This window comes from Salvelinus alpinus, chromosome 29 (assembly GCF_045679555.1).
Source record: "Salvelinus alpinus chromosome 29, SLU_Salpinus.1, whole genome shotgun sequence".
In the NCBI taxonomy this organism is placed as follows: domain Eukaryota; kingdom Metazoa; phylum Chordata; class Actinopteri; order Salmoniformes; family Salmonidae; genus Salvelinus; species Salvelinus alpinus.
The window spans coordinates 36713188-36986716 of NC_092114.1; the positions used below are offsets into that span (position 1 = coordinate 36713188).

The 273529-nt window shown below is 43.7% G+C and overlaps 5 protein-coding genes and 2 long non-coding RNA genes across 12 annotated transcripts; 6 read left to right on the forward strand and 1 right to left on the reverse strand.

The window, feature by feature from the left end:
* Positions 1-4629: 4629 nt before the first annotated feature.
* Positions 4630-11926, forward strand: LOC139558628 (interleukin enhancer-binding factor 2 homolog). 2 transcript variants are annotated; one of them, XM_071373877.1, is made up of 15 exons: positions 4630-4792; positions 5270-5329; positions 5513-5555; positions 5818-5922; positions 6124-6201; positions 6313-6415; positions 6649-6714; positions 6967-7083; positions 7353-7431; positions 7739-7826; positions 8253-8314; positions 10284-10398; positions 10590-10680; positions 10782-10950; positions 11609-11926. In XM_071373877.1, exons 1-14 carry the CDS (start codon positions 4788-4790, stop codon positions 10931-10933), a joined length of 1164 nt encoding a protein of 387 aa, XP_071229978.1. In that variant the 5' UTR covers positions 4630-4787; the 3' UTR covers positions 10934-10950; positions 11609-11926. The 2 variants fall into 2 exon arrangements, with proteins under 2 accessions (XP_071229978.1, XP_071229977.1); XM_071373876.1 differs by having other exon boundaries at positions 4652-4792; positions 10782-10962.
* Positions 11927-45828: 33902 nt separating this feature from the next.
* LOC139558629 (atrial natriuretic peptide receptor 1-like) lies at positions 45829-169388 on the forward strand. 2 transcript variants are annotated; one of them, XM_071373879.1, is made up of 22 exons: positions 45829-46649; positions 47600-48416; positions 73750-73937; positions 77182-77295; positions 85924-86059; positions 140892-140986; positions 141177-141312; positions 151952-152036; positions 154655-154775; positions 154914-154988; positions 158068-158148; positions 158663-158767; positions 159162-159233; positions 160079-160238; positions 160879-161034; positions 166681-166849; positions 167131-167277; positions 167605-167728; positions 168003-168071; positions 168625-168799; positions 168946-169044; positions 169153-169388. In XM_071373879.1, the coding sequence occupies exons 2-22, from the start codon at positions 47648-47650 to the stop codon at positions 169302-169304; spliced, it is 3228 nt and encodes a 1075-aa protein (XP_071229980.1). In that variant the 5' UTR covers positions 45829-46649; positions 47600-47647; the 3' UTR covers positions 169305-169388. The 2 variants fall into 2 exon arrangements, with proteins under 2 accessions (XP_071229980.1, XP_071229979.1); XM_071373878.1 differs by having other exon boundaries at positions 47634-48416.
* Positions 169389-177079: 7691 nt separating this feature from the next.
* Positions 177080-179634, reverse strand: LOC139558640 (uncharacterized). Its single transcript, XR_011671613.1, has 2 exons — positions 178184-179634; positions 177080-177726 (listed from the first exon to the last, which is right to left on the reverse strand). It is a non-coding gene; the product is annotated as an uncharacterized lncRNA (long non-coding RNA).
* An 881-nt stretch (positions 179635-180515) lies between these two features.
* On the forward strand, positions 180516-181548 carry LOC139558639 (uncharacterized). The gene is made up of 2 exons (XR_011671612.1): positions 180516-180626; positions 181261-181548. It is a non-coding gene; the product is annotated as an uncharacterized lncRNA (long non-coding RNA).
* A 7396-nt stretch (positions 181549-188944) lies between these two features.
* Positions 188945-208660, forward strand: LOC139558632 (integrator complex subunit 3-like). Of its 2 annotated transcripts, none has more exons than XM_071373886.1 (29): positions 188945-189298; positions 190013-190096; positions 191030-191113; positions 192582-192695; positions 192829-192913; positions 193089-193155; positions 193559-193700; positions 193988-194117; positions 194210-194307; positions 195364-195555; positions 195783-195870; positions 196128-196207; positions 198907-198998; positions 199253-199383; positions 200029-200157; positions 200665-200797; positions 201915-201969; positions 202122-202225; positions 202368-202532; positions 202868-203021; positions 204442-204510; positions 204605-204680; positions 204820-204933; positions 205769-205817; positions 205908-206075; positions 206711-206811; positions 206967-207039; positions 207210-207366; positions 207641-208660. In XM_071373886.1, the coding sequence occupies exons 1-29, from the start codon at positions 189215-189217 to the stop codon at positions 207716-207718; spliced, it is 3096 nt and encodes a 1031-aa protein (XP_071229987.1). In that variant the 5' UTR covers positions 188945-189214; the 3' UTR covers positions 207719-208660. The 2 variants fall into 2 exon arrangements, with proteins under 2 accessions (XP_071229987.1, XP_071229986.1); XM_071373885.1 differs by having other exon boundaries at positions 188979-189298; positions 193988-194123; positions 207641-207868.
* A 16648-nt stretch (positions 208661-225308) lies between these two features.
* On the forward strand, positions 225309-237413 carry LOC139558633 (tyrosinase-like). Its single transcript, XM_071373887.1, has 5 exons — positions 225309-226273; positions 230548-230764; positions 231138-231285; positions 233761-233942; positions 234040-237413. Exons 1-5 carry the CDS (start codon positions 225446-225448, stop codon positions 234288-234290), a joined length of 1626 nt encoding a protein of 541 aa, XP_071229988.1. The 5' UTR covers positions 225309-225445; the 3' UTR covers positions 234291-237413.
* A 5577-nt stretch (positions 237414-242990) lies between these two features.
* On the forward strand, positions 242991-261885 carry LOC139558634 (GON-4-like protein). 3 transcript variants are annotated; one of them, XM_071373888.1, is made up of 28 exons: positions 242991-243144; positions 243820-244103; positions 244246-244353; positions 244733-244938; positions 245128-245202; positions 245318-245368; positions 245471-245521; positions 245642-245737; positions 245982-246098; positions 246306-246503; positions 247789-247987; positions 248435-248539; positions 248642-248682; positions 248827-248945; positions 249330-249540; positions 250190-250276; positions 250426-250729; positions 250926-251076; positions 252481-252631; positions 252945-253061; positions 254858-256096; positions 256216-256300; positions 256701-256882; positions 257902-258099; positions 258255-258398; positions 258599-258912; positions 259266-259368; positions 261111-261885. In XM_071373888.1, the coding sequence occupies exons 2-28, from the start codon at positions 243830-243832 to the stop codon at positions 261228-261230; spliced, it is 5046 nt and encodes a 1681-aa protein (XP_071229989.1). In that variant the 5' UTR covers positions 242991-243144; positions 243820-243829; the 3' UTR covers positions 261231-261885. The 3 variants fall into 3 exon arrangements, with proteins under 3 accessions (XP_071229989.1, XP_071229991.1, XP_071229990.1); XM_071373890.1 differs by having other exon boundaries at positions 257920-258099; XM_071373889.1 differs by having other exon boundaries at positions 245471-245506.
* The last annotated feature ends 11644 nt before the right edge of the window (positions 261886-273529 follow it).

Sequence of the window (273529 nt, forward strand, 5' to 3'; positions counted from 1 at the left end):
CGACAAACAAACATCCAGTCAGCGGCAGTCCTGTCGGCGAAAACACCTTATTGATGAAAGAGGTCGAAGGAGAATGCAAGAATCATGCAAGCTGACATGCGGGCCACAAACACACACAATGATTTGTAGTGACCTGATCATATATCAATGTCTCTGATATGTTAAGACTTTACCATAAGTTTCTCCGTAGTAATTGTTATCACTCTATAGTACAACGTTGCATTGTAGTTGCGATTTAGCATTTTTTTGTTCTTGAGGAACACTCCCTATTTACTTGTGTAATTAAAATGGCTCAACTCATAGCTTAATCACGAAGCAATTACTATATACTGAACAAAAATATAAATGCAACATGCAACAATTTCAAAGATTTTACTGAGTTACAGTTCGTATAAGGAATCAGTCAATTGGAATAAATTCATTAGGCCCTAATCACATGACTGAGAATACAGATATGCATCTGTTGGTCACAATTCCTTAAAAGTGAAGCAGTGTGAAAACCAGTCAGTATCTGTTATGACCATTTGCCTCATGCAGCGTGACACATCTCCTTCACATAGATTTGGTTGTGGGACAATGGTTGTGGATTGGCTGTGTGAAGGTGCTGGATATTGGCAGGAACATGCAACAAGCAGCCCGAACATGTTCAATGGGAGACATGTCTGGTGCGTATGTATTTTCAGCTTCCAGGAATTGTGTACAGATCCTTACATGGGGCCGTGGATTATCATGCTGAAACATGGGGTGATGGCGGCAGATGAATGGCACGACAATGGGCCTCAGGATCTCGTCAAGGTATCTGTGTGCATTCAAATTGCTATAGATAAAAGGCATTTGTATTTGTTGTCCGTAGCTTATGCCTGCCCAGACCATAACCACACCGCCTCCATGGGGCGCTCTGTTCACAATGTTGACATCAGCAAACCGCTCGCCCATACAAAGCCATACACGTGGTCTCTGGTTGAGAGGTCGGTTGGACGTACTGCCAAATTCAAAAAAAAAAATGTTGGAGGCGGCTTATGGTAAAGAAAAGAACATTAAATTCCCTGGCAACAGCTCTGGTCGACATTCCTGCAGTCAGCATGCTAATTGCACGGTCCCTCAACACTTGAGACATCTGTGGCATTGTGTTGTGTGACAAAACTACACATTTTAGAGTGGCCTTTTATTGTTCCCATCATAAGCTGCACCTGTGTAAAGATCAGTCTGTTTAATCAGCTTCTTGATATGCCACACCTGTCAGGTGGATGGATTATCTTGGCAAAGGAGAAATACTCACTAACAGGGATGTAAACACATTTTTATGCACAACATTTGAGAGAAACTTCTTGTGCATATGGAACTTTTCTGGGATCTTTTATTTCAGTTCATGAAACATGGGACCAACACTTTACATCTATTTTTGAGAGAAGTAAACTTTTTGTGCACATGGAACATTTCTGGGATCTTTGTTTTCAGCTCATCAAACATGGCACCAATACTTTTCATGCTGTATTATTTTTGTTGTTGTTGTAACAGGTAATAAATACATAATTACAATAATTACAGGGTTACTACCCAAGCTACACTATAAATTATCTTTGTTAAAAGTCTAATGGCCTACTTACTGGTAGATCTGATGATTTTGAATATTCATATAACAAGAATATCCATGCATTTCAATATTTGTATAAGATATACACTCCCCTATGTATTTATTTGGACAGTGAAGCTAAAACCTTTAATTTGGCTCTATACATCAGCATTTTGGATTTGAGATCAAATGTTTTATATGAGGTGACAGTATAGAATTTTTTTTTTTTTCATTCGTACAAGCATTTGGACATATTCACGTATAGGCTATTCATTACAAGTTTAGTAGTTGGTCCCATATTCCTAGCACGCAACGACTACATCAGGCTTGTGACTACAGATTTGTTGGATGCATTTACAGATTGTTTTGGTTTTGTTTCACATTATGTTGTGCCCAATAGAAATTAATGGTAAATAATGTATTGTGCCATTTTGGGTCACTTTAATTGTAAATACAAATAGGTTGCTGAACACTTCTATAATTAATGTGGATCCTACCATGATCACGGATAATCACAAATTAATTGTGAATATGATGAGTGAGAAATTTAAAGAGGCATAAATATCATACCCCACCCCAAATGCTACTCTCCCCTGTTAATGTTGAGAGGTTAGCATGTTTTGGGGGCATCTGTAACTTTCTCACTCATTATTATTCAAAATTAATTTATGATTATCCATAATCATTGTAGCATCCACCTTAACGTAGAAGTGTTCAGAAACATTTTATATTCTTAATAAAATAGCTTCCAAAATGACACATCATTAACTATTCATTTCAATTGGGCACAACTTAATCCGAAACATAACCAAAACTAACTGCATGCAACCAGTTTGTAGTCGAAAGCTTGAGGTAGTCATTGTGTGCTAGGAATATAGGACAAAATACTCAACTTTTGACATAAATGTAATACAATATAAGTTGAATTTGTCCGAACGCTTTTGATACCTTCAAATGGGGGAACAAGATACATACAGTGCTTCCATTTCTAAACAGTAAAACAGATATGTAGGAAAATAGCCTCAAAAAAGGTGGCAGACAGCCTCATATAAAACATTTGATCTCAAATCCAGCTTTTCAGAATACGCAGAGGAGTCTGAGCTTGATATAAGGGGGCATTGAGGTAAGAAGAGTGGCTCCTACTTGCCCTCCAATATCACACTTCCAGCAGCATCTGTTCTCCCATCCATGGGTCGATGGTCATCAAAACGAGAATAATTTCATACACTTGCAATTAAGTTGGGTTATTGGGTAGTTGTACTTAGTAGGCAAAGTGCTTTATATTTGACTAACCTAGTTGACAAATATCACTTTAATGAGAAAGAATGCAAACGCTAAATTATTGTCAAATCCATTTGTCATACTATTTGTTGAAGTGGTTTTTGTATCTACAGTACCAGTCAAAAGTTTGGACACACCTACTCATTCTAGAGTTTTTCTTTATTTGTACTATTTTCTACATTGTAAAATAATAGTGAAGACATCAAAACTATGAAATAACACATATGGAATCATGTACCAACACAAAAACTGTTAAACAAATCAAAATATTTGTTATATTTGAGATTATTCAAAGTAGCCAACCACTATTCAAGTGCTGTCGCAAAAACCATCAAGCGCATTATGAAATTGGCTCTCATGAGGACCACCACAGGAAAAGAAGACCCAGAGTTACCTCTGCTGCAGAGGATATGTTCATTAGAGTTACCAGCCTCAGAAATGCAGCCCAAATAAATAACAGACACATCTCAACATGAACTGTTCAGGGAAGACTGCGTGAATCAGGCCTTCATGGTTGAATTTCTGCAAAGAAACAACTACTAAAGAACACGGATGAGATGGAGAGACTTGCTTGGGCCAAGAAACACAAGAAAAGGAAATTAGACCGGTGGAAATCTGTCATTTGTTCTGATGAGTCCAAATTTGAGATTTTTGGTTCCACCCCTGTGTCTTTGTGAGTTGCAGAGTAGGTGAATGGATGAACTCCGCATGTGTGGATCCCACCGTGAAGCATGGAGGAGGAGGTGTGATGGTGTGGGGGTGCTTTGCTGGTGACAATGTCTGTGATTTATTTATAATTCAAGGCACACTTAATCAGCATGGCTACCACAGCATTCTGCAGCGATACGCCATCCCATCTGGTTTGCGCTTAGTGGGACTATAATTTGTTTTTCAACAGGACAATGACCCAACACACTTCCAGGCTGTGTAAGGGCTATTTGACCAAGAAGGAGAGTGATGGAGTGCTGCATAAGATGACCTGGCATCCACAATCACCCGACCTCAACCTAATTGAGATGGTTTGGGATGAGTGCTCAGCATATGTTGGAAAAGCATTCCAAGTGAAGCTGGTTGAGAGAATGCCAAGAGTGTGCAAAGCTGTCATCAAGGCAATGGGTGGCTACTTTGAAGAATCTGAGAAAAAATAAGAAACCCGCACACTGCTCTTGATTGTATCACTGCTCTTTAATAAGCTTTACATGTCGGCCTCAGGGACTTCGTCGGAGATTTACGAAGCTCTGAGGAAGGCCGTGTGGCCTATTTGTAAAGCTTATTAAAGAGCAGATACCATCAAGAGCAGTGTGTGGGTCTCTTATTTTTTCTCATTTTATTCAACTGTTACCATTCACCTGCAAAAAAAGATAGCTCAGATGTGCGAGTGCCTTTTGAATTTTACTTTGAAGGATCTAAAATATATTTTGATTTGTTTAACATTTTTATGGTTACTACGTGATTCCATGTGTTATTTCATAGTGTTGATGTCTTCACTATTATTATACAATGTAAAAAATAGTACAAATAAAGAAAAACCCTTGAATGAGTAGGCGATTCCAAACTTCTGACTGGTACTGTATGTATTTGAACATTAATCGAAAGAAAGTTAAAATGCAACAAGTAAATATATTTGTTACATTTCAGGAAAATATTTAGCAGAGGATGGTTTCGATCCATCGACCTCTGGGTTATGGGCCCAGCACGCTTCCGCTGCGCCACTCTGCTACTATAGACATACCAAGAACCTAGCTATTTATTCACTTTTTCTGATGGCGGTCTGCACGCCGGCGTTGTGTTTTTGCAGTTAGCAACAGGTAGTTCCATTTTGGGCCCTGACTTCCGTCCATAGCTGTACTCCATCTAGTAGTCTAGCTGACCGGCGTTGGATGCTTGTGATTTCTCTGAATATCTACATTAAAACATCAAAACGTCGTACGCAATGAGGTAATTTCAAGCATTTGATAAGACCGTAATGTTGGACTATATCTATACACTATCCAATTATAAAAGAGTTATAGACATATGGAATTTAAAGGGGTGTTTTAGAGGTGGTTGCATTATTAGCTAGTTTACGTGTAGCGTGCTAACGTTAGCCCAGAAGACAACTTTGTTAGCCAGGTGGACTGTATCATAGCTTATCTGATTACTAACTAGCTAGCTATTGTAGCTACCTATCTACAGAGATATCCATCAACTATGATTTGCGAGCTAGCGCCCTTTATTAGCTACCTAGCTAAACGTGCTTTGTTTTGTCTAAGTAAAATCAATGGACGAATGAATGAACAAACAGTCAGTAGCTAGCCATGCTATGGTAGCAGCTAGCTAGTTATCTGGCTAGCTGCTGCTGCTTCTAAAACAATTTAGTTAATGTGGTATTTGCTATCACTCAACTAACTGTATTAATAATGTAATCAATTTCAGAGGCGATAGGGGCAGGGGCCGTGGTGGCCGCTTCGGCTCACGTGGAGGACTGGTGCAAGGGTGAGTAACCAGTTAGCCAGTTGCTAACATAATAATGCCCACAACTGTAAATTTAACCTGTCCAATGTATGATTTAAGCCTATCATATTTAAGATTCATGAGGTCACTTTGTCAACTGAAATTCATAGAAGAATGTCTGGCACAATATAAGATGCATTGGTGTTTCCTTGTCCCTTGTTTCAGGTATAGGCCATTTGTCCCCCACATTCCCTTTGACTTCTATGTGGTGAGTATTTGCCACTATGCCAAGCATCCTTCCCATACTCATGCACCAGTGGTTATGTTGAAGTGGTGCAGCATGTAGCTCACATGAATTGAAATAAACAAAGAGTCAGACAATAAAGACAGATTATAATCAATGGAGATCAGCTCACACAATGGTCTAGTAATGCTCTAGTCGAAACGACAGGGATCTTGTCAAAGTAATACGGTAGCGCAGATAGGGATGTCGAGTGGACAGTGCTAAGTTGTCTCTCTGGTTCCCCCAGTGTGAGATGGCCTTCCCCAGAGTAAAGCCAGCAGCGGATGAGACTGCCTTTAGCGAGTGTCTACTGAAGAGGAACCAGGACCTCAGTCCTACACCCGCAGAGCAGGTAGAGAACACATACATTCTCTCTCTCTTAAACATTCAACACACTTCCCTCGGTCAAACCACGCTCGCTGGATCATTTCAGTCAAACTGTTGTATGCAGCGACATATTCCTTTCGGCTATGTGTTAAAAAACACTCCTACACTATGCCACCATAGAAGTCTTTCAATTGACTCCATGCAAACTCTCTGCTCTGACTTTCAGTCCTCTATCTTGTCCCTGGTCACCAAGATCAACAACGTCATCGACAACCTCATCGTCGCCCCCGGCAATTTTGAAGTGGTGAGTTCCAGAGCTAGAGATTAGCGTGCCAAAATGGTTATGTATCTGTATTGGATAACGTATTTAGCCATGTACAATAACAATGGGAATTGCTTTCTCCTCTCATTCCAGCAAATTGAAGAGGTACGTCAGGTAGGCTCATACAAGAAAGGCACCATGACAACGGGACACAACGTCGCTGACTTGGTGGTCATCCTCAAGATCTTGCCCACATGTGAGTTGTGTGTGTGACCCAACAAAGCAAAGCCCAGTTGTACATTCATTAACTGGTCTTCAAATGTTAGCATAGTGTCTCAAATGTTGATTGCTGCACAGCATTTTGCGTCTTTGCTGGGTTATAATACGAATTAGTCCTCATTCTGGACTGTATTTCCCAGAGCAGCCATTTTTGAAATTGCGTCTATTGGTTGTGCTGAACCCTCATAATGGAAGTTCTCTCTCTTGCAGTGGAGGCCGTCGCAGCTCTCGGCAACAAAGTGGTGGAGACCCTTCGCACACAAGACCCTGCTGAGGGTGACCTATATTACACAGTCACATTTGCTCTCATGTAGCCACAGTGAAACGTCAGTCACAGAAGTTAGATTTTGCCTTCAATAGCATACATTTTACTCATATTTAGCTTTATTAATTTGTCATGCCATGGTGTTTAGTGATGAATTCATACAAAAGTACAAGGATAATGTAGGCACACTGGGTAATGGGATATTCATGATCTTCAGTGGTTATGATCTAATGTTGCCAAGTGACTCCCGCTCTGTGTCCTAGTTCTCTCCATGCTGACCAATGAGACAGGCTTTGAGATCAGCTCTGCCGATGCCACAGTGAAAATCCTCATCACCACCGTTCCCCCCAACCTGCGCAAGCTGGACCCCGAACTGCACTGTACGTGCAGACAGAAACCCACACACAAACACGCACTACAATGTGATAGAATGTAAACATGAGCTGCAACATAAGTACACTCATAGAGCTACAGAAATAAGTCAAAACACTCACATAGATTCACTGGGATTGGCAAACAGCTCCCTATACCATGCATGCCATTCATAAGCATTCATTGTAGACTGGAGGAAGTGTGTGTGTGTTTTAATGTAGATGGTCCCAGGACTGAGTTTGGGAAACCCTGCTGTAAGTGGTCTCTTTCTCCCCAGTGGACATCAAGGTGCTGCAGAGTGCTCTGGCCGCCATCCGCCATGCCCGCTGGTTTGAGGAGAATGCCTCCCAATCTACGTAAGTCACCGTTTACCCTTAACCTTTTAGTCTTACCACTCACCCAGTTTACCCTCCCAAACCGATATCTCCTCAGAATGTGTTCCAAGTTTTAGTAGTAGGTCCTTATACCTCGGGCTTCTTTTTTTTCTTGAACCTTTTCACGCCAAGGAGGAATAGAGGGAGGCTTTTTAATCCTAAATGTTTCAGTCATCATGGCCTTTGTCTTGAAAAATACTGTCTCCCTTCAAGGATCAAGTTGGCGCCGACTAACTTGATCCTTTAACTTAAAAGTCTTACTCATGTCGTGTTTGCTGCTGTTATTTAGGGTGAAAGTGCTGATTCGCCTGCTGAAGGATCTGAGGGTGCGTTTCCCCGGGTTCGAACCTCTCACCCCCTGGATCCTGGATCTACTGGTGAGTCCATTGCACTGACCATAGTTGCACTGGATGTACTGGTTTGGTCACTACATCCACCATTATCACGACTCGGCACTTAACATGTGATACTAGTAAGCCCACTGCATTCACCGTAGTTATGCTAATGTTCAGTTATACTGGATATACTGGTGAGGACACTACGCCTACCATTAACACAACTACTGGTGAACCAATAGCATGTGATACTGGTGAACGTTGGCACTTGGAAAGGCATGATAATGGATGATTTAGCTATTAATTTGTTTTGGATTACCACACACAGAGCAAGTCACCTGGCTAATATGTTTGGTCTGATTTTCTGTCTTTGCTATCGTATTGACCCTAACTGAAAGCTTGTATCGCATCACTTCATATCTAAAGGATGAATAAGAAATGAAAAGCGTTTCATGTGTGTCTTCTCAGGGTCATTCTGCGGTCATGAACAACCCTTCCAGACAGCCCTTGTCACTCAATGTGGCTTATAGGTGAGCCTCCCCATTCCCTCAGTCAGTGCTCGATGTATCTGAGGTTGTTTTCTTACGACTTACTATTAGATATAGTACGTTTTTCTGTTATACATGTATTTCATACCACATTCCACTATCATTTTGTATTAGACACCAATATATGGTGCATAAGTGTATGCACCAAGTTGTTTTTCAACTGTAGGTGTCTTTGTTGACAGTGTCTCAATTTATGATACGTTGCTGGCGGTGCCTATTTTTGCAATTGGAAAGTATTCAGACCCTTTCCCCTTTTCCACATTTTGTTACGTTACAGACTTATTCTAAAATGGGTTAAATAAATAAATGTCTCCAATCTACACACAATACCATATAATGACGAAGCAGAAACAGGTTGTTGAATTCTTTTTGCTAATTTGTAAAAAAATAAATAAACAGAAAACCCTTATTTACATTAGTATGCAGACCCTTTGCTATGACACTTGAAATTGAGCTCAGGTGCATCCGGTTTCCATTGACCATCCTTGAGATGTTTCTACAACTTGATTGGAATCCACCTGTGGTAAATTCAATTGATTGGACATGATTTGGAAAGGCACACACCTGTCTATATAAGGTCCCACAGTTGACAGTGCATGTCAGAGCTAAAACCAAACTATGAGGTCAAATGAATTGTCCATTGTGTTGAGGCATAGATCTGGGGAAGGGTACCAAAAAATGTCTGCAGCAATGAAGTCCCCAAGAACACATTGGCCTCCATCATTCTTAAATGGAAGAAGTTGGGAACCATCAAGATTCTTCCTAGAGCTGGCCAAACTGAGCAATCGGGGGAGAAGGGCCTTGGCCAGGGAGGTGACTAAGAACCCAATGGTCACTCTGACAGAGCTCCAGAGTTCCTCTGTGGAGATGGGTAAACCTTCCAGAAGGACAACCATCTCTGCAGCACTCCACCAATCAGGCTTTTATGGTTAAGTGGCCAGACGGAAGCCACTCCTCAGTAAAAGACACATGACAGCCCGCTTGGAGTTTGCCAAATGGCGCCTAAAGGACTCAGACCATGAGAAACAAGATTCTTTGGTCTGATGAAACCAAGATTGAACTCTTTGGCCTGAATGCTAAGTGTCATGTCTGGAGGAAACCTGGCAACATCCCTACGGTGAAGCACGATGGTGGCAGCATCATGCTGTATTGATGTTTTTCAGCGGCAGGGACTGGGAGACATGTCAGGATTGAGGGAAAGATGAACGGAGCAAAGTACAGAGGGATCCTTCATGAAACCCTGCTCCAGAGCGCTCAGGACCTCAGACTGGGGCTAAGGTTTACCTTCCAACGGGACAACGACCCTAAGCACACAGCCAAAACAATGCAGGAGTGGCCCAGCCAAAGCCTGCACTTGAACCCGATCGACCATCTCTGGAGAGACCTGAAAATAGCTGTGCAGGAACGCTCCCCATCCAACCTTAGAGCTTGAGAATATCTGCAGAGAATAATGGGAGAAATACAGGTGTGCCAAGCTTGTAGCGTCATAACCAAGAAGACTCAAAGCTGTAATCGTTGCCAAAGTTGCTTCAACAAAGTACTGAGTAAAGGGTCTGAATACTTATGTAAATGTAATGTTTCAGTTTTTATTTTTATACATTTACAAAAAAATATAACCTTTGTCATTATGGGGTATGGTGTGTAGATTGATGAGAGGGAAAACTATTTAATCATTTTTAGAATAAACCTGTAACAAAATGTGAAAAGGTCAAGGGGTCTGAATACTTTCCGAATGCACTGTGTATATTTTTCCTTAACCGTACCACGCCCTCCCCTTGCAGTAAACTAATGGACAACAACACTTAGGCTTCTACTTCCAGTTCATACATACTATATAGTTATCTTTTGTTTGTTTTTAGTCCCATCCTTCCGAAAGTGAGATGATGTAATCTGAATAAAGGGGAAAAGGCCATTCTTGATTCTTAATTTTTGTTTATGTTGCACTTTTCAGGCGCTGCCTACAGATGTTAGCCGCTGGACTTTTCCTGCCAGGCTCAGTAGGCATCACTGACCCCTGTGAGAGTGGAAACTTCCGGGTGCACACCGTCATGACCCTCGAGCAGCAGGTAATAATTTCGCTTTAGCTGCCTTCATGGTGCAGGGGTGGGGAACCTTGGTCCTGGTGACAGGGTTTGCGCCAGCACTAAAACACTAAATTCATTTCCATGATCATATGTGTTTGGTTAGGATTATTGTCAGATGATTCACATTTAGGTATGTGAATTGAAAGTGTGTGTGTGTCTGTTTTGTTTTGCAGGACATGGTGTGTTTCACTGCTCAGACGTTGGTGAGGGTGCTCTCTCATGGAGGGTACAGGAAAATCCTGGGCCTGGAGGGTGATGCCAGCTGTGAGTCTCTCATTCTCTCACGTGTGCTCACACACACACACACACACACACACACCATTTTCTCAAAGTAAACATTAAACAAATCTACCTCACTCTCCCAGACCTGGCATCGGAAATGTCCACCTGGGACGGCGTGATCGTCACACCCTCCGAGAAGGCCTACGAGAAGCCGCCAGAGAGGAAAGAAGAGGAGGATGAGGCGCTGGAGGAAGGAGGAGATGTAGAGGATGAAAGCATGGAGACACAGGAATGAGAAGGACCCGGAAGGTGGTGAGCTGCCAGGTACCAGTAGCCAGTCAAAAAAACAGGCTCATTACCAGGCTAGCTAGCTGCCTAGCTTGTTACAGCTCCTACAGTAGCTTTGTTAGCGCATTAGCTAACTTAAGCCATAGTTAGCTAGAAACGTAATGTTCTATAAATTAGCCTACTTTGCATAGATGCTAGTAGAAAATCTCATTGAGTTAACAAAATCAACATAACTTTTTTTGTTTATGGAAAGAAGTCATTGTAATACCAAGTCATAACAAAGTTAACTATTTAGCCAACTAGCAGTGCTGCCACACATCAACTCACAAGCAAGAGAGACTAGCCAGCGATAGTACTGCATGGTGCCATAGTGCATAGCGCCATCTACTATATCAGTGTTATTGGCAAGAATTCAGCAAAATCAACTCCGCTTTACACAGAGTATGAGAACCACCCAAAGTTCAACTTCAATTCTAACCCTGTGGGCAGAGTGATGGTTGGGCCAGATATCCTCTCTAGTAAGACAAAAAGGTCAAGGGTTAATGGGAGACAGTCAGTGCCATTAGCGTTGCGAGTGACAGAAGGCCAAATGGTGTTAGTGGTGGGATCCAATTCACTCTTTTACCCATACAGTGTGCTCTTAGGCTTAACGTTTTATTTTTCTCCTCTTGTCGCCATCCAGAGGATCCTGTGCCACGTCTTTTAAACAATCGTTTACCCCTGACCCTTTTGGAAACCCTTCACTCACCCATTTGTTCTTCATTGAAGTTCATGTCCACTAATCATGAATTGACTGCATTGACCAGGACCAAAGTGCGCCAACTGGACGGACAGACTTGCATATAGACTGTTACTGGTCCCTCAACGCCCTCAACAAAAATTTTATTCATGGTCTTCTCAAAAGGGGCGGGTGTCACTATCAATTTGTATTCCGTGTGTTTGTGTGGTTTTTACTTTGTAACAGCAACGATGACTAAATTAAACAACTTGTTTATTTTAATATGCCTCTTTATGTAAATGTATACATTTAGAAATGCATATCCTTATTTTCAAATGTGTGGGTGGCTGGATGGATGGATGGGTGGAATACATATGCCCCATGCTAGTGCAAAAACGCATACTTCATTTTTAGATCTGGCCATAGAATGTGTAATTACCTCCACAGATCCAGTCTGTACCCCAAATTTGACAAACTTTTTAATGTTTTATTTGATACTTTATTGAAGCACAGTTCAAATTAAATGCTGTTTTGCAGTTCAGATTTAAGATACTTCTGGAAAATACCTGGATCTTTCAAATGGTCTCATAGAGATTCTATGAAATTACTAGAGGGGATATGTCACTAAACCCTCAAAGTTCCATAATAGGGTGAAAATGGCATCCATCTTGGTCAGGAAGAAATCCAAAACCAGTCTAATTGGAATGAATGGCAGTAGGGGCAATGGTGTGGTGTTACCTGCTTCTACTTATGCAGGAAAATAAAAGTAAGGCATGTGATGTATCAGAAATTGTAATGGTATTATAGTCAACATAAAATGTCATATAGTAATAAATACAGTTTATACAGGTTTTATACACATTTTCTATATAAATAGTCCCTATCGTCAACTGATTTCAGCCAATGTATGGCTGTGGATTGACTGCATTGTTTGAATGAAATGTTGGCATATTGGCAGTTAATTTGACAAATGTATGGAATACTTCCTCTAAATCTAAATGCAGATAGTCATTGTTTTACACTATTCACAGCACTGGAAAGCCATGGTTGACCAACTCCCTGACCTGTATTCTAATTCTAGTTTCTCATGTTGAAGTTACCACAATTGAATTAGGACTTAAAGTAATATAGTAGGGTCTAATGATCTAACTGAAGAAGACTGCATAACATTAGAACAACTGAGGACCAGCCACAAGTAGCACCGCATGCCTGTAGATGGCATCAGAGTAAAGGATATTGCATATGGCAGCCAAGCTCAACCAACTTTTGCTGAAATCCCCCTTATGGTCTATCGATCAACTCTCCAATTCAAGCTAATCACACTGTACCATGATCTTATCATTTACCATATCTCCTAATTCTACTCAAGACTTTATTCAGAATCAGGATATTCATGATATTAGATTGCATTCTTATGTATAATGCTTTATTACTGGTTTCTATGTGCTTTGCATTGGGAGTGTTACCTCATCCAGCTCCAATATGTAGCTTCCACCTGGATGACACGCGGAAGCCATTTTGTGCCCGAAAACTATGCTCACATCTGCGATTATAGCGTAGAAGTGGGGGTTTGTTCCCTGACCAATCTGTTTCACTTCTGAAGGGTTACGCAGACAGACTAATTGAATAACAGAGTATCTGGAAAGCCATCATGCACTTTATGTGCCTGCTCTGTTTTCTGTTGCTTTTACCAGACCGTTCAAGTCCATAAAATGGTGTGTTTACTGAGTGAATTTAGCCAATTAGCTGCAGTGAATTAGTGTCTGTGTTCCAGATGGCCAAGTGATCTTGTTTTTGATCCAGTAGACCTTATTAACCCAACAGTGACCTCGTCAAGACATTCTGACCTCTTGGCTTTACAGCTAAAGTGTTGGGTTGACAGTAGAATGGGTTCAGGCCCTGGTTGGGACTAAACCCTGACTTGTCTATGTGAAATGTACAAAGGAAAAATACATTTCCAATGCTGATTATAAGAGAAACATTCATATTTTAGAATACAACAGCGACAGTGTGTGGTGGTAAAGCACTACAGTTTAGTCATCATATCTGATCAACTGGATAGGCCTTATTAAGTATCCAAGCCCAGGTCCTTCAGCCTTCAACCACCAGCTCCTTCAAATGTACAGTTTGTCACAGTTAGCTATATTGTAGTTTGTTGGATTACAAAGATCAGCTCCTTTTCAAACAAACATGACATCCTTCCAATTTTCCAACAACTAAGTCACACCTGTAAATGCCATATCTTGTGTTCACTTTCCATTTCCCTCCTTTCTGAAGCAATTGCCTGGAACGGCCTATTTTCCCCCTGCAGGAGGTAAACTGGGATGTGAGAAGCAGTTTACTCAGTCGAATAAAGCTGGCGCTCGGAATCTCGGATCCCATTGAGTCACACAGCTGTTCCTCTCTACGTGCAGGCCTTCTATCTGATGCTGTCTGGTCCAAACGAGTATGACATTGTTGCCGCCCATTGCATTGAAGGCAAGGGAATATAAAAAATTATTCAATCAGCGTTGAGCTAAACTGTGAATGGTTCTGGCACAACAACAAAAAAGTGCGGGAAGCCAGCTTGGATTTGGCGTAATTCCTATCAAATCCCATTGAGAGCATACCTCATGGACAGTAACATTTTAAGTGTTGCATCGTGTTGTGTTGTCCTCCAGAGGCTAGTTAGCCAGCTAGCTAAAATTGTCCCTTTCCTAAATTAGCTATGGATGGAGAAAGGGATTTGGACTTTAACTTAATTCTCCATTCTGGCCAATGATTATAATGGTGATTCTGATCCAACCATCAATTCATACATGTGCCCCAAGCCTGAGAGGATGGAAGTTCAATTCATGTAAAGAGACACAATTGTGAGCTGAGAGTAGCCTAGATGCAACACCCTCACTCAGACGCGTATTAAAATAGTGCAGAAAATAGGAAGAATTATTTGCAAACTACTCTTGTAGAGCATTTAGAGGCAGCATGAACAGTCTTGTCATTGGCTGAAATCCTGGACATTTATTCCATGTAGCCTTATATACATTTTCCAATAATTATTTCCCATAGAGTGAGCGGTATCTCACCTGTTTCTTCAGAGAACCTTGGTTACATACGCAGTGCAACCTTTTAATATCTCAGGTCCAGATCAGACACTAATTCAGAGGATGAAAAGTCTGAAAATCTACAGCAGTGAAATTTGACACCTCCATTCTATAATCACTGTCCTGGTGACCAGGGCCGGTCCTTTCCATTCTGCCGCCCTAGGCGTGACCAAAAGATGCCTCCCCGCAAAACTATTGTAGTCCCAGTATTTGGTATTTTATTAGAATCCCATTAGCTCTTGCAAAAGCAGCACCTACTCTTCCTGGGGTCCACACAAAACATGAAACATAATACAGAACATCAATAGACAAGGACAGAACTACATACATTATTTAAAAAGGCACACAGCCTACATATCAATGCATACACACAAACTATCTAGGTCAAATAGAGAGGCGAGGTGTTGCTTTATGTTTTTTGGAACCAGGTTTGCTGTTTATTTGAGCAGTATGAGATTGAAGGAAGTTCCATGCAATAAGGGCTCTATATAATACTGTGTGCTTTCTTGAATTTGTTCTGGATTTGGGGACTGAAAAGACCCCTGGTGGCATAAGTGTGTGTGTCAGAGCTGTGTGTAAGTTGACTATGCAAACTATTTGGGATTTTCAACACATTGTTTCTTATAAAAAATAAGTTATGCAGTCAGTCTCTCAACTCTTAGCCAAGAGAGACTGGCATGCATAGTATTTATATCAGCCCTCTGATTACAATTAAGAGCAAAATGTAGACAAAACTAGAGTCTGCAGAACTTGCTTTTTGGAGTGTGGTGTCAAAAAAGCAGAGCATCTCTTTATTACAGCTAGACCTCCCCATCTTTACAACCATTGAATCTGTGTTTTGACCGTTTACAATCTAAGGTAATGCCAAGTAATTTAGTCTCCTCAACTTGCTCAACAGCCACACCATTCATTACCAGATTCAGCTGAAGTCTAGAACTTAAGGAATGATTTGTACCAAATACAATGATCTTTGTTTTAAAGATGTTCAGGACCAGTTTATTACTGGCCACCCATTCCAAAACAGACTGCAACTCTAAGGGTTTCAGTGACTTCATTAGCTGTGGTTGCTGATGCGTATATGGTTGAATCATCAGCATACATGGACACAACTGCTTTGTTTAATGCCAGGTCATTGGTAAAAATTGAAAAGAGTAGCGGACCTAGAGAGTTGCCCTGCGGTACACCCCACTTTACATGTTTGATGTTACGTACGCCTCTTGGCGGAGGGAACACCCTACTACAACTCAACTCCCCGTGGAGTGAAAAAGTATGTGATCGTAGGTGCGGGGAAGGACGAGAGGCAGAGAAAATGAACATTTTACACAGAATTTATTTCCTTAACACTAATGTAAAGGAAAAGGGGCTGGACAGAACCAAAGAAAGTAAAAGTTAGAGTCCTCTCCTACCTTAACTGCCTACCCACAACTTACCTAATCTTAGCACCACCTGGCACGCTAACCAAAATACAGGGGGTGGTCCGCCCAGGTCTTACCTAGTGTGCATAAACAGATTAAATACTACGGGTAATGTATGCCCGCAGCCCTCTTGCCTAAACATTCCCAAGGTGCGCTCCCCTTCCCCCCTGGGATCAAATGAAACAGAATAATTCACCAATACCTAGTGAACAATTTCAATAAACCAAAAACACTAAGTCCTATGGCATACACATACCTCTGCAGGAGCGGCTACAAAATACTTTCAACAACTTATACAGACCAACAAACAACACAGGACATACAAAGAAGGAACACTGGCTTTTCAAGCTGCAGAAGGAGTCGGTAATTGATGAGCCAGCTGTTTCCCCTGACGAGAGGGCGAGGTCAAAGCTCCAATCAGTGATGGGGCCGACCAATCAGATGCTTGAGGAATCCAGGATTCCATTTCCTGAAATACACACATACACACACACACACACATACAAACCCAGAACAACACAGAAACTGGGGAACGTAACATTTGACATTAGAGAAGCTTCCATTAAAGAAAACCCTCTGAGTTCTATTAGATAGATTGCCATATCGTGGATTCAGAGCTGAGGTTGAAAAGCCATAGCGCATACGTTATTTTCAAAAACGGGTTATGGTCAACAATATCAAAGGCTGCACTGAAATCTAACAGTACAGCTCCCACAATCTTCTTATCAATGTCTTTCAACCAATCATCAGTCATTTGTGTCAGTGCAGTACATGTTGAGTGCCCTTCTCTATAAGCATGATGAAAGTCTGTTGTTAATTTTTTTACTGAGAAATAGCATTGTATTTGGTCAAACAATTTTTTCCAACAGTTTTCTAAGAGCTGGCAGCAAGCTTATAGGTCTGCTGTTAGAACCAGTAAAGGACGCTTTACCAATCTTGGGTAGCGGAATTACTTTGGCTTCCCTCCAGGCCTGAGGACAAAGGCTTTCCTCTAGGCTCAGCTACCATCCTCAGTAGCTTTCCGTCTAAGTTGTCAATGCCAGTTTGTCATTATTGATCGATTCCAATAATTTTTCCACCTCTCCCATACGAACTTTACAAAATTCAAACTTGCACGGCTTTTATTTCATTATTAGTTTTTTTTATGCATGAATACAATTGCTCACTGTTCGTTGTTGGCATTTCCTGCCTAAGTTTGCCCACGTTGCCAATGAAATAATCATTAAAATAATTGGCAACATTAACTTTTTGTGTTTTGTGATGAATAAGCCATCTGATTTGATGAAAGATGGTGTTGAATTTGTCTTTCTGCCCATAATTTCATTTAAAGTACTCCAAAAAATGTTTTCCCCCATTCTTTATATCATTGATCTTGGCCTCATAATAAAGTTTCTTCTTTTTGTTGAGTTTAGTCACATAATTTCTCAACTTGCAGTAAGTAAGCCAGTTAGATGTGCAGCCAGACTTATTAGCCACTGCTTTTGCTCCATCTCTTTCGTCCATACAGTTTTTCAATTCCTCATCAATCCATGGAGCCTTAACAGTTCTAACAGTCAGTTTCTTAACAGGTGCATGTTTATCAATAATTGGAAGAAGCAATTTCATAAATTCATCAAGTGCAGCGTCTGGATGCTCCTCATCAATCACATCAGACTAACAAATATTTTTAACATCAGTAAGCAAATTATGTTGTAAAGATGTCTAAAATATGTATTTTCCAGACGTTGACGTTAGGTTCAGTTTAGGTTCTGAATGAAAGGCGAAAAGGTCATTTCTGTATGTTTAAAATACATATGTTACAGGACATTGAAAAAGCATCTTGTATATGTATTTTTCACAGATTTGAAAGTATGTATTTTCCAGATGTTGAAATCAGGCACATTTTTGGTTCTGAATGAAAGTTGAAAATAAGTAATTTATAGACATCTATGTTTAGGCCAAATCTAAGCTGGACAAAATCTGAACCAAACATGGTTCAGATTTGTTGTGGACCAAAAACCAATGTCCGTGGATGTGGAAATCAAAGCCGGTCCGGAACTGCACCAAAAAAGACGCCAAAAAGGTGTCGGTGTCGGTCTGTGCTTACTGAGGTGTAGGCTACAGTTTTGGTTGAAATATAATGTTATGAATGCCCATCTATGTGGTAAGCCTATCATTTGTAAAACACCCCAAAAAAGAGGTCCAAAAGACATCATGCTTACTGGGGTTACCATGTTAGGGCAAATGGAATTTTATGAATGCCCATCCATGTGGTAGGCCAACCATTTGTAAAACAGGCCGTTGCGTTCACTTTATTTGTCCTGATTCATGTGACTAATCAATTTGTCTGTTTAATCTCTGAATATCAGCTACCCAACTTTATCAGGAGTTATCGTGAGCCTATTTGCAATGTGTTTACACAGCCGGAAATGCAGAAGTATTTTCTTTTTCGCTACGATCAGCAATTGAGGGATACAAACTTGAAATCACTGATCATGACAATGGGGTGAAACACCTGGACAACAGTTGTGATTGTCCATTTTACTTTGACCTGTCCTGTTTTTAGGATATGTTGTTTGTTAACATGACAACGCATTTTTTATTTGATTGAGCGCCATTTAGGTTAGGCTATTTGATCGGAGAAACCGGCATGATGTAAAAAGTGTCCGTCTCATTACATTGTCATACATTTTATCTCTAGCCTGTAGGCTATAGAAAAGGCCACATACTCTTTCTACCATATCCTATATCTGCTACTTGATTTATGTTAATTATCTTTTTGACTGAATGTTTAGGGAGTCCCGCAGCGATGCCCGGAGAGGCATGCTGGGAATGGACAAGCAAAATATTTTGCGCCCCTGCCTTTGACAAAGTGACCACTGTTTATCACAGGACGTCATCAGCGCTCACCTAAAAAGCCCATATGCCACTGGTTGAGAGAAATTGTAATTGTTTTTGGGCAGAATTATGTGAGGTTTTATGTGTTGTTGTTGGAGGTGTGTCTTGGTCAGTTTAGCTCAGAAGATGCCGCCCTCGTCAATCTGCCGTAATAGGTGTCCGCCTAATCCTGCCTAATGAGCGGGCCGGCCGTGCTGGTGACTCATCTTGTATCTCACTCTAGCGAGAACAGTTTCTCAATGGCGCTGTGTCAATAATAGTCCTAATTAAATGAAACTCTGAAAGGACATGCAGCTGCTGGCAGAATCACATAATGTCAAATCTACATCATTAGCTTGCAGTTATATCATATCAAATTACCATAAATTGGTGACTAGTAAGAGTGCCATTTAAACAGGGGCTAGTTGATCTTTACAATCTGCTTGGTTAATTACAGTACTTTTACCAAATCCTTCTATATACTTGTGCCAAGGTAGTAATGGTTAAATGTGCACCAACATTGTTTTGAACTACCATCACATTACAGAAAATAATGACTCTGTTGACGTATGCCCTCCATTTGATTTTGGCCACACAGTTGATGCTTATCTACGCATCTCACATCTATAATTGCCATGCTCCATACCATGTTGATGCTATCTTCTATTTTGTCCAGAACAAAATACCATGTAGACTGGCCATTAGCTTAGCTCTAAAAGAGAAACAATATCATTTTCATCTATTTGAGCAGAAATTACCTTCAGGGTCAGGAACTAGAGGTAGAAGTTGCCGCAAACCCTAATTAGGTCTGGGCTCTGTGCAGGCCAGTCAAGTTCTTCCACATCTCGACATGCAAAAACAGTTGCCACAAAGTTGGAAGCACACAATTGTCAAGAATGTCATTGTATGCTGTAGCGTTGATTTCCCTTCACTGGAACTAATGGGCCTCGACCGAAACATGAAATACAGCCCCAGATCATTATTCCTCCTCCACCAAACTTTACAGTTGGCACTATGCATTGGGGCAGGTAGCGTTCTCATGGCATCCGCCAAAGCCAGATTTGTCTGTCGGAATGCCAGATGGGAAAGCGTGATTCATCACTCCAGAGAACACGTTTCCACTGCTCCAGAGTTCGATGGCGGCGAGCATTACACCACTCCAGCCAACGCTTCACAGAAATTTGACAAAATGACTTGTTGGAAAGGGGGCATCCTATGACGATGCTACGTTGAAAATCACTGAGCTCTTCAGTAAGGCCATTTTACTGCCAATGTTTTTATGGAGATTGCATGGATGTGAGCTATTGCCAAATGTACTAATTTGAAGGCGTGTCCACATACTTTTGTATATATAGTGTATGTGTGACTCCTCTCCAGTATTACAGTTTTTCTCAATCGCGTACAAGTATTTTGGGGATCTGTGTTGAAATGTATCTATAGCGGAACAGCAATGATCAAATTCTCAAATACATTTACAGATTTTCTTGCCTTTGTACCTGAGTTAGATATCTTAGACCCCTTTTTGCAAAACTTTAAATACAAATATTTTCTGTGAATTTTGGTTAAGTGCTTTGTTCACAGAATATTAACAAATTGTTTAATCAGAAGAGAAATGTGTGCAATTGTGTTCACTGTTTCCAGCAGTGCTGGGGCGGGGGGGTGCATCATTCGTGGGGGACCACATGTTTACTGTTGCCTTGCCTTGTCTGTGGGCCAATGGAAAGTTGCAAAACTATTAGTAACCAGCCTATGTGTTGTATACATGGAATTGGATTGTGCTGATAACGATGAATGAATCATGCACACAATGTGCTTTTACATTTATTTTTTTAATCAAGAATCCTATTCGTTTTGATGTATATGGAATTGTTTGGTGACATGCATAAAAGGAGAGTAATTGCTCAGAATTCTGTACCTTTGGATAGTTGTACTTCCAGTTTTGATCATCATGATTTAGTGACTTTGACTCAGTAGATAAGTATGGTTGCATGAATCTTTTTGCAGGCATTCGTGTTATTTTTATGGTTTCACAGCTACTCTTATTCTCTGTGTGTTTTTTTTTTGTTGACATGTCAAATAACTCCAGCATAGGTTGGTAACTACAGGCCATTAGGGCGGCAGGTACCCTAGCTGTTAAGAGCATTGGGCAAGTAACCGAAAGGTCGGTGGTTTGAATCCCCGAGCTGACTAGTTGAAAAATCTGTCGATGTTCCCTTGAGCAAGGCACTTAACCCTAATTGCTTCTGTGAGTCGCACTGGATAAGAGTGTCTGCTAAGTGACTAAAATGTAATCAAGTAACTTGGTCAAATAGAATGGCAGTGATTGTCCTGTAGGTGATGCTGTTATAACCAGTCTCACTCAAATCTCTCGCCCCGCTTGACCATGAAACTTTGTATGTAGATTTCTTTCCTCATGCTGAACACATTTTCCTCAAGGACCCTTAAGGTCCGCCAGGATAGATTTTGGAAAACCAAATAACACCGGATTTTATGCCCATTGAAAAGAGCGCCACTTACTGGTGGTGGACTTCGATATATGTGCCGGTTTAGATATAGTTGCAACTGTCCCAGCGTCCTGGTAAGAGGACATAAATTACTAGTAAGAGACAGGTGTACAGAACACACATTTATTGCCACACGCAAGACAGGCACACACACACAGCAAACAAGAAGAGGACTGATGATAGTGATAGTGGTTTACTGTAGGACAGAAGGAACAGGGGATATATATTACAACAGTGTGCTGGCAGTATTGACTATACAGTAGTAATAACAGTCATGCAATATATACAAAGCAGCAATGGCATAGCAATGGGCTAATACATTGTAGCGTTAGCGGTGCTAGCATGGTAATACTATTGGCTGGTAATAAATATACAGTAATACACAGGGCCTAGTAGGCTAAACTGCTACAGAGCAGTAATGCGGTGGAACAGGCTAAATAGCACAAATGATAGAATAGCATAGGCTGTATAAGCCAGGATGCAATTAGTGACTAGCATAGTATACAATAGGTACAGTGGGAGCTAGCATGCTAGTGTAGCAGGCCAAGAGCTAGTAGACCTAAGGCTATAGGTAATAGCACACAGTAGTATGGACAGTAAGGGCAAGTTAGTGTGAGGGAAAATGTTGTTGTCTGAATAGAGAGCCTTGAATTGTACACAGCATCTCCTATCACTCTATCTTGGTTTGTGCAGGTGACTGTGACCTCCTCCTCAGACCAATTGGCGGTACACTCAGAACATTGTTCTCAGAACCAAAAGGAGTATCTCAGTTTCAAGGTCTCAGCTTTGAGAGAAGAAGCCTTGTGCGGTATCACATGCAGCAACCAAAATTAATAATAAATTATGTAAATCATGCTTATATGACTTGTTTGTGTAGCAGTATATAAGGACTGAAAAGGACCGCCCTTTCCAGATTTTTCTTGAAGCTTTGGATTGAGTTTGTGAACCTCTCCGGCCATGATAATAAAGAGTGATTAATTTAATATTGTGTCCCTGGTGTAGAATTTCCAGCACAATCTTGGTGTCACGGAACAAGATGTTTGATCTTCTCGACGTGATCCATCAGTGAAGGTCTGAAAGGGAACACCGGTGGCACATTCTTGGGAAGGCGTCAAGGGAAATTCCTGTTTCACTAAAAGAGGACGAGGACACACCCGTAACATATCTTCACTGTGAGACGCATCTAGGAGGAAACACAACATCTACGAAACCTAGATGGACAACTCAACTGATTTAAGTATGTCAATTTAAATTAATTAGTATAAAAATATATATATAAAACTAAACATACAAATGAATAAAGGTACCATAGTCTTAAGAAGACTATAGCTAGTCTTAGGAGAAGGCTAGAGTGAGGGCAGGAAAAGCCCCACTGACAATTGTCTGTAGGCATTTATGAGAAGTGTCTACGTGGTCTGAGAACCACTGATAATAGCATGAGGTGTTATTTTATATGTATTTTTTTTATTTATTTTTTATTTCACCTTTATTTAACCAGGTAGGCTAGTTGAGAACAAGTTCTCATTTGCAACTGCGACCTGGCCAAGATAAAGCATAGCAGTGTGAACAGACAACACAGAGTTACACATGGAGTAAACAATAAACAAGTCAATAACATGGTAGAAAAAAAAGAGAATCTATATACAATGTGTGCAAAAGGCATGAGGTAGGCAATAAATCGAATAATTACAATTTAGCAGATTAACACTGGAGTGATAAATCATCAGATGATCATGTGCAAGAAGAGATACTGGTGTGCAAAAGAGCAGAAAAGTAAATAAATAAAAGCAGTATGGGGGGTGAGGTAGGTAAATTGGGTGGGTAGTTTACAGATGGACTATGTACAGCTGCAGCGATCGGTTAGCTGCTCGGATAGCAGATTTTTAAAGTTGTTGAGGGAGATAAAAGTCTCCAACTTCAGAGATTTTTGCAATTCGTTCCAGTCGCAGGCAGCAGAGAACTGGAAGGAAAGGCGTCCAAATGAGGTTTTGGCTTTAGGGATGATCAGTGAGATACACCTGCTGGAGCGCGTGCTGCGGGTGGGTGTAGCCATCGTGACCAGTGAACTGAGATAAGGCGGCACTTTACCTAGCATAGCCTTGTAGATGACCTGGAGCCAGTGGGTCTGACGACGAACATGTAGCGAGGGCCAGCCGACTAGGGCATACAGGTCGCAGTGGTGGGTCGTATAAGGTGCTTTAGTAACAAAACGAATGGCACTGTGATAAACTGCATCCAGTTTGCTGAGTAGAGTATTGGAAGCTATTTTGTAGATGACATCGCCGAAGTCGAGGATCGGTAGGATAGTCAGTTTTACTAGGGTAAGTTTGGCGGCGTGAGTGAAGGAGGCTTTGTTGCGGAATAGAAAGCCGATTCTTGATTTGATTTTGGATTGGAGATGTTTGATATGAGTCTGGAAGGAGAGTTTGCAGTCTAGCCAGACACCTAGGTACTTATAGATGTCCACATATTCTAGGTCGGAACCGTCCAGGGTGGTGATGCTAGTCGGGCGTGCGGGTGCAGGCAGCGAACGGTTGAAAAGCATGCATTTGGTTTTACTAGCGTTTAAGAGCAGTTGGAGGCCACGGAAGGAGTGTTGTATGGCATTGAAGCTCGTTTGGAGGTTAGATAGCACAGTGTCCAAGGAAGGGCCGGAAGTATATAGAATGGTGTCGTCTGCGTAGAGGTGGATCAGGGAATCGCCCGCAGCAAGAGCAACATCATTGATGTATACAGAGAAAAGAGTCGGCCCGAGAATTGAACCCTGTGGTACCCCCATAGAGACTGCCAGAGGACCGGACAACATGCCCTCCGATTTGACACACTGAACTCTGTCTGCAAAGTAGTTGGTGAACCAGGCAAGGCAGTCATTAGAAAAACCGAGGCTACTGAGTCTGCCGATAAGAATATGGTGATTGACAGAGTCGAAAGCCTTGGCCAGGTCGATGAAGACGGCTGCACAGTAATGTCTTTTATCGATGGCGGTTATGATATCGTTTAGTACCTTGAGCGTGGCTGAGGTGCACCCGTGACCGGCTCGGAAACCGGATTGCACAGCGGAGAAGGTACGGTGGGATTCGAGATGGTCAGTGATCTGTTTGTTGACTTGGCTTTCGAAGACCTTAGATAGGCAGGGCAGGATGGATATAGGTCTGTAACAGTTTGGGTCCAGGGTGTCTCCCCCTTTGAAGAGGGGGATGACCGCGGCAGCTTTCCAATCCTTGGGGATCTCAGATGATACGAAGGAGAGGTTGAACAGGCTGGTAATAGTGGGTGCGACAATGGCGGCGGACAGTTTCAGAAATAGGGGGTCCAGATTGTCAAGCCCAGCTGATTTGTATGGGTCCAGGTTTTCCAGCTCTTTCAGAACATCTGCTATCTGGATATGGGTAAAGGAGAAGCTGGGGAGGCTTGGGCGAGTAGCAGCGGGGGGGGCGGGGCTGTTGGCCAAGGTTGGAGTCGCCAGGAGGAAGGCATGGCCAGCCATTGAGAAATGTTTGTTGAAGTTTTCGATTATCACGGACTTATCAGTGGTGACCGTGTTACCTAGCCTCAGTGCAGTGGGCAGCTGGGAGGAGGTGCTCTTGTTTTCCATGGACTTTACAGTATCCCAGAACTTTTTGGAGTTAGAGCTACAGGATGCAAATTTCTGCTTGAAAAAGCTGGCCTTTGCTTTCCTGACTGACTAGGAAGTAGTGGCAAGACTATAGAGACAATAGATAAAAAGACTATAGATATAGAGACTATAAAGAGAACCGTTGAAGATACATATGTATGCATAGGAGGTAACGACAAGAGAATCGTTGAAGATGCATGAGGAGTAATAAGGGAGATTACTGACTGTGTTTGGGAATAGTACTAAGTGAATGTAGATGTGAGTATTGTGTGATTTACTAATTGATTGAACAGGGGTTTAGCCCGTGTGAGAGTTGTGTGAGTGTGGGATGGCGTGTTAACCTGGACGAGTTCAACAGAGGGTTTAAGTATGGGAAAGGGAAATAATAAGAGTACGATTGAGGATCCGTGCTGGGAACCAAAAGGGCTGTGTCGGGTAATGACAAAAAAAATGGTAGGGGGCTACTGGACCTAACAGAAGACTGGACAAGATGGACAGATGGAGATTTCCCTGCTGATGGGACACTGAGCACAGAGTCTGTGAGAGGCCAACTTGAAAGAAAATACAAGAAACTTCAAGTGAAGTGGGACGATTTCAGTAAGTGGGAGAGAGAAGCAGAAAATGCTAAAGATAAATCTGTAAGAGGATTGATGGTAAAGCAAGTGGAACCGGAGATGAAAGAGGACAAAATAAAAACAAGAAGCCTAGCTGGCCTTTCTCCAAGGGCAACCCTTTCATCGGGCCCCCCTTGTATCTGCCACTGCCAAATCCTCCACCGGCAGACAGAGATGGTGGCCTCCCTCTCATATAGGAGCTGTTGGAGGAGCTGCAGAAGGTGCTGGAGCTGAAGACAGAAAGCAACTAGCCAAGGCAAGAACCAGAGCAAACAAGCAGAGAGAAAAAGAGGTAGAGGCCGAGGGGCCCCTGCTGGAGCTGACGGAGGGAGAGACTGGAGCTGCTGCAACAGTGGGAAGTTAGGGCATTTCTCAGACACCGTCCTGGAGCAGGAGAATGTCAAGGAGAGTGGCCGTCCCCACCTGTGCAGGTGGACAACCCATTTGGAAGAGGAGGTGGACGAGTGGGCTACAAAACATAGGATGAGGTGGAAACAGAAGAAGAAACTAATGAAGAAAACAATAATGAAAAACCAGAAGAGACCTGTCAAATGCTAAAATTGACCACCTTGTCAACCCAAAACTCCCTTATTGACATTTTAGTTAATAAACATAGAATTCCATTTTTGGTGGACACTGGTACCGCGGTCTCAGTGTTGAAAATGTCTGCCCTGTCTGTCCCCCCTTGAAAGAAAACAATGCACACAGTTGGAGCATCTGGAATTCCCTGGATGTGGAGTGGGGAGACGGAAAATGGAAACACCAATTCCTCTGCCTGACCAGTAAATTTATTAGGAGGAGATTTGATGTGTAAAATTAATTTATCTGTTGCCTATACTGACAAAGGATTGTCATTGGGATAGAGAGAAAACATAATCTTCCCGTGCCTGATGAACTGGTACTATGCTTAGCACCTGAATGTTCTACATGTTGAGGGGGAGCTGAGAAAGCAATCCCTCTCTTCCCCGTTGCATGCTAACTGGGAAGTGTCTGAACACCTACATTGTACTGCTGATGTTCCCTAATGCGAAGAATACAAACAGAGATGGTCAAAACAGAGACAGTTGAGATAACCATGAATGGGATATACAGAGGAGAAGACTTCGTAGCAGTCCCTGGCTCTGTTCCCAATTGTAGCTCATCAAAAGCTTCTGGAACACAATGGAATGATGTGGGTGTTTGAATGAAGAAAGTGATGGAAGCAACTAATTGGGTGGCCTGGGAAGGAGAGGGAAAGTGGCAGCTTCAACAGCAACTTTCTATTCCCCATACTGGGCTACTGCAATGACAATACCAAGGAAATAACCAATTCCCGTTGAAACCATGCCTGTGGTATTACAAGATAATTCACACATTGATTGGTTAAAAGATATACGTGAAGAACTGTGGGCTAAATCCAAGACTGACATTGGACGCATGAAAGGAGCTTTGCCAGTTATGGTCGTTCCAAAAAGCACCCACAAAATTCAGTACCCTCTTAACAAAGAAGTTGAACGAGGCGCTCTGGTTCTCTGCCCGAATTCGCCCTGTAACACACCAATTCTACCTGTTAGGAAACCATCTGGTGATTATCATTTTGTGCAAGACCTTAGAATAGTAAACGATGCTGTACATGCTAGAACACCCCTGGTGCCTAACACTGTTACCATTTTATCCCAGGTGCCTCCAGGTAGTTGTTGTTTTTCAGTAATTGATTTAACTAATGCTTTCTTTAGCATTCCTGTGGCTGAAGAATCACATGACTGGTTCTCGTTTACATTTCTTGGTAGAAAATGGTCATGGACAGTGATGCCTCAAGGCCACGTTGAATCACCTGCCATCTTTGCCCAAGAAATGTCTCGGAACCTAGAGGCTTTTGTTGTTTCTGGAAGGAGTATTTTGGTTCAGTATGTTGACGATTTGTTGGTTTGCTCACAATCAGAGGAGATTTGTCACGAGGACACTCGGGCATTGTTGATTTTTTGGGGGACAGAAAATGGTCATAAAGTTAACCCCTGTAAAATGAAATTATGCCACAGCTCTGTTAAATATTTGGGTCATGATGTTATTTCTGAGTGTCGCGCCCTCTCCATAGATAGATTAGAGGCAATTAAAGTGTTGTTAGGTGTGGCTGGTTCTTGGCCATCTGTGGTTGAAAGACTATGCAGAGATAGTTCAACTGCTGCAGGATTGTTTTTATGGGAGAAAGATGGAGGCAAGTGAAGTTGTGGTCTGGACTGATGAGGCTGAGGTGGCATTTGTAAAATTGAAACAAACATGAATGTATACCCCTTGCTTGGGTTTGCCAGACCATACTAAACCCTTCCATCTTCTTGTTTCAGAGACAGGTGGGTTTATGTCAGCAGTTTTGACACAGTATCATGGGGTAGGATATAGACTTGTTGGTTATTATTCTAAAAGACTGGATACTGTGATCAGGGGAATGGGTTCCTGCTTGTGATCGGTAGCGGCTGCTACTGAGGCTGTTTTGGCATGTTCTGACATTGTGGCAATGTCTCCTCTAACCGTACATGTGCCCCATACTGTTCACGCAATTATTACACCGTCAAGAACAGCTCATTTGACGCCTGCGAGATTGCTAGACAATCAGAACATTCTGTTGACATGTCCCATGTTACTCTGAAACGATGTACAATTCTGAACCCTTCAACACGTCTCCCTACAGCAGATGCCAGTAAAGACCATGACTGTGATTTTGTTTTTGAAGTTGACTGTAGCTGTAGGTTGGACTTGAGAGACACCCCGTTAGACAATCCGGACTTTTAGGTTTTTGTAGATGGGTCCAACCCCTGAGTGCTAGACTCCCCTCACACTTATCTGCACAGGCGGTAGGACTATTTGGCTTGAATAGAGCTTGTATTTTGGGAAAGGACAGCTCTGTTAACATTTACACTGATCGTAGATCTGCGTTTGGTGTCGTGCATTATTTTGGAACATTGTGGAAGAATAGAGGGTTTTTGACCTCGTCTGGAAAACAAATTGCACACAGTTATCTTGTTTCGTCTCTGTTACAGGCTGTCCAACTCCCCTCCTCTATTTGAAGATAACATTTCTCTGGGGAACACTAAGGCTGACTGCACAGCTAAATTAGCTGCTTCATCTTTTGTTTCCCCCTCCTACAGATGGCAGCAGTTCCTGCTTCCACTAACCCTTTCTCTGTTAATGACATTGTTGCTCTGCAGGCAACGGCTGATGCATCAGAGAAGGATGCCTCGGGTGAATGGCTGGAAGTGTGGAGCACACCAGCCATGCCCCATGGTACTTTCCAATTCCTTGACAAATTGTCACGGTCAAGGTCAAGGCCATGTGTCAAAAGGAGGGATGGTGGATCTTGTAAATAAATATTGGTGTACAGTAGGTTTTACTGTGTTTGCATAAAATTTCTCTGGTGGCGGGGTTGTACAATGTTAGATTTGCATGACTAACAATGTTGAACCAAACTCTGAAAACAAAATGTATTAAACTAATTGGTGAAACAAGCCTGACATGGGTAAAGGTGCTTCCATTGACACTGATGAGTATGAGAGGAAGATCCCACACAGTCACTGGTTTCTCTCCACACGAGGTGCTGACTGGTCTTCCCATGAGGATGACTAATACACCTTTTCCCCAGAACAGGTTGTCCCTGCAAGGAATTGAGGAAGACATGGTTGAGTATTGTGTCAACCTTAACAGTGTTCTTAAGAATTTTTTCCCCCGGGTAAAGGCATCTTTGCCGAACCTGGCAGGTGGAGCTGAGAACTATTTGAACCCAGGTGATTTCGTGGTGGTCAAAGACTTCAGGAGAAAGAGTTGGAAGGACACCCGTGTGCTAGATGCGTCACTAGAGACCCTGGTTTGATCCCAGGCTGTGTCGCAGCCGGACGCAACTGGGAGACCCATGAGGCAGCACACAATTGGCCCAGCATCGTCTGGTTTAGGCGAGGGTTTGGCCAGCCGGGATGTCCTTGTCCCATCGTGCTCTAGCGACTCGTGGCGCATGCACGCTGACTACGGGCACCTGCTGTATGGTGTTTCCTCCGACTCATTGGTGCGGCTGGCTTCCGGGTTAAGCGAGCAGTGTGTCAAGAAGCAGTGCGGCCTGGCGGGGTCATGTTTTGGAGGATGCATGGCTCTCGACCTTCGCCTCTCCCGAGTCCTTATGGGAGTTGCAGCGATGGGACAAGACTGTAACTACCAATTGGGGAGAAAAAGGGTAAAAAGTACACAAACAAAAAAACTGCTTCCAACGCAAAATAATTTTATGAAATTAACCAGCCACAATAGGGACGCCCCTCAGGGGAAACTGCATCTTTGATACAGCAATGCCCACAGGTAAAAGGAGACCAATCTGTCCCAAAAATTATGGTATACATACAGGAGAAGGAAATTCCTATGTTGGTAGATACAGGTGCTTAAACGTTTATGGGATTTCCTCCACCCGGTAATACATTTTGAAACAAAACCCATGCCCTATTCCATAGGACCAATGAATATTGAAAATTATTTTCTGTATTCACCAACCCAACCTTGTAACTTGTTAGGTAGAGACTTGTTAACTAAACTTAATGCTTACATTTATTGTAACCCAGATGGAGTTTTCGTTGATATCCCAAATGATGAGGTTTTAAACCAATGAGTAAGCAGACAAATTGAACCCCTCCCCCAGGAGGAGTGGGGGTCTAACACTGTTTCCCAGTCTATCCTGTCTCAGGTGCCAGACTTATTTTGGACAGAGCACTACAATGACAGTGGCAGTGCTAGCCCAGTTGCAATATATGTTGATCCCTGAAAGAAACTCTAGTCTCGAGAGCTACCTTAAAAACGAAGCTTTTTAAGAGTTTCTCTCTCCCCTTCTGAATTGGCCAATGTATTTTATAATTTCGGCTCATAACATATTAATCTCAAAATAACAGACATTTAATGAGTGCGAAACAGAAAGTGAATATACAAAAGTAATACATATTAAGGGTAGACTAAAATGCAAACAATTCCTTCCAATAAGGAGAAAGTTATCATGTTTGTTTTGTTTGTTTTTAAACCTTACAATAGGGGTAAAAGCAGAACATTGTTTGAAAGTGGTCAGTGTGTATTAGCAGTAGTGATTGAGAGGGTTTTTCCTACTGGAAAGACTAGAAGGGTCCTAGTTTAAGGAAACTTATATAGAGACTAATGAAAGTAACAAAGATAGTGATAAAGAAAGTAAAGTGGAAAGATTCATGGTACTCATGATCTATCAGTTGATTTCAAATTGAATGAATGTTGACTGTATGTGAATGGTAATATTGGTGGCTTTCAGATAGAACTTTAATAAAGCAATGTCATAGTCATTTTAAGAAGCTAAGGTTTTAATACAAGGTCACATGACAAACAGAGGGATTGAGCCTTGGGACTGATAATATATTAGAGGCTGCCATCTGGTGTTTGGGTTAAAGAAGCTTCCTGTGGACCAATAGATAAGCCGCCAGTGAAAGGGAGTGGTACTCACTGAACTCAGTCTGTAAGGGACACAGGCATGAATAATTTAATAAGATACATTTTTGACAATTTCCAATTATTATTTCTCAATTCGATAGTTTGAATATACCTTTGATTTAAATAAGAAGGTAATGTCATCTAAAACAATAATCTGTTTCCATTACGTGGAACACTGTCCAGAATTGGAGTAGATGTCACGCCCTGACCTTAGAGAGCCTTTTTATGTCTCTATTTGGTTTGGTCAGGGTGTGATTTGGGGTGGGCATTCTATGTTTTGTTTTCTATGATTTTGTGTTTCTATGTTTTGGCCGGGTATGGTTCTCAATCAGGGACAGCTGTCTATCGTTGTCTCTGATTGGGAACCATACTTAGGTAGCCCTTTTCCCCTCCTTTCATTGTGGGTAGTTAACTTTGTTTGTGGCACTAATGCCCTGTAAGCTTCATGGTTGTTTTTCATTTGTTGTTTTGTTGGTGACATTTTGAAATAAAAAGGAAAATGTACGCTCACCACGCTGCACCTTGGTCTTCTTCCAGCAACGGCCGTGACAGTAGATCCAAGTAAATGTTTTAGTACTGAATATTGAGCTGATAAGTCAGCACCAACTTTTTGAAGGCCCTAGCGGATATTAAACAGGTTTCATATTTTGACCAGTTGATGGCCCAGGGACACTGTGAGAGCAAAATTAAAAGATTATGTTATAATTCTGTTTTTACATCAAATGGTTGTTTTATGGAATAGAATAGGGTTCTTTGAACACTCTCATCTGTGTGTGTTCTTCTGAGTTGGCCCTTTGGGGCTTAATGCTGACAGTGGATTTACGATGCTTTGGTGATAAAACCTAAAGACCGCATTCCATAGCATGAGTTGGTTTGTGTACGGGGAGGTACCAGGGTGGAGATGGCTCTGGTATGGAACCTTGTTTTGGGGGCCAGACCCTGGTTTCCATACAATAAGAACAGTCTTTACAGCAGATATTGTCTGCTGTGAATTATTCATTTATTTCATACAAATCCTAACCTTGTGACCCATTCAACACATCTGTTGTTTGTCAGGTAGACTAAAGGGGTGTATCTTTGCCATATAAAATATATTATTTGACTCGGGGCTCTCAACAAAACAGTCGAGAATGTTGTGTCAACCAGCCATCGTTATTGCAGCTCCCTCACATCATTCACCTGTGTGTGTGGTGTGACATGCTTTCCTTATGAATACGTTAATAAAGATTTAGTTTAAGTATAACTCTGACTTGTGTGATAAGTTTGTCTCTCCTCGTTTGATAATAAAGAAATTAACCACCACAACAGTTAGTACAGAACATATGTCAAAGTAACCCAAATGTGGTAAGAGCCATGGAAACAATGGTAAACATTGAGATATTTTTTTTACCTCTGAGTATACAGATCCCTTGTGTATGTATGTGTGTGTATTTTAGATTGTACAACCCAGAGTGAAGGGTTTGAAAGGATAAAGTGTCTGGTTTTATGTGTTGATTTCACTTACTTCAATATACAGTTGAAGTCGAAAGTTTACATACACTTAGGTTGGAGTCATTAAAACTCGTTTTTCAACCACTCCACACATTTCTTGTTAACAAACTATAGTTTTGGCAAGTCGGTTAGGACATCTACTTTGTGCATGACACAAGTAATTTTTCCCAAAATTGTTTACAGACAAAAAACAAAAAACGTATAATACCTTGTATCACAATTCCAGATGGTCAGAAGTTTATATACACTAAGCTGACTGTGCCTTTAAACAGCGTTGAAAATTCCACAAAATGATGTCATGGATTTAGAAGCTTCTGATAGGCTAGTTGACATCATTTGAGTCAATTGGAGGTGTACCTGTGGATGTAGTTCAAGGCCTACCTCCAAACTCAAAAGAAATCAGAAGAAATCAAAAGAAATCAGCCAAGACCTCAGAAAAACAATTGTAGACCTCCAGAAGTCTGGTTCATCCTTGGGAGCAATTTCCAAACACCTGAAGGTACCACGTTCATCTGTACAAACAATAGTACGCAAGTATAAACACCATGGGACCATGCAGCTGTCATACCGCTCAGGAAGGATACGCGTTCTGTCTCCTAGAGATGAACGTACTTTGGTGAGAAAAGTGAAAATCAATCCCAGAACAACAAGAAAAGGACCGTGTGAAGATGAATGGAGGAAACAGGTACACAAATATCTATAGCCACAGTAAAACGAGTCCTATATCGACATAACCTTAAAGGTCGCTCAGCAAGGAAGAAGCCACTGCTCCAAAACCGCCATAAAAAAGCCAGGCTACGGTTTGCAACCTCACATGGAGACAACGATCGTACTTTTTGGTTTAATATCCTCTGGTCTGATGAAACAAAAATATAACTATTTGGCCATAATGACCATCGTTATGTTTGGAGGAAAAAGGGGGAGGCTTGCAAGCCGAAGAACACCATTCCAACCGTGAAGCATGGGGGTGGCAACATCATGTTGTGGGGGTGCTTTGCTGCAGGAGGGACTGGTGCACTTCACAAAATATATGGCATCATGAGGTAGGAAATTTATGTGGATATATGGAAGCAACATCTCAAGACATCAGTCAGGAAGTTAAAGCTTGGTCACAAATGGGTCTTCCAAATGGACAATGACCACAAACATTATTCTGACAAAGTTGTGGAAAAATGGCTTAAGGACAACAAAGTCAAGGTATTGGAGTGGCCATCACAAAGCCCTGACCTCAATCCTATTGAAAATTTGTGGTCAGAACTGAAAAAGCGTGTGCGAGCAAGGAGGCCTACTAAACTGACTCAGTTACACCAGCTCTGTCAGGAGGAATGGGCCAAAATTCACCCAACTTATTGTGGGAAGCTTGTGGAAGGCTACCTGAAACGTTTGACCCAAGTTAAACAATTTAAAGGCAATGCTACCAAATACTAATTGAGTGTATGTAAACTTCTGACCCACTGGGAATGTGATGAAAGAAATAATAGCTGAAATAAATCATTCTCTCTACTGTTATTCTGACATTTCACATTCTTAAAATAAAGTGGTGATCCTACCTGACCTAAAACAGGGAATTTTTACTTGGATTAAATGTCAGGAATTGTGAAAGAATATATTTTCAAATGTATTTGGCTAAGGTGTATGTAAACTTCTGACTTCAACTGTAAGTATTTTGATAGAACCTCCTTTTATAGTTAAGCCATAATCTAATGCTTACCTTAATAAAATGTAACAATAATTATCACAGAGTGGTGAAAGGAGGGAGTGTGAGGGAAAATGTTGTTGTCTGGAAAGATAGCCTTGAATTTTACACAGCATCTCCTATCACTCTATCTTGGTGTGTGCAGGTGACTGACCTCCTCCTCAGACCAATTGGCGGTACACTCAGAACATTGTTCTCAGAACATTGTTCTCAGAACCAAAAGGAGTATCTCAGTTTCAAGGTCCCAGCTTTGAGAGAAGAAGCCTAGTGAGGTATCAATCAGTCACATGCAGGAATCAAAGTTAATAATGAATCATGTAAATCATGCTTATATGACTTGTTTGTGTAGCAGTATATAAAGCCTGAAAGGTTTCGCCCTTTTCAGAGTTTTCATCAAGCTTGGATTGAGTTTGTGAACCTCTCTGTTTGTGATAATAAAGAGTGATTCATTTAATATTGACTTCCAGTGTCCTTGGTGTAGAATTTCCACGACATTAGCATCAGTGTTGGCAGCTATAAAGGCTAGGATGCTAACATGCAGCCATGATGGATGTGGCTATGACCATATCAGAACGTGACTGTGTGAAGTATGTAACATGGGATTACAGAAGGCAATCCTGACATAAACATCTTAAGGAAGCATATAAACTCAGCAAAAAAATTATGTATTTCCCTTTTTCCTGTCTTTCAAAGATAATTTGTAAAAATTCAAATAACTTCACATATCTTCATTGTAAAGGGTTTAAACACTGTTTCCCATGCTTGTTCAATGAACCATAAACAATTAATGAACATGCACCTGTGGAACGGTCGTTAAGAAACTAACAGCTTACAGACGGTGGGCAATTAAGGTCGCAGTTATGAAAACTTAGGACACTAAAGAGGCCTTTCTACTGACTCTGAAAAACACAAAAAGAAAGATGCCCAGGGTCCCTGCTCATCTGCGTGAATGTGCCTTAGGCATGCTGCAAGGAGGCATGAGGACTGCAGATGTGGCCAGGGCAATAAATTGCATTGTCCGTACAATGCAATTTATTGCCCTGGCCACATCTGCAGTCCTCATGCCTCCTTGCAGCATGCCTAAGGCACATTCACGCAGATGAGCAGGGACCCTGGGCATCTTTCTTTTTGTGTTTATCTAAGACAGCGCTACAGAGAGGTAGGATGGACAGCTGATCGTCCTCGCAGTGGCAGACCACGTGTAACAACACCTGCACAGGATCGGTGCATCTGAACATCACACCTGCGGGACAGGTACAGAATGGCAACAACAACTGCCCGAGTTACACCAGGAACGCACAATCCCTCCATCAGTGCTCAGACTGTCCGCAAGAGGCTGAGAGAGGCTGGACTGAGGGCTTGTAGGCCTGTTGTAAGGCAGGTCCTCACCAGACATCACCGGCAACAACGTCGCCTATGGGCACAAACCCACCATCGCTGGTCCAGACAGGACTGGCAAAAAGTGCTCTTCACTGACGAGTCGTAGTTTTGTCTCACCAGGGGTGATGATCGGATTCGCGTTTATTGTTGAAGGAATGAGCGTTCCCCCTGGGCCTGTACTCTGGAGCGGGATTGATTTGGAGGTGGAGGGTCCGTCATGGTGTGTCACGGCATCATCGGATTGAGCTTGTTGTCATTGCAGGCAATCTCAACGCTGTGCGTTACAGGGAAGACATCCTCCTCCCTCATGTGGTACCCTTCCTGCTGGCTCATCCTGACATGACCCTCCAGCATGACAATGCCACCAGCCCTGCTGCTTGTTCTGTGTGTGATTTCCTGCAAGACAGGAATGTCAGTGTTCTGCCATGGCCAGCGAAGAGCCCGGATCTCAATCCCATTGAGCACATCTGGGACCTGTTGGATCGGAGGGTGAGGGCTAGGGCCATTCCCCCCAGAAATGTCTGGGAACTTGCAGGTGCCTTGGTGGAAGAGTGGGGTAACATCTCACAGCAAGAACTGGCAAATCTGGTGCAGTCCATGAGGAGGAGATGCACTGCAGTACTTAATGCAGCTGGTGGCCACGCCAGATACTGACTGTTACTTTTGATTTTGACCCCCCCTTTATTCCACATTATTCCATTTCTGTTAGTCACATGTCTGTGGAACTTGCTCAGTTTATGTCTCAGGTGTTGAATCTTGTTATGTTCATACAAATATTTACACATGTTAAGTTTGCTGAAAATAAACGCAGTTGACAGTGAGAGGACGTTTCTTTTTTTGCTGAGTTTATAAGCATATACTAACAAAGCAGTAGCAGCTTATAACATGTATACAGATCAAATGCACACGAACCCTAACAAAGTCCACTTACATGTTCAGTGATGCACTAACACAGGGTTGGGGAAGTCTGTTACCTCCAGACGGTAGAGCCTGTGATTGGCTGGCCCTGGTCAGCTGACTGAGTTCCCTGGCAAACTGGTCCCTGGCACACAGGTGTGAAGTGCCCTATGCCTGAATAATAGAGTCAGACTGAGGCGGGGGATGGTAGCCTACCTCAGCAGTAAAAGGCTACACATTTTGTGTCTCTTCCAGGGTCAGAGAGAGGGTTAATGAGAGAGGGTTTTTAACACCCATGGTAGATCTATAAACTTAGTTTCAGAAAAGTTAAGGGATTGCTTAAGAGATGGCTGAGTTATTTATACATCAGGAAATCAGATTTTATGTTTCAATCAATCTATCAAATGTATTTAGCACTTTTTACATCAGCCGATGTCAAAGTGCTATATAGAAACCCAGCCTAAAATCCCAAACAGCAAGCAATGCAGATGTAGAAGCACGGTGTCCATTTAAAGCCTTCGTAAATCGACTCCACAGTGGCCTATCAACATGAAACTTTCTTGGGTCTTCAAAGCCAATACCATGATGAACCAGTTAAGTTTGGCATTGATATGGAAAAAGCAAACTATTAACAATTCATATGTTTGACTATGTAACACCAATGCTCAAAACCGTCTGCAATCATCTTCTTATGAACCAAACATCAGATTCACTCAGTCTTTAATGGTTTGTAAGTCGCTCTGGATAAGAGCGTCTGCTAAATGACTTAAATGTAAATGTTTTAAGAAAAAATTGTTGCTGCATTCAAATATGGCCGCACTGTACCTATAGATGCACGTTAGCACATATGCTACTGCTAAAAATACTTTTAAAAGCTTCTCCTCATGAACCACACATTAGATTGACTCCAGATTTGGAATACAGACTCAATGAATTAGCCTCTAATCAATTTAAGAATGATTCATTTTTGCATTCAACGTCGGCAATGCTACACCACTAGATGGTACCATGTCACACCAGGGCTATAAGAACTGAACAGATGGACATGGGGCCATGAAATTTGGTATGTAAACTTCATGTACATTTCCTTGGAAGCTGTGTGAATATTAAGTCACTGTAACCTTAGATGGCTGCACCAGACGAGTTGGTGGCACTATAGATGTCATTGGCACCATAGGATACTAGAGCACTAACTAATGATCAACTAGACTGTCTCATGCAAATGAATGTTAGATTCTAATTATGTAGACGAACAATGTAAAATATTGAGAAAAAAATTCACAAATCTTAACATAAACCATTAGCCAAATTGACCCCAGAATTGGTATACAAACTCGATACATTAAGTAATGACTTTATGAATGAATACCTGCTGCATTCAAAGATCACCAACCTACAGCACTGAGCACCTACTGTGCACAGTACGAAAGTTTTCATTTTGACCAATTAGGAATTTAATGATGCAAATTTTTCTTTTTGAAAGTAGGTTAAATCAAAACCATGTCTGGTGTCTGATGTTTTCCTAAACTGATTAAAGGGTAACCAATTAACTGTGTCTTTGATTGGTTGCATCCTTTAACTGGGCACGCATACTAATAAGTGTTTATGTAATGGTCTAACGAATAATGCTTTGATCATATTGTCACAGGTGTGATTTATTTGCATGTTTATGAAAGAAGCCTTTTTATTGGTTGATTAATGCATCTGTATTTAAACCCCCCTGTTTGTGTGTGCCAGGCGGATGCCCATAGGAAGTGAATGCAGTCCGGAGGCATGGTGGAGCCCAGGTTTGAGGTTTTGAGTGTGTTATGGCTTTGTTTGGTGAGAGCACATGGCTAATGGAGTTTGGTTAAGCTGAAATAGAGATATTGAGAAAATGGACGTGTGCTTCCTGGACTGCATCACTTCCTGTGCCCCTTTTTCTTTTCTGTTGGTTTGGTATGTATGTGTGATTTTTAAAAAGTATAATCATTTTAACTACCATGGCTTTTAAAAGTAAAGAAAATTGAAATTATACGTATGGTAACAAAGTATGCTGAACAGAATTGACAATGGAATAAGATTGTGCTGTAATGTTGGAAAACCTGGGAAACAACATTGATTCAACCAGTTTGTGCCTAGTGGAGGGGTTGTTTCAACTGTGACTCAGTTGTCTCACTCATGCAGTAGCAGCTCGACTGTGGCGGCCTCGCTATCTATCTATCACTCCTCGACTTGTTTTCTTGCCTCGCTGTTTCTTGTCCACACTTGTCTCCGTGCCCTCTGGAAAGTGATCAGAGCCTTGTGCAATTGGCTGCCCTCTCTCAACCTCAACAATTCCAGCTGCTACCAGGAGCTTGCACCGCTGTGATTACCCATGGTTGGCAGCTGCACATCCTCATAGCACCCCCCCCCCCCCCCCCCCCCCCGGGGGCATGGCGGTTTCCTGCGTTCCCTCTCATGGGCTAACTGTAATCAGAAATGAGTCATTCAGTTGAGCTTGTCAGCTGTGATGCCTTCTAACGAGCCTCCTGCGTGCTACGGCCTCCTCTGAGGGCAAAGGGTCTGAAAAAGTCTGTAAAAAAAAGTCTGTAGCTGCTATAACTGACTTTTTGCATCCTGAGCCAGTGTACGACATATACACTGCAGGTCTATGCAATATGTGTTTATCTATACGTGACTTGCATCTGTTTATTTGTAGTTTTTTTGGGGGGTTTACATCAGCCTCTGCCCAGTGACTATTTGCGACGATAACATTGTTTTGTACCTAATTTGTTGTAATTTTCTTGCACTGGCTCAATGGGGTGGGGGTGTTTAATGTATGGGCATGTGAAAGGGCCTCCTACATATGGTATTTACCAAAAAAGAGGTGAGTGTGGTTTATGTTAACTTCCATTTTCAGCTAACGCCAAGATGGTTTCCAAGGGAAACCTGTGTGTGGTACATTCCCTAGCATTAAGGCCGTAGGCTAGTCCCCACACTTCTCTGTATAGGTTCTGTGGGGACTCCTCTTTTTTTCCATTTATGTGATGCATCTATTACAGCTTCATGTACAAACATTTTTTTGGAACAATGTTGTCGATTTTCAAAACCGAGTTCACAAGACACAGAACTCTGCGGCCCTTTCCAAAACAGTAAATGTGTTTTTTTCAAAATGTAAATACATTAATCTAAACTATACCATCAAAATGGCAAATGTATGCATCAAAATAAAACTACTGCCTGCAAAAAAACACAACCATAGTTCTCTTAAGTCCAAGCAAACAGAACCAAGTTAGTCTCTTTCAAAAATCCCAGTAGATCAATACATTTCTTTGCCATCACTAAATCATGATGATCAAAATTGGAAGCACACAATCAAATGGGATTCAATACAAAGGCTGGTTTTATCAGTGTTTTGTAGACTTTCCATTGGCTCACAAACACTATCCACAATAGAAATAAGGTGAATACAATGTATGAACACAACTGATATGAATGTATAGGCCTAAATTCACATCAGTTAAATACATTTTTTTTAAATAAAAAATGAACTCACATCAAAGCAAAGCTCTATAATGGAAGGTCACAATGTCGAAGATGATGACTGAAGGCGCCCGCGCATACTAGGTACATTTTTCTCCTAGCAGGGCTAGGCGATGCGAGTGACTGTGCCTCGCATACTCCCTAAAAAGACCTTCGCTTGAAAAACAGCAATATAGTTGGAGACGCCGTAGCAACAACATATCCAGTATAGACAATAGTTTGCTTTAATCCAATATAAATCAAGAAAAATTTAATTGATTTAGAAAAATATGCAGAGGAAGTCTTAGTTGTGCAGTATTTCTCAAGTGAGAAACGTTGCATTAAAACTAGTCGTCTCTCATTGAATGACAACACATATTTAATAGAATCCCCTCCATAGTTCACAATCCTACTAGTAGTACTGTTGACCAACCACAGACAAGGGGGCGTAGACTTTGGAAAAAATAGTGTGTGCTTTAACAACCACCCCAAAAATGTACCTGCCGAACCCCAAACGAACAAAAAAGTCTAAACATTTCGTCACAATATATGCGGAAACCGTTTCGACTGCGACGCATGCAACAAGCTTTAAGAGTAACCCAAAGTTACTTAGAAGTAACCCAACTCCATTCTCTGCATCTCTTCATGTCTGCAATATGGTAAAACATCATAACAATTAGACAGTTCATATATTGTACATGGTATGACACTGATCGGGTGATTTTTAGAATTTTGTGCAGTAGTATTTATTGATTACCGGAAACAGCGAACACAATAGCTTACTCCATACAAATAAATAAATTCAATACACACACATCTCACTGAACAAAAATATCATGAGCTGAAACTCCCCAAATACAGGTGTGCCAAGCTTGTAACTTCATACCGAAGGAATACTTGAGGCTGTAATCGCTGCCAAATGTGTTTCAGCAAAGTACTGAGTAAGGGTCTGAATACTTATGTATATGTCATAATTGTAAAAAAAAAAATATATATATATATAATTTCTATAACCCTCTCTTTGCTTTGTCATTATGGGGTATTGTGTGTAGTTTGATGAGGCGGGAAAAGTCAAGGGGTCTGAATACTTACTGAATACTTGCCAAATGGACTGTATACACACACAAACCAAAGTATGTGGACAACCCTTCAAATTAGTGGATTCGGGCTATTTCAACCACACCCGTTGCTGACAGGTGTATAAAATTGAGCCATGCAATCTCCATAGACAAACATTGGCTGTAGAATGGCCTTACTGAAGAGCTCAGTGACTTTCATCGTGGCACCGTCATAGGATGCCACCTTTCAAACAAGCCAGTACGTCAAATTTCTGCCCTGCTAGAGCTGCCATGGTCAAATGTAAGAGCTGTTATTGTGAAGTGGAAACGTCCAGGAGCAACAGCGGCTCAGCCACGAAGTGGTAGGCCACACAAGCTCATAGAACGGGACCACCGAGTGCTAAAGTGCGTAGCGAGTATAAATTGTCTGTCCTTGGTTGCAACACTCACATCAACTGACTTGCTTTCTTGATGTCTATAGTAATATCTCTAGTATGCAATCTGGTTTCTGCTCAGGTTATGGATGTGTCACTGCAATCTCAAAGGTCATAAATGATGTCACAATTGCTCTTGATTCTAAGCAATGTTGTGATTTTTATTGCCTTGGCCAAAGCTTTTGATACGGTAGACCATTCCATTCTTGTGGACCGGCTAAAGAGTATTAGTGTCTCTGAGGGGTCTTTGGCCTGGTTTGCTAACTACCTCTCTCAAAAAGTGCAGTATATTTGTAAGTCGCTCTGGATAAGAGCGTCTGCTAAATGACTTAAATGTTATATAAAGTCAGAACATCTGCTGTTTTAGCCACTGCCTGTCACCAAGGGAGTACGCCAAGGCTCGATCCTAGGCCCCACGCTCTTCTCAATTTACATCAACAACATAGCTCAGGCAGTATAAAGCTCTCAGCCATTTATATGCAGATACAGTCTTATACTCAGTTAGCACCTCCCCGGATTTTGTGTTAAACGCTCTACAACAAAGCTTTCTTAGTGTCCAACAAGGTTTCTCTGCCCTTAACCTTGTTCTGAACACCTCCAAAACAAAGGTCATGTGGTTTGGTAAGAAGAATGCCCCTCTTCCCACAGGTGTTATTACTACCTCTGAGGGTTAAGAGCTTGAGGTAGTCACCTCATACAAGTACTTGGGATTATGGCTAGACGGTACACTGTCCTTCTCTCAGCACATATCAAAGCTGAAGGCTAAGGTTAAATCTAGACTTGGTTTCCTCTATTGTAATCGTTCCTCCGTTTACTCCTCTGTAAACTGGTCATCTCTGTACACCTGTTGCAAGACTCACTGGTTGATGCTTATTTATAAAACCCTGTTAGGCCTCACTCCCCGCTATCTGAGATATCTACTGCAGCCCTCATCCTCCACATACAACACCCGTTCTGCCAGTCACATTCTGTTAAAGGTCCCCAAAGCACACACATGCCTGGGTCACTCCTCTTCAGTTCGCTGGAGCTGGTGACTGGAATAAGCTGCAAAAAATACTCAAACTGGACAGTTTTATCTCAATCGCTTCATTCAAAGACTCAATCATGGACACACGTACGGACAGTTGTGGCTGCTTTGCATGATGTATTGTTGTCTCTACCTTCTTGCCTTTGTGCTGTTGTCTGTGCCCAATAATGTTTGTACCATGTTTTGTGCTGCTACCATGTTGTGCTGCTGCCATGTCGTGTTGCTACCATGCTGTGTTGTTGTGTGTTGCTGCCATGCTATGTTGTTGTCTTAGGTCTCTCTTTATGTAGTGTTGCGGTGTCTCTCATGTTATGTGTGTTTTGTGCTATATTTTTTATTTTTAATCCCAGCCCCGGCCTCCGCAGGAGGCCTTTTGGTAGGCCGTCATTGTAAATAAGAATTTGTTCTTAACTGACTTGCCTAGTTAAATAAATACTGAGTTCCAAATTGCCTCTGGAAGCAATGTCAGCACAAGAACTGTTCGTTGGGAGCTTCATGAAATGGGTTTCCATGGCTAAGCAGCTGCACACCTAAAATCACCATATGCAATGCCAAGCATGGGCTGGAGTGGCGTAAAGCTCGCCGCAGTGGAAATGCGTTCTCTGGATTGATGAATCACGCTTCACCATCAGTCTGACGGACAAATCTGGGTTTGGGGGATGCCAGAAGAACGCTACCTGCCCCAATGCACAGTTCCAACTGTAAAGTTTGGTGGAGGAGGAATATTGGACTGGGGTTTTCTTCATGGTTCGGGCTAGACCCCTTAGTTCCAGTGAAGGGAAATCTTGACAGCATACAATGACATTCTAGACGATTCTGTGCTTCCAACTTTGTGGCAACAGTTTGGGGAAGGCCAATTTCCGGACAATGCCGCGTACAAAAAGCGAGGTCCACAAAGAAATGGTTTGTCGCGATTGGTGTGGATGAACTTGACTGGCCTGCACAGGGCCCTGACCTCAACCCCATGGAACACCTTTGGGATGAATTGGGACACCGTCTGTGAGCCAGGCGTAATCGCCCAACATCAGTGCCCGACCTCACTAATGTTCTTGTGTCTGAATGGAAACAAGTCCCCGCAGCAATGTTCCAACATCTAGTGGAAAGCCTTCCCAAAAGAGTGGAGGCTGTTATAGCAGCAAAGGGGGAACCAACTCCATATTAATGACCATGATTTTGGATTGAGATGTTCGACGAGCTTTTGGTCATGTAGTTTATATTACTACCAATAATTTAAGTGACGTTGGTTAGGATTATCCAATTGTTGGAGGCATAGTGTCCAACTTTAAAAATGTTTTAATACAGATTACTCTCCGTTAGTCATCACCTCTACACATTGTTTTTTTGGGGGGGGTGATGCTTGTTACTGTAGCTGTAGCTTACTCACACACTCACAGGCAAACACACACGTTGATGCAAACCATCATTAGTGAAGCTGCATCATGTCAGAACCATGGAGGCAAGTGGTAACTAGTTTTCTTCTGTAGTAAGATCAAGGCACTCTCCCACACCCACACAGACCCGCAAATTTGTGTGCGCATCCACACACACACATCAATATCTGTCACTACAGCGGTGTTCGGCTCTCTATTTTACTCAGTGAGACCATTAGCAGCTTTGGAACAGTGCGATTCAGCAGGTTCAAAGGGACAGAGACCAGAGAGAAGGGGAAAAGGACACAGAGAGGTTAGGCATCATCACATGCAACGCGCTGGGCAGAAAATGCTAGTGGGAGTGCAGGGAAAGAGTCATCAAGAGCTGGAGGAAAGCAAAACACCACATGAAGGAATTGTGGAGGTTTTCTAGTCTTATGTCTGTACGTTCATGTGTAAGATAGCTACATAAGAGACTACTGATCTCATGCTATTTTATCCGGAGGTATTCTGTCTTCCACCAGTTAATAGTGTGGGTAGGGAAGAGGGAAGCATGTGTTTAATTGTCAGAGCAGTGTGATGACCAATAACCTGAGTGCACAGGCCTAGTGGAAGAGGGAGGGGGTGCTAGAGTGTGTGTGTGTGTGTGTGGGGGGGGGGGGGGGGGGTCTGTCCGGAGGTCGGTGATAATATCCAGGAAAAGGCACAGGGGAGAGAGGGAGTGCACAACTGTGCCACATCCTGTTTTGTAAACTGTATCCTGCAGCCTTTTGGAGTGTGGCTTGGGCAGAAGGATGAGGGGGCCAAAGGGGAGAAAATGGGTTAGGTGGGTGGACAGTAGTGGAGGAGGGTTGTACATTAGCCAAGAAAAAACACATGTCGGGGTAAGAGGAGCATGGTGAATGAACTCACTCCTCCTCTGTTGGAGGTAAAGGCAGCATGCGTCCCGCGGATGATTTACAAGTGGCCATGACTTGGGAAGCTTCACCTCCGCTTGGCACTTTGCATACACACGGTCTTCCGCCTCCCGGCGTCCGGGAAGCAAGCGAGCGCTTGTTTTCCCTCTATTGAGCTGGAAGTTAAGCGAGCAGAACACGCTTGCAAGTGATGCAAGACACGAGATAGGGCAAGGTGAAATTAAAGTGCAGTGAAGACTATTGAGGGGAGAAGGACTAAGTGGCAATAAAAGCTTAATGGACTTTTACAAAAAATAGTATGCTTTAGTTGAGAGGAAGAGGTGGGAAAAAACGTGGAACAATGAAAAGTAAGAGCGTGCGATGGGCAGAAATTCTTCAGAATCTAGTTTAGCGACAGTCAGTAGTAGGCAATTGTTAAATACATTGTGTTGCTCTCCTTTAGCAGAAGTAACGAACATTAACCTACATTGTTATCCAGTCATAATAGGAGTGACTGGATTACCGTATGCAATCACAGTTAACCTTAGTGTTTTTTGTTGTTGTTGCCAAATGTCTATCTCAGCTTGCTTACTCAGTGCACATCGAACAAGCTCACCCAATTAAGCATTTATCTGGAAATCATACCACCAGCCCTGATATTCTAACTATTACAGTACATGCATTTGGGAACACACACACTGACAATGCATACATTCCTTATGCACACACACACACACACACACACACACTCAAACAACATCATGTTTTGGCATAAATGTCCCTGCAATGACACAGCTCCCCATCCATCCCTTAGGCGCACATCTTTTGTTATTGATGACACATGGTAATGTAATGGTATATGCCTCACCCTTCCCAGCCCTGTGCACAAAAGCAAATATAGCCTATCACACTGCAGCGCATACAGACTGGTTACCCTTGTGCCCGGAGCTCCCCAGCGCTTATTCATCAGAGCGAGAGATCCTTGTATTTTGCTGTATGACTGAGTTGAGCTGAATGTTGGCGATGTGCGCAGAGAGGAAACCACCGCACGCAACGCTAAGAATGACACTTCGGTTTATCGGTCGGCTTCGAGAACTTTGGATGTTTAGCTGCTATTTCAACTTTTAGCATTAATGGAATCAACAAGAGACGAGTAAAATCGCTGCCTTCACAGCACCAGCAAAACATGTGTTGGAATTTAGGCTAAGAAGCAGCGGCTACAGATTGAAATAATTAGCCGTTTTTTTTTCATTCTTCAAAACAACAACAGTGATATACATTAGGCAATAATTCAGTTGCCTACTTCAGAAATTCACATAACTTTTGTGTTATTTATGATCCCAAATACCAGCCAGAGCTTAGAGAATTTTCCTATAGGCCTAGTGTTGCCAATTTAGCTTAGCCTATAGCCTAGTTGGTAGACACTCCTGGCATACCTAGAGAGCTCTTTTTTAAATAAACGGTTTTCTGCGTTTAAAAAAAGTAGGCAATTCAAGAAAACAACAGTTCAAATCTACTGTTCAAACTAAATTGAAGGAACGAGTCAGGAGATCAAGGATTTGCACTCTAGTAGGAGTGGTGCGCAACAAAATGTTCCTCGCGCGAAGCGCAATGTCTTTACAGCCTCGCATCTTCCATTGACAGGACAGCCGGGAGACAATAAACCAAGAACATCTGTGCCACTTGTGGAAGAGATACAAAAAATGGCGAGAAATAAACATCGACATTAAGGTAAAAATTTAATTTTAATTCAATTTAGGCCAATCATGGAAAGTTTCACGCAATAGTCCAGTGTTCCCCAACTGCCTGTGATTTTATTTGGCCCCCCAAATTTTTTTGGGGGAAGAGAAATACTGTAAAAACACCAGCAAATCAGTTCGAAGTGATTGTAATTTTGGAAATCTCTTCCGAAGTACGCACGCACAATAGAGAGAGATGTGATCTTATACAAATGTAAGCACGGTTTGAAATGCTTGTTTTAGTCAAATTGTATATCTGCTTGGGCTTCTTGCGGTCAATTTGCAGTCTACAAATTATTTGTAATTAAGTTCTAACCCCGTGACCATCTTCTCAAGAAAAAATTGGCTGAATCAAGTTGATGATCCCTACAATAGGCTATCTGATATTAACAGGTCGAGTAGCTAGTCTATTTGGCTGCAAAGATGAGCACGCACTGACAGCTGGGTTAGTTTTGGCTTCACACACGCAATGGCATGGTAGTGAATCTTTTTAACTAGTCACAGGTTGGCTACGGGGTTATACTACATTTTTTGGTGTCTCAAGTAAGAAACTGACTGTTATGCAATTGCTATATAAGCTATTTAAAGTTAAGTATACAGTGGCAGGTCTAGCCATCCTCACTAACAAAGCAGTCAAATGCTAGACTTTATCATATCTGTGTCTTATCCACACACACCAAATAAGTAGATTAGAACCTGTTAATACCATGATGCTTCCCTTATCCCCCACCACCTTTTTTAAACCCTTATTCTGTCAATCGCCATCCATCCAAATTCCATGATATTTCACATAGAATAAATTCAACACTACTTTGGTAGTGTTATCTAGTGGTTATTCAAAATCCTGCTACAGAATTGACCTGAATCAAAGAATCATTCAAAATAACAGCCACATGCCTCTGGGAGTTGGGTTGGTGTCATGTTATAAATCATTATTCACAGGCCACCTCATGCACTGTGTGTTTGTTCCTGCCAGCCCCCCTGTGGTTGATGGTGATGCCTGAGTCCAACCCAGCAATGCAGAAGACGAGAACCTGGTGGTGGCAGGGACAACTGGGGGTTTCTCTGCTGTTTCTGGTTTTCCCGCTCCTCAGGACCGACCCGCTCCAACTCGAGCTGTCTTTCAATGGACTTTCGGAACCCCAGAATGTGACACTGGCTGCTATTCTGCCTTTGAGCAACACTGAATACCCGTGGGCCTGGCCTCGCGTGGGGCCCGCTCTGATGAGGGCTCTGGAGCGAGTCAATGACGACCCCACCCTGCTACCGGGCCACCGCCTTCGAATAGTCTACGACAGTAGCGAAAACAAGGATGGCGTCTGCTCCGACTCAGTGGCGCCATTGGTGGCCGTGGACTTTAAGTTCTCCTACGACCCATGGGCCTTCATCGGCCCTGGCTGCGACTACGCTTCGTCTCCCGTGGGCCGCTTCACTACCCACTGGGACGTTCCCATGGTGACGGCCGGGGCAGCGGCCATCGGCTTCCACTTGTACACATCCATCACCAACACGGGCCCCACGCACAAGAAGTTGGGCGAGTTTGGGGTGCGCCTGCATCGGCATTTTGGCTGGCACAGACACGCCATGCTCATGTTCAGCGACAACAAGAACGACGACCGGCCGTACTACTTTACGGCCGAGGGGTTGTACACGCAGCTACAGCTGGACAACATCACCACAGCAGACAAGGTCTTCAATGAGCAGAATGGACCGGTCCAGTATGATGACCTCATCAGTGTCATCAGCCAGAGTGCCCGAGGTGAGCTCCATGTCTAATCTCTATCCATCTGACCTTTATCCTTTTTCTACCTAAAGTCTTCTGGACACCCTCTGCCATTATCTGGGTGACTGTTTCTCGTTATCATCTTGATAGTAATTTTTGTTTGTTTGTTTGTACAATTGCAAACCATGTTGACATGGTTTTCTCATGCCAAAGACATGAGAAAATAGCTCTCAATCGGTCACAAACCCAGGTAGCAGTAGATTTGGTCAAATTTTTATCACCGCGCATTAAAGCCATATGTTTCATGTGTGAAAATAAGTGGCCTGAATAATTGCTGTTGGCAGTAATGGTATTTTAATTCCATTATTTCATGAAGCTGTAGCGAGCAGTCATTCCCAGTTGGTCCTTATTTTAAGACCCCCCATGTGTATGCTGTTTTCATTTCCAACCACTCTTTTAATTATTTTGAATTGACCTGTAAACTTACTAATTATGTCGACACATGACGTCCCAATTACCAGAATTAGGCCTTCTTGCACATGCATAGTTTAAGTCCAATAGATTGAATGATATTATTTGAGCTTATGTTTTGTTGACCTAGTGAGTCAAACAGATGGACCTAGATGGAAAATTTAATCAAAAGCCTAATTAATGCATTGTCCTGGCAGATCGAGTATTCAAAATGCTGTCAACTTGCCACAACGACAATTAACACACAACACAGTGAGGGAGAGAAAACAGACATCTGTTAAAACACATTTAACAGACAGCATGACAATGTATACAACAAAGACAACAAACACAACGCATTTTTCACTCTCCACTTTTAAATTCCACCAAGGGATCAACTATTTTGGAGAAATTAAAATGAAAACAAGGCAACAGTAAACATCTCGTCCTCCACGAACGATCTCTGTGGCATGCCGTATCATTCACCCAAGTATCGTCAAAATTGGGCCAGTGCTGTGAGAGATGTCGCGTGTGACTAACGTACTAACGGACGGAGACAAATCCACAGTCCCCTCCCCGATTTCATTGTGGGGGACAATGAATCCTGGCAGGTAAAAAAACGGAGAGTGGAGAGGGAGTTAGAGTGAAAAAGAGAGCATGTGCACAAGCAAAGTGATGGGTCTGTCAAATATATAATGGACGAAACAGGATGGTGAGAGATAAATAAAGATATACAGATAGAGTGCAAATAGTTAGACGACGTAGTCCTGCTGTCAGAGAGACGGCAAGTGTTGAAGTACAATAGTGTTGAAAGGAAGTAGAATAGTACTCCCTGTTTTGCTGGGCTATGGATGGTATTTGGTATTTTTGGTATTTTATTAAGATCCCCGTTAGCTGTTGCAAAAGCAGCAGCTACTCTTCCTGGGGTCCACATGAAACATGACATAATACAGAACATTAATAGACAAGAACAGCTCATGGACAGAACTACATCATTAAAAAAAAAACGGCACACGTAGCCTACCAATCGATGCAAACACACAAACTATCTAGGTCAGATATGAATCATAACTAGTCCACTCCTCTGCTTTAGCTCCGTGTGTGGCAGTGGTCCTATCCATATGGCAGCAGGAGAACACCCTGTGTGCACATTCTGAAACTACATCTCACCACGTCTTCCCATTTAAGAGATGCTGCGTCTGGCCTGGTGTCTGCAGGTGTGAGGAGCCTCGCTGGCATCACCATGCTGCAGCCAGGCCACACAGGCACTAAAGTTTAGGAGAGAAGTAGAGGAAATGCGTCCAGGAAATGCTGACAGAACATGTTCCTGAAAACTCTCTCTCACACACACACAAACACTAAGTTGGGCACCTCCCCACCAAATAGCAATGGAAAGTTAAGGCCAACGTCAGCAGAGGCAACTCCACTTGGCATACAGATAACCTTATTATGTACTTGAGTGCTTCATTGTTATTTCAAATATGTAACTAATTAAAGGTGCACTATGCCAAAATTGCTCCGACATTTCCTGGTTGCTAAAATTCGAATAGTTTGCCTAATTTAAATTTTATGTGACAAAACAAGCAAGTATAGTGTAGAGAATCACTACCATCTAAACCGCTGTGAAATATATTGTCCATAACCAAAAATATTGTTATTTCAGCTGTTTGAAGCTGGTGTGCAAAACCGAAAGTAAAAGACACAAAAACTAAACTTAAGAATGGGAAGCATAGAAATAGCGCACATAGACCAAATCTACCACTTCTTAGACTTGCTTTCAATGAGAATGGCAGAACTATAACTCACAGTTCTATGTTAATTTGTTTAGATTGCCCAAAGAGTTACATATTGCAGCTATAAGTGCTCCCTGGCTAGCGCCCTTAACTGAACCACCACCAAGCAATCAATATATCCAATATGAAGTTTGCGAGTACTATGAACTTTAATTCGATGTAGCTTTAATTCGGCTTTAATTCGTTAATTGTCTAGTTCAGATGTTGAAATGTGTTGTCAGACTGGGTCGTCCCCCAAGAGAGAGGCCAAGACATACTGGAGGAGGCCACCTAGAGAGAGAGAGAATAGGAGGAAGAGAGAGAGAGAGGATGAAAATAAACATGTTTTGGAGCCCTTCAGTTGGTGTGCTGTTTGAGCGTGAAGTTGACCTGAGACAAAGCTGTCATGTCCAGGCAAAATAACTCTTGTACAAAGGGAAAATGTGAACGGAAGAGGGAGATGTACAAAGGGCAAATGGGAACGGAAGAGGGAGCTTGTTTTATCTTCTGAGACCTACAGTATTTCATTAGCGTTTTTTCACACTACTAAGTTTTTTTATTTTGGAATTAATCCACAAAAAACTGTATCTAGTTGGCTGTAAAATCCAACAATGTGTGAATGGGAACACTTGATTGGTTCTAGTTTGATTGTAATGGATAAAGTCTTTGTTTCCTTTAAGTAGACCTGCATTTCTGTTGCCAGTACTTTGTGTTCTTAGCCTCAGGACACACTGAAGAAGGTACATGAAATCACATTGAATGATCAGAACTCATCATTTTCTATAGATTTTACTTTTGACTTCTTCAATTTGATCATAAGCTATTTGATTATTATTAGCAGATGGTATTCATTTTAACATGGCTTCTTTCAATTTATTTGGCTTGCTGCATAGCTGTAAATGTGGAATTTTGATAGTGTGGCTGAAACAGAGGACATTACGTGAACTTGAATGGTAGAATGTAGGTGGTTTAACTGCCCTGTCAGGAACCTCCTCGCGCTGTGCCCGGCCTCAGCCCACTCCCCCAGTTCCCACATGGACAACATTTCTAATTAAAAGTCCCAAACTTAAGCAAGAGGTCAATCCAGTGGCCCCTCTTTGACTTTATAAGGCAAACGGCTTGGGACATTTCTGACACCAAGATATTTCCTGTGAAACATAATTCGTCTAGATTTTTTTGTTCTCTAATGTTTTGTAGGGCTATCTCTGGTACCGGCCCCGTATGATCGCCATCTGAGTTTATTGACTGTCACACAGTCGTTTGTCTCACCTAGCAACCGGGGAATCAATTTGCAGGCTAAGCTGACCCAGCAGGGGCGAAGTGGTGATGGGTGGGAGAGAGAAGGAGAGAGAGAAGTGGGATGGCTGGCTCTTCAGCTCTACCCCAGTCCATTGTGAGGGATGCTCCGTTCTCACATGGTCTTCACTGCACTCCCACTCCCTCACCAGGAACCTGAAGTTTTTGTGGTTGGTCAAAATAATACAGGACCATCAGTGCCCCCTCTGCCTCCCTTCAACAACCACCGCTTCACGAGATTAGGTAACCAATGGGAACCACTCTTAACTGGTCAGAACACACAGTTTTAAAATGAATTATTCTTTCAATTACCCAGGGCTCCGGACAATATCCGAGTGTTTTCCTCTTGTATTTTTTCAGTTATAGCCTGTCCAAGCCCCAGGGTCTCTGGAATGATTTAAGGCTGGTGGTAAAAGGGGTTTGGGGCTTGGGTTTTGGGGGAGAGGGGGTGGGGGGGAGCTCTGTAACAACGTGATTTGCAAGCAGAGATCTATATCGGAGCCAGCAGTCCCATTTTTAAAAGGCATAAAAATAAGCCTGGTTTCTCTGGCTCTTTGGGTTGGAGTGGAGGGAGAGAGCGCCCCTAATTCAAACAGCATGGAGACTTCCAGTGTGGGATTACTTAGTGGTGCTGTGGCTGTCTCATCCTTCATGTTTACCCAATCCCCCCCCCCCCCCCCCCCTCCCCCAGCGGTATTTAGCAAATCAAAGCTGGGGATAGTATCGGTTTGTTAGACTGGAAGGCAAGAGAAGGGGATAGAGAGAGAATGAGAGAAGGAAAACAGTTTTCAGAATGTTTTCTAATTGATTTGACATTGGGAATGTTTTCAAATAGTTCAGAGAACATTAAGAAACAATGTTCTTCTGAAGGAATTTCAGTACTTCAGCATAACGTTTCTTCAAATCAAATCAAATCAAATTTTATTAGTCACATACACATGGTTAGCAGATGTTAATGCGAGTGTAGCGAAATGCTTGTGCTTCTAGTTCCGACAATGCAGTAATAACCAACAAGTAATCTAACCTAACAATTCCACAACTACTACCTTATACACACACAAGTGTAAAGGGATAAAGAATATGTACATAAAGATATATGAATGAGTGGTGGTACAGAACGGCATAGGCAAGATGCAGTAGATGGTATAGAGTACGGTATATACATATGAGATGAGTACTGTAGGGTATGTAAACATAAAGTGGCATAGTTTAAAGTGGCTAGTGGTACATGTATTACATAAAGATGGCAAGATGCAGTAGATGATATAGAGTACTGTATATACATATGAGATGGGTAATGTAGGGTATGTAAACATTATATTAAGTGGCATTGTTTAAAGTGGCTAGTGGTACATTTTTACATAATTTCCATCAATTCCCATTTTTAAAGTGGCTGGAGTTGAGTCAGTATGTTGGCAGCGGCCGCTAAATGTTAGTGGTGGCTGTTTAACAGTCTGATGGCCTTGAGATAGAAGCTGTTTTTCAGTCTCTCGGTCCCTGCTTTGATGCACCTGTACTGACCTCGCCTTCTGGATGATAGCGGGGTGAACAGGCAGTGGCTTGGGTGGTTGTTGTCCTTGATGATCTTTATGGCCTTCCTGTGACATCGGGTGGTGTAGGTGTCCTGGAGGGCAGGTAGTTTGCCCCCGGTGATGCGTTCTGCAGACCTCACTACCCTCTGGAGAGCCTTACGGTTGTGGGCGGAGCAGTTGCCGTACCAGGCGGTGATACAGCCCGACAGGATGCTCTCGATTGTGCATCTGTAGAAGTTTGTGAGTGCTTTTGGTGACAAGCCGAATTTCTTCAGCCTCCTGAGGTTGAAGAGGCGCTGCTGCGCCTTCTTCACGACGCTGTCTGTGTGGGTGGACCAATTCAGTTTGTCCGTGATGTGTACACCGAGGAACTTAAAACTTTCCACCTTCTCCACTACTGACCCGTCGATGTGGATAGGGGGGTGCTCCCTCTGCTGTTTCCTGAAGTCCACAATCATCTCCTTTGTTTTGTTGACGTTGAGTGTGAGGTTATTTTCCTGACACCACACTCCGAGGGCCCTCACCTCCTCCCTGTAGGCCGTCTCGTCGTTGTTGGTAATCAAGCCTACCACTGTAGTGTCATCCGCAAACTTGATGATTGAGTTGGAGGCGTGCATGGCCACGCAGTCGTGGGTGAACAGGGAGTACAGGAGAGGGCTCAGAACGCACCCTTGTGGGGCCCCAGTGTTGAGGATCAGCGGGGTGGAGATGTTGTTACCTACCCTCACCACCTGGGGGCGGCCCGTCAGGAAGTCCAGGACCCAGTTGCACAGGGCGGGGTCGAGACCCAGGGTCTCGAGCTTGATGACGAGTTTGGAGGGTACTATGGTGTTAAATGCTGAGCTGTAATCGATGAACAGCATTCTCACATGGGTATTCCTCTTGTCCAGATGGGTTAGGGCAGTGTGCAGTGTGGTTGCGATTGCGTCGTCTGTGGACCTATTGGGTCGGTAAGCAAATTGGAGTGGGTCTAGGGTGTCCGGTAGGGTGGAGGTGATATGGTCCTTGACTAGTCTCTCAAAGCACTTCATGATGACGGAAGTGAGTGCTACGGGGCGGTAGTCGTTTAGCTCAGTTACCTTAGCTTTCTTGGGAACAGGAACAATGGTGGCCCTCTTGAAGCATGTGGGAACAGCAGACTGGGATAAGGATTGATTGAATATGTCCGTAAACACACCAGCCAGCTGGTCTGCGCATGCTCTGAGGACGCGGCTGGGAATGCCGTCTGGGCCTGCAGCCTTGCGAGGGTTAACACGTTTAAATGTTTTACTCACCTCGGCTGCAGTGAAGGAGAGCCCGCAGGTTTTGGTAGGGGGCCGTGTCAGTGGCACTGTATTGTCCTCAAAGCGGGCAAAAAAGTTGTTTAGCCTGTCTGGGAGCAAGACATCCTGGTCCGCGACGGGGCTGGTTTTCTTTTTGTAATCCGTGATTGACTGTAGACCCTGCCACATACCTCTTGTGTCTGAGCTGTTGAATTGCGACTCGATTTTGTCTCTGTACTGGGACTTAGCCTGTTTGATTGCCTTGCGGAGAGAATAGCTACACTGTTTGTATTCGGTCATGCTTCCGGTCACCTTGCCCTGGTTAAAAGCAGTGGTTCGCGCTTTCAGTTTCACGCGAATGCTGCCGTCAATCCACGGTTTCTGGTTTGGGAATGTTTTAATCGTTGCTGTGGGTACGACATCGTCAATGCACTTCCTAATGAACTCGCTCACCGAATCAGCATATTCGTCAATATTGTTGTTGGACGCAATGCGGAACATATTCCAATCCGCGTGATCGAAGCAGTCTTGAAGCGTGGAATCAGATTGGTCGGACCAGCGTTGAACAGACCTGAGCGCGGGAGCTTGTTGTTTTAGTTTCTGTTTGTAGGCTGGAATCAACAAAATGGAGTCGTGGTCAGCCTTTCCGAAAGGGGGGCTGGGGAGGGCCTTATATGCGTCGCGGAAATTAGTATAACAATGATCTAGGGTTTTTCCAGCCCTGGTAGCACAATCGATATGCTGATAGAATTTAGGGAGTTTTGTTTTTAGATTAGCCTTGTTAAAATCCCCAGCTACGATGAATGCAGCCTCAGGGTGTGTGGTTTCCAGTTTACAAAGAGTCAGATAAAGTTCGTTCAGGGCCATCGATGTGTCTGCTTGGGGGGGAATATATACGGCTGTGATTATGATCGAGGAGAATTCCCTTGGTAGATAATGCGGTCGACATTTGATTGTGAGGAGTTCTAGATCAGGTGAACAGAATGACTTGAGTTCCTGTGTGTTGTTATGATGATCACACCACGTCTCGTTAATCATAAGGCATACCCCCCCGCCCCTCTTCTTACCAGAAAGATGTTTGTTTCTGTCGGCGCGATGCATGAAGAAACCAGCTGGCTGCACCGACTCCGTTAGCGTCTCTTGAGTTAGCCATGTTTCCGTGAAGCAGAGCACGTTGCAATCCCTGATGTCTCTCTGGAATGCTACCCGTGCTCGGATTTCATCAACCTTATTGTCAAGAGACTGGACATTGGCGAGTAGTATGCTAGGGAGTGGAGCGCGATGTGCCCGTCTCCAAAGCCTGACCAGGAGACCGCCTCGTTTCCCCCTTTTACGGCGTCGCACAGGGTCGCCGGCTGGGATCAGATCCATTGTATTGGGTGGAAGGCAAAACACTGGATCCGTTTCGGGAAAGTCATATTCCTGGTAGGAACGATGATGAGTTGACGTTAATCGTATATTCAGTAGTTCCTTCATGGTTCTATTTAAAGATGCACTATGCAGAAATCGCTCCGCCATTTCCCGGTTGCAAAAATTTGAACAATTTCAGTTTTTCTGACAAAACAAGCAGTCATTGTGTAGAGAATCATTGTACCATCTAAACTGCTGTGAAATACAGTATATTTTCCATAATCACAAATATTGTATTTTCAGCTGTTTTGAAGCTGGTGTGCAAAACCGAAAGTAAAAATCATCAAATTGTATTTGTCACGTGCTGAATACAACAGGTACCGTGAAATGCTTACTAAAAGCCCTTAACCAACAATGCAGTTTTAAGAAAAATAAGTGTTAAAGTATTTATTTACTCAAATAAACTGAAGTTAAAAAAAAAAAGTAAAAAAAAGAAAATGTACATGTACATGGAGGTAGAGGAAAAGTGACTATGTATAGATAATTAACAGAGTAGCAGCAGCTGGGGGTGGGTGAGGGGGTTCAATGCAAATAGTCCAGGTAGCCATTTGATTAGCTGTTCAGGAGTCTAATGGCTTGGGGGTAGAAGCTGTTAAGAAGCTAAAAATAAACTTAAGAATGGGAAGTATAGAAATAGTGCACATAAAACAGATCTACCACTTATTAGACATACTTTCATAGAGAATGAAAGATCTATAACTTGCATTTCTATGATAATTGGGTCGGGTCATGTTCTGAAATTGTTCTGAGAACATTAAGAAAACTTTCCATAAAAACCACAACTTTAACATTCAGAGAACGTTCTAAGAATGTTATTTAAAAATATACATGCCATTCTCAGCATCAACAAAACTCTTATCCTCTATCTTGTTTTATGTGTTCAGGTGTGTTGGTGGCACCCACTGATTGGCCACACCTGATCTTAATCAGTGCTTTGTTCCTTTGAATGGGGTCTGTTTGAATAGACTAAAATGAGCAGCTTTGAATGCGTAAAAAACTTATGGCATGCTAGCTCCATTCTGGTGGCACAGTGGACTCATTCCATGGATAGAGAACAGAAGATTATAGGTTCAAATCTCACTGATGCCATGTCACAATAAAAAAAATGTGTTTGCATGTTTAGGCCTAATGCCTAAGGTAATTAATTTCCATGTGTCCTATCTGTGATTGGTTCAACAAAGTTAACTCAAAATGGGCTAGCAGTGTTATTAAAAGTCTTAATGAAATGTTCAATGAAAGTTTTTAGGAAGTTATTCAAAAACCTCCAAATAACCTATAATTTTCATTGTTAGTGTTAATAAAACCTCCCAGGAAAATCTCCAACGAACCAGAGTAAAACATTCTCAGAACCTCCCTGCAACCTAAAAATTAAAGTTCCCAGAACAGGCAACAATTTCACTTCTGTTCTCAGAATGTAAAAAAAAAATCAGTTTACCGGTCAGGAAATGCATGGCTTCGTTCCCACAACCAATGTGAAACCAAAAGCATACGTTCCCACAGCTTCCAAGAAACGAAATGTGCTAGCTGGGAGAGATTTTGTAATACTGTTCCATTATTACTTCTAATTTCCCTGGCAGCATTGCGTCTTTCACAGTCATGCTGATAAAGAGTACTTGGATCAGAACATTCATTTGCCAGAGTCATAGATCTCAACAGAAGGGGAGACTGAGTGTGTCAGAATGTGGCAGCTTGTCAAACAACCCGAGGGGCAATGAGAGAACTGTTTGGTGTAACTTGCTCCCAGAGAAATATGCAAAGTCATTTTTTTGATCGCATTCCAAATGATTTAGTTCTGTCTGTTTTATCTTCCCGTTCAAATTTCAACCAATTGTAGTACTTTACTTGCATAAATATTACTGGCCCTGTGTCGATGCAAAGAAAGTTACAAAACAAGTAGTTGGAAACATAGAAACGAGTGAGAGAAGTAAAGACAGAAAGAGATGGCGGAGTCTTGGCCAGTGAGGGGTGTCTCTGAGAAAGAAAGAAAAATACCAAGAGTGCCAAGACAGAAGGAATGCGAGAAATACACATTTAGTGTGAATGAAAGCACCGAGCTGCTTTGTAAAGCTCACTACGTCTAAACCGCATCTTAGCTGGATTTGAGAGTTTACCCTTCACTGAGGAGGGATTATGAGGCTCTGGCACTGTCAAGCTATTTGGATCGATGCTCCATTTTCTTTCCTACTCTCGATGTGCCATGATGAAAGTTTGACGGACAGGAGGATCCGCAATCATGTCTGAGCCGAGGAGATTGTTTCCATGGCGACAGGCAGCATCTGCGCAGGAACGTGTGGGCATGACAGGAGCTGTCACCTGCCCTCCCGTGTCGTATATTTTCATCGGGCGCACAGTGGAACTGTCAGTGTGACCACCACACTGTACTCCCTCTCTTTCACATGCTCTCAAACATACAGAAGCACACAGTCTCTCTCTCTCTCTCTCTCTCTCTCTCTCTCTCTCTCTCTCTCCTCTCTCTCTCTCTCCCTCTCTCTCTCTCTCTCTTTCTCTCTCTCTCCCCCCTCTCTCTCTTTCTCTCTCTCTCTCCCCCTCTCTTTCTCTCTCTCTCCCTCCCTCTCTCTCTCTCTCTCTCTCTCTCTCTCTCTCTCTCTCTCTCTCTCTCTCTCTCTCTCTCTCTCTCTCTCTCTCATTCAAATACACACAATAACCATATGTTCGAAAACATGTCACATTGTCTATGCATGTGCATCTGACCGGGTAAATTGAACGTGTTGATGTTCAATGCTCTCAGATACACGTAGATCAAATCAAAGATTAGCTTTTTACCTAAACATCTAACTGACATCACTGGACTCATATGAGAAAAAAAGCATGCAATTGCCATAAATAATTTACAAGCCAGGACTTCGAGAACTGACATATGGATGCTTCAGCAGAGTAACTTTGGACTAGCCTTTTATTACCAGACTGAATCCATGTAGGTAAACAGAATGTAAGCTCGCAAGACTTCCAGATGGTTGTACGAGGTTAACTTTGGACTCCCAATTAATCAAAATCCTATCTATTTTGACCCTCACCTCAATTGCTTTAAATTGCTTGTCTTTTTCTAAATACAAGGATGTAAAACAAAACTGACCAGTTTCTACAGGAGCAATATGGCAGAGCCTTACCTCATCACACTCTAGATGGAATATGTTGACAGGACTCTGCATTCTTAGAGTATCTACAATGAATTGTACCCCAGGGAGAATTCTTTTACATTTTAACTCTGGCGACATGGTTACAAAATGAACAGACAAACTAGTGATTGCTTTACTTGAAGTGACTTGTTACATTGTTAGGTTGCTGAATTGTAGAGATTATTTGCAAGCATTTATTCACTTTTTTCAACTTGCCTGGATTTGATTCACTTTAAACTAGAAATTGGTTGTGCAAGCAAGGGCATCGCTAGAAGTTTTGTCGGGCACATTAAATCATGTAAAATAAAGCAACTATTCCCATTCATTAAGCTATGTTCTGTTTTATCTATGCAACTGCTACTGTGAAATGTTTTATTTGCCACTATCTACAACAGTTTAAGTCACATCTTTTCGTATTGGCAAACTAGGTTGCCTTTTTTCTTCTCATTTTGGCAGAAAATGCAATCACACCTGTTAAAAAACAAAACAAGCAACCCCTTTCAAATGATCCAGGTTTGACAGATATCCACCTTAGATGGTCCATGGCGGTCAGTACGGGTATGAAGTACAGTTGACCGGACATTGCTGAATGCACCCTGAATCTAACACCCCCTCCAATTGAGCCAGATGTGAAAGACAACTGAAGAGGAATCCACCTGAGGGGGGTCAGTGTTTAGGCCTAACACTCAGACAGGACGATGCACCTGAGGGGGGTCAGTGTTTAGGCCTAACACTCAGACAGGACGATGCACCTGAGGGGGGTCAGTGTTTAGGCCTAACACTCAGACAGGACGATGCACCTGAGGGGGGTCAGTGTTTAGGCCTAACACTCAGACAGGACGATGCACCTGAGGGGGGTCAGTGTTTAGGCCTAACACTCAGACAGGACGATGCACCTGAGGGGGGTCAGTGTTTAGGCCTAACACTCAGACAGGACGATGCACCTGAGGGGGGTCAGTGTTTAGGCCTAACACTCAGACAGGACGATGCACCTGAGGGGGGTCAGTGTTTAGGCCTAACACTCAGACAGGACGATGCACCTGGACACCGGCGCGGCTACGCAACAGACGTGGCGTGTTCTTTGGCTGAAGAACCACTGAAGCGCGGCTCCGGGGTCGACGCCTCGCTAAATGGCACAACACACACACACACACACGGGAAGACACACAGAGGAGCGAAGGGTCTGACCCTATCTGATTTATAACGGCTGATACTGTTGAGCGTGACTCTGATAGATTGATTGCTGGGCTGGTTAGCATGGCAAACGCTCCCCTGGTTTCAGTGGGCTATAATAAAGGGGGCCATCTGTTGCCGCTGGAGATGCGAGGCCTACGTGCCGTGTGCCAAGACAGGAGAGGCTGTAATTGCGTCTGTTTGCCGTATGCAAGGCCCGCCGTTGCTCGTCATGGACGTGCTGGACGTAGTGTGTAAACAAGATGGGCCTGCTGCTGCTTTTCTTTCACCACGTAGAAGCCAACTCTGCCATATGTACTTCCTCGACACAAGAAAAATGGGTTAGACGGAATGGAAATATGTTACTCCGAGCTAAACATTTGAACATAATGTCAGAGAGCTTAGTCAACCTGCTAATATTCCCTGGCAAGAAGCAAATATAAAATTACTTACTAACACAAAGTCCTTATTCACCTTCACCCCTAGAATTTAGATTTTTTTAATGTACATCAAGCCAGGTATAGTTTTGTGGTTGTAAATTATTTAGGCAGGGCACTTTGCATGTACAGATCATGCTAATCGCTGTATCCAGGATTGATAGTACCTTTCACCCTACCTTCCCCTTTGTAGAGTGAATGTGAGATTATGGAGTCTGGCAACTCAAGTTTAGATCGGTAGTCATTAAGATTGTGAGGTTTAACATTGGAATAAAATCCAGGCTTTTATACCCTAGTCGATGAATTGATTGGTTGCAGAATACTTAGGGCACTTTGCATTCCACCGATGTAAAACAAATGCATGTTAACAAATCCATGTATGCAGGATAGTGACTAAGATTGCGGGGTTTAATACTGATATAAAATCCAGCCTTTTAGACCCTTGTCAATGTATTGATAATATTCTGTTTGACATGTTGCTTTCATTAACCAGAGGGTCTTTTTGCATGAAATCTGCCTGCCCTTCATGCAAATGACTACAGATCTGGCAACTCTCACCCGTCCCAACCCTCATCAATCCTCTGCACGGGACTAATCAACACTGTGGACAGATGACACTCAGAGGACATCCCCGCATCTACAGTGCCTTCAGAAAGTATTCATACCCCTTGACTTATTCCACATTTTGTTGTTACAGCCTGAAATCAAAATGTGTTAAATAGATATTTTTTTTATCTCACGCATCAACGCACGATACCTCATAATGACAAAGTGAAAATATGTTTTTAGAAATGTTTGCAAATGTATTGAAAAATTAAATACAGAAATATGTAATTTACATAATTATTCACATCCCTTAGTCAATACATGTTAGGATGACTTTTGGCAGTGATTACAGCTGTGAGTCTTTCTGGGTAAGTCTCTAAGAGCTTTGCACACCTGGATTGTACAATATTTGCACATGATTCCTTTTAAAATGATTCAACCTCTGTCAAGTTGTTTGTTGATCATTGCTAGACAGCCATTTTCAAGTCTTACCATTGATTTTCAAGCCGATTTTAAGTCAGAACTGTTACTCCAGTGTATATTGGTCTTGTGTTTTAGGTTATTGTCCTAACTGAAAGGTGAATTTGTCTCCCAGTCTGTTGAAAAGCAGACTGAACCAGGATTTCCTCTAGGATTTTGGCTTTGCTTAGCTCTATTCTGTTTCTTTTATCTTAAAAAATAACTCCCAGTCCTTGGTGATGACAAGCATACCCATAACATGATGCAGCCACCACTATGCTTGAAAATATGAAGAGTGTTACTCAGTAATGTGTTGTGTTGGATTTGCCCCAAACATAACGCTTTGTATTCAGGACACGAAGTTAATTTCATTGCCAATTTAGTGCCTTATTGCAAACAGGATGCATGTTTTGGAATATTTATTATTCTGTATGGTCTTCCTACTTTTCACTCTGTCATTTCGGTTAGTTTTGTGGAGTAATTACAATGTTGTTGATCCATCCTCAGTTTTCTCCTATCACAGCCATTAAACTCTGTTTTAAAGTCACCATTGGCCTCATGATGAAATACCTGAGTGGTTTCCTTTCTCTTAGGAAGGACGCCTGTATCTTTGTAGTGACTAGGTGCATTGATACAACATTCAAAGTGTAATTACTAACTTCACCATGCTTAAAGGGATAGTCAATGTCATTTTTTAAATGTATTTTACCCCATCTACCAATAAGTGCCTTTCTTTGTGAGGCATTGGAAAACCTCCTTGGCTTTGTGGTTGAATCTGTGTTTTAAATTCACTGCTCGACTGAGGGACCTTGCAGATAATTGTGTGTGGGTTACAGAGCTGAGGTAGTCATTCAAAAATCATGTTATACACTATTATTGCACATAGAGTAAGTCCATGCAACTTATGTGACTTGTTAAGCACATTTTTACTCCTGAACTTTTATAAGCTTGCCATAATAAAGAGGTTGAACACTATTTGACTCAAGAGATTTCAGCTTTTCATTTGTAATTAATTTGTAAACATTTCCAAAAACATAATTCCCCTTTGACATTATGGGGTATTGTGTGTAGTCCAGTGACACAAATTATCAATATAATACATTTTAAATTCTGGCTGTAACACAACAAAATGTGAAAAAGGTGTGAATACGTTCTGAAGGAACTGTACATCATTGACAAGATTGAAACCATATGAGCAAGGGAGAGAAAGGGCAAGAGTGGGGAAAGTGGAAAAAAAGAGAGCGAGAGAGAGGGAAATGAGAGAGCAATGGAAGAGAGCTATGCAAAAGAAAGGAGAGAGACGACCGCGTATAAATAATGAGTGATTAGAAGGAGAAAGAGGAGAAAGGAGAGATGGAGACAGAATGTGTGTGTGAGAAATGGATTAGCCCGTCCTCCAGTAATTAAGTCTCCCAGCTCCTCAGTCTTAAGTCTCTCACCACGTCTAATTTACTTTAGCCGCTTCACAGCCACATCCAGCAGAACCATTTAATTAGGCAGAATTTGTTTAGAATAATGAACCTTTCTTTGAAGCTTTACATTTGGTATTAGGTTAGGGAATAGCTTGTGGCAGTTGGTATTGTTTTTGTCCATATAAACCTGGTTGTTTTGTCAGGTATAGGATGGATTTTTTCAGGAAAGGTTGATTTATGCCACAATTTATACATTATATTGACCAGATACTATAGTGGCCACTTTTCAATTAAAATAAATGTCTTCAGAAATGGAAGGCAGTCTGGAGGAGGTCAGATGGGACCATTCTAGCCAATGAGAGTGCAGATATGCGTGTGAACAACAGGTACAAACAGTTTCCACTAGTTATCACAGCCACAAAGTCAAAATTGGCTATATCATAAATATTAATGAAAACAAAAATGTGTTTTGTGGTCATATTTTAAGGTTAGCAATGTGGTCAGGGTTAGAATCAACATTTTTTTTTTTATTAATTCTAGAAGTAGGCAGGGTTTATGACTTTGTGGCTGTGGTAACTAGTGGAGACCAGGCACAAATCCGATATAAATAGTTTTTTCTCAAAGTTGCTGGTATGTCACGTGTCCTACTTATATCAGTACACTCGTAACAACCTAATCATTGCAAAAACGTATATCCGATCAAATAAGCTACACGTATCATAAAACCAGAGGTAAAACGTACTTACAACTGAAGTCGTGAGTTTACATACACTTAGGTTTGAGTCATTAAAACTTTTTTCAACCACCACAAATTTCTTGTTAAGCTATAGTTTTGGCAAGTCGGTTAGGACATAACAGCAACATGGGCTGTTCACATCATACTGTCATCAGAACATCTCCTGTGAATCAGTTTGAGACCTTCACACAGAACCTGTCAACATATTCGCTCTGTCTATGTAGTCTACTGTATGTCTTCCCCTTAGAGTGGTTCTTGGTATGTTGCAGAATGCACTTCATGTTGTGTGTCTTTACTAGTTGACCTTGTGTATAGTATTCCTCTCACTTGTACCCTATAGTATAAGCAATAAAGAACACTATTTCTATGGAAAATCACCACAACGCGGGATGTAATGTAGTCAAGTACAGTCAAGATGTAGTCAAGTATTATATCTTCTCTCTGACACAATGTACACTACAGGACCAGTGGCGTGTACTCATGGATGCCAAGGGAAGCCAGGCTTCCCCCCGAAAATGTATTTTAATAATGTATCTTTCGTCTCTCTGTGTTTCACAATTTTACTTCAATTCGCAAGAGGCTTAATGTCTCACTGGAGAAAGCATCCGAGCGAGCGAAACAGCGCCCTTCTTTCTCAGGATGTGTTGCCCATGTATCTGAGGCTGTCTGGTAATTAAGAGTATGACATTGTTTTCACCCGTAGCATTGAATGCAAGGGAAGCCAGCGAGTATTTGGCCTCCTTTGATAAAAAAAAAAGTAATAATAATAGCCAATCAGCATTGAGCTACACTGAGTGAGCTCATCTGTGAATTTTCCTAAGCGGTCATGAACTTTCGTCAGCCGGTGATTGTCAAGCAAATAACTACCTGTCTCATGGTAATTGACCGTTAATTAACATAAACCCATTTAGCATCTCCTGGCTTCCACACAAGCCACTGATGCAGACCTTTGGAACGTATACATTTTAAAAGGTCTAATAAATCCATGTAATATAGCCTACACCTTCACAATAAATCCATTATTTATTTTAGACATGTCTAAAGAAACATGATATGAAGAAAATGTAGTCTATTTCAGAAGAACAGAATAGCATACTCTGAGTTGTCCTGATCTGGCTATGCCATATAGCTGTGGGCTACAGTAGGTCATTTAGCCGGCAAGATTTGCTTAGAATTCCGTGGAATTATTTTATATTATTTTATAGTATGAACAATACAACCGAACAAAGCTGAATAAAATAGAAAGGATATTTTCTCCAAACGACTTCAGGGAGTGCGCACATGTGGCTATTCTGTGTTGAGCGGTTTACAAAGAATAGGTACTCCTATATGCTTAATTTACATTTATTAATGTAACTGTAGTTGTTATACAAACGTTGGGCAATATGTTGATTTTTAATATATTGTAACGTTGCATGATGCGACTAATGATGATTTGAAAAAAGTTACTTGAAAGGCATGAGGTCTGCTTTGTTTTTTTGCACAGGCTGTACACACTTCGTCAGTCTCTCGTTCACAATTTGAGGAGCACTTGATAATGCCTCGAATTTCCCAGAGGCATCCCCTTTGTGTGGCCATAATGCACCCCAAAAAATCCATGCCTTTTACAGCCCTTCTCCCTGAGTGCTGCCTGCTCCGAAGCACCTCTCACTCACACAACTCTCCATCAGGTGATTGGGTCTTTCTCACAGGCTATAAGTGAAGACAGACACATAGGGGACTCAACTGCGCACATCCATATCCATATTGGAAGAACTGTCCACATTTACTTTTCGTCAGTCAACAAGATGAGTAGGCCTAATGAACAGTAGATGTCAATCTACTATCCCCCATAGTACAAAAGTTGACCCATTCTGTGCGAAAAATAATTATTCCAAACTTAGTCTGGGACAGTTGTGGGATGTGATAGATCCTAAATGAATACAACCACTAGTATCAAAAATATTTTTTACGCAATGAGGTTGGCGCAACAGATCAGAACGATTAGCTTAAAATGTTGATAAACTGTTAGGCTATTTCTTCACATTATAAGCACAGCGCGAATGTTCCATTTGCGGGAAAACAATTATTTTTCGCACATTATCATAAGTGACCACAAATGCGATTATGCATGTAATTCTTTTATTATTAAGGTGCATTTTTATGGTGAAAATTATCTTCTCCAAACTTGAAACTCACGTCCTGCTTATGTACAGTTGAAGTCGGAAGTTTACATAGCACACCTTAGCCAAATACATTTAAACTTAGTTTTTCACAATTTCTGACATTTAATCCTAGTAAAAATTCCCTGTCTTAGGTCAGTTAGGATCACCACTTTATTTTCAGAATGTGAAATGTCAGACTAATAGTTGAGAGAATTATTTATTTCAGCTTTTATTTATTTCATCACATTTCCAGTGGGTCAGAAGTTTACATACACTCAATTAGTATTTGGTAGCATTGCCTTTAAATTGTTTAACTTGGGTCAAACATTTCGGGTAGCTTTCCACAAGCTTCCCACAATAAGTTGGGTGAATTTTGGCCCATTCTGTCACGTTCCTGACCTGTTTTCCCTTGTTTTGTATTTATTTAGTATGGTCAGGGAGTGAGTTGGGTGGGTTGTCTATGTGTTGTTTTCTATGTTGGGGTTTTGTGTGTTCGGCCTGGTATGATTCTCAATCAGAGACAGCTGTCAATCGTTGTCCCTGATTGAGAATCATACTTAGGCAGCCGGGGTTTCACGTGTGTTTTGTGGGTGTTTGTTCCTTGTTAGTGTTTCGCCACACGGGACTGTCACGGTAGTTTCATTTTGTTATTTTGTATCGCATATTTGTTTTCGTGTTATTAAATTACCATGGAAACCAACCACTCTGCATATTGGTCCGATCCTTCTCGCCTCTCCTCGTCCGATGAGGAGGACGATATAGACTATCGTAACACATTCCTCCTGACAGAGCTGGTGTAACTGAGTCAGGTTTGTAGGCCTCCTTACTCGCACACGCTTTTTCAGTTCTGCCCACAAATTTTCTATAGGATTGAGGTCAGGGCTTTGTGATGGCCACTCCAATACCTTGACCTTGTTGTCCTTAAGCCATTTTGCCACAACTTTGGAAGTATGCTTGGGGTCATTGTCCATTTGGAAGACCCATTTGAGACCAAGCTTTAACTTCCTGACTGATGTCTTGAGATGTTGCTTCAATATATCCACATCATTTTCCTCCCTCATGATGCCATTTATTTTGTGAAGTGCACCAGTCCTTTCTGCAGGAAAGCACACCCACAACATGATGCTGCCACCCCCGTGCTTCACGGTTCGGATGGTGTTCTTCGGCTTGCAAGCTTCCCCCTTTTTCCTCAAAACATAACGATGGTCATTATGGCCAAACAGTTCTATTTTTGTTTCATCAGACCAGAGGACATTTCTCCAAAAAGTACGATCTTTGTCCCCATGTGCAGTTGCAAACCGTAGTCTGGCTTTTTATGACCGTTTTGGAGCAGTGGCTTCTTCCTTGCTGAGCGGCCTTTCAGGTTATGTCGATATAATACTGGTTTCATGGTGGATATAAATACTTTTGTACCTGTTTCCTCCAGCATCTTCACAAGGTCCTTTGCCGTTGTTCTGGGATTGATTCGCACCAAAGTACGTTCATCTCTAGGAGACAGAACGCGTCTCCTTCCAGAGCGGTATGACGGCTGCGTGGTCCCATGGTGTTTATACTTGCGTACTATTGTTTGTACAGGTAAACGTGGTATTTTCAGGTGTTTGGAAATTGCTCCCAAGGATGAACCAGACTTGTGGAGATCTACAGTTTTTTTTCTGAGGTCTTGGCTGATTTCTTTTGATTTTCCCATGATGTCAAGCAAAGAGGCACTAAGTTTGAAGGTAGGCCTTGAAATACATACACAGGTACACCTCTAATTGACTCAAATGATGTCAATTATCCCATCAGAAGCTTCTAAAGCCATGACATCATTTTCTGGATTTTTCCAAGCTTTCTAAAGGCACAGTCGACTTAGTGTATGTAAACTTCTGACCCACTGGAATTGTGATACAGTGAAATATAAGTGAAATAGTCTGTCTGTAAACAATTGTTGGAAAAATTACTTGTGTCATGCACAAAGTAGATGTCCTAACCGACTTGCCAAAACTATAGTTAGTTAACAAGAAATTTGTGGAGTGGTTGAAAAACGAGTTTTAATGACTCCAACCTAAGTGTTTGTAAACTTCCGACTTCAACTGTATTCAAGTTAGGCTCTATAGCCCTTGTAAAGCTAATTAATGTGCTTAATTTGAAGAAGTTATTTGTCCACTTTAGTTGTGATACAAACCTTATCAAAACATATAGGCCTATAGGCTAGGCTACATGAGGTGTGCGACTATGATTAGAAAAAGTCACAAAAAAAGGCATTGTTTCTTGTCTTACGCTGGGCATCATTCACACGTAATAATATATAATTCACAAGTGATAGGCTAATGTTGTCACCCATCAGACTATTCTAAATAATATATGTGTGAAATATTTTTTATTTAGAATGGAACATTACCATGCACCTGTCTCGAAACATACATGTCATCTCTGCACTTAAGTAGCGAATGGATGACGCTTTTCCCGTGGTTCATTTTCATGCCAGCCAGGTAGGCTATACTCCTGTTGTAAAGATAAGCAATGTGCTTAATATTTGCTTAATATTAGGAAAGTTTAGAAACAAATATACAGTGGGGCAAAAAAGTATTTAGTCAGCCACCAATTGTGCAAGTTCTCCCACTTAAAAAGATGAGAGAGGCCTGTAATTTTCATCATAGGTACACTTCAACTATGACAGACAAAATGAGAATTTCTTTTCCAGAAAATCAAATTGTAGGATTTTTAATGAATATATTTGCAAATTATGGTGGAAAATAAGTATTTGGTCACCTACAAACAAGCAAGATTTCTGGCTCTCACAGACCTGTAACTTCTTCTTTAAGAGGCTCCTCTGTCCTCCACTCGTTACCTGTATTAATGGCACCTGTTTGAACTTGTTATCAGTATAAAAGACACCTGTCCACAACCTCAAACAGTCACACTCCAAACTCCACTATGGCCAAGACCAAAGAGCTGTCAAAGGACACCAGAAACAAAATTGTAGACCTGCACCAGGCTGGGTAGACTGAATCTGCAATAGGTAAGCAGCTTTGTTTGAAGAAATCAACTGTGGGAGCAATTATTAGGAAATGGAAGACATACAAGATCACTGATAATCTCCCTCGATCTGGGGCTCCACGCAAGATCTCACCCCGTGGGGTCAAAATGATCACAAGAACGGTGAGCAAAAATCCCAGAACCACACGGGGGGACCTAGTGAATGACCTGCAGAGAGCTGGGACCAAAGTAACAAAGCCTACCATCAGTAACACACTACGCCGCCAGGGACTCAAATCCTGCAGTGCCAGACGTGTCCCCCTGCTTAAGCCAGTACATGTCCAGGCCCATCTGAAGTTTGCTAGAGAGCATTTGGATGATCCAGAAGAAGATTGGGAGAATGTTTGGTCAGATGAAACCAAAATAGAACTTTTTGGTTAAAACTCAACTCGTTGTGTTTGGAGGACAAAGAATGCTGAGTTGCATCCAAAGAACACCATACCTACTGTGAAGCATGGGGGTGGAAACATCATGCTTTGGGGCTGTTTTTCTGCAAAGGGACCAGGACGACTGATCCGTGTAAAGGAAAGAATGAATGGGGCCATGTATCGTGAGATTTTGAGTGAAAACCTCCTTCCATCAGCAAGGGCCATTGAAGATGAAACGTGGCTGGGTCTTTCAGCATGACAATGATCCCAACACACCGCCCGGGCAACGAAGGAGTGGCTTCGTAAGAAGCATTTCAAGGTCCTGGAGTGGCCTAGCCAGTCTCCAGATCTCAACCCCATAGAAAATCTTTGGAGGGAGTTGAAAGTCCGTGTTGCTCAGCAACAGCCCCAAAACATCACTGCTCTAGAGGAGATCTGCATGGAGGAATGGGCCAAAATACCAGCAACAGTGTGTGAAAACCTTGTGAAGTCTTACAGAAAACGTTTGACCTCTGTCATTGCCAACAAAGGGTATATAACAAAGTATTGAGATAAACTTTTGTTATTGACCAAATACTTATTTTCCACCATAATTTGCAAATAAATTCATAAAAAATCCTACAATGTGATTTTCAGGATTTTTTTTCTCATTTTGTCTGTCATAGTTGAAGTGTACCTATGATGAAAATTACAGGCACTTTTTAAGTGGGAGAACTTGCACAATTGGTGGTTGACTAAATACTTTTTTGCCCCACTGTATATGATAAACAGAGAGTAGCAGGAGCGTAAAAAGAGGGGTTGGGGGGGGGGGGCACACAATGCAAATAGTCCGGGTAGCCATTTGATTACCTGTTCAGGAGTCTTATGGCTTGGGAGTAAAAACTGTTGAGAAGCCTTTTTGTCCTAGACTTGGCACTCCGGTACTGCTTGCCATGCTTTAGTAGAGAGAACAGTCTATGACTGGCTGGGGTCTTTGACAATTTTTAGGGCCTTCCTCTGACACCGCCTGGTGTAGAGGTCCTGGATGGCAGGCAGCTTAGCCTCAGTGATGTTCTGGGCCGTACGCACTATCCTCTGTAGTGCCTTGCGGTCAGAGGCCGAGCAGTTGCCATACCAGGCAGTGATGCAACCAGTCAGGATGCTCTCGATGTTGCAGCTGTAGAACCTTTTGAGGATCTCAGGACCCATGCCAAATCTTTTTAGTTTCCTGAGGGGGAATAGGCTTTGTCGTGCCCTCTTCACGACTGTCTTGGTGTGTTTGGACCATTCTAGTTTGTTGGTAATGTGGACACCAAGGAACTTGAAGCTCTCAACCTGCTCCACTACAGCCCTGTCGATGAGAATGGGGGCGTGCTCGGTCCTCCTTTTCCTGTAGTCCACAATCATCTCCTTAGTTTTGGTTACGTTGAGGGATAGGTTGTTATTCTGGCACCACCCGGCCAGGTGTCTGACCTCCTCCCTATAGGCTGTCTCGTCGTTGTCGGTGATCAGGCCTACCACTGCTGTGTCGTCTGAAACTTAATGATGGTGTTGGAGTCGTGCCTGGCCATGCAGGTGTTGGTGAACAGGGAGTACAGGAGGGGACTGAGCATGCACCCCTGAGGGGCTCCAGTGTTGAGGATCAGCGTGGCAGATGTGTTACTACCTACCCTCACCACCTGGGGGCGGCCCGTCAGGAAGTCCAGGATCCAGTTGCAGAGGGAGGTGTTTAGTCCCAGGGTCCTTAGCTTAATGGTGAGCTTTGAGGGCACTATGGTGTTGAACGCTGAGCTGTAGTCAATGAATAGCATTCTCACGTAGGTGTTCCTTTTGTCCAGGTGGGAGAGGGCAGTGTGGAGTGCAATAGAGATTGCATCATCTGTGGATCTGTTTGGGCGGTATGCAAATTGGAGTGGGTCTAGGGTTTCTGGGATAATGGTGTTGATGTGAGCCATTACCAACCTTTCAAAGCACTTCCTGGCTACAGACGTGAGTGCTACGGGTCGATAGTCATTTAGGCAGGTTGCTTTTGTGTTCTTGGGCACAGGGACTATGGTGGTCTGCTTGAAATATGTTGGTATTACAGACTTAATCAGGGACATGTTGAAGATGTCAGTGAAGACACCTGCCAGTTGGTCAGCACATGCCCGGAGCACACGTCCTGGTAATCCGTCTGGCCCTGCTGCCTTGTGTATGTTGACCTGTTTAAAGGTCTTACTCACGTTGGCTACGGAGAGCGTGATCACACAGTCGCCTGGAACAGCTGATGCTCTCACGCATGCCTCAGTGTTGCTTGCCTCGAAGCGAGCATAGAAGTGATTTACCTCGTCTGTAGGCTCGTGTCATTGGGCAACTCGTGGCTGTGCTTCCCTTTGTAGTCTGTAATAGTTTGCAAGCCCTGCCTCATAAGAGGAGCGTCGGAGCCGGTGTAGTATGATTCAATCTTAGCCCCGTATTGACGCTTTGCCTGTTTGATGGTTCGTCGCAGGGCATAGCAGGATGTCTTGTAAGCTTCCGCGTTAGAGTCCCGCACCTTGAAAGCGGCAGCTCTACCCTTTAGCTCAGTGCGAATGTTGCCTGTAATCCATGGCTTCTGGTTGGGGTATGTACGTATTGTCACTGTGGGAACGACGTCCTCAATGCACTTATTGATAAAGCCAGTGACTGATGTGGTGTATTCCTCAATGTCATCGGAAGAATCCCGGAACATGTTCCAGTCTGTGATAGCAAAGCAGTCCTGTAGTTTAGCATCTGCTTCTCATGACCACTTTTTTTATAGACCGAGTCACTGGTGATTCCTGCTTTAATTTTTACTTGTAAGCTGGAATCAGGAGGATAGAGTTGTGGTCGGATTTACCAAATGGAGAGCTTTGTACGGGTGATCTAGAATTTTTTTCCCTCTGGTTGCACATGTTGATGGAAATTTGGTAGAACTGATTTAAGTTTCCCTGCATTAAAGTCTCCGGCCACTAGGAGTGTCGCCTCTGGGTGAGTGGTTTCCTGTTTGCTTATTTCCTTATACAGCTGACTAAGTGCGGTCTTAGTGCCAGCATCTGTCTGTGGTGGTAAATAAACAGCCACGAAAAGTATAGCTGAAAACTCTCTAGGCAAGTAGTGTGGCCTGCAATTTATCACAACATACTCTACTTCAGGCGTTCAAAATCTAGAGACTTCCTTAGATTTCGTGCACCAGCTGTTGTTTACAAATATGCACAGACCGCCCACCCTCGTCTTACCGGAGTGTGCTGTTCTATCCTGCCGGTGCAGCGTGTATCCCGCTAGCTGAATATCCATGTCGTCATTCAGCCATGATTCCGTGAAACATAGGATATTGCAGTTTTTGATGTCCCGTTGGTAGGATATTCATAATCGTACCTCTTCTAGTTTATTGTCCAATGATTGCACGTTGGCGAGTAGTATTGACGGTAACGGCAGCTTTCCCACTCGCCTTTTTCGGGTCCTGACCAGGCATCCGGCTCTGGTGTGTGTACAGCAGCAGAGGCTATGTTGTTCTCCAAAGGCTGCACAAGTGTTTTTGTCTGTCATTCTGCTTTAGTAGTGTACCTAAAGTCTACTATTCATAAACAGTATATGCTACAGTATGCTACAGTATACTCACTCTCTATCTCTCTCTCTCTCTCTCTCTCTCTCTCTCTCTCTCTCTCTCTCTGTTGTCTGTCTTTAGTAATGCACACAGCACAGTGGTTGCTACATTCTTTCATCTTTGTCCTTTTTCTTCATTGGTGCACCTGTATTGCTCATCAACAGTAGTAGCCAATTCTGTCATTCCGCTTTAGTAGTGTACCTAAAGTCTACTATTCATAAACAGTAGATGCTACAGTATGCTACAGTGTACTGTCTCTCTCTCTCTCTCTCTCGTCTGTTCTCGGTCTTTAGTAATGCACACAGCACAGTGGTTGCTACATTCTTTCATCTTTGTCCTTTTTCTTCAGTGGTGCACCTGTATTGCCCATTAACAGTAGTAGCCAATTCCCCTTATTGTTTTCTCTCCACCCTCTGTAGTTGCTCACAAACAGTACCACAGGGGTAGAAAACTATTTTCCTGGAGTGCTGCAGGTACTGCAGGATTTTGTTCCAACATAGGCACCACATCTGACCAACTGAGCTAATTGATCAGTTCAGTGATTGCCTAAATTCAACACACACAGAACATGGGTAAATTCCACTGATATACATGTCTTTGATACATTCTCTCTTCTATGTCTCTTCTTCTTCAGTGGTGTACATGTGCTGCTCACGGGACACTTTCCGGATGCTGATGGTACAGTTTTGGAGGGAGGGCTTGCCCCCGGAGGACTATGCTTTCTTCTTCATCGACCTGTTCGGCCACAGCCTGAGGAAGCGTCCCGCTAGGCCCTGGTACAGAGGAGACGCAGACGACCACGCCGCTGAGAAGGCCTTCAGGGTGAGAGGGAGATGACAGAGGGATGGATGAGGGAGGTCTGTAGGAACGAAGGGAGGGGTAGATTGAGTAGGGGGTATAGGAGATGAATTTAATGGGATTTAGTGGGGATGGCATCTTTGGGTCCGGGAAAAGCACTTTAATCGGATGTATTACTGTCATTACACTGCAGTTATGAGTGAGATTTGACTGGTATGAAGGAGGGATGAGAGAATTGTTTTATTTTATTTAACTCTACTTTTACCAGATAGCCTAATAAAGAGGAATGTAGGGGATATAGGAGAGGAATTTAGTTGGATACTGTACTGTAGTTATAAGTGATATTATAAAGGCAGGGAGGGTAAATGAGTGATGACTGAGCAGCAGATAAGAGAAAAAAGGCATCAGTCATGCAGCTGTATTGGTAGGTAATGAGAGGTACATGATACATTTTGAGAATATTATGAAATAGGACGTTTTATCGCAAGTTCAAGGAAATAGCACTAACCCAGTAAAAAATTGGAGAGTGGTTGCCTAAACATGCATCTTTTTTTCTGTGATATATATATACCTTTTTCAAGAGAGAAATGGATGAGAGACTAAGGAATGAGGAAAAGGAATGACTGAGGAACAAAGGACTATGGCAAAAATGTAACCAAACATACCAGCTGTAGCGTATCTTCCATTACACTGTCAGATAGAGTAACACTGAGTGAGGAATACAGGGTGTTAAGCATTCAGATGACTTGTCTTGATGACAGTACCCAGACAGCAAAACTATTACGGCCCAAATCCAGTCCACATCTACAATGTTACAGCCAGTTATAACTTGGTATTTCGGTCAATTAACCCAAGCTACTCCATTTTCCCGGCATACTAAACCATTTGACAAAACAAACTTGCAGAGTGAATTGAAGTTATGTTTGTCTCTCTGGCGGACAGATGCAAATAGATGCAAGCTGCACCACACTACTGGGGGAAAAACGTGCATCTCAAGGGGTAGGCCAGCTTTGTACAGCGCTGTCAGCATGTTTTCTCACCCTAAATAGCCATGTACTGTAGTCTGTACTGTAAATCAAATATTTTTCACTCCTTCACAAATAAAATCTAAAGCTTCGTTAGCATACTTACTGTGTAGTACACGCTTACAAAAAAAGGTGCTAACTGGAACCAAAAAGGGTTCTCCTATAAGGACAGCCAAATAACCTTTTGGAACCCTTTTTTCTAAGAGTGTACAGCATAAAGTTTGGTAGGATTGTTAGATTTTTGCAGAATGCATGCTCTGAACATTATCGCCACATTCCTAAATTACAGCCATGTTTTTACTCACAAGCTCGTGGGAGATCGGGCCCCTCGTTTTAGAAGTGTCATATGTAGCACAGAGCCTATTCGTCATACATTCCTAATTATTACATCGATAGAATATGTCTCACGTCCTGAGCATTATAGATTGCCTAAATGTATACAGCCATGTTAAATGACTAGTTACTTGGTCTATGGACAGTATGTACAGTTCAGCGGGTAATCTTTTGATTGCCGTCTACAATACAAGAAGAAGAGTGAGCAAGAAAAATGAATAAAAATAGATCGGAAAATTGAAAGAAGGCAGCAGCATGTTACAAAGATGTAGTGAATGTTTTGAACATGTAAAAATACAGGAAAAAGGAGAAAAGGATGATGAGTCGGAAGTAGGGTAGGGAAACAGTATCCACACTAGCATACCACTTAACCTCCTAGACTAGAGTCTAAGCCTCTAGATGGCGATATGTACTAACTTATGGAATTGTTTTACGATGGTAATTTGCCTACCCAGACTCCTTGCTCTGGCTAAACGCTACACCACACCCACGGACGTTAGTTTCTCTTCATCAATGACTTCCTTCCCAACGATTTCTAGATTGAAAACACATTCTAGTCCCAAAAACCGATGGGTTGGGCCAACTATATTAATTTGGGGACATGTTGAAACACACATGAAACATTTATGGACATTTAGCTAGTTTGCTGTTGCTAGCTAATTTGTCCTGGAAAATAAACATTGGGTTGTTATTTTACCTGAAATGCATATAGTCCTTTTTTTTTGCTGGATCTTTGTCGAATTTTGACCCATGTTGAGTCATACAAAATATTTTCTAGTTTGTTTTTCTCCTTGTTCATTCTTCTTTTTCTTAGGATTTTTACAATTTAAAATATATCTGTGAGCAGCAATGAACGAAGTTCATAAGATGTCAGAAAGGACACAAGATCAGTTGGATAACAAAGCAGGCACTCTATCGTGTAGGAACTACCTTCCTTTATGTGCCATCATGAGACAAATACAAAATCTGGAGTGAATCTGACTATGGTTCATGAAGAGAAAATTATTTTGAGAATTAGCATTACATATGCAAAGAATGAGTTGCTAGTAGTTTCCTTGTTTTTCAAGATGGCAATACCAAATTCATTGTGGTTTTTGAAGTATTTGTAGCATATCTTAGCATATGTACTAATATGCATCTACTAGAATAGTGTAGCCATCAACGTTATTTTCACAATCTCTTTAGGGACAATTGTGATGAGTTCAAAGACTAAATTTGGAGTGAATCTGACTTTTAGTCCATGAGAAGATTTTCACATAATCAAAAGTGAATTGTTAATAGTTTCCTTATTTTTAAAGATATCAATGCCAAACATGGTTCATCATGGTAATGTCTTTGACGATCCTAAAAAGTTCCAAGTTGTTAAGTTGATTTACAGAGGAGTGGATTTACAAAGGATTTAAATGGACATGTAAAATCCGATTTCCTGATTTATCAATAACTCAGCTATCTCTTAACCAATGCCATAGCTCAAACTAAGTTAAGAGATTTACCATGGTCATACATACTGAATTTGGTGTTATTTGGACTTGTGTTTTTCAAAGATTTTCCAAAAGTTCCAAGATGGAGGAAAGTCTGTCCTGATGGACCTTATGTGTTCTTGAGGCAAATTTGTTCAGCATGAGGAAAGACCGCTACATGCAAAGTTCCAAGTCTCTAGGTCATACAGGGCGGTGGATATGAGGGTTTAAGTGAGACTGCTTATAACAACGCCACCTATTGGCCAATTGGTGCAATTTTATTTGTATTTTTTTCACAGCTTTGCTGTGAACCCCTAATTACAATGAGACGGAGGAGTTGACGAGTGTTTGTACAATATCTAACATGAGACTATGGCAATGTGTATGTCATAATCTATATCTTATGTTATTGCCTTTTTCTGACTGGTTGTCATTCATTTTTCTTGACAGAGTGTGAAGATCCTGACCTACAAAGAGCCACAGAACCCAGAGTACCTGGAGTTTGTGTCCAACCTGAAGACGGACGCATTGAACATGTTCAACTTCACCGTAGAAGACTCACTGGTAAGTGGGGATGGCTGATTGGTTGCTTGACTGGTTTGTTGGTTGATTGACAGGCATTGGGAGGTCAGATTTTATATTTATTTTTTTTATTTCACCTTTATTTAACCAGGTAGGCTAGTTGAGAACAAGTTCTCATTTACAATTGCGACCTGGCCAAGGTAAAGCAAAGCAGTTCGACACATACAACAACACAGAGTTACACATGGAGTAAAACAAACATAGAAAAATAAGTCTATATACAATGTGAGCAAGTGAGGTGAGATAAGGGAGGTGAAGGCAAAAAAAAGTCCATGGTGGCGAAGTAAATACAATATAGCAAGTAAAACACTGGAATGGTTGATTTGCAGTGGAAGAATGTGCAAAGTAGAGATATAAATAATGGGGTGCAAAGGAGCTAAATAAATAAATACAGTATGGGGATGAGGTAGATTGGATGGGCTATTTACAGATGAGCTATGTGCAGTGATTTGTGAGCTGCTTTGACAGCTGGTGCTTAAAGCTAGTGAGGGAGGTAAGAGTCTCCAGCTTTAGTGATTTTTGCAGTTCGTTCCAGTCATTGGCAGCAGAGAACTGGAAGGAGAGGCGGCCAAAGGAAGAATTGGCTTTGGGGGTGACCAGTGAGATATACCTGCTGGGGCGTGTGCTACGGGTGGGTGCTGCTATGGTGACCAGTGAGCTGAGATAAGGTGGGGCTTTACCTAGCAGAGACTTGTAGATGACTTGGAGCCAGTGGGTTTGGCGACGAGTATGAAGCGAGGGCCAGCCAACGAGAGCGTACAGGTCGCAGTGGTGGGTAGTATATGGGGCTTTGGTGACAAAACGGATGGCACTGTGGTAGACTTCATCCAATTTGTTGAGTAGAGTGTTGGAGGCTATTTTGTAAATGACATCGCCGAAGTCGAGGATCGGTAGGATAGTCAGTTTTACGAGGGTATGTTTGGCAGCATGAGTGAAGGATGCTTTGTTGCAGAATAGGAAGCCGATTCTAGATTTAATTTTGGATTGAAGATGTTTAATGTGAGTCTGGAAGGAGAGTTTACAGTCTAACCAGACACCTAGGTATTTGTAGTTGTCCACATAATCTAAGTCAGAACCGTCCAGAGTGGTGATGCTGGACGGGCGGGCAGGTGCGGGCAGCGATCGGTTGAAGAGCATGCATTTAGTTTTATTTGCATTTAAGAGCAGTTGGAGGCCACGGAAGGAGTGTTGTATGGCATTGAAGCTCGTCTGGAGGTTTGTTAACACAGTGTCCAAAGAAGTGCCAGAGGTATACAGAATGGTGTCGTCTGCGTAGAGGTGGATCAAAGAATCACCAGCAGCAAGAGCGACATCATTGATGTATACAGAGAAAAGAGTCGGCCCGAGAATTGAACCCTGTGGCACCCCCATAGAGACTGCCAGGGTTGGGCAACTGGCGGCCCGCTGGCCCCCCTTCTGTAGGCCCGCTGACCAATAAAAAAAATCTAACCAAAGAATATTTTGGAACTCAGTCGTGGCCCAACTTACTGTTGAGAGTTATAACAATATAATACAATAAAAGGTTATAATAATAAAAGGTGCAATTTCAAAATTTGGTTGTGCATCAGCAGTCACTCAATTATCCCATGTCAGCAAATTATTTTTTAGATTGATACGTTAGCCTAGCGGCCAGCTATCTAAACGTGTAGTAAGCATGGTCGAATCCCCAACCGGGGTGGGGCCCATTGATCATCAGTTATCATATTAAAAACAGCGAAATCTTTCCCTCAGCCCCATGGCAAAATGTGTAGAATTACAGGAAATGAACTTGTTAGGGCTGCAAGCCCGACACCGGTACACTTATGACAACATCCAGCTCAAGTGCAAGGCGCGAAATTCAAAATCTATTTTTTTTAAATATTTAACTTTCACACATTAACAAGTCCAATACAGCATTTGAAAGATAAACATCTTGTGAATCCAGCCAACATGTCCGATTTTTTAAATGTATTACAGCAAAAACACCACGTATATTTATGTTAGCTCACCACCAAATACAAAAGAGGACAGACATTTTTCACAGCACCGGTAGCATGCAGGTAGCATGCACAAAGCCAACCTAACTAACCTAGAACTAACCTAAATAACCTAGAAAAAACTACCTCAGATGACAGTCCTATAACATGTTACACAATAAATCTATGTTTTGTTCGAAAAATGTGCATATTTGAGCTATAAATCAGTTTTACATTACTGCTACCATCATAGCTACAGTCAGAAATCGCACGGGAGTAGCCAGAGTAAATACAGACACCAACGTCAACTACCTAATTACTCATCATAAAACATTTCAGAAAAATATATGGTGGATAGCTAATGAAAGACAAAGATCTTGTGAATACAGCCAATATTTCCGATTTTTGAAGTGTTTTACAGCGAAAACACAATATATCATTATATTAGCTTACTACAATAGCTAACACACAGCAGCATCTATTCAAGACAAACGGTAGCGATAGCACAGTTCGACAGATATATGAAATCTCATCCCAAATTGGGTCCTTATCTTTGTTGATCTTCCATCAGAATGTTGTACAAGGTGTCCTTTCTTCAGAACCGTCTTTGTTTGGATCCAGAACTAACTATTTCCCTCTTGAATTAGCAAGCACACTGGCCGTGCGGCGCTAACCTCTCCTTCTTGAACAAATTCCTCCAAAGCATCACGTCTAAAGTCCCGAATAAATTTCAATAATATAATTAAACTATATTGAAAAAACATACTTTAGGATGATATTGTGACATGTATCAAATAAAATCGAAGCCGGAGATCATATTCACCTATAACGACGGTTTTCCAGGAGGCGACTCCAGGTCCAACTTCGCGCCTTCCAAAAAAAAATAATGGCGCATCCCTCACTCCAAGAGGTTGTATTCAATCCCAGAACGAGATAATCAAGTCATTTCTGCTCTCACTTCCGCATGACACCCAGGGGAAGGTGTATGACGTGTTTCTACAGTCCTAAGTGACATGCCCTTTTATAGACAAGCTCTTGAAGAGAGACATCGCTTTTGGAAATCTCACTTCCGGATAGGAAATGGGCTGTAAAAAGAGTTATGTTTCACTTAGAGAAATAATTCAAACGGTTTTAGAAACTAGAGAGTGTTTTCTATCCAATAGTAATAATAATATGCATATTGTACGAGCAAGAATTGAGTACGAGGCCGTTTGAAAATGGGCACCTCTTTCCAGTTATTCAATACGCCCCCTGCAGCCATAACAGGTTAACATTTTTGGTTTTCGCTGTCATGAAGGGGATTGCTAAAATGTTTTGCTCGCAGGGTGGGTAACTGGCTCACTGTTACCGATGTGGGCCCAAACTGTACCGCCTCTACCTGCCTTCACAATGCATGACCTTTCAAAGGCTGTTGGGACAAGAGAGGACATCCAAGAGGGTGTAGAATTTTCATGATTTTCCCTCAGTCCTAATGGATCTCATGGTAAAAAAACATAGGTAGGTCTATTCTTTGCCAATACGGATGTTCTGCAATGTGATGTGTGTAACACTAGTCCTTAAATGGTATTTGAATCGCAACCGTAGATATGGAATATTGTCATTTGATGCACCATTGTCAACGATTTAATTCGGTCCTATGAGGATTGGACGGAAAATTGTACGATAGACTGCTATAGTAATTCCTCATTGTCCCCACTACAGATCCTTGGGTTGTCCCATTCCATCTACAGGGTTTACTGGATAAATGTTGCTTGTATGAGTTATTCAGGGCAGAGCATGCCATTTAAGCTTCTGGTGACTTAAATGGGGTGGTTAAGACTCTGGCCCCTCATATATCAAAAAACACCTTCACAATTTCCTTTACCCTCTCTTTTCTCCTCTCCCACTCTTTCTCTTTATTTAGATAGTTTTGCTCTCTCTCTCTCTCTCTCTCTCTCTCTCTCTCGCTCTCTCGCTCTCTCTCTCTCTCTCTCTCTCTCTCTCTCTCTCTTCTTTCCTGTTCTAAAACCAGCTGTAATTATTTATATAAAGGTGAAGATTGGAGTCTATGCTTTGAATCTACACCCTTAGAAAAACCAAAACGTTTTTTGGAGTTGAACCCTTTGAAGAACCCTTTTTGGTTCCAGGTAGAACCCTTCTACCTGGAACCCAAAAGGGTTTTACCTGGAACCAAAAAGGGTTCTCCTATGTGGACAGCTGAAGAACCCTTTTGGAACCCTTTTTGTGTAGAGAATTAACATTCTGGCGTTTTGCCTTCTGGCTCTGGCTGGATTTGCTAGTATAGAATTACCTTAATTACTAGTATGCAAATATCAAACTGTAAGTATAGGTGTTGCATTTTTAAACTCCAGTATTTTAAAGTCAGTCAGCGATCGCTGTGGGACATCTAGAAATGGTAATTTCCTTGCACTTGGTTTGCACAATCCCTAAGTATGATTGTCAAGTAAAATTACAACTTAATTAGACTGTTGTCTTGCAACAGATTTAGATGTTCCACTTAAATGCTAAATTCTGCATGTTGGGACATGCAGTTCTGGTAACCATTGCTATAATAAATGGTTAGCTATGCATTCATTAAAAAAACAGTGTTATTTTTGGCTATGCTAATATAGTATAGGTTATAGAACCGATAACAAGCTCTCAATGTGATATACTGTACAGAAGCATCTTGCAGAAATTAAACTTGGCTGAATGCCAGTGGCTTACTGCTTTTTCTGTCTCTGAGAATCCTGGTGTTGAAACAGACAGTAGTAGCATTCATGAATCTCCTGCGTCACCCTGTTTTCTAAGTGGATTATTGGGCTTGCTAGAGTGTATATTTTCCACACAAACCTGGCTTTCGATGGATGAAGTTATGCCACAGGTCTTTTTACACTGCAAACAGGGATTTATCTGTCAAATAGAGCATATTGAGTTACATATCTCCCCTTGGGAAGATTTTGGGGATCTTTTTTGGTGTGTGGCATCATGTTGTTTATGGAAAATAACAAACTGTTGCTTTATAGCCACTGCTGGGTTCAATGTCAGTGAGCTAAGGTTGTTGGAAAGTCTCTCACAGACTCTCATAAGCATGGTGGGGCTGAGCTAATTCGAGTGATAGGGCTGTGTGTCACACTCCAGTGTCTCTAGTCTCAGCCCAATCAATGGCCCCTCAGTTAGGAAGCTAGCGAGCTGGTCACTAATTAGCGCAGCAACAGTCCAGGAAAGGTAGAAAGTTACGCTTCCCCTCTCATTTGGCACTTAGGAAAACTTGATGATATCCTAATTGCCATAGCAACACGGATCCGATGTAGAAATGTCAGCCATTATTGCACAGTGTACTTGAACAGCCCTGCTTATTACACTAGGAGACGGGGGTTAAAGTTCAGGCTAAACATCTATGTGGATTTGTCAGCTCGTGAAAGCAGTTCCATGCATCTTTAGATCACATTGCATTTGTGCGGTAGACATAGTAAGTTTCACCTAAATACACAAATTGAAATGTCTCTATGAACATTTTGTAAATTACACGGTTTGTGCAAGACATTCATTGTGTGAAACCATGTCAAGGTATATAAATGATGTTATTATGTTTGAGTTGTGGGTGGTAATAGAGTGATTGTGAGGTGTAGGGGGAGTGTGGGTGTAGAGACCTGCCTGGCTAAAATTCAGGGTTTTCCTCTGTAAGAGAGCTTAAATTGGTACTCAACGTCCCTAGGTGGTGCCTGCTAAAGTGCTGAACGAGAGATGTGGGGAGCAGGCGCTCCACCTTTATTTGAGCCAACGAGGGATGGAGTGTGGGGACGGTTGTTTGTTCAGGGGCCAGCTCATGTACCTGTGTCTGTCTGTGTCTCCCTACCTGCCTGTTAAAGGTCCAATGCAGCCATTTTCATCTCAATATCAAATCCTTTCTGGATACAATTAAGTACCTAACTGTGATTGTTTTCAATTAAAATGGTAAAAATAAACAAAAATAGCTTCTTAGCAAGAGCAATTTCTCAAGCAAGAATTGTACTAGGACTGTCTGGGAGTGGCCTGCAGACTAGCAGTTATTGGCAGAGAGGTTTGGAACTCTCTTTCTTATTGGTCTATTAACCAATTTACCGTGATGTCACCAGACAGGCCAAAACCCCATCCCACCAAAAAGTTCTAACACTAAAAGGGCATTATCGTCGTTTTCACAATTTCACAGTATTATTCTAACTTTATAGTGTGGAAGAATGTATAAAGCACAGAGAAATCACGTTTTTGACTGCACTGGGCCTTTAAGCCACATTTATGGTAGAAAGGTGGCGTCCTGGTGAGTCACAGACACAATTCTGTGCAACTCCACTGTGGCCAACACCTACTTCATTTTGTCTGCTTTGCCGTCACATCTGTCTGCAACTCACCAGGACGAAACTTGCCTTTTCTAACATAAATTTGGCTTTTGTCTGTCTGTCCGCCCGTTAGTCCGTCCGTCTGTCCTTCTGTCTGTCTTTTACCAGTGAACAGCTCTCTCCATATCCTAAGCTTTATTTTTCTCTCTTCCATGTGTCTGTACTGGGCTTGAATCAGTCCACCTGGCCACTGTTTTTGGCATATTAAGTCTTTCAGCCCCCCAACACTTTAAATGCCCATATTGGAAGTTATTTTTCTCACCCCTACAACTAATTCTGCATGCTTTGGAGATTCATTATAGATTCATAGTTTCATTATTAAACTCCTTCATATCTTCATCTCTTGTTACCTGTGGGCAACAACGGCAGCATCTGTCAAAATACCTACCACAGCACGAGTCACTAAAATCCAATCACTACTGTACTTATTGATAATACACACTGAATCCCACAACATGTACAGAGTAAAAGGTCAATTTAAATAGAAACAGACAGAGAAGAGAACTGGCTAAATACGCATAATGTTTGTTTATATTAAGCTTATGTTTGATTAATGTATGAAGGAATAGTTGGTTGGTTGGATGGGTGGGTGTAGAGTTTGTCGGCAATGTTTTAGCTAACATTGCTTGGATTTTATGGTTTGCTGGTGGATGGGTGGGAGGATGGATGGATGGATGGATAGATGGCTGGCTGGCTGGATGAACGACAGGTAGCCTTGTGGTTAGAGCGTTGGACTAGTAACCGAAAGGTTGCAAAATCAAATCCCCGAGCTGACAAGGTAAAAATCTGTCATTCTGCTCCTGTACAAGGTAGTTTACCCACTCTTCCTAGGCCGTCATTGTAAATAAGAATTTGTTCTTAACTGACTTGCCTAGTTAAATAAAGGTAGAATAAATGGACATACAGTCAAGTCCAGAATTATTGGCACCCTTGATAAAGATGAACAAAAAGACTGAATAAAATAAATAATACAAATTGTATCCTCCCAAAAGCATTTTTATTTTAAACTAATACAATTGCTCAGGGAAAGGTCCTGGGACTCTTCTTAAAGGTCAATGGCATCATGAACCTTACCCAGTACCTGGACATTTTAGCCAAAAACCTGTTTGCCTCGGCCAGAGGGCTGAACATTGTAGGCAAGTGGATCTTCCAGCAAGACAATAACACATACAAATCCACAAAGAAATTGTTAATTGACCAGAAAATCAACATTTTGCAATGGGCATCACAGTCTCCGGACTTGATCTGAAAAGATTGTGGAGGAATGGTCTAAGATCCCTCCCAAAGTGTTCTGTAGTCTCATAAAACATTTTAGAAAAAGTGTCAGTGGCGTTATCTTCGCAAGGTGAGGTATTGAAAGGTATTGAAAACAGGGGTGCCAATACATTTGACCCCTATCTTTTTAAGATAAAGAATTATTACTTGTTAAACAAAATCTCTTTCTCTGACATTTTTCTTTAGCACACGCTATAGCTCATTATTTCTATTATTTATTTCATACAGTCTTTTTTTCTCATCTTTTATCAAGGGTGCCAACAGTTCTGGACCTGACTGTAGATGGCTTGAATTATGATTCAGTGAAAGATACGAAGCTACTCAGAGGATATTCCAGTGGACTGTGCCATTTACAGCGTCGTCAAGGTTCATTTACAGGGCTTCTCCAGCTGTCCCAAGTCCGCAGTGGGAGGTTAGACATATTTCTAACCACAGGGGAATAGGATCTATTTCTCCATGTCTGAGTGGTGTGGGGATATGGCCAATTTTGGCCCAATGTAAATCAAAGCTCCTAGTCTGGGCTCTAACTCAAACAAATACAGGTTTTACTTATGAGCCTGTGTTAGGCATTCTGTAATAGTTCATATTTATAGTTACACAGTTACATTCGGGGCCAGTAAATAATCCCTATGTCAGCGTGAACTCTTTCAAGGTCCATTCAAGACACACAGTCGTGCTTACAAACACAGAGTAACATACAGGCTTGACTCTGGCTCACACACACACACACGCACACAAACATGTAGACAAACACACACACACACACACACACACACACACACACACACACACACACACACACACACACACACCCTTACACGCACAAACAAACACACTGTTATGGATACTCTCAGACACACTCAGACGTGTGTCTGAGAGAGGTAGAGGACTAAAAAGTGAATGGAAAGATAGACAGGTAGAAAACAAGTAACAATAAACAGATGAAGAGGAGAGAACAGCAGATGGTATGAGAGTGGATATAACAAGATTTGATGACGATCCTCCTCCCTCCATCTTTCTAGACGAACCTGATAGCAGGAGGCTTCTATGACGGGGTAATGCTTTACTCTCAGGCCCTGAACGAGACCATGGCCGAGGGAGGGGGCCGGCCGCGAGGGGACATCGTCACCAAGAGGATGTGGAACCGCACGTACCACGGTGAGTCAATGCAGATACACACACACAAACAATGCCCGTATCAATACAATATTCCAAACTTATTTTGCAGTAGTGCCATACCATCCATTTGACATTATATGGTTGATTTTGGTCAGATCACTATTTAGCTCACTTTAAGGCCTGTGCATTGGACAGAAAATGTCACCCATCATCTGTACACTTTTGGAAAAAAAGGTGCTATCTAGAACCTAAAGAGTTCTACCTGGAACCAAAAAGGGTTCTCCTATGGGGACAGCCGAAGAACCCTTTTGGAGCCCTTTTTTCTAAGAAGTATACATATAGCTTACACAATGAGATAGATGCCACAATATGCTGTACAAAATGTTACAATAACATGATATTATTATGTGATTAATCCCACATAAAAAATACTATGGTATACAATGGTATAAATACTATAGTATTCACTGTAGTGTTTTTGAGAAATTTACTGTAGTATTCACTGTAGTATTTACTGCAGTATACAGTAGCATTTATAGTTAACTATAGTATAAATAATGTAGTAAAATATAACTGTAGTATATACTATATTATATACTGGGTGGTTCGAGTCCTGAATGCTGATTGGCTGACAGCCGTGTTATATAATGGCAATAAGGCACTTCGGGTGTTTGTGGTATATGGCCAATATACAACGGCTAAGGGCTGTATCCAGGCACTCCGCAAGAACAGCCCTTAGCCGTGGTATATTGGCCATATACCACACCCACTCAGGCCTTATTGCTTAAGTAATTAATGTAGTGTTTTTGCAGATTGTAGTATACTGCAGACTGTAGTATATACTGTAGTTTTTTTCAGACTAGTATACTGTAGTGTTTGCAGACATTAATCTATTATTTACCATAGTGTTAATATCTTTGACTTAGAAATGGAGTCTTTCTCCTTTTATTTGATTTAACTAGGCAAGTCAGTTAAGAACAAATTCTTATTTACAATGACAGCCTAGGAACAGTCGGTTATCTGCCTTGTTCAGGGGCAGAACAACACATTTTTACCTTGGGGATTCGATCTAGTAACCTTTCGGTTACTGGCCCTACTCTCTAACCACTAGGCTACCTGCTTCCCCAAATTCCTCCTTGAGGAATTAGTTTTATTATTACTATTTTAATTGAACCTTTATTTAACTAGGCAAGTCAGTTAAGAACACATTCTTATTTACAATGATGGCCTACCAAAAGGCAAAAGGCCTCCTGTGGGGACGGGGTCTGGGATTAAACATTTAAAATAAAATAAAAATATAGGACAAAACACACATCACGACAAGAGAGTCACCACAACACTACATAAAGAGAGAACTAAGACAACAACATAGCATGGCAGCAACACATAACACAGCATGGTAGCAAACATAATGGAGAAATAATAAAATAGCACATTTTCCATAACCTGTAAATCAAATCAATCAAAATCCAATAAAATGGAATGTTATTGTGTCACATGCTTCGTAGAAAACAGGTGTAGACTAACAGTGAAATGCTTACTTACGGGCCCTTCCCAACAATGCAGAGAGAAAATGAGAAAAATAATATCACAAGGAATAAATAGACAAGGAGTAACGATAACTTGGCTATGTACACGGGGTACCAGTACCGAGTTGACGTGCAGGCTGCGAGGTAATTGAGGTAGATGCAGTATGTACAGTGCCTTCAGAAAGTATTCACACCCCTTGACTTTTTCCACATCTTGTTGCGTTACAGCCTACCTTTTTTTAATCACTGGCCTACTCACAATACCCCATAATGTCAAAGTGGAAGGATGTTATTAGAAATGTTTAAAGGATGTTATTAGAAATGTATAAAAAATGAAAAGCAGAAATGTCTTGAGTCAATAAGTATTCAACTCCTTTGTTATGGCAAGTCGAAATAAGTTCAGAAGTAAAACATTTGCTTAACAATTTGCATGCTCACTCTGTTTGCAATAATAGTGTTTAACATAATTATTTTATAACTACCTCATCTCTTGTACGCCACACATACAATTATCTCTAAGGTCCCTCAGTCGAGCAGTGAATTTCAAACACGGATTCAGCTACAAAGACCAGGGAGGTTTTCCAATGCCTTGCAAAGGATGGCACCTCTTGGTAGATGGGTAAAAAAAAAGAAGCAGACATTGCGTATTGAGCATGGTGAAGTTATTAAAAACCCTTGTGATGGTGTATCAATACACCCAGTCACTACAAAGAAGCAGGCGTCCTTCCTAAATATTCCAAAACATGCATTCTGTTTTCAACAATGCACTAAAGTAATACAGCAGATGTAATTAATTTTCTGTCCTGAATACAAAGTGTTATGTGTTGTATTGGATTTGCATCCCTAACATTACTGAGTACCACTCTCCATATTTTCAAGCATAGTGGTGGCTGCATCATGTTATGGGTATGCTTGTAATCGTTAATAACTGGGGAGTTTTTCAGAACAAAAAATAAATGTCACAGGCAAAATCCTCTGGTTCAGTCTGCTTTCCACCAGACACTGGGCGATAAATTCACCTTTCAGCAGGACAATAACCTAAAACACAAGGCCAACTCTACACTGGAGTTGCTTAACAAGAAGAGAGGAAATGTTCGTGAGTGGCCGAGTTACAGTTTTGACTTAAATCTACTTTAAAATCGGTGTCAGTGTCTAACAATGATCAACAACCAATTTGACGGAGCTTGAAGAATTTTGAAAGGAATAATGGGCAAATGTTGCACAATCCAGGTGTGGAAAGCTCTTAGAGACTTACCCAGAAAAACTCTCACGGCTTTAATGGCTGCCAAAGGTACTTCTACAAGTATTGACTCAGGGGTGTGAATACTTATGTAAATGAGTTATTTCTGTATTTTATTTTCAATACATTTGCAGCAATTTCTAGAAACATGTTTTCACTTTGTCATTATGTGGTATTGTTTGTAGATGGGTGAGAAACTATAATTTAATACATTTTGAATTCAGGCTGTAACACAACAAAATGTGGAATAAGTCAAGGGGTATGGATACTTTCTGAAGGCACTGTAGATATAGGTAGGGGTAAAGTGACTAGGCAACAGGATAGATCATAAACAGTAGCAGCAGTGTATGTGATGAGTCAAAAGAGAGTGTAAAAGGGTAAATGCAGATAGTGCGGGTAGCTATCTGGTTATCTTTTTAGGAGTCTTGTGGCTTTGAGGGTAGAATCTGTTCAGGGTTCTGTTAGTTCCAGACTTAGTGCATTGTTTTTAGGGCCTTCCTCTGACACGGCCTCGTATAGAGGTCTTGGATGGCAGGGAGCTCCCTTAGAAAAATGTGGCACTGGACAACGTTACCGGGAAGATTTAAATTAGGGCGTCCACCCACTGTGCTCAAAATGACAGAAATCACATTTAAATTATGGTAACAGAACATGCAACTAATGTAATGAAGCAGCCAATAAAATGTCATTTTCAAACATTTGCCAAAATGCAATTCACGGGAAAACACCCGTTCTAAACAGCGCACCTGATAGCGGTTCCATATGTGACAGATGAAAATCTCGTTTAGAAACTTAGAAAGAGGGGTAATCAAAAAATTCAACAACTAGGATGGATTGCTAAAATGACTAGGATTGTGCCTTTGGCTTCTGGAAAACTAAATAAAGTTGATATGAAAATCAATAGAACAGGAGAGAAAAAGCATAGCGGATCCAATAGGGAAGTAAACGGAAATCAATTTGCCAAAATTATATTATTACTCCTGTCTTTACAGAAATAAATAAAATAATACACAATACTTCACCAGAAAGCATGACTTTGCCACAGAGGAAATGAGAATCATAAGCTTCTTTCTAAAAATATCTGTGGATTGTTTCAAATCCCAAGCTCGTAGGCCTATGCCTATTTTGGAAGCCCGCAATTTGGTCAGCGTGCATGACGATAGAAGACCTAGCTGATTACTGAGTGGTGGCTGTCAGTGAAAAGCATCTAAAATATGTGTGAAGATAATGTGTCTTGAGTATAATTTTAAATGTTGAGACAAGAAGGGAGGGATGTGTGGCGAAGATACAGTGCATTCCAAAAGTATTCAGACCCCTCGACTTTTTTCATATTTTGTTACGTTACAGCCTTACTCTAAAATATATATCTTTTTTATCCCTCATAAATCTACACACAATACCCCATAATGACAAAGCAAAAACTAGGTTTCAGAAATTTTAGCAAATGTATTAAAAAACGGAAATATCACATTTACATAAGTATTCAGAACCTTTACTCAGTACTTTGTTGAAGTACCTTTGATAGCGATTACAGCCTCGAGTCTTCTTGGGTATGACACTATAATCTTGGCGCACCTGTATTTGGGGAGTTTCTCCCATTCTTCTCTGTAGATCCTCTCAAGCTCTGTCAGGTTGGATTTGGAGCGTCGCTGCACAGCTATTTTCAGTCTCTCCAGAGATGTTCGATCAGGTTCAAGTCCGGGCTCTGGCTGGGCCACTCAAAGACATTCAGAGACTTGTCCCGAAGCCACTCCTGCGTTGTCTTGGCTGTGTGCTTAGGGTCGTTTTCCTGTTGCAAGGTGAACCTTCGCCCCAGTCTGAGATCCTGTGCGCTCTGGCGCAGGTTTTCATCAAGGATCTCTCTATACTTTGCTCCGTTCGATCCTGACTAGCCTCCCAGTCCCTGCCGCTGAAAAACATCCCCACAGCATGATGCTGCCACCACCATGCTTCACCGTAGGGATGGTGCCAGGTTTCCTCCAGACATGACGCTTGGCATTCAGACCAAAGAGTTCAATCTTCTTTTCATCAGACCAGAGAATCTTGTTTTTCATGGTCTGACAGTCCTTTAGGTGCCCTTTGTAAAACTCCAAGCGGGCTGTCATGTGCCTTTTACTGAGGAGTGTCTTCTGTCTGGCAACTCCACCATAAATACCTGATTGGTGGAGTGCTGCAGAGATGGTTGTCCTTCTGGAAGGTTCTCCCACCTCCACAGAGGAACTCTGGAGCTCTGTCAGAGTGACCATCGGGTTCTTTGTCACCTTCCTGACCTAGGCCCTTCTCCCCTGATTGCTCAGTTTGGCCAGGTGGCCAGCTCTAGGAAGAGTCTAGGTGGGTCTAAACTTATTTAATTTATGAATGATGGAGGTCACTGTGTTCATGGGAACCTTCAATGCTGCAGATATTTTTTGGTACCCTTCCCCAGATCTGTGCCTTGACACCATCCTGGCTCGGAGCTCTACAGACAATTCCTGAGACCTCATGGCTTGGTTTTTGCTCTGACATGCACTGTCAACTGTGGGACCTTATATAGACAGGTGTGTGCCTTTCCAAATCATATCCAATCAATTTCGAGTATCATAGCAAAGGGTATAAATACTTATGTAAATAAGATATATCTGTTTTTTATTTGTAATACATTTGCTAAAAAATCAAAAAACCTGTTTTCGCTTTGTCAGTATGGGGTATTGTGTGTAGATTGATGAGGATTTTTTTATTTATTTAATACATTTTAGAATAAGACAAAATGTGTAAAAAGTAAAGGGGTTTTAATACTTTCCAAATGCACTGTATAGGCGAATCTTTCTCCAGAATGGCTCAGCTGTCCCCCGCCAATTCTTGCGCATTCATTGTTCCATTGTGTGAATTATTTTCCCTTTGTTTTTTTTCAATCAATTCCACATTACATATGTCACCAGTAGTCAATGTACCCTTAATCCCTGTCATTTGGTTACATTAATTTCTGTTAATGCATGTATTAATCACAGTCATTTACTGTTCTCATTCTCGGAGTGGAAACGTTGTTACAACCTGCTACCCTTGTGAGAAACAAGTTTTGATTTATTTCATAACCAACATATATGAGACTTGTACATTTTTTCATTGTCTTTTGTTTGGAGTGCACCATGTGAGCAATGAGCATTTGTCTGGTTTCTCCTTCCTGATAATGTTTAGTATGTGGAAATGTAGGAAAGTGTTGTTTTTTTTACATCCATTACGAATGATAATATATTAATTCTATAGTTCCTCACAGTAAGCTATTTGAAAAATCTTTCCAACAATCTCCACCTCGATAATCACCAATCCTCTGTGAAAGAGAAATGGAAGTTAAAGGCCTAGTGCTGCATTTGGCCTATAGGCTATGAGTTCCATACACTCATTTCTTTAGCTGCCAATGGATCACGGTGTATCAATGTGTCCATATGGCAGAAGCTGGTGATATCGCATTAGTTGACTTTTAACTTTTAGATTTGTATCATTTTTAGTCAGATTTGTATGATTAACCACATGATTGACATGAAACTGTTCCACAGAAATGCGTATGTGAAAATCATAACTGGCATGCAGAATGGTAGAAATGGTAGGAGTGGCATGCAGAATGGTAGAAATGGTAGGAGTGGCAGGCAGAATGGTAGAAATGGTAGGAGTGGCATGCAGAATGGTAGGAGTGGCATGCAGAATGGTAGAAATGGTAGGAGTGGCAGGCAGAATGGTAGAAATGGTAGGAGTGGCAGGCAGAATGGTAGAAATGGTAGGAGTGGCATGCAGAATGGTAGGAGTGGCAGGCAGAATGGTAGAAATGGTAGGAGTGGCAGGCAGAATGGTAGAAATGGTAGGAGTGGCATGCAGAATGGTAGAAATGGTAGGAGTGGAATGCAGAATGGTAGGAGTGGCAGGCAGAATGGTAGAAATGGTAGGAGTGGCATGCAGAATGGTAGAAATGGTAGGAGTGGCATGCAGAATGGTAGAAATGGTAGGAGTGGCAGGCAGGTATTCTAGCGGTTAAGAGCGTTGGGCCAGTAACCAAAAGTTTGCTGGCTTGAATCCATGAGCTGACTAGGTGAAAAATCTGTTGATGTGCCCTTGAGTAAGGCACTTAACCCTAATTGCTCTTGTAAGTTGATCTGGATAAGAGCATCTGCTAAATGATGTAAATGTAGGATGAACTGTAAGCTTCCCCAAACTTGAAAGTCTTTATAAAATAATTGCCTCCACGTCCATGGTCGGATTTTGCCTAAAAGCTACTTTGAAGTAAGATAATAATATTCAGGGTTCAAATAATTAAGTATGTTTTCAAAATGCATACTGCCTCCAGCTCACATTGTAAAGTGGTCGGTGACACATTGACCACCCTGCGCTTAATTGGTGAATGGGAGACGTGCTTCAATTACCAGTTGAGAAATATAAATAGCAGCTCAGCTTTGAAAAGCAAATTTTTTACTACAGTAGAAATCCAGTTCAAAATAGTCTCTGTATGCAGTACTGTCACGTTGGTATGAAGGGTCGGGAGACAGGCGCAGGAATGCGTAATATTTTTTTAAATTAAGCCCAAATTACGGCGTGCCGTGTAAAGGCACGGGGACGGGCCAGTTGCCGCTGCCGAAGTTGCGGCGGCGTCGGATGGACCATTTGCAGCTGCTGAAGTTGCGTCGTCGGACGGACCCGTTGTGGCGGCGTTGGACAGCCAGTTGCAGCTGCTGAAGTTGCGTCGTCGGACGGACCCGTTGTGGCGGCGTTGGACCGCCCTGTTGCAGCTGCTGAAGTTGCGTCGTCGGACGGATCTGTTGTGGCGGCGTTGGACAGCCAGTTGCAGCTGCTGAAGTTGTGTCGTCGGACGGATCTGTTGTGGCGACGTTGGACAGCCAGTTGCAGCTGCTGAAGTTGCGTCGTCGGACGGACCCGTTGTGGCGGCGTTGGACAGCCAGTTGCAGCTGCTGAAGTTGCGTCGTCGGACGGACCCGTTGTGGCGGCGTTGGACAGCCAGTTGCAGCTGCTGAAGTTGCGTCGTCGGACGGATCTGTTGTGGCGACGTTGGACCGCCCTGTTGCAGCTGCTGAAGTTGCGTCGTCGGACGGATCTGTTGTGGCGACGTTGGACCGCCCTGTTGCAGCTGCTGAAGTTGCGTCGTCGGACGGACCTGTTGTGGCGGCGTTGGACAGCCCTGTTGCAGCTGCCAAAGTTGCGGCGTGGCCGGACGGACCAGTCGCAGAGTCGTCGGACAGGCCATTCCCGCTGTCTCCCTTAATGATCGATTATTCTGTCACGTTGGTACAGTATGAAGAGATTCGGGAGACAGGTGCAGGAATGCTTAATAGGGTTTTTTATTAAGCCCAAATGACGTCGTGCCGTATTAAGGCATGGGGGCGAAGACCAAATCAACACTATACAAAACACAGGGTTGAAACCCAAACAAAAGCGCGAGGAGTACCTTGAATAAATAACACACGCGCACAATGATTAACACACTGTCAGGACCCGGTGCGAGAAACAGTCACTAAATCGGCAGAACCCAGAAGATGAGGCAGACACAGCAGTACTAGAGATGGTGGTTTAATAAAAAATAGATATCTTCCAAAATACAAAGAAAATCCACAAAGTGGTAAAAACAGCAAGGGGAAAAACAAACCTCAAAAGACTAATCCAAAATACAAAAGAACAAAACCAGAGAACCTCTGGAAAATCCAACAAGAGAAAAATATATGTTCACAACAAGGCTTGGGCTGGGGCTGGGTGCTAACATACAAACACTGAGCAAGGAACTGAGGAACACACAGGGATTAAATACTAACAAGGGAACGACATACAGGTGCAAACAATAATTAGAGCAAGGGAAAAACAAAAGGTACAAAAAAGGTGCAATGGGGACATCTAGTGACAAAAAAACAGAACAGTCCTGGCCAAAACCTGACAGAATCCCCCTCCTAGGAACGGCTCCTGACGTTCCTACCAGCCTTCTCAGGGTGGAGGGCCCTGAACTGACGAATGAGGTCAGGGTCCAGTATGTCCTTGGCAGGAACCCAGGAGCGCTCCTCGGGACCGTAGCCTTCCCAGTCCACCAGATACTGCCAGGACCGCTGCACCCGGCGGGAGTCCAGTATCCGGTGGACGGTATAAGCCGACTGGCCTCCGATGACACGGGGCGGAGGGGGAGGTCTGCCTGCCGGAATAAGGGGAGAAAAAACAACAGGTTTTAATAAAGAAATGTGAAATGTGGGATTGATTTTAAGGGATCTGGGTAAGTGCAGGCGAAAAGTAACGGGATTGACTCTCCTGGCAATCTTAAAGGGTCCGATGAATCTCTGGGACAGCTTGCGAGACTCCACCCGTAGCGGTAAGTTTTTTGTTGAGAGCCATACTCTCTGGCCGGGGTACAGGGTAGGACCGGGACGGCGACGTCTGTTGGCTTGTCGTTGGTACTGCTGTGAGGAACGCAGAAGATTAAGACGGGCCTTCTTCCACGTAAGCCGACAGCGTCTGATGAACCTCGAGGCTGAAGGCACTCTGACTTCTGCCTCCTGGTCCGGGAACAATAGAGGAGCATAGCCAAACTGACACTCGTGCGGGGATATACCAGTGGAGGAGGAGCACAAGGTGTTGTGCGCGTACTCAGCCCAAACAATGAAGGATGACCATGTGGATGGGTTGTTGGAAACCATACATCTGAGGGTGGTTTCCAGCTCCTGATTCATCCTCTCAGTTTGGCCGTTGGACTCCGGATGGTACCCTGAAGATAAACTGGCCGTGGCCCCTATGAGTTGGCAGAAGGCCTTCCAAAACCTTGAGGCGAACTGGGGACCTCTGTCGGAAACCATATCTTGCGGGATGCCAAAGACTCGGAACACATGGTTAATCACCAACTCAGCTGTTTCCTTGGCAGAAGGTAATTTGGTCAAGGGAACAAACCTGGCCGCCTTAGAAAACCTGTCGATGATGACTAGGATCGTAGTATTACCATGGGACGGAGGAAGGCCAGTAATAAAGTCCAGCGAGATATGGGACCAGGGTCGGTGGGGAATAGATAAAGGGTGAAGGAGTCCTTGAGGGCGGAGGTGAGAAGATTTGCCCTGGCAGCACACGGAACAGGCCTTGACGAAAGTGGCAACGTCTTCTTTTATGGTGGGCCACCAGAACTTACGCTGGATGAACTCCAAGGTGCGACCTACGCCCGGGTGACAGGTGAGGCGAGAGGAGTGCCCCCACAGAAGGACTTGGGACCTTGCTGCCTTGGGAACAAACAACCGATTAGCAGGACCTCCTCCAGGGCCCGGTTCGATGGCTTGAGCTTGTTTCACGGTATCCTCCACTTGCCACAAGATCGGAGCCACGATCTTAGCGGCAGGAAGAACAGTCATGTCAGTATCTTCTCGAATGGCAGGAGAGTAGACTCGTGACAAGGCATCCGGTTTGAGATTCTTCGACCCGGGTCTATAGGTGAGAATAAACTGGAATCGGCTGAAGAAAAGAGACCATCGAGCTTGTCTGGAGTTCAACCGCTTCGCCTGCTGGATATACTCCAGATTTTTGTGGTCCGTAAGCACTTGAAACGGTTGAGAAGCCCCCTCGAGCCAGTGTCTCCATTCCTTCAATGCCATCTTAACCGCTAGGAGTTCACGATCCCCCACATCGTAATTCCTCTCGGCCGGGGTAAGCCGGTGAGAGAAGAAGGCGCAAGGATGAAGCCTCTTGTCTTCACCCCTCTGAGACAGGACAGCTCCAACACCAACCTCTGATGCGTCTACCTCCACCACAAAAGGTTCATCCGCCGTCGGTAGTGTCAGGATGGGAGCAGAGAGGATGCGCTGCTTGAGTCCTTGGAAGGCCGTCTCAGCTTCTCTTCCCCACAGAAACCTTGTGTTGCCACCCTTGGTTAAAGCTGAGAGAGGGGCTGCCACCGAGCTGAAGTTCTTGATGAACTTGCGGTAGAAGTTAGTGAAGCCCAGGAAACGCTGAACTTCCTTAACGGACTTGGGGGTGGGCCAATCTGCTACCGCCCCTACCTTCTTGGGGTCCATCTGGACTCGACCGGGTTCCACTACAAATCCCAGGAACTGTACTCATTTACATTACATTTACATTTACATTTAAGTCATTTAGCAGACGCTCTTATCCAGAGCGACTTACAAATTGGTGCATTCACCTTATGATATCCAGTGGAACAACCACTTTACAATAGTGCATCTAACTCTTTTAAGGGGGGGGGGGGGGTTAGAAGGATTACTTTATCCTATCCTAGGTATTCCTTAAAGAGGTGGGGTTTCAGGTGTCTCCGGAAGGTGGTGATTGACTCCGCTGACCTGGCGTCGTGAGGGAGTTTGTTCCACCATTGGGGTGCCAGAGCAGCGAACAGTTTTGAGTGGGCTGAGCGGGAACTGTACTTCCTCAGAGGTAGGGAGGCGAGCAGGCCAGAGGTGGATGAACGCAGTGCCCTTGTTTGGGTGTAGGGCCTGATCAGAGCCTGAAGGTACGGAGGTGCCGTTCCCCTCACAGCTCCGTAGGCAAGCACCATGGTCTTGTAGCGGATGCGAGCTTCAACTGGAAGCCAGTGGAGAGAGCGGAGGAGCGGGGTGACGTGAGAGAACTTGGGAAAGTTGAACACCAGACGGGCTGCGGCGTACTGGATGAGTTGTAGGGGTTTAATGGCACAGGCAGGGAGCCCAGCCAACAGCGAGTTGCAGTAATCCAGACGGGAGATGACAAGTGCCTGGATTAGGACCTGCGCCGCTTCCTGCGTGAGGCAGGGTCGTACTCTGCGAATGTTGTAGAGCATGAACCTACAGGAACGGGTCACCGCCTTGATGTTAGTTGAGAACGACAGGGTGTTGTCCAGGATCACGCCAAGGTTCTTAGCACTCTGGGAGGAGGACACAATGGAGTTGTCAACCGTGATGGCGAGATCATGGAACGGGCAGTCCTTCCCCGGGAAGAAGAGCAGCTCCGTCTTGCCGAGGTTCAGCTTGAGGTGGTGATCCGTCATCCACACTGATATGTCTGCCAGACATGCAGAGATGCGATTCACCACCTGGTTATCAGAGGGGGGAAAGGAGAAGATTAATTGTGTGTTGTCTGCATAGCAATGATAGGAGAGACCATGTGAGGATATGACAGAGCCAAGTGACTTGGTGTATAGCGAGAATAGGAGAGGGCCTAGAACAGAGCCCTGGGGGACACCAGTGGTGAGAGCACGTGGTGCGGAGACAGATTCTCGCCACGCCACCTGGTAGGAGCGACCTGTCAGGTAGGACGCAATCCAAGCGTGGGCCGCGCCGGAGATGCCCAGCTCGGAGAGGGTGGAGAGGAGGATCTGATGGTTCACAGTATCAAAGGCAGCCGATAGGTCTAGAAGGATGAGAGCAGAGGAGAGAGAGTTAGCTTTAGCAGTGCGGAGCGCCTCCGTGACACAGAGAAGAGCAGTCTCAGTTGAATGACTAGTCTTGAAACCTGACTGATTTGGATCAAGAAGGTCATTCTGAGAGAGATAGCAGGAGAGCTGGCCAAGGACGGCACGTTCAAGAGTTTTGGAGAGAAAAGAAAGAAGGGATACTGGTCTGTAGTTGTTGACATCGGAGGGATCGAGTGTAGGTTTTTTCAGAAGGGGTGCAACTCTCGCTCTCTTGAAGACGGAAGGGACGTAGCCAGCGGTCAAGGATGAGTTGATGAGCGAGGTGAGGTAAGGGAGAAGGTCTCCGGAAATGGTCTGGAGAAGAGAGGAGGGGATAGGGTCAAGCGGGCAGGTTGTTGGGCGGCCGGCCGTCACAAGACGCGAGATTTCATCTGGAGAGAGAGGGGAGAAAGAGGTCAAAGCACAGGGTAGGGCAGTGTGAGCAGAACCAGCGGTGTCGTTTGACTTAGCAAACGAGGATCGGATGTCGTCGACCTTCTTTTCAAAATGGTTGACGAAGTCATCAGCAGAGAGGGAGGAGGGGGGAGGAGGGGGAGGAGGATTCAGGAGGGAGGAGAAGGTGGCAAAGAGCTTCCTAGGGTTAGAGGCAGATGCTTGGAATTTAGAGTGGTAGAAATTGGCTTTAGCAGCAGAGACAGAAGAGGAGAATGTAGAGAGGAGGGAGTGAAAGGATGCCAGGTCCGCAGGGAGGCGAGTTTTCCTCCATTTCCGCTCGGCTGCCCGGAGCCCTGTTCTCGAGAGGAATGGAATTCACACTTTTCCGGCTTAACGTACAAATGGCTGTCTAGGAGGCGTTTGAGCACTTGTCTGACATGCTTAGTGTGTTCTTGAAGGGAGCTCGAAAAGATGAGGATGTCATCCAAGTAAACAAACACGAAAATGTTAAGCATATCCCTAAGCACATCGTTTATGAGCGCTTGGAACACAGCCGGGCGTTGGTCAGGCCGAAGGGCATCACCAAGTATTCGTAGTGACCAGTAGGCGTGTTGAAAGCGGTCTTCCACTCGTCACCGGGTTTGATCCGCACAAGATGGTATGCGTTCCGCAGGTCAAGCTTAGTGAAGACCACTGCTTCCTGGAGCAGCTCAAAGGCTGTGGCCATAAGGGGTAGCGGGTAGCGGTTACGGACGGTTATGGCATTAAGTCCCCGGTAGTCGATGCAAGGACGTAATCCCCCGTCTTTTTTGGCCACAAAGAAAAACCCTGCTCCCGCCGGCGAGGTGGATGGACGCATGAGGCCTGCTGCCAGAGCGTCCTTGATGTAGGTATCCATAGCAGCTCGTTCGGGAGGAGATAGGGAAAAGATCCGACCCCTGGGGGGGCAGGTGCCCGGAAACAGGTCGATGGGGCAATCGTAAGGTCTATGAGGTGGTAGTTTGGTGGCCCTCTGTTTGCTAAATACCCGTTTGAGGTCATGGTAACACTCGGGAACTCGGGACAGGTCGATGGATTCTAGAGACTCGGGAGGGGAACTCGGGGAACTTGGGAAGATACAAGTGGCTTGGCACGTAGGACCCCACTGCTTGATAGTGCCCACAGACCAGTCGATGTGAGGGTTATGGCTGTGAAGCCAGGGGTATCCAAGGACGAGAGGGAACTCGGAACACGAGGTCAGATGAAAGTTCATCACTTCCTGGTGTTGGGAAACTGAAAGACGCAAGGGGTAGTGACACGAGTGACAAGTCCAGATCCCAAAGGGCTTCCATCCAACGTAGTAACCCTTATGGGGTCACTTAGAGGTTCAGAGGGAACGCCATTCTCCTTCGCCCAGACACCATCCATGAAGTTACCTGCGGCTCCAGAGTCTACCAAGGCTTGAAGGGGAAGCTCGTGGTTGTCCCAGGAAAGGGTAACTGGAATGAGCAGGCGGGAGTTGGATGGATGAGAGGAGGTTATGTTTCCCGTTACCGTCCTCCCAGGCCTGCACGGGAGAGTGCGTTTTCCCTGGAGCCCGGGACACGTGGAGAGGAAATGGCCCGGTTTGCCGCAATATAGACAGCATCGCTCCCTCATCCGGCGGTCTCTCTCAGCCTGGGAGATGCGTCCAACCTGCATGGGTTCCGGTGGAGTCAGCGGGGATAAAGGTGGAGACTCGGAGCTGGGACCGATAGGAGCTAGGGTGAGAGATCTACGGTTGAGCTCTCTCTCTCTCAGACGCTGGTCTATGCGTGAAGCCAACTTGATCAGGGACTCGAGGTTGTCCGGTGGTTCCCGAGTGACCAGTTCATCTTGGATGGTGTCGGAAAGACCCTTCAAAAAGCACACTGTGAGCGCCTCGTCATTCCAGCCACTCGCTGCTGCCACCGTGCGGAACTGGATGGCATAGTCCGTCACGCTGCGCCGACCTTGGCGGAGAGTCAGGAGCTGTTTGGCTGAGTCAGGACCGCTGGTAGGACCTTGAAACACTCGCTTGAATTCTTCAGCAAAGGTAGAGTAGCTGGCACAGCAGGGACTTTGGGCATCCCACACAGCAGTAGCCCAGGCTAGGGCTTTTTCCGACAGCAGGGTGATGATATATGCTATCTTGGACCGGTCGGTGGGAAATGACGAGGGTTGCAGCTCGAAGGAGAGAGAACATTGGGTGAAAAACCCCTTACAACCACTCGGATCACATGAGAACCGTTGGGGAGGCGGCAGACGAGGTTCAGCCAGGGGGTTAACTGCCACGGGCACTTGAATCTGATGAACTGGAGCAGAAGCGGTTGCAGGAGAAAGTTGATCAGAAATCTGCTTTATGGAAGTCATCATCTCCGACAGAAGTTGAGAATGTCCAGCCATTAAGGCCTCTTGCTGAACCAGAGCAGCTTCGTGACGTTGGACAGTCCCCTCGTGGTGGGACAGCATGGGGAAAAAGTCCTGGGTACTGGCTGCCTCTGGGTTCATTTTAAAGGCTCAGTGTTTCTGTCAGGACCCGGTGCGAGAAACAGTCACTAAATCGGCAGAACCCAGAAGATGAGGCAGACACAGCAGTACTAGAGATGGTGGTTTAATAAAAAATAGATATCTTCCAAAATACAAAGAAAATCCACAAAGTGGTAAAAACAGCAAGGGGAAAAACAAACCTCAAAAGACTAATCCAAAATACAAAAGAACAAAACCAGAGAACCTCTGGAAAATCCAACAAGAGAAAAATATATGTTCACAACAAGGCTTGGGCTGGGGCTGGGTGCTAACATACAAACACTGAGCAAGGAACTGAGGAACACACAGGGATTAAATACTAACAAGGGAACGACATACAGGTGCAAACAATAATTAGAGCAAGGGAAAAACAAAAGGTACAAAAAAGGTGCAATGGGGACATCTAGTGACAAAAAACCAGAACAGTCCTGGCCAAAACCTGACACACACGGGACGAGATCCGTAATCATCTGCGCAATCCACAATGGCACGAAAGCCCAAAACAAACAGCACGGGTACTCACACGACCAACGAACATAGTAACAATACTCAACACCACCATGGTGAACAAAGGGCACATATATACAAATACAATCAGTGGGAATAGGTGTGCGTAATGAAAGTTCTGAAGGGATCCGTGACAAGTACGCATGTAATAGTTATGTGGGATAAATTAGATAGGACTACATGATGACTAATGAAAATACACACAGGCCAATTTAATTCCACAGAATTATGCAAACTAACCTACAGACCAATAAGCAAATCTATTTACATCGACTGGTATTTCCATCAATGAATAAACAGCATTATTTTGCAATGGGATTTTCTTCTCCCTGTCACGTTAGTCAGCAACAATTTTAATTATCTGCTTTTTTTTCAAATACCAGTTAACGGAAACCCAGGTATGTATGGTCACTGTGGGGATGACGTTGTCGATGCACTGATGTGGTAAACTGCTCAATGTTATCTGATCAATCCTAGAACATATTCCAGTCTGTGCTAGCGAAACAGTCATGTAGCTTAGCATGCACTTCATCGGACCACTTCTGTATTGAGGGCGTGTTTCACTGGTACTTCCTGTTTTCAGTTTTAGCTTGTAAGCAGGAATCAGGAGGATATAGTTATGGTCAGATTTGCCAAAGGGAGGGTGAGGGAGAGCCTTGTATGTGCTTCTGTGGGTGGAGTAAAGCTGGCCTAGAGTTTTGTTGCCTCTAGTTGCACAGGTGACATGCTGGTAAAAAATAGGTCAAATGGATTTCAGTTTCCCTGCGTTAAAATCCCTGGCCACGAGAAGTGGCTGCTCTAGATGTGCATTTTCTTCTATGCTTATGGCCCTATACAGCTCGTTGAGTGCAGTCTTAGTGCCAGCATCAGTTTGTGGTGGTAAATAGATAGCTACAAAAAATGGTAAATACTGTAGTATAGTCTGCAGCTTATCTTGAGGTATTCTAACTCAGACGAGCAAAAACGTGAGACTTCTTTAACATTAGAGAGCACCAGCTGTTGTTAACAAAGAGACACACCCCTCCCTCGTTCATCTTACCCGAGGCTGCTGTCCGGACTTGATGATGCATGGAAAAACCAGCGAGATGTAAATTAGGAGCCCGTCAGATGGCTGCTATCCACTGCGGCACCATTTTCATAGGTAGGTAGGATTTAGGTCTAAACGGATAGTCCAGAGCTTCTGCACTTTTCTATAACCTGTAGGGAAGGTAATACAGTATATGATCTATATTTGGCATGTTCAGTAGGTTTCTCACTTATGGGTGTATGCAAATTGTATACTGTAGTATTTACTATCGTTAAAGTGTAATATTTTTGCGGAATGTAGTGTTTTTGCGGGCATTACTGTAGTATTTACTACAGTGTTTTTATCCGGATAGTACTGTAGTATTTTCTATAAACTGTAGTATTTTTTCATGTGGGTAGCAAACTGGGCTGTAATTGGGTACATTTTCTAAATAGACTAATCCAGTTACCTAGGCATTATCTGTGTGAAGAAAAAAATCTAATGACACACTTCAAAGTGCTTAAATGTGCATAAAATCTGATAAAATAATTTAAAGTGCAGTAATTGGAGGCCTGCAGTGACCACACACTGTCAGGGCTTTCAAACGTTGAAATGTTAGTCTACTTCTCACAGTCAGTCTTTGTATCAAAGCGCTACTTCACTCTGCACCCTGCACAGCATGGAAGACCACCCCTTTCCATTCCCTGTCTCCATAACAACAGTCTAACCCCCACACACCCCGACTACCCAACCCCCACCCCACCTCTAAAACTGATTACGCTGATGACTGTAGAGCACACATAAGCTCCTCTCGCTGTCCCCAATAAGCACTAACCAGCCAATCAAAGGGTCAAAAGGCAATTTAAGCATTTATAGAACGTTCAATATCAAAGATGTCAGTGCAGGCACACACACACAGAATGTATAATCACCTGTATTTGTGAAGAGTTGACATCGATGAAGGGAGGATATTGAACTAATGCATGCATGTGTGTGCTGGCGACTAACTAAATGTCAACTTGTAGAACAAATCATCAGGGCCGGCCCTAGCCTTTTGGAGGCCCTAGGTGACATTTTGTTGCCCCCACCCCCACGGGTGCAAAACAGACCCTCCAGGATACTGCAATTCTGTGATCGCACGTCAACAATTTCCTACATATTATGCAAGGGATTGCAAATTTGGGTAACACTTTACTTAACACCTAGCGTCATAACACGTTACGACACTGTCATAACACGTTATGACACTGTCATAACCATGTCATAATATGTCATAACAGCTGACATAACTTGTCATAACCTTACCATAATATGGTCATAACACTGTCATGACCAATATATTCAAACCTGTCGTGACATATATTGCTTTATTTTATGGCTGGTTATGACACCTTCATAATAGTGTCAAAACCCACATTTAGCAAAATGTGTTTTTTCCCTGCCAAGAAGTTTCCTTTCATTTGAACGTTTGTTTATTAAATCTTTTGTTTTTGTTGTAATAAATTATTTTTTTTCATCATATTTTAAATAACTTGTAGAAAATACACTTTATGACACTGTCAAGATGCATTATGAACGTCATAATCATATAAGCCAGATAGGCCTGCCCTTGTCAGCCCCTTTCAGAAAATGTTATAAAACTAAAAAATATACTGTTGACAGGTAGGCTATGGTGTAATGGAATGTTTTGTGGGTTTTGACACTCCTATGTAGGTTTCATAACCAGCCATAAAATACCTACCGTGGTATGTTATGTGGGGTTTTGACACTCTTATGTCGGTGTCATAACCAACCATAAAATAATGCAATACTGTATACAGTATGTCACAGCATGTCTAAATATATGTCATAACAGTGTTATGACCATATTATGACAGGTTATGACAAGTTATGTCAGCTTTTTTAAAGAATGACTACCTGCCTAAATGACTACTGCCCCGTAGCACTCACGTCGGTAGCCATGAAGTGCTTTGAAAGGCTGGTCATGGCTCACATCAACACCATTATCCCAGAAACCCTAGACCCACTCAAATTTGCATACCGCCCCACAGATGACACAATCTCAATCGCGCCACACACGGCCCTTTCCGACCTGGACAAAAGGAACACCTATGTGAGCATACTGTTCATTGACTACAGCTCAGCGTTCAACACCATAGTGCTCATAAATCCTGAGGACTAAACACCTTCCTCTGGAACTGGATCCTGGACTTCCTGACGGGCCGCCCCCAGGTGGTAAGGGTAGGTAACAACACGTCTGCCACGTTGATCCTCAACACGGGGGCCTCAGGGGTGCGTGCTTAGTCCCCTCCTGTACTCCCTGTTCACCCACAACTGTGTGGCCAAGCACGACTCTAACACCATCATTAAGTTTGCTGACTACACAATGATGGTAGGCCTCATCACTGACAAAGATGAGACAGCCTATAGTGAGGAAGTCAGAGACCTGGCAGTGTGGTGCCAGGACAACAACCTCACCCTGAATGTGAGTAAGACAAAGGAGCTGATTGTGGACTACAGGAAAAGGAGAGCTGAACACGCTGCCATTCACATCAACAGGTCTGCAGTGGAGAGGGTCGAGAGTTTCAAGTTCCTTGGTGTCCACATCACCAACAAACTATCATGGTCCAAACATACCCAACGCCTTTTCCTCCTCGGGAGATGGAAAATATTCGGCATGGGTCCCCAGATTCTCAAAAAGTTCTACAGCTGCACCATCGAAAGCATCCTGACCGGTTGTATCACCGCCAGGTATGGCAACTGCTCGGCATCCGACCGTAAGGTGCTACAGAGCGTAGTGTGTACGGCCCAGCACATCACTGGGGCCAAGCTTTCTGCCATCCAGGACCTACTCTACCGTTCAAACGTTTGGGGTCACTTAGAAATGTCTTTGTTTTTGAAAGAAAAGCACATTTTATGTCCATTAAAATAACCTCAAATTGATCAGATATACAGTGTAGACATTGTTAATGTTGTAAATGACTATTGTAGCTGGAAACGGCTGATTGTTTATGGAGTATCTACATAGGCGTATAGAGGCCCATTATCAGCAACCATCATTCCTGTGTTCCAATGGCACGTTGTGTTAGCGAATACAAGTTTATAATTTTAACTTCAATATATCCACATCATTTTCCTACCTCATGATGCCATCTATTTTGTGAAGTGCACTAGTCCCTCCTGCAGCAAAGCACCCCCACAACATGATGCTGCCACCCCCGTGCTTCACGGTTGGGATGGTATTCTTCGGCTTGCAAGCCTCCCCCTTTTTCCTCCAAACATAACGATGGTCATTATGGCCAAACAGTTCTATTTTTGTTTCATCAGACCAGAGGACATTTCTCCAAAAAGTATGATCTTTGTCCCCATGTGCAGTTGCAAACCGTAGTCTGGCTTTTTTATGCAGGTTTTTGAGCAGTGGTTTCTTCCTTGCTGAGCGACCTTTAAGGTTACGTCGATATAGGACTCGTTTTACTGTGGCTATAGATATTTGTGTACCTGTTTCCTCCATTCATCTTCACACGGTCCTTTTCTTGTTGTTCTGGGATTGATTTTCACTTTTCGCACCAAAGTACGTTCATCTCTAGGAGACAGAACGCGTCTCCTTCCAGAGCGGTATGACAGCTGTGTGGTCCCATGGTGTTTGTGTACTATTGTTTGTACAGATGAACGTGGTACCTTCAGGCATTTGGAAATTGCTCCCAAGGATAAACCAGACATGTGGAGGCCTTGAAATACATCCACAGGTACACCTCCAATTGACTCAAATTATGTCAATTAGCCAATCAGAAGCTTCTAAAGCCATTACATAATTTTCTGGAATTTTCCAAGCTGTTTAAAGGCACAGTCAACTTAGTGCATGTAAACTTTTGACCCACTGGAATTGTGATACAGTGAATTATAAGTGAAATAATCTGTCTGTTAACAATTGTTTGAAAAATTACTTGTGTCATGCACAAAGTAGATGTCCTAACCGACTTGCCAAAACTATAGTTTGTAAACAAAACATTATTTGTGGAGTGGTTGAAAAACAAGTTTTAATGATTCCAACCTAAGTGTATGTAAACTTCCGACTTCAACTGTGCATGTACAAATTACCTCGACTAACCTGTACCCCCACACTAACCTGTACCGGTCATTTAATTTGTTTTGTTTTTTAAACTTTCATTTATTTAGTAAATATTTTCTTAACTTTCTTAAAACTGCAAACTTGTTTGTTAAGGTAAGCATGTAGGTAAGCATTTCACGGTAAGGTCTACACCTGCTGTATTCGGCGCATGTGACAAATAGGTTTGATTTCATTTTGATTTCATTTGACTTTAGGTGTTGAGTAACATGTTACCCATTCGATCCATCACTGCACTATTTCCAGTAGTGTGTATTCATGGATAACAAGGGAAGCCAGGCTTCCCCAAAAAATGGACCAAGAAATAACATAAAAGAATGTATCTTTTGTCTCTCTGAGTTTTCATAATTTTCCTTCAATTCGCAAGATGCTGAACGTATCTCAACAGCGAAAGCTTCCGAGCGAAAAAGCGCCCCTCTGTCTCTGTGTGCCATCTATCTATAAACTGAGTGAGCTCAACTGTGAATGGTCCTGGTGCAGCAAAAAAAAGCGTCAAGGGAAGCCAGTTTGGATTTGGCTTCACCCCATCACCGAGAAATGCGTCATTGTTAGAAACAACTTGAATTGTTGCATCTCGTTGTGTTGTTGTCCTCCGGTGGCTAGCTAGCTAAAATTGTCCCTTTCCTAAATAAGCTATGGATAGGGATAAGCATTTGGACTGGTTGTTTTAATTCTCCGTTCTGGCCAATGATTAGAACGGCGAATCCAATCCAACCGTAAAATACATTGTGCCCCTGGACTGAGAAGATGGAAGTTTCATATGTAGCTAGATGTAGAAGGCTAATATTAACTAGAAAACATTGGCCATGAAAGAAAATTAGGCTAGCCAGCATTTATTTTAGCCAGGTAGCCTAGGACAACAAGAAATAAAAGAGTGTAGGTCATGTACCTGTTTGTTACATGCTATATGCTTTGTGGACTTCACCGGACAGAGGTTGCTCTCCGGTTTTGTGATGAAACAAAGGTGTGGTTGAATTTATTCTGCCACTGTGTTTTCTTATTGTGTTGGCCTTAGGCATATAACACAGTCACAGGGCATATGAACTAACAGGTTATAGAGTAAACTACGTAATTATCACAACACCTATGTTGTAATATGGCATTTTTTTCTGGCTTGACTTCCCCAATGATTTTACCCACACACCGCTACACCGCTACTGACTATTTCCTCATAAAACAATCAAAGCATTGCAATATTATCGCATAAAACTAACCCATCACCACAGTACAAAAAAAGTGCTCTCAATTTCAACCATTCACCGCACATTTACTGCATAACATAGTTCAATCGAGCCACACATCAACAAAATGTTTCCCTCGTCAGTGCATAATGCCATGTTAAATGTCAGAATCGCCAGAGCAAAATCAAGCATTTTTAGCCACAAATATCACAAAAAATCTCTGAGAGATCCTGGAGGGACTGAAACCACAAGTGGCCCCCGTATTGATGGCTGAGTTAGAGGTGTAGAGAAAATGATGCAGTTTTAAAGCGAGTTTGCAGCAATTCTACACATTTTGCCATAGGGTGGCGAGACATTCTTGCTGTTTTAAAGCTAATTTCCTGCAATTCTATACATTTTGTCATGACTTATGCCATGTTCATATGATACCTGAGTGAGAGTGACTAACTAAATCAATGGGGGGCCCTCTAGAGGTCAGATAGCTGGCTAGACTAACTTACAATCAAAATTGAGTGACTATCAGTGACTGACATAAGAGATACACTGCCAATGCACAGCCACATTTCGAAATGGCACCTTGTGTATTCTACTATTCTAACTCTCAACAGGAAGTTGAGACGCCAACAGAGTTCCTAAAAAATACCACTTATGTCGCTTATGCCCAGGGCCGGCCCTGCCTATCATCACCACCCAGCAAAACCTTAACTTGATTGCACTGATTTAAAAAATATATACAATATTAAGATTACAGATGATCCTCAGGGGTTTCTCATTCTGACAACAGAACGATTAGCTTGTCGTGCCGAAGTCCATACTTCTCGCTTGAGGCCTTTCCGAGCTCTTATCTCTGGTTTTGTTCCTGATGTCATCGTGCTAACCAGTTAGCTGACTGGGCACCGTTTGCGTCGCTACGCCAGCGGGCCTTCTTTTCATCATGAAGATAAGCTCACAGCGGCCGATGGTCACATTCAGCGACAGCCTGTTACAGCACCATCGATTCGTATCTGTGTTTGATAGGATTGCATTGTAAGATGTTGTATGGGTACATTGTCATATTGACGGTTTGCCTCGAAGGATTTATATTGGGTACATTGTGTTTGGTAGCTGACAGGGAATAGCATAATGTAAGGAGAGAAAGCATGTGAGAGAGAGAGAGGGGAAGAGATATGTAGAGGAAAGAAAGAGACAGATGGATAGAAAATTACGAGTGAGAGCGACAGAGAGAGAGATGGAGACGGACACTGATTAATACAAGAAATGTTGATGAAGGGTCTATCAGGTGTCTAACTGTCGGCGTTATTAGGGAGAGCACCAACTTCAGCTCTATTCTGTTCTGCTTCCAGATTATTGACCAGCAGCCCCTGACTGACTCAGTTAGGAGAGCTGCACAGTCCCTCAGGGATTTTGTGTCTGCTCCGACCAAGGCACACAAGAGCCAGTCACCTACCACAGTCATCCCACGAGAGAGAGAGAGAGAGAGAGAGAGAGAGAGTCTGTGTGTGTTTGTGTGTGTATGTATTTGGTATTTACTATTTTAATAGGATCTCCATTCACTACTAAAGCATCAGCTACTCTTCTTGGAGTGCCGTGTGTGTGTGTGTGTGTGTGTGTGTGTGTGTGTGTGTGTGTGTGTGTGTGTGTGTGTGTGTGTGTGTGTGTGTGTGTGTGTGTGTGTGTGTGTGTGTGTGTGTGTGTGTGTGCGTTTGTGTGTGTGTGTGTGTGTGTGTGTGTGTGTGTGTGTGTGTGTGTGTGTGTGTGTGCGTTAATCCAGACTACTTAGTGGGAGGAAAGCTCTCTGTTCTACAGTTGGTTATTTTAAGCCATCTCTGCTGGGTTGTCTTCATGTGTCGGCAGATAGGAGTAAACACACTGTGACATGAGATAGATAATACGTAGAGGGTAGAGGTGAACTCCTCCGAGACAGCACACCGACACTGGAATGTGTGTGTATATTATACAGTATAAACACCCAGGTCTGTGCACCTTCTTGACTGGATTCAAGTGTGATACTTGTGCGTGAATCTGTCAGCACAAGTTCATCGCTCTCCATGTTTATGTTTGTACCTACTGTACCTGGATCACTAACAGGAGTTGGGGCCTTGCGGTGGCACGAGCAGGACCATGAAAGGTACTGCTGGCAAGTACAGCATAAAGACTATGTTCTTAAGCTTTCTAAAGCTGCCGTGATCCTTTTACATTACATTAAGGAGCAAGGCACATTACCTCTACGTGATCCAGGGGCGCTGCTCTGCCGCACGCCTCTCCAAAGTGTGCACAGTTCCTAAGTCATTTCAATGCACTTTTATGACTCAAGGAAAGAGCCTTTAACTACTAGGTGCTCTTTTAAGCTCTCTAAGCTGTGCCGGTGAAGGACTGATGCAAGCACACTTGTAGTTTTTGGTTTGGAACACAGCCCTGCATCCCCACACGATGACTGTTGTTGTTTATTCGTTCCGTTACAAATCGCAAACTGGGTCACGAGGGCATCATTTGAAAGCTTATTCGATTACCAACATGACTAGCTAAGTTCCAAAGTAAGATCTTACAGTGTTAGGTTTTCACAAAGCACAGAGAAACAGATTGTAATTTTGGTGCGTAGAGGAGTCATGAGTGCATTTCGGTGTGCGTTCCGTGGCTACTTTTCTTCAGAATACAGCGAACATAGGCTTATTCTTTTCAGAACAACCGGGCGTATGACACCGTGTCATCTTCGTAACTGTACATACTGTGACACTTAGCAATTCTAAATGTCGATACTGTAAATGAAATGAGTTTTGTCGTACATGCATTTCAAGAGCACATTTGGACTCATGGTTGTGTGGTTTGCTTGTGTGACATCAAAGTCTTATTTATTATAATCCTCAAAGTTTCATCTTTCAGAACACTTCAACTCCTCTCGAATTTGCTGCATTCCCCTCACTTTACTCAGACAACACCAACATGTGCAAAAGTAACCCCATTGGCAGGAAGGATGGGGGCATCTTCCTGTTGCAGGTCATGCTCCCACTTAGAGCGTATTTCAGTTGAATCGCGTACAGCGCTGGAAAGCAGAGACCCTGAGCTCTGACATCATGTATAGCATGTTACTGTACAGCAACTGTTCCTATTTATACGCTTATCAGTGACAGAATCTGCTACAGCAAGCACTTGTAGAACTTGTTTCAAACAAACAAAACTTACCAGAAGTTAAATAGGGTTACACTTGATGCAGCACGGTTGTGTTGTCAGTACCAGAATAAAAGGAATCTTATTTAATAAGCGCAAAACACCTGCTTTCCTAATATTAAGCATCATTTATTGCACTTACCTTTCGACAAACACCGTTTTAAATGACGTTTTAGAGGGTTTCTTCTGAGATCGCTTAATGTGCCATCTCTTCATTCTGGCCTTCTATGGCTCTGATAATGTCATCCTCATATCAAGCTTCATCCTTCAATGAAAGACCCCTACTGTACTGATGCCAGCCCTTGATTAGCTGAAACCACCTTCAGCTGGGGCTGAAGATGCAAGGTTCCAAAAGGGTTCTTCGGCCTGTCCCCATAAGAGAACGCTTTTTGGTATCCAAGTAGAACTCTTTTTGGTTCTCTCTGGGTTCTACAATGGAACCCAATAGGGCTCTACCTGGAACCAAACAGGGTTCTTCAAAGGGTTATTCTATGGGGATAGCCAAAGAACCCTTTTAGGTTCTTGATATAACCTTTTTTTCTAAGAGTGTAGGTTGTGTGTGCTCATGGGACGTGTAGTCTTTGTGGGCAGGACAATGACTGACATCTTCACGAGATGTACCACAAAATGCCACTCAGTAGTAAAGCTCATTCTGGCTTAATCCCTTCTCCTCTACATTGACAGACCCAATCTGTTGACCATTTAAAAAACAGATGCTCAGCCCGCTGCCTCAATGACCTGTCTGCTCTACTCTCTCTCCTCCATGTCCATTATCACCATCCCTCCATCCTCTCCTCACCACCACCACCACCGCTTGACACTTATTATCTCACCTAAAGATCAGCCTCCCTTTGATAGGCGCCTTAATTCCATCTCAAGTATTTAGCCACCACATCTAGCTAGACTTGAATCTTGCTCTCTTTGTATTGCTGCTGTTCTGAAGATGGACCAGCCATCATAAATCAGTAATAAAGCCTTTAGGCCTGAGAGAAAGAAAGGGAGATAGAGGGGAAAGAGAGAGTGAGATATAGAGAGGGGAAAAAGAGAGTGAGATATGGAGAGGGGAAAGAGAGAGTGAGATACAGAGAGGGGAAAGAGAGAGAGAGAGAGAGAGATAGAGAGGGGAAAGAGAGAGTGAGATATAGAGAGGGGAAAGAGAGAGTGAGATACAGAGAGGGGAAAGAGAGAGAGAGAGAGATATAGAGAGGGGAAAGAGAGAGTGAGATATAGAGAGGGGAAAGAGAGAGTGAGATACAGAGAGGGGAAAGAGAGAGAGAGAGAGAGAGAGAGAGATATAGAGAGGGGAAAGAGAGAGTGAGATATAGAGACGGGAAAGAGAGAGTGAGATATAGAGAGGGGAAAGAGGGAGTGAGATACAGAGAGGGGAAAGAAGGAGTGAGATACAGAGAGGGGAAAGAGAGAGTGAGATACAGAGAAGGGAAAGAGAGAGTGAGATACAGAGAAGGGAAAGAGAGAGTGAGATATAGAGACGGGAAAGAGAGAGTGAGATATAGAGAGGGGAAAGAGAGAGTGAGATATAGAGAGGGGAAAGAGAGAGTGGGATACAGAGAGGGGAAAGAGAGAGTGGGATACAGAGAGGGGAAAGAGAGAGTGAGATATAGAGAGGGGAAAGAGAGAGTGAGATATAGAGACGGGAAAGAGAGAGTGAGCTATAGAGAGGGGAAAGAGGGAGTGAGATACAGAGAGGGGAAAGAGGGAGTGAGATACAGAGAGGGGAAAGAGAGAGTGAGATATAGAGAGGGGAAAGAGAGAGTGATATATAGGGAGGGGAAAGAGGGAGTGAGATACAGAGAGGGAAAAGAGGGAGTGAGATATAGATTTGTGAAAGAGGGAGTGAGATACAGAGAGGGAAAAGAGGGAGTGAGATACAGAGAGGGAAAGAGGGAGTGAGATACAGAGAGGGGAAAGAGAGAGTGAGATATAGAGAGTGGAAAGAGAGAGTGAGCTATAGAGAGGGGAAATAGAGAGTGAGATATAGAGAGGTGAAAGAGAGAGTGAGATATAGAGAGGGGAAAGAGAGAGTGAGCTATAGAGAGGGGAAAGAGAGAGTGAGATATAGAGAGGGGAAAGAGAGAGTGAGATATAGAGAGGGGAAAGAGAGAGTGAGATATAGAGAGGGGAAAGAGAGAGTGAGATATAGAGAGGGGAAAGAGAGAGTGAGATACAGAGAGGGGAACGAGAGAGTGAGATATAGAGAGGGGAAAGAGAGAGTGAGATATAGGGAGGGGAAAGACAGAGAAAGCAGAGGCCCAGAGGGTCCCTCCACATAAAGAGTAACTTTATATATATAATAATTATTTTTTTTGTCACATAGGTGCAGTGAAATGTTTTGTATTACAGGGTCAGCCATAGTAGTAAATCAGGGTTAAGTGCCTTGCTCAAGGACACATTGACAGGTTTTCCACCTTGACGGCTCAAGTATTCGAACCAGCGACCTGTCGGTTATTGGTCTAACGCTCTAACCGCTAGGCTACCTGTCGGTTATTGGTCTAACGCTCTAACCGCTAGGCTACCTGTCGGTTATTGGTCTAACGCTCTAACCGCTAGGCTACCTGTCGGTTATTGGTCTAACGCTCTAACCGCTAGGCTACCTGTCGGTTATTGGTCTAACGCTCTAACCGCTAGGCTACCAGTCGGTTATTGGTCTAACGCTCTAACCGCTAGGCTACCTGTCGGTTATTGGTCTAACGCTCTAACCGCTAGGCTACCTGTCGGTTACTGGTCTAACGCTCTAACCGCTAGGCTACCTGTCGGTTACTGGTCTAACGCTCTAACCGCTAGGCTACCTGTCGGTTATTGGTCTAACGCTCTAACCGCTAGGCTACCTGTCGGTTACTGGTCTAACGCTCTAACCGCTAGGCTACCTGTCGGTTACTGGTCTAACGCTCTAACCGCTAGGCTACCTGTCGGTTATTGGTCTAACGCTCTAACCGCTAGGCTACCTGTCGGTTACTGGTCTAACGCTCTAACCGCTAGGTTACCTGTCGGTTATTGGTCTAACGCTCTAACCGCTAGGCTACCTGTCGGTTACTGGTCTAACGCTCTAACCGCTAGGCTACCTGTCGGTTACTGGTCTAACGCTCTAACCGCTAGGCTACCTGCCGGTTACTGGTCTAACGCTCTAACCGCTAGGCTACCTGTCGGTTATTGGTCTAACGCTCTAACCGCTAGGCTACCTGTCGGTTATTGGTCTAAAGCTCTAACCGCTAGGCTACCTGTCAGTTACTGGTCTAACGCTCTAACCGCTAGGCTACCTGTCGGTTACTGGTCTAACGCTCTAACCGCTAGGCTACCTGTCGGTTATTGGTCTAAAGCTCTAACCGCTAGGCTACCTGTCGGTTACTGGTCTAACGCTCTAACCGCTAGGCTACCTGTCGGTTATTGGTCTAACGCTCTAACCGCTAGGCTACCTGTCGGTTACTGGTCTAACGCTCTAACCGCTAGGCTACCTGTCGGTTACTGGTCTAACGCTCTAACCGCTAGGCTACCTGTCGGTTACTGGTCTAACGCTCTAACCGCTAGGCTACCTGCCGCCCTATAAACTGCTCTCTCAGTCCTGAGCAAACTGTCCCTCAGTATATTTATAGTGTAAAGTGGGGATCTGGGGGAGTTTGCCCTGGATTTGCGTCATGAGTGGCCGTGGGGTCAGCTAATCGCTCCTCTGTGGCTAGCGGGTGTAAACGGCCGGGGGAGAGATGGAGAGATGGAGACGGAGAGATGGAGACGGATGTGGTGTAGAATTGGAGCGAGCTCCGCTTATCACATTAGTTGATGGGGCCTGATTGAATCCGAACGTGGTGATATAGCATGGTTTTTGTGTTGGGAATGGTTACAAAGTTTTCAACATAACAAAATACAATCCTATTCACCACCCCTGTAGATAAAGCACGCAATGACCATAATCATTTTCATTCCTTTGAATTAGACATTTCTGCAGTTATGCTGAAACCCCTCCACAAGATCATCCTGCTGGTCGCCTGAAGAGATCAAGTTACCCTCATGAGCAAGCAACGAGCACAAAGATGATGAACGTTTTTAAATCAGGAATGTTACCTTTTCCCAGGAGCAATGTATTGTAGTTTCAATGACTTGAAATGATGTGTCAGAGTAATGGCCTATGGGAGGGATCTGTCTTAGTTCTGCTGAACTAGGTTGTCCTGCTGGGTTGTCTTCATGTGTCGGCAGATGGAAGTAAACACACTGTGACATGAGATAGATAATACGTAGAGGGTAGAGGTGAACTCCGACCAGACAGCACACAGACACTGGAATGTGTGTTTATGCTCATGCTGATATGCATATGTGTGTGCGTGAGTAGAGAAATGCATGTAAGTGTGTGAGTGCGCGTGATAAGGATACAGTAAGTCCACACCTCAGTGAGTCAGTCAGTGGAGGGAGTATCCATGGGTTGCATATCCACCTTTCATGTCCTTGCATACCCCCCCCCCCCCGTCGTCGTCGCCCCCCTCGTCCAGTCCAGTCCTGCATGGCGTTAAAACACCCGTGTGGGTTCTGTCAGGACACACGGCGCTGCAGGACCTCAATAATAAAAGGGAGGGAATCTAATAAAGGGGAGACAGAGCGTCCTGTTTATCTCTCCCATCTGGGTCCCGTCTCGCTCTGCCTCCGTCATACAGAGAACAGCACAGCAGAGCAGCACCCTCCCCTCTTAAATCAGTTTTAGCCTCACACTTTGTCTCTATCTTGTTGCTAATCCTACCCAGTGTGCTGGTTGCGCTAAAGTTATTATGGAGTGTTTTGGGACGTCAGGTTCAGGTTGTTTACTAGTTATAGAAGGACGTTTTCTAGACATCTTTTTAGTGATCAGAAAAATAAATCTTTCACTGGTTGTAATCTGGTAATCTGACCAAAATAATGTATTTAAGTAACGTCTGGATGACGTCATGAAAAAAGACGTCTCTACATGGTTCGCACAATAATCTGACGTCTCTACAACCATGAAGCTTGTTTTCAACTAGATAATGACATCATTATGCAAAATGTTGCCTTTATTTCTCCCCTCCTCAAAACTGCTGTGTCCTTTTAAGTTTGTCTCCTTCTGTCCATGCTCTCGATCTTGTTGTTTATTTCACCCTCTTTTTATTACCCCTTTACCTGTCTAACTTCTTTATCCTGTTCATCTTGTACTCTTGTTACTATCTTGCTACTTTACTTTTACGGTCTGTCTGGCTACTTTGTCTTGTTTATCTTCTCTTTTCATTACCCCATCTGTTTATCCTTCCTTCTCTCCCTTGGTCTGTTCCTTTGAAGCCAGGATTCCACAATTGGCGGCCCGCCGGCCAAAATTTGGCCCACAATAGTTTTTATTTAGCCCCCCAAGTGATATGAAGAAAACAAATGAAGGCTGTTCTGAGGGCAAAACTGGGTGTGCAACTCAATATTAGGAAGGTGTTCTCAATGTTTGGTACAGTATGCTCAGTGTATGTGACCGTATACAAATGTAAGCAAGGTTTGAAATTATTATGTTTTGGTCAAATATGATATCTTCTTGCGCTGAATTTGCAGTCTACAAATGATTTGTATTTATGTTCCGGCCCCCAGACAATCCTTTCAAGAAAAAAATCAGCCTTTGGCTGAATCTATTGATGATTGCTGCTCTAAGCTCTCTTTCCCTTTCTCGATGCTCCCCGACTTCTGAGGTCTCTTCTGAGTTTTTTTTGCTATCCATCCCTCTCCACACTCTATTTCTCCTTCTTTCTTCTCCTTTTCCTTTATAATTTTACACAGTGTTGCTCACTCTCTGACCCGCCATCCCCGACCGAAGACTGCCAGGAACTCGGCCTCAATGTATCCTCAACTTTCTCTAACTTTGCTATTACATCCTGAACATGTATTTTAGACTTTCATTGCTTCAAACACCCCAGTCTCCCCCCTCCTTTCTCCCCCTCTTCTTTCTTTCCTCATTATCAGAAAGTATTCAGACCCGTTTACTTTTTCCACATGTTGTTAGGTTACAGCCTTATTGTAAAATTGATTAAATTGTTTTTCTCCCTCATCATAATCCACACACAATACCACATAATGACAAAGCAAAAACCTTTTTGTGAAATTTGTGCTAATAAAATAAAATAAAAAACTGAAATATCACTTTTACATAACTATTCAGACCCTTTACTCAGTACTTTGTTGACACACTTTTGGTAGTGATTACAGCCTAGAGTCCTCTTGGGTATGACGCTACAACCTTGGCACACCTGTATTTGGGGAGTTTCTCCCATTCTTCTCTGCAGATCCTCTCAAGCTGTAACGGCTTTCTTCCAAGGGTGAATGAGAGGACCAAAATGCAGCGCGGCTAGTGTTCAACATGTTTAATAACGAACAAGTGAACACTACAAACAACAAACAAAATAACAAACCGTGAAAAGCGATACAGACCTATCTGGTGCAGAACACAAACACAGAGACAGGAAACAAACACCCACAAACTCCCAACACAAAACAAGCCTCCTATATATGAGTCTCAATCAGAGACAACGACTACCATCTGCCTCTGATTGAGAACCCACACTAGGCTGACATAGAAACAGACAAACTAGACACACAACATAGAATTCCCACCCAGCTCACGTCCTGACCAACTAAACACATACAAAACAAGAGAAAACAGGTCAGGAACGTGACAGAACCCCCCCCTCAAGGTGCGAACTCCGGGCGCACCCCTAAAAACTCAAGGGGAGGGTCTGGGTGGGCATCTGTCCGCGGTGGCGGCTCCGGCGGTGGACGAGGACACCACTCCACCATTGTCTTTGTCCTCCTCCTTAGCGTCCTTTGAGTGGCGACCCTCGCCCCCGACCATGGTCCAGGAACCTTCACTAAGGCCCCTCCTACATAGAGGAGACAGCTCAGGACAGAGAGGTAGCTCAGGACAGAGAGGTAGCTCAGGACAGAGAGGTAGCTCAGGACAGAGAGGTAGCTCAGGACAGAGAGGTAGCTCAGGACAGAGGGATAGCTTAGGACAGAGGGACAACTCTGTACTAATGGCAGCTCCGGACTGGGTGGCAGCTCCGGACTGGGTGGCAGCTCCGGACTGGGTGGCAGCTCCGGACTGGGTGGCAGCTCCGGACTGGGTGGCAGCTCCGGACTGTAGGGCAGCTCATGACTGTAGGGCAGCTCATGACTGTAGGGCAGCTCATGACTGTAGGGCAGCTCATGACTGTAGGGCAGCTCATGACTGTAGGGCAGCTCATGACTGTAGGGCAGCTCCTGACTGGCTGGCGGCTCTGGCAGCTCCTGACTGGCTGGCGGCTCTGGCAGCTCTTGACTGGCTGGCGGCTCTGGCAGCTCCTGACTGGCTGGCGGCTCTGGCAGCTCCTGACTGGCTGGCGGCTCTGGCAGCTCCTGACTGGCTGGTGGCTCTGGCAGCTCCTGACTGGCTGGCGGCTCTGGCAGCTCCTGACTGGCTGGCGGCTCTGGCAGCTCCTGACTGGCTGGCGGCTCTGGCAGCTCCTGACTGGCTGGCGGCTCTGGCAGCTCCTGACTGACGGACGGCTCTAGCGGCTCCTGACTGACGGACGGCTCTAATGGCTCGGGACAGACGGGCGGCTCTAATGGCTCGTGGCAGACAGATGGCTCAGAAGGCGCTGGGCAGACGGATGGCTCAGAAGGCGCTGGGCAGACGGATGGCTCAGAAGGCGCTGGGCAGACGGATGGCTCAGAAGGCGCTGGGCAGACGGATGGCTCAGAAGGCGCTGGGCAGACGGATGGCTCAGAAGGCGCTGGGCAGACGGATGGCTCAGAAGGCGCTGGGCAGACGGATGGCTCAGAAGGCGCTGGGCAGACGGATGGCTCAGAAGGCGCTGGGCAGACGGATGGCTCAGAAGGCGCTGGGCAGACGGATGGCTCAGACGGCGCTGGGCAGACGGATGGCTCAGACGGCGCTGGGCAGACGGATGGCTCAGACGGCGCTGGGCAGACAGATGGCTCAGACGGCGCTGGGCAGACAGATGGCTCAGACGGCGCTGGGCAGACAGATGGCTCAGACGGCGCTGGGCAGACAGATGGCTCAGACGCCGCTGGGCAGACGGGCAGTTCAGGCGCCGCTGGGCAGACGGCAGACTCTGGCCGGCTGAGACGCACTATAGGCCTGATGCGTGGTGCCGGAACAGGAGGTACCGGGCTGAGGGCACGCACCTCAGGGCGAGTGCGGGGAGAAGGAACAGTGTGTACAGGGCTCTGGAGACGCACAGGAGGCTTGGTGCGTGGTGCCGGAACTGGAGGCACTGGGCTGGGGCGGGAAGGTGGCGCCGGATATACCGGACCGTGAAGGAGGACACGTGCTCTTGAGCACCGAGCCTCCCCAACCTTACCAGGTTGAATGGTCCCCGTAGCCCTGCCAGTGCGGCGAGGTGGAATAGCCCGCACTGGGCTATGCAGGCGAACCGGGAACACCACCTGTAAGGCTGGTGCCATGTACGCCGGCCCGAGGAGACGTACTGGAGGCCAGATATGTTGGGCCGGCTTCATGACACCCGGCTCGATGCCCAACCTAGCCCTACCAGTGCGGCAAGGTGGAATAGCCCGCACTGGGCTAAGCACGCGTACTGGGGACACCGTGCGCTCCACCGCATAACACGGTGTCTGACCAGTACGACGCCCTCTCACTCCACGGTAAGCCCGGGGAGTTGGCTCAGGTATCCAACCCGGCTTTGCCACACTCCCCTTTAGCCCCCCCCCCAAGAAATTTTTGGGTGAGCCTCTCGGGCTTCCAGCCTCTCTTACGTGCTGCCTCCTCAATCCACCGCTCCTGGGCTGTGGCTGCCTCCTTCTTCTCCCGAGAGCGGCGATTCTCTCCAACCCTTCCCCAGGGTCCTTTTCCGTCCATGATCTCCCAAGACCATTCCTCCTGTGTCCAGTAGTCCTGTGTACTGAGCCGCTGCTGCTCCCCGTTGCTACGCTGCTTGGTCCGGGTTTGGTGGGTGTTTCTGTAACGGCTTTCTTCCAAGGGTGAATGAGAGGACCAAAATGCAGCGCGGCTAGTGTTCAACATGTTTAATAACGAACAAGTGAACACTACAAACAACAAACAAAATAACAAACCGTGAAAACCGATACAGACCTATCTGGTGCAGAACACAAACACAGAGACAGGAAACAAACACCCACAAACTCCCAACACAAAACAAGCCTCCTATATATGAGTCTCAATCAGAGACAACGACTACCATCTGCCTCTGATTGAGAACCCACACTAGGCTGACATAGAAACAGACAAACTAGACACACAACATAGAATTCCCACCCAGCTCACGTCCTGACCAACTAAACACATACAAAACAAGAGAAAACAGGTCAGGAACGTGACACAAGCTAAGTCAGGTTGGATGCGAATCGTTGCTGCACAGCTATTTTTGGGTCTCTCCAGAGATGTTTGATCGGGTTCAAGTCCGGGCTCTGGCTGGGCCAGTCGAGGACATTCAGAGACTTGTCCCGAAGCCACTCCAGCATTGTCTTGGCTGTGTGTTTAGGGTTGTTGTCCTGTTGGAAGGTGAACCTTCACCCCAGTCTGTGGTCCTGAGCTCTCTGGAGCAGGTTTTCATCAAGGATCTCTCTGTACTTTGCTCCGTTCATCTTTCCCTCGATCCTGACTAGTCTCCCAGTCCCTGCCGCTGAAAAACATCTCCACACAGCATGATGCTTCCACCACCATGCTTCACCGTATGGATGGTGCCAGGTTTCTTCCAGAAGTGACGCTTGCCATTCAGGCCGAAGAGTTCAATCTTGCTTTCATCAGACCAGAGAATCTTGTTTCTCATGGTCTGAGATTCTTTAGGTGCGTTTTGGCAATCTCCAAGTGTGCTGTCATGTGACTTTTACTGAGGAGTGGCTTCCGTCTGGCCACTCTACCATAAAGGCCTGATTGGTGGAGTGTTGAAGAGATGGTTATCTTTCTGGAAGGTTCTCCCACTTCCACAGAGGAACTCTAGAGCTCTGTCAGAGTGACCATTGGGTTTTTTGTCACCTCCCTGACCAAGGCCCTTCTCCCCCGATTGCTCAGTTTGGCCGGGCGGTCATCTCTAGGAAGAGTCTAGGTGGGTGCAAACTTCTTCCATTTAAGAATGATGGAGACCACTGTGTTTTTGGGGACGTTCAATGCTGCAGAAATGTTTTGGTACCCTTCCCCAGATCTGTGCCTCGACACAATCCTGTCTCAGAGCTCTACGGATAATTCCTTCGGCCTCACTGCTTGATTTTTGTTTTTGACATGCACTGTCAACTGTGGGACCTAATATAGACAGGTGTGTGCCTTTCCAAATCATGTCCAATCAATTACATTTACCACAGGTGGACTCAAATCAAGTTGTAGAAACATATAAAGGATGATCAATGGAAACAAGATGCTCCTGAACTCAATTTCTATTTAACCTTTATTTAACTAGGCAAGTCAGTTAAGAACAAATTCTTATTTACAATGACGGTCTACCAAAAGGCAAAAGGCCTCCTGCGGGACGGAGGCCTGGGAATAAATAAATACAATATAAATATAGGACAAAACACACATCACAACAAGAGAGACACAACACTACATAAAGAGAGACCTAAGACAACAACATAACAGCAAAACATGACAACACAGCATGCTAGCAACACAACATGACAACAACATGGTAGCAACACAACATGACAACAACATGGTAGCAACACAACATGACAACAACATGGTAGCAACACAACATGACAACAACATGGTAGCAACACAACATGACAACAACATGGTAGCAACACAACATGACAACAACATGGTAGCAACACAACATGGTAGCGGCACAAAAACATGGTACAAACATTATTTGGCAAAGTCAACGACACAAAGGTCAAGTAGGTAGAAACAACAATAACGTGGTTACATGTGGTCTGCGGTTGTGAGGCCAGTTGGATGTCCTGCCAAATTCTCTAAAACAACATTGGAGGTGGCTTATGTTGAAATGAACATTCAATTCTCTGGCAACAGCTCTGGTAGACTTTCCTGCAGTCAGCATGCCAATTGCACGTTCCCTCAAAAATGATCATGCTGTTTAATTTGTTTCTTGATACCTCACACCCGTCAGGTGGATGGATTATCCTGGCAAAGGAGAAAGGCTCACTAATAGGGATGTAAACAAATTTGTGCACAGAATTTGAGAGAAAAAAGCTTTTTGTCCTACTTAATTTTTGGGGGATCTTTTATTTCAGTTCATGAAACACTGGTCCAACACTTTACATGTTGCGTTTATATTTTTGTTCAGTATAGAAGTGCTTTGTCAATTAGGCACCCGGCGCTAAATGGACTATATTTACTGCTGATTACTACTGATTAGAGCCCTAATGAAATTCTGCACTGGTTGATGTCACACGTCAGGAAAAGGAGGGAAGGCAGACTGGCAATGATTAGTAGCAAGAGAGATTATCACACTGTTGGCGTGTCAGTGTTACTCCAGTCCCAATCATTCCAATGCTTCTTCGGCGGTTGTAACAAGAACAGGCAATCTGATAATCAAAACATTTATGTTTGTGTCCTGTACAAATATAAAGACCACAGGTTTATGACACTAAAATATTAGTCCAACTCAAAATCTACAGTGCGATAGAAACATTGATCCAGATGCGATGGAAAAGTACAGTGCCACCAGCAACAAGGGACTTTCTCATACCAGCTGTCCTATACCGTAATAAAACGATTAAGTATATTACCATATATGAACATTTGTTCAATCAACATTGTGCGAAATCCAAAGAGAAGTACCACCAGTGCCTGGCAACCAACCACAGAAAAGAGGGACTCCACTTTCTCTTATTCAAAACATATGGGTGCTTCCCAAATGGCCCATAGGGCTCTGGTCAAAAGTAGTGCACTGTATAGGGAATAGGTGCCATTTGGACGCACACATGGACACAGGAAGTGTGTCCATCAAGGGAATTGACAGGCTGGGCCCAGCTGCAGCTGGCAGCTAATCTAATCAGTGAGAGGAGAGATGGGGAGGTGGAGATAAACAGGGGGGAGGGTATTCAGAGCGGTCCGAGGGACTAAAATGAATGGATTTGGGATGACGACCTTCTTTGGAAAGGGCAAAGTCAATAATGTGTGTGTGTGTGTGTGTAAGGTTTGGGGGGGGGGGGGGGTGTATATGAGTGCAATTGAGACCTCCAAGGATAAAAAGATACTTGGTGGGATATGGGGAGGAAGTGCACGGCACACTTTAGGGCCATAATTCAAAGAGGTACTTACATTTAACAATTGGGAGCTGGAAAGATCTTCTAATTCCCAAACCAGATTTTTTGGTCAATCAAAACAACTTTTATTAAAGAAAAAGATGGAAAGAGACAAAGAGAAAGATGGCGAGAGAGAAAGAGACACTGAAAAATAAAGAGAGAGGGAGAAGGGGGACTGAAAGAGAGAGAAACCAACAGTCATCAAAGAGCTACCTGCAATTTTGAGGGCTCCCGAGTGGCGCAGTGGTCTAAGACTGCATCTCAGTGCTAGTGGCGTCACTACAGACACCCTGGTTTGATTCCAGGCTGTATCACAACCGGCAGTGATTGGGAGTCCCATAGGGTGGTGCACAATTGGCCCAGTGTCGTCCGGGTTTGGCCGGTGTAGGCCGTCATTGTAAATAAGAATTTGTTCTTAATTGGCTTGCCTAGTTATATAAAGGTTACATTTTATATATATATATATATATTTTTTAAATGAACCCCTATGCAAAGAAGACTTCACTTAGGCCTTCATGACCAACTCCCTCCTCCAGGTAGTCAATGACAAACTCCCTCCTCCAGGTAGTCCATGACAAACTCCCTCCTCCAGGTAGTCCATGACAAACTCCCTCCTCCAGGTAGTCCAGATGGGTGAAAAGGCTCAGTAGCACACAGGTCAGTACAGTGGGGATGGACACACACACACACACACACACACACACACACACACACACACACACACACACACACACACACACACACACACACACACACACACACACACACACACACACACACACACACACACACACACACACACACACACACACACACACACACACACACACACACACACACACACACAGCACAGTGAGGATGGAGACACACACACACACACACACACAGACACACAGGTCAGCACAGTGGGGATGGAGACACACACACACACACACACACACACACACAGACATACAGGTCAGCACAGTGGGGATGGAGACACACAGACACACACAGACACACAGGTCAGCACAATGGGGATGGAGACACACAGACACACACAGACACACAGGTCAGCACAGTGGGGATGGAGACACACACACACACACACACAGAAACACAGGTCAGCACAATGGGGATGGAGACACACACACACAGACACACAGGTCTGCACAATGGGGAAGGAGACACACACACACACACACACACAGGTCAGCACAGTGGGGATGGAGACACACAGACACACACAGACACACAGGTCAGCACAATGGGGATGGAGGCACACACAGACACACAGGTCAGCACAGTGGGGATGGAGACACACACACACACAGACACACAGGTCAGCACAGTGGGGATGGAGACACACAGAAACACACAGACACACAGGTCAGCACAGTGGGGATGGAGACACACACACACACACACAGAAACACAGGTCAGCACAATGGGGATGGAGACACACACACACACAGACACACAGGTCAGCACAGTGGGGATGGAGACACAGACACACAGGTCAGCACAATGGGGATGGAGACACACACACACACACACACAGGTCAGCACAGTGGGGATGGAGACACACACACACACACAGACACACAGGTCAGTACAGTGGGGATAGAGGCACACAGGGAAGCAGGCTGACCTCAGTGTAACAGGAGGCCATGATGATTCAGTAGTCAGCAGCACACCACAGAGCTCACATTACCCACAGGCAGCCTCTGGCAACATAATGGCTGTTTAGCTCTACATCCCCCAGGGCTGAATAGATTGAATAACCACTTGTAACCAGTTTTGAAGACTTAATAAAAAATAATGCACAAGCGCCAAGGGCGATTTATCGAATCAATCCAGGGGTTGAACTGTTGTCAGGTTTTTAAGTCATGTGGACCTTGTGCAGTTTGTTTCACTTTGTTTAGTTAGCAAAACTTTTGACACTTGTTCTCAATAGAAACGAACGGACGAAGTCAGCTGAATGATCACATTCTAAGCTGTGCTGCAATGAACTGCAACAGAATGTTTCCTTTTCTGAAACACAACTCCACCAATGTGCGCCTGTAAACTATTTTACGTGCACACAGGAGCTCTCATTCCACAATACAGTTTAGAGCCATTTAGAACTTAGGGGGGGAAATGGTTTTGGAGGTACAGTAAAACACACATTAGTCTGAGTAAATTGGTTAAGTAGTATAAGGTGCAGAAACAGTCACATTGGACTGTCACTCCATTCCGAACAGAAGCTCACAGCCATGATCCACTGACCTCGGACCTGTTTGGTCATTGCTGAAGAGGATAGATGTCAGGCTCAGACCACTTAGAGTAATGTGACCTCTGACCGGCACTATCAAGATAATAATATCAGTTGGGGGGGTGCTTATATTTGTCCTGTTACACACAAGTGTATAATATATTGTTGTTGTTGTTGCATATCCCAACCCTCCCCAAGACACCCGCAGGGAGTGGGGTCACAGTGACCCTGGAACAATTAGGATTAAATGCCTTGCTCAATGGTACAGCGATAGGATTTTTTTATTTTTTTTAGCTTGTTGGCTCCGGTATTCCATCCAGCAACCTTTCGTTTACTGGCCGACGCACTAACCTCGAGGCTACTTGATGCCCATAAGTTCAACCAATCAATTACTGAATGATCTACCCATGCAGTGTATGAGTTAGGAAGCGTATGAGTTCACTGAGTGACCTGCTGCATGTAAATAGAGTATAGTCTGTCATTTTATTTACACAATTGACTAGCATATAAAACATCCATGACAGCTAAAGCAAACCAATAAGCATACGTTTGACGCAAATTAGCTAAGGAATATGTTATGTTAAGAACACCAAATAATTATACATATAGTGAGTCATATAGGCCAAACTGGGATAAGAAGGGCACTATACCAACACGGCATGTGGCTATGACAGTCCAACACTGTACATTGTCCGTCAGAACTACAGTACAAGAATAATGACCAAGCGAAAGGTATAGACTGACATCAGGCGACCGGCTGCCTTTGTTTCCCTTCCCACTGATAAGGGTGACTGGGCGACCAGCGTCCATTTTGTGCCAGTCAGGGTCAGCTGACACGGCTCTGGTGGTGTGATGATGTGTTTGCTCTTTGTCCAGGCTGCCTTTTACAGTGCCTTCGGAAAGTATTCAGACCCCTTGACATTTTTCACATTTTGTTATGTTACAGTCTTATTCTGAAATGGCTTAAAAAAAAACATTTCCTCAGCAATCTATTCACAATACCCCACAATGACAAAGCGAAAACAGGTGCTTAGACATTTTTGCTCATTTAAAAATATAAACAGAAATAGCTTATTTATATAAGTATTGGGGTGGCAGGTAGCCTAGTGGTTAGAGCGTTGGGCCAGTAACCGAAAGGTTGGTGGCTCAAATCCCCGAGCTGACAAGGTAAAAATCTGTGTTTCTGCCCCTGAAAAGGCAGTTAACCCACTGTTCCTAGGCCGTCATTGTAAATAAGAATTTGTTCTTAACTGACTTGCCTGGTTAAATAAAGGTTAAATAAAGGTGAAATAAATAAAACCACGCCAGCCAGAACCTCCACATCCGGCTTCTTCACCTGCGGAATCGTCTGAGACCATCCACCCGGATAGCTGATGGAACTGTGGGTTTCCACAACCAAAGAATTTCTCAACAGTCAGAAACCGTCTTAGGGAAGCTCATTTGCGTGCTTGTCATCCTCACCAGGGGCTTGACTTGACTGCTGTTTGGCGTCTTAACCGAATTCAGTGGGCAAATGCTCACCTTCGATGGCCACTGGCACGTTGGAGAAGTGTGCTCTTCACAGATGAATCCCAGTTTCAACTGTACTCGGCAGATAGCAGACACTGTGTATGGCGTTGAGTGCCCATGGTGTCGGTGGGGTTATGGTATGAGTAGGCATAAGCTACAGACAACAAACACAATTGCATTTTATCAATAGCAATTTGATGCACAGAGATACTGTGATGAGATCCTGAGGTCCATTGTCGTGCCATTCTTCCGCTGCCATCACCTCATGTTTCAGCATGATAATGCATGGCCCCATGTTGCAAGGATCTGTACACAATTCCTTGAAGCTGAAAATGTCCCAGTTCTTCCATGGCCTGCATACTCACCAGACATGTCATCCATTAAAAATGTTTGGGATGCTCTGGATCGACGTGCACGACAGTGTGTTCCAGTTCCCACCAATATCCAGCAGCTTCGCATAGCCATTGACGAGGAGTGGGACAACAATCAACAGCCTGATCAAGCTATGTGAAGGAGATGTGTCGCACTACATGACGCAAATGGTGGTCACACCAGATACTGACTGGTTTTCTGATCCACGCCCCTACGTTAAAAAAAGAAGGTATTTGTGACCAACATATGCATATCTGTATTCCCAGTGATGTGAAATCCATAGATTAGAGGGCCTCCCAAGTGGCACAGCCTCGCTGTGCTTGAGGCGTCACTACAGACCCGGGTTCGATCCCAGGCTGTGTCACAACTGGCCATGACCGGGAGTCCCACACAACTGGCCCAGCGTCGTCCGGGTAAGGGTTTGGGTTTGGCCGGGGGGGCTTTACTTAGCTCACTGTGCTTTAGCGACTCCTTGTGGCAGGCTGGGCGCCTGCAAGCTGACTTCGGTCGTCAGTTAAACAGTGTTTCCTACGACACATTGGTGCGGCTGGGTTAAGCAGGCAGTGTTAAGAAGCACGGTTTGGCAGGTCATCTTTCGTAGGATGCATGACTCAACCTTCACCTCTCCCGAGCCCTTTGGGGAGTTGCAGGGATGAGACAAGATCATAATTGGATATCACGAAAAAGGGTGTAATATACAAAAATTAAATAATCCATAGATTAGGGCCTAATGAATATATTTCAATTGACTGATTTCCTTATATGAACTGTAACGTTTAGATTTTTGTTCAGTGTAATATAGATAGAAATAGAAGGCCTGAAACACACACACACACAAACACACACACACAGGCTAGCTTGGATGATTAATGAATAAACAAATCTTACATTTGAATCACCTACGTGGAGAAATCTCAATGACTGAACCAAAATGACAATAATAGATAGGCGAGACTGGAAATGAAAGGCACAATCCCAGTTATCTGATGGTAATTATTTGGATGATTACCTTAAATTAGTTTAATAGTATCATGTAATATATTCCAACCAAATAACCACCTACCACATCAAAGCTCACAATACACCTTTACCTGATGCACGTAGTGGCTCCATGGCCTCTGTACTTCAATGAGCAGTTAAATAATGACACACTCTGAAAGCACAGGGCCCTTGAGAAAAACAAGAACATTATCTTCTTTCAAGATATGATATAACCCAGCTAAATGGGTGCCAAGAAACATCCAGAACTACAAAATGTCAATAAATCTGTTGAAAATCAACCACTCTGCCTTACATTACGCCGATTCTCAGCATAGCATTCACTAGCGACATTGTGCCAAATTTAGCGTCACTGTACAATACCACATCCTTGAATCATTTTGAGAGTACATTTTTAGAGGAGTTGTATCGATTGAGCACATACAGATGTAGGATCGTAATTTGAGCCAGTTTTCTACAGCAGGAAAATGATCCTGCAGGAACAGGAAATGTGAATTATTATGTGGATTATAATTATTGGCTATTTTTTGTAAGGGTTGATAAAAATAAATTAAGTGGAAACTACAAACTGGAAGCCTTTTTAAACCTCACATTCACTACGCTTGCATGTCCTGCAGTGCAGGGAAATTCTCAGCAACAAAAGAGTGATCAAATTAAGGTCCTACATCTGTACGTAATCTGTTCAACTCTATCGACAGAAATCAGGACCCACTAGCCTAACTATATCAACAGACTCCTGTAGCAAAGGACGCTCAACCAAAAAATCCCACTCTTTACTCCATAAATTAAGCCTCATCAACCAATCACCTCAGAGATAGGAAGGCATCTACCCAGTGGGGGTCCATGGGAACATGGAGGCTGGAGGTTGATGTTGTTCTCTTGTGATTTCCATCTTTCGCCTTTTCCTAATCCCAACCTGCGAGTGCGATCACTCGCTCTCTCCTATTCCCACAGCCCACACTCTGAACTCCACAAGCCTCTTCTCATAGCTCTTCAGTTACCCACAACCCCCTCGGTGACAATACGGGGCGGCACTGTTGCATATCGTAAGGGAAAGCCTGTATTATTGCATGATGAATCCATATGTGGTCATATGTGTGTGGTTGCTCATTGAGCAGTGGTTGGTTCCTCTGTGACTTCTTGGCTGGTTTCTTCTGTGTTGACCGTTATAAGAGGCCCCCGTTAGATTGAGACATGCATGTTTTGGGTTGTCTAACAGCCGTGGGTTCCTATGTGTTTCCTTGCTGATTGTTTCAATGTGACATGGAAGATGCCACTACATTGGAATGTATTGCTTTTAAACATACGGGGAAAAGAAAGGCAATTTAATTAAAATGGCCTATTTATAATATGTGAGAGATGGCCTTCATAATTGACATTTCTAAAGCAAACACGCATCTTCACAGTGAAAATTACAAAGGAAATGTCAACTTAGCTCGTTATCGAGTGACCTTCCTTTGCCATTTATTAATCAATTATAATATATTAATAAGGCATGAATAAAACATGAGTAAGGCATGAATAAGCTATATTAACAAGAGGGACCGACGCTGAAAGGGACTCCATTAATGGAGGTTTCAAAGAACAGGGGTAAGACAGGTACTTCTTCATTAGACCTGAGCAGCAAGTGACAGATGGGTAGAGTGCTCTGCTCTCATCACAAAGGGACAGATTGGTGGAGGAGAGGGAGCTGTTAGTGGATTGGGCTATGTAATCACCACAATGGGCTAGCCAGGTCTCTTATAGAGACCTATACTGAAACCCACTGAGCCTGGCGACTCAGGCAGATTGGCAACAGATAGATGGAGAGATTGGAGGAGGTTACGAAAGTGTGGAGCGAGAGTGGAAGAGATGTGAAGAGGAGAGATGGATAGAGGAGATGGTAGGGTGATGGACTGAGGTGGTTACAGAGAGGGAAAGGAGAGATGTGGAAAGAAGGAGAGAGGGAAAGAGAGGAGAAGAGATAAAAGGTTGAGAGAGTGCTTTTAGAAAGAGTGGGTAAATAAGCTGGGGAGTGGGGCAGAGAGGGGAAGGAGAGGTGAGAGAGATGAAAACAACATTGAAGGACACAGAAATAGGAAAATAGTGAAGGGAATTTAAAGAGACAGTAAAGAGAGAAATACATTAACACTGGACTATAAATACAGTCAGGTCAACAATTATTGGCACCCTTGATAAAAAAAACACTGTTAAATAAATAATCCAAATGCTGTGCTGCTGTATGCTCAGATTTGTTTACAAATGATATTATTTTATACTCATACAATTGACCTGACTGTACATAGCAAAACAAATAGAAAGGAAGAAGAAATAGAATGAGGCAGAGTGGTCCTGTGAAGTGAATGACCGTGTTCAGTTAGGACTTATACTGCCAATGGAGCAGCACAGACACCAGGAGCCAGAGCATTGAGTTTCAGCTTCTACACAGAGGGGCTCCTATTACAATGACTAATGGACCAGGGGTTTGTGTGTGTGTGTGTGTGTGTGTGTGTGTGTGTGTGTGTGTGTGTGTGTGTGTGTGTGTGTGTGTGTGTGTGTGTGTGTGTGTGTGTGTGTGTGTGTGTGTGTGTGTGTGTGTGTGTGTGTGTGTGTGTGTGTGTGTGTGTGTGTGTGTGTTTTCAACATATGAGACTGAAAGCCAGAAAGCTTTTTTCATTTTGTTTTTGTCAAATCACCCTGTGTGAAATTAAAAGCAGCATCACTGTTATCATTCAGTTAAATGCAAATTCTCTTCTTTTTTTGTGGTGGTGCACGGGACACTCCTCGGGTTCTGCCTGTCTAAAAGCTGGGAAAACATGTCAGACGAGATCTACTTCTCTTCCTCTCTCTCTTTCTACACACACACACACTTTACTTGCTTTAATTACAGTTCTGTTTTCAATGCACCCCTTGACCACTCCCCTGTTCACCCGCCTAGTTGAAAGCACATGCCACTGCTACCACGATTAGTCTTGTCAGAGACGAGCGCTGCTGCCACTGTGCTTTTTACTCCTACGCTAATTAGCCGGGTATTTTACAACACAAAGGATGGAGATTTTAGAGCAAGGACAGTTTAACCACCTGGCGAAGAGACGAAAGATGATTCCCTTTTTTGTGGAGAAAGAAATAGCGATGATTTTTTACATTTAGACATAGGGCCCTGCTAGAATACTTTTCAAATGCATCCTACCTCCCTTCCTTCAGTCCTTCCCTTCTTCCTTCCTTTCTTCCTTCTTTGAAGTAATCCTAGATCTGACATTTTTGGACTAGGTTAAATTATGTAGTGGAACCCTTGCTTTGACCTTTCCAGTCGTGTACGATTAGTGATAATTACTTCAAGGCAGGGAGCGGAGGGATACATTTCACAACTATTCAAAACGGTTTTAGTCAGATTTACAAGTGATGGATATCTGTCCTATAGATTCGAAGTTGAGTAGCTGCTCAAATCAAATCAAATGTTATTTGTCACATACACATGGTTAGCAGATGTTAATGCGAGTGTAGCGAAAGCTTGTGCTTCTAGTTCTGACAGTGCAGTAATATCTAACAAGCAATCTAACAATTCCCCAACAACTACCTAATACACACAAATCTAAAGGGGGAATGAGATAATGTACCTGTAAGTATATGGATGAGCGATGGCCGAGCGGCATAGGCAAGGTGCAATAGATGGTATAAAATACAGTATATACATGTGATATGAGTAATGTAAGATATGTAAGCATTATTAAAGTGGCATTATTTAGAGTGGCATTGTTTAAAGTGACTAGTGATTCATTTATTAAAGTGCCCAGTGATTGGGTCTCAATGTTGGCAGCAGTCTCTCTGAGTTAGTGATTGCTGTTTAGCAGTCTGATGGCCTTGAGATAGAAGCTGTTTTTCAGTCTCTCAGTCCCAGCTTTGAGGCACCTGTACTGACCTTGCCTATATAGTTTGACATTGAGAAGCCATAAAATGCCACTATCATCATGATTCCTTATAGACGGACATCATGTATTGTAGCAACAAATTAGATCCTTTTTAGGGAACGCGTTTACTGTACATTATGTCCTTGGGGGTCCGTCATATGTATGTCAGAATAGACTGTGTCTGTTGAAATGATGATGGCTTTGAAAGAACCATAGCCATCTGTGCCGAATACCTTTGGAAATAGGAACGTAGATGAATTATACGATGACTAACCCCCATACAATGTAAAGTACTTATATAAATGCATTCCATCCGTGATTCACCCTGTTAACCTTAGAGATCTTGTAATATATAAGCAGTAATTTGGTACAGTGAGCTGTACTACCTCAGTCAACTATGAGCCCTATAGACTCAGGTCAGGGACAGTCACTGTATGATACCTTGCATATCTGATCTGAGGTCAGAGCAGTAGAACATGTAGGAGGCAGCATGTTGGACACAGAGATAAATAAATGTATTAAATTAATTATGATGCAATGATTCATTTCTGATGGCGGTGAGCAAGGTAGAGACTCAATCATAGAAGTAGTAAACATAACATAATAAAGTGATTGTCACGACTTCCGCCAAAGTCGGTTCCTCTCCTTGTTCGGGCGGCGTTCGGTGGTCGACGTTACCGGTCTTCTAGCCATCGCCGATCCACCTATCATTTTCCATTTGTTTTCTCTTGTTTTCTCTCACACCTGGTTTACATTCCCTCATTACTTGTCGTGTATTTAACCCTCTGTTCCCCCCATGTCTTTGTGTGAGATTGTTTGTTGTAAGTGCATGTGCACTTCTGACTGGTTTTGCGACGGGTTATTTTACCCGTATTTTGTTGTTCTGGGTACAGCTTGTTTTTGCATTATTAAAGTGCTCCAGTTGTTACCCATTTCTACTCTCCTGCGCCTGACTTCCCTGCAGCCAGTTACGCACCGCTTACAGAATCTCACACCTGTATATGGAGTCAGCAGGAGCAGGTGTCCCTGGTATAGCCCCTGGTATAGGGGTCGAGGAGCACGTCTCGTGCCTCTCTGGGAAAGCCCTGGAGTGGGCCAACGCTGTGTGGGGAGAAGGAGACGCGGCGCTGGATCACTTCGAGGATTTCACCCGCCGCTTCCAGGCAGTCTTCGACCACCCGCCCGAGGGTATAGCGGCGGGTGAACGTCTCTTCCATCTGAGGCAGGGGACGAGGAGCGCCCAGGAGTTCGCGATGGACTTTCGGACCCTGGCCGCCGGCGTGGGATGGAACGACAGGGCCCTGATCGGCCACTATCGCTGCAGTTTGCGCGAGGACGTCCGTTGGGAGTTGGCCTGCAGGGACACCACCCTCACCTTCGACCAGCTGGTGGACCTGTCCATTCGGCTGGATAACCTGTTGGCTACCCGCAGACGTCCAGAGCGGGGTCTGTCGGTTCCATCCCCACCACCACCGCTCCGAAGCCCATGGAGCGGTGAGGTACAGGTACTGTGAGGTACAGTTACCCGCTACCGCTTATAGCCACAGCAATAGAGTCAATGTACGGGGCGCGCTTCTTCACCAAACTAGATCTCAGGAGCGCTTACAACCTGGTGCGTATCTGGGAGGGAGACAAGTGGAAGACGGCATTCAGTACTACCTCAGGGCACTATGAGTACCTCGTCATGCCGTACGGGTTGATGAATGCTCCATCAGTCTTCCAAGTCTCTGTAGACAAGATTTTCAGGGACCTGCACGGGCAGGGTGTAGTGGTGTATATTGATGACATTCTGATATACTCCGCTGCACGTGCATGTGTCCCTGGTGCGCAGGGTGCTTGGTCGACTGTTGGCGCATGACCTGTACGTCAAGGCTGAGAAATTCCTGTTCTTCCAGCAGTCCGTCTCCTTCCTAGGGTACCGCATTTCCACTTCAGGGGTGGAGATGTAGAGTGACCGCATTTCAGCTGTGCGTAATTGGCAGACTCCCACCACGGTAAAGGAAGTGCAGCGGTTTCTAGGGTTTGCCAATTACTACCGGAGTTTTATCCGGGGTTTTGGTCAGGTAGCGGCTCCCATTACCTCACTGATGAAGGGGGGCCCAGTACGTTTGCAGTGGTCGGCTGAGGCGGACAGGGATTTTGGTCACCTGAGGGCTCTGTTACCTCGGCTCCCGTGCTGGCCCATCCGGATCCCTCTTTGGCGTTCATAGTGGAGGTGGACGCGTCCGAGGCTAGAAGGCTCTCTCAGCACTCGGGTACGCCACCGAAACTCCGCCTCTGTGCCTTCTTCTCGAAGAAGCTCAGCTCGGCAGAGCGAAACTATGACATGGGGGACCGGGAGCTGTTGGCTGTCGTCAAGGCTTTGAAGGTGTGGAGACATGGGCTTGATGGGGCTAAACACCCTTTTCAAATCAAATCAAATCAAATCAAATTTTATTAGTCACATACACATGGTTAGCAGATGTTAATGCGAGTGTAGCGAAATGCTTGTGCTTCTAGTTCCGACAATGCAGTAATAACCAACAAGTAATCTAACCTAACAATTCCACAACTACTACCTTACACACACACACAAGTGTAAAGGGATAAAGAATATGTACATAAAGATATATGAATGAGTGGTGGTACAGAACGGCATGGCAGATGCAGTAGATGGTATAGAGTACGGTATATACATATGAGATGAGTACTGTAGGGTATGTAAACATAAAGTGGCATAGTTTAAAGTGGCTAGTGGTACATGTATTACATAAAGATGGCAAGATGCAGTAGATGATATAGAGTACAGTATATACATATGAGATGGGTAATGTAGGGTATGTAAACATTATATTAAGTGGCATTGTTTAAAGTGGCTAGTGGTACATTTTTACATAATTTCCATCAATTCCCATTTTTAAAGTGGCTGGAGTTGAGTCAGTATGTTGGCAGCGGCCGCTAAATGTTAGTGGTGGCTGTTTAACAGTCTGATGGCCTTGAGATAGAAGCTGTTTTTCAGTCTCTCGGTCCCTGCTTTGATGCACCTGTACTGACCTCGCCTTCTGGATGATAGCGGGGTGAACAGGCAGTGGCTTGGGTGGTTGTTGTCCTTGATGATCTTTATGGCCTTCCTGTGACATCGGGTGGTGTAGGTGTCCTGGAGGGCAGGTAGTTTGCCCCTGGTGATGCGTTCTGCAGACCTCACTACCCTCTGGAGAGCCTTACGGTTGTGGGCGGAGCAGTTGCCGTACCAGGCGGTGATACAGCCCGACAGGATGCTCTCGATTGTGCATCTGTATAAGTTTGTGAGTGCTTTATGTGACAAGCCGAATTTCTTCAGCCTCCTGAGGTTGAAGAGGCGCTGCTGCGCCTTCTTCACAACGCTGTCTGTGTGGGTGGACCAATTCAGTTTGTCCGTGATGTGTACACCGAGGAACTTAAAACTTTCCACCTTCTCCACTACTGACCCGTCGATGTGGATAGGGGGGTGCTCCCTCTGCTGTTTCCTGAAGTCCACAATCATCTCCTTTGTTTTGTTGACGTTGAGTGTGAGGTTATTTTCCTGACACCACACTCCGAGGGCCCTCACCTCCTCCCTGTAGGCCGTCTCGTCGTTGTTGGTAATCAAGCCTACCACTGTAGTGTCATCCGCAAACTTGATGATTGAGTTGGAGGCGTGCATGGCCACGCAGTCGTGGGTGAACAGGGAGTACAGGAGAGGGCTCAGAACGCACCCTTGTGGGGCCCCAGTGTTGAGGATCAGCGGGGTGGAGATGTTGTTACCTACCCTCACCACCTGGGGGCGGCCCGTCAGGAAGTCCAGGACCCAGTTGCACAGGGCGGGGTCGAGACCCAGGGTCTCGAGCTTGATGACGAGTTTGGAGGGTACTATGGTGTTAAATGCTGAGCTGTAATCGATGAACAGCATTCTCACATGGGTATTCCTCTTGTCCAGATGGGTTAGGGCAGTGTGCAGTGTGGTTGCGATTGCGTCGTCTGTGGACCTATTGGGTCGGTAAGCAAATTGGAGTGGGTCTAGGGTGTCCGGTAGGGTGGAGGTGATATGGTCCTTGACTAGTCTCTCAAAGCACTTCATGATGACGGAAGTGAGTGCTACGGGGCGGTAGTCGTTTAGCTCAGTTACCTTAGCTTTCTTGGGAACAGGAACAATGGTGGCCCTCTTGAAGCATGTGGGAACAGCAGACTGGGATAAGGATTGATTGAATATGTCCGTAAACACACCAGCCAGCTGGTCTGCGCATGCTCTGAGGACGCGGCTGGGAATGCCGTCTGGGCCTGCAGCCTTGCGAGGGTTAACACGTTTAAATGTTTTACTCACCTCGGCTGCAGTGAAGGAGAGCCCGCAGGTTTTGGTAGGGGGCTTTGTCAGTGGCACTGTATTGTCCTCAAAGCGGGCAAAAAAGTTGTTTAGCCTGTCTGGGAGCAAGACATCCTGGTCCGCGACGGGGCTGGTTTTCTTTTTGTAATCCGTGATTGACTGTAGACCCTGCCACATACCTCTTGTGTCTGAGCTGTTGAATTGCGACTCGATTTTGTCTCTGTACTGGGACTTAGCCTGTTTGATTGCCTTGCGGAGAGAATAGCTACACTGTTTGTATTCGGTCATGCTTCCGGTCACCTTGCCCTGGTTAAAAGCAGTGGTTCGCGCTTTCAGTTTCACGCGAATGCTGCCGTCAATCCACGGTTTCTGGTTTGGGAATGTTTTAATCGTTGCTGTGGGTACGACATCGTCAATGCACTTCCTAATGAACTCGCTCACCGAATCAGCATATTCGTCAATATTGTTGTTGGACGCGATGCGGAACATATTCCAATCCGCGTGATCGAAGCAGTCTTGAAGCGTGGATTCAGATTGGTCGGACCAGCGTTGAACAGACCTGAGCGCGGGAGCTTGTTGTTTGAGTTTCTGTTTGTAGGCTGGAATCAACAAAATGGAGTCGTGGTCAGCTTTTCCGAAAGGGGGGCGGGGGAGGGCCTTATATGCGTCGCGGAAATTAGTATAACAATGATCTAGGGTTTTCCCAGCCCTGGTAGCACAATCGATATGCTGATAGAATTTAGGGAGTTTTGTTTTTAGATTAGCCTTGTTAAAATCCCCAGCTACGATGAATGCAGCCTCAGGGTGTGTGGTTTCCAGTTTACAAAGAGTCAGATAAAGTTCGTTCAGGGCCATCGATGTGTCTGCTTGGGGGGGAATATATACGGCTGTGATTATGATTGAAGAGAATTCCCTTGGTAGATAATGCGGTCGACATTTGATTGTGAGGAGTTCTAGATCAGGTGAACAGAATGACTTGAGTTCCTGTGTGTTGTTATGATGATCACACCACTTCTCGTTAATCATAAGGCATACCCCCCCGCCCCTCTTCTTACCGGAAAGATGTTTGTTTCTGTCGGCGCGATGCATGAAGAAACCAGCTGGCTGCACCGACTCCGTTAGCGTCCCTTGAGTTAGCCATGTTTCCGTGAAGCAGAGCACGTTGCAATCCCTGATGTCTCTCTGGAATGCTACCCGTGCTCGGATTTCATCAACCTTATTGTCAAGAGACTGGACATTGGCGAGTAGTATGCTAGGGAGTGGAGCGCGATGTGCCCGTCTCCGAAGCCTGACCACGAGACCGCCTCGTTTGCCCCTTTTTCGGCGTCGCACAGGGTCGCCGGCTGGGATCAGATCCATTGTATTGGGTGGAAGGCAAAACACTGGATCCGTTTCGGGAAAGTCATATTCCTGGTAGGAACGATGATGAGTTGACGTTAATCGTATATTCAGTAGTTCCTCCCAACTGTATGTAATGAAACCTAAGATTACCTGGGGTACCGATGTAAGAAATAACACATAAAAAAACAAAATACTGCATATTTTCCAAGGAACGCGAAGCGAGGCGGCCATCTCTTTTCGGCGCCGGAACTTTTTCCTCTTTCTCATCTGGACTGACCACCACAATCTGGAGTACATCCGGGCAGCGAGGAGACTGAATCCTCGCCAGGCAAGGTGGGCCATGTTTTTCACCCGTTTTGTTTTCACCCTTTCTTACAAACCAGGCTCCTAGAACGTGAAGGCAGACGCACTGTCCCGGCTGTATGACACAGGGGAGCGGCCCATGGATCCCACCCCCATACTCCCGGCCTCCTGCCTGGTGGCGCCGGTAGTGTGGGAGATGGACGCGGACATTGAGCAGGCGTTACGTGCAGAGCCCGCTCCCCTCCAGTGTCCCGCTGGGCGTTTGTACGTACCGTCTGCTGTCCGTGACCGGCTGATCTATTGGGCCCACACGTCACCCTCCTCCGGTCATCCAGAGGAATGAGTGGGAAGTACTGGTGGCCCACTTTGGCTAAGGAGGTGAGGGTTTATTTTTCCTCCTGCTCGGTGTGTAAGGCTCCTAGGCACCTGCCCAGAGGTAAGCTACACCCCTTACCCGTTCCACAATGGCCTTGGTCGCACCTGTCAGTTGATTTCCTTACCGATCTTCCTCCCTCACAGGGTAACACCATTGTCATTGTGGACCGTTTTTCCAAGTCCTGTCGTCTCCTCCCTCTGCCCGGTCTCCCTCCGGGCCTACAGACTGCGGAGGCCTTGTTTACACACGTCTTCCGGCACTACGGGGTGCCTGAGGATATAGTGTCTGACCCAGTTCACTTCGAAGGTCTGGAGGGCGTTCATGGAAGGTCTGGTGGTCTCGATCAGCCTTACCTCGGGTTTTCACCCCGAGAGTAACGGGCAAGTGGAGAGAGTTAACCAGGATGTGGGTAGGTTTCTGAGGTCTTATTGCCAGGACCGGCCCGGGGAGTGGGCGGCGTTCGTGCCCTGGGCAGAGATGGCACAGAACTCGCTCCGCCACTCCTCCACTAACCTCTCCCCCTTCCAGTGCGTACTGGGGTACCAGCTAGTTCTGGCGCCTTGGCATCAGATCCACCTTTCAATTTCCATTTGTTTTATTTTGTCTTGTTTTCCCACACACCTGGTTTACATTGCCTCATTACTTGTTGTGTATTTAACCCTCTGTTCCACCCATGTCTGTGTGTGAGATTGTTTGTTGTAAGTGCATGTGCACTTCTGACTGGTTTTGCAACGGGTTATTTTACCCGTATTTTGTTGTTCTGGGCACCGCTTGTTTTTGCATTATTAAAGTGCTCCAGTTGTTACCCATTTCTGCTTCCCTGCAGCCAGTTACGCACCGCTTACAGTGATCTTATTTCTATGAGCTCAATCAAAATCTGTTCAACTCTGACTCAAGAAGATAGAGGAATTTGAGAGTGCCGAAAGAGAGAGCGATTTTTCCCAAACTTTATTACTACACTCTTCCAGCACAGTGGTCTGAAAGAAGTGAAGAAGTGGGAGGTTTGGGTTAGGAGGCTAGGCTTTTGACTGTGAGGTTGCAGGTTCAGTTCCCAGACACTGTGTGTCTCTGTCATTGATCAAATAAGCCTAAGAGGTGAAGTATGGGAAATGCCTAGGTGCCTGTGAAGTTCTAAAAACTTCAAAACTAAAAGTCAGCTCCCGCCATTTTATTGGCAGAACTATTGCTGCAGTGCATGTGCAACACAGTGCTATAACATCTTCTAGTACAGGTTTTTGTTTTAGTTTTTTTGTATCAAGCTAACTTTTTAGGTCTCACAACTGCAGGGTCAAGAGCCAAACTAAGAGATGGCATCAGTTTGAATCAACTCATATATTTTCCCTGGTTTCCCCCAAACCCTATTGATATTCAAAACCATGTCCGTCTCCAGTGTGCACGCTGTAGTTTAAGTTTTTTTTTAAGCGAGCTTGATAAATGTGCCGTATGGATTACTTAACCAAAGACTTGATTCAAGAGAGTTGCTTTACATCACATTATGCTCCTATTTCCCATTACCCCCTCCACAACATTAAAGACGGTGTACAGAAGTTAAGTTGCTAATTTACCTCAAATTTTGACTTGAGGTGTAAGATCTTAAATTTTAAATCTGAAACTTGTTGTGTATTTCAGGTTTAGAAAAGGCTTCTGAAGTTTGATATTCCTTTACGAAAAATGTATCAACCCCTACAAAAATGTCAATTAATAATTAATTAATAATAATTCACATTTCCTGTTTCTGCAGGATCATTTTCCTACTGTAGCAAACTGGCTCAAATGAAGATCCTACATCTGTACTTGTGACTTGGCAAGGCTAACTTTCTGCATCCTGTTGGTTTGTTTTACTGCGGGGGACAGGATATAGCAACACACAGGGACTGGCAACAGGTGGTGCTACACAATATGGTCCCAGCTGGCTAGTTTGTTCATTTATTTTGTAAAGGGCAACAAAATCAATCAACGGGATTGAACAAAGGGCCCATCTCTCAATCTTGAAAGCAATGAGGAAATAGCACAGCTTGCGCCCAGATTGTGCACCTGAATCCTTTGTGTTAATCTCTTTGTTCTTTCTTTCTTTCTTTCTTTCTTTCTTTCTTTCTTTCTTTCTTTCTTTCTTTCTTTCTTTCTTTCTTTCTTTCTTTATCTCTCTCTCTCTCTCTCTCTCTCTCTCTCTCTCTCTCTCTCTCTCTCTCTCTCTCTCTCTCTCTCTCTCTCTCTCTCTCTCTCTCTCTCCACCCCCCTCTTCTGTGGCAGGTGTTACTGGCTTGGTTCAAATTGATGGAGAAGGCGATCGGGAGATTGACTTTGCCTTGTGGGACATGACCGATCTTGACTCTGGGGTCTTTCAGGTAGGCACTGACTGCTCCTCTAGCAAAATGGTGGTTAGGCACAAACACACACTGGCACATAAATACAGATTCACACTCTGTAGCTGTGTTCTTTGTCCTCTTCCAGTGCAGCAGCTATAAAACCTGCAATGACATGCACTTTCGTTCAACACCCAAAGTTAGGCTAACCATCTATCCTGTGTATCTCCAGATCGTATCCGTCTACAACAGCACCCTGAAGGAGTTGGTTCCAGTGCCGGGCATGAAGGTCCAGTGGCCGGGGGGCGCCCCGCCCCAAGACATCCCCGACTGTGGCTTCAAGAATGACAAGCCCGCTTGCTTAGCACGTATGCACTGAGGAACAAATATGTATATTTGCATACAAATAAACAAAACCCCCTGGAGATTTTATAAACACTGAGAGAAACATTCAAATGTTGTGCTGCTCACAATTAGGGCTGTTGCGGTGGCCATATTTACACCACACCGGCAGTCATGATGATAGGAGACAAATATCCTGTGACCGTTGATCACGGTAATCTCAATCCAAAACTTTTCAAATTAATGGCGCTGATGGGTAGCCTACCAAACTTGCTAATGGCCCTTGCTAATGACCTGGTACTCAACACTCAGCATGCTTTTTGCAGTTTGGAAGAGTTTGTGCAAATATTATGATGACATTTTGTGACGTTTTTGTTCATTTTGGACTTCGGTAAGGATTTTTACGTCAAAATTAATGACAGATTTCTTCAGTTATCTTAGACTAATTCTGACTATTTTGAGGAAGTGTATGCTGGCTATGGCATCTTAAAATGGTCAAACAGTACTATTTTGTTTCTCATTCGGTTCGACTAGCCGACTTTGGCTAGCCACCAGCCGAACTGAAGCATTCTGACTCATTCAGAGTGCTGTTACGAAATGGACACGGTAAAGCCCGGACCCGTTATGCATAGATTTTTTAAACCTGTTCCGAAAGGACCAAAAGGACAAACTGTCGAATACGAGTGAAGGAAGCAGCAGAAACTGTTTTGCCAATTGCCAAATGTTTTTCTACTTTATTCAACCGGAGCCATGGAGAAAAGGGGGAGAGAGAGAGAGGCAAAGAGCGAGCAGCTGTAGGCTATTAGGAGGAGTGGAGGCCGTTTGGTGTGTGTATGTGTGTGTGAGTAACACACGGGAAGCTCAGAGCACCATGAGGCACAGAGGGAGAGACCACAACCACTTATCTCATGCTAGACTAACTTCTTGCTAGTTATTTATCATCCCATCTGGGTACATAGTAGCTGTCTTCAATCAAAATCAAGTCAAATGTATTTATATAGCCCTTCTTACATCAGCTGATATATCAAAGTGCTGTACAGAAACCCAGCCTAAAACCCCAAACAGCAAGCAATGCAGGTATAGAAGCACGGTGGCTAGGAAAAACTCTCTAGAAAGTCCAAAACCTAGGAAGAAACCTAGAGAGGAACCAGGCTATGAGGGGTGGCCAGTCCTCTTATGGCTGTGCCGGGTGGAGATTATAACAGAACATGGCCAAGATGTTCAAATGTTCATAAATGTTCATCAAATAATAATAATCACAGTAGTTGTCGAGGGTGCAACAAGTCAGCACCTCAGGAGTAAATGTCAGTTGGCATAGCCGATCATTGAGAGTATCTCTACCTCTCCTGCTGTCTCTAGAGAGTTGAAAACAGCAGGTCTGGGACAGGTAGCACGTCCGGTGAACAGGTCAGGGTTCCATAGCCGCAGGCAGAACAGTTGAAACTGGAGCAGCAGCACGGCCAGGTGGACTGGGGACAGCAAGGAGTCATCATGCCAGGTAGTCCTGAGGCATGGTCCTAGGGTTCAGGTCCTCCGAGAGAGAGAAAGAAAGAAAGAGAGAATTAGAGAGAGCATACTTAATTTCACACAGGACACCGGATAAGACAGGAGAAATACTATAGATATATCAGACTGACCCTAACCCCCCGACACATAAACTACTGCAGCATAAATACTGGAGGCTGAGACAGGAGGGGTCAGGAGACTGTGGCCCCATCCGATGATACCCCCGGACAGGGCCAAACAGGAGGGTATAACCCCACCCACTTTGCCAAAGCACAGCCCCCACACCACTAGAGGGAAAACTTCAACCACCAACTTATCATCCTGAGACAAGGCTGAGTATAGCCCAACAAAGATCTCCGCCAGGGCACAACCCAAGGGGGGGCGCCAACCCAGACAGGAAGACCACGTCAGTGACTCAACCCACTCAAGTGACGCACCCCTCCTAGGGATGACATGGAAGAGCACCAGTAAGCCAGTGACTCAGCCCCTGTAATAGGGTTAGAGGCAGAGAATCCCAGTGGAGAGAGGGGAACCGGCCAGGCAGAGACAGCAAGGGCCGTTCGTTGCTCCAGAGCCTTTTCGTTCACCTTCACACTCCTGGGCCAGACTACACTCAATCATATGACCCACTGAAGAGATGAGTCTTCAGTAAAAACTTAAAGGTTGAGACCGAGTCTGCGTCTCTCACATGGGTAGGCAGACCATTCCATAAAAATGGAGATCTAAAGCCCTGCCTCCAGCTGTTTGCTTAGAAATTCTAGGGACAATTAGGAGGCCTGCGTCTTGTGACCGTAGCGTACGTGTAGGTATGTACGGCAGGACCAAATCGGAAAGATAGGTAGGAGCAAGCCCATGTAACGCTTTGTAGGTTAACAGTAAAACCTTGAAATCAGCCCTTGCCTTAACAGGAAGCCAGTGTAGGGAGGCTAGCACTGGAGTAATATGATATTTTTTTTTGGTTCTAGTCAGGATTCTAGCAGCCGTATTTAGCACTAACTGAAGTTTATTTAGTGCTTTATCCGGGTAGCCGGAAAGTAGAGCATTGCAGTAGTCTAACCTAGAAGTAACAAAAGCATGGATTTTTGGACAGAAAGTTTCTGATTTTTGCAATGTTACGTAGATGGAAAAAAAAAGCTGTCCTTGAAACAGTCTTGATATGTTCATCAAAAGAGAGATCAGGGTCCAGAGTAACGCCGAGGTCCTTCACAGTTTTATTTGAGACGACTGTACAACTATCAAGATTAATTGTCAGATTCAACAGAAAATGTCTTTGTTTCTTGGGACCTAGAACAAGCATCTCTGTTTTGTCCGAGTTTAAAAGTAGAAAGTTTGCAGCCATCCACTTCCTTATGTCTGAAACACAGGCTTCTAGCGAGGGCAATTTTGGGGCTTCACCATGTTTCATTGAAATGTACAGCTGTGTGTCATCCGCATACCAGTGAAAGTTAGCATTATGTTTTCGACTGCATCAAACCGAAAGCAGCTAGCTAGCTAGGCTAATTGAGTCTAGCCATAACATTACTGAGCTTTTCACCGTCCTACAGTTAGCCTACACATTTTTCTATTTTTTATTTCACCTTTATTTAACCAGGTAGGCCAGTTGAGAACAAGTTCTCATTTACATTTACATTTAAGTCATTTAGCAGACGCTCTTATCCAGAGCGACTTACAAGTTGGTGCATTCACCTTATGATGTCCAGTGGAACAACCACTTTACAATAGTGCATCTAACTCTAAGGGGGGGGGGGGGGTTTAGAAGGATTACTTTATCCTATCCTAGGTATTCCTTAAAGAGGTGGGGTTTCAGGTGTCTCCGGAAGGTGGTGATTGATTCCGCTGACCTGGCGTCGTGGGGGAGTTTGTTCCACCATTGGGGTGCCAGAGCAGCGAACAGTTTTGACTGGGCTGAGCGGGAGCTGTACTTCCTCAGAGGTAGGGAGGCGAGCAGGCCAGAGGTGGATGAACGCAGTGCCCTTGTTTGGGTGTAGGGCCTGATCAGAGCCTGAAGGTACGGAGGTGCCGTTCCCCTCACAGCTCCGTAGGCAAGCACCATGGTCTTGTAGCGGATGCGAGCTTCAACTGGAAGCCAGTGGAGAGAGCGGAGGAGCGGGGTGACGTGAGAGAAATTGGGAAGGTTGAACACCAGACGGGCTGCGGCGTTCTGGATGAGTTGTAGGGGTTTAATCGCACAGGCAGGGAGCCCAGCCAACAGCGAGTTGCAGTAATCCAGACGGGAGATGACAAGTGCCTGGATTAGGACCTGTGAACTGGCCAAGATAAAGCAAAGCAGTGCGACAAAAAAAAAACACAGAGTTACACATGAGATAAACAAATGTACAGTCAATAACACAATAGAACAATCTGTATACAGTGTGTGCAAATGAAGTAAGGAGGTAAGGCAATAAATAGGCCAATAGTGGCGATGTATTTACAATTTAGCAATTTACACTGGAGTGATAGATGTGCAGATGAGGATGTGCAAGTAGAAATACTGGTGTGCAAAAGAGCAGAAAAACAAAAACAAATATGGGAATGAGGTAGGTAGTTGGTTGGATGGGCTATTTACAGATGGGCTGTGTACAGCTGCAGCGATCGGTAAGTTGCTCTGACAGCTGACGCTTAAAGTTGGAAGGAAAGGCGGCCAAAGGTGGTGTTGGCTTTGGGGATGACCAGTGAAATATACCTGCTGGAGCGTGTGCTACTGGTGGGTGTTGCTATGGTGACCAGTGAGCTGAGATAAGGCGGAGCTTTACCAAGCAAAGACTTATAGATGACCTGGAGCCAGTGGGTTTGGTGACGAATATGTAGTGAGGTCCAGCCAACGAGAGCATACAGGTCGCAGTGGTGGGTAGTATATGGGGCTTTGGTGACAAAACGGATGGCACTGTGATAGACTGCATCCAATTTGTTGAGTAGTGTTGGAGGCTATTTTGTAAATGACATCGCCGAAGTCAAGGATCGGTAGGATAGTCGGTTTTACGAGGGTATGTTTGGCAGCATAAGTGAAGGAGGCTTTGTTGCGAAACACGGAGCAGATTCTAGATTTAACTTTGGATTGGAGATGCTTAATGTGAGTCTGGAAGGAGAGTTTACAGTCTAGCCAGACACCTAGGTATTTATAGTTGTCCACATATTCTAAGTCAGAACCGTCCAGAGTAGCGATGCTAGTCGGGCGGGCGGGTGCGGGCAGCAATCGGTTGAAGAGCATACATTTAGTTTTACTAGCATTTAAGAGCAGTTGGAGGCCACAGAAGGAGTGTTGTATGGCGTTAAAGCTTGTTTGGAGGTTTGTTAACACAGTGTCCAAAGAAGGGCCAGATGTACAGTTGAAGTCGGAAGTTTACATACACTTAGGTTGGAGTCATTAAAACTCATTTTTAAACCACTCGACAATTCCTTGTTAACAAACTATGGTTTTGACAAGTCGGGTTAGGACATCTACTAGTAATTTTCCAAAAATTGTTTAAAGACAGATTATTTCACTTATAATTCACTGTATCACATTTCCAGTGGGTCAGAAGTTTACATACAGTAAGTTGACTGTGCCTTTAAACAGCTTGGAAAATTCCAGAAAATGATGCCATGGCTTTAGAAGCTTCTGATAGGCTAATTGACATAATTTGAGTCAATTGGAGGTGTACCCGTGGATGTATTTCAAGGCCTACCTTCAAACTCAGTACCTCTTTGCTTGACATCATGGGAAAATCAAAAGAAATCAGCCAAGACCTCAGAAAAAAATTGTAGACCTCCACAAGTCAGGTTCATCCTTAGGAGCAATTTCCAAACGCCTGAAGGTACCGCGTTCATCTGTACAAACAATAGTACGCAAGTATGAACACCATGGGACCACGCAGCCGTCATACCGCTCAGGAAGGAGACGTGATCTGTCTCCTGGAGATGAACGTACTTTGGTGTGAAAAGTGAAAATCAATCCCAGAACAACAGCAAAGGACCTTGTGAAAATGCTGGAGGAAACAGGTACAAAAGTATCTATATCCACAGTAAAACGAGTCCTATATCGACAAATCCTGAAAGGCCGCTCGGCAAGGAAGAAGCCAGACTACTGTTTGCAATTGCACATGGGGACAAAGATCGTACTTTTTGGAGAAATATCCTCTGGTCTGATGAAACAAAAATAGAACTGTTTGGCCATAATGACCATTATGTTTGGAGGAAGAAGGGGGAGGCTTGCAAGCCGAAGAACACCATCCCAACCGTGAAGCACGGGGGTGGCAACATCATGTTGTGGGGGTGCTTTGCTGCAGGAGGGACTGGTGCACTTCACAAAATATATGTCATCATGAGGCGTGAAAATTATGTGGATATATTGAAGCAACATCTCAAGACATCAGTCAGGGACTTAAAGCTTGGTCGCAAATGGGTCTTCCAAATGGACAATGACCCCAAGCATACTTCCAAAGTTGTGGCAAAATGGCTTAAGGACAACAAAGTCAAGATATTGGAGTGGCCATCACAAAGCCCTGACCTCAATCCAATAGAAAATTCGTGGGCAGAACTGAAAACGTGTGTGGGAGCAAGGAGGCCTACAAACCTGACTCAGTTACACCAGCTCTGTCAGGAGGAATGGGCCAAAATTCACCCAACTTATTGTGGGAAGCTTGTGGAAGGCTACTCGAAACGTTTGACCCAAGTTAAACAATTGAAAGGCAATGCTACCAAACACTAATTGAGTGTATGTAAACTTCTGACCCACTGGGAATGTGATGAAAGAAATAAAAGTTGAAATAAATCATTCTCTCGACTATTAGTCTGACATTTCACATTCTTAAAATGAAGTGGTGATCCTAACTGACCTAAGACAGGCAATTTTTTACCAGGATTATATGTCAGGAATTGTGAAAAACTGAGTTTAAATGTATTTGGCTAAGGTGTATGTAAACTTTCGACTTCAACTGTAAATAGAATGGTGTCGTCTGCGTAGAGGTGGATCAAAGAATCACACGCAGCAAGAGCGACATCATTGATATATACAGAGAAAAGAGTGGGCCCGAGAATTGAGCCCTGTGGCACCCCCATAGAGACTGCTCGAGGTCCGGACAACAGGCCCTCCGATTTGACACACTGAACTCTATCTGAGAAGTAGTTAGTGAACCAGGCGAGGCAGTCATTAGAGAAACCAAGGCTGTTGATTCTGCCGATAAGAATACGGTGATAGACAGAGTCAAAAGCCTTGGCCAGGTCGATAAAGACAGCTGCACAGTACTGTCTTTTATCGATGGCGGTTATCATATCATTCAGGACCTTGCGCGTGGCTGAGGTGCAGCCGTGACCAGCTCAGAAACCAGATTGCATAGAGGAGAAGGTACGGTGGGATTCGATAATGGTCGGTGATCTGGCTTTCGAAGACTTTAGAAAGGCAGGGCAGAATGGATATAGGTCTATAACAGTTTGGGTCTAAAGGATCTCCCCCTTTGAAGAGGGGAATGACTGCGGCCGCTTTCCAATCTTTAGGAATCGCAGACGATACGAAAGAGAGGTTGAACAGACTAGTAATAGGGTTTGGCGGCAGATGATGGCGACAGATCATTTTAGGAAGAGAGGGTCCAGATTGTCTATCCCAGCTGATTTGTAGGGATCCAGATTTTGGAGCTCTTTCAGAACATCAGCTGTCTGGATTTGGGTGAAGGAGAAGCGGGGGGGGGCTTGGGCCAATTGCTGCGGGGGGGTGCGGAGCTGTTGGTTGGGGTAGACAGGTGGAAAGCATGCTTAGTCAAATTCTCGATTATCGTGGATAACCTAACAACTCCACTCTGATTATAGCGTAAATAGCAGCCTACCTGTTGGCTTTTGGTCATTGTAACTATTCTTTCTCATTTCTGTAATTTAATTCCATCTTTCATTGATTAGATATCCCCTAACTTTATTGCTACAAAGCATAGCAGCAATGCAGTTGTCTCTCTCTCCCTGCTGGAAGGGAAAGGATCAGAGCTCATGCCTTTTTTTTGCAACTTTTTCCAATTCATGAATATAGAGTTGCATCAAATCAAATACATTTGCATTTGTCACGTGTGCCGAATACAACAAGTATAGACCTTACAGTGAAATGCTTACTTACAAGCCCTTAATGCAGTTCAAGAAATAGAGTTAAGAAAATATGTAATAAATATCTTTATTTAGTGAAGTTCTAAATAACTTTATGAAGTAAAGTAAAAAAAGAAATGTAAAAATATAAGTAACACAATAAAATAACAATAACGAGACTATATACAGGGGGTACCGATACTGAGTCAATGTGCGGGGGTACAGGTTAGTCGAGGTAATTTGTACATGTAGGTACGGGTAAAGTGACTGTAAATAGATAAGAAACAACGAGTAGCAGCAGTGTAAAAATAAACGGGGGTTGGGTCAATGTAAATAGTCTGGGTGGCCATTTGATGAATTGTTCAGCAGTCTTATGGCTTGGGGGTAGAAGCTGTTAAGGAGACTTTTGGCGCTCCGGTACTGCTTGCCGTGCGGTAGCAGAGAGAACAGTCTATGACTTGGGTGACTGGAGTCTTTGACAATTTTTTGAGCCTTCCTCTGACACCGCCTAGTATATAGGTCCTGGATGTCAGGAAGCTTGTCCCCGGTGATGTACTGAGACGTACGCACTCCCCTCTGTAGCGCCTCACGGTCAGATGCAGAGCAGTTGCCATACCAGGCGGTGATGCAACCGATCAGGATGCTCTCGATGGTGCAGCTGTATAACTCTTTGAGGATCTGGGGACCCATGCCGAATCTTTTCAGTCTCCTGAGGGGGAAAAGGTTTTGTCGTGTCCTCTTCACGACTCTCTTGGTGTGTTTGGACCATGATAGTTTGTTGGTGATGTGGACACCAAGGAACTTGAAACTCTCGAACCGTTGCACTACAGCCCAGTCGATGTTAATGGGGGCCTGTTTTGCCCGCCTTCTCCTATAGTCCACGATCAGCTCCTTTTTTGTCTTGCTCACATTGAGGAAGAGGTTGTTGTCCTGGCACCACAGGTCTCTGACCTCCTCCCTATAGGCTGTCTTGTCAGTGATCAGGCCTACCACTGTTGTGTCGTCAGCAAACTTAATGATGGTGTTTGGCCATGCAGTCGTGGTTGAACAGGGAGTACGGGACTAAGCACGCACCCCTGAGGGGCCCCAGTGTTGAGGTTTAGCATGGCAGATATGTTGTTGCCTACCCTTACCACCTGGGGGCGGCCCATCAGGAAGTCCAGGATCCAGTTGCAGAGAGAGGTGTTTAGTCACAGGGTCCTGAGCTTAGTGATGAGCTTTGTGGGCACTATTGTGTTGAACCCTCAGCTGTAGTCAATGAACAGCATTCTCACATAGGTGTTCCTTTTGTCCAGGTGGGAAAGGTCAGTGTGGAGCGCGATTGAGATTGAGTCATCTGTGGATCTGTTGGGGCGTTATGCGAATTGGGGTGGGACTAGGGTTTCCGGAATGATGGTGTTGATGTGAGCCATGACCAGCCTTTCAAAGCACTTCATGGCTACCAACATGAGTGCTACAGTGCGGTAATCATTTAGGCATGTTACCTTCGCTTCCTTGGGCACAGGGACTATGGTGGTCTGCTTGAAACATCAAATCAAATTGTATTGGTCACATAAACATATTTCGCAGATGTAGTGAAATGCTTGTTTTCCTAGTTCCAACAGTGCAGTAGTATTTAAAAACGATTCACAATACACGCAATCTAAAAGTAAAAGAGTGGATTTAAGAAATATATAAATATTAGATCAAGCAATGTCGGAGTGGTATTGACTAAAATACAGTAGAATAGAATACAGTAAACACATATGAGTTGAGTAAAGCAGTATTTAAACATTATTAATGTGACCAGTGTTCCATTATTAAAGGGGCCAGTGATTCCATGTATATAGGGCAGCAGCCTCAAAGGTGCAGGGTTGCGTAACTGGGTGGAAGCCGGCTAGTGATGGCTATTTAACAATCTGATGGCCTTAAGATAGAAGCTGTTTTTCAGTCTCTCGGTCTCATCTTTGATGCACCTGTACTGACCTCGCCTTCTGGATGATAGCGGGGTGAACAGGCCATGGCTCGGGTGGTTGATGTCCTTGATTGTCTGTTTACCCTTCCTGTGACATCTGGTGCTGTAGGTGTACTGGTGCTGTAGGGCAGGTAGTTTGCCCCCGGTGATGCGTTGGGCAGACCGCACCACCCTCTGGAGATGCCTGCGGTTGTGGGTGGTGCAGTTGCCGTACCAGGCGGTGATACAGCCCGACAGGATGCTCTCAATTGCGCATCTGTGAAAGTTTGTGAGGGATTTAGGTGCCAAGCCAAAAACATGTACGTATTACAGACTCAGTCAGGGTGCGGTTGACAATGTCAGTGAAGTCCTGTAGCATAGCATCCGCGTCATCCGACCACTTCCGTATTGAGGGAGTCACTGGTACTTCCTGCTTTAGTTTTTGCTTGTAAGCAGGAATCAGGATGATAGAATTATGGTCAGATTTGCCAAATGGAGGGCGAGGGAGAGCTTTGTATGCGTCTCTGTGTGTGGAATAAAGGTGGTCTAGAGTTTTTTTTTACTCTGGCTGCACATGTGACATGCTGGTAGAAATTAGGTAAAACGGATTTAGGTTTGCCTGCATTAAAGTCCCTGGCCGCTAGGAGGGCCGCTTCTGGATGAGCATTTTCTTGTTTGCTTATGGCCGGATACTTCTCATAGATATGGCTTTATACAGCTGCGTTATGTTTTGATTTCAAAGACATTCTCAGGTTTAGAAGCCTATCATAACTAATTAAATAATGGATTTTATTTTGATGGCTATATTAAATGGATTTATTTACTTGTTTTAGCAACTTATATTATTTGGTTATTTTTACCTACCTTAGCTGAATGCACATGCTATAAGTGGCTATGGATAAGAGTGTCTGCTATATGAATCAAATGTAAATGTATTTATTTTATTTATTTAACCTTTATTTAACTTGGCAAGTCAGTTAAGAACAAATTCTTATTTGCAATAACGGCCTACTCCGGCCAATCACGGACCAAGCTGGGTCAACTGTGCTCCTCCCTATGCGACTGTAGTAGCTATATGAACAAAACCTTGCCATATGCTACACATACTATGACAGATGTTATTGAATTTGGCCCTGGGTATAACTTCATAGAATTCAATAACATAGTTTGTTCTTTCCTCCCAGGGACTGTCACTATGCACCAGATGGTGGCCATCGTTGTGTGCTTCATCTTCATCATCATCGTCACCGTCACCGTCTTCATCTACAGGTCAGTGGTGCCCCTTTTTTTACCGTACAGTGTACCCCTTCCCTGAGCAAGACACTGGTCGATGGTTATGGGTTCTGATGCCACCCCTCCACTCCCGACCCCTCCTCCACCCATCCTCTATCGCTATCGCCATTCTGTTCACTCTCTTCCCATACTCTGCACATCTTTCATTTTCTCTATTTTATCCCCACCTATCTCTTCCTCTTCTGTTTGTTTTTCTACCTTTAATCTCTACAATCATGGTATGTTTTTGCCTCCCTGTTTAACTTTCTTACCCACATTGTTCCTCTGTCTATCTCTCTCTTGTCCTCTTCACCCTATGACTCTCCTCTTTTCACTATCTTTCTTCCTCTGCCCTCTTTTTCCTTACTCTTTCTTTACACATTACAGGGAGATCACTGCCAGGCCAAGTGTTTCTGTCTCCTCTTCAGTGATGACTCATCACCAGGGTCATGTTTATTAGGCACCACACAGAAATAAACAGACAGAAACAGTGAGGGACTACCTGGACCTGTTTAATAAAAAACATTCATTTTCGTTTTCCATTGAAAAGTGTTTTTATATATTTACCTCCAGCCCTGTGTTTGCCCTTTGACCCTTCTCTCTGGCCTGTTTCCAGCTCCATCAGTCTTGCAGCTGAAAAGGTCACTTGCTTTATAGCTTGTCGTGTCTTGTGATGAAATTGTTTAACATTGAGTGCAAGTCCAGGTGAAAGTATACCTTACTTTCTAAATAATTGTTTTCTCTGGAGGAATATCAGGCCTAAGGTCGAAGTATATTATGTCTCGTATCAAATATAAAAAAGCATTATGTTTTTACATTTTCTAGAGATTTATGTTCACTTTGATCGGTGAAAAGTGAAGCAGTTCAAGTTCAGTTACATATTCTAGCCAATAATTATGCTGAAGTCACTTTGTGTTTGATATAAGCTATCCTCAATCTTTACTTTTGTCTGATATTTCCGATATTTCACATTTTATTAAAGGAATACTTCGGAATTTTGGCAATCAGGCCCTTATCTACTTCCCCAGAGTCAGGTGAACTTGTGGATACCATTTTTATGTTTCTAGCGCTAGCACAATTGCTAACTAGCGCTAGCACAATTGCTAACTAGCGCTAGCACAATTGCTAACTAGCGCTAGCACAATTGCTAACTAGCGTTAGCGCAATGACTGGAACTCTATGGGTATCTGCTAGTGTGCTATGGGTATCTACTAGCACTCTAGCAGATAACCATAGACTTCCAGTCATTGTGCTAATGCTAGTAAGCATTGGCTCATGAAAGTAACTTCCTTTTTACTGGACACAGAGACATACACATTTTATCCACAAGTTAATCTGACTCTGGGGAAGTAGATAAAGGGCCTCATTGCCAAAATCCCAAAGAATCCCTTTAAATGTGCTGTAAAATTACACAGACCCTTTTTGCACTTTTTTTTTCACGTTATAAAATACAGCAATGTGTAGTACATTTGAATAGCACATAGCCGTAGGCGAATACATTTATGAATTTTTATTTTCATATTTTTGTAAAATAAGTGCTTACTATATGAATGACTTAATCTATGGATTACTAAATCTATGTGAAGTGTATCTGTAAATGTATTGCTTAAAGTAAATGGAAGCTACTCTATGATGTGTTTGTATGTTCATAGATTTAAAAAAACAACAACAACATAAATGTGTTATTACTACACATGAATAGTGACTTTTTGACCTCTTCTTACATAATGTTCCATTACAGCAAAGAATGTTAGATCAAGCACAGGAGGCTGCTGAGGGGAGGACGGCTCATAATAATGGCTGGAATGGAGTGAAAGGAATAGTATCAAACACATGGAAACCATGTGTGTGACGTGCTTGATACCATTCCATTGATTCCGTTCCAGCCATTACTATGAGCCCGTCCTCCTCAATTAAGGTGCAACCAGCCGCCTGTGATATCAATGTACATGTCTGAACAACTTCACACAGACAGCACTGTTGGTGAATGAGGACTCGATTAAGTTGTATTCACAAATTGAGGGGCGACACTCCAATCAGGTCACCCACTATAATAGAGCTCAAATCACAGATATTAATCTCTATCCAAACTCAATGAATTAATCCCATCCCCAATGCTATAGTTAGTTTGCATTTGTTTCTGAGAAATGTGTGTGTGAATACAGTTTGTAGTGGGTGGTAGGTGATAGAGGTTCTGATTTTGGAGTGTTGATGGCCTGTGTGGGTAGAGGTTCAGTCCTACACCGTGTACACTCACGCTGAAACACAGCCATGCCTCTCCTTAATCTCTGTCCTTTATTCTGGATTCTCATTCTCTCTCCCTCTTTCTCTTTATTGATTTCTCTTTCTCCGTCGCCCTCACACAATTTTGTCTTCCACCATCCTCACCTCCTTTCTCTACTCTATCCTTCTACCTATTTCTCCTTCTCTCTCTCTCTCTCTCTCTCTCTCTCTCTCTCTCTCTCTCTCTCTCTCTCTCTCTCTCTCTCTCTCTCTCTCTCTCTCTCTCTCTCTCAAGCCTCCTCTCTCCATCACCCTTTGTCTCCCTTTCTCTCACCTTCCACCTTCTCTTTCTGTTTGTTCCTCTCTCACCCCCCCTACACCCTCTCCATCAGGAAACTGAAGTTGGAGAATGAGTTGGCTGCTCAGCTCTGGCGGGTGCAGTGGGAGGACGTGCAGATGAGTGACCTGGAGAAAGTGATGCGCAGGGCCTGCAGCAGACTCACCCTGTCTCTGGTACTGCACGGAGAAACACACACGTACAGTATATAGAGGCTTGAAATACAGTACACCTACACACTTACACAGGGAAGCACACTGTGTTGAAAAGGACACTGTTCTCATTCCCTCTCTATGTCTCTATATGGTCCACAGAGAGGCTCCAACTATGGCTCCCTCCTGACCATGGACGGAAACTTCCAGATCTACGCCAAGACTGGCTACTACAAGGTCTGTCCTTTTACACAGGGATTGTTGTAATAGACTGACAATGCTTATGATGTTTGCTTTGTTAAGGATGTGTGTAGTGATACCTACACTAGTTGGATACATAAAGGCTTCATAAGCACTACATAAATCATCTATAAACATATGACATACTCTATATATCAGGGGTTCTCAAACTTTTGGGGGGGCTGGGGACCCCTTTTACGATAGCAAATTCATCGGGGACGCCTCATAATCAGAACACAACTGGAGTGAGATACAAATATCATAAAAGGAGTATGATTATGACTCTGGCAGTGCAGGGCCGGACCAACCAAGTCTCGGGCCCTGGGGATGACATTTAAATCCCGCCTCTAAGAATCTGAGAGAAAATGTTGCCGTTTTCAAGCTAATTTCCTGCAGTTTGACACATTTTGTCATGGGGCAGAGAGATTTTTTTGTTGATTCAGCTTTGAAGGATATTTAAAGCTCATATCCTGCAATTCCATGTATTTTGTCATGAGGCAGAGAGAAAACGTTATAGTTTTGAAGCTTAAATTACAGTGCATTTATGTTTTAAAAAACATTTTTGGGGAATACAAGAAGTATTCAGTTAAAACCTTGATAATTGGTTGAGAACCGTGGATACCAATAACTTCTACTTGCTACCAAACCCGGATCCGGGAGCACCCCCCACAGTAAAAAAGCTGACTAGCATAGCCTAGCATAGCGTCACAAGTAAATACAAGCATCTAAATATCATTAAATCACAAGTCCAAGACACCAGATGAAAGATACAGATCTTGTGAATCCAGCCATCATTTCTGATTTTTTAAATGTTTTACAGGGAAGACACAATATGTAAATCTATTAGCTAACCACGTTAGCAAAAGACACCACTTTTTTTACTCCACCAGTTTTTTACTCCATCAGTAGCTATCACTAATTTGACTAAATAAAGATATATATAGCCACTAACCAAGAAACAACTTCATAAGATGACAGTCTGATAACATATTTATGGTACAGGATATGTTTTTTTAGAAAAATGTGCATTTTTCAGGTATAAATCACAGTTGTACATTGCAGCTGCAATCTGAAATAGCGTTGGAAGCAGCCGGAATAATTACAGAGACCGACGTCAATTACCAAAATACTCATCCTAAAACATTTCTGAAAAATACACAGCCTACAGCAATCGAAAGACACAGATCTTGTGAATCCAGACAATATTTCAGATTTTCTAAGTGTTGTACAGCGAAAACACAATATATCGTTATATTAGCATACCACATGAGCTAACATCACACCAGCATTAAATCAAGGCAAAGGGGGCGATAACGTTATCGCCACCAAAATATATTAATTTTTTCACTAACCTTCTCAGAATTCTTCAGATGACAGTCCTGTAACATCATATTACACAATGCATATAGAGTTTGTTCGAAAATGTGCATATTTAGCATCACAAATCGTGGTTATGCAATGTAATCTGTCAAAACATGGCATGCATTCGGGCCGGCGCCATCTTGGAAAGGCACCTATGTTTACGATTATTTATCGATTAGATTGACAAAAAAAATACAGGTTGGACAGCTAATGAAAGATGCATTGGTTATTAATGCAACCGCTGATTTAGATTTTTTAAATTTACGTTACTAGACATACATTGTGAGTTACAGCCAGACTAGTGCCGCAAAAAATGGCTGACAACTGCGTTTACATTTTTCCACATAAATACGGAATAAAATCATAAATAACTCTTACTTTTGGACGAGCTTCCATCAGTATCTTGGGCAATGTGTCCTTTGTCCAAAAGTATCGTTGCTTTGTTGTAAAACGACCTCCTCAACTTCAGAACTAGCAGCTAACGATAGCTACACGGCACACACATGCCCAAATCCTCAAACGCAATACTAAGGAAATTCAGAAAGATAGCAATATACTCGCATAAACTGATATAAATCGGTTTCAAATAACTTCGTTATGATGTTTCTAACACCTATATCGAATTAAATCACAGACGGATATATCTTTGATCAATAACGAGAGCTTTTGAGCATGCGATTCTGATGTCCTCCCTTGCGTCCAGGCGAGCGTCAAAAAGAAGGGTCATCTCACTCCATTCCCTTTTATAAACTCTGAGAAACACCTAGAGACACCATTCCACTTCTCATTGGTTACTGACATCCAGGGGAAGGCGGGTGCAGTTCATTTCGATCCATAGGGCATACACAGAGCTTAAAACTGATCCGAGATCAGAGACTATTTTTCAGAGCTTCGCATGTCCTGTCATGATTTTCGCTGTAGAAAGAGTTCTGGTTCACCCACAGACATAATTCAAACGGTTTTAGAAACTAGAGATTGTTTTCTATCCAATAGTAATAATAATATGCATATTGTACGAGCAAGAATTGAGTATGAGGCAGTTTAATTTGGAGACGATATTTTCCAAAGTGGAAACAGCACCCCCTGTATTGACAAAAGGATAACCCTGTGACCCTCCCAGGCCCATGTTGCCTTGGGTTAATAACATACATTGTAGATGAATAATATTACATTGTATTGCAGTACGCCCTCTAAACGTATTCCACAGATCCCTTTGCCAAAATTAGTTAAATCTGTTGTTGTTAGTAATATTCACAAAAAAAATATCTGTCCGCAGACCCCCCTGCAGTACCTGGAACACACTTTGAAAACCTCTGCTATAAACGGTGTATAAACATAGTGTGTTATGTCACATTTGGCAATTCGCTCTACAGTAGGAATAATTATGTCACCCTTTATTAACCATTTAAAGTGTATGACATACGCTTACAGATTATTTGTGATGCATTTATGTAGTGCTTATGAAGCCTTTATGAATGCTATATAAAGCCTTTATGAGTTTCACTTTGTTTAAAATGGGACCCAATATTTGCCAGTGATAAGTGTTCGTCCCGGGATTCTGATAGGCTTCACCTGGGCATTTGCATCGTTTACATCCTTGGAGTCGGAATTACAAGTTAATTACAATCATTTTACTTCACCCCATATTACTGACGGACACAGATAGTAAAGTCATGGTGAAATATTGTGTTAATTAATGTGTCCTCCTTTCCAGGGAAACATTGCGGCCATTAAGTACGTCACTAACAAGAAGCGCATCGAGCTCACCAGGATGGTGCTCTTTGAGCTTAAACATGTGAGGGTTTTATTCAGTAGGCTTGTAAACATGTTGCCAGAGCAACAATGTCCTTTCTAGTATTTTGTCTACTCATTATGTTGTAAGGTGTATACTTTTCTCGGGTGTAAATGCTTTTGTATGTTGGTGATTATGTATGCAGTTGCTAGTATGTTGGTGATTATGTATGCAGTTGCTAGTATGTTGGTGATTATGTATGCAGTTGCTAGTATGTTGGTGATTATGTATGCAGTTGCTAGTATGTTGGTGATTATGTATGCAGTTGCTAGTATGTTGGTGATTATGTATGCAGTTGCTAGTATGTTGGTGATTATGTATGCAGTTGCTAGTATGTTGGTGATTATGTATGCAGTTGCTAGTATGTTGGTGATTATGTATGCAGTTGCTAGTATGTTGGTGATTATGTATGCAGTTGCTAGTATGTTGGTGATTATGTATGCAGTTGCTGGTATGTTGGTGATTATGTATGCAGTTGCTAGCATGTTGGTATTGATGTTAATCTTCTTTCCTCCAGATGCGGGATGTTCAAAACGAGCACCTGACTCGCTTTATCGGAGCCTGTATTGATCCTCCCAACATCTGTATCATCACAGAGTACTGTCCCCGGGGCAGCCTGCAGGTACTTCACACAGCCTATAGGATCTAATTGTTCTATTCTATATTATTCCTTTCTATTCTTTAACCTTAAATAACCTTAGCGTTGTGAACCAAAACCCCTATTGGTCTCTTATCTCCCACATCACACATTCTCACAATGAATAAGTCATGAACCATCTAGCCTACAATTACAACCCTTGGGTCTTGAGATGGTTGGTTTATCCTCTAGGCTTCATGTGTTGAATACCGACAGCCTGTGTGAAAGGAATATGACATGTCATGCATATTCTGATGTTAGCATTGTGGACTGGGATTATTAACCTCTGGGTGACTTTCATGTCTGGTTGATTTGAAACATGTTCTGAATATTTGTGTGTCTGTGTAAATTGTCATGTTTGTGTTCATGTGTTGTGCAGGATCTTATGGAGAGCGAGACCATCACCTTGGACTGGATGTTCAGATACTCTCTCATCAACGACATTGTTAAGGTGTTTCTCCATCCTTCGTCCTCCATTCAGAGATTTTAAACAAAGACACAAGCCAGTGTAGGAGGAAAGAGAGGAGGAGGTTTGTGATTAAGTAGCGATTGGTCCAGGATTCTCAACCAATGGGGTCACGGGCATATATGTACTGATTGTACTGATACTTAATGTTACATTCACAGTATGAGGGCTAACTTTGTGCTAGGGGAGAGGTAGAAAATATTCAAATAATATTTATTCTGTCATACTTCTTCAGTTTTTTTTTATTGTCAATACAAAAAGTTATGCCAAGCATGTTACCTCTCACTTTATTTCATGCTCTTACGCTGATTTGTATCATATATTTTCAAGAAGATGTTTGGGATTACACCAGATCCAACCAACCCGTCATGTGTATTGCCTGCAGCAGGAGTTGTGGATTGTCCAGGCTTTGTAGATGCATGCGGCCAGGCATGTGCGATGCTTATAATGAAGGGTAGGCGGATGGTGTCTGACACCTCCTGGTGTCCTGGTTAGAATGATGAATGAAGAGCTCACGCATTTTACTTGAGTTAGCCTCGATTTAATGCCCCTCAATGTACATTCTAGCAGAGATAGCTGTCGTGAGAAGGCTACCTCCGTACTTTGCAAAGGAAGCTATGCATATCTTCAATGGAAGTTAATGGGAGGGTACAGAATTGTTGGTTATTGACTTGCAATGCATACTGTAGATTGTTCAGCAAATGCAATTTCGTTGGCTAAAAGCATGTGTGACAGTTCCCGCCCCTCTGCATGGAACTGTGCGGGAAACATTTTACACAGGGTCATCCACTGGTTGCATACCTTGTGAATCACACCGTCTTTGATTCTAGGGGATGGCCTTCCTTCACAACAGCGTCATCGTCTCCCATGGTAACCTGAAGTCCTCTAACTGTGTGGTGGACAGTCGCTTTGTTCTGAAGATTACTGACTACGGGCTGGCCAGCTTCCGCGAAAAGTCCAATATGGAGGACACACACGCCTACTATGCCCGTGAGTTACCTGAGCTGCAGAAACACACTCACACGTAGACAAAGACACACAGATTCGAACCCATGAGCAAACACACACACACACTCTAAATAACTCAAACCAAGTGATTTCCCTGCCATTGTTGTTATTCAAAAACCAAACATGCCCATTTTCTGATACAATTGGCTGTTTGTTTTACACAATAGATTTCTGTCTAAATGTTCTGTAACAATGTCCCCTCCTGAGAGAAAGCCCTTGCTGGCTCCATTGAAATACATGTCATTGATGTGGCGTAACAGTCAAATCACCTGGCTGAAAAAGTCTTGATTAGTTGCTGATTGAAAAGGTGGGTATTTAAACTCCCAGTTAATCTGGCTCTTTCTCTCTCTCTCTCTAAGTACATCTTTGGCTAAAGAAAACTCATAATACATCTTGAAATGGCCTTTTATTCTTACGTCGCGTTAAATGTGTAAATGTATATTTTGTGTATTTAAGTTGTGTTATACAAGGCGGATTTGTAAAAGAGATCTAGGTCTCGATATGTCTTCCCTGTCAAAATAAAGGTTCAATTAAAACAATTAAGGAAACTGTATCCACCTCTTCTCTCTCCCTCTTTCCCCCTCTACCTCCCTCTTTCTTTCTCTCCAACCTCCCTTTACAGGAAAATTGTGGGCAGCTCCAGAGCTGCTGAGGGCAGAGTGTCCCCCACCATGTGGCACTCAGAAAGGGGACATCTACAGCTTCGGCATCATCCTGCAGGAGCTGGCCCTGCTCCGAGGGGTCTTCCACATCGAGGGGGACACCTTCAGCCCCAAAGGTGTGTGTGTAAATCAAATTAAGTGTTGTTTGTCACATGCGCCGAATACAACAGGTAATACAACCTTGCCGTGAAATGCTTACTTACAAGCTCTTAACCAACAATGCAGTTTAAGAAATAGAGTTAAGAAAATATTTACCAAATAAACTAAAGTTTAAAAAATTACATCAAAAAGTAACACAATAAAATTACATAACAATAAAGAGGCTATATACAGGTATAGGTTAGTTGAGTTAATTTGTAAAGTGACTATGCATAAATAATAAACAGCGAGTAGGAGCAGTGTAAAAACGAAGGGGGGGGGGGGGGGGTCAATGTAAAGTCTGGGTGGTCATTTGATGAATTCTTCAGCAGTCTTATGGCTTGGGGGTAGAAGCTGTTAAGGAGCCTTTAGGTCCTAGACTTGGTGCTCCGGTACTGTTTTCCGTGCGGTAGCAGAAAGAACAGTCTATGACTTTGGTGACTGGAGTCTTTGACAACCTAGTATACAGGTCCTGGATGTCAGGGAGTTCGACCCCAGTGATGCACTGGGCCATACGCACTACCCTCTGTAGCGCCTTACAGTCAGATCCCGAGCAGTTGCCATACCAGGCGGTGATGCAACCGGTCAGGATGCTCTCGATGGTGCAGCTGTATAACTTTTTGAGGTCTCCTGAAAATATTTGTGTGTCTGTGCGTGTTCTTCAGGCAAGGACAGGCATGTACAGTGCCTTCAGTAAGTATTTACACCCCTTGACTTTTTCCACATTTTCTTGTATTGCAGCCTGAATTTAAAATTTATTCAATTGAGATTTTTTTTGTCACTGGCCTACAATTATGTTTTTAAAAATGTTTACCAATTATTTAAAAATGAAAAGATGAAATATCTTGAGTCAATAAGTAAGCCTAAATAAGTTCAGGAGGAAACATTTTCTTAACAAGTCACATAATAAGTTGCATGGACTCACTCTGTGTGCAATAGTAGTGTTTAACATGATTTTTGAATGACTACCTCATCTCTGTACCCCACACCATTATCTGTAAGGTCCCTCAGTCGAACAGATTCAACCACAAAGACCAGGGAGGTTTTCCAATGCCTCACAAAGAAGGGCGCCTATTGGTAGATGGGTAAAGTAAAAAAATGCACACGGGAATTGTGCATTGTGAGTTACCAATTACACTTTAGATGGTGTATCAATACACCGTCACTAAAAGATACAAGCGTCCTTCCTAACTCAGTTGCCGGAGAGGAAGGAAACCGCTCAGGGATTTTACCATGAGGCCAGTGGTGACTTTAAAATAGTTACAGAGTGTAATGGCTGTGATAGGAGAACACTGAAGATGGATCAACAACATACAACAGTGTAGTTACTCCACAATACTAACCTAATTGACGAGGTGAAAAGAAGGAAGCTTGTTTGAAACAAGGCACTAAAGTATAACTGCAAAAAATGTGTCTCAGCAATTACATTTTTGTCCTAAATACAATGTGTTATGTTTCGGGCAAATCCAATACAACACATTACTGAGTACCACTCTCCATATTTTCAAGCATAGTGGTGGCTGCATCATGTTATGGGTATGCTTGTAATTGTTAATGACAGGGGAATTTTTCGGGATAAAACAATAAACAAAATGGAGCTAAGCACAGGCAAAATCCTGTAGGAAAACCTGCTTCAGTATGCTTTCTACCAGATACTGGGAGATTAATTCACCTTTCAGCAGGACAATAACCTAAAACAGAAGGCCAAATCTACACTGGAGTTGCTTACCAAGAAGACTGTGAATATTCCATGAGTGGCCGAGTTGCAGTTTTGACTTAAATCTGCTTGAAAATCTATGGAAAGACCTGAAAATGGTCTAGCAATGATCAACAACCAATTTGAATAATTTTTAATAATTTTTAAAACAATAATGGGCAAATGTTGCACAGTCCAGGTGTGGAAAGCTCTTAGAGACTTACCCAGAAATACTCACAGCTGTAATCACTGCCAACGGTGCTTCTACAAAGTATTGACATTTACTTATGTAAATTAGTTATTTCTGTATTTCCTTTTCAATAAATGTGCAAACATTTCTAGAAACATTATGGGGTATTTTTGTAGATGGGGAGAGAGAAAAAATCTATTTAATCCATTTTGAATTCAGGCTGTAACACAACTAAATGTGGAATAAGTCAAGGGGTATGAATACTTTCTGAAGGCACTGCAATTATATGCGAATATATATCTAGGTAAATACGTTTAGGGTTAAAGATGAATGTACAGACCAATATGGATGGGCACTTGAAACAATGAAAATAAAAATCCAATCTGGGCCCTCTCCCAATCTGGGCCCTCTCTTTCTAAAATGATCTGCCGGAATTGTTGCAACCCCTATTACTAGCCTGTTCAACCTCTCTTTCGTATCATCTGAGATTCCCAAAGATTGGAAAGCTGCCGCGGTCATCCCCCTCTTCAAAGGGGGAGACACTCTAGACCCAAACTGCTACAGACCTATATCTACCCTAACCTGCCTTTCTAAGGTCTTCGAAAGCCAAGTCAACAAACAGATTACCGACCATTTTGAATCCCACCGTACCTTCTCCGTTATGCAATCTGGTTTCCGAGCTTGTCATGGGTGCTCCTCAGCCACGCTCAAGGTCCTAAACGATATCATAACCACCATCGATAAGAGACATTACTGTGCAGCCGTATTCATCAACCTGGCCAAGGCTTTTGACTCTGTCAATCACCACATTCTTATCGGCAGACTCAACAGCCTTGGTTTCTCAAATGACTGCCTCGCCTGGTTCACGAACTACTTCTCTGATAGAGTTCAGTGTGTCAAATCGGGGGGCCTGTTGTCCGGACCTCTGGCAGTCTCTATGGGGGTGCCACAGGGTTCAATTCTCGGGCCGACTCTCTTCTCTGTATACATCAATGATGTCGCTCTTGCTGCTGGTGATTCTCTGATCCACCTCTACGCAGACGACACCATTCTGTATACTTCTGTCCCTTCACTGTGTTAACTAACCTCCAGACGCGCTTCAATCCCATAAAACTCTCCTTCCGTGGCCTCCAACTGCTCTTAAATGCAAGTCAAACTAAATGCATGCTCTTCAACCGATCGCTGCCCGCACCTGCCCGCCCGTCCAGCATCACTACTCTGGACGGTTCTGACTTAGAATATGTGGACAACTGCAAATACCTAGGTGTCTGGTTAGACTGTAAACTCTCCTTCCAGACTCACATTAAGCATCTCCAATCCAAAATTAAATCTAAAATCAGCTTCCTATTTCACAACAAAGCATCCTTCACTCATGCTGTCAAACATACCCTCGTAAAACTGACTATCCTACCGATCCTCGACTTCGGCGATGTCATTTACAAAATGACCACCACAAGGTGCAAGATCTCACCACAAGGTGAGATCTTGCATGGAGCCCCAGACCGAGGGTGATTGACCGTCATCTTGAACTTCTTCCATTTTCTAATAATTGCGCCAACATTTGTTGCCTTCTCACCAAGCTGCTTTCCTATTGTCCTGTAGCCCATCCCAGCCTTGTGCAGGTCTACAATTGTATCCCTGATGTCCTTACACAGCTCTCTGGTCTTGGCCATTATGGAGAGGTTGGAGTCTGTTTGATTGAGTGTGTGGACAGGTGTTTTTTATACAGGTAACGAGTTCAAACAGGTGCAGTTAATACAGGTAATGAGTGGAGAACAGGAGGGCTTCTTAAAGAAAAACTAACAGGTCTGTGAGAGCCGGAATTCTTACTGGTTGGTAGGTGTTCAAATACTTATGTCATGCAATAAAATGCAAATTAATTACTTAAAAATCATACAATGTGATTTTCTCGATTTTTGTTTTAGATTCCGTCTCTCACAGTTGAAGTGTACCTATGATAAAAATTACAGACCTCTACATGCTTTGTAAGTAGGAAAACCTGCAAAATGGGCAGTGTATCAAATACTTGTTCTCCCCACTGTATGTGTCGAACTGCTTTGCTTTACCTTGTCCAGGTCGCAGTTGTAAATGAGAACTTGCTCTCAACTAGCCTACCTGGTTAAATAAAGGTGAAAAAAAAATAAAAAATACCTAGGCAGGCTCTTATGAAAGCACATTGAAATACTGTACCTTTTTCTATAGCTCAATCGGTTGGTACGTTGTCGAGCGGACGGTCACATGTGTTGGTGAGGTAGAGCAGGGGTTCCCAACCTTTTCCCCCGGGGCCCCTGTTTCACATTTTCATTGTCATCAACATTTTCATTATCGAGATTGCCTATTTTAAATACACCGCCAGCTTGGTTTTGTTTAATTAGATGGACCTAGGAAATGTTTTGTTTGAAGCTAATTTCCTGCAATTCCTTCATAGTTTAACAAGACTCCTCTTTTAGGTAGGCTATTTAATGATAATAATAATAATTATTATTATTATAATTATGTTAATAATGTTTAAGGAAATAAAGTCTAGACCCAATTTCCTCAAATGTAATTCCGCGACCAAATATGTTTTATTATGATCATTTATATGAACCCTTAATTTAATTATACATATTCTCTTTTACAGAAAGTGATTATATCAATTGATAGCGACAGTGACACATTGTATAAGATAACGTCCTAAGCAAATTCCAATTTCTTTGACTACTCGACTTTAGAAGGTCGTAGCTCAGCTTCATATGAATGTCTTAAAGACAAACCAAAGATATTCCCATGTGCATCAGAGCCACGTCTTCCTCTGGCATTTTACCACTTGTTTCTAGCCTTGCAGGTGTATGCGTCATTTTAGATCGGTATAAACAATCGTTAATTGTGTATTTTAAAATGTATTTTAAAATGGAAGGTCCCGTGCACCCCCACAAAATGTTGGCGCCCCCTAGATTGGGAACCACTGAGGAAGGGGACCCTGGTTCATGGAGGCAGTGCTATATGCTAAACTAGCACACTTACGGCAGTTATATACACATTGAATTGAAGAGGTGGGTGGGTCATATCATTTATGTGTGAGAGACGAGACAGAAGTTGGGAACGAAAAATAAGAGGAAAATAACTTAAATGAGAAGAGAGAGGGGGGATGGACAATGAGTTCAGGCCATTAGCACTGGCAGAGCCCGGTCCCCGGATGGAAATATTGTTGGTTTATGGAATGAAGAAGAGCTGATATGGAGAGTAAACATGGGAGGTGACCTAGATACAGTATTGAGTATTGACACATTTAACAGAACACATCATTTCCTTCAACCTCATTCTGCATTGCCTTTCATCTTCCATATTCAAGTCTATTGGGATGGCGCTGCGTTTCAAGTGCCGCCTTGTTCAGAACAGAAAAGAAAGGAAGCAGAGAGAGAGGGAAGAAAGGAAGGATATGGAGAGATTAGATGACAGAGTTATATCTCTGAAACTATTGACCATGAGAAAGAGGCTGGTTTTACTGTCACCTTGGGAATATTTTAACGTGTCGTGTTCTTGTTATGTGAAAGGAAAAGAGGCTTGCCTGTCCAAGGGCTGTGTAACTTTTCTAAATGAAGCTCCGTTGAACTCCACCTCTCTCTCTCTCTGCTTCTCTATCTCTCTATCTCTCTCTGAAATTGATGTGTGCCTTAGTACAATAGTACAAAATGGTTATATGAATTCGCACATCCCCCCTTTCTTTCTTCCTTCCTCCCTCTTTCTCTCTACCAGAGATCGTAGAGCGCGTGGCCCTGGGCCAGTGGCCCTACCTGCGACCCTCCCTCTGCCCCCAGAGCCACAGTGAAGAGGTGGGCCAGCTCATGCAGCGCTGCTGGAGCGAGGACGTGAACGAGAGGCCCGAGTTCCACCACATCAAGCTGCTGCTGCGCAAACACAACAGGTACTCTATTTCTGTACGCACTGCTTAAACCTCTGCACTTTATATGGTTCCTGATCTACAGACACGCGCTTATACCCATCCACTCACTTTAGAGATCTTCCTTCCTCTGCATTCAAAATAACACTCCACACACAAGCATGTATTTATTATCCCCAGTGCCTTTTTATACTCACAACAACAGGTTTGCACTGCTCTGACCACTATCTTCCAAACCTCCCTCCAATGTTTTACCTGTTCTTTACTCCGCTCCTCCATCCCTCTCTCCTTCATTCCTTCTGCAGGGGTTATGGGTCTAATATCCTGGACAACCTGTTGTCTCGTATGGAGCAGTACGCCAATAACCTGGAAGAACTGGTGGAGGAAAGAACACAGGCTTACCATGAAGAGAAACGCAAGGCCGAGGCACTGCTCTACCAGATACTTCCACAGTGAGTGTATTAAGAGGATCACAATGTAAATATGTAGTTAAACTTTTTTGTGTTGTCCTCAATGATTTTGAATGCAGTGTATCCACTGAGTTGTGACAAAAAAAGGACACAAACACACCCTCACACAGAAATACTCATCAGAGTGGAGCCACTCTGCAGAGGACGAATAAATCCAAACATCATTTGGTGATTGGACTGAATCATACACACACACACACGCACACACACACACACACGCACACACGCACACTCGTACACAAACAGACTCTCTTGCACACACACACACACACAGCCTACTCACTCTGATTAACACTGTGTCTTACATAGCTCTGTAGCGGAGCAGTTGAAGAGAGGGGAGACGGTGCAGGCTGAGGCCTTTGACTCAGTCACCATCTACTTCAGTGACATTGTGGGCTTTACCGCCATCTCAGCAGAGAGCACGCCCATGCAGGTCAGTCCAGAATGAACTCCTGAAATACAATGGCTTTAGGCTGTCATGAATGAGAAGTGGAGTATGCCGATTTTCAGAGCAAATTAAAATTATATATTTGAGTTGGGACCGATGAACTGCACTCCATTGAAGCATACTTGTGTTCAATGTGCACTTTTCAGAAGTTGACTGTATTGAAAATGCCTTATAATGCTCGGCAAATTAATTAACTGTTATTCTACTGAAAGGAAACATATTTTATGCAGGAGCTAATAATCTTCATGTTTTCCCATAGGTGGTGACCCTATTGAATGACCTCTACACGTGTTTCGATGCCATCATCGACAACTTCGATGTTTACAAGGTGAAGTCAGAGTCTAAACCTAATTCACACATGGTCACAGGGTGTGCAAGCTTTTGTTCCAGTCCAGCATTAATACAACTGATTCAGCTAATCAAGTGCTTGAGGATTAGTTGAATCAGCTGTGTTGGAGCTAGAATGTCACAAAGACCACAAAGACACACTGCGGTCCTCCTGTACTACACTTACCCACCACTGGGTTAGGGACATATTTAAAGGGAAATTTCTAATAATTTCAACTTCACATTCATCATCTCCAGCACCACCCCAACATCAACATATGTGAAAATGGCACTTTTCTATGTTTTGTAGTAAAAAAGGTAAATTAAGATGTTTTCAATGACATCATAAACACGATGCACACCGGTGATGTCATTGGAAACACTTATCTCCCTCTATCTTTTTTACTACAAAACATAGAAATGTGCCATTTTCACATATGATGATGTTGGGGTGGTGCTGGAGATGATGAACATGAAGTTGAAAAATGGTGAAGTTTCCCTTTAAGAACCCTAGTGACAGTGTGACCGTCTCGCTCTCTCTGTGGCGCCCTCAGGTGGAAACGATAGGTGATGCGTACATGGTGGTGTCTGGGCTGCCGGTGAGGAACGGCAAGCTGCACGGCCGAGAGATCGCCCGTATGTCCCTGGCCCTGCTGGAGGCCGTGCACTCCTTCAGGATCCGCCACCGACCTGCCCAGCAGCTCCGTCTGCGCAGTGGCATCCACAGTGGTGAGCAGCGGTGGGGGCAGGATTGTAGAATTCAAGCAGTACTGTATTTGTTTTCGGACAAATGCACTTCATTGAGCTTTTCTGACACTGTGGAATCATTGGAGTCTGTGGAATATTGAAATAGGTTGTCTGTGTGTTCCCTCCAGGCCCTGTATGTGCTGGCGTTGTAGGACTGAAGATGCCTCGGTTCTGTTTGTTTGGAGATACAGTCAACACAGCCTCTCGCATGGAGTCCAATGGGGAGGGTGAGAGTGACCAACCTCTTTTATCTACTGTCTCATGACCTATCAGGACAAACACTATCCCTTCTCTGGTTTAAATGACCACATTTCTGTCATGTTATCATCCCTCAGCCCTGAAGATCCACGTGTCGGAGGCCACACGCGTGGTGCTGGACGACTTCAACTGTTTCCAGCTGGAGCTGAGAGGAGACGTGGAGATGAAGGGCAAAGGGAGGATGAAGACCTACTGGCTACTGGGGGAAAGCATCAACAACATGGCTTAGTAGAGAGAGAGAGAATTAGACATAGACAGTATTGGAAAGATGCCGTAGAAAAGATTGTTTAGGCAAGGGAGGACTGAGGTAAAAGGAACAGACATGCATACAGATACACATAGGAATGGGGTGAAATAGAAATAAGCAACAAACAAATACTCCTGACAACCACCTCCAGAATGATAGTCTCATCGACTCAGTCTCACTGCTCTTCAAGGGCATTCCTTGGTTCCTTTAGGTGGAAACGCTCTCTCTAGATTGACTTACTATGGTGCATAAGCTATCAACGTTGACCTTCCATGGACAGCTTTAGACTTGTACCTCTCCAACCAAAGGAAAGCTATCACTGTTACACCACCGTGTGCCGAATGGTGAGGCCCCACCTCCTCCGATTGGCAAGGACGATGGGCATTTGCGAACAGCTCCACCCAGTGTTCAAGAGTTGCAACTGTCGCTTTCAAGAACAAACATTTTGGACAATCTTGTTGGACCTGTTGTTTATCGTGACGAGAGTAGTCCAATGTGTTATTTTGTGGTTATTTCACTTTGTGACTGATTGGTGTTCTCTAACATGTAGAGGCCTTAGTGTTATGTGAAGCCTTCACAGGCATTATTCTATTTGTTTCACGGTGGTGTTTGTTCTGTATCACAATATCAGTTTGTTCTATATCTATATAATTGAACATTAATCAAGTGAAGACCAGAGGGTTATACTACGAATGTAGCTAGATGTACTCAGGCTTTTCTGAAATGACCTAACTTCATGAACTGCGCGTTCATGTCGCACATGGCTAGTCGAACGCCGAACTCTTCATTGAGACAATGCTGAAACATCAATCCGTGGACGAGTCAGTGCCATATTTACATTTTTGCCGAAATCAATTTACCTGCAAATTCAGCAGGCTATGGTGTGAAATGGGCAACTAGACGGTTTTTTTTTTACACATACGGTTTTTGTTTGTTGTGCTTATCAATGCACAAGTCCCATGATTCCCCACTCCTAACGATACAAAAATAGTATTAAGTCATACGAAAGTTTTACTGCACGTGAAGTTTCAAATGTGTCATTACTAAATGTGTTATTACTATTACTGTTTTTAACACAAGAATTTGATTGGTCCTCGGCTCAAACACTTCATTCAATATAAGTGGGACAAGCCCTGAGTTAGCCTGTCCGGGAGCAGGTTACTTCTGAAGGATTCGTTGCCATAGAAATGTTACTGGCTAGAGCCATATTCGTGTCACCACTTATCCCGAGTTGATCTCAGAGTTGACCAAAGTTACCTCAACTCCTCAAACCTGATTCATAGTGTACTGCTCAGTTATCCATAATAATACCAGTTCACAAAGTGTGCTCTACAGCCTGCTTGGCTATGTGCTTTAGGATGAAGTAGGGGAGGTAATCACCTCCATGCCAATGTGGGCTATCTAATTGACATTGGTGAAATGTCTCAAATGGACACTTATGGTGTTAAGTTGTGAATTAGCATTCAACAGGACTGTTCAAAATCTTTTTGGTCATAAAAAAACAATTCATTGCTTTAGTCTGCTCAAGATAAACTGCGATGACAATGAAGAATGGGGAGTTAGATTTGGCCATAAATGACAACTTCTGGGTGAATTAATATTGTCGCAACCTGTTCTCAGAGCATTTTGTTTTATTCTATACGTAAATCCAAGACACTCCATTTAGTATGATATGTTACATAAAACAGATGGTCACTTATAGACAGATGGTTACTTGTAACTGTAAGGGCTGTCGCTCTCCTCATCCTCGGACGAGGAGAGGAGAGAAGGATCAGACCAATATGCAGCATTCGGGAAATAAGCCATCTCTTTATTTGAAACGCGATGGCAACACGAAACAAAACACTTACAAATTTACAAAACAAGAAAACGACGTTGACGAAACCCGAACATAAACTTACATAACTAAACGTAAACTCACGGACAGGAAACAGACGACATCAAAATAAACGAACAGCCAAACAGTCCCGTATGGTACATACATTCGACGACACAGGAGACAATCACCCACAAACAAACAGTGAGAACACCCTACCTAAATATGACTCTTAATTAGAGGAGAACGCAAAACACCTGCCTCTAATTAAGAGCCATACCAGGCAACCACAACCAACATAGAAACAGATAACATAGACTGCCCACCCAAAACACATGCCCTGACCTAAACACATACAAAAACAACATAAAACAGGTCAGGACCGTTACAGAACCCCCCCCTCAAGGTGCGAACGCCGGGCGCACCAGCACAAAGTCCAGGGGAGGGTCTGGGTGGGCAGTTGACCACGGTGGTGGCTCCGGCTCTGGACGCTGTCCCCACACCACCATAGTCACTCCCCGCTTCTGTCTTCCCCTCCCAATGACCACCCTAAAACTAACATCCCCTAAATGAACGGCCAGCACCGGGAGAAGGGGCAGCACCGGGACAAGGGGCAGCACCGGGACAAGGGGCAGCACCGGGACAAGGGGCAGCACCGGGACAAGGGGCAGCACCGGGACAAGGGGCAGCACCGGGACAAGGGGCAGCACCGGGACAAGGGGCAGCACCGGGACAAGGGGCAGCACCGGGACAAGGGGCAGCACCGGGACAAGGGGCAGCACCGGGACAAGGGGCAGCACCGGGATAAGGGGCAGCACCGGGACAAGGGGCAGCACCGGGACAAGGGGCAGCACCGGGACAAGGGGCAGGTCCCGGCTGAGGGACTCTGGCAGATCCCGGCTGAGGGACTCTGGCAGATCCCGGCTGAGGGACTCTGGCAGATCCCGGCTGAGGGACTCTGGCAGATCCCGGCTGAGGGACTCTGGCAGATCCCGGCTGAGGGACTCTGGCAGATCCCGGCTGAGGGACTCTGGCAGATCCCGGCTGAGGGACTCTGGCAGATCCCGGCTGAGGGACTCTGGCAGATCCCGGCTGAGGGACTCTGGCAGATCCCGGCTGAGGGACTCTGGCAGATCCCGGCTGAGGGACTCTGGCAGATCCCGGCTGAGGGACTCTGGCAGATCCCGGCTGAGGGACTCTGGCAGATCCCGGCTGAGGGACTCTGGCAGATCCCGGCTGAGGGACTCTGGCAGATCCCGGCTGAGGGACTCTGGCAGGTCCCGGCTGAGGGACTCTGGCAGGTCCCGGCTGAGGGACTCTGGCAGGTCCCGGCTGAGGGACTCTGGCAGGTCCCGGCTGAGGGACTCTGGCAGGTCCCGGCTGAGGGACTCTGGCAGGTCCCGGCTGAGGGACTCTGGCAGGTCCCGGCTGGACGGCTCTGGCAGGTCCCGGCTGGACGGCTCTGGCAGGTCCCGGCTGGACGGCTCTGGCAGGTCATGGCAGGACGGCTCTGGCTGGTCATGGCAGGACGGCTCTGGCTGATCATGGCAGGACGGCTCTGGCTGGTCATGGCAGGACGGCTCTGTAGGGAGGAGAAGGAGAGACAGCCTGGTGCGTGGTCTAGGCACTGGCTGCGCTGGAGAGGAGGAAACAGCTGGAGAGAGAACCCGGAGAGACAGCCTGGTACGGGGGGCTGCCACCGGAGGACTGGTACATGGAGGTGGCACCGGGTATACCGGACCGTGAAGGAGGACACGTGCTCTTGAGCACCGAGCCTCCCCAACCTTACCAGGTTGAATGGTCCCCGTAGCCCTGCCAGTGCGGCGAGGTGGAATAGCCCGCACTGGGCTATGCAGGCGAACCGGGGACACCACCTGTAAGGCTGGTGCCATGTACGCCGGCCCGAGGAGACGTACTGGAGACCAGATACGTTGGGCCGGCTTCATGGCACTCGGCTCGATGCCCAACCTAGCCCTCCCAGTGCGGCGAGGTGGAATAGCCCGCACTGGGCTAAGCACGCGTACTGGGGACACCGTGCGCTTTACCGCATAACACGGTGTCTTACCAGTACGACGCCTTCTACCTCCACGGTAAGCACGGGGAGTTGGCTCGGGTATCCTACCCGGCTTTGCCACACTCCTCGTGTGCCCCCCCCAAGAAATTTTTGGGTCTGACTCACGGGCTCCCAACCGCGTCGACGCGCTGCCTCCTCATACCAGCGCCTCTCAGCCTTCGCTGCTTCCAACTCCTCCTTGGGACGGCGATATTCCCCTGGCTGAGCCCAAGGTCCTCTACCATCCAGGATCTCCTCCCAAGTCCAGGAGTCCTTGTTGCTCTGTTGAGCATTCCCTTGCCGCTTGGTCTTAGCGTGGTGGGTGATTCTGTAACGGCTGTCTCTCTCCTCATCCTCGGACGAGGAGAGGAAAGAAGGATCATCAGACCAATATGCAGCATTCGGGAAATAAGCCATCTCTTTATTTGAAACGCGATGGCAACACGAAACAAAACACTTACAAATTTACAAAACAAGAAAACGACGTTGACGAAACCCGAACATAAACTTACATAACTAAACGTAAACTCACGGACAGGAAACAGACGACATCAAAATAAACGAACAGCCAAACAGTCCCGTATGGTACATACATTCGACGACACAGGAGACAATCACCCACAAACAAACAGTGAGAACACCCTACCTAAATATGACTCTTAATTAGAGGAGAACGCAAAACACCTGCCTCTAATTAAGAGCCATACCAGGCAACCACAACCAACATAGAAACAGATAACATAGACTGCCCACCCAAAACACATGCCCTGACCTAAACACATACAAAAACAACATAAAACAGGTCAGGACCGTTACAGTAACCAGCTAGCCCTCTCACATTAAGTTCTTATATTACAGACTCATTTTGAGGTTCATATTTTCTAATTGTCCTTTTTCCTTTACTTACAAGATGATGTCATAATAACTTATATTTCACACTCAAGGGTACAAAATAATGAGGGAGTCTAGCTCTTCGCTTCTCTTACTGTTACTGATGAGAAAAGTGAATATTTTCAGATTGAGAGTCCTACTAAATGGCATACACAGTACAATGAAAAATATATACACTGAACAAAAAAATAAACGCAACATGTTTAGTGTTGGTACCATGTTTCATGAGCTAAAATAAAAGATCCCCGACATCAATACACACAAAATTATTATTTCTCTCAAATTTTGTGCACACATTTCTTTACATCCCTGTTAGTGAGCATTTCTCCTTTGCCAAGATAATCTACCCACCTGACAGGTGTGGCATGTCATGAAGCTGATAAAACAACATGATCATTACAGAGTTGCACCTTGTGCTGGGGACAATAAAAGGCCACTCTAAAATGTGCAGTTTTGTCACACAACACAATGCCACAGATGTTTAAAGTTTTGAGGGAGCAAGCAATTGGCATGCTGACTGCAGGAATTTCCACCAGAGCTGTTGCCAGAGAATTTAATGTTCATTTTTCTACCTTAAGCCACCTCCAAAATCTTTTTAGAGAATTTGGCAGTATGTCCAACCGGCCTCACAACAGCAGACCATGTGTATGGCATCATGTGGGCGAGCGGTTTGCTGTTGTCAACATGTGAACAGATTGCCCCATGGTGGCAGTGGGGTTATGGTATGGGCAGGCATAAGCTATGGACAACGAACACAATTGCATTTTATCGATGTCAATTTGAATGCACAAAGATACCGTGCCGAGATCCTGAGATCCTCATTGTCGTGCCATTCATCCGCCTCTATCACCTCATTTTTAAGCATGATAATGCACGGCCCCATGTCGCAAAGATCTGTACACAATTCCTGTAAGCTGAAAATGTCCCAGTTCTTCCCTGGCCTTCATACTCACCAAACATGTCACCCATTGAGCATGTTTGGGATGTTCTGCATCGACGTTTACGACAGCATGTTCCAGTACTCGCCAATATCTAGCAACTTCGCACAGCCATTGAAGAGGAGTGTTCCACAGGCGACAATCAACAACCTGATTAACTCTATGCGAAGGAGATGTGTCGCGCTGCATGAGGCAAATGGTGGTCACACCAGATACTGACTAGTTTTCTGATCCATGCCCCTGTAACGGATGTGAAATGGCTAGCTAGTTAGCGGGTACGCGCTAGTAGCATTTCAATCAGTTACGTCACTTGCTCTGAAACCAATATGTAGTGTTGCCCCTTGCTCTGCAAGAGCCGCGGCTTTTGTGGAGCGATGGGTAACGACGCTTCGTGGGTGTCAGTTGTCGATGTGTGCAGAGGGTCCCTGGTTCGCGCCCGTGTCGGGGCGAGGGGACGTACTAAAGTTATACTGTTACATTGATGCTGTTGACCCGGATCACTGGTTGCTGCGGAAAAGGAGGAGGTTGAAAGGGGGGTGAGTGTAACGGATGTGAAATGGCTAGCTAGTTAGCGGGTACGCGCTAGTAGCATTTCAATCAGTTACGTCACTTGCTCTGAAACCAATATGTAGTGTTGCCCCTTGCTCTGCAAGAGCCGCGGCTTTTGTGGAGCGATGGGTAACGACGCTTCGTGGGTGTCAGTTGTCGATGTGTGCAGAGGGTCCCTGGTTCGCGCCCGTGTCGGGGCGAGGGGACGTACTAAAGTTATACTGTTACGCCCCTACCTTTTTTTTAAGATATCTGTGACCAACAGATGCATATCTGTATTCCCAGTCATGTGAAATCCATAGATTAGGACCTAACGAATTTATTTAAATTTACTGATTTCCTTATATGAACTTAACTCAGTAAAATCTTTGATATTCTTGAATGTTGCGTTGATATTTTTGTTCGGTATATTTAAACATCTCAAAGTTGACTCTCTGAGGATACTTCTTTGGCTTGTGATTTGCAAACATGTTACAACAAACTGTACTCTTTGCCTTTTGTTCTCTGGTATTTTTGGGTGGTTGAAAGGGAACAACTGCACCACCTAGCTACTCAGTTTAGAAGTGGAGCATCACTGATAGGGAGTAGGCACCCATTTCCCAACCAGCACTATGGACCATGTGAATGTGTTCTCAGTTGAACGCCCCTAAACCTTAAACTTATCATCAGTGAGATTTTCCCCTTTCCAACTTAAGTCTAAAAGTTTGATCATTTCATTTTCCATGATTGAATTTATCACCTAAGGACTAAGCCAAAGCCAATACTCCTGAAAGGATCAGGATTAGTAATGAGACGTGGTAAATGCTAACAGCTCTGTGTAATGTCAGGGAGACAAGTTATTGATCAGTAGTAACTCACCCAATGTCAGGCTTGATCTGACAGGTAACCCAGCGTGCAAAACTGGTTTCAATGATGTCAGTATAATCTATTTTATGAGGTCATGGTCAGGTTGCATACTGGTTGTGTGAAAGTTTATGCAGAAGTTAACGTATTTTTAGCAACCAGAAAAATATGTCTTTGTCTAGTTTTAATCTGACCAGATAACATCCAAAATATGATGTCTTTCCCATTGTTTTCTTGTCGTGAAAAATGTCTTTACCAGGTTGTAACAGAGACCAGTTGGTTGTAATGTTATTTTTCAGATCAGAAATGTACATCATTAAGACGATTCCAAGTCAGGTCCGTCTGCATACGGTATATGTCCACTATGAATGTGCTCCCATGGGTTCTGTAAATGGATCTCTGATGCAGTAAAATGTATTGTGTTGTTTTGGTTGCTTTGTATTTTAGAGGAGTGGGTTGGTCTTTGAATTACTGTGTGTTACCATGTATTGTTTGGTGTGCTTTAAAATATGACATTGGCATTGTTTTTGGGGCGAGAAAGAAATGTTCAGTTACATTGCCTGTCTTGTTTCTAGTCAGTTGAATGTCTTTATAAAATCAGTTGAGAACCAAAATCTTCTGAGTTAATAGCAATGTGTTATTGTGCTTTATGTAATTTTGGCCGATGAACTTTCCATGTTTAGTTATTTATTAGACCTTACAAGTGGGGCAGTCCATGCATACAATTGCATTTTGTATCACAGTAGGGGCACAACAACCCACATACTTGTAGTCTAATCTACAGGTTACAAATGTCCATCTTTACAGTATATAAACTTGAAATAATGGGGATATAGAGTAACTACAAGTAAGTACAAACAACACTTACAAACAACACAGTAAAACAACAGCTCAAAGACATCACTTTGACTGCTTTTATTTGTACTGTGTAGCAATTAGAAAAAAGTGGTCTGTCACACAGCACTTAAATAATATGCTGACAAGGCAGATACATCCCACAGATTTAACGATGAAACATGAAAGGAAAAGGAACCAAATGAGGAGTCTATTTTTCTCTGGCAAGTGAGCTGAATGTTCAGATTTTGTCCAGGTCAAGAGACCAGTCCCTGCATCTGTTTAGGAATCCGATGGAAGCAGGCCTGATGTGGTCTTAAGTGTCCAATCCAATGAAGGTCCCATCCAATTGGGAACTCTGACAGAGGCTGGAACAGTTGGCAGTCACGGCCAGACCGAGGGCTGTGGTTGACACAGCAGCCAGGGCATAACGGGAAGAAGCTTCAGTCTAGCGATGGCAGGGGGTTAAAGTCATATCAACTGTAACAGAGACAACATTGTAGCATAGACAGAGGCTCAGAGAAAAAACACAAACATGCAATCAGAACAAATGAGTTAGTGCCTCATTGAGGAATAAAGAAGAAGCTCAATACAGACTATCCGGTCCGGACATATTCTTCCTAGGTGCAGGCCGTCATTTTTAACAAGAATTTGTTCTTAGCTGACTTGCCTAGTTAAATAGGCGTCCCGGGACAGTTGTAAATCATGCAGTGCCGTGTGTCACGATCGCAGATTTTAGAGAAACAAATGTCGGTACATATAGGTGTCTTATATTGGCTGAAAGCTTAAATTCTTGTTAATATAACTCCACTGTCAATTTACAGTAGCTATTACTGCGAGAAAATGCCATGCTATTGTTTGAGGAGAGCTAACAAAACACTTTTTTCACCACGATAGGTTTGATGAATTCACCTCTGAAGGTGAAATGTGTACTTACATTCTGAAATCTTGCTCTGATTTGTCATCCAAAGGGTCCCAGAGATAACATGAAGTGTCATTTTGTTCGATAAAATCCTTTTTCATGTCCTAAAAAAGGTCCATATACCACTCGTTCAATTTGCAAAGAAAGGAATGTGAAAATCTAAGCCTAAACGTTGTTTCAACCACTCAAATCACGTTTGTATTTATTCCTCAGAGATCCCAGAACGTAACCAGACTTCACTATATCATTAGGAGTGTAGTATATCCTATAGGACCCCAAATGTGAGAGAGCGACACCAAACAAGAGAGCGACACCTTCATGGCGCGCCGATGACGCAGGCGGTCTCCACTTGACTGATTGAAACTTTGTCAAATAAGCACCAATCGGGGTCAAACAAAGCTAGCTAGATAGCCAATGAACTGGGCTTTACGGGAGTATGCATATCTGTCGCAAAATGTTGCTGCTAACCTTGTGCGACAGCAAGCCTTTTCCTTTTGGACAAAAATTACAAGAATATGGAGAGTTATGAAGTTATGAAAACTGGGTGTGTTGCAAATGTTCAACTTACAATATGGCTACTAGTACTGGAAAAGCTAAATCAAAGTCCAAGTTTACAGATTTGATGATATTCTTGCAGAAATGTAAATGTCTCCTTCACGATTTGCCCAAATGTACCTGGGTGACTTCACACTAAATGTCATGTAGCTTGCTCATAGTTTAAATTTTCCGTCTGAAACATTGCAAATACACTGCTGCCCGCTTGTGGACACCATCGGAATTACAACCAGAGTGATGGCTAGATTTGGGACCTTTCTGTTGCATTTCAAAGATGGTGGTAGGAAAAAAAAGTTGGTTGTTTTCTTTGTATTTTCTTCTACCAGATATATTGTGTTATATTCTCCTACATTCAATGAAACGACTTTTCATGTGTCTAGATCTAAACCCATGTCTCACAGCCCTTTGTCTCCTGTTCCTTCAACACAGTCTGCACTTGGGTCTTACCTGAAACTTGATAGCCGGAAGTCTACAGCCACTCACCATCTTCCAGCCGTCATCATTGGTAGCTTCATGGTGAGGCACATCTCGGTTCCTGGAGCAGAAACACAGCCAAGGGCTGCTGATGTCCTAGTGCATGTGGGATTAAATTATATAAAAAATATTAAATCAGAGCTAATGAAACAGGATTTTATTGAGCTGATCAACACCCTGAAAGGCTCTGCATTCAATTATCTCTAGCCCTGTGCTGTCGCTGGGTCGTGGATGCGAAAGGTGCAGCAGGTTCTTAGCACTTCATAACTTTTATTGACAATTTCGTTACTTTTTGGAAATAAAAGATGCTCTACGGAGATATTGGACTCCACCCAAACAATCTAGGAGCCTGGGCTCCCTCTTCACATTTCAAGGCTGCATTAAGATATTGACCTAGGGGGGCGCTAGAGAGCGTGCTATGGAGTAGACGTGCTTTGCTAGAGCTCCGCTCTATTTTGAAACAAATTAGTATTTATCTTAACCTCTAACAATCTATAACTTCAAACAAATATGACAAATGGAAAAGGCACCAAAAAAGAGGGCGCTAAACAAGATAATTTGAATGAGATAGACAACGAACCAATTTCAACGTCGTCGACCCACGAGGAGTTAGCTGAAGAGGCTAGCTTCCAAGAGTTCCCCACAGATCCTACTCAAAGTGACATACTGGCTGCCATGAACTCACTAAGCAAGAAGGTGGACACAAGGTTGGCTGATATCTCAAAGAGTATTGGGACTTTGGCCGAAACTGTGAATGCAACTAAGGGAAGGGTGCATGAGGTTGAGCAGACGACAGTCGATCACGAGGCCAGGCTACAGGACATAGAGAAACAGTGCGCAACATTTAAAAATGACAACAAAACCCTGAAGGCCCGACTGGAAATGCTCAAGTCGCTTTCAAGACTCCAGAACATCCGAATATGTGGGATCCAGGAGGACACTGAGAAAGGGAAACCCACTGAATTTGTCTCGGAGCTGATACCGGCATTGCTGGGGAGTGAACACTTCAAAACGGCCATCCTGATCGACCGCGCACACAGATCTCAGGCAACGAAGCCGGCCAAGGGCAGGCCACCAAGGCCATTCATTGTACGGCTGCACTATCCCCAGACCAGGGATCTCATCCTCAAGCTGGCTAGTCAAAAGTTCCCCCTTAACTACAACGGAGCCAGGGTGTCTTTCTACCCAGATCTTACCTGGAGGTGAGGAACCAACGGAAAGAGTATGATGAGGTACGCAACAAATGCAGGGCGGCCAACATCCGATATGGATTCCTCTTCCCAGCCCGGTTTAAGGTGACAGTCGAGGGATCAACACGTACGTTTGACAACCCAAAAGAGGCCGATCTGTTCTTGACAAGCAAGCTCCCCGGCTGAGGATACAGAACGGCTGTGTCAGCCGGCCAAATGGCCAAATACAAAAAAAACAGGTCAGGAATGTGTTTGAATTTCCGGCCTATGTCTTTTCGATCAGAAGATCAGAAATTGGGACTTATATGATAGCTGAGATGTTGTGGCTAATATAGCATTGTTTAGCATATCATGTTTTAGCGCCACTCACTCCCTAACGTGAGAGTTAAGTGTTATTTAATATTAGTTTATATGCGGAGCATCTATAGACGACGAGTTAGTTCAAGCTGTATGTCTAGACACCCTAAGGTTTGTGTGTTAGCCAAGGAGTGCTTCGTTTGGGGAAGTCACCCAGTAATGGGACGGGAGGGGGGACGGGCGGGGGGGTGGGGTCTGTGTTTTATGTTCACGTTTATTAATACAGGTGGCATGACAAGCTCCCGCAGGGCGGGACGTTTTTCTTCTGGGTTTTGTATGACAGCGACAATTTGCTCTAAAATAAGAAATGCCACATAGTGACAGAGCACAGAGTAGACCAGGTGGAATAAAGATAGTCAGCTGGAACTGTAATGGCTTAGGGCATGTCGTGAAACGAGCTAAGGTTTTTTTCTCATCTTAAATCACTGGGTGCTGACATAGTGCTTCTTCAAGAAACTGTGACGACCCTCCCACTCTGTCTGCCGTATTCTCTCTTTGTTCTTGTTTCCTTATTAGGATGCCGGTGGGCGGAGTTGGGAGGGTCGTCAGCTACATGGGAAACACCTGGGCCCAGTGTCTCCCAGGATAAATACACCACTTCCCCATTCATGGAGGGACTCTCTCCAGTCAGACACAGACAGATTTTGGTTGTGGTTATTTGGTTTGTTTGTATTGGCACCCTTCAACACCCCTACTTATCACATGTATACACGCAACCACTCACCTACACTACTGACTACACACACACCATTGTTAATTGTATTTACTTTACCTTAGTTAATAAATATAGTTTGTTATTCCTTATCTCCATGTGGTCTCCCTTTTGTTACGGGCTTTGAGCCAGTTCGTGACAAAACTCATATTAAACGCTCCGCTCAGGCCAAGCTACGAGTCGGCTGGATCGGTCAAATATACCAGTCTAACTTTGATGCAAAAGCGAGAGGGGTAGCAATCCTGATAAGGAAAAACATTCCTTTTGTTTACTCAACCTCGATTTCAGATCCTAATGGTCGGTATATTATTGTGGCTGGTACACTGAATTCGAAACCAATAACCTTGGTCAATTTATATGGACCCAACTTCGATGATCCATTATTTTTTCAAAGGGTATTTAAGGCCATACCAAATATCTCGGATACAAGTGTTATTGTTGGAGGTGACTAACTGTACGTTAGATCCTCTTTTAGATAAACAGCTATCCAGGTCACTTCAACAATCAAATGCCAGTGTCTGTCTAAATACATTGATGACAAACCTTAACATTGTCGATATTTGGAGACTGACGCACCCAACAGACAGGGATTATTCTTTCTTTTCATCAATTCATAAATCATATTCCAGAATTGACTATTTTTTTGGGACTCCAAACTAATTTCAGCAGCTGAGTCGGTTACCTATCACACTATTCTAATTACGGACCACTCTCCTCTGTCCATGGTGCTGAAACTCGACAATATGTCGACAGGTCGGCGACCGTGGCACTTAGACGCATACCTGTTGAAAGATGAGGCTTTTTGTCAGTATTTGAAGGAGCAGATTGCCTTTTTCCTCGGAACTAACGACACGGGGGATGTTGACGACTCCACCCTTTGGGAATCTCTAAAGGCTGTGATTAGAGGTTACATTATTTCTTATACATCAGAGAGGAAGAAACGTGCCAATACTAGGCTGAGAGAAATTGAAAGAGAGTTAGGGGAACAGGAGAACGTTTTTAGGATGAATTCCTCGTATACAGTCCTTGAGAAGATCAAAGTTAAAATATGAATACAATACCATCCTTTCGAAACGGGTGGGCTCTTTACTTGCTAGAACGCAACAAAGTTATTTTGAACTGGGTGACAAACACATAAATTATTAGCAAGACAGCTAAGGCATGTACAGGCATCTAGAGCTATTTACAAAGAAAAGACAAGAAGGGTAAAATAGTAACAGATCCGCAGGATATTAATAAATGCTTTGCGCAGTTTTACTCAGAGCTATACCAATCAAAATGCGATGCTACTGGTCCACAAACTATGGAACGCTTTCTCGCTGAATGTGAACTTCCTAAACTAGACAGGGGAGCAGCTGTTGCACTCGATGCAGGGATAACTTTAGAGGAAATTAACACAGCGATAGCACAATTTCCAAACAGCAAGGCCACTGGGCCCGATGGATATGTAATAGAATTCTATAAGAAGTACTGCGCCAGTCTATCTCCACTTATGTTGCGAATGTTTAAACACTCCCAAGAAAATGCCAAACTCCCGCAAACACTGTATGAGGCTACAATAGCACTGATCTTGAAAAAAGATAGAGATTTCATGGAGATGTCGTCGTATCGCCCTGTGTCGTTACTCCCCATAGAAAACAAGGTGTTGACAAAGATATTGGCAAACCGATTGAAAACATATATTTCCGACATCATACACCCTGACCAGACAGGTTTAATCCCGGGCCGACATATATACTACAATTTGAGACGCCTTTTCAACGTAATGTATCATGATCATAAGGTTGAGGCAGTGGTAATAGCTCTTGATGCAGAGAAGGCGTTTGATCAGATTGAGTGGAAGTATATGATGTCGGTTCTAGAGCATTTTGGGTTTGGAAAGGAATTTATTAATTTCATAAGAATTATTTATGCACACCCAATGGCGTCCGTGGTAACCAATCAGGAAATGTCGCAGTCATTCCGCCTGTTCAAGGGGTGCCGACAGGGGTGTCCTATTTCGCCTGCTCTCTTCGCTATAGCCATGGAACCCCTTGCTACTCGCATTTGCTACTCGCATTCGGGCATGTGCCGATATAGCTTCTGTTAAAATAAAAGACACACAGCACAAAATGTCCCTATATGCAGATGATGTTCTTTTGTTTTTGTCCAAGCCTAAAACTTCTATTCCACCATTACTTAACTTGATAAAAACATTCGGCTCCTTCTCTGGCTACAAGATAAACTGGCAAAAAAGTGAGTTGATGCCAATATCACGGCCTGTGGATATGCAATTTCTGCAATCTACCCCGTTTAGAACAGTGAGGGACAAGTTCACAAGCCTTGGCATTGTAGTGACAAGAGACCTTGATCAGCTATTGAAAGCGAATTGGGACATGAAAATATATCAGCTTAAACAAAATATAGATTTTTGGAAAACTCTGCCTATTTCCTTGGTTGGTCGTATAAACGCTATTAAAAATGGTTGTCCTACCCAGGTTTCTTTACCTCTTCCAATGTCTACCCAATTCATACCACAAAGCTATTTTAAGAAACTGGATTCAATAGTAACTCAATTTTTATGGGATAACAAGGCAGCCAGAATTTCAAAGAAGCATTTATGCAAGTACAAGATAGAGGGGGGCTTTGGCCTTCCTCACTTCAAACTGTATTATTGGGCTGCTAATCTGAACGTTGTGTCTTTCTGGAGGGAAAGTTTACCTGCGATGAGACAGAAGGATATGCCTTCATGGCTTTTGATTGAGCAGGCCTCTTGTCATCGTTCCTCACACCCTGCACTTGTTAATAGTCCATCATATGTGAAAAAAGTCACTTATGACTCTAATCCAGTCATTTGTCATACGCTTAGGATCTGGAAACAGATTAGGTATTTTCTAAACATACCCACTGTTTACATAGACAGCCCAATTTGCCTGAATCATGCTTTCCACCCTGCATTGGATGATGTGGTGTTTTCACAGAGGAGGGAGAAGGGGCTCACAACAATTGGTAATCTATACATAGATGGTCAGTTAGCTTCATTTCTACAATTACAGGGAAAGTTCAACATGCCAACAACACATTTTTTCAGATACCTCCAAATCAGGAATTTCTTAAGGACACATATCCCACAGTATGGCATGAAGCCAAATAGTCCTACATTAGATAGCTTGATCCTGTCAAACCCCATTCAAAAGGGTCGGTCTCTAGACTGTATGATGTGCTACACACCCACATAGAGGTATCCACAGACACCATTAAAAGGGCTTGGGAACAAGAACTTGGTTCAGAAATCTCAGATGAGGACTGGGTAGAAGCTCTCAGGAATATAAACCACAGTTCAGTGAATGCCAGACACAACCTTGTACAGTTTAAGGTGATACACAGGTTACATTACTCAAAAGTAAAACTGCATAAAATATTCCCGGACACCTCACCACTGTGTGAGAGGTGCAAGCAGGATGAGGGGACATTGACCCACTTATTCTGAACATGCCCTAAGTTACATGCTTACTGGGCTACTTATCTAAAGCCTTTGATAGAGTTCTAGCCCCAGACCCATTGATCTCTATGTTTGGTACAGTTGATGGGAATAACCAGGAAGGGAAAGCTGTCTCTCTTTGTACTCTATTAGCCAAAAGGCTCATATTGCAATTTTGGAAATTGGAGACTGTACCTACCTTTGAAATGTGGTTACGGGATTTAGGGAATGTAATACATATGGAAAAGATTCGATACAATACCTCCAATAGAAGTCCAGTGTTTTACAAAATATGGCAGCCAATACTGGATAAACGGTCTAGTGCCGCTTCATAACCTGGTTGATGATCTGCTGCTACTCTGTGCTGTACTCCACTCAATATTTATTTTTGGCTTAACTACACTGCTTGTAATGACTATATGCTGTCTTCTTATACATGTACCACCTAATAGGATTTTGTTTTATTTTGTGTATGTGTGAGTTAAGTTTTGTTTTGTCCTCTAAATTGGCCATCCCATTCAACAGTACAATGAATGTCATTTTTATTTAATTTTTATTGGGAAATAATAAACATATTATAAAAAAGAAGAAGATATTGACCAAGAGACAGATCAAGTCCTGCTCAGGTTTTACCAACAAAACCAAGGTTCTTCAGTGTGAAAATGTTGCCATTTTCAATGAGTCCCCTCAGGTAATCCCAACCATAAACGATCAGCATTGTCATCATACTGAAGGCCCGCAACAAGTAACCCTCAATGACTGACTCATTGACTGTTTTAACCCGCGTCCACACACGAGGCATAGGCCTATTGGTTAAGTTCTAGACAATCTTGTACCTATACAATTCAAACCAACCAATCTTATAGTATTTTCTAATAAGGGGTTACCTGTCACGCCTGCGCTCTAGGGCGCCAGGATCCCCAACAGTTGGTGGTGATGTCGGTCCTTGGTCGCCGCCGATGGAACCGGGGGTGCCTAGCCAGCTCGTCTAGCTTCCACGCCCTAGCTGGCTTGAGAGGTTTCCTTGCCCCGGTTGGCTCGGAAGGCGCCCATCCCACGTCGGGCTTCAGCCGGATCGTCAAGTCTTGTTCACCCAGCCGGCTTATCAGACTGTTATGTCTCCGCCGGATCATCAGGCTTCCACGCCGCAGCGGGATCGTTAGGCTCCTATGCCTCAGCCGGCTCGCCAGGCTTCCACGCCCCTGCCGGTTCATTGGGAGTTTGCCGCATGCCGCCCCTAGAGGGGGGGGTACTGTCATGCCTGCGCGCGCTCTTCCTCCTCCTGGCACTCGAGGGCGCCAGGATCCCCAGCATTACGCACTCAAGCCACCATCAGTACGCACACCTGCCTTCCCCCCGTCACGCGCATCAGCGATCATTGGACTCACGTGGACTCAATTACTTGTGTCATTACCTTCCCTATATCTGTCTGTTCCCAAGCTCTGTTCCCTGCTTCGGGATTGATTGTCATATGTCCGTGTTACCAGTGTTCTGACGGTGTTCCTGTCTTGTTCTATGTCTGTTCCCTATTAAATGTTTGACTCCCCGTACCTGCTTCTCCTCTCCAGCGTCACTCCTTACATTACCTACTGATCATAGCATGCTTGTATTAGAGACTCCATCTGACCTGAAATCCCGCAGCTGGGGTCTTGGATTTGTACATATACATTTGATTACAAAGATTTTGGTGGTCACACCAGATACTGACAGGTTTTCTGATCCACACCCCTACCTATTTTGTAAGGTATCTGTGACCAACAGAGGCATATCTGTATTCCCAGTCATGTGAAATCCATAGATTAGGGGCTGATGAATTCATTTCAATTGACTGATTTCCTTATATGAACTGTAACTCAGTAAAATCTTTGAAATTGTTGCATGTTGCATTCATTCAACAGGGATTATTGAGACAGTGATATGTTCTCTTCCTGCCTACCTCTTCAGGATCTGCCCCTTTTTTCAATTTTCGCCTAAATTGACATACCCACATCTAACTGCCTGTAGCTAAGGCATTGAAGCAAGGATATGCATATTCTTGATACCATTTGAAAGGAAACACTTTGAAGTTTGTAGAAATGTGAAACGAATGTAGGAGAACATAACACACAGATCTGGTAAAAGCTAATACAAAGAAGAAAAAAAACTGTTTTTTTCTATTATTTTGTACCAGCATCTTTGAAATGCAAGAGAAAGGCCTTAATGTATTATTCCAGCCCAGGTGCAATTTATATTTTGGCCACTAGATGGCAGCAGTGTATGTACACAGGTTTAGACTGATCCAATTAACCATTGCATTTCTGTTCAAAATATTGTATCAAGACTGTCCAAATGTGCCTAATTGGTTTATTAATAACTTTTCAAGTTCATAAATGTGCACTCTCCTCAAACAATTGCATGGTATTCTTTCACTGTAATAGCTACTGTAAATTGGACAGTGCAGTTAGATTAACAAGAATTTAAGCTTTCTGCCAATATCAGATATGTCTATGTCCTGGGAAATGTTCTTGTTACGTACAACGCCATGCTAATCACATTAGTGCATATTAGCTCAACCGTCCCGAGGGTGGGACACCGATCTGTAGAGATCCTTAAGTTAAGCTGCGTGGGTCATTTATCTACCATTTCCGCGGCTGGTTTGGTTTCCCTGTAGCTCTCAAAAACTCTAGGCGGCATTCTGCCTTCTCCCCACAGTTTTCAGCAATTAGCTTTGCCCAAGACTGACTTGTGAACTACAATCCCAACGCTGTTTTTAACTTTTAGAAACTTCAATAATCATTGCTTGCGATGCGGCTTTCGAAACATATTGCCCTTAAATTTCATCAGCAAGAAATAATCCTTCAAATGAAAAAGATACACTTACTGTAGCAGTTTTGCATAGATCCATACAGCTACAGATGTGTCCATCTGACGAAACTACACTTCCACTACACTTCCCGAGTTACACTTACACACAGGTGTTTGGAGCATGCTAGATAGCTAATTAGCATAGGTGGTTGTCTCTGTCTTCCATCTGTTTTCTGTAAACAGTAATATGGAGACATGGCCAAGTGGGAACACTAACCTATAAAGGTGTGTAGCAGTGGAGGCTGCTGAGAGTCACAAAAATGGCCAGAACGGAGCAAATGGAATGGCATCAAACTCCTGGAAACCATGTGTTTGATGTATTTGATACCATTCCATTTACTCCGCTCCAGTCATTACCGCAAGCCCGTTCTCCCCAATTAAGGTACCACCAACCTACTGTGTTGTGTAGTAATTTAACCTTTTGTTTTATAAAAATGATTTCTCGCTGATATCAAAGATACGTTCCTTATGTTTTCAAAACAGTACCGCAAGCAATGCGTGTTAATGTTACATCAAGCGTCGGGGCTCTTAACAAAACTCCCCGGTCAGAAGATACTATTGACACTAAAGCATTTAGAGCCTATGAATGGGGTAGTTAGTTTCCCTGTAGATCAGGGATGGGCAACTTTGATGGGTGTGGGTGCCACAAAAATCTGAACCCATCCTTCAGTCTCCCGCTTGTTCGTTGACATGGGTTGTTGCGCCATCAAGTGGTATAAATATATAGCTAGTAGTTGGCCACAAACTTTTCTTGTCACTCACAAAAGCACATTTACCTTGGAGTAGGCTATATACTATAGGCAACTATACCTAATATCAACCACGTTGCTAACGTTTTGCTTAATGAACTGTAAAATGTATTAATTAGAAGGTAATTGGTCTGAATGCTATTTTTTTTATTTAGCATGATAAGGAAGAACAATTATCCAGATTATTTTTCAATGCACACATTTTAATAACAAAAAATCCGATGCGACTTTTCTGTTCTATCCTTACAAAGGATAGAAAAAAGTGACACAAATGTGTTGATATCAATGCTCGAATCTATTTCTGTTCAAGCTACATCGCTACTCATTTGCCGGTTAACCTCTGCGTTCATTGGTAAACCATTATGTCATTCAAAATAACTAGATCAATGATTGGCTAAAAAAGTGACTACTGCTCCTCCCTTCTGCTAGCTCTGTGAAGGAATACTTCCGCTAGGCCACCATGCCCTCCGGAAGTTAGTTTGTTTTATTCGGACACAGTCGAAAGCACTGGAGTGAGAGTGAAAGGTGGCCAAACCAAGTAAAAAAACACACGGTGTCCGACGAAGAGCGCGTAAAGAGAGTCTAAACAACTGTCTAGTGTTAGAGGCGCTCCATTGATACAAGAAAATCATTTAGAATTTTCCCCGAACCTTAGTGTCTAACCCCTCAAGTCCTCTGGGGCCAGACGAAGCGAGGCGGGCGGTGATGGAGCCTTCACCGGCAAAGGGGAAACCGCAGGGTCGCCTATTGGTGTCCACGACTCTGGACGCAAAAGATGAGCTGGAGGAGGTAGGTTTACTATATAACATATTATATATAAGCGTTGCTATATCATACTAACAGCTGTTAAACCATACAGCACGTAAAAAAAAAACATTCACGAATACAAAGACACGGAACCATTTTACAGAATAGCCTCGCCTGCATGTTGCTAGCTATCATTCAGCAAGGCTAGTTCCTAATTCTGAAATGCATTTACTAGTCTAGCATGTGTAGGTTTGCAGCACGTATTTGTGCTTTGTTGACGTGGGTTTAAACGATGGGGAATCCAGCAGAATATAACGTAGCATTTAGTATACTATTTATGTAAACATATGGATGAGACACGAACTCATGCACATGCGCAAAGGTCATCATACACATGTGAATACAGTACCTTTTCTGACACTACCCTTGTAGTGATTCTTCCCTTAAAAAAATCAATGGCCTAACCTCCACACCAGATGGCTTAGACATTTTCATACAGTATGTAGCTAGCTCAATTGACAGAGGCGTCAACACATTCTGTTGTTTGTCTGCTGTTTTTGTGTGTGTGTGATTTCTCAGACTTTTTTTAATCCCATGGGTGTGAGCCTGCTGTGTTGCTCTGTGGCTTTTTGTGTTTTTTGTTGTTGTCCGTCTGTATGCCCACATTATGTGAATTGTGAATGATTAGGCCTATCTACGTTTGTGTGTGTCTATCTGTTTTTGTGGTTAACATTATTTTTTGCTTTTGTTCATCAGCGCTTGGAGAGGTGTGTGGGGATCGTCACTTCATTGACAAATGGCCTGTCAGAGCGTGAGGCCAACGATGCCATCACAGCCAATGTGAGTCCCTTTCCCTCTCACTAATAGTCCATCACCATGGGATTGGACACTGCATGCTAGAATGTGCAGTTGAGATGTGGCTACTTGCATGTTTGTATTGAGCCTCAGGATCTACATTACATTAGATGTATAGCATAGGATTGCATTGAATCTAATAGAATGTGACTATGGTCAGACTAATCAGAGTAGGCCTAGTAATTGATCCTTTCTCGTAAAAAAAATTTCAGTGCCATTTGTAATTGTGAGTAGTTAAAGGACGTAGTACATATGCCTCATAAGCATATTGAGAAGTGTAGGATTATGTACCGTATGCTACCTGTAGGCTAGGCCTTTATGTTGAATTGAATAGGTTCAAGTGACGTGAATCCCTGATATGGCTAAAGCTTCCAATGTCAACACACTGATAAGCAGGTTGATGTTTATTGTCAGGAATCTTGACCTGGAGGCAGAACTGAGCAATTTCTGCTAGATGGTACCTACACACTGAAGAAGGCTGCGATGCCGAAACCTCTGTGTACGCTATCCCTGATGCAGTGATTTTTTTATTTTTTTATGAAGTAAGCTTTATGCGACTTCTTTTTGAGTGAGGACAGGTGACACGTTTTGTTTGTCTGAAATCACAGGTTTTACGCACTAGCCAAGCTTCTGGGAGAGCACATGGTCCCCTTTCGACCAGCTGCAAAGTGAAAATGTCTATATTGTCTTATTTAAGGTTAGGGTTAGGCATTAAGGTTAGCAGTGTGATTTAAGGTTAGTTTTAAAATCAGATTTTAGGACTTTGTAGCTGTGTCAGATAGTGGCCACTGCAAAACTGCCACCAGGGCCAGATTCATGACAATATATGCCAACCTGACCCATTATAATGGAGGCTACAGCCATATCATGGGTAGGTTAAATGGCACAGTACATTGTCATATTCTCCTAATCCTCCAGGTGTGTAAGGGCCCCCAGCAGCACGAGGAGGTGTGTCTGGGACTCTTCGCTCTGCTGCTCATCGAGCCTCCACAGGCACAGAGGGTAAGGCATTGTTACTACGTTATCCTTATCAGCATTATCATACTTCACATCATTATTATACACATTATCATTTCATATGATCATTGGGGTTGCCAATTCAGTCTAAGATCTGTACCTTCGTTATTGCATTTTCAAAATACCCTGGAATAGCTTTATTGTTTGCCGGCAGTCAAAAGCCAATTCTGGGAGACTCCGGGTCAAACCAAGAGGGTCGGAAAGCCCTCATGATCATGGCACCATTGATTGCATTCATTATACACACACCAAATGTTTGAATTAGCTTACATAGTGATTCTTGTGAGTGCACTAAAAATAGTGTGCTGTTATCCACACTTATGCCCAGCATGTAATTCCAACCCTAATACCTACATTCCCTGATATGAATGGAATTATACACTCTACATACTCCACAACCCAATCTGTACATCACATACGCTGCAAACACTTCACAAACGTTCATGCTATACTCTGAAGCTTCACGGTTCTTATCAATATTGACACATTTTGCATTTATGGCTCTCACGCGAACAGAACACACACACACACAGTACAGACAGTCATATTTATTACACACACAACACTATAACGACACACACTGCAGCCTCCAAAACCACTGTGTGTGACCACCAGTATCACACACACTTGATACACATCTCATTTCCTCAACCCCCTAACACCGGTATTATAAACACACACCTTCAGACTGTATATGATCAGTATACCTTGTGATGACACATCAACATTTCCACCATAAGGTAATATGGAATGGGACAGTTAGGGCCTTTATGAATTACGACTTGGGGAAATCAATAAGAATAATCTCACCATTCTTGAAATAATGTGCCCGAGTCTGGTGTAGTGTTTAGCCCTACAGACTCCGGAGCACATATACCCCTGGCGCTTTGGGTACGAATCCTCTCACCCCTTCTTGTCTCTCTTCCTCTGTATCTGTCTCCCCTCTGCATTCTGACTTTCACTGTCCGTAAAACAATAAAATAAAAATAAAAGAATGGTCAACTTCTATAATATTCCTGTGGCCTCTCTAAATCCTTGTCACCTGAACATGCTTGTCTGGGTGCTCAATTTAATTGAATCCACATTGCACTATTTATGCAGTAGGCCCTATTGGGGCACAAACCTGTTAATTATCACACTATGTTGTATGGACACTGTACAGTATGTCCATATGCTGCAAAGCAAATTAGCCTTTGGTCATAATAAAGACTTACATATTATCTACTTTACTATATTCTACTTAAGCAATAGGGTCCCGAGGAGGTGTAGTATATGGCCATAGGTGCCTTATTGCTATTATAACCTGGTTACCAACATAATTAGAGCTGTAAAAATAAATGTTTTGTCATACCCGTGGTATACGGTCTGATGTACCACGGCTGTCAGCCAATCAGCATTCAGGGCTCGACCCACCCAGTTTCTAATCTACTATATTTGACTCTACTCTCCACAGTGCTACAGAGACCTCACCCTGGTAAATAGGGACGGCATGAACGTGATCCTGATCAAGATCAACCAGATCCTCATGGAAAAGTTCCTCAAGCTGCAGGACGTGTGCCGCACACAGGTCAACAGTTTGTCTCTGTGTAGAAAAGGCAGAAACCGTTTCCGTGCTCTCAATACAGTTAGCTTTATTGACACAATACACATGTGGATGTTTTCTCATGAGTAAGTGATTGACTAACGATCTCTCCCTTCAGTTGGTGTGGTTGGTGAGGGAGCTGGTGAAGAGTGGCGTGATCGGCGCGGACGGCGTCCTCATGACCCTTATGAAGCAGATCGCAGGTCAGTCCATTCACCATGTTTACCGTTGGTTTCACTGTTTTGAGTAGCGTCTTGTTTCACCGTTCCTTTCGCGTCTAAATTGTGTCAAGACAAAATGGCTTCCTCACTTTTTGTCTATAGTCTCTGTGTAGGTTTGCTTGATTGAGCATCTCTGGCTTTTTTTTCCTGTGTCCAGGAGGAGACATCACCAGTAAGAACCTGTGGCTGGCTGAGAATGTTCTGGACATACTGCTGGATCAAAGGTGTGTTGGAGAGCGATCAACAGGAAACACTCTTTCACTCCATTATTGTCATGCAATAAAAGTCAAACTGGTTCAAAAGGCAAAAAACGTATCACACACAATTATTATTATTTTTAAATATGTCATGCTTTGAAGTAGGCTCACAATACATGAGAAGGGCGTACCAATAAAAACTGCCAAAATAAGTGATTTCTGTTGAGTGCTCCAACTCCTTTCTGGCTCATATTAGCACTTTGGAAGTTTTACTTAGTATGCTCTTCTTGTGATTTTTGTCATTGTTGTTAAGCACCCCTCCTTTCCTTGGTTCGCTCAAGCGTGAAGGCCCGCCTGAACTCTAGGTTCAGTTTTGGCGCACAACAGTACAAGAACTACAATCGTCTCTTGTTTCTTCTTCGTCTCTCAGGGAGTGGGTGCTGAAGAGTGGCATGCTGATAGCCATGTCCGTGTACACCTACCTGCGCCTCATCGTGGACCACGGCACCCCGGCACTGCTGGTCCTCAGACAGAAGGAGGTGGACTTGTGTATCGGCCTGCTCCGAGAGAAGGTGAGGGAGGAGAGGAATGAAGGAGGGAATGATGTAATGGCATAAGCGAGGTAAGGAGAAGAGCGATATAGTGAGGGAGGAGTAGATTTGGAGCGAAGATGCGTATGGAGTCTTGAGGACAGATGAGAAAGAAGATTTGTGTCGTATCGTATATGCCCAAGAACACAGACAAACGTATTATACTGTATCTAGGTTTGACAATGGGGAATTTCCACACAGCAATTCAATAATTGAATAAGTAATGACATATTCCCCTCTTTCTCTCTCCCCCCCTCATCCCTGTCTAGTTTATGGAGTGTTTTATCATTGGGAGAGACCTGGTGCGTCTGCTGCAGATTGTGGCCCGGATCCCAGAGATGGAGCTACTGTGGAAAGACCTGCTCCACAACCCCCAGGCCCTCAGCCCTCAGTTCACTGGTAAGGGTAAGAGAGTGTCGTTAAGCAGGGGTGGGTTTGTGTGTGTGTGTGTGAGACCCGTGGCTCAGTTCTAACTCTCTCTGGTTCTATAGGTTTGCTGCAGCTCCTGACCGCTCGCACATCCCGCAAGTTCCTGGCTTGTCGCCTCACACCAGACATGGAGACCAAACTGCTCTTCATGACCTCCAGGGTAAACACACACACACACTACAACACATCTCAGGACAGTACACACTACAACACATCTCAGGACAGTACACACAAACACTACAACACATCTCAGGACAGTACACACACACAAACACACACACACACACACACACTACAACACATCTCAGGACGGTACACACACACACACACTACGACACATCTCAGGACGGTACACACACACACACACACACACACACACACACACTACAACACATCTCAGGACGGTACACACACACACTACAACACATCTCAGGACGGTACACACACACACACACACACACACACACACGACAACACATCTCAGGACGGTACACACACACACACACACACACACACACACTACAACACATCTCAGGGCGGTACACACACACACACACTACAACACATCTCAGGACGGTACACACACACACACACACACACACACACACACACACACACACACTACAACACATCTCAGGACGGTACACACACACACACACACTACAACACATCTCAGGACGGTACACACACACACACACACTACAACACATCTCAGGACGGTACACACACACACACTACAACACATCTCAGGACGGTACACACACACACACACACACTACAACACATCTCAGGACGGTACACACACACACACACACACTACAACACATCTCAGGACGGTACACACACACACACACACACACTACAACACATCTCAGGACGGTACACACACACACACACTACAACACATCTCAGGACGGTACACACACACACACACTACAACACATCTCAGGACGGTACACACACACACACACTACAACACATCTCAGGACGGTACACACACACACACACTACAACACATCTCAGGACGGTACATACACACACTACAACACATCTCATGACGGTACACACACACACACACACACACACACACACACACACACACACACACTACAACACGTCTCAGGACGGTACACACACACACACTACAACACATCTCATGACGGTACACAAAGTACATGCACATACACATTCCTTTATGCCTATCCTCTCTCTGTAGGTGCGTTTTGGCCAGCAGAAGCGCTACCAGGACTGGTTCCAGAGACAGTACCTGTCCACGGCAGAGAGCCAGTCACTGCGCTGCGACCTGATTCGCTACATCTGCGGCGTGGTGCACCCATCCAATGATGTGCTGAGCTCTGACATCCTGCCCCGCTGGGCTATCATTGGCTGGCTGCTCACCACCTGCACGGTAAGGGGCAGGGCAAAGATTGGTTATAACTTTAAGGCACTTTAATGCAAAGATGGGTAATGATTTATTTTATAGTATGCCCAAGATTATTTTCTGTCTAATGTTAATCTAGTAAACAATAAAGGTTTTTGAATTGACCTCGTATTTACAACTATTTACCCATACAGATAATTGTAAAATAGTAATTACATTGAAATATTTAAATGTTTTATTACTTGCGTCTTTAGTCTAACGTGGCGGCCTCGAACGCCAAGCTTGCCCTGTTCTACGACTGGCTCTTCTTCAGCCCAGAGAAGGACAGCATCATGAACATAGGTAAGACGGGGGAACAGAAAACACTACCTGTATCTCTTCATGTGTAGAGTAAGGGACCAATGTGCTCAACTAAATGTTTAGAAGTAGGGAAAACATGTGGGTGTTGGGTTAGTGGTATATTAGAATAACGAGTAAACTGGAACAGAGGTTACAGGATGGACGCATATCACCTTCTCTATCCGCCACAGTATGCACTTTTGTCTCTTTCTCTTTTCATGGTTTACCCATCCGTTCTCTCTTCCCCCTCCCTCTTTCAGAGCCGGCCATCTTAGTGATGCACCACTCCATGAAGCCTCATCCAGCCATCACTGCCACTCTCCTGGACTTCATGTGTCGGGTGAGTGGATGCACACATTACACAACGGAGCTGATTCAGATCACTTAACTGTGGTGAATGTACCATTTTCTTTAGCTATTCAAAGTGGAATAGACTTTATTGACATGTGCGTCATGCTCAGTGTGTTAGCGAAGCATTAGAGTGCGAAGAGATGTTTTGACGTATTCACTAGAGGTCGGCCGATTAATCGGAATGGCTGAATAGTTAGGGCCGATTTCAAGTTTTCATAACAATCGGTAATCTGCATTTTTGGACACCGATCATAGCCGATTACATTGCACTCCATGAGGAGACTGCGTGGCAGACTGACTACCTGTTATGCGAATGCAGCAAGGAGCCACGGTAAGGTGCTAGCTAGCATTAAACGTATCTTATAAAAAACAATCAATCTTAATAACATAATCACTAGTTAACTACACATGGTTGATGATATTACTAGTTTATCTAGCTTGTCCTGCGTTGCATATAATCGATGCGGTGTCTGTTAATTTATCATTGAATCACAGCCTACTTCGCCAAATGGGTGATTTAACAAGCGCATTCGCAAAAAAAGCACTGTCATTGCACCAATGTGTACCTAACCATAAACATCAACGCCTTTCTTAAAATCAATACACAAGTATATATTTTTAAACCTGCATATTTAGTTAATATTGCCTGCTAGCATGAATTTCCTTTAACTAGGGAAATTGTGTCACTTCTCTTGCGTTCTGTGCAACTGAGTCGGGGTATATGCAGCAGTTTGGGCCGCCTGGCTCGTTGCGAACTGTGTGAAGACCATTTTTTCCTAACAAAGACAGCCTACTTCGCCAAACGGGTGATTTAACAAGCGCATTTGTGAAAAAAGCACTGTCGTTGCACCAATGTGTACCTAACCATAAACATCAATGCCTTTCTTAAAATCAATACACAGAAGTATATATTTTTAAACCTGCATATTTTGTTTTTTTAAATTCATGTTAGCAGGCAATATTAAACTAGGGAAATTGTCACTTCTCTTGCGTTCATTGCACGCAGAGTCAGGGTATATGCAACAGTTTGGGCCGCCTGGCTCGTTGCGAACTAATTTGCCAGAATTTTACGTAATTATAACATAACATTGAAGGTTGTGCAATGTAACAGCAATATTTAGACTTATGGATGCAACCCGTTAGATAAAATACGGAACGGTTCCGTATTTCACTGAAAGAATAAATGTTTTGTTTTCGAAATGATAGTTTCCGGATTTGACCATATTAATGACCTACGGCTTGTATTTCTGTGTGTTATTATATTATAATTAAGTCTATGATTTGATAGTGAAAAAATGGTCTTCACACAGTTCGCAACGAGCCAGGCGGCCCAAACTGCTGCATATACCCCGACTCAGTTGCACAGAACGCAAGAGAAGTGACACAATTTCCCTAGTTAAAGGAAATTCATGCTAGCAGGCAATATTAACTAAATATGCAGGTTTAAAAATATATACTTGTGTATTGATTTTAAGAAAGGCGTTGATGTTTATGGTTAGGTACACATTGGTGCAATGACAGTGCTTTTTTTGCGAATGCGCTTGTTAAATCACCCATTTGGCGAAGTAGGCTGTGATTCAATGATAAATTAACAGACACCGCATCGATTATATGCAACGCAGGACAAGCTAGATAAACTAGTAATATCATCAACCATGTGTAGTTAACTAGTGATTATGTTATTAAGATTGATTGTTTTTTATAAGATACGTTTAATGCTAGCTAGCACCTTACCGTGGCTCCTTGCTGCATTCGCATAACAGGTAGTCAGTCTGCCACGCAGTCTCCTCATGGAGTGCAATGTAATCGGCTATGATCGGTGTCCAAAAATGTCTGACTGAGCGGTGGTAGGCAGCAGCATGCTCGTAAGCATTCATTCAAACAGCACTTTCCTGCGTTTGCCAGCAGCTCTTCGCAATACTTGAATCACAGCGCTGTTTATGACGTCAAGCCTATCAACTCCCGAGATTAGGCTGGCAATACTAAAGTACCTATTAGAACATTCAATAGTCAAAGGTATATGAAATACAAATAGTATAGAGAGAAATAGTCCTATAATAACTACAACCTAAAACTTCTTACCTGGGAATATTGAAGACTCATGTTAAAAGGAACCACCAGCTTTCATATGTTCTCATGTTCTGAGCAAGGAACTTAAACGTTAGCTTTTTTACATGACACATATTGCACTTTTACTTTCTTCTCCAACACTTTGTTTTTGCATTATTTAAACCAAATTGAACATGTTTCATTATTTATTTGAGACTAAATTGATTTTGATCTATTATATTAAGTTAAAATAAAAGTGTTCATTGTTCATTCAGTATTGTTGTAATTGCCATTATTACAAATGTATATATAAAAATCGTCCGATTTAATCGGTATTGGCTTTTTTTGATCCTCCAATAATCGGTATCGGCGTTGAAAAATCATAATCGGTCGACCTCTAGTATTCACCCGTTTTGTCTGACTTGGGAAGCGAGTGGTACATTTACAGCAGTGAGGAAGTTTAATGATAACTTTCATTTGTGTTAGTTGTGCCATGCTTTAAAGAAGTTGTGGTATTTTGGCGTTCTCGCAGATGTTTGACTCATCTCGTTTTTTGACTCTATCTTGCCTTTTGACTCTCTTGCCTTCAACTGATCCTACTCTGTTTTGCTCTCTTCCCCCCCTCTTTCTCCCTCACAGATCATCCCTCACTTTTTCCCCCCTCTGGAGGGGCAGGTGCGGCAGGGTGTCTTCAACTCTCTCACCTTCATCATGGAGAAAAGAGTGCTGGCGTGAGTCTTTCTCTCTCACACGCACACATTCATGCACCCACCATCGCCATCCATCATGGGATATATTTGACCTTGGACATAGTTGTACATAAAAATAAAATAACATATTTAAATTGAACCTCTGCAGATTTTACATTTTTGATCAAGTGATTTTGGTATCGTCAGTGATTTTGGTATTTTATTATATTTTATGTCAGTGAATCTTCATCGCCCTTATTTGAAGCCCCTAATCTGTCTGTATTTTCCTCCCGCAGTCATCTAGCTCCTCTGTTTGACAACCCCAAACTGGACCGGGAGCTGCGCTCCATGCTGAGGGAGCGCTTCGCAGAGTTCTGCAGTTCCCCGTCACCCCCTACTGAGGGAAGGGATGAAGGTGCAAATGAAAGTAATTCAACTTTTATTTGTTAACATGAATGAATGAATGAACACTGTTGGTGGTCCTTGAAGAGGACTTTCTTTACACGACTCACTACAGTTACTCACATGTAAAAGAAACATCCCTTCTCTTCAACCATCCTCCCCCAGACGTGCACAATAACACCCAAAGAAATTTGATGGAGGGAATTGGAAAGAAGCAACCTTTTTGAATCATGCTTCATGGTATAATTTGAAACTAGCCTATTTCGAGTAACCGTAGGGAAACTAGGGAAGCCCTAGTCCAAGAGCAAAGGCTGTTATGTGTCAACTGGAAGTGGCTTTGGATAAACGTGTCTGCTGAATGTTTCATCTAGAAAAGGAACCCTAAAGTAGAGCAGGAAAGTAAAGCGTTTTCAATTCAATACGGCTTTATTGAATTGCATTGAGGTGCAACTAACAGTTAACTTAAGTTGTCCCGCTAAATATTGGATGATTAAATCATTTTGTTTTTGAAGTACTTTGAAATAGGTTAACCAGGACAAAAATATGCAGGTGTTTTAAATGTGTATGCATTTTTGGAAGGGTATTATTCAAGTGTTGCCTTTATTTGAGAACCTTCTGTGTTTGCTTGCCTCTACTTTACAATGTCGTCTGATCACTTTTTGCTCCTCAGTGAAAATGGAGGAGTCTGTTTCCTTGGAGATGGACAATCATGTTCTGCTTGACAAGGAGGATGGTTGCTACGACAACACGGAGGCTGCTTTCAGCGACGATGAGGAGGAGGTTAACAACAAGGGCGAGGGTAAGGAAGGACACATTTTATTACTCAACACAGATACTAGATAATATGTTAGAACCATGTTAACATTGAACTACACCAGACTCAACACTTAAATGGGTACAATATATTCTGCTGCATTTTATACCAAACGAGCATTACCTAGCTTGCTCCCAAATCTGTCTGTCCTTGCCAACTCCTATGGGTGACAATGACCATAGGAGTTGGATAGACAACACAAACCAATCTAGGACCAGGCCTATCACAAGCATCATCTCAACTCAGATTATCACCATGTTAGATTGGTTTTGCCTTCAATAGATGAAGCCCTTTTTTAACATAGATGAACCTTAATGCCTTAACACTGATTTTAGCTTAGATGAAGCCAAATCAGAAACTTGCATGTGAAAACAATTTAGAAACTCATAGTCCAATTCAAAAGACTGGAAACATATTAGGGCCTCACTCTCACTCTGCTTCGTAGTCATCCACATCAAGTCATTGGCTGACCTCTCATTTTGGTTATTACAGGCAATAAAAAGCGTGAGTTCAGATTCCACCCAATCAAAGAGGCCATTATTGAGGAGCCCGCTGACATCACTCCCTACGTGGATCAGTTGGACGACACGATGAAGGAGAAGGTGTTGCAGTTACAGAAAGGAAGGTTAGTAGAGTGGATGTGACTGGACATTTATTTGTCTAACAAACACACACACTCACTCAATTAAATTCAATTAGCCTTATTGGCATAAGACATTGCCAAAGCCAACATCAGTGAACGTGACGAGTTGGAGAAGGCCCTAAAAATTGTCAAAGACCCCAGCCACCCCAGTCATAGACTGTTCTCTCTACTACCGCATGGCAAGCGGTACCGGAGTGCCAAGTCTAGGACAAAAAGGCTTCTCAACAGTTTTTACCCCCAAGCCATAAGACTCCTGAACAGGTAATCAAATGGCTAACCGGACTATTTGCATTGTGTGCCCCCCCAACCCCTCTTTTTACGCTGCTGCTACTCTCTGTTTATCATATATGCATAGTCACTTTAACTATACATTCATGTACATAATACCTCAATTGGGCCGACCAACCAGTGCTCCCGCACATTGGCTAACCGGGCTATCTGCATTGTGTCCCCTCCCACCACCTGCCAACCCCTCTTTTACGCTACTGCTACTCTCTGTTCATCATATATGCATAGTCACTTTAACCATATCTACATGTACATACTACCTCAATCAGCCTGACTAACCGGTGTCTGTATGTAGCCTCGCTACTTTTATAGCCTCGCTACTCTATATAGCCTGTCTTTTTACTGTTGTTTTATTTCTTTACTTACCTATTGTTCACCTAACACCTTTTTTGCACTATTGGTTAGAGCCTGTAAGTAAGCATTTCACTGTAAGGTCTACACCTGTTGTATTCGACGCACGTGACAAAAAAACTTTGATTTGATCCCTGCTTTACCCATTCACAGTGGTAACGTGTAGATCTGTATGGATTGGAGGGATGTTGACAATAATGCCATTAGCTCCGCTCCTCTGCCTAGCTCACGAGTAGGTTGGCTGCTTTCGGCCATTTTGCTTCCTTTGATTTGGAGAGCCACTTTCGTACTTCATCTCTCAGCCCCCCCCCCCCCCCCAAATCACTCACCCATTGACTCCCATTGCTGTCAATTGTTCTCATTGCTGATTGCAACAACATTGCTGATTGCAGAAGTGGAAATCTTATTCGAAATGAGCTCTTCAATAATTATTTCCTTTCCCCATCTCTCCCTCCAACAGTGACACAGAGGCACATTGTGAAGTCATGCAGGAGATAGTGGACCTGATCCTGGAGGTGAGTCAGCAAAACAATATATAACATTGGTTAAATACATATATTTATTTGGGTAATCGTATATCTTGTGGGGGAAATGGGAATTCTCTGTGGTTTATTGATGTCCCCTTTCTGTCTCTCCTCCCTTGTTTCGCTTGTTCTCTCTCTCTCAGGAGGACTTTGACTCAGAGCAGATGTCCACTCTGGCCTCCTGTCTGGCTGAGCTCTTCAAGGGCCACTTCAGAGGAGACGTACTGCCTGACGACATCACAGAAGAGTAAGTTAATGTGCGCCTTCTGATGGCGTCAACATGGCCTGGTTAGGGGGTAAGACGGGACGTCTGTCTGTGCCGTGCATTTGTGTATACATGCGAAAAAAGACGAAGTCTATAGAATATTAACTTTGTTGTGTGTTCCCAGGTCGCTGGAGGAGTCTGTGTGTAAGCCTGTGTGCCTGGTGTTCAGGAACCTGTGTCAGATGCAGGAGGACAACAGTGGCTTCTCAGTGCTGCTGGAGATGCTGGCGGAGCTCTACCAGAAACAGCCCAAGATCGGCTATCACCTGCTTTACTACCTCAAGGCCAGGTGAAGGGACTGGGTCCACCACACTGCTTAGCATGAGCAAGGAATGGGAGCCCTTAGTTTCAGGGAGGCTGAGGGAGTAGTGGGTTTGACATTTTGCTGTCCGCTAGAAATGATTGTCTCCTTTCTTACAACCGTCCACTGTTTTAGTTTCTCTAATGCTGCTGGTAACGTTCTTTCTACATTGATAAAGCAGTCATTGGAGACATGAGCCTGGACACATTTTTGCCCTCGCACTGCTCTGTTGGTTTAACATCACTTGATCTAACGTTGTTGTACCATTGTTGCAGCATAGCTGTAACCTAGTTCTAACGTTGTAACATCGTCTCCCACCACAGTAAAGCAGCGATGGGGAAGATGAGTCTGTACGAGTCGTTTGCCCAGGCCACAGCGCTGGGAGACCTGCACACCTGTCTCATGATGGACATGAAGGCCTGCCAGGAGGACGACATCAGGCTGCTCTGCTATCTCACACCATCCATCTACACCGAGGTACACACAAACTCCATCTACGCCGAGGTACACACAAACTTCTTCTACGCCGAGGTACACACAAACTTCTTCTACGTCGAGGTACACACAAACTCCATCTACGTCGAGGTACACACAAACTTCATCTGCGCCGAGGTACACACAAAGTTCATCTACGCCGAGGTACACACAAACTTCATCTACGCCGAGGTACACACAAACTTCTTCTACGCCGAGGTACACAAACTTCATCTACGCCGAGGTACACACAAACTTCTTCTACGTCGAGGTACACACAAACTCCATCTATGCCGAGGTACACACAAACTCCATCTACGCCGAGGTACACACAAACTCCATCTACACAGAGGTACACACAAACTCCATCTACGCCGAGGTACACACAAACTCCATCTACGCCGAGGTACACACAAACTCCATCTACGCCGAGGTACACACAAACTCCATCTACGCCGAGGTACACACAAACTCCATCTATGCCGAGGTACACACAAACTCCATCTACGCCGAGGTACACACAAACTCCATCTACGCCGAGGTACACACAAACTCCATCTACGCCGAGGTACACACAAACTCCATCTACGCCGAGGTACACACAAACTCCATCTACGCCGAGGTACACACAACCTTCTTCTACGCCGAGGTACACAAACTTCTTCTACGTCGAGGTACACACAAACTTCTTCTACGTCGAGGTACACACAAACTTCATCTGCGTCGAGGTACACACAAACTTCTTCTACGCCGAGGTACACACAAACTTCTTCTACGTCGAGGTACACACACTTCTTCTACGTCGAGGTACACACAAACTTCTTCTACGTCGAGGTACACACAAACTTCTTCTACGCCGAGGTACACACACACAGACACCATCTACAGTGCCTTGAGAAAGTATTCACACCCCTTGACTTTTTCCACATTTTGTTGTTAGATTGAATTTAAAATGGATTAAATTGAGATGTTGTGTCACTGATCTACACACAATACCCCATAATGTCAAAGTGGAATCATGGTTTTAGAAATGTTTAGAAATGAATTACAAATGAAAAGTTGAAATGTCTTGAGTCAATAAGTATGCAACCCTTTTGTTATGGCAAGCCTCAATAAGTTCAGGTGTAAAAATATTGTACAATCCAGGTGTGCAAAGCTCTTAGAGACTTGTAATCGCTGCCAAAGTTGATTTTAACATGTATTGACTCGGGTTTGAATACTTATCTAATCAAGATATATTAGTGTTTTATTTTCCATAAAAAAATGTACAATGTTAGGATTTTTCTTCCGCTTTGTGTAGATTGTTGACAAAAAATGACATCCGTTTTAATCCTACTTTGTAACACAACAACATGTGGAAAAGGTCAAGGGGTGTGAGTACTGAAGCTGTTACACTGTTTATATCTCCCTCCTCTCTCTGTAGTTCCCAGATGAGACATTGCGCAGTGGAGAGCTACTCAACATGATTGTAGCAGTCATCGATTCAACACAGGTAATTTATCCACTCACACAAAAATATACAATACTGCATAGTATTTTTCTGCTTCAACCCTCCCATCCCCCCAACTCTTTTTTTTCCCTTTCAGCTTCAGGAGCTGATGTGTCACGTGATGATTGGCAATCTGGTGATGTTCCGCAAGGACTCTGTCCTCAATATCCTCAGTGAGTCACATATAACGTCAGACACACACACACCCCAAACACACACAGACACACACAAACTGAGAAAACCAGATTCATAGTGCGTGTGTATGAACTGTGTGCTTGTCTCACTGTATGACATATTGTCTCTGCTCTACAGTCCAGTCTCTGGAATGGGAGACGTTTGAGCAGTACAGTGCCTGGCAGCTCTTCCTGGCCCACAGCATTCCGCTGGAGACCATTATCCCCATCCTGCAGCACCTCAAGTACAAAGGTGAGGTACACACAATGGCCTAGATAGACACTGCTCTCCGCTATTAGCTAAATCGCTAAGACTGTTGACCCCTTCAACAGTGCCATTGTCGTTTTTTGTTTGGTACACATTCCTGCGTCCCCACCATCACACAATTACTGTTTATGCAATCCAAAAATGTTCCATTATTAGTTGCAATCTGGGTCAGGTGGGTATAATTTGAAAGCCTATTCTATTGCCAACGTGGCTATCTAAGTTATAAAATGTGGTCATACAGTGTTAGGCTTTCAAAAGGCAGAGTGTAATTAAGACAGAGTGTAATTCTGGTGCGCATAGAATTAAGTCGTGACTGCATTCAAGTGTATGTTCCGTGGCTAATTATCTTCACAAATACAACAAAGGCTCATTCTGTTCAGGACAACCCAGGGTATAACACATGTCATCCGGTGAGTCAAACATTGTGAACGTTGATACTGTAAATTACATTAGTTTTCTAATATGGAAATGTGAAGTGCCCATTTGGACTCACAGGTGCATTTCCCTCACTCAGACAACACATGTGCAAAAGTAGCCCATTTAGGGCGGGAGCATGCATCTTTTGTACTCAAGTTTATAACGGTTGTCAGTAAAAACACACAGCGCTGGGAAGTGGAGAACCTGTGTTCTGACATCCATGTATAGCATGTTGACTGTACAGCTTCTGCGTTCTAAATTAGGCACTTATCAATGACAAAATGTGAATATTTGGGCTGGGTATGCTATTGACCTTCACTAAAATGAGTTAATGGTTCTACACTGTTCTTTCCTGGTATTACCATTGGCATAATATTCTTACGTTGTACCTCTTCCTGTCCAGAACACCCAGAAGCACTCTCCTGTTTGCTGTTGCAACTACGCAGGGAAAAGTAAGCTATATTTACAGGTACATACTGTATCTCTGCAAATTAATACAGTGGCATCGGTACTGATCCCTGTGGTGCTCCTTCCCCCTTTAGACCCAGTGGTGAGATGGTGAAGATGGTGCTGAGTCGGCCCTGCCACCCGGAGGACCAGTTCACCACCAGTATCCTGCGCCACTGGGCGGCCAAGCACGACGACGTCCTGGGAGAACACATCAAGGCCCTGCTCATCAAGAACAACAACATGCCACGCAAACGCCAGAGGTGACTACGAGTCCACCACTTTCACTTTTTAAGGAGATGGAGTTTTTACCTTCATCTTAATAGTTTTCTTTACCTCCAGAGAAGGTCTTTGATGACTTGTTACATCAATCCACTGTTTGGATATTGCTAATGTCGGCATCCAATTGGTTCACTTTTCATAAACGCATCGCTCACACACACACTTCAATTCAACTTCTAGCACAACAATATCAGTCCAGAAGATCTGTGTTCGACTTAGTTCTGTCTAAAGACTTTTCATTCTGTTGCCAACGATTTTAAGTCCCAAGTTTTCATACTCGCATTCCATGCATTGTTTACTTCACAGTGCTTTCCGTATCTCTCTTGGTAAGAAAAACCATTGATTGGTGTGAAAGTCTGTAACTGAAGAGACACACGTGGGTTTAAAGGCTTCAGCATTGTGTTCTAATGGTCCTGGTCATTGATTTTGAGCTTTTGTTGGTTTTGACTGCACTACAGATGGCCTGCCTGATCACCCATGGTCTTGATTATTAGTTGAATCGGTCGTTTAAATGCTGGGCTTGAACAAAAGCCTGCACACTGTGTTGGTGACCGATAGGTTAAAGCCTGGTAACGAGTATAAGGAAAGACTGTTATTGTCTGTGTGTGTCTCCCAGTCTGCGTAGCTCCAGCAGTAAACTGGCCCAGCTGACCCTGGAACAGATCCTGGAGCACATGGACAACCTGAGGCTCAACCTCAGCAACACCAAGAACAGCTGTGAGTCTCTCACACACTGTTTTACTATTCTAAAACACACACATCTGTTCTGCAATAGCAGCAAACTAACACCACATCATACACCTACCTCAGTGTCCCCCAAACATGCCTCTAACCCAGTGAACTCTGACCCTACTCTGTCTGTGGGTCCCCAGTCTTCACACAGACGCCCATCCTGCAGGCACTGCAGCATGTCCAGGCCAGCTGTGACGAGGCCCACAAGATGAGGTGAGACCCCAGACTCTCTCACTGTCCTCAGGGGATCATTTCAAGCTACTATGACTGCACTGAGATACTCTGTATTCTTATTACACACAGTTCCCTAGGCGTGTCTTATAGTGGTTTAACAGTATGACAGGATTGTAAATGTGCCCCTCCTTTCTGTCTCTGCCTCTCAGATTCAGCGACCTCTTTTCATTGGCCGAGGAGTACGAAGAGCCCTCCTCCAAGCCTCCCAAGTCACGGCGCAAGGCCCCCGCCTCCTCCCCGCGGTCGCGTAAGGGAGCGGCCATCCCTGTGAGCAACGAGGAAGAGAGCGCGTCTAGCAGTGCCTCGGTAGGTCTTCCTACGGCAACTTCCTTTTTAATAGAAGCTGCGTTAAGATGAGCCTTACATAGCCCCATACCCTTGTTCACTCCAGAACCAGGATTAGATTTAGGTTTTGATAATTGCTAATTAACAGAAGCTACGCTGTTAATCAGGAACTATTTTGTGCCTCCCTCAGCTGTGTCACTATAATTTGTTTTATTTTAAGCTTTCCTGGTTTCAGAAGCTATTTCTGTCTCCACTTGTTCCTCCAACGTCCTTTTTATTTCCACCCCTACTCCAGGAGGAAGAGGACTCCAAACCCAAAGCCCCCAAGAGGAAGAGGAAAGGCTCATCTGCGGTGGCCTCGGACAGCGACTGACAGCCCCACAACCAACCCGCTCCCACCTGTCATAGTGACATCCCTGTAGACAGGACCGTCAGCCAACCAGCTTCTCCAAACCACTGAGGAAACCCCGCCCCCAGAGACACTCAACAAGAGGGGTCGGGGCTCCTCCGCGTGGACTCTAGTGCTACTGGCCGGAGCCATGGAGACACTCGACCTCACCTCTCACTGGTCATTGGCTGCTTTGTGTCAGTTGGTCTGGCTGGATTGGTCAGGGGGAGCATTCCGAGGGGAAATGCCAGTCGCTGTGGCACAGACTGACAGAAGTACTGTTACGAGAGGGATATCTATATCCTTGAGGAAATTATTACGTGACTAGACTGGATGTCTGGCGGGTAAATGTGTTGCTCTATTGTCACTTAGTTGTCCGCCTATCACACTGCACTTAGAGACATCAGACAAAACATTTTATAAGCCGTGACCATGATGACCGACCAACCAGCAAGACCATCCAGTCCAGGCAATTTTAACAGAGGCACATGTGAAAGGTTTAGGTGATTCCTACCGTTTTGAGGGGGGGGGGGGGGGTGCGAGAGTTGTTGAAGTGAGGAGAAATAGTCACCTTTGTCCCAATCCCAACCCCATAGAGAAAAATGTTCCGCCCCACATCTGAAAAACTCAACGATTGGTTGATTAACATGCCTGTCCCTGTTCACCCTTCATTTCTGATTGGCAAGAAGCGAGACCATGGACACACGCTCCCATTGGATCATTTTAACCACAGATGGTTGGACTGTATGCGAGGTCAGAAATAAAGACTGTATGAATGGAGGAGCCAGATGTAGTTGCTGAACTTTTTAATGGAAATGTCTTTCTACTGAACTATTTTCATAAAAAAGATCATAACTATGTTAAATGATTATGATATTAATAAAAAAAAAGGGCTACAAAAAAAAAGAACCAAGTGGTGGAAACATAGTCTTATGTGTTTGACTATTATCTTGACATTAGAGTTTGAATGTTGCGTGTCGATTCGGGCTTATGGTTGTGATTTGACACGCTGAAGCACAGCTCACACAAGTCAATTGTTGTTGTAACACTACCCAGAACAGAGAGGGACTGTCAAAGAGTACAGCAAAGAGCTTCTGCTGCTGCAATAAATGAGTAGCCAAGTGTATCGATAGCTATGGGGTTTTATTCTTCTTAGCAGCTCCTTGTGTCTATTTTAATTTAGAGTAATATTTTGTTTTCTCTGGTCATAGTAACAACATGAATTTGTGCATGTGGCAGATGCGGTGGGGACCCGACTTTCACCATCAGCTGGAAGACTGTGTCCCATCTCTCTGTTCACTAACCGGAGGAAGGTAAGGAGAGAGCAAGGACCGTGAGAGGCAGACCCTCTGCTGCTTTCCCTCCTCTGAGACTAATGCCATGTTCAAAACAACTGGGGAAATCTCAGACTTCCGACTTCACAACTGGGAACTCGGGGGGTACGAGATGCGACTGGGAAAAATCGCTTTAAACGGTCATCCAACTCTGAATTCCAAATCTGAAACTCGGGCATCTTTCTGGAGCTCCGGCTTTCCGACCTGAATATGACGTCATGATTAGACCTCGTTTTCTTTCGAATCCAGAGTTGTTTTGAAAGCATGCAGGTACCATCAGTCCAGTCAATTTATGCTCAGCTGTGCCTCGCAAGTGCTGCACCAACGGATCTATTTCGTTATCAAAGGTAGAGTTTTGAAATATGATATTGTCTGAGAATAACAACATTGGCAGACCTGGCATTTAGCCAATATGTTTGTTGACTCAGAAAAGGTTGGTGACCACTGCTTCAACAGATTCAAATCCAAGGATAACTAGGTAAAAAATACTACATATGTATCCACTGATAACTGAAATTTAGACTTCATTTATATTTTTCAGGCAAGTAATTAATAACAGGCAAGAACATATTCTTATTTTCAAGTTGTTATTCCTTATGTACATCAAAGCACACGTTGAGATGAATGTGAATGTACAAGATTGAAACATGTACTTTGGTGATAATGCCCGAGAAGCCGGTGTTTGGAGGAAATATTGGCACGGGTGTTAGGCCCGAGACGAAGTGGAGACTGAGAAATGCTGCCTGCCCCTCTCGTCCCAACTCCCAACACTTCATTACTATGGGACAGTTGGAGATCCAATTTGAATATTGAAACAATGTGGCAATGTTCATACAGATCTCTGCTGTTGAAAACGAAATGTTAGTCTAAAAGAAATGTGAGATGCTTTTTAGAGCGGAGATCAAGATTATATCTTCCCTGCCTGGGCTGATGAGACAGTGGATTGCGCAGTCAGATGGAACAGAGTAAATAGGCATTTTAACATCATACATTTAGCTGGTGGATACTTGTGGAATATACTGTACATCGGCTGGAATGCGCGTATAACAATTTGCATTCAGGATTGGACCCACCCGTTATATGATATACTAAAGATCACATCTTAAATCACAAAATGAAATAATTGCACAGGGTTAAAGAACATAATGAAGCATATCTCTAGTAAGGCAACATCAATCACAATTTACACAGAGTAGAGCAATCTTTATATTTCCAAAACCCAGGATAGAGGGTCTTAGTGAATGTTGTCTGGGCTCTGGCGGAGGCATTGCGTCAGAGATTCTGTAGGAGAACAGAACCTGCCATGTGATCAGGTCCTACTCTGGAGGACTGAGGGCCTGATACGTTCATCTCAACAGTAGTGTGTCTGAAACAACCACCTTGATGACAGTGGAAACTCCAGGACGTGTCATTGCATCCCATTACTGAGTCATTACCACCTGTTTTTCTGATGCCTTCATATGAGACTGCTATATACATCCGCCCCACTCTTCTCTACCTCCCAGTAACAGCGTTCACCTTTGTCACCAGAGAGCGGTTTTCATATGCTGTGGAATATGATGACCTGGGAGAAGAGCAGAGCGCAACGAGGGGAGTTAATACAATCAGTCAGTTACTGTACCCTGTCTTTAATTATAGCAGAGATCAAATGGGAGAAATAGCAGGAGGCAAATAGCAACCCAGTATTTGACTATACCTGCTATTGCTGTCCAATGCAATATTAGGGTTTGTAAGATACTGAGATACAGTGAAAGATACAGTTAGCTACAGAAGAATGAAGAGACATTTTAATAACTGCTCTGGTGTTGGGCTCTGTAGGCAGAAGAACAGCCACTATATTAACTACAGACACACAAATACAACAGAGAGAGGAGGAATTTTATCAACCTATTATAATACAGTACACATGTATAAAGTGATGTCTGTAACTGGGACCTGTGGTCTAAAGTTTATGTTCTTACATGTATTAATTAACCCGCCTGTGCTGGAGATCTTGGTCCATTCTCCTTTAAGGAAATCCTCTAGTTTCTCTCAAAGTACTGATGAGGACAGACAACGATAGCAGGTTAGTGTCACGCTTGTTGAAATGAGTGGACCAAGGCGCTCTCTATGGTCAGGGCGTGACAGTTAGTCTGAAGAGAGAGAGAGAAAGCGAGAGAGAGAGTTTCTAATTGTTTTTTGTTGATATTGTTTTCTGTCTTCTCACTTTTGTTTGTTTATTTAACTTGCTTTGGGAATGTAAACACGTTTCTCATGCCAATAAAGCCTCTTTAAATTGAGAGAGAATTATATTTACTATTATTATTACGACCGAATTTCATTATCCTACTCCGTTGGCAATATCTACAAATTGTATTTCATGTCCCTAAAGCAATCTGAGACAATCAGAGAGACTTGTCTATGCATGTAGCTGCATTTATGACAAATAGGCAAGCCCAGAAGGCCTGTCAGATTTCTCCTGGGCTTGGATCAGCTTCGCTCTGGATGGGAGAGGGCCTTTTCTCAATGGAGCAGATCAGCTCAGTAAAGATCCTCTCACTGTCCTCTACTGCTGCCCGTGAGGAGCGCTGTTAGGACACACAGACAGAGAAGAGAAGGCTCTGTGTTAAGCAGTCTATTCCCAACTGGGGACCAAGACAGCATGTTTCCTACGTTGGGGCTCAGTGGGATTGGAGTGGGGCCTTTCTCTCTCTGGCTGACAGATAATCCTGAAGGAATAGTGAATAATGATGAGTGAGAAAGTCACAGAGGGTCAAAGATCATACCCCCGAGACATGCTAACCTCTCCTCTGACTGGTAATGGTGCGAGGTTAGCATGTCTTGGGGGTGTGATCTTTGCAGCTGTTAATCATTTTGACTACTACCTTTTTGAGAAAAAAGTTTTACTTGTTAAACAAAATCTTTTGCTCTGAGCAATTATATTAGTATAAAATAACATAATTCCCCCCCAAAATTGCATACAATATAGCTCAGAATGATATTTTATATAGTCATTATTGCTCATCTTTATCCAGGGTGTCAATCATTTTGGAGTCATATATATCATTAGGCTGTAAGTAGTTTTAGATATAGGCCTAAATGTAAATGTGTATTATTTTAGCGTCAGCATCTGCAAAAATAAATACAAATACAAACATAACATTAGACTACATATTCATTTGACAGAGGTAATGAACTCTCCATTGATCAGCACAGCAATTGATAAAACAGGACCATGTTTGCAAAACAAGTGGTTCTGAGCAGAAATCAGGAATGCAGACAGGCTCTATAGACCTCTATATCTATATGAGGGACTGTGTCCAACACACCCCCACCTGTTGTTATGTTGACCAAAAAATATGACATGTATTGCTAAAATAAAGGTTTAAGGAAATACAGGCAGGCATCACATTACCACAAGACAAAACTGCTCACTCAATCAAGCCTGATGGTCTTGTAAGTATAAAAGCAAAGCTTTATTTAATGCAATAAACGTTCAAAAAGGTAGTGGAATGGGATAATGTCTAAGTGTGGTGTGTGAAAAATCCAATACTTTAATTTATATGCAGAACAAATCACAGTATTGTGGGGGCACCTCTAAGAGTATGAAGTAGGCTGTTTGAGAAGGTTTGAATCCTAAGCAACACATACACATTGTTTGAAGTACAATAGACCAACATAAGTACTGCTGTAGGTTAAAGCTGTGTGCTGTAAAACCTTGGTAGAGCATGGGTGAAATAGGAATTTTGGTGCCCTGTGAATTTCCTTTCTTTTTTCGGCTTCAGACCAATGCCTACTTCTCCCTTAAAACGTTTTTTTGTTTGTTTTTAATTAGTAGAACGTCTAGTCTGTCTGTATGTAGGGATGTCAAGTATGCAGGCTGCTGCACAGACACTAGTCTAGAGCGCCTGGTTAAATTGTGTTTGAGAGCATTTTTAAACTCTCAAAATGTTTAAATGAGTGAGAAATAGATGTTATTGTTGCAATAGTTTGTGAGTGGGGAACAGATAGGGGAGAGTGGGGTAAGTTGAGCCACCCTTGTTTCTAGGAATCCAAACACAAAATGAATCTTTGATCAAAAAATTTGGAAGAGCTCATCATTTCATGGAGTCTGTGAAGGATGAAACTACATGGGAAAAGTAGTAAGCAAGTTTGGTCGAAACACCTGATTTTCACCAAGTCAAATACATGTATTCCATCAGAGGTTTCATGATGTTTGTAACTAAACCAAAGTGGATTTGTACAATTGTACTAAAAATCAGTTGGGGTCTCTATAAGCTTCAATATGAGGTCCTAAACCTAGCATGAAAGTGCATCCTTGTAGCTGTGTGGACTAACGAAGTCAAAATGTTTGCCTTGGGATAAAATCTGAAATGAGTTACCTTTGGTCTGTTCAGCCATTCCTATGGGGAACATTAATGGGGAAAGAATAGGGTTTTGGGATAAACGCCAAAAATATGGTCTGAGGTTAAGGCTTAGGGGATCTTATAGTTTTATTCCATGAGATAATTTCAGTCCGTTAACATGACCTTCATGAATTATGAAGCATAAATGTGCTTTATGTGCTTTTCTTTTACTACATAAATGCTTTAAAAAATCACAAAAAGTTACATTAGCTGATGAAGATTATCTAATAGAACAGAACGTATCTAAATGGCAGAATTAGTGCCTACAAAAAGACGGCATTACTATTTCTCTCTATTTATCAAAATGTCTTGTTCACCTTAAGTTTTAGGAATATAAATTGAACATTCAAAGTTAATTTACAATGATATTGTACTTAATCAGGTAAAAACGTGTGATAGATAGATTTTTTATTATATACCAGTAATCACCAAAATATGTTTGCCCTGCCTACTTGTATGCCTCTGTTTCACACTTGGCTTCAGCGCCATCTTCTGGTAAACGCCACACTTCATCACGAACATTTTTATATGTGGGTGGCTAGGTATGGAGCATTTAGTATTTAGTATTTATTAGGATCCCTAATTAGCTGCTGCCAACGCAGCGGCTACCCTTTCTGGAGTCCATACAGGAATCAACACAGCAAATAAAATACATAATATACATATGCATAGCAACACATTTACATTACAATTTAGCCATTCGGCAGACACTCCCATCCAGAGCGACCCACAGCTAGTGCATTCATCTTAAGATAGCCAGGCGAGACAACCACATAACACAGTCGTATCCCAACCACGTGTCACGTACATAATACAATACATAATACAATGCAAAATGTAAAGTGTTCTTTTATCCGTTTTTGGGGTAATCTGTTAGCTTGAGTTACCTGGGGTGGCGTTGCAACCTGGCCTCATAGACTAGACGTTACATATTAAATGTAAATCTGGGACATCCACATTAGTATGATATGTTACGTTTGGTATGGTTACATAAGACAGGTGGTTACTTAAGGAAAAAATAAAAGTAGGGTGATTGGTCTGGGTAGATGGGTGCACATAATGTGAACATCTAGCAACCAGGTTGCGAGTTTGAATCTCATCATGGACAACTTTAGCATTTTTAGCTAACTTTAGCTAAATAACAACTACTTAGCATGTTAGCTAACCCTAACCCTAACTCTAACTTTAATCCTTCCCCTAGCCCTAACCTTAACCCTTTATCCTAACTCCTAAACTTAACCCTAACCCCTAGCCTAGCTAACGTTGGCCAACTAGCTATGTTGGCCAACTAGCTATGTTAGCCATCTAGCTAGAATTCATAACATATCATACGTTTTGCAAAGCTCATGTATAGAAACACATCATTGGGTCTAACAGTTGTCTTGTGTCGAACTGCGCATGTGCAGGCTGTCATATCAAAGGCACCCCTTCGATATGAAGCAGTTTTTTATGAAAATTAACAACTATGGAAGAATCTTTCACTTTTTCACATTGACTTCTCAAACTCCAATCCCCAGCCTGGTCTGTTTGGTTTGATTCGCAAGCTTCCTGGAAGTCTCGTGATGTTGTGCCTCTGAGTTTAGTAACTCTGTGCCGGCACTTTGACAGCCAGGCAAAGTAGAGGCGAAGAGATAGAATTTTACGCTCACTGTGGAAAACAGAAGCTTCGGGTGGTTTCTGAAGCCAACATGGCATGTTTAATTTATTTTCTTCCTATGAATTTAGCTCCAGCATTTGAAACATTTTGGCTATAAACTACTATGAGTTTCCTAAAAGCTAAGACTCTCTACAATATGTATGTGCCTTCTGTTCCCCTCTATGATGATCACAGGCCTTGTATGAAGGGAGTGTCCGTTGTCTACATCTCATTGTGTTATTTACCCCGACCAATTTCAAAAGAAAGTTAACAAAAATAGACAAGATTCTGCAACCATGGAGAGGTAAATACCTGTCTATTTATGGAAAACTCTTTGGTCCTATCATAGTTTACTTACTTACTTACTTACTTACTTATGGTGCTGCCTACTCCAAACAATATTTCACTCTATTTGGAACGCTAAGCCAGACAAAATTAAATGTGCCTTGACTTTTTCCACATTTTGTTACGTTACGGCCTTATTCTAAAATTGATTACATAGTTTATTCCCCTCAATCTACACACATTACCCCATAATGACAAAGCAAAGATTTTTAGAAATTTTAACAAATGTATTAAAAAATAAAAAACGGAAATATGACAATTACATACAGTGAGGGAAAAAAGTATTTGATCCCCTGCTGATTTTGTACGTTTGCCCACTGACAAAGAAATGATCAGTCTATAATTTTAATGGTAGGTTTATTTGAACAGTGTGAGACAGAATAACAACAAAAAAATCCAGAAAAACGCATGTCAAAAATGTTATGAATTGATTTGCATTTTAATGAGGGAAATAAGTATGATAAGTCTTCCTGACTGATGTCTTGAGATGTTGCTTCAATATCTCCACATAATTTTCCCGCCTCATGATGCCATCTATTTTGTGAAGTGCACCAGTCCCTCCTGCAGCAAAGCACTCCCACAACATGATGCTGCCCCGTGCTTCACAGTTGGGATGGTGTTCATTGGCTTGCAAGCCTCCCCCTTTTTCCTCCAAACATAACGATGGTCATTATGGCCAAACAGTTCTGTTTTTGTTTCATCAGACCAGAGGACATTTCTCCAAAAAGTACAATCTTTGTCCCCATGTGCAGTTGCAAACTGTAGTCTGGCTTTTTTATGGCGGTTTTGGAGCAGTGGCTTCTTCCTTGCTGAGCGGCCTTTCAGGTTATGTCAATATAGGACTCGTTTTACTGTGGATATAGATCATTTTGTACCTGTTTCCTCCAGCATCTTCACCAGGTCCTTTGCTGTTTTTCTGGGATTGATTTGCACTTTTCGCACCAAAGTACGTTCATCTCTAGGAGACAGAACGCGTCTCCTTCCAGAGCGGTATGACGGCTGCGTGGTCCCATGGTGTTTATACTTGCGTACTATTGTTTGTACAGGTAAATGTGGTACCTTCAGGCGTTTGGAAATTGCTCCCAAGGATGAACCAGACTTGTGGAGGTCTACAGTTTTTTTTCTGAGGTCTTGGCTGATTTCTTTTGATTTTCCCATGATGTCAAGCAAAGAGGCACTGAGTTTGAAGGTAGGCCTTGAAATACATCCACAGATACACCTCCAATTAACTCAAATTATGTCAATTAACCTATCAGAATATATAATCTATCTGTAAACAATTGTTGGTAAATTACTTGTGTCATGCACAAAGTAGATGTCCTACCCGACTTGCAAAAACGATAGTTTGTTAACAAGAAATTTGTGGAGTGGTTGAAAAACAAGTTTTAATGACTCCAACCGAAGTGGAGTCGGTTGATCAAAAGTATAAACGCAACATGCAACAATTTCAGTGTTTTTACTCAGTTACAGTTCATATGAGGAAATCAGTCAATTGAAATAAATTCATTAGGCCCTAATCTATGGATTTCACATGACTGGGAATACAGATATGCATCTGTTGGTCACAGATACCTTAAAAAAGGGCCTCACAATGGGCCTCAGGATCTGTCACTGTATTTTTGTGGGATTCAAATTACCATCTATCAAATTCAATTGTGTTCGTTGTCTGTAGCTTATGCCTTCCCATACCACAACCCCACCGCCACCATGCTGTTCACAACGTTGACATCAGCAAACCACTTGCCCACACGACGCCATACACTTGGCCTGCGGTTGTGAGGCCGGTTGGAAGTACTGCCAAATTCTCTAAAAACAACATTGGAGGCGGCTTATGGTAGAGAAATTAACATTCAATTCTCTGGCAACTGCTCTGGTGGACATTCCTACAGTCAGCATGCCAATTGCACGCTCCCTCAAAACTTGAGACATCTGTGGCATTGTGTTGTGTGACTACACAAATGTCCCCAATACATGGTGCACCTGTGTAATGATCATGCTGTTTATTCAGCAAAGGAGAAATGCTCACTATCAGAAATGTAAAACAAATTTGTGCACAAAATTTGAAAGAAATAAGCTTTTTGTGTGCATGGAACATTTCTGGGATCTTTTATTTCAGCTCATGAAACATCGGACCTGCACTTTAAATGTTGAGTTTATATTTTTGTTCAGTGTATAATACAGTATCTTCATCAGGTGAATGCTGTATATGAAAGTACAACTTATGTAGCATGTAAAATGTATGTATGTGTAACAAAGAAAGCTGTTAAAAGGTGGTGGATGGGTTAATAGTTAATAGTTAAAAATAGAAAATCAAGAAGGGGGTGTCACAAAAACCACAATTTGGCCCACATAAGAATATAGTTGAATAGCCCTGCCATAGCCCTTCTAAGGATAGCCTTTCCACTCCCTATTTAATCTTGCTCTTGTGACTGACTGGTTTCGAAACAGGTCTCCTTCATGTCACAAGACTGTGTTAGCCCACATAGCGAAAGCCCATAGGGATGAGTGAACAAGCTAACACAAGTCTTTAAGTGTCCAGCAATGTTACTCATCAAAGGAGCATGGTTCAATGAACCATCTCAGTTACATTTCACCCCCATTTGATTTCATATACTCAGAGATCTCAGCACCAATATAACTGACTGGGTGCGTAATCAGGCCTACTACACAACAACAACACTTTCTGTGGAAAACAAAAGCAGAAGGATCTGTGAACCCCATTTAATGAGAATGCAACACAGGTGGTTTGGTGATCCATGCACATGATGAGCAACCTTGCCTGAGACCTGAAGACGTGTTAGTTTGACTGATGGGGTTCTAACCCAGGGCTCCCGTGCGCCAGACATTGCGACTTTTCAGGTCTCAGATAAGTTACTTATCACACAAGCGTGGTCACCGAACCCCCTGTGTTACACTTCACCTCCCTTTGCCCCCTCCTTGAAGAGACCCATCCAAGTCCCAGGACCAATGCCTAGGTTTTAGCTCTACAGGCTAACACAGTCTTAACCCAGTCAGACACATGTTAACCTTATAATGACTACCTTTGCTGTCTAACACAAACGAACACGTCAAAAACCAGCAAGTCTTCAGGTCTCAAACTAGGTTATCATCACATAAGCATGGATCACCAAAACACGCTCTTTTGATGAGTAACCTTGCTAGATCTTGAAGACTTGTATTAGTGCAGCATATAGGGATCTGTGAACCTCACTCCTTAGCCTGAAGTGTCGCCCGTTGCGCAATTAAAGAAGGGCTTTTTTAATAGGACAGGTTGGAATGCTTCAGGAGGGCAGTCACGTGTGTTTGCAAGGCAGAAGCCCTGAGTTCGAGTCTCGGTATGAGCTGAATCAGGGGGAAGCGATACTTGTTAAGCAAACATTGTTCTATAAAGTGTTTGTTTTTAATGATTATTTCATTGTTTTTATTGTTAGACAATATTTGACATATTAATCTTGTTAGGCCTACTAAGTATTGTTTTATCTCATTCATTTGGACACTTGAAAATGAGGGTGCATCTCAAGAGATTTCATTGTGAAAAATGTCCAATAGGCCTAAATAAATTTAAAAAACGTTTTCTTTATTGTTATAAAGGCTATTAATTTCTCTGGGAGTCAAATAGAAGGTGTGCATCCCAGAAGGTGTCTATTTCATCCATTGCCATCTATAAAAAGGCTTTCATCTCAGGATGAGACCATGAGAGTTGCTGAGTTTTAGATGTCCCTTCTGTCAACTCAACCAGAGGCATCATACACATAGGAAGCACAGGGGCACGTCTCCCCTCAGATTTGTCCTGTTAAAAAATATATTTTACTATTTTAAATAAAATAATAATAATTGTAAAAGGCCTACTACTAGCCACCTAGCAATTTTGAAGTTGGCTTTAGCTAGCCTGGACAGGTTCCCAATCTCCCAACCCCATAACTAGCTACCAAGAAGGAATTTCACGTTATCAATCAAGTTAGAGTAGCTAGCTTGTCTAACTATCTTTTAACTGGCATGTCTGCTGGCAAGGTTGGTAGACTTTAGAAAAGCAAGCAATAACTAAACGTATTGAATAAGACTGGCATTCCTTTAAATATTTTACCCAGATTTTAGCAGAGATGCAGAGAATACATTTTTATTTAATTTAAAAAATAAACACCGGTCAGGAGGATACAGACATCTCAAGAGGTATGCTTAGATATGCAGAAAAATAGACATATTTTTTTAATAGAATTAATAATAATGAGTGTAACTCTAGATTGCAGGAATAAGCTGTTTCTGGTGTTTGAAAAATGCTAAATTCTCCAACTTCTGGACTGAGGACCACCCTCCAGCAGCACATACAGCTTTTTGGGGTGCATGATGTCCAGGGGTGTAAAGTACTTAAGTAAAAATACTTGAAAGTAATACTTAAGTATTTTTGGGGGTATCTGTCCTTTACTTTACTATTTATCTTTTTGACAACTTTTACTTTTACTTCACTACATTCCTAAACAAAATAATGTAGCAGAACAGGAAAATGGTCCAATTCACGCACTTATCAAGAGAACACGTAGTCATCCGTACTGCTTCTGATCTGGCGGACTCACTAAATACAAATCCATCGTTTGTAAATTATGTCTGAGTGTTGGTGTACCCCTGGCTATCCATACATTTTTAAAACAAGAAAATGGTGCTGTCTGCTTTGCTTAATATAAGGAATTTGAAATGATTTATACTTTTACTTTTGATAATTAAATATATTTCAGCAATTACATTTACTTTGATACGTAACTATATTTAGAAACAAATACTTTTAGACTTCTACTCAAGTAGTATTTTACTGGGTGACTTTACTTGAGTAACTTTCTATTAATTAGGTATCTTTACTTTGACTCAAGTACGACAATTGGGTTCTTTTTCCACCACTGATGACGCCCCTGATCTCAACCGTTATCAATGTTCATCTTCACATTTTACTGAGTGCAGGATTTGATGTATATATATATAGCCTATACCATTGTTCATAGACAGGGTTTGGACAATAAAGGCATTTAGTGTTGTCTAGAGCGAATGACTCTCTCTTTCTCTCTGCCCAGCAGCATGATGGTCCTGTGATGCACTTCCCAGGCGTATAGAGGTAGGGTCGTAGGGGTAACTAGCCCCCTGGGGTAACTGCCCCCCCCTGTAATTCACATTAAGACTACAAGATGTAACCAAATTATTTCCCCAACACTTTCCCTGGCTGCCACTACTATTGCTCAACAAAAAATTTCCTCTTTATCATCACAACATTTGGAGATATTTCAACAAAACAATTTTGTGATAAATTTATCAAATGTTTTGACATTTTGAAAAAGTTGTAGATACATTTCAATTAAGTTAGATCTATAATTGTTTTTTAAATATACAAGTAGGGAAGCCCTAAGATAAATAATCCACTTGTTCAGAGAGAATATTTTTGTAAAATGTTTGAGTAAAGTAATAATATGCTTTATTTGTGACCTATGTACATATTACAATTGTGCAATAGCAGAGCATAATGGAGTAGCCACATCAATGTTACACTGAATTAATTAGTTAAGTTATTGTTTTAAAATTTTATATTCGAATGTTATTTAATGTTATTAGTTATATTCCATTACAATATTCAATTCCAATTCATTTTTTTTTTAATGAATTAAAAACATATTTTGCTCCTGAATGTCATTTTGAAGACTGCTGGGATTTAAAGACTGGTATATGTGTGTATGGTTTGGAGGTGGTTCTGTGCCTGAGATCTGAATTGTGTTCGCTCCCCAAGTTAAAGAAACTTTCCAGTGTTTCCAGATTTCTATGAAATACAGTACCGGTCAAAAGTTTGGACACACCTACTCATTCAAGGGGTTTTTCTTTATTTTACTATTTTCTACATTGTAAAATAATAGTGAAGACATCACAACTATGAAATAACACATATGGAATCATGTAGTAACCAAAACAGTGTTAAACAAATCAAAATATATTTTATATATTATATAGTCCCCTTTTGCCTAGATGACAGCTTTGCACACGCTTGACATTCTCTCAACCAGCTTCACCTGGAATGCTTTTCCAACAGTCTTGAAGGAGTTCCCACATATGCTGAGCTCTTGTTGGCTGCTTTTCCTTCACTCTGCGGTCCAACTCATCCCAAACCATCTCAATTGGGTCGAGGTTGGGTGATTGTGGAGGCCAGGTCATCTGATGCAGCACTCCATCACTCTCCCTTTCTTGGTCAAATAGCCCTTACATAGCCTGGAGGTGTATTGGGTCATTGTCCTGTGGAAAAATAAATTATAGTCTCACTAAGTGCAAACCAGATGGGATTGGTGGTAGCCATGCTGGTTAAGTGTGCCTTGAATTCTAAATAAATCACAGACTGTGTCACCAGCAAAGCACCCCCACACCTCCTCCTCCATGGTTCACGGTGGGAACCACACATGCTGAGATCATCAATTCACCTACTCTGCGTCTCACAAAGACACTGCGGTTGGAACCAAAAATCTCCAATTTGGACTCATCAGACCAAAGGACAGATTTCAACCGTTCATTGCTCGTGTTTCTTGGACCAATCAAGTCTCTTATTCAAAGCTATTGCAAGAGATGGTTTTTTTCACACAAAGTGTCTGAATGAAACTAATAATAAGGAACTCAATTGTGATGTTGTGTGGAGACATTTGATTTCTGATTTATTCACCACCATGAATCATAATTGAATATGCTTGTCCAGATAATTTTCCTCCTATTACTCTCTGGGATAATGTAACGTTTGCGCTGAGATTCGGGAAGCAAGTTCAGGGAGTGCGCGTTTTAATAAATAAACGTAACATGAGCCAAAACATGAACAACGCACAGACAAGACACAGGAATAAAAAGAATGACGCCTGGGGACGGAACCAAAGGGAGTGACATACAGTGGGGAGAACAAGTATTTGATACACTGCCGATTTTGCAGGTTTTCCTACTTACAAAGCATGTAGAGGTCTGTAATTTTTATCATAGGTACACTTCAACTATGAGAGACGGAATCTAAAACAAAAATCCAGAAAATCACATTGTATGATTTTTAAGTAATTAATTTGCATTTTATTGCATGACATAAGTATTTGATACATCAGAAAAGCAGAACTTAATATTTGGTACAGAAACCTTTGTTTGCAATTACAGAGATCATACGTTTCCTGTAGTTCTTGACTAGGTTTGCACACACTGCAGCAGGGATTTTGGCCCACTCCTCCCTACAGATCTTCTCCAGATCCTTCAGGTTTCGGGGCTGTCGCTGGGCAATACGGACTTTCAGCTCCCTCCAAAGATTTTCTATTGGGTTCAGGTCTGGAGACTGGCTAGGCCACTCCAGGACCTTTTTTTTTTTTTATTTTTTTTTTAAAATTTTTTATCCCCTTTTCTCCCCAATTTTCGTGGTATCCAATCGCTAGTAATTACTATCTTGTCTCATCGCTACAACTCCCGTACGGGCTCGGGAGAGACGAAGGTCGAAAGTCATGCGTCCTCCGAAGCACAACCCAACCTAGCCGCACTGCTTCTTAACACAGCGCGCCTCCAACCCGGAAGCCAGCCGCACCAATGTGTCGGAGGAAACACCGTGCACCCGCCCCCTCGGTTAGCGCGCACTGCGCCCGGCCCGCCACAGGAGTCGCTGGAGCGCGATGAGACAAGGATATCCCTACCGGCCAAACCCTCCCTAACCCGGACGACGCTAAGCCAATTGTGCGTCGCCCCACGGACCTCCCGGTCGCGGCCGGCTGCGACAGAGCCTGGGCGCGAACCCAGACTCTGGTGGCGCAGCATAGCACTGCGATGCAGTGCTCTAGACCACTGCGCCACCCGGGAGGCCCACTCCAGGACCTTGAGATGCTTCTTACGGAGCCACTCCTTAGTTGCCATGGCTGTGTGCTTCGTGTCGTTGTCATGCTGGAAGACCCAGCCACGACCCATCTTCAATGCTCTTACTGAGGGAAGGAGGTTGTTGGCCAAGATCTCGCGATACATGGCCCCATCCATCCTCCCCTCAATACGGTGCAGTCGTCCTGTCCCCTTTGCAGAAAAGCATCCCCAAAGAATGATGTTTCCACCTCCATGCTTCACGGTTGGGATGGTGTTCTTGGGGTTGTACTCATACTTCTTCTTCCTCCAAACACGGCGAGTGGAGTTAGACCAAAAAGCTCTATTTTTGTCTCATCAGACCACATGACCTTCTCCCATTCCTCCTCTGGATCATCCAGATGGTCATTGGCAAACTTCAGACAGGCCTGGACATGCACTGGCTTAAGCAGGGGGACCTTGCGTGCGCTGCAGGATTTTAATCCATGACGGCGTAGTGTGTTACTAATGGTTTTCTTTGAGACTGTGGTCCCAGCTCTCTTCAGGTCATTGACCAGGTCCTGCCGTGTAGTTCTGGGCTGATCCCTCACCTTCCTCATGATCATTGATGCCCCACGAGGTGAAATCTTGCATGGAGCCCCAGACCGAGGGTGATTGACCGTCATCTTGAACTTCTTCCATTTTCTAATAATTGCGCCAACAGTTGTTTCCTTCTCACCAAGCTGCTTGCCTATTGTCCTGTAGCCCATCCCAGCCTTGTGCAGGTCTACAATTTTATGACTGATGTCCTTACACAGCTCTCTGGTCTTGGCCATTGTGGAGAGGTTGGAATCTGTTTGATTGTGTGTGGACAGGTGTCTTTTATACAGGTAACGAGTTCAAACAGGTGCAGTTAATACAGGTAATGAGTGGAGAACAGGAGGGCTTCTTAAAGAAAAACTAACAGGTCTGTGAGAGCCGGAATTCTTACTGGTTGGTAGGTGATCAAATACTTATGTCATGCAATAAAATGCAAATTAATTATTTAAAAATCATACAATGTGATTTTCTGGATTTTTGTTTTAGATTCCGTCTCTCACAGTTGAAGTGTACCTATGATAAAAATTACAGACCTCTACATGCTTTGTAAGTAGGAAAACCTGCAAAATCGGCAGTGTATCAAATACTTGTTCTCCCCACTGTATATAGAGCAGGTAATCAAGGAGGTGATGGATTCCAGGTGAGTGTCATAATGCGCTGATGCGCGTAATGATGGTGACAGGTGTGCGCCATAATGAGCAGCCTGGTGACCTAGAGGCCGGAGAGGGAGCACACGTGACAGTACCCCCTCCCCGACGTGCGGCCCCAGCCGCAGGACGCCGACCAAGATGACGATCCCGGGGATCAGGAGCGGACCGGTCACCTCTGCTAAAAAGGCGCGGTAACCTGTCGATCCAGCTGAGGCGTGTGAGTATGGCGACTTAGAGCGCCGGAGAAAGAGCATACGTGACAGATAACAGTTTGCTTTCTGAACTGAGACTATTTTGTCTGATGGCAAAGTGGGAAAATCTGGGTCATAGTCGATTTTTTAAAATAAACTAAACATTTGAAACAAAAAATAACGACAACATAACTCTGTGGTTAAGAAACTTGAAGGGAAGTATCAGAAAGAAACTTGAACCAAAATGTCATCCTTTCTATAGTCACATTTCAATTGCCTTCACTGAATCCCGTAGGCTAGTGCTTTAGTGATACAAAGAAATACATGGATATGCTTTTTTTCTACATGTATTTAACCCTTAAAGACCTTCCCTGAAACCTGCAGTGTAATTAAAGAAATTATATCCGTTGGTTAGTCCGTCAGAATGTGTGAGAAAGACCCTTGGTGTGTGTGTGTGTGTGTGTGTGTGTGTGTGTGTGTGTTCAGGGAACCACCCGCCCATGAAACAAGCTCACCCCCGGGGTCATGAGGTATGTGACCACCGGTCCAGAGAGGGGGGAGTGCGGGGGAGGGAGGAGAAGTCGAGTCGTATCTGAGTGACTCTGATCTGACTGGAGTAGCTACATGGGTTTCGTCTTATCTCACTTCTACTTACCAACTCCTCTCTCAATGACTCTAGGCACGTCACCGGGCTGGTGTGTGTGTGTGACAGGACAAGACAGGCCTGGACAGCTGTGTTTGTGTTGGTGTGTGTGGTGAAGTGTTGCGATGCGGTTCTTGCTCCTCCACGGTGTGTTTTTCCTCCAGTGTGTGCGGTTATCCCAGCAGCAGTTTCCCCGTCTCTGCGCCACCACGGAGGCCCTGCTCTCTAAGGAGTGCTGCCCGGTCTGGGATGGGGATGGCTCGGCTTGCGGGGCCAGCTCTGGCAGGGGGTTCTGCCGGGACGTGGAGGTATCGGATCTACCCAACGGGCTGAATTACCCGTTCTCCGGCTTGGACGACAGAGAGAGGTGGCCTCTGGTGTTTTATAACCGGACCTGCCAGTGCGCCTCCAACTACATGGGGTTCAACTGCGGAGAGTGCCAGTTCGGGCTGTTTGGTACTAAGTGCGGGGAGAGGAGAGAGTCCGTGAGGCGGAACGTGTTTCACCTTTCGGCGGCGGAAAGGCGGAAACTTATCTCATACCTCAACCTGGCCAAGCACACAGTGAGCCAGGATTACGTCATAGCTACCGGGACCTACCGGGAGATGAATAACGGGAGCACCCCACTGTTCTCTGACGTCTCGACCTATGACGTGTTTGTGTGGATGCACTACTATGTCTCGAGGAATGCTCTTCTCGGTGGACCGGGGAATGTCTGGACAGATGTGGACTTCGCCCACTGGGCTCCCGCCTTTCTGCCGTGGCACCGTGCGTACCTGCTGCACTGGGAGCGTGATATTCGGAAGCTGACCAGGGACTTTGAATTCTCCATCCCGTACTGGGACTGGCGGGACGCGCAGGGCTGTGACGTCTGCACCGACGACCTGATGGGCGCCCGGAGCCCCCGAGACCCCAACCTCATCAGCCCTGCTTCAGTGTTCTCTTCTTGGAGGGTGAGACACCTTTCATCCTCTTCTTGTCTCTTCCATCCTCTTACTCTCTCTTTTCTCTTCACCTTTCCTGCCTACCTATTTTCTCCTCCCTTCCTCTCACTCTCACTGTCACCTTGGCATTATTCTTAGAAGTTCACAATAGTCTCCACAGTGTTGTATTTTCATTGATGGTACGGGGAGGCCTGGAGAGGAGAGGAGGAGAAGAGTCCCCCTTACACTATAGAGATGTAATCAACAAGACGGTACATGCTTCTCAACTCACAGAATGTGAATAGACATTTTAATAATTCAACTCTTCTTTATTACTTTTCCTGTGATGACTTGAATACTGTGATGATATACTATCCTTGTTGAGCTCCCCTGTAGCCTAAATAGGAGGGAGGAGATGTGGAGGACAGGAGAGGACTGGGGAGAGGAGATGAGGACAGGACAGGAGAGGACTGGGGAGAGGAGAGGAGGACTGGAGGAGAAAAGAGGAAAGGAACTGGGAGAGGAGAGGAGAGGATCGCAGAGGAGAGGAGGAGAAGAAAGGAGACGAGAGGAGATGAGGAAAAGAGAGGAGAAAACTGGGGAGAGGAGATGGAAGGAGAGGAGAAGAGGGTGGGGAGAGGAGAGGTGGGGGAGAGGAGGGTGGTTATCAGGAGACTGTCTGAGTACCTCATGTCTCTGCCAGAGGCCATGTTCTGTGATTAACACACACACACACACACACACACACACACACACACACACACACACACACACACACACACACACACACACACACACACACACACACACACACACACACACACACACACACACACACACACACACACACACACACACACACACACACACACAGTATAAAAACTATATAAGGCTCACTTCAACATGAGTTAGAGACAGCAGTAGTGATGGAGATACTGTATGTAGAAGGTAATCCATCGGATAATGATGCTCTATGACCCTGCATGGTTTATTTGTACTGAAACAGCAGAATTATTCCTGGTTGAACTTTAGAAAGCATCTTCTCTTCCTCTCAGTCTAAAGCACAACTTTCTTTCCCCTATATAATATTGTGTAATATAATCAAACCCCATATATAATGGGGTTCCTCTCCTCTCCCAGTCACCTACAGCCTCCCACCACAGTCTGTGGAGAGAGTGTGTGTGTGTGTGTGTGTGTGTGTGTGTGTGTGTGTGTGTGTGTGTGTGTGTGTGTGTGTGTGTGTGTGTGTGTGTGTGTGTGTGTGTGTGTGTGTGTGTGTGTGTGTGTGTGTGTGTGTGTGTGTGTGTGTGTGTGTGGGGGGGGTTTGGAGGTGGTTCTGTGCCTGAGCTCTGAATTGTGCTCGCTCCCCAAGTTAAGGAAACTAAGGGGGTGCGTGCTGGTGGCAGGGAAGTCAGGCGCAGGAGATCGAACTTGGTAGAAAGCAGTTTAATAAGTGCTCAAAAACTCAGAAAACCAAAATATACAAAATAATACACGTGGGTACAAAACCCGTCGCACACCAGAACATAACTAGCACATAGCTTACAAACAAACAATCACCGACAAGGACATGAGGGGAAACAGAGGGTTAAATACACAACATGTAATTGATGGGATTGGAACCAGGTGTGATACAAGACAAGACAAAACCAAAGGAAAATTAAAAGAGGATCAGCGATGGCTAGAAAGTCGGTGACTTCGACCGCCGAACGCCGCCCGAAGAGAGGAGAGGGACCAACTTCGGCGGAAGTCGTGACAGAAACTGTCCAGTGTTTCCAGATTTTTATGAAATACAGTACCGGTCAAAAGTTTGGGCACACCTACTCATTCAAGGGTTTTTCTTTATTTTTACTATTTTCTACATTGTAAAATAATAGTGAAGACATCACAACAATGAAATAACACATATGGAATCATGTAGTAACCAAAACAAATCAAAATATATTTTATATTTTATATTCTTCAAAGTAGACATCTTTTGCCTAAATGACAGCTTTGCACACGCTTGACATTCTCTCAACCAGCTTCACCTGGAATGCTTTTCCAACAGTCTTGAAGGAGTTCCCACATATGCTGAGCACTTGTTGGCTGCTTTTCCTTCACTCTGCGGTCCAACTCATCCCAAACCATCTCAATTGGGTTGAGGTCGGGTGATTGTGGAGGCCAGGTCATCTGATGCAGCACTCCATCACTCTCCCTTTCTTGGTCAAATAGCCCTTACATAGCCTGGAGGTGTATTGGGTCATTGTCCTGTGTAAAAATAAATTATAGTCTCACTAAGTGCAAACCAGATGGGATTGGTGGTAGCCATGCTGGTTAAGTGTGCCTTGAATTCTAAATAAATCACAGACTGTGTCACCAGCAAAGCACCCCCACACCTCCTCCTCCATGGTTCACGGTGGGAACCACACATGCTGAGATCATCAGTTCACCTACTCTGCGTCTCACAAAGACACTGCGGTTGGAACCAAAAATCTCCAATTTGGACTCATCAGACTAAAGGACAGATTTCAACCAAATAGCCCTTACACGGCCTGGAGGTGTGTTGGGTCATTGTTCTGTTGAAAAATAAATTATAGTCCCACTAAGTGCAAACCAGATGGGATTGCGTATCGCTGCAGAATGCTGTGGTAACCATGCTGGTTAATTGTGCCTTGAATTCTAAATAAATCACAGACTGTGTCACCAGCAAAGCACCCCCACACCATCACACCTCCTCCTCCATGCTTCATGGTGGGAACCACACATGCGGAGATCATCCGTTCACCTACTCTGCGTCTCACAAAGACACGAAGGTTTGAACCAAAAATCTCAAATTTGGACTCATCAGACCAAAGGACATATTTCCACCGGTCTTATTTCCAGTGCTCATGTTTCTTGGATCAATCAAGTCTCTTCTTATTATCGGTGTTCTTTAGTAGTGGTTTCTTTGCAGAAATTCAACAATGAAGGCCTGATTCACACAGTCTCCTCTGAACAGTTGATGTTGAGATGTGTCTGTTACTTGAACTCTGTGAAGCATTTATTTGGGCTGCAATTCCTGATGTGCAGTTAACGCTAATGAACTTATTCTCGGAAGCAGAGCTAACTCTGGGTCTTCCTTTCCTGTACGGTCCTCATGAGAGCCAGTTTCATCATAGCGCTTGATGGATTTTGTGACTGCACTTGAAGAAACTTTCCAAGTTCTTCATGTCATACAGTAATGATGGACTGTTGTTTCTCTTTGCTTATTTGAGCTGTTCTTGCCATAATATAGACTTGGTCTTTTACCAAATAGGGCTATCTTCTGTATACCACCCCTACCTTGTCACAACACAACTGATTGGCTCAAACACATTGAGAAGGAAAGAAATTCCACAAATTAACTTTTAACAAGCCACACCTGTTAATTGAAATACATTCAAGGTGACTACCTCATGACGCTTGTTGAGAGAATGCCAAGAGTGTCACTTTTCTGTTTACTACATTATTCCATATGTGTTATTTCATAGTTTTGATGTCTTTACTATTTTCTACAATGCAGAAAATAGTAAAAATAAAGAAAAAGTCTGGAATGAGTAGGTGTGTCCAAACTTATGACTGGTACTGCATGACCTATAATTAAGCAATAAGGCCTAAGGGCTGTTCCTATGCACGACGCAACGCCCTTAGCCGTGATATATTGGCCATATACCGTTAACCCCTGAGGTGCCTTACTGCTATTATAAACTGGTTACCAACTTAATTAGAACACTAAAAATAAATGTTTTGTCATACCCGTGGTATATGGTCTGATATACCACGGCTTTCAGCCAATCAGCATTCAGGGCTCGAATCAACCAGTTTATAGATCTGAGGGAAATCGTTTTCCTTCCAAAAACTGGTAATTAAGTATGTTAAAAATAAGCTTTTCTGTTTTGGAATGGTGTGGGCGTACGTACCCCAACAACAAAATAGTGTGGGCGTATACCGGTCAAAATATTCATGCAAGTAGACCCCTGATTGGCCAACTCATCCTCCTCTGGAGGATAATGTCATCCGCTATGAGGAAATAGCAAGCATTTTTTTAAAGATCTGTTTGAGATACAAGTTTGAAGTGGGGTTTTTGAAGTGTTTTTCTCCAATTTATGCTTTGGCCACAGATGCGAGTATAGGATGAGTCAACAACTTTATTTGGGTATGAGTTAAGAGAATATGAACTTTTAAAAGTGAGATTTTCACTGGACAGTTACTTTAATGCTTAAGCTTTAGCTCAGCAGGCTAACACAATCATGTGGTATGCAGTTGTCCTGATTCTATAGTTTTGTGTGTGTGTATGTGTGTAGGTGATGTGTTCGCGTGCGGTAGACTACAGCGTAAGGGGGGTGCTGTGTGACGGTAGCGACGAGGGGCCGTTGCTGCGTAACCCTGGCAACCACAACCATAACTTGGTTCCGCGGTTGCCAACGGCAGCAGAGGTGGAGTTCACGGTCAGTCTCCGTGACTACGACACGGGAGCCATGGACCGCTCCGCTAACTTCAGCTTCAGAAACACAATGGAAGGTAAGTAGGGTTGTGTGTGTTATTAGTTCTAGACCTCTAGAAAGTCAGTAGTTCTAGAACACTCTAGAGAGCGTTGTTCTAACCCTAACTCTTGTGTTGTATTCTGACCCCTGACCTCTGACCCCTAACCTCTAGGTGTCGGCAGCTCTGTGACAGGCCTGGGTAAGAGTGTGGTGATGGGGATGACATCTAACCACTTATCTCTGACCCCTGAACTCTAGGTTCCGGCAGCTCTGTGACAGGCCTGGGTAACAGTGTGGTGATGGGGATGACCTTTAATCCCTGAACTCTAGGTTTTGGGAGCTCTCTAACAGGCCTGGGTAACAGTGTGGTTTAGGGGGGTGACCTCTAACCTTTGACCCCTCACCTATAGGTTTTGGGAACCCTCAGACAGGCCTGGGTAACAGTAGGGTGATGGGGATGCACGCCTCTCTTCACATCTTCATGAATGGCTCCATGTCTTCAGTTCAGGGGTCAGCTAATGACCCTATTTTCCTACTGCACCACGCCTACGTAGACAGGTGAGCACACACATACAAACACACACAAACACTCACACACACACACACACATGCACGCACACACCCACCCACCCACCCACACCCTGTTTCTCTCTCTCTCTTTCTTTCTCTCCCCCTACACACACCCTCTCTCTCAATTCAAGTGCTTTATTGGCATGGGAAACATATATTAACAATGCCAACGCAAGTGAAATAGATAATAAACAAAAGTGAAATAAACAATAAAAATTAACAGTAAACATAACACTCACAGAAGTTCCAAAAGAATAAAGACATTTCAAATGTTTTTATTTTTTTATTTAATCTTTATTTAACCAGGTAGGCTAGTTGAGAACAAGTTCTCATTTGCAACTGCGACCTGGCCAAGATAAAGCAAAGCAGTTCGACACATACAACAACACAGAGTTACACATAGAATAAACAAACATACAATCAATAATAGAGTAGGAAAATCTATATACAGCATGTGCAAATGAGGTAGGATAAGAGAGGTAAGGCAATAAATAGGCCATGGTGGCAAAGTAATTACAATATAGCAATTAAACACTGGAACGGTAGGATGTGCAGAGGATGAATGTGCAACTTGAGATGGGCTATTTACAGATAAGCTATGTACAGGTGCAGTGATTTGTGAGCTGCTCTGACAGCTGGTGCTTAAAGCTAATGAGGGAGGTAAGAGTCTCCAGCTTCAGAAATTTTTGCAGTTCGTTCCAGTCATTGGCAGCAGAGAACTGGAAGGAGAGGCGGCCAAAGGAAGAACTGACTTTGGGGGTGACCAGTGAGATATACCTGCTGGAGCACGTGCTACGAGTGGGTGCTGCTATGGTGACCAGTGAGCTGAGATAAGGCGGGGCTTTACCTAGCAGAGACTTGTAGATGACCTGGAGCCAGTGGGTTTGGCGACGAGTATGAAGCGAGGGCCAGCCAACGAGAGCATACAGGTCACAGTGGTGGGTAGTATATGGGGCTTTGGTGACAAAATGGATGGCACTGTGATAGACTGCATCCAATTTGTTGAGTAGAGTGTTGGAGGCTATTTTGTAAATGACATCGCTGAAGTCGAGGATCGGTAGGATAGTCAGTTTTACGAGGGTATGTTTGGCAGCATGAGTGAAGGATGCTTTGTTGTGAAATAGGAAGCCAATTCTAGATTTAATTTTGGATTGGAGATGTTTAATGTGGGTCTGGAAGGAGAGTTTACAGTCTAACCAGACACCTAGGTATTTGTAGTTGTCCACATATTCTAAGTCAGAACCGTCCAGAGTAGTGATGCTGGACGGGCGGGCAGGTGTGGGCAGCGATCGGTTGAAGAGCATGCATTTAGTTTTACTTGCATTTAAGAGCAGTTGGAGGCCACGGAAGGAGAGTTGTATGGCATTGAAGCGTGTCTGGAGGCGAGTTAACACAGTGTCCAACGAAGGGCCAGAGGTATACAGAATGAGTCGTCTGCGTAATGGTGAGCGACATCATTGATGTATACAGAGAAGAGAGTCGGCCCGAGAATTGAACCCTGTGGCACCCTGTAGAGACTGCCAGAGGTCCGGACAACAGGCCCTCCGATTTGACACACTGAACTCTATCGGAGAAGTAGTTGGTGAACCAAGCGAGGCAATCATTTGAGAAACCAAGGCTGTTGAGTCTGCCAATAAGAATGTTGTCATTGACAGAGTCGAAAGCTTTAGCCAGGTCGATGAATACGGCTGCACAGTAATGTCTCTTATCGATGGCGGTTATGATATCGTTTAGGACCTTGAGCATGGCTGAGGTGCACCCATGACCAGCTCTGAAACCAGATTGCATAGTGGAGAAGGTACGGTGAGATTCGAAATGGTCAGTAATCTGTTTGTTAACTTTAACTTAACAAATGTCTTATTATGTCTATATACAGTGTTGTAACGATGTGTAAATAGTTAAAGTACAAAAGGGAAAATAAATAAAGATAAATATGGGTTGTATTTAGAATGGTGTTTGTTCTTCACTGTTTGCCCTTTTCTTCTGGCAACAGCTCACAAATCTTGCTGCTGTGATGGCACACTGTGGTATTTCACCCAGTAGATATGGGAGTTTATCAAAATTGGGTTTGTTTTCAAGTTCTTTGTGGATCTGTGTAATCTGAGGGAAATATTTGTCTAATATGGTCATGCATTTGACAGGAGGTTAGGAAGTGCAGCTCAGTTTCCACCTCATTTTGTGGGCAGTGTGCACATAGGCAGACCTGGCTCTCAATAGAAGACAGGCTAAGGCGACCTTTCTCAATAGCAAGGCTATGCTCACTGAGTCTGTACATAGTCAAAGTTTTCCTTAAATTTGGGTCAGTCACAGTGGTCAGGTATTCTGCCACTGTGTACTCTGTTTAGGACCAAATAGCGTTTGAGTTTGCTCAGTGTTTTTGTTCATTCTTTCCAATGTGTCAAGTAATTATCTTTTTGTTTTCTCATGATTTGGTTGGATCTAATTGTCTCTCTCTCTCTCTAGTATCTATGAGCAGTGGTTGAGGAGACATGCTCCAGAGCAGACCCAATACCCAGAGTTCAATGCTCCCATCGGTCACAACAGGCAGTACCACATGGTGCCCTTCATACCTCTACACAGAAACATAGAATACTTCACCTCCAGCAAAGACCTGGGGTACGAATACTCGTACATGCTCGACTCAGGTACGTACCGTGTGTGTTGTTGGTAATAGGCATGTTTTAATCGTGAATGCCTGAAGGATTGTAAAGGACTCCTCCTCTCCTCTCCCCTCCCCTCCAGACCAAAGGATATCGGAGGTTCTCAGTCCTTACCTGGAACTGATGATGGAGGCGTGGCCCTGGTTGCTAGGGGCGTTGGTCCTGGGGGCCCTGGTAGCTATGACTGTGGCTGCGGTAGCTGTGACAATGACCCGGGTGTGTTGGGGTGCGTGGCCATGGCAACGTGGGGAGAATAGTTCAGCGTTCCACCTACCAGAAAGGGAATCTCTCATCAGCAGTGATAGTGATACCCCCAACTACCACACTGTTTAGCCCCAACTACCACACTGTTTAGCCCCAACTACCACACTGTTTAGCCCCAACTACCACACTGTTTAGCCCCAACTACCACACTGTTTAGCCCCAACCACCCACAATGTTTAGCCCCAACAACCACACTGTTTATCCCCAACCACCCCATTGTTTAGCCCCAACCACCCCACTGTTTATCCCCAACCACCCCACTGTTTAGCCCCAACCACCCCACTGTTTAGCCCCAACCACCCCACTGTTTAGCCCCAACAACCACACTGTTTATCCCCAACTACCCCATTATTTAGCCCCAACCACCCCACTGTTTAGCCCCAACCACCCCACTGTTTAGCCCCAACCACCCCACTGTTTAGCCCCAACAACCACACTGTTTAGCCCCAACCACCCCACTGTTTAGCCCCAACTACCACACTGTTTATCCCCAACTACCCCACTATTTAGCCCCAACTACCCCATTATTTATCCCCAACTACCACACTGTTTAGCCCTAACTACCCCCCTATTTATCCCCAACTACCACACTGTTTAGCCCCAACCACCCCACTGTTTAGCCCCAACTACCACACTGTTTATCCCCAACTACCCCACTATTTAGCCCCAACTACCCCATTATTTATCCCCAACTACCACACTGTTTAGCCCTAACTACCCCCCTATTTATCCCCAACTACCACACTGTTTAGCCCAAACTACCCCAAATGCCACACTGTTTATCCCCAACAACCACACTGTTTATCCCCAACTAGCACGCTGTGTAGCCTCAACAACCACGCTGTTTAGCACCAACTACCACACTGTTTAGCCCCAACTACCACGCTGTTTAGCCCCAACTACCACACTGTTAAGCCCCAACTACCACACTGTATAGCCCCAACAATCACATTGTTTAGCCCCAGCAACTATACAGCCAACTCCTAGCCCTGCAACCCTAGCCTACAGCCAAGCCCGTAACCTTTTAATTACCACCCAGACAATTCCTTGCCGATCTGCCACACCTGCCAACATGTAAAGGGGCCTTATGTACAGTTGATGTTGGAAGTTTACATACACCTTAGCCAAATACATTTAAACTCAGTTTTTCACAATTTCTGAAATGTAATCCTAGTAAAAATTCCCTGTCGTAGGTCAGTTAGGATCACCACTTCATTTTAAGAATGTGAAATGTCAGAATAATAGTAGAGAGTGATTTATTTCAGCTTTTATTTCTTTCATCACATTCCCAGCGGGTCAGAAGTTTACATACTCAATTAGCATTTGGTAGCATTGCCTTTAAATGGTTTAACTTGGGTCAAACGTTTCAGGTAGCCTTCCACAAGCTTCCCACAATAAGTTGGGTGAATTTTGGCACATTCCTCCTGACAGAGCTGGTGTAACTGAATCAGGTTTGTAGGCCTCCTTGCTCGCACACGCTTTTTCAGTTCTGCCCACAAATCTTCTAGAGGATTGAGGTCAAGGCTTTGTGAAGGCCACTCCAATACCTTGAGTTTGATGTCCTTAATCCATTTTGACACAACTTTTGAAGTATGCTTGGGGTCATTGTCCATTTGGAAGATCCATTCGCGACCAAGCTTTAACTTCCTGACTGATGTCTTGAGATTTTGCTTCAATATATCCACATAATTTTCCTTTCTCATGGTGCCATCTATTTTGTGAAGTGCACCAGTCCCTCCTGCAGCAAAGCACCCCCACAACATGATGCTGCCACCCCTGTGCTTCACGGTTGAGATGGTGTTCTTCAGCTTGCAAGCCTCCCCTTTTTTCCTCCAAACATAACGATGGCCATTATTGCCAAACAGTTCCATTTTTGTTTCATCAGACCAGAGGACATTTCTCCAAAAAGGACGACCTTTGTCCCCATGTGCAGTTGCAAACCGTAGTCTGGCTTTTTTATGGTGGTTTTGGAGCAGTGGCTTCTTCCTTGCTGAGCGGCCTTTAAGGTTATGTCGATATAGGACTCGTTTTACTGTGGATATAGATAATTTTGTACCTGTTTCCTCCAGCATCTTCACAAGGTCCTTTGCTGTTGTTCTGGGATTGATTTTCACTTTTCGCACCAAAGTACGTTCATCTCTAGGAGACAGAACGCGTCTGCTTCCTGAGCGGTATGACGGCTGCGTGGTCACATGGTGTTTTTGCTTGCGTACTATTGTTTGTACAGATGAACGTGGTACCTTCAGGCATTTGGAAATTGCTCCCAAAGATGAACCAAACTTGCAGAGGTCTCCAATTTGTTTTCTGAGGTCTTGCCTGATTTATTTAGATTTTCCCATGATGTCAAGCAAAGAGGCACTGAGTTTGCAGATAGGCCTTGAAATACATCCACAGGTACACCTCCAATTGACTCAAATTATGTCAATTAGCCTATCAGAAGCTTCTAAAGCCATGACATAATTTTCTGGAATTTTCCAAGCTGTTTAAAGGCACAGTCAACTTAGTGTATGTAAACGTCTGACCCACTGGAATTGTGATACAGTGAATTATAAGTGAAATAATGTCTGTAAACAATTGTTGAAAAAATTATTGTGTCATGCACAAAGTAGATGTCCTACCCGACTTGCCAAAACTATAGTTTGTTAACAAGAAAATTGTGGAGTGGTTGAAAAACGAGTTTTAATGACTCCAACCTAAGTGTATGTAAACTTCCGACTTCAACTGTATGTATGTACGTACTCAGCAAAAAAAGAAACATCCTCTCACTGTCAACAGCATTTATTTTCAGCAAACTTACATGTGTAAATATTTGTATGAACATAAGATTCATAAACTGAACAAGTTCCACAGACATGTGACTAACGTAAATGGAATAATGTGTATGTAAACTTCCGACTTCAACTGTATCACACCAACGTGTGCCAGTTCAAATTGAACTTGAATTTAAACTTGAACTAATGACACTCGAACTCCCATAAAACAAGTTAGAGTGTTGTTTCATGGAACACTATCTTTGCTTGGTGCCTTATGCTGATCTCTGTCTATCTATATCTCTGTCTAAAATACCTCATCAAATACAGTACCATATATGGCACATTTCTTTTATTTTGCTTTCTTCCTGAAGCTGAATGTGTAAAATTAACACTACATGTAGCAGTTTGGACTACTGTGACTACCAGTAAAATAAACTCAGCAAAAAAAGAAATGTCCTCTCACTGTCAGCTGCGTTTATTTTCAGCAAACTTAATTAACATGTGTAAATATTTGTATGAACATAACAAGATTCAACAACTGAGACATAAACTGAGCAAGTTCCAGAGACATGTGACTAACAGAAATGGAATAAATGTGGAATAAAGGGGGGGTCAAAATCAAAAGTAACAGTCAGTATCTGGTGTGGCCACCAGCTGCATTAAGTACTGCAGTGCATCTCCTCCTCATGGACTGCACCAGATTTGCCAGTTCTTGCTGTGAGATGTTACCCCACTCTTCCACCAAGGCACCTGCAAGTTCCCTGACATTTCTGGGGGGAATGGCCCTAGCCCTCACCCTCCGCTCAAACAGGTCCCGGACGTGCTCAATGGGATTGAGATCCGGGGTCTTCGCTGGCCATGGCAGAACACTGACATTCTTGTCTTGCAGGAAATCACGCACAGAACGAGCAGTATGGCTGGTGGCATTATCATGCTGGAGGGTCATGTCAGGATGAGCCTGCAGGAAGGGTACCACATGAGGGAGGAGGATGTCTTCCCTGTAATGCACAGCGTTGAGATTGCCTGCAATGACAAGCTCAGTCCGATGATGCTGTGACACACCGCCCCAGACCATGACGGACCCTCCACCTCCAAATCGATCCCGCTCCATTTTACAGGCCTCGGTGTAACGCTCATTCTTTCGACGATAAACGCGAATCCGACCATCACCCCTGGTGAGACAAAACCGCGACTCGTCAGTGAAGAGCACTTTTTGCCAGTCCTGTCTGGTCCAGCGACGGTGGGTTTGTGCCCATAGACGACGTTGTTGCCGGTGATGTCTGATGAGGACCTGCCTTACAACAAGCCTACAAGCCCTCAGTCCAGCCTCTCTCAGCCTATTGCGGACAGTCTGAGCACTGATGGAGGGATTGTGCGTTCCTGGTGTAACTCGGGCAGTTGTTGTTGCCATCCTGTACTTGTCCCGCAGGTGTGATGTTTGGATGATTTACTTATACGTACAGTCAGGTCCATAAATATTTGGACATTGACCAAGTTATTATTATTAATTTAGCTGTCTACCACAGCATATTGGAGTTGAAACTGAATATGAATATTGAGGGTATTTACATCCAAATTGGGTGAACGGTGTGGGAATTACAGCACTTTTATATGTGGTCCCCCCCCCTTTTTAAGGGACCAAAAGTAATTGGATAATTGGCTGCTCAGCTGCTCCATGGCCAGGTGTGTGTTATTCCCTCATTAGTTAATTTGCAAGTAAGCAGATAAAAGGTCTAGAGTTGAAGTCCGAAGAGCTGTCACTGCCAGTGAAGCACACCATCATTAGGCTGAAAAAGAAGGAATACACTGGTGAGCGCAAGAACACCAAAAGGCCCGGAAGACCACAGAACACAACTGTGGGGGATGACAGAAGATTTATGTGTAGATTGATGAGAAATAACAAAACAATTTAATACATTTTAGAATAAGGCTGTAACGTATCAACATGTGGGAAAAGTCCAGGGGGCTGAATACTTTCCGAAGGCACTGTATATCACTAACTTGCCTATCCCGCTGTTCTGGCACAGATCTACACTTTAAAAAATATAAATGCAACATACAACAATTTCAAAGATTTTACTGAGTTACAGGTCATACAGTCAGGTCCATAAGTATTTGGACAGTGATACAGTCTGCATGATTTTGTCTCTGTACGCCACCACAATGGATTTGAAAGGAAACAATCAAGATGTGCTTTAAGTGTAGACTTTCATCTTTAATTTCAGGGTTTTGTCAATTATTGTGTGAACCGTGTAGGAATTACAACAATTTTTATACATAGCCCCCTATTTTAGGGGCTCAAAAATACATTGTTTTGTTTTTCCTCAATCTACACACAATATCCTAGAATGACAAAGCAAAAACAGTTTTAACATTTTTGCTAATTTATAAAAAATACATAACTGAAATCACATTTGCATAAGTATTCAGACCCTTTACTCAGTACTTTGTTGAAGTACCTTTTGGCAGCGATTACAGCATTGAGTCTTCTTGGATATGACGTTACAAGCTTGGCACACCTGTATTTTGGGAGTTTCTCGCATTCTTCTCTGCAGATCCTCTCAAGCTTTGTCAAGTTGAACAGGGAGTGTCGCTGCACTGCTATTTTCAGGTCTCTCCAGAGATGTTCGATCGGGTTCAAGTCCGGGCTCTGGCTGGGCAACTCAAGGACATTCAGAGACTTGTCTCGAAGCCAATCCTGTGTTGTTTTGGCTGTGCTTAGGGTCGTTGTCCTGTTGGAAGGTAAACCTTCACCCCGGTTGGAGGTCCTGAGTGCTCTGGACGTGCACTGTCAACTGTGGGACCTTATATAGACAGGTGGGTGCCTTTACAAATCATGTCCAATCAATTGAATTTACCACAGGTGGACTCCAATCAAGTTGTAGAAACATCTCAAGGATGATCAATGAATACAGGATGCACCTGAGCTCAATTTCGAGTCTTATAGCAAAGTGCCTGAATACTTGTGTAAATAAGGAATTTCTGTTTTTATACTGTTTTGGCTTTGTCATTATGGGGAATTGTGTGTAGATTGCTGAGGATTTATTTATATTTAATCCATTTTAGAAAAAGGATGTAACGTAACAAAATGTGGAAAAAGTCAAGGGGTCTGAATACTTTCCGAAGGCACTGTATGTTTCAGTAAGGTTGGCTTCTTAGCGTTCATAGCAATGGTTATCAACTGTACCACAGAGATGGAATGTAAGTCACAGAAATAGATGCTGTGGTGTCATCTGCAGAGAACTACTTGGGGGTACGAGATTTGACTTCAGAAGTTACAGGGTATGTGGAGTGGTAGTGTCCCGTCCTCTCAGGTCTTTAGCCTGGGGTAGGATCAGATGGGGTTAAAGTAGTGGAATAAGGGGGTGGGTTTTAATGAGTGTAGGGTTAGTTGGTAGCGTAATGTTGTATTTTATATTTCCCGTTTCCCCATTTATACTATAGTTCAGTTGGGGGCTTTAATGCAACATATTGAATGCCAACTGCCGTTAAACTCTAATGAAGAAGAAGAAGAAGAAGAAGAAGATGAAGAGTTACACCCGTGAGGGTCAAGGATCGGAATGGTCGGCAGTAGAAAGACAGGAAGAAGAGAGATCATGATACAGAAAGCAGTGGAGCATTTTCTAAAGAATGCATAAAGAGGTCCAAGGTAGGAAGCAAGAGTAATGATGTGTTGGAGTGGAAAGTGGTGATAGCATTTTATTTATTTATTTATTTTATTTAACCAGGTAGGCCAGTTGAGAACAAGTTCTCATTTACAACTGCGACCTGGCCAAGATAAAGCAAAGCAGTGCGACACAAACAACACAGAGTTACACATGGGATAAACAAACATACAGTCAATAACACAATAGAAATGATGAGACCACAGGGCCTTTACACCCTATCTGAATAACTAATGCCATAGAGAAAGAGGTGAAGTCAAATTAGCTGGGTTCCTTGGAAATGACATATTGTTCATATTTTGTGGTAGCCAGGCTTAGCAATAGAAGATTGTGAAAATGGTAAAGCTTAATGGGAAGAAGATTAAAAGCCATGTCCCTGGTCTTTATGCTAGATTGAGGGGAGTCATCACTGGGGTCCCAATATATATGTCCACAGATGATATTAAAGAATGTGTGAAGGGAGGAAGAGTGATTGAGACCAAAAGGTTGATCAGTAGGAAAGACGATCAAAGAAGTGGAAGCCTATCAGTGCTGTTGAGGTTTGAGAAGGTTATGCCTGGGAAAGTACAGATAGGATTCCTTAGTTTCAATGTCAGAGAATTGGTCCCCATCCCCATTGCAGTGTTATAAATGCCAAAGAATGGTACATGTAGCTGTTCAATGTAAAGGAAGGAAAATATGTGCCAAGTGTGGTCAGGAACATGATTATGTTGAATGTGGGAGCAATGTGAAGGTTAAGTGTTGTAATTGTGGGGGGGTGGGGCATGGTGCAGTATTTGGTGGATGCCAGGTGCAGAGAGCAGCTAGAGAGGCTCAGAGATATAGAATTAGTCATGATGAATCGTATGCAGAGGCTGTAAGACAGACTTGTGGAACTGCAATGTGGAATGATGGAGCTTCCATGGCTGCTCCTGTACTAGGTGGACCTACTGTCAGACTGATGAAGCTTCCATGACTGCTCCTGTACTAGGTGGACCTACTGTCAGACTGATGAAGCTTCCATGACTGCTCCTGTACTAGGTGGACCTACTGTCAGACTGATGAAGCTTCCATGACTGCTCCTGTACTAGGTGGACCTACTGTCAGACTGATGAAGCTTCCATGACTGCTCCTGTACTAGGTGGACCTACTGTCAGACTGATGAAGCTTCCATGACTGCTCCTGTACTAGGTGGACCTACTGTCAGACTGATGAAGCTTCCATGACTGCTCCTGTACTAGGTGGACCTACTGTCAGACTGATGAAGCTTCCATGACTGCTCCTGTACTAGGTGGACCTACTGTCAGACTGATGAAGCTTCCATGACTGCTCCTGTACTAGGTGGACTACTGTCGGGGTTGGTGCTTCTGATGGTCCTGGCTTGGTTTCGAGGCCCGTTCAGAAATCTTGTTATGAATATGCGGTGTCAAATGACACTTTGATAATAAATAAAGTTGACTTCATAGCTTTTATTGGTAAAGTTATCAATACAACTCGGGTTGTGGAAAGCAGAAATGCCAGGTTGGAGGTTATTGTGGAGACAGCAAAATAGATATTGGGGGTAACAATGTTACTGTTGAAATGGTTGTTGACATGCTGAACAATCCTATGGGTGGAGTGTTTCAGTATGATATAGATAAAGGTTAATGGGGTTGGTGAGGGGAAAAAGTTAGTAGGGATTTATTTGTATTTTATTTTCATGGAAGTACAGAATTGGACAGGTCATGATTGATCGTACATTCCAGCACAGTAGGTGGCGGCATGCACTTAAACGATTGTTTGCAGACCGCCATGATATCATAGAAGAAGAAGAAGAAGAAGAAGAAAATGATTGTGTTACACCTGGAAACATAATGTTGTGCGCAGAAGGGCATGAGACAAAGGAATGTGTGGCATTGGGGAAAGTAGTGGTATGTGTTAATTGTAAGGGTGCCCATGGGGTTGAGGATCAGAAATGTCCTGTGTGAGAGAGGCAGGTTGAGTTGGGTCAAGGGGAGGGATCCTGTGAGGAGTGGTGTGAATAGTAGATCTGTACCAGTACAGAGAGATAGGCCAACAAGTGATATATGTAAGATTGGATTTTTAGCATTTATAGCAATGATTATCAACTGTACTGCAGGGATGGAACGTAAGTCGCAGAAAATTGAGATTGTGGTGGCAGCTGCAGAGAGGTATTTGAGTGTGCGAGACTTGACATCAGAAGAGTTACAGGTTGTTGGTCTGAGATAGGACTAAATATATTTACATAGTGGGGTTATTAATTAAAGTTATTATTATTTATTTTTTATGAGTGTAGTGTTAAATGGTAGGGTATTTGTTGAATTATTTATTTTTCAAGCAAAATATAAGGGCAGTCTAGTAGGTGGCGGTAATGCAACATTTATTGGACGCCAACCACCGTTAAACCTTATCGACGACGACGAAGAAGAACAAGGAGGGAGGGAGGGAAGGAAGGAAGGAAGGAAACAGAACGTTTGTTACCGGTTTCATCGTTTACCGCTGATGGAGCTAGCAGTGTTGTGGCGGGTAAGATAATGTTTTGTTTTGTAAATTCATATTCACCAATTAATTTCAACATATTATTCGCTATGTGGAAAATTAGTTTGTTGACTTGTTGTCCTGTTGAGAATGATTGCCAGGCTATTAGCGAAGGTAGTTTGTTAGCTACTTAGCTAGCTAGCTTAGCTTGCTAGCCGTCACACCACAACAACAAGCGTGACGATGATTGATGCCACTGACGATGCCATGGCCAACACCACTCACTCAGTAACATCTTTCAACTAAAGCTAACGATATGCAAACGTCTTCATACATACTACTTCTAGCTAGCTATGTTACATAGCGAGGTCTGATAGTTAACGTAAGTGCTTTACAAAAGGAGCTGAGTAGATAAGTATTGACATTTTAGCTTTGAGTGTTAGCTAATATTAGTAGGAGTAGTGCCCATATGTTTACAAAACATAGTGTGCATCTCATTCCTCTCCCTCATCCAATCTGAGCTGACAACTGGACAGGTAAAATCTAATTATCTTATACTGACTAGCAAGGATATTCTATTCTGCCATATGGCTTCCCCCACATATTGTCAGACCAGTGCCAATCAAAGGGCCCAGAAGACACAAGGATAGGAAGACACTTTAGACTAGTAATACATGCCCAACCATAAACTCTTATCATGCTTGTTCTCAATTAATCTCACAGGTGGTACTACATGATGAATCTGGTCCGCAAACGCAACTCCAGCTCTCTCAAAGGTGGCCCTGACAAATCTATTAGGACAGAGAAACCACAGCCTATAAGACCACCAGCATCCCACAATGTACCATCACCACTCACAACAGAGGCCAGTGGCATTGTCACCACTTCCAAGGAGGAGAGAGGCCTGGAGGTCCATGGGACATCGTCGCCATGGAGACGGTCTCCCAGGTTCAAGAGTCAAAGCCTGCTTGGCCAGGTTCCCAGCGTGGACCTTCTTGTTGCTGAGGGTAAGTAGAGGAAAAGGAGAAGGGGGCAAAGGAAAGGGGATCTCACTTCACACTTAGGTTTCATGATACGTTTTATCTGTTTTGTGTGTCCTACCTAAGCAATTGATATATAGGTAAATAAGTGAGGCTCTTGTCTTTGCAGGATCCCCAGGTCAGGTAGCGAATGAAGAGGAGGCTGTCCAGTGCAGCCCTGCACAGTGCCCCCCTCAGATAGAAGAGGATACAGACACTGACCTGGTCATCACTATGGGTGAGGAAAACCTATATCTATTAACTGGCCACCCTTAGCAACTGATCCTGAAACGGTACTCACATCTTGTATACAACATGAACAAGGTTAGGAACAGTGTACAAAATGCCCCCTCAGCTAACTATTTTCCTTTTATTTTTTACCTTTATTTAACTAGGCAAGTCATTTAAGAACAAATTCTTATTTACAATGACGGCCTAGGAACAGTGGGTTAACTGCCTTGTTCAGGGGCAGAACGACAGCTCGGGGATTCGATCCACCAACCTTTCGGTTACTGGCCCAACGCTCTAACCACTAGGCTACCTGCCGCCCCAGGTAGGGGGCGTGAGTAAAGCATACTGTAGGAGTTCAAGACTGATTGACTCTCTCTTTCTGTCAGATGAAAGGCATGGCGGAGGACACAAGGGCAGCAGGAAGAAGGTAGGGGTAAAGAGGAAGAAGAGAGCTGCGGACAGAGAGGTGGGAGAAAGACAGCAGGAAGGAGACGGTCCCGAGGTGGAGATTGACAGGGAGCTGGACCGTGAGCTGGAGAATAAGTCCAGACAACATAACCTGACCACCGCCAATGTCCGCAACATCATTCACGTGAGTGCAAAGGGGGGCCAATAGCTGCAACCTAGCCAATGTTTCTTATACAGCTAGTGTGGACGCGTCAATTTCCTACAATAGCAATTTGCCTACAACCTCACATATAGTACACATAGACTGACAGACGAATACAGACAGGCTGATTGTAAGCCTGGTTTGAAACCTTTTTTACCTTTTGAACCACAGGAAGTGATCACCAATGAGCATGTGGTGGCCATGATGAAAGCTGCCATCAATGAGACGGAGGCCGTGCCTGTCTTTGTGAGTGTCAACCATTGTATATCCATGTCATAATGAAGACTTTTCCAGTTGAGAATTGACACGTTCAAGTCTCTGTGTGCACTTTCATTCAACATCTTTCTCATCTACCTCTTAGGAGCCCAAGATGACACGTTCCAAATTCAAGGAGGTGGTAGAAAAAGGAGTGGTGAGTTCACTGCCTTTTAGTGTGTGTGTTTTTTAGCATACATTTTTAGATTTGTCATGTTTTGATATTGAGTCTTGTAATTCAATCTTTGTGATATTTCAGGTCATTCCCACTTGGAACATCTCCCCCATCAAAAAGGTCAATAAAGAGAAGGTACCACCATTATACTGCTATGGAAGTAGTATCAGACACTCATTACCTGACTGGAAAGTATGGCTCCCAACTAGAAAGGGCTGAAGTGCTTGTCTGTTTCTTTTTTTTCTCTGTTTTCAGGCACAACAGTTTGTGGACATTCAATTAGCGGAGGAAGACTCCTCTGATGAAGAGTACTGCCCCGACGAAGAGGAGGAGGACGAGACAGCGGAAGATGTAAGATAGGATTGGGCTTTGTGTTAGCTTGTGCACTGAACATGTTTTTGTTGTTGTTGCATACATTGTCAGGCGTTCATCATGCTTACAGAGTTGTGTGGTTAAAGAAGCAAAACAAAGTAGTTCAGCTTTATCAACTTTAGAATGGCAACCGTAAATGATTGTAAGTGGTTTAAATAAATATAACATTTCTCTGCATCTCTATATATTGAAATGACTATATTGGACTTTGTGTGTGTTGTAGACATTTCAGGAAAGTGACATGGAGAGCACGGCCTCGTCTCCAAGGGGAACCAGAGGAGGCTTCCACAGGAAAATACACACAGAGTGGGATGACGACAGGAGCTGCAGCCCCATGCAGGTGACAGACTTCAATACAATTTTAAATATTTGTATTTTTACCTCAAGCAATAACGTATATGTAAAAACATAATTTAATTTTTTATGTAAAAATTAATAATATACACAATATTGCCTTTTGTAAATAGCAAAATATTATATTTTTATTGTTATATTCTTGTGAGATACATTTCAATGTTGATATCTCATGAAACTAATTTCCTCCCAGGTCAATCACAGCAGGTCCAGACACCTGAAGGTGGAGGTTGTCCCCATGGGCCCTCCCCCTCCCCCCCAGCCCTCCTCCTCTTCTGGCCCACAGGGATTCTATACCACCAGGGCCCCTCCAGAATTCAGCTTCCTGGAGAAGCTCCATGCCGTGGAGGAGGAGCTGGCCATCGGCCCAGTCTGCCTGGAGCCCTACCAGGTACCAGGGCCGTATCTCAGATTGTTCTGGCAATTCTCACAAAGAAACTTAATTGGGAGGAAGAATGTTTGACATGTTAAAAAAAAAAAAAAAACTTTTGTATCACAAACCATTTCAAATAAAATCATGATTAAAGTGGCTGTTTTTAGGCCTATACTGGACATACTTTCTGTAAGGCCCTATAATCTGTGAACCGTACATGATACAGACGACATCGGTGTCATTATACTCCTTGTTGTGTGCTCTACAATATGGACTATGTCTAGATTCTGAAACACAATTTTTCACATACATTAAACATTTGAATATTAATATCTCAAAAGTACCCATTTTGATTCTGTTCATTTTAAAACATATTCTTTGGAACAATATACTCTACAAGTACATCAAATTTCCAGTGGGCTTGTGCTAGCATAATTTTGAAGTTCTGATTTAATTTTATGAGCACCACCAACACAGTGATTGGGAAAATGGATTCAAAGAGAACTCCCTCTACTGGTGATTTGCTGAATGTGCAGTGGGCTGTAGTTGGTGACCTATGTCAATTCTATGTATAAAATAGTTCAGCCCTTCGAAAGTACCAGAGAGCACACTCTGGAAATATTACATGTTAGAGGAGTATATTGTTACAAACAGTATGTCTAAAAATAAGCAAAATCAAAAAGGTACTTTTGAACATTTATTCAACAAAAATATTTATGTTCCAAATAGTTTTTCAGAATATACACACACTCCATATTTTAGAGCACACTATAAGGAGTATGATGACACCAAGATGTCTGTATCATGTATGGTTCACGCATCATAGGGTCCAAGCATAGGTCTAAAAAGTGCTTAAAATTGCCACTTTCTCATGATTTTCAAAAATAAATTGATTCCAAGGTAAAAATAATGTCAAACATCTTTCCTCCCAGTGAAGTTTCTATGTGAGAATTGCCAAAACAATCTGAAATATTTTTGACCTATCCTGGTGTGGAATCGTCCACCACCCACACCAGATAATGGCTCCTGCTAGACGCAACCCATCAATGCAGTGCTCATAGATTTAGAATGGAATGCGATAGAGATTTCTGCTTTCCTTGTCCTGTTCAGTAGGCTTGAAACAGGGAAAACATTTTGAAACGTGAAACCGGAGGTGCTACCTGAACTACCTGTCCAAAGACATACTTATTGATTTACATGCCTTTGCATTGCTAACCTCCAGGTCTACCTTTCCTCCTCCCTCTTTCCACATTCCCCCTATTCCTCTTCCTTCATCCCCGCTGTCTCCCTACCATTCTCACAGCCACCCCTGGCGGACGGTCTGATGGCGTGTCGTACCCGCTCCAAGAGGCCCCTCCGGGACGTCCCCATGGGACAGCTGGAGGCAGAGCTCTGTGCCCCTGACATCACGCCCGACATGTACGGGTGTGACTCCGCCCCCGAGGACCCAGAGTGGACCCACTGGCTGCAGGGCATCATGACCTCTGACATGTACAACGATGGTGAGGGGGTGGTGCGTGTGTGTGTGCTGCTCAATTCCAAATCCACGCCTAGCAACTACCCTCGGCCGCTAGTGTAGATGTGAAAGGACTGGATAGGTGTAAGCAGTAGGACAATTCTATTCTACCTATATCAGGGATGGGCAACAGTCCTCCTGGGCCTGATTGGTGACATAGTTTTGCCCCAGCTATCACACCTGACTCCAATAATCAACTATCCCTGGTCTTTAGTTTACAATGCAATTAGTTTTGTTAGATATAGGGCTGAGGGAAAAGTGACGCCAACCAGACCCCTGGGGACTGGAGTTGTCCATCCCTGATCTAGACTGAGTGTACAAAACATTAAGGACACCTTCCTAATATTGAGTTGCTTCTTCTCACTTACTCTCACTCTGATCCTCTTTCTCGATGTTCTCTCTTCTTCTTTTTGACTTTTTCTTTTTTTTTTAGAGGAAGGTGATGATGATGACGACGACCCGGAGTATAACTTCCTGGCGGAGAGCGACGAACCCGACGTGGAGGATTACCGTAATGACCGAGCCGTCCGCATCACCAGTGAGTTACCATGGTGATGAGATGGAGTCACGTTATCTAGGCTGTGACGATGTCAGGCATTGACCCTCATCTCCCATTTTTCATTTTTTCCCCCTCCCACAGAAAAGGAAGTGAACCAGTTGATGGAGGAGTTGTTTGAGACAGTAAGAGAGGATCTGTGTTGTGTTTGTCTCCCCTCTCTCTTTCCCTCCAAACTCTGTGTCCTTTCTTCACCCCTCTGTGTTTGGTATGCTGTGTGGTTGTCTATGTATTGTTTATTTCTCTGTCTCTGTGTGTGTGTGCTCCAGTTCCAGGATGAGCTGACTACTCAGGAGCAAGATGGGGAGGGACACGAGGAAGAGGAGGAGAGGGAGGAAGAGGCACCTGCCCTGGGGACACCCACATTCAACACCCCGCCAGATATCCCGTAGGTGTATCCACTTCCTATACACACTGTTCTGATGTTGTTTGTTACACTGTCATCTTCCCAAGTAAATAATTCCATTTATCAAATACAGTTTTAATTGTCACATGCTTTGTAAACAACAGGTATGTAGACGAACAGTGAAATGCTTACTTACGGGTCCTTTTTCAACAATGCAGAGATAAAGGTACAAAAATAGAAATGGTGACACGAGGAATAAATAGTGAATAACATTCTGTCAGTTCAGTTGCAAAACTGAATTCTGTATATTGATTTCAACCTCTAATCACAACCTTTATACCGTCTACTCACCCACACTGTGACAACTTTCAACCTCCTCTGATTTGACCTATGTATAGCTGACCCAGTTTGACCTTTGATCCCTAGGTTGGAGGACCCCATGGCGGAGGTGACGGCAGGGCGCTACCGTACGGTGAAGGAGCAGCTGGACGCCATCCGGCGTCGCCGGGCCCTGCTGGAGAGCCAGGGTCTGTTGGTCCCCAGGGCCCTCATCACCAAGCCCCGGGAGCCCCCGCCTCCATTCACCCCCACCCTCTCCCACCACCAGAGACTCCAGCTGCAGCAGCAAGTCCAGCAGGTCTGGGGTCCTTGGCTTTGTGTCAGGGTTGGGGTTAATTCCACAAATTCTAATTCAATTCCCTCTCCCTGTAAATTCATTCAATTCAAATTCCAGGTCAGTCTTTGAATTCACAGAATTCAATTCCAATGCTGGGTAAATTCTAAGAATTCTATTTCCAATTCAATATATCCCCAACAATTCCACAAATTCAAATAAAATTCCCTCAGGCTTTCAGGCTGATCATGTCACTGTTCAGACAGCCTAGCTGGAAATATAGGAATGCATGTTTAACTAATTAAAAACAAATACTGCACTACATTTCTTATACTACGTGCATTAATTCCGTTATCTGGGAAATGTACAATTGTTCAATTCCAAAGATGAAATTATTTTACATATTCAATTCTAACCCAAAATTGAATTCAATGCAAATTCTCCATGAGTGAATTCAAGAATTGAATAGGAATTTCAAATGAAATTGGAATTGACCCAAACCCTTCTTTGTGCTCTATTTTGTAATTGAGCTTTGATCTTGATGAGCCAAACCTGGTCAAAACAAACATCTAAATCAAAACCTAGGTAGTGAGATCCTGGTCAAGGATCCACAATGAAGATAACCTGTGTTTGTCTTTCGGTCGGTAATTACTGTATTTTTCTCCGTCTGCAGCACGTCCAGCTCCTGACCCAGGTCCATATGTTAACCAGCCCGGTGGCTGCACTGCAGAGCGAAGCTGCCACCACCAAGCAGTTCCTGGTGAGAGAGAGAATCATACTGACAAACCCACTTTCACTAGTGCCTTTAGCTGTACCGACTTCTAAACATACTCTCGTTCTCTCTCTGGTACTCCCACCATATCTCTGTCTCTCACTCCAACTCTCCATCACGCTCTCCATCACTCACAGATGGAGTTACAGATGTTTGCCCAGCGTGGGGAGTTGACCCAGCGTGGGGAGTTGACCCAGCGTGGGGAGTTGACCCAGCGTGGGGAGTTGACCCAGCGTGGGGAGTTGACCCAGCGTGGGGAGTTGACCCAGCGTGGGGAGTTGACCCAGCGTGGGGAGTTGACCCAGGGCCCAGTGGAGACAGGCTTCACCAGTGTGTTCAGAGCCTGTAACCTACAGGGGGCACTGTCACTACTGGAGGAGCTCAGACTGTCCCCAATCCCTTACCAGGAAGCCCCTAACGAGCCACGAACATGCAGGAGAGGTAAGCGTGTGCATGCATGAGAGCCATGATGATAGTCAAATCGATGAGGTAAAGACGACTTCTAATTTACTAAATTGAATTACAACGTACCCGCCTCAGTTGAAAATGTTTGAACTCATTCAGGATGTAGGCCTAATTCATGTTTAATTAATCTCTCTCACTCTAACTGGTTTGTTGTGTGTTACCACTTTGCCAGTCCGGAAGCACCCGTCGATGCCACCCCAGCTGGCATGGCTGTTTGCCACACGGCCGGTGTTCCTGTACCCTGAGCTACTGCCCCATGTCAGCCTGGACCCAGCCCTGCACTCCGCCCGCTCAGTCAGCATGTTCACTGCAGGAGAGGACTGGTAAGAAGGACCTCTTAGAATTCCAATATAATGCCCAAACGTTATAACCTCCTTTTAATGCCCATATTGTATTTGATTCCTCATAGAATACCCATATTATACTGAACGAAAATATGAACGCAACATGCAACAATTTCAAAGATTTGACTGAGTTACTCTTAATATAAGTAAATCAGTCAATGTAAATAAATGCATTAGGCTATAATCTATGGATTTCACATGACTGGGAATACTGATATGCATCTGTTGGTCACAGATACCTTCAAAAAAAGGTAGGGGCGTGGTTCAGAAAACCAGTCAGTATCTGGTGTGACCACCATTTGCCTCATGCAGCGTTACACATCTCCTTCACATAGAGTTAATCAGGCTGTTGATTGTGGCCTGTGGAATGTTGTCCCACTCCTCTTCAATGGCTGTGTGAAGTTGCTGGATATTGGTCGGGAACTGGAACATGTTGTCGTACACGTCGATCCAGAGCATCACAAACATGCTCAATGGGTGACATGTCTGGTCAGTATGCAGGCTATGGAAGAACTGGGACATTTTCAGCTTCCAGGAATTGTTTACAGACCCTTGCGACATGGGGCTGTGCATTATCATGCTGAAACATGAGATCATGGCAGCGGATAAATGGCACGCCAATGGGCATTCAAATTTCCATTAAGAAAATGCAGTTGTTAGTAACGTATGCCTGCCCATACCATAACCCCACCGCCACCATGGGGTACTCTGTTCATAAGGTTGACATCAGCAAACTGCTCGTCCACCCGACTCCATACACGTGGTCTGCGGTTGTGAGGCCGTTTGAACATGCTGCCAAATTCTCTAAAATGACGTTGGGAGGCGGCGTATGGTAGAGAAATGAACATGACATTTTCTGGCAACAGCCCTGGTAGACATTTCTGCAGTCAGCAAGCCAATTGCACCCTCCCTCAACTTCAGACATCTGTGGCATTGTCTTGTGTGACGACAATGCACATTTTAGTGGCCTTTTTATTGCCCCCAGCACAAGGTGCACCTGTGTAATGATCATGCTGTTTAATCAGCTTCTTAATATGCCACACCTGTCCACTGGATAGATTATCTTGGCAAAGGAGAAATGTTCAATAACAGGGATGTAAACAAATTTGCGCACAACATTTTTGAGAAATTAGCTTTTTCTGGAATATTTTATTTCAGCTCATGCAACACTTTTAAATGTTGCGGTTATATTTTTATTCAGTGTACTGTGTATGCTCTTTTAAATGCACACCTTGTCCTAAACACATTTTGTTTCCGTAGTACGTAAACTTGGAATCTAAAATGAAGATTTCTGCATGCTTTTTTTATATGTTAATATCTCGCTGACAAATGAACTAAGTCCGTAGGCTGAGTCATTTACGCTCTGCCATCTTGTTTCCCCAGCCTGATCGTCCTGGGCCTGAGAAACCTGGGGGAGACCCTCCAGCCCAAGGAGCTGCTGTGTCACTACCTGCTCCGCGCCAAGAGGGTCTCTCAGCTCCGTGACCACATTATGGAGAAGTGTAAACACACCCATCCCAACAACGTCATCAAGGTAGGACCCGGATATACAAATTATATGCACTATTACTAAAGTAAATGTGTTCGGGCGACTGTTTATAGTTTGGGATAGTTCACACAAATGTTCTAAATTTCCAGTTTCTAGTTGTTTCCTTAACCTGGACCTGTTCTTTAGTCCAGGAGAGGGAGTGATCCACACTTTAGATTTGTCCACATATCCACTAACATGAACTAATACTCAACTAACATTAGCATTGACCATAAACAATATGAACGAATGGACCTCAAAAAGCGCCTCTACCCACGTCGTTTTTTTAACAATTATTATTTATTTTTTTAAATAAAAGGCCTACCAGCTCCAGAAAGTGATCCTTCCCATGCCGGTGGCCTGTGAGCGAGTGAAGCCGGGTGACCTGCGCCCTTCAGTGGAGAGAGAGGAGAGAGCCATGCCCGGATGGCTGAGGGTACCAACTACATTTCCCAATCACAAATCAACACCTAGGATAGTTAGTAACTACAGTGGCAAGAAAAAGTATGTGAACCCTTTGGAATTACCTGGATTTCTGCATAAATTGGTCATAAAATGTGATCTCATCATCTAAGTCACAACAATAGACAAACACTGTCTGCTTAAACTAATAACACACAATTATACGTTTTCATGTCTTTATTGAACACACCGTGTAAACATTCACAGTGCAGGGTGGTAAAAGTAGGTGAACCCTTGGATTTAATAACTGCTTGAACATCCTTTGGCAGCAATAACCTCAACCAAATGTTTTCTTTAGTTGCGGATCAGACCTGCACAACGGTCAGGAGGAATTTTGGACCATTCCTCTTTACAAAACTGTTTCAGTTCAGCAATATTCTTGGGATGTCTGGTGTGAACTGCTCTCTTGAGGTCATGCCACAGCATCTCAATCGGGTTGAGGTCAGGACTCTGACTGGGCCACTCCAGAAGGCGTATTTTCTTCTTTTGAAGACATTCTGTTGTTGATTTACTTCTGTGTTTTGGGTCGTTGTCCTGTTGCATCACCCAACTTCTGTTGAGCTTCAATTGGCAGACAGATCGCCTTACATTGTCATGCAAAATGTCTTGATAAACTTGGGAATTCATTTTTCAGTCAATGATAGCAAGCTGTCCAGGCAATGAGGCAGCAAAGCAGTCCCAAACCATGACGCTCCCTCCACCATACTTTACAGTTGGGATGAGGTTTTGATGTTGGTGTGCTGTGCCTTTTTTTCTCCACACATAGTGTTGTGTGTTCCTTCTAAACAACTCAACTGTAGTTTAATCTGTCCACAGAATATTTTGCCAGTAGCGCTGTGGAACATCCAGGTGCACTTTTGCAAACTTCAGATGTGCAGCAATGTTTTTTTTGGACAGCAGTGGCTTCTTCCGTGGTGTCCTCCCATGAACATGATTCTTGTTTAGTGTTTTACGTATCGTAGACTTGTCAAAAGAGATGTTAGCATGTTCCAGAGATTTCTGTAAGTCTTTAGCTGACACTCTAGGATTCTTCTTAGCCTCATTGAGCATTCTGAGCTGTGCTCTTGCAGTCATCTTTGCAGGACGGCCACTCCTAGGGAGAGTAGTAACAGTGCTGATGGACTCATGAACATCAAGGCTTTTAGAGATACTTTTGTAACCCTTTCCAGCTTTATGCAAGTCAACAATTCTTAATCTTAGGTCTTCTGAGATCTCTTTTTTTTGAGGCATGGTTCACATCAGGCAATGCTTTTTGTGAATAGCAAACTCAAATTTGAGTTTTTTAAATTATTATTATTTATTTATTTTAATAGGGCAGGGCAGTTCTAATCAACATCTCCAATCTCGTCTCTTTGGGGTTCACCTAGGGCTTCACATACTTTTTCCGACCTACACTGTGAATGTTTAAATTATGTATTCAATATAAGCAAGAAAAATACAATAATTTGAGTGTTATTAGTTTAACCTCTTAAGCAGACTGTGTTTGTCTATTGTTGTGACTTAGATGAAGATCAGATCAAATGTTATGACCAATTTATGCAGAAATCCAGGTAATTCCACTGTATATTGTTGGCCACCTAGTCTTCCATTTGTCTTTGGAGAGAGTCCACCATATTGCCTATGCTTGTTATTGTCAGATATTCTAACAATAAAGGTCGTTTTGGACTGGAAGTTTCTTTATTTCAGTGAAGATGAAAAAAAAAAAGGATGACGTTTCAGGAACCAGCTAAATAGTTCATATTGATTTAAGTAACTGTTCTGTTCCTACAGAGAAGTTTGCCTTATATCTACGAGGCAATCAGAGAACTCAACAGCTCGCCGGATACAGAAGCCATGTCGGCATGTCAATCAAAGAAAGCCCCACTCGTCACTCTTCTCTTCAGTTCCTCCAGAACTTTGGACTACAGCTTCCCTCCCGGGACTCGCTACCCGACCCAACTCCCCGACAGCCTTTCATTCCAGCGCTGTGGCTTCAGGCGCTGGCACCGTCCACCACCCTGTGACCTCTCGCTGTCCCTGGCTGTATCGCACAACGACACCCAGAGTCTGAGAAGTGGAACTACATGCTCTGAAAATAATTCCCAGACAGGTGCTGTGATTCAGCAGTGCATGGCCCACCACAAACTGCGGCCCATCCAGCCTGCAACATTCAAACCTCCTTCTCTTCAGCATCCCACCAAGCCTCATCTGAAACGTCCCCTCAAGCCTCAACCCAAACCTTCCCAGAAGCCCCTGCACGTCATCCTCAATTTGCCTGCCCCAGTGCCCGCAGCTGTCCTTTGTCCTGCCCCTTCCGCCAGGGTGTTGGCCTCCCGGTTGTCACATTTCGCTCCATTGGCCAAAGACCTGGTTGCTCGGAAGTTCAGCACGTTCGCCAACCTCCGCAGGCTGCCCAGACTGCTGCCAGCTCCTCCACCCAACAACAAGAACCCTCCCCAAACAAACCTGAATACTGTGGCCCCCAACAGTGGAGCAAACCTCCTTTTGTTGCCCCACATGAGTAGTGGAACAGCCTCCACTGTTACCGAAACCCAAACCTCGGTCTCTACTATGACTCCTATCGAACAATTCAAGAAAAACTCCTCCAGGACGAGCCGGCGGCGGGTGACAAAGAAACCTAAAAGCAGCCTGAAGAGTGAGGGGAAGCCCCAGCCTTTAGCATCTACGGAACCACCTGCCCTGGACCAGGCTCTGACCCCATACGACTATCTCACAGTTGTAATGGAGGAAGATGGGGTGGATGAGGATGGAGGTGATTTTGATATGCCCCTCCTGGCCCTGTCGGAGTCCTCTGCCAGCCCCCCGGGGAGCGTTGACTCCGATGACCCCGCTGAGGAGTCAGAGTCAGAGGCGGGGCAGGAGATAACGCTGACCCTATCGCCCGGGCCGTCAGATATGGGGGATGGAGGGTGGGAGGGTGAAGAGGGAAGGGGAGACAGAGATCAGGAGGTAGAGGAAGTGATGTCACCAGCTTCCGAGGAGTCCACATTGTCCGTGCCAGAGCTGCAGGTGAGTGAAGTCATGTGACACGTTGATATTACATGAACATATGAATACATTTTATTTACCAAGTTATTTACATGTCACACGTCTCATAGTTTGGGTTTGTGTGTTATCTTTCCTTGTAGGAGACGATGGAGAAACTGTCATGGCTGGCGTCAGGGGGGAGGTCAGAGGACTTGGAAGAGGGTGAACGATCAGGCACACCTTCAGGTTAGCTTCCCACCTATCTTTAAACGCCACAACATGGATGGACACAGTTCTTTTTTTCCCCTCTTGTTTTATTTTTTTCAGTAGCAGTGGCAGATTTAGCATGGGTGGGGTCTTCCTATGCGGGGTGGCTGATTTGTGTCTTCCAGTGGCATACATCTATATATCTACATTATAAATAAAACTTTATTACATTTCTTGCAGTGGCGGCCACGATTTGGCAGCGGCGGTGCTCCGCTGCTAAATGCATAAAGGGGAAACACTGCACATAGGTTCATGAAATATGTCAATGCTATTAAATCCTTTCAGATTTCTACAAAGTCCTAGGGGTCTATTTGGAATTAGGGAGTCCTCCTCCTCTCCCATCTAACCACACCTGCTGGATTTGATTTGTCCTTCCCAGAATGTCATAGTAGTAGCCTCAACCCTCCTAGCTCAAGGCACGAGCAGCATCACACTGGAGTAGTCGGCAGCAAGGGGATATCCAAAAGCCCACCGATCGTCTACGACCATGACGACCTACTCAACAGCGACCCCCTGAGGGAGAAGAAGGAAATAGCCTTCGCTCAGAATTATCTCAACAGGGTAAATAATGATGATGATTCATTTTATTTATAAAGCACATTTCTCGCACCCAAGGTGCTTAAAAGGCTGCAAAGGCTTTGGGCTACATTTTCTGTCTGATGAACAGCCCTCTAATGCCCAAAAAATTAGTTGAATTGTACTGGGTGGCATTCATTCCGAAACCACATCGGCATAAGGCAGCTTGCGATTGGATGCAGTGCATCACCATGCAATACGTTGTGGCGCTTTTCACAGTTATAGCCAACCTCTCATCAACATCATTTAGATTTCTGCCTAAATAGACATACCCAAACTTGATTATTTTCACGAGTTGGTCATAAACAATAACTGTTGTTGAAATGACTAACATGCTTTCTAAATTTAATAGCAAATTAGAAACAACGTGCTATAAGATTTAGCCTTTTTTTATAACAGTCAAATAAATATGACCATACTTAGTGACAGGACAATATTGTCACAATTTCATATAACTGACGACAGATACATTTCTCCCAAACGTCCACTGAGTGGCGCAGAGACGCCGTTCGAATGTGTGCAGATTCTTTACAACTTCGGCTTTAAACAGTCATTTTGTCCTCCTGTGACCAAGAGAACGCGGTCTTGTTTCAATTCTATGAAATTAGTTAGTACATGTATGCAAGTTCTACATCCAGCTGAGAATATCAGTCACTCAGAGGAAGAGCAAATCAATTCTTTGTCTGGATAGGCCCGAAGATGTGACGTGTCACTCTCTATGCAAATGTGGGGTCTGAAACCTGACACTTCAAGTCCGCTCCGCTGAGAGAGTGGCAGCACAGAGCAGGCAGATGGGGGTTTCTGTCACTATAAGGAACGGGAACCTACGACATTCACAGAGCGCTTTGTATACCAAAATGTCAGTTGGAACCGGTCCAGAACCGCCCCAAATCCCCTATATACGGAATTTAACCACCTAAGAGGATGTAAGAAATCCTTAATCCTACTGCAAATATAACTCTCTGCATATCCTACTATATAACTCTCTCCTGCTCTCTGACCAGGTGTGTCATGCCCTGCAGGAGGTGCCGGGGCGCGTGGAGGAGTTTCTGGAGGTACTCTATGAGTTTGAGCAGGACGGAGATGAGCATACCTCTGTGGAACTCTTCATGAGGCTAAAACCTGTTCTGAACAAGTGGCCGGAGCTGCTCCGAGACTTTGCTGCCTTCCTCCATCCCGAACAAGCCCAGGAGTGTGGACTGGTATGTGCTGGCTTGGCCTCCTATACACTTTGAAAATATACACTTTGAAACTCCTCCATTACCTGTGTTTGGCTGTGATTACATCAAAACTAGCTGTTTTTTGTGTGTAACAGTGGTCAGTGTTAATTTTCCTTTTCCTCCTCCCCCTGCCGTAGCTGTCAGAGCAGCAGGCGTTTGAGCGTAGCCGGCACTTCCTGCGACAACTGGAGCTGAGCTTTGGGGAAAACTCCTCCCACTACCGCAAGATAGTGAGCGTCCTTCAAGGAGGCCCTACTCTCAGTCCTGCTGGCATCAAGGAGGTGTGCTAGGGAGTGCTACATTGATTTCACACTCATATGAGCAGACTGTTCTAACTGTCGTGGAAAACAGCAGTATAACATAATTATCAAATCTAGCAAAGCAGAAGGGAGTGAAATATCGTTGTGGAGGAGGGTCCATTTATTTTTCAGATTCGAGAGATGGTAGATTAGAACATTAAATGTCTCTCTTTATCTTTCAGGTGAAGGCCCAGATAGCCAACCTTCTCCGAGGTCACACCCACCTGCAGGGGGAATTCTGGGTGTTTTTCAACGAGCTCCACTTACGGCCCCCGTTGCAGTGTCAGACTGAGAACAGAGGCCGTGGTGATGTGACCAACACAAACTCCACTTCCCAGAAGTCATCAGCAGCAAATAAACCTAAGAGATGCCAAGGCACTAAAGCCACACAAGTAAAGGAGAAAGAAGGGGATCGCTACACCCACCCTGAGCCTTCAGTCTGTGCCAAAAACATCTCACTTACACCCAGTGGAGAGAAAGTCATCCTCTGGACCAGGTTAGAGCCACTGTCCTTCTGTTGTATGCTCATTTAAAGGGGCAGTTGCTACATCCATTTTTTGACTTATAAATTCATATGTACCCATTTGATTCTTGAAGACTATAACAAGAGAAATGGCACATGAGCTTAGTTCAACTGTCATCCATCCTCAGAACCCAAAATAGAAGCTTGTTTACGCCAATGTTTGTGAACAAAGTAAATGTAAACAAACACGGAATAGCCTCAAAACATCATTACAACTACTATGTTCTCATGGATTGTCAGTTCTTGCATCCATACCTTTGTCAATGAATTTGAGTGGTTACATTTCTCCAGGCCCATGATTGCTTTGTTTTCGTTGTTTGTAACAGGGAGGCGGACCGTGCCATCTTGACCGCCTGTCAGCAGAAGGGGGCAAATAAAATAACCTTTGAAGCCGTCTCCGCCCAACTTGGCAACAAGACAGCCAATGAGGTGAGAGAGAAGCGTAGCGTCTTTTTATAGAGCGGCTGCAACAGAGTAATAGATCAGACATGGGTCCTTTTCCACTTAGTTATGGCACCACCTCCGTCTACGAAACATTACCTCGTTATGTTGGAAGATCTAACTCTTTAAAAAAATATATACACTTCTCAAAAAAATAAAGCGGACACTAAAATAACACATCCTAGATCTGAATGAATGAATGAATTATTCTTATTAAATACTTTTTTCTTTACATAGTTGAATGTGCTGACAACAAAATCACACAAAAAATGATCAATGGAAATCAAATTTATCAACCCATGGAGGTCTGGATTTGGAGTCACACTCAAAATTAAAGTGGAAAACCACACTACAGGCTGATCCAACTTTGATGTAATGTGCTTAAAACAAGTCAAAATGAGGCTCGGTAGTGTGTGTGGCCTCCACGTGCCTGTATGACCTCCCTACAACGCCTGGGCATGCTCCTGATGAGGTGGCGGATGGTCTCCTGAGGGATCTCCTCCCAGACCTGGACTAAAGCATCCGCCAACTCCTGGACAGTCTGTGGTGCAACGTGGCGTTGGTGGATGGAGCGAGACATGATGTCCCAGATGTGCTCAATTAGATTCAGGTCTGGGGAACGGGCGGGCCAGTCCATAGCATCAATGCCTTCCTCTTGCAGGAACTGCTGACACACTCCAGCCACATGAGGTCTAGCATTGTCTTGCATTAGGAGGAACCCAGGGCCAACCGCACCAGCATATGGTCTCACAAGGGGTCTGAGGATCTCATCTCGGTACCTAATGGCAGTCAGGCTACCTCTGGCGAGCCCATGGAGGGCTGTGCGGCCCCCCAAAGAAATGCCACCCCACACCATGACTGACCCACCGCCAAACCGGTCATGCTGGAGGATGTTGCAGGCAGCAGAACATTCTCCACGGCGTCTCCAGCGTCTGTCACGTGCCAGAGCACAGGGCGCCAGTGGCGAATTTGCCAATCTTGGTGTTCTCTGGCAAATGCCAAACGTCCTGCACGGTGTTGGGCTGTAAGCACAACCCCCACCTGTGGACGTCGGGCCCTCATACCACCCTCATGGAGTCTGTTTCTGACCGTTTGAGCAGACACATGCACATTTGTGGCCTGCTGGAGGTCATTTTGCAGGGCTCTGGCAGTGCTCCTCCTTGCACAAAGGCGGAGGTAGCGGTCCTGCTGCTGGGTTGTTGCCCTCCTACGGCCTCCTCCACGTCTCCTGATGTACTGGCCTGTCTCCTGGTAGCGCCTCCATGCTCTGGACACTACGCTGACAGACACAGCAAACCTTCTTGCCACAGCTCGCATTGATGTGCCATCCTGGATGAGCTGCACTACCTGAGCCACTTGTGTGGGTTGTAGACTCCGTCTCATGCTACCACGAGTGAAAGCACCGCCAGCATTCAAAAGTGACCAAAACATCAGCCAGGAAGCATAGGAACTGAGAAGTGGTCTGTGGTCACCATCTGCAGAACCACTCCTTTATTGGGGGTGTCTTGCTAATTGCCTATAATTTCCACCTGTTGTCTATTCCATTTGCACAACAGCATGTGAAATTTATTGTCAATCAGTGTTGCTTCCTAAGTGGACAGTTTGATTTCACAGAAGTGTGATTGACTTGGAGTTACATTGTGTTGTTTAAGTGTTCCCTTTATTTTTTTGAGCAGTGTATATATTTTTTTATTCCTTTACCGTAACTCTCCTAAATGTGTTCCCTCTAGGTTTGTGCCCGTTTCCAGGATCTCATGCGCCTTTTCCTCTCCTCCACCGAGCGGGTGTACTCCGACGAGGAGGTCAGTGACACAGAGCCAACCAGCAGCAGAGCGCCAGACCCGGACTGAGCAGGACCCAACACCAGTGGAACAGTACCGTAATAACACTTAGTCAGCTGGATTGACAAGACTGCAGTCTAAGCCACAGAAAAGGAGGAGCGCTTGACCAATCTCTAAACTTGGTTGGGACTTGACTGTGCTTCCTCTCTGACTGAACACTACTGAAGGTGCAGAAATATGGGTAAGTCTCCTGTTGATGGTGCAGGGGCTATTAAGACACGCCCAGGACTCGTTTCTGTGCTAGTATGCATAGACGAAGTACAAATGTTCCAAATGTGTTAATATGTTCAGGCCATGAGGTTCCTAGTGTTATGAGGTGCTAAAATGTGAAATAGAATCCCTCTTGAATGTATGAAGGAGAAAAGCGCATAAGATGTACAAGAGTTCTTAGAGCTGTGTCCGGCTACAAGTAATATTGGATGAGCTCCTGAGGGCCTTCCAAATCACAATTAAGAGAAACACATTGCACCGTAAGAATCAGTGTAGACAATAGCACAATCATGTTGAATTAAAGTTTGCTGAAATGTATAAAAGGGATAAAAATGGACAATTGGTTGCCAACTGTAGTGTTTTCATTATGACGTGGATTGACTGATACTGGAGAGTTAGATGCTTTGCTGGTTGCTAGTATGACTGTTTGAATAAAGTGTACATAATTGTTTTATATAATGGACAACCAGACTGTTATTTGCATTCAGTGAACTTTTTATTGCTGTACTATGACACCAACCATTAAGTAGGCCTTATTATGAATGGTTCAAGAGCAGTGTTTTGACTATTTTAAACTAAGTCCAGAACTGACTGAAAAATATGCTTCATTAACATTCATATACTATACAGTAGTTTTATTATCTGTATTATTGTGTTCTGAGAATGAAATGTACTTATTCATGTCACTGAGGGAGAGAGGGTAATGTATAACATTTACATTGTCAGGATCTGTTATTGTTAGCCATCAGGGATCCTATGCGAGGAGAAGAGACACAGTTTGGTACCAATCACCATGACAGCCTTGAATTGGGGAGTGAGCACTTTGGGGTAGAGGTCAGATCAGATGAAGTGCGGAAGAACAGTTATCACTAAGGTTCTGTCTAGCAACAGAGATGCGTTGGCTGTTCAGATGTGTAGGAGGAGACTCGGCCTATGAGAAAGGGTTAAATATCAGTGCTTGTGTGAAATGTCGTTGTCTAATGCAGCTGTCTTGATCCTCTGGGAAGAATTAACTTGGTTTAAGCTTTCATAGTGTGTGAGTTTACTCTGAGGACTAGAACCTAACAATATCCAAAAGATTGTGAGGTCAGCAGTAACTTAAACTATTATATACACAATTGGTACAATGCAATGCAGCAGATGGACTACAGGAGACACACATTTTACTATCACATCTCATATATAATATACTACTCTGTATGCACTGAATATATGCTGATTGACTCTCTAGTCTAACTGACAAAGTGTCAGCTTTGAGCCCATGTAAACTCCAAACGCGGGATGGAGGGGCTCTGTAAACGTGGTTTGGAATGTATGCAGGTGGGTCGCTGTGTCACTGGCGACACTGTAGAAGGCTAGAGTGCCAGCCGGCCAGTCCAGACACACCCCAAATCTTTTTGAGGGAGGAAGTGGAGTGGCTATTTTAATGCTCCTCCCATTGTGACAGAAGTGATTGCCTTCACGATGACAGACCAAGCTAAAGGACTTGTTATTCATCCCGATCATGCTTTCCGAGCCCTCGCCTGTCCTGTTGATTCTTTTTATATGTGGCCCTGACGTCAACGTTCGTCCTGCTCCACTCTATTTCCCAGTAACAGCGTGAAGTCAGATACTCTTTGCCCAGAACTTGGCGACAGTGCTGAAATCTAACTAAGAGATCAAGAGGTTGCAGGTTCTTTACGTTTCGCGTCACCTCTCGGTTCCCCTTTGAGCGTGACAGATGTGGGTGCACTGTTTGGGTCCAGACTGAGCAGACAGGCATCTACAGACAAGTTTGAGGGCAATAAGAAAAATGGCTAGTGTCAGGCTTTGTGTTTGGGTAAACGGAACACAACTGAACCAGTTTAATGACTTTATACAAGAGTGTTCAAATCCTCTTACGTTAATGTTAACATGTGTAAAATGTTTTGTTTGACTACTTGTAGCCCACATTTTATTGTAATTCCTATCTAGCACAGACTTACATTTTCTCAGCCCTGCTTTGTCCCTGCATTCCCCACCATGATCCACTCGGAGAAAATCGAAGGCCCAGTCAGTGATTTAGTGATTCAGATTCAGTCAATATAGTTTGGTACAGAAGCTCAGAAACCCTGAGATGGTAAAAAGATTTTTTTCAGTATCAAGGTTTTGCTCGTTCTTACTGGATCTTCCAGTACAGCAGAGAGCTGCTTCACTCCCGAGTCGCCTGGGTGATTTGTAACTCAGGTCCAGCTCTTTCAGGTGTGAATGGTTGGATCTCAGAGCCGAAGCCAGATAAATACAGCCTTCCTCTGTGATTCTACAGCCAGACAACCTGCAAAGAGACAAAATCAAGAACTTGTCCCCTTCCTAGCATCTGATATGTGTTGGAAAAACATTTCCCTTTAGAGAAATGTCAGATTCTCAGAAAGCGGATTAAACAAAAGAGAAGGGCGCAACTTTGCATTCTGAACTTAAAAAAATAAAAATTACAGAGCAAATCCATCAAGGGGGGGGGAATCAATGAATTTTCTTTTGTAAATCCAGGGAGTTTTAAATGCACAATTTGTGGGTTAGGGGAGTTCTGGGTGAGGGGAAAGTTTGGCCGGCCGGGTTGTCCTTGTCCCATTGTGCTCTAGCGACTCCTTGTGGCGGGCTGGGCGCATGCACGCTGACTTCGGTCGCCAGCTGTACGGTGTTTCCACCGACACATTGGTGCGGCTGGCTTCCGGGTTAAGAAGCAGTGCGGCTTGGCAGGGTCGTGTTTCGGAGGGCGCATGGCTATCGACCCATACGGGAGTTGTAGCAATGGGACAAGACTGTAACTACCAATTGGATATCACACAATTGGGGTACATTAAAAAAAAAAAAAAAAAATAGGATAATGCAGTACAGTTTCACCCTGCCATTTTGCTTAATCAGTATCTATCATTACTAAAATTCTACACTGCAAAGCTGCTTTTACCCCAATCTCTGTACTTCACAATGTATGTCTCTGAGCAGAGCAGAGAGAAGTGCAACTCCTGAGTTTTGCAGGTTGTTGTCTCGTAGTTCCAATTCTTTCAGCTTTGAGTTGGATGAACACAAAACTGTGGCCAAATCTGAACAGCACACACCTGTCATATTACACTCCCTCAGACTACGAGAAAGAGACAAGGTAGAATATTAAGGTTATATCAAACCTGCACAGGCCCAGAAATGCTATAAAGTGAGGCATTGCAAGCTGAGGCAACAATTACTTGTTATAAAATTGACACTACAAAAATGTTTCTACATGGATTTTTGTGCCTTCATTGAACATTTTGACTTGTCTGTATGGTACACACAACAATACTCACTGCAGTATCTCTATATGACAGAGTGGACTCGTCAGTCCAGCACAGAGCAGGTACACTCCACAGTCCCCAAGGTTGTTGTAGCTGATGTCCAGCTCTCTCAGGCATGTGTTTTGAGGCATGAATGCTGATACCAGAGTTTCACAACATCCATATGAAAGGTAACAGCCAGCCAATCTGTAGTAATTAGTTTATTTAGTGTAATGGTACCCTTGCATAAATGTTAGTGAGATGTTGCATATTTATTCAAAACATGTATTGGTACTGCTAGTTCACCCATACTATAAACCCATACGAGTTCACCCATGATAAACTCCACAAATGGGAATATTACTACTAGAATTGTTGAATAAACTGTAACGGCACTTACCCTAGGTTGGCAAGTTTGCAATGTGGACTTCTCAGGCCATTTCCCAGCAATTGAATCTCAGTCACCCAGGTTGTTGTAGCTGAGGTCCAGCTCAATCAGATGGTGACTGGAGAGCTGAGGCCAGAGTTTCTAGGGATTCATGTGTCAGATTACAGCCAGACAATCTATTAGGAAGAGGGAGGGATGTTAGCGATACTGAGGATAATTTATTTACACGTTTCAAAGCAAACAAAATACATTACGATCACCGCTAGTCAGGGAAGTGTGGTCGCAAAATCCAAAAATATGAAGTCAGGATGATGATAAGCAAACATCTCCACTCACGCTAGTTTCTCTAGCCTACATTGTTGGCACAGAAGTCCATTGAGGAACCACGCTCCAGATTCCTCCAAATCGTTGAAGTCTAGTTCCCAAAGTGCACAGCTCTGTCCAGCAGCACACGACTTCTTAATCTCTGACCTCCCAACGTTATTGTACCTGAGGCTCAGCTTTGTTAGCTCTCCCGTTGGCAGATCCACGGCTGAGGCCAGAGTCTCACAAGATTCTCTGGATATATTACAGCCAGCAAGCCTGTTTGGTAGAATAAAGCAATAATTATTCCCAAACTTAATTTAGCTTTTCATGTTATGTTTTATTCCCCACTGAAAATGTTTGGTACATATTCAGTCAATCTGGTCCAGACATCGCCACTTACCTTAGTGTTTGCAGTGAGGGCGAACTAGTCCATCACAGATCAGCTGTATTCCTGAATCACCCACATTGTAGCTCAAATCCACCTCTCAAGTTTGAGTGCCCAGACATTAAAGCAAAGGCCACAACTTCAAATGATTTATCTGTGAGCTTGCAGCCAGCAAATCTTAAGAAATTAAGAGGTTTATATATCAATATAAACTTTGTTACAGGATGTTAAAACTGTACTTGTCAATTTTCTACACATTGCTAGAAAAAAAACAATCACACCTTCCACATGGTTAATCATGATGTCATGAATAGTGTGCAATAGATTAAATATTTCATACCACCATAGTGTAGAGGCAGTAGCACCATGTTTAATACTATTGGTCTTTTTTATTGGCAACAACTGTAAATTCTTATGGCTGTGTATTATAAATGACTCACGCCAGTTTCTCCAGTTTGCAGTGTGGACTCATCAGTCCAGTATCAAGACACAGAACTCCTGGGTCTCCCATGTCGTTGTAGCTGAGGTCCAGCTCTCGCAGGTCTGAGTCGGGTGACTGGAGAGCTGAGCCCAGAGTTTCACAGCACTCCTCATTAAGATGACAGTTGTCCAGGCTAAACACATGGGTGACAGGAGTACATTAATGGCTATGAATTTGAATCGTTGGAGCACGATTTAAGGCAATACAATGTCTTCATCCCTTGCAGCAGTACTCGCCTGGCACTCCTGACGTTCTTCAGGACAGGTATCAGCCGCTGTTGACCGGCTGCTGAGGTATTGTAACTCTTCAGGTCAAACTCATCCATCCTCTCCTCTGACATCAGCAGCACATAGGCTAGGGCTGAGCATTGGTGTGGCTCCAACTCCTTGTCTGAAAGAGGGAAATGCTGTAAATTAAGAGGACAGAATGCATTTTGAAAGATGAGACGTTGAGGATTCTAATAAATACCGCTTTGATGTCATACAAGCAAGCCAAACAAAAGTACACTTCACATTTCCATATCATAAAACTAATTTCATATACAGTGTCAACGTTTTTGAATAGTATGTTTTATGTACAGTTACAGAAGGGCACGTTTGTCTATTGTGAAGAACATTTGCTGCAGAACAAACACCTGAATGTGCTCATGACTCCTTTCTTTGCCCACCAAAATTAAACGGTTTGGTCAGAATTGCCTTGTGAAAGCCTAACACTGTAAGATCGTATTTTATAAATTACCTAGTTATGTTGGCAATAGAACAAGCTTTCAAATTATGCCCACCTGACCCAGATTGCGATTTATTTTTGTAATGGTTGGGGATGCAGAGTTAAATTCCAAACAAAATAACAAGTGTGCATGCTCTTGTTCAACGGCACTGCTATGATAGCTGAATTGTGACCATGCTTATGCATTCACTATTTCTTCTATAAGAAACATTTCAGTTTAGCGCTATCCATATAGGCCAATGAAGGACTATTCGCATGTGGAAAATGTAAGCAATACAACACATCACCACAGTATCTAATGCTGCATACACTGACTCGGAATAATACTATGTGAAAGTAGCGAAAGTAAAGTACATGTCAAAAGTTGACTCTTTTTTTTAGAATCACACTCGGGTGAATATTGAGAATCGGTTCAGATACTGTACTTGTCTGTCGCGTTAATGTGCTTGTTAAATAATACTTGTGAGTTGTAGACATGTTTTCTAATGTTATCAGAGTTGTTTAAAAGCATATTCATCTAATACTAAAGTAGAATGGGGTAAGTCCAAAACAGTTCATATACACACCACTTCACTTTCACAAACTACAGCTGTAATAGCTAGCTACATCAACAACATCTTCAGACCCCACCACTCACGCATCACAAACTACAACAGGAGTGTATCATTTAAAATGTAGACCTATCCTATTTACATTCAACAAATCCAACAAGATCTATATGAACAACACCATTCCTAATACCACGTAATGGAACAAATGTTTAGTTTTTTTACAATGTGCATAGTTAATCAATGTGTGGCACTTGTCTTCCGTAATCAATATGTATAGATTCATCCATGGTTAGATGGTTTCATGAACTCCTTTTAAAGGCTTTAATGAAGTTGTAACAATGTCTTCAACAAGGCCCGTTACTAGTTTTTGTCTGTTTAGGTGTCAGATGTTGTTATCATTATGAGCTATGCAGCGGTATACAGTATTCTTATTTAAACAAATGGTTTATTTTGGTAGGAGGTACTATAACCATTTTAATGTAAGAACATCTATACATTTTCAGTTACATTATGTAGAACTAGAGTTTAGGAAAACAGCAATCATAACATGTATGTGTCGGTTGTTTTGCTCTAGGATGCCCACAGGCCTCACAAGACTCGTCTGAAGGTTCCTTGGTATCAGTTGAAAAAAATGTATGGAAGTATACACTACAGTACATGACCAAAACTATGTTGACACCTGCTCATTGAACATGTCATTCCAAAATCATGGGTATTAATATGGAGTTGGTCCCCCCATAACAGCTTCCACTCTTCTGGGAAGGCTTTCCACTAGATGTTGGAACATTTCTGCGGGGACTTGCTTCCATTTAGCCACAACAGCATTAGTGAAGTCGGGCACTCATGTTGGGCGATTAGGCCTGGCTTGCAGTAGGCGTTCCAATTCATCCCAAAGGTGTTTGATTGCGTTGAGGTCAGGGCTCTGTGCAGGACCATAGCTACATCCATGAAAAACAGCCCCAGACCATTACTCCTCCTCCATCAAACTTTAAAGTTGCCACTATGCATTTGGCAGGTAGTGTTCTCCTGGCATCTGCCAAACTCAGATTCGTCAGTCGGACTGCCAGAAGTTGAAGCATGATTCATCACCCAGAGAACGCGTTTCCACTGCTCCAGAGTACAATGGCGGCGAGCTTTACGCCACTTCAGCCGATGCTTGGCATTGCGCATGGTGATCTTAGGCTTGCGTGCGGCTGCCCGGCCATGGAAACGCAGTTCATGAAGCTCCCGACGAAATGTTATTGTGCTGATGTTGCTTCCAGAGGCAGTTTGGAACTCAGTACTGAGTGTTGCAAACAAGGACGGACATTTTTTTACGCGCTACAGCACTCGGCACATGGTCAACAATGATGGCGCGGACTTCATTAGGCTTCTTTAGACACAACAGTTCCCTGCCATCTGCCTCCCTCTCTCTGATGCCCACCTCTTTGACTGGGCCCATGCCTACCTCTGACGCGGCCTATGCCCATCTATTTGACCTCTGATGGGGCCCATGCCCACCTCTAACCTCTGATGGGGCCCATGCCCACCTCTAACCTCTGATGGGGCCCATGCCCACCTCTAACCTCTGATGGGGCCCATGCCCACCTCTAACCTCTGATGGGGCCCATGCCCACCTCTAACCTCTGATGGGGCCCATGCCCACCTCTAACCTCTGATGGGGCCCATGCCCACCTCTAACCTCTGATGGGGCCCATGCCCACCTCTAACCTCTGATGGGGCCCATGCCCACCTCTAACCTCTGATGGGGCCCATGCCCACCTCTAACCTCTGATGGGGCCCATGCCCACCTCTAACCTCTGATGGGGCCCATGCCCACCTCTAACCTCTGATGGGGCCCATGCCCACCTCTCTGACGGTCCCTTGTCCACGAGCTCCTCTCCCTTGCTGTCTATCCTGCTCCATGTTGAAAGAAATTGCAAATGTTCACACACACCCTTTTTATATGGTGACCAATTGTGGTGACCACTATGTGAAATCAATTAGCAATAACCGTTATCATGTATCATACCTATAACTTAGATGTTTATACTTTACAAACACATTTTATTTATTTAGTTCTCAATATCCATATAGTAGACAAACTAGTTTCAAATCTATAGGTTTACCAAACGGTTAAGTAATTAACCATTAAAAGCAGTTGGATTAAGTGATGGTCAAATGTATTTAGGAGATAATCATATGAATACGTATTGTGAGCATTGCATTGTGAAAGAGAATGACTTTATATGAAAGGTATTTCTAGATGAAACACTGATCAGGTTTGGTGAAAAAGTAACTGATTTTGTGTGTAATTAGTCAATTGAAAATGTGCTTAACGTTTTGAAAAAAACTGCCTTTTTTGATGATCTGTATTGAGTTTGGTACTAAGAGTTGTGAAATTTTACCACATATTTGTGAAAATAGTACCAAAGCGTTTAAAAAAAACTAAAAACAATTTCCTGATCTTTTTTACTGTATACTGTATCTCTCAGATATAGAACAGATACTTCAGAAAATACTAACCAATCACATAAACCCCCACCATGTCACCATAGGCCCCAGTACAATATCCCCTTGATCACCCCACCAAAACCTTTCACAACATGTCTGCACACAGAAATTAGGACCCCTCACATCCACGATACTGTAATCAGAACAGTGGGTGTGATGTTTACATACAACATGCCCCAGCCACTCAAGAAAATGGGTGTGATATTTACATCCTAGGAGGAAGTCCCCACTCATCAATCAACAAGGTGTGTAAAACTGTTTGAAAGAAGCCTGCCTACAATTACTAATAATTATATAATTTTAATAATATAGAGTCCTCCCCTGATATCAGTTTGTCATTGGAGGGAATGCTCAAAGTCCTTGTATATCTTTAGTAATTGGTGATTTTTACGGTGGTAACACTAATGACATAAAACTAAGGGAAACATATTTGTAAAAATATATATATTTTAATAACCTTTGTTTTTATTGATCTATGCAATACATGAAATAATTTTGTTTACTTTCTAGCATTCAAAATAATAGATCTCTTAATCCCCAAAACATGTCACTACAACTCTACTCATCACTAGCTTTGTATGAACCATCCTGATCTCACAAGATTACTTTGTTTCTCTACACAGATATAGAATGTAAGCTTGTTCAAAGATAACTCATCACTACTGGGACAAGCCAATTTGCTTATAAAATAAAGTTTTGCAGTATAAAGACCTTGCATGATGTTTTATCACTGATAAAGGGAAAGGGGGATACCTAGTCAGTTGTACAGCTGAATGTATTCAACTGAAATGTGTCTTCCCAAAGAAGACACGTACAATATAAAATAAAATAAACATGTATGAGGTGTAACTATTTGTAATTGTATGGTTTTTTATGGTTGCGAGTGACACAAATGCCACCGCAATTCAAGAACGACCCACCTAGCAATTAATATCTTAGAGCTGATGACTTGAGTAAGATTCATTGTGTTGTCCCCCGGCTCTCACCCCCAGAGACAGTGACTATATTTAGGAGTTCAGGATGGGTTAGCCTGGTGAACACACACAACACACATGAACCTGTTTTGACTGGTTACTGTGAATTGGCAAGCAGACATTTCACAGAAAAGGTGTCTCTATTGGGGGAAAAAACTATTTTCATTACAAAATGTATTGTTATATTTTTTATAAATTACTGTGGTGAAACAATTTTGTATATGCATACAATTAGATCATCACTCTGAAAATCAATAAAAGCAGTGTTTTTCATGTCACTGCATTCGATATGCTATAGTGCAGGGCTCTCCAACTCTATTCCTGGAGAGCTACTGTCCTGTAGATTTTCGCTCCAACCCTAATCTAGCACAACTGATTTTAATAATTAGCTGCTTGATAAACTGAATCAGGTCAGTTACAACTGGGGTTGGAGCGAAAACCTACAGGAGGGTAGCTCTCCAGGAACAGGGTTGGAGAGCCCTGCTATAGTGTAATACCCTGATATGTCCTATATGAATTCCTTTAAAGCGTATAACAGTTTTCTAAAAACTTCCTGAAGATGAAATAATATGTATAAAGAGCACAAACCTCAGACAAACTTTTCAGATGTTTTCTCCAACACTGCTGCATCTGTCTGTTCCTCTGCCTCTACGCCTCATAACAGGAATCTGAAGTTTCGTTTTAAAATATAGAGGGGAGCTTGGGTACATACAGTTCCTTGTTATGGAAAATTACCTAATAGCCAGACTGCATCTGAAATGCAACCAGTTTGGATGACAAATTAAGATAATGTCACACCCTGATCAGTTTCACCTGTCTTTTGTGATTGTCTCCACCTCTTCCAGGTGTCGCCCATCTTCCCCATTATCCCCTGTGTATTTATTTATACCTGTGTTCTCTGTTTGTCTGTTTGTCTGGGCATTGGACATTTTGCTGGAGCAATTCCGTGGGTTGTTTGGGAGGCAGCCTACCACGGTGGTAACCCCTCAGTAACCCAGCTGCTAGCAGCGCCATCTCATTGGTTACTCCACCTTCTCGGGAGCCCTGCTTACCCCCCCTTCCCGGAACGCTTCAATGGAGAGCCGAGCACCTGTTGGGCGTTTCTAGCTCAGTGTGCCCTCCTCCTTCCCCTCAGACTATCTTGGAGTGATCCATCTCATCACGCTGATGTCCGGGAGGGCTCTCACCTGGGCTACTGCTGTATGGGAACAACAGCCGGCCATATGCATTAGTCTGGAAAGGTTTTTTGTGTCCCTTTCTCTGGGAGAGAAGCTGCCCAGAAGCTAATTCAGCTTCGGCAGGACTCCCGCAGCGTGGCAGACTATGCGGTTGATTTCCGCACGTTACCATCGGAGAGTGCTTGGAACCAGGAAGCACTGTTCGATATGTTCTCGCACAGCGTCTCAGAGGTGGTCATGGTCGAGTTTGCAGCTCGGGAGTTACCTACGACTCTCAATTCCCTCATCGCTTTGACTATCCGCATCAATGAGCGACTACGGGAACGACGGAGGGAGAGGAAATTTGACTTTGCTTGTACGTCCAGGGATTTCACTTTGCTTCCAAGTCATCCCGGAAGTCCCTGACGATCCCGTTGCCGAGAGAACCCAAGGCTTCCCGACCTTCCCGAGAGTCGCCGAAGACTGGGTCACCGCTTCCCAAGCCTATTCAACTAGGTAGAGCTGGGCTGTCGCCAGCGGAACGGCAATACAGGATCAACATGAAGAGTTGTCTGTATTGCGGGACTCTTGGTAATTCTGTGTCCTCTTGTCCTTTTAAAAAGACCAGGCTCACTGGTAGGAGCGAGTACTCTGGTGGGCCATATGGAGAACTTTCATTCTTCCCTTGCTCCCACCCCTTTTCATGCCATTCTACTGTGGGGAAACCAGTCTAAATCTCTCCGGGTCCTCATTAACTCTGGCTTCCGAGCTGAACATCCCCACTCAGCCCCTCTCCACTCCCATGGATGTTAGAGCGCTGGGCGAGCGCTCTATAGGCCGGGTCACTCATATTACCACTCCATCAACCTACGGGTGTCAGGGAATCACAGCGAGACTTTTCAATTCCTGCTCATCAAGTCTCCTCAGATTCCTGTGGTTTTGGGATTCTGCTGGCTCCAGCGACACAATCCCCTCATCAACTGGTCTACTGGTGCCATCATGGGCTGGAGTCCATTCTGCCACGTCCAGTGTCTGAAGTCAGCGAAACTTGCCCCAGGACGTCATCCTGGGGGCTCGGAAGGTGCCCGGGTCCTCATTGCCATTCCCGTGGAATACCAGGACCTTTGGGAGGTGTTCAACAAGGCCTAGGCCACTTCGCTTCCGCCGCACCGACTATATGATTGTGGGATTGACGGACAAGGACAAGGCATTGCGCCCATGCATCAACTACCGGGGACTCAATGGCATAACGGTGAAGAACCGCTACCACTCAACTCCTCGGCCTTTGAGCCGCTCCAGGGGGCCACCGTGTTTTCCAAGCTGGATCTACGGAACGCCTACCACCTGGTGCGGATGCAGGAGGTGATGAGTGGA

Bases quoted from the DNA above. Each gene is read 5' to 3' on its own strand.
- LOC139558628 (XM_071373877.1), top strand. The intron at 6,715-6,966 runs GTGACCTATATT...TCTGTGTCCTAG, and splicing joins CACACAAGACCCTGCTGAGG to TTCTCTCCATGCTGACCAAT. The intron at 10,681-10,781 runs GTGAGTCTCTCA...TCACTCTCCCAG, and splicing joins CCTGGAGGGTGATGCCAGCT to ACCTGGCATCGGAAATGTCC.
- LOC139558629 (XM_071373879.1), top strand. From the start codon at position 47,648: ATGGTGATGCCTGAGTCCAACCCAGCAATGCAGAAGACGAGAACCTGG. The intron at 77,296-85,923 runs GTAAGTGGGGAT...CCATCTTTCTAG, and splicing joins TCACCGTAGAAGACTCACTG to ACGAACCTGATAGCAGGAGG. The intron at 158,768-159,161 runs GTACTTCACACA...TGTGTTGTGCAG, and splicing joins GTCCCCGGGGCAGCCTGCAG to GATCTTATGGAGAGCGAGAC.
- LOC139558632 (XM_071373885.1), top strand. From the start codon at position 189,215: ATGGAGCCTTCACCGGCAAAGGGGAAACCGCAGGGTCGCCTATTGGTG. The intron at 194,124-194,209 runs GTAAGAGAGTGT...CTGGTTCTATAG, and splicing joins CCCTCAGTTCACTGGTAAGG to GTTTGCTGCAGCTCCTGACC. The intron at 201,970-202,121 runs GTGAGTCAGCAA...TCTCTCTCTCAG, and splicing joins TAGTGGACCTGATCCTGGAG to GAGGACTTTGACTCAGAGCA.
- LOC139558633 (XM_071373887.1), top strand. From the start codon at position 225,446: ATGCGGTTCTTGCTCCTCCACGGTGTGTTTTTCCTCCAGTGTGTGCGG. The intron at 231,286-233,760 runs GTGAGCACACAC...CTCTCTCTCTAG, and splicing joins CACCACGCCTACGTAGACAG to TATCTATGAGCAGTGGTTGA. The intron at 233,943-234,039 runs GTACGTACCGTG...CCTCCCCTCCAG, and splicing joins CTCGTACATGCTCGACTCAG to ACCAAAGGATATCGGAGGTT.
- LOC139558634 (XM_071373888.1), top strand. From the start codon at position 243,830: ATGATGAATCTGGTCCGCAAACGCAACTCCAGCTCTCTCAAAGGTGGC. The intron at 244,104-244,245 runs GTAAGTAGAGGA...TTGTCTTTGCAG, and splicing joins GGACCTTCTTGTTGCTGAGG to GATCCCCAGGTCAGGTAGCG. The intron at 250,277-250,425 runs GTGAGAGAGAGA...CATCACTCACAG, and splicing joins CCACCACCAAGCAGTTCCTG to ATGGAGTTACAGATGTTTGC.